We start from the raw sequence: 288,358 nt of genomic DNA on the forward strand, positions 1-288,358 counted from the left end.
TTGAGTCCAGATTACAGAAAATAATTGTTCCAATGTATTCCACCCTGGTTAGATCCCATTTGGAGTACAGTGTCCAATCCTGGTCACCATAGTTCAAAAGGATAGTGACAGGTGAAAGCAAGTTTAGAAGAGGTGAAATAGTGAAGGATCTGGAAACTAAGCCCTGTGGGAACAGTTAAAGGAATTAGGTATGTTTAGCTTACAGAAATGAGGAGATATGACTGTAGACTTCAAAGATGTGAAGGGTTATCACACAGAACAGGGAATGGACTTATGGGCCCAGAGGGCAAGACCAGAACCATTTCTTTAAGAATACAGACTAGACATTAGGAGAAACATCCTTATTGTATGAGCTATCAGCCAGTGGAACAAGTTGCCACATGACTTGGTGAATTCTCCTTTGCTACAAGTCTTCCAATAGAAACTGGGTGGAAAGCTGGATCAGCACTGAGCTGGACTATGATTCTGTTTTGCCTGTTGTTTCAGTTGGATTCCATGAAACATGAGGATGAAAAATTGTGTGACACACAGCAGCACCACATTTGTGATGGCTCTTTCCATGCAGAATGATATTATCTGTGATTTGATCATAGTTGCATGTGGCTCTCTTTTAAGTGACATGTTATTGCATGGTGAGATAAGTTGGGGGGCAGTGGAAACTACCATGCCACTAGCCCAAAGCAGGAGGCAGGGCCAAGGTATGAAAATACGGGGGCTTCTAGGAGAGGAGGAACCACCCTGACAATCTCAGCTGTCCTGCTACATAAGGATATAACCCTAACCCTAACCCTATTCTGCGTAGCAGGCTATTCAGCAGACTTGCTAAAAGTTGGCTTTAGTAGGATTTTTTGGGGGGTGGGATGGGGTGGAGAGGCACCTTAGGCCTCAAAACTGCATGCTTCAGAATGGAGTTTGGCTTACATTCAAGAATTTCCAAAGCTCCAAGCTGGTTAATGCTTATAATGTTACACTGTTTATTCAGTATAAATTGAGTGGAGACATTCAGTTAAACAATAATGGTTATTTATAGTAACATTTGCTTATAGTCCTTGGGCTCTTTTGCCTAGTAGAGGGCCTCATCTCTTTGCTAATTCCTGCTTCTGTTCTTTTTGGGCTCTTCCTTGCCATGTAAGGTGTTGGTTCTTTGTCTTTCTGCTTCTTGATTAGGATCACATTTCATGACACCTTGTTGCATAGGAAGGTGGAGAATTTTCTCCATTGCTTTCAATGAAGCAATCTCAGTCCAGTTATGCATGTATATAATATGTATCCTAGTTGCTCCACCTTCAATATTGTCTTCCTTTGGTTTTTAGATGGTGCCCTATATCTGCGTTGAGTTCACCCTCTGGGCTTGATTCTCTGTTGTCTTGATCTGTGCTTCTCCTGAAATGTGCCTAGCACAGTGCCAGCTGGCACAATTCTTTCCAAATGCAAGTCCTCACTCTGGCCCAGAGTTAAGTTTTTAAGTCAGACCACTCCCCTTTGGTTGTACTGCCTTGCTGTCATGTTTCCCAGAGAGATCTTCTCTTCTGGGAAGCAACCATTGTGGTTATTTAGACAATTTCCATTTCACAGGGTCTGTCCCACCCCTATTGGAAAACCAAGTCATCTGCCCATAGTATTTGAGATATTTGACAAATGCTGCTTCTTTAGCTGTATTCTTTGCAAAGATTTCTGGCTCGTTGTGTGTCCTCGGAGATCTAAGCCTTGCAGTGGGAGCACATGGAATGTCTATTCTGAGTTGTTGGCTTTAGGCTCTGGTTCAGCCTCAGGACAAAGTTAAAAATCAGGAACATTTACCAAGACTTTAGACTAAATGGTTTCCATCTAATTTACCTGGTCTTTTCTACCTCTTAAATTATTTTCTGTGGGTTATTTAGGATTTTAAAAGTGACATTGTTTTATAATTCCCTGCCTCCAATGCTCTTCTTATTGCTTATTTATTTATTTATTTATTTGCAGTGTTTGTGTACTACCCTATTCCATTTGCCTCGAAGCCCTTCACAATATTGTTGCAGGTATATCCTGCAATGTGTGAGGTTTGTGGCATTTTGATCCTACTCTCTGTTGTTTTTCAGATTATTATGAACAAATAGGAACTGAAGTCTTTTGCTTTCCCTCCCTGTTGAAAATTTGTATAGCCTGGTTCTGATTTTGCTATTGTTCTTTCCTGCTCTTACTCTGAATTTGTCTGTTCTACCTTTCTTATTTTCACTGAAACTTGAAGTTTCTTTGTTGTATCTTGGTTTCCAGATAACACTGTGTCTTTAGTACCTCCAAATTGTTGACAATATCTTCATATTTTATGAATATAAAAATATATTCAGGTTATCACATTTTTCTTCCTGTAAACATTTGTGGTAATATAAAATGGTAAATTTATTAAGTTTAAGACTGGTGAGCAACTATTTTCTTCACTATATTGAGACTCAAAGGGTCACCTATTGTCCATCTTTCATGCAAGATTATGCTGTTGGTGTATACTGAATTTTCTTTGGTCACAAGTAGTGAGTGTAGTTATGAGAAAGAAAGCAAGGTGGTGTATGAGCTATGTCTACCAGGTCTGGACTTGCAAAAATCTAGGTAACTACAAGATAACAGCAAAGAGATACAGAAATCCCTTTGCTACAATCTGGTGATCATGAGCAAACTGATTTCATCTAGAAGTAAATGGCTAATATGCAGCTCTCCAGATGTTGTTAGTGCAACCCTACCATTCCTCACCATTGACTATAGTTACTAAGTTACTGATCTGAATCTGGTTGCTCAGCAAACTCAGAGGATCACACTTTGCCCATCTTCCCCACCAGGAGGCAAGAGTTCATCAGGCCAGACACATTGATCAGACACGCCAAAGTTTCTCCTTTGGAATCTTTTATTAACGTATAGAAAATGCATTAAAAAAGGAACTATACAGAGCCTAAGAGCAATCAGGACTAAAAATACTAGTTAACAATGGTTAACAAGCACATATCCCATTCTGTAAGCTACGGTTCCATTATGGGATCATTGGGAGGGCAATTGCTTTTTCCCCCTCTCTCCTTGTTCTCTTTCACAGGTAAGATTTAGTCTTTGGAGTCTCTCTGAGGGAGCTTTCACCTCATTTGCTTCTTTTGTTAGAGAATAAGCTCAGTTCCAGAATTACACACATACAAAGGAGAGGGGCCATGTTTTAAAAATCTCTTCAAAACCCTTCCGGCAAAAGGTGCTAGCCCAAAGGTAAGAACTCTTAGACAAGTTAATATCTCAGCAGGATCTGATCCTGGTTCTCTCAGCTTCCTCCCATCCCACCCGTCTTTCCTTGCAGACACAGCAATATCTGAACCGATGTAGCATTCACCCTTGAATACTTTAGGCAGTATTACTGGAATGCCATTGGCACGTGGATCAAAGGGTTAAAGAAAATGATCAGCAGAGCACCTACTGGCATCCCTGAACAGGATGTAAAGGGGAAATGCCCAGGCAGGGTCATAATAAAGAGGAAAAGAGGGCACCGTTTTCAGCATTCCCAGAAAACTCCAGTGTCACAGTGGTTTATCACAGAGGGTTCCCTTTCAGCTAAAAAGGGCATTTCTTATTTTAATAATTTTGGCCCATTCCGCCTTTCAGGAAGTTGAGAGATAAAGAATAGGAAAAGATACCGTCCACCTGGAGCTTACTGCAAGGACTTTTATAAAAGTCACACTCCTTCATAGTATACATAAACATGCATTTAGAAGTTTCTTTTTTCTTTTTTAAATCCTCCTTATCCATGCCAGGGCTACCAAACTTCCACATACAAAGAAGGATCAATTGAGCAAAACTGCATATTTAGGGGAAAGTAATCCACGTGGGGTAATATGGATGTGCCTTAGGTTACTTCACAATATGCTGCAATGTATTGAATTGAACAAGAATTGAGTCTTTTCCAGGTGTTGCTGGATGTCAGTTTCATGTGCTATTGTGAGAAAAATTACAGAGTGGCCTATCGGTCTGCTTTAGTACAAGCAACCTACAGTGTTGTATCTCATCCCCTTCATGTCATGCATGTGTTCCTTTGTGTGGAATTTGGTGTTAACTCAGCATATACAGTATACCCACAATCTGCCTCATCTGAGATAACAGAAGTATGATCACTCCAAGAGACATCTGAAGTCGTGTGGTCAGGTGCAGGACATGACTGCTTCCCTGCACCTTAAAAACTCTGCTGAAGAGAGAAGTTTAGATAGGCTGAGTGGAGCTGAAATCCCCAGTTTTGCACAACTATTAAGGATACAGAGATTTGGTCCTCTTTTGTCTCTGGGTACCTTTATGGGAGGATGGATGGAATTATTGATCCATGTTGCTCTGGTGATTCCTCTCTTGGTACTCTGTGCATAGGAGAACAGTCTGTAAGTAGCAGTAGCAGTAGTAGTCATAAGCCCCCATGGAGCGCGGATGTTGTATGCTTTGATGATGCTGAGGGTTATGCTGTGCTGCCATAATCGTCAAAGCAAGCCAGAGAGGCCTCAACTAAGAAGCCAGACTAAGTATCTCCAAAACCCATTAATAATGGCAAAAATGAAAGAAACTGATTTCCATGCTGGGCTGGTCATCACCCAGATCAACAAGGATTGTGCTGGGTGCTATGGCTCTTGGGTATCCAGTGTCAAGTGAGCTAGAGGACTCTATCTACTCTTCTAGGCCACTAGGATATGGGACTGCAATGCAATTGGATGGCAAGAAAAAAAAATTTTTTAAAATGGAGAAAAATGGAAAGATCAGTTCATCATGGAATGTTATTACCAGTCTAAGTTAATTATTAAAGAATTCTAAAAGTGAATGTTTGAAATTTGGAAGCAGTGATTCCTGGATTCAAATATGACTGAACAAATATCATGGATTAACACTATTAGTTGATTGTTACTTGATCATTTCCTTAAAAACAAATTCATCTCAGAAATAGAACTGGAAGCAACTGAGCAGCTAACAAAAAAATGTTTTGTGGAATTTAATGAACACCAAACTGTGGCAAATTTATTCTCTGAAGGCATGGTAGAAAATGCAGTTGAAGAAAATTTAGCAGAATGTTTTAACCAAGAGGAACAATAAATAATTGAACAATTGGAAGGATTACATCTAACTGATTAGTAGAAGGAATTGGCAGGAATAATGAAAATTCAAATGAAAGAATTAGAAAGAGTATGACTGCCACACTTAAAGCAAATAAAAAGAAAGGATTTGCTTTTTATTTTGCAAGATAATAATATGGCAATCAAAATGATTCCAACATAAAATACCACAGAGAAAAATAAACATGTTTTTCCAGAATTCCAGAAGCCAAGATATTTAGAAAAGGAAAATTAAAAAGGAAATTCTGACCTGAACAAAAAGAAAAACAAAACAAAACCAAACCAAAAACTTCAGGCAGATTTAAGTCACTTGAAGAATTTGAAATAGGGCAACCTTAAAAATGAAAAATTCAACTATGGTCTTATAAAGCAGTATAATATTGGTCCTAAGACCATTACAGAGGTTTCAGAAGGGAAGCAACAAATTATGGCAATAGCCCAGAAAAGTAAGTATTATGAAATAGGATTAATCAGTTCAAGCAACATGTTTTATTTCAAACAAATCTGTGTTTATTTTACAAAAACCTTGATAGTGATTGGGAAAAAAGTTAAAACAACTACAAGACTGGATAAGGGGAAAACTATTTTGTTTAGGAAAGTTTTATGGGAAAATAAAGCAGAATATAATAACAAGAAAGAATAGATCAACAAAGTGAAGAAAGAAATTGAAGGAAAACAAATGAAAGATGTCATTATAACAACTGAATTGGTTAACTGCAAGCCAAAAAGATAAATATTTAGAGTGCTGCCAGGGACGGATAAATTACATGGCTTTGGGATTAAATATCTCAGAAACCTACATTCCAGATTAGCAACAGAGGCAAATGAGGTTCTGTAAACTGTAAAGAATGAAGAATGGATGACAGTGGGAAGAACTTTTCTAATGCAAAAAAAATTTTTTTTTTTAATTTAAAAGCACTAATCCTGACAACTACAGGCCTATTACTTGCTTTCCACAAGATTTAAGTTGTACTTTATTTGTTTAGCAAAATTGAACTTTCAAAAGTTCACAAGGCATGCAAGACCAGACATTAATTGACAAGATGATTAATTAAAAAATCAAAGAGAAGAAAACACTTTTTATGGCTTGGATAGACTATAAAAAGGCATTTGACTCACTTCCACATACCTGGATCAGAAAATGCCTAGAAATTTTTGGGAGTAGTAAAAGCATTTTAGGATACTTGAAAGTATTAATGAATGCATGAAAACAAATAACAAATAACAAATAACAACTGAATTGGTTAACTGCAAGCCAAAGGATAAAAATTTAGAGTGCCCCCAGGGAAGAATAAGTTACATGGCTTTGGGATCAAATATCTCACAAGCCTACATTCCAGATTAGCAACACAGCCAAATGAGCTTCTGTAAACTGTAAAGAATGAAGAATTATGGTAATTTGTGCCTCAAATGAGAGCATTGGATTGATTTGTTCTATGAGCCATTTGTTTGTTTTCTTGGCTATCCATGGTATTCTCAAGAGTCTACTCCAACATCAATGTTCAAAAGCATCAATACTCTTTCTAGCCTGCTTCTTCGAAGTCCAACTTTTGCTTTCAATTGAATGTGACAGGAAAAAAAAAAACATGGCTTGCATAATTCTAACCTTTGTTAGATATGTTGTGGCATCTGAATATCTTTTCCAAGGCCTTCATGGACTATTGATTCCTTTGCTGTTGATAGTAGATCCCAAAAGATCTACTATCCCATTCACCACTTCAGTGTCTTCATTGTCAGTTTTACGGCTGCTATACCTGTACCTTCATCTTTATTTTTAATTTTAATCCCATTTTTTTCCATTGCATTCCATGATTTTTGTTATTAGAGCTTGCAGATCATTACATCTGCAGCTATCAGACTAGTGTCATTTGCGTAGTTCAGATTCTTCTTCCAATTTTAAAACCACACTCATCTTCCAATCCAATCTTCCTCATTCAGCATAAAGATTGAATAAATAAGGAGAAAATGTACAGTCTTGTCTCACTCCTTTGCCAAATGGAACCAGTCTGTTTCACCATGTTGAATCCAGTCACAATTAGTCAAAATTAGGAGTATATTCCGATATTACTCATTGTCACCTTCACTATTTGTTTTAGCAATAATGCCATCTTCACATAATTTAAACAAAGCAATATGTGACTATCAACTTTTAAAACAAGGTCCAAAAATAATCCATGGATGGATGACCTAAAATTATTTGAAAATCAAAAGGAAAACTTGAATCTCTACTGGAGACATATATTTAATGAGGATACAGGAATGCAATTTGGTCTAGACAGATGTGCAACTTTGAAGATTAAAGGAGGCAAAATTGTTGAAGAAGATTGATTACAGCTAATGAATGCAAATGCCATAAGACAATTGGCTTCAGAAGAAGGTTTGAAATATTAGGATTAATGGAAGCTTCTGCCTTACTACATGAGCAAGTTAAAAAGAATACTAACTCTAATTATATCAAACAAATTAAAAAAATTGAAAACAAAATTAAATGTGGGGAATATAATTAAAGCTATAAACACTTGGGCTATTCCAGTTATTCAATATATTGTGGGTATAATTGATTGGACTCAAGCTGTATTAGACATACTTGATAGGAAAACAAGAAAATTAATGACCATGAATCATGCTTTCCACCCAAGAAGTGATGTTGGCAGGCTCTACTTTGCCAGACGTAAAGGTGGGAGGGGATTACTCCAAGTAAAGCAAACAGTGGAAGAAGAGAAATACAGTTTGAATGATTATACCAGGCACAAAAAGAAACCACTACTGGTAGAAGTTCGTAAAGCCAAATTAATGCCTGGAAATTAACATCTTCATGGACAATATGATATTGAAAGAAAATCAAATAAAAATTTGATTTGGCAGTGGTTGAAAACTGAAATCCTTAAAAAGAAACTGAAGAAATAATCATGGCAGCTCAAAAATCCAGTCTGCAAATACTGTAAACATCAATGCCAAAACTGAACATATTTCAAATGATAGCAAATACTAACTATGTAAGATTGAAGAGTACCTTATTAGTGGCTGTAGCAAAATTGCAAACTGAATATAATCAGTGCCATGATAGAGTAACAAAAACTATGGGATCATACACCTAAAAGAGCCTTAGAAAATGAGGAGGACAAGATCATGTGAGATTTTAAAATACAGACCAGCAGATTCTTGAAATGCAACACACCAAATTTTACTAGTATTAAGAAGAAGAAAAATGTGTTCTGTAGATGTGGCAGTTCCAGGAGATCATTGAACTGATGAGAAACAAATGGAAAAAAATAACCAAATATTGTGATTTGCAAGTTGCAGTGAATGACTATGGAAGAAAAACATAAACTCTAATACCAATGGTAATTGCATTGTTGGAACCATATCAAAGAATTCACCAAATATTTGGAAGTTTTAAATTTATGAGACTTGACATCATTGACTTTTCAAAAACAAAAAAAGAAAGCACCTTGGTGGGAACTTCCTACATAGAATGACAATACTTCCATGATTTCTAGGCTCTTGGTTAAAACCTAAATTACTGGAAAGTACCCAGTCTAATGGTTGTGATATTTGTTGGATTAATAGATGATGATGATGATGATGATGATGATGATGATGATGATGATGATGATGATGATGATGATGACGACGACTTGCTGGGCAGATTGGCTACTTAAAAACTGTCTGTAAGCTAGATTGTGTTTCTGCTTTGTATTTTACATACAGCATACTGGGCTTTAGAACAGCAGATCACATCAAATATTCCCTAAACCAATGAATAAGATAGATTCACTGTTCCTGCTTGCTTGTTGTCAGGTATGTAACCCTAATGAAACATTGTTTGGTTAGGATCCTCTAATATATAGAATAGTTTGGCTAATCAAAAGCAAAGGTGCCCTCCTTGATTCCATGCTGTATATCCTTGATTTCATCACTAGATGGTAGTTGTGTGCTGTTCTGCTCTTCTGAAAGGTTCTTTATCTCATGTATTTTGCTTGCCTGCCTGCCTGCCTGCCTGCCTGCCTGCCTGCCTGCCTCCCTCTTTCTTTCTTTCTTTCTTTCTTTCTTTCTTTCTTTCTTTCTTTCTTTCTTTCTTTCTTTCTTTCTTTCTTTCCTTCCTTCCTTCCTTCCTTCCTTCCTTCCTTCCTTCCTTCCTTCCTTCCTTCCTTCCTTCCTTCCTTCCTTCCTTCCTTCCTTCCTTCCTTCCTTCCTTCCTTCCTTCTTCTCCAGTAGTGGCCTTTTTTTAAGCTGTTATGCTGTTGTGCAACAGTAATAAATTCACAGCCAAATCAGGAACATATTCAGTCATTGACCTTCAGTATCTTCATTGTTAATTTAGGGGCTTCCCATGCCCCTGTTATTTACTTCAAATTCTGTTATTTGATTTCCAAAGGTCATCTATAGATGCATATTCTGTTGAAATGTTATCAGAAATTTCACTAACTGGTGATGGTTCACTCTGCAGTTGTGATCTTTAGGACAAACTTTAAGAGGGATCAGATACTTGTGTGTGGGTGTACAGTGATTTATACAATGCTTTCTGGGCATATGGAGTCTTTTTTGCAATTATGGAGGAGATATAATTAACTGTTATGTGTAGCAGGCAAGAACAAATTCAGGGAAATGATCGATACATGCAGATGGAAGAATTCCCAAGCGCTTGAAATGGACTAGGTTAATGTTTACTCATCTAATTAGATTTAAGTTTCACTGAAAGGGGCAAAGCCTTGTCTAACGTACAAATGGGGATTCATCTGAATGTGCCTCCTTGCCTAACCAACCCACAGATCCTGTACACACACAAGGCTACGGGGCAAGGTAAGCTCCAGTTTATTATGCTTGTTTTCTATATATAAGAGGTATGTGTGTGGATTTTTTCCCACTTGGTAGTTTAAAGGGGGACAGATCAGGTACCATGCTAGAAGAGATAGACATATATGTTAAGGTTTGTATTATATATAGTATGGGAGGCTTTCCCCAGCTTTTTTTAAAAACACAAAATAGAGCAACTGAGGCTTCAGCTTGAAAGGACAGACTGCCATGGGCTGAAAGAAGCTTGGAGAGACATGACTTGGAAAATAGCATGGGGAAGATCTGTTAAGACAAATGCATACCCCTGATGCTAGTTTAAAGAAACTGTTAGCTCCTATTTCCCATGGGCTGTCCTTTCTGAAATAAAATAAACAAACAGCTACACTTGGATTTCAGAGATTATTCTCAAGGATGAACAATATCCAACCAAGGATGAACAATATTCTCCAACAAAGGAGGATCATATTTGCCTCTGCTGGTCATGCTGTATCTATATGACTGGAGGTAACTATCTAAGGAACTTGCCTTCTCAGGGTTTGTCTTCATTTCCCCTTAATCACAGCATGAACATGCCTCTGTTACTGCTTTTTTTCTGCCATGTCCTCATGTTGCCTTTTTCTCAACCCCACCCCACACCTGAGGAATCTTAGTCATATTTTGCTGGTCTCCTTTTAAAAGTAGAGTTCTCTGTTCTCCTGACATAGTTTCTGTCAAAGATACTCTCTGGCATCTTTTACCAACCATTAGGTTGCTGAGATCAAGGGTTGGGATCACTCCAATACCTACTAACCGCTTTAGGCTGCTGTGAGTACAGCCCTTCTTCTATGGTTGCTTGGCACTGCCTCCATGGCCATTTTGGCTTGGGCTGCGGGCATCCTTCCACAGAATGCCTGATTGGCACTTTCTACGGTGCTTGTCAGATCTTTCATTGGCTCCTTATAAACATGGTTTAGTGTTTATTTGCAAGAATGCTGGACCTCTTTTTTAGCATGGGTTTAGTGGCCTCTTGGATGAGAGTTAGTCCTGTGCTGCATAGAAGATCAGTATAAACTGGGAAACAGAGTTGAGTTCTGCCAGCTATGGTCACCACTGGTGCATTGCAGATTCTTCCCTGCATCTGCCAACAAGGGATTTCGAGTGGCTGTGTGTTTTACAGTTTTTATTACTTTTATTATTTCTGAGGACTTGCACACAAGTGCTACAATTGTTGCCTTGTCCTTTGGGGACTAATATCCTGCAGCTGCAGTTCTTGTAGCTGTATGTGCAACACACCACAGTTATTTATGTAGCCGTTGGTGATGGTGTGGATGACTGTGTAATTTTGTGCACCCCATTCTACATTTGGCAGCATTGGGTTACATGTTGTTATTATATGTTGGTTAATTCCAGTTGTGTGTTCGCTATGCCCATCTACCAACTAGTTTTAAGTGCCTGCCATGATGTCAGAACTGCACTCCTTGGTCACTTGCTGCCAGCACTTCCACTCCCTTGCAGCATTAGATGAAGATGGAGTTCACTCATTAATGATCCTTTCTCCTCCACTCTGTGTACCCCTCTTTGCCTTTTTGGTGTCAGCTGGTCTATTTTTGAACATGGGTTAGTGGTCTTTCAGAAGAGTGCTAGACTTGAGTTCAGAAATACCCTGAGAGGTCACAGACACGGAGAAGGGAGCTGTGAGGAACACTGGGAAAACTCCTTTCTGCTTCACCCCATCCCCCACTCCTTAGCGCCAGCCACTTGCTAGGCAGAGAACTTGATTGATGGCTTAACCTACTGTTCTAGGCATCCATCTAAAATTGCCCCACCCCATTCCATCCTAGCTAGGAAGACTGATTGTTGGTGACACTGGGTGGGAAGGGAAACAAAGTCGGGGACATCCACCAATCCCTTTCCTTAACTTAGCCTCCAGTAAATAAGGCAAAACAATATGGAGAGAGAACAATATAGAAACGAGGATTTTGCTTCCAAAAAGAGTTCAAAGTGAGTATGCTTGTATTTGTATCTATCAACTGAGCTGTGAATGTGAAGATTACTATTTTAGGAACAATATATGCTTGTGTATGTTTATGTGTATATGTTTGTGTATGTGTATGTGCATGTGTTTGCATATGTGTGTGTACGTGTGGGTGGGTGGGTGTGTATATCCTTGTTTCCTGCTCAGGGAAAGATGGGGTTGACATGAGTGGAATAAATAGCTATATTTTGTTTCCTCCTTCCTGGCTGATGGCTGTATGCTGACTCAATAGGCATCATTGTGAAAACTCTGCTTAGTTCATGTAGCAGCATGAGCACCAGTAGCTCTAAAAATAGCTCTTTGAGCCCCCCTCAGTATCCTCTGGCAAAGCAGGTTGGCATGTGAAAGAAAGCATCTATAACAGAGCTGAGCAGAGGCAGCAGATCTAGGTTGCAAAAACCTGGATGGCAAAAAAGAGATAGAGAAAATGCTAACTCTTTCTGTCATCAAGAAGTCACCTGGATTTTTGCTGCTCAGATCTGGTGGCCATAACCAACAGCAGAAATTGGGTTAAGATAAAGACCTTAAATGAAGCCATTGACTAATAATTTAAAGAAGGAATGGAATGAAAACCCAAAGAAGCTGGGGCTGAGCAGGAGCCCAATAGGTTCCTAGGAATGATAGCAAGCATCATGGTTGTTCTCTTATCAAAGTTAGTCAGCCCTCTGGGGTATCATGGTGTTCCTCAGCCCTCAGCATGGAGCAGGCTGCTACCTCAGTTTTACTTTTGTTCTTTTCATATTATAAAATACAAATACATGACAGAAAAGGACTACATGTCCAGAAAGATTCCTGCCATTTCACAGTTGCACTGATCGGCGTTTCCTTCCCAAGGAGTTGCGATGGTTATATGGCCGCATTTTCATTTCCACAAAAGGTATGGAGAACTCATGTCCTTTCCAATGGTACCAGTTAATACCCTGGGGACCAAAGAGAGGAAAAGGGTTCAGTGTACTTGGAACCATTTGCACAGCACTTCTTTCCAGTTATTAGATGCAGACCTGCCACCCTGAACTCCCCCTGGTATAATTTTGCAAGGCCAAAATATCCCAATATTTTTTTGAGAGGGAGCTGTTTATAATAATGACGCAATTTTTATCAAAGTTGTGTAGCCTTCCCCACCCTGATGGAGAATTCTGAGGCCTGTGGTATCAACACATCTGTAGTACCAAAACATTTGGGTTTAGATATTCTGAAGAATGAGGTGTTAGAAATCTGAGGTGGTTAAAAAAAAAAAAGAGACTTCTTCAGGCTGCAGATAAGGGGATTATATTTTTACATATACAACCACTCTGTAAATAGAAAATAACGATAGCCATATGAGGTGTATATGAGATGATTTCTGCTTGATATTTTAGTTGTTGTTACCACTCCAGAATGCATATCATTTTATTATTTTGCAAGAACAGGAATTAGCTAAGCAAAACAAGATATAAACATTCTGCACTTAACCACATTCAATCTTAACAGACTAAAGTTTTAATTTTTTTCTCCATATAAACCTCCTCAACCTGCGGACTACTGGTGCATTTAAAACAATGAGGCTTGGTTTTCCATGCTGTGTTTAATTCACTACAAGTGGATATCTTTTTATGGCAGAAGGGAATTGAATATTCAAGCATATATTTTACCTGAAATCTGGTTTAATGCAGTGTAGAAGTCTAACTCTTCAAATCTGTTGCCTCATTCTGTTTTTTTTTTAATATAATCTCTGTTTTATTTTAAAAGTTTCGTAAAGCTCTAAATATAAAACCTTATATAATCTTTTAGGAAATAATAACAACAGCAACAACAGTAATAGTAATAATATCCAAGCATGGGAAAAGGGTAAACCCTGGCCATACTGACAGCATTTTCTCCATACTGGGGTTTGATTTTTATCCCATGTTGCTTTCAGATTGCAAGTAGCCCATGAAGGTACACTTTGCTGCAGTGGCGCCACCAATAGATATTTGGGCTGGAGGAAAGTGATGTGGATTGGGGTGAGATCCAGATGTGGCTTTCTTCCCCATAGCTACCATTTGTTGTTGTTATTTTAAAAAAAAGCTTTGGCGTTTGGTGAAACTGTAAACTGCCATTTGTTACTAGTTAATTTGATGCCTGAAACAAAAATCCAAATGGTACTTAATGGAAACAATGATACAATAATCTAGTATGTCAAGTAATTGGTGTTTAATGACACCCAACATCTGCTGACCAAGGCTAGACATATTACTAAATTGAGAGGTAAGGCCTCCATCTTGTACCCCATCTTGTACATTATTGTTGGAGTGGTCATTGGGATGGTGATGGTAGGGAGATTGTAGTGATGAAAATTGGCTAATCTAACGCCATCTAGTAAGTTCATAACTAATCATATTTGAATGAGGGACGGTTTGGCTCCTCACTAATTTTTATACCCCTTTCAGAAGCACTGGGTTGATCCTGCTCTTACCTGGCTGTGTCGGGATTCGCCATATTTACCATTGAGGTTAGTTCGATGGCAGTTTTTATACCACCAGGCCCCTTTGTATGACATAGCACAGTTTGTAACGGCAACATCATTGTCTCTGTCTTTGGTGGAAAATGGACGTCCCTGATGATAGCTGAGTGAATCCCCTGCAAAATAAGGCATCACCATAATCTTTTCCACCTTTCTTTCTTATGAGACAACAAAGGATTGCTATATCCTTGCTTGTCACCTGAGGACTACAAAAATATCCAACCATTATAAGAAAGTGAATTATCCCAGCTCTGATACCAGAGCCAAGAATTTTAAATTTCTTTATTGCACTTGTTTGGTTTCATGTGTTCAGGTGACCATCATCAAACAGTGTTTGCTAAGTGAAGGACCTACAGTATATGTGTGAATCACACTATAATAGTTACAGCTAATATTTTCTGTATCATTTTCTGTATGCCTATAATCTTGAGAAGACTAGAGATGAATCTAATTTTTGAAAGATGACATAATACAGTTAGAAATGACTGCTGAGTCTTACAAATTTTCCATCAATGACAAAATGGAGCTTCTGAGACCTCCTGGAATCACAGTCTAACTCCGTACCTTTCTTTTCTTTCTGCAACTGCAAATAGGTGTCACAATCATTTCTATACTAAATAGTTCTTCTGCCTCTTGGCAACTGAAATAAGAGAGTTATGTGGCTCAAGTGTTGTAGTGCTGATGGACAGTGGACCAGCCCATGTAAACAGAGCTGATCCTAGCACTCTGGAATTGTGCAAATTGGCCCAAATTAAGAAGCAGTGGCAGACTGAATTGTTGCATATAAATGGTTTGTAATGAGATACCATGGCTGTATTGTAAGCAGATAGCACTTTGCTATTTATTTATGTAGAAACAGATGACCGGTTGAACATTTTGGCATAAAACAGTAGCTTTCAGAGGAGTTGGCTACATCCTCTGACACGTACCTCCCTCCAATATGTATACATTTTTTATGTGGGTTTTGACTATTTTTAAAGGCTGACTGGCGCCATTGAGCAATGTCATTTTGTAGCCAGTCAGAGCTGGCTACATGACAATAGGCCTCTAAAGACAAAGTAATCCCTCTTATTGCCCTCATTCTGAGTGTGGGTAGAGAATGAGAACATAATTTCTTTCCCTTGTTTAAAAAACAGACATTTCCTTCTTCTCAACCATTCAGAATGAGGATTTTGCTCCCATCATATCTATCAATGTGCATCTGGTGAGGGGAAAAAACACAACAAAACAAAATCCCAAGGCAAATAGTTGGGGAAAAAAACACAATTATTTCCCATGCACATTTATTGCCATCAGTATGTGTTGTGAGGACAGGGAGTGGATGCCCACTGCCAGAGTAGAAGGATGCTTTTCAGCTTCCCTCAAAATCTGCCAGTAAGTGGAAGAATGCTTGCGTGGGTGCAAAAATGTTTGCAGTAAGGCTGAGCTCCCCTCTAAAAACTTCCTGTCTGACAAAAGCATAATGGGAAGACATTTATTTATAACCTCCAGCTATGAATTACCTGAGACATATAAAACGACTTCCTGCTGTTTCTGATTACTTAGATGAATAGTCCATCTCACCCAGCAGTGCCTATTTCTATGGGCAGCCCGGGTCCAAAGTCCCTGACAGAGTACCATGACCTGAGATTATTTCAGATGGAGATACCATGGACAGAACCTGGGAATGTTTGGGTAAAGAATATTCACTAAGCTATGCCTATTACCATTCCTTCAGAAGCTGAATATGATAAGAGGGCAGAGAGCAAAGGTTCTAGTGAAAAGGTCCCATTTTAATGGGAGATAATTGTTATTATTTAATTGCTGTATATTTTTGAAAGAATATAAGTAGTTGATACCAGTAGAAAAAAAAGTGAATGACAGGTAGTAAAATACAGGTGAATAAACACCTGTATTATGAGATATCATAAAACTAACTTGATATCTCATAAAACACCTGTTTTATGAGATATCATGAAACTAACCCATTCCAGTGTGTCACTAGGATCTTATGATATTATAAGATATTTCATATCTATTTTCTAATCAAAACCCACATGTCCCTGTTGAACTTTAAGCTAAAGGCGAGTGGTTAACACAGTTCAAGTGATTAAAAATAACTAGATAGTTTACATTAAATCAGTACTGTAAATTACACATCAGATTAAGATAGAAATTCTAGAGCCCAAATTGTGGATATGGCATGATTCCATCTATAAGATAGTAGTTGAAAAATAGTTTCCAATTAGAATTATTCACTGCCTGATTTTTGTTTTAAATGTGATGTTATTCTAGACATCAAGGCATACTCCCACAATTTAGTTAGCCATTCATCTGAAAATGGAATCAGAGATCTTTTCCAATAAAGAATTCTTGCAACTGTTAACAAATATAATGCTAATTATGTGTATTTTAAAGAGCTATATATTTTAATGAAATTACAATGGGATTACAATTCTCAAAATTTGTTCCATTCTACAATGAATCATTTTTCAGGATTGTTGGGCTTGACAATATTGTTGCCATATATATAAAAAAAGTCCAACCTGCTTGTTTCATTTCCAACATCTTTTTGGAAAGATAATTATTTATTTTAGCAATCAAGACTGGAGTGGTATACCAATGATAAAACATTTCATACCAATTCTCTCTGTATATGTTTGAAGTAAATTTGATATTCTTCTTCCATTAAAATTCACACCGCTGCATCTCTATCACTATATTCAAATTCTGCACCCATTTAATCATACAATTTTTGACTTATTGGGATTCTGAATCATACTTCACTAATAATTTATAAATTATACCTAAGAAATGTTTTGTGTTTTACAGAATTTTCAAATTCAGTGAAATCTGCCAGTGTTCCCTCTTGTTTCTGTAATTCTTTTATTGCTGTGCTGGTTATTTGAAGATACTGGAGCTAATTAAGTGTAGAGGAACACTATGTAATAAAAGACTCAACTGTCACTTTATTATGGGAAGAAAATCTATTTTAAAGATTGAGGGTGGACAAAGGGAGAATGAGCGGGAGTGATGTCAGGGAAGTGGTTCTAAGCATGCAAGACATAGATTAGTTCCTTCCCCTCACCCCCATCCTTCATCCCCCTGCTCCATGAGAAGAAGATCTGTTAAGATTGTCTGGGATAGAAGGAGTAAATCTTAAAGGCATACCAGCAGTGCCATTATATTCCCCTATCCGGAGCTTGTATAGACTCCTGGCATCTCCAATGGAAAACTTGTCATAATAGGCATAAGTTGTTTGCTGACCATCTCTCATATCTATCCGCAGTTCATAGCGCCCTTGTGATGTGATCTTGTGCATATTATCTAGCCCTAGAGAGAACATAAACAGAGATTTTATAAGACCATGTATCTAGAAATCTGTAAACAATGAGTGATGAAAACCATATTTCAGATGGCATGGAATCTGGAATAAAAGTAGAATGAAAATCTACCCTATTCCTACTTTTAAAAAGAAATCTCCACTGTCCAGGTTCACCTCCAGTTTGGATGGTTATGGCTATATGATGGAAGTCCAAGTATGTCTCTACTGTATTTTTATAGCAGGTTACTATTTTATTTATAATTTAATGGGCATGCTGGGTATTCTGATTTGGAAACTTTCTTGGGATTAATGATAAAGTCTTATGGTGAAATGTTTCAAAGTAATTATGGAGTGAATCAAGTAGCAAAAAGATAAATTCTCTTCCAAAGAATACATAGCCAACTTGATGAACTTGCTGTACAGGTATGAAGGCTCCTTTCCAGTAGAATGACCATTTTCAAAAGTGATCTATTGACCTAGCCTTATGAAGAAGAGATTGTGATTTCTTTATCACATCCAGAAATGTTTCATGATTGCTGCATTTTATGTAATGGCTACAGAAAACTCTTTATTCTGTATGTCAGGCTGTTTTTGCCCAGATAACCATCTGTATCCTCAATTTATATGGGGAACTGATCAGCAACATGGGGATGTACACATCCATGAATTTTCCAAGACCAAAAGAAATCCTATTTAATGACAGGGCCTATTTAATGAATATCACCACATTTATCTTGAATGTGGATGTGGAATGTGGGATAAGTATCTAGGAAACTTATTCCTAGAATCAGTTTTATATGTTTCCCCCACTGAAATTCATGACTATGCTGAAAAATTATCTAGTGATTCTCCCATCCTACCCCATTAAGCAACTTAAAGGAATAGACAGAGGCTATTAATCTCTCTCCTGATGTTTTCCCTCTCAGCTGGATTTCCAGATGTTTTCTCTGGGTATGGGTGAGATGTGGGGGGCAAGGAATCATCTTTTTTTACCCTCTAGGGAGAGACAAAGAAATGTGATAGCGAGTTAAAGAGCAAATTCCTGCTACCTCCCTGAAATGAAGAACTACGATCAGCAGAAGAGCTCTTTCCTGCTGTTCCAGGCACAGAAAATGAATAGTTCTGACTCCTTAATAATTTTCTCCTACAAATCTAATGGAGACAGTGAAGTGAAAAATGAAGTAAATAATTTTTTTTACCAAAATGCCCATCCAGAACTCAGTAGCCATAAATTATCTCTGAGCTAGAACTATCTTTCATGATTGACTAAGTTCACCAATTTGGTCCTGTGTTTTATGGAAGAGGAATAGTTAATACTTCAAGTCTTTTCTTCTCCTCCACAGTTCCAGATGTGGATACTGAATGTGGATGTGGATACTGAATGTGGATGTGGATACTGAATACAGTATGAATGTGGATACTGAATACAGTATGTGGATACTGAATGTGGATACTGAACAACTGTGTGTGGCAGATGGCAGCACCTAATTGATCTTGGTTGTTTCTGAGGCAGTGTTGGGCCTGATTAACACTTGGAAGGGAAATCACTAGGAAATCCAAGGGCTCTAGGGTAGACTGGAACATTGGGGGAAAAGAAAAATCCTTTCTGCATTCCTGCCCAGAAAATTATATAGGCATATCTGTGTAGCCACCATGAGTCAGACTCATCTTGAGGGAATCTTTATTTCTATAGTGTGCAGCTAGATTAGGGATTAGCATCTTCCCAACCCAGACTTTTTTGGAGGATACTGTGTTTAATTTAGTAAATAGTCTGTCATAGAAGAATAGTTCCCAGAGTTCTCTGAAGTAAGGGAATTAATTTAATTATGCCCTGTTGGTATTTCCTTATAATGCACTAAGGTAGAGCTAGGAAGTATACTGTGCCTCCTGTACAATTGCCTTTTGGAAGGAACATAAATTTGATGCACAATAACTCCTTGGCTTAAGCATAGGCTTTTCTTTCAGCAGATAATGCTATGTGGCTGCATGTGATACAATAAAATGTGTATGTATAGAACACAATGGTTCCATATAATCTGAACAAAGAGATGTTTGATGGTCACATTCTATGGAAGTAAAAATACAATTTGGCTTGCTATGTTACCCCCCAAATAAGGTAGAAGCTGAGAACCCATTATATACCTTTCATAGCACATGGTCTATCATTAATAAAAATCACTGGCAGAACAAAGAATGAATAAAGCTGACAAGCCAAATAAACTATTTGTTGAGGCAGAGAGAACAAAGATTAAAAAGGGCAGTTGGGTGGGGAGTGTGGAGAGCAGATGTGTGTGTGTTTTCAGAGGCTATGATGAGCAGGTATCTGATTTCTCCACAGACAAAGTTAGTGATTTGTTACCCAGCCAAAACTCATCCTCCAGGTTTCCAAAGCCAATGCGATAGTCTGCCCATTTCCGAAAGAAATCAGTCAATCCATTCTGTCTTCTCTGGAAGACCTGCAAAGAAAGATCAAGGTGAAAGATACTGTAAGAAATGAGAAGAGTTGCAATATGTCTTGCAGGAAGATGTGTGATTCTTCTAAGAGAAGACATCAAATGGAAAAAGTTGATGAGTTTAAAGTAGACATAACAAATTCCAGGGAGTTTCCAAACTGGTTGTGTTCTTTCCTTATTTTCAGTGCACAAATTTATTTATTAGATTTTTAAATCACTGCAGTCTTTTTTTTACTCTCGGCAATTTACATACATAAAGACATGCATAATACAACAATATAAATGAAAAAAGTAAAACTGTAAAAACCATTACCACTGATTTCAATAAAAACACTTCAGCGACACTATATTAATCAATCAATCAATTAAATAATTAAAAATCTTCTGGAACAGTTCAATTATAACCAACTTCTGGAAGACTAGCATGGTTGGGGCAAGCTATCTTCCTGTGGCTTGTCCCAAGAGAGAAGTATCTCTTCCTAGCCTCAGCCATTCTAAATTTATAGTGGTTGGGGGATTATCAGCAATTTTTCCCATGCAGTTTTTATTAAATGGATTAGTTCTGGTTGAAGGAGGTAGTCCTGAAGGTATGAATATTCAGTGCTGAATGCTGGTCATCATGCCTTTTTATCTTTATCACTGTGCCAGCAGTTTTATAAAACATCTGAAATATGATTTCTTCCTCAGTTCTTCTCAGAAAATCAAGGATGTTTCCTAGATGAGAGGATACTTTGCTGGATGATTTCTCAAGTGAGTCAGCATGATGCAATAGTATGTTGAATCTAGACTATTTCTGCTTAGCTGTGAGAGAGATTTTTCATTTCAAGCCAGTCTAGACATTCAGTCCAACCTGGAACATGGGCAGCTTTATCTGTGAAAGCTTGAATATGAAATTGAATAAGCAGGCTTTGAAGTGGATGAAGTAGGAATACATTTTCCTTCAAGAATTCATGCAGGCTATGAGAAATGTTTGAATTGTATGGCCTTACTTGGCTTTACAGTATGTGAGTGCTTTATTTTTCTTCTGCTACCTCTGACTTATATTTTGAGGATGGCTAATCCACAGTATTGGCTCCCTTACCCTCTGCAGGCCTATGAAGAGTATAGCAACTTTACCTTTTGGGAACCGTATTTTATTTATTTTGTGTGCTCCCTGATGAACTATTCTATCCTGAAATTAATCGTTATGTCAGAGACACACAAAACACACACACAAGGCCATTGCCCAGCAGAGACAAAGATAAAAAGTATGATCCAGGTGCCAGCCTTGTGTCTGAAAGGCCAGCTGAAGCAAATGTAACACAAGACAGGAGCCAGGTTTTAGAGCAGGTAGGCAATCAAGAGAGACAAGCAAGTAAAACAGATTGGGACAAGAATGCAGTAACAACAAGCCATAGGTGGTTAAGTCTGATGTTGTTTTATTAGGACAGTGGCATTCCTCTCTGCTCTTCTAGTGCAGCAGAGCTAACTAGCTGCACTATTTTTGCAAACCTTTGTTAGAAGTGTGCTATGGGGCAGCAAGACTCAGATCAAGATCCAGAAACTGCACTAGTGCTGCACAGAGAAGCTATTGCAGACAGTGCAGCCATATTACTCAGTTTGAACTTGAGGGCATCTTGCCTTCAAGTATGTAATTCCACAGTGAATGACATCTTACTGTAAAACTCAGAGTGAAGGGTATCCTCCTGTATTCTGAGAGGAAAATATGCTCTACCTCACTAGGCCAGAAACAGGAGCAATCTAATCCCATTTATGGGTGGTCAGGCTCTATAATCACTGTAGCACTTGCTCATAGAAAGATAATTCCAGATATAAAAGTCATCAATTAGGATCAATAGAAATAATATGGTCACTGAAAAATATCCTTTGAAGGAATATTTCCAGAAGGCAAAAAGTGAATCTATCTATCTATCTATCTATCTATCTATCTATCTATCTATCTATCTATCTATCTATCTATCTATCATCATCATCATCATCATCATCATCATCTCAGCAATGAGGCTTTTTACCCATACCTTGATTAAAAATGAAACACATTTCCTTCTGAGACTAAATCACCTTACAGGTCTTCTGTAGGCTATCCTAGGTTCACACATTCCCTCTAGCTGCAATATATTGAGCAGTGAACATGGACATTTCACTGTTGATTAATTTCCTTGATAGAACCATGAATCAGTTCCAGCTTCACTCCCAAAAGGAGTTTCAGTGTAAAATCAATCACAAGGAACCTGATTGTAACTATTACTAACTTAGTCCTCAGGGCATGGAAAATAGAATATCTCAGCAAGACATTCTGATGTTTGATTCATATTTTTCTTTCTGCCTTACATCTTTTATCTAAGGACCTATGTACATGTAAAATATAAGCACTTGCAAGATACCCCCCACCCCCCAGTATCTTTACTTTGAAATGCTTTCAGCCATTTAAAATGGGCCTTGGTATTAATTTTTCCATCTACTATTCTATACCAACATGTTTTCCCAAGCCTCCCCCTCAACCCTTAGAGTTTCATGCCAATAGCCTCACAAATATGCCTCTGATGGACTAAAATGTTTTTTCATGATTTAAGATTCTTTTAAGAAAGCTCTGCTTTGCTGTCTTTAATTTAAAAGTGAAGTGATGAAAGAATTTTGAAAAAAACGAGCAAAGTTATTTTACCAAATGTTCAAAACATAAATTGGTCTTTGTGAAGGGCAATGTAGTTGCACTACAAAGTGATATCATTTGTATGCTAGGCTAGATGCATTCATTTTCTCCTACCCTCTGATAACTGAACTGGATAACATGTGGCGTTGTTTATTCACTTACAATCCATCCACCACCATCTGTAGTCATATCACAGTATACTTGCACTCTCTGGCTGAGATCCCCATTAAGGGAAATGGTGTAAACGCCACTCAAATTGTCGCCATTGATCAAATGCTGGGCACAGTCCTGAGGATTCATAAACACACGGCCTCCTGCATATTAGGGCAATAAAACAGCAGAAGAGAGATTGCAGTATTGTTTACATATTGTATTACCAGGCATATCATTCACAGCTAGTCAAGATCAATGAGGAAAGTCACATCCTGTGAGTTTATTTCAAAGAGAAGAAAATACATCCCTTAATATGAATAGCACTATTTTGTTGCTGATAACTAGGGATGTGATCTAAATGGTCACTTCTAATTACATTACAAGAAATTATTCAAAACTATAGAGGAACTTGATTCATGTGAAGTTATTGCTTTGATAGTTTTGTACTCTAGCACCAGTTCTCAATGAGGAACATTTTCTGGGCCTTTTTGCCTGGGACTTTCTAAATTCAAAGCATGCCTCTGCCACCGTTTTTCCACATGTACTTTCTGTTATTCTGCATATATCAGTCCAAGACTTTTATCCTCCCATGCCAGGCCTAGCATTGATTGCCCTATTCACGTTAATGGCTGTAACCATTCAGTTCAAAGCCACTTAAATCCTAACATCTTCTGATGCTTAATCAAGACAGGGTGAAACCTGATCCAAAGAGATCCCAGAGTTCCTGCAGGGAATGTGGATTGCCAGAAATCTGCAGGTTGTTACAGCAGCTGAAAACTGCAAGACTTTTTATCCTACCATTCCTGACATTTCCTTGCACTCTACTTACCTTTTCATCATTCTTCATCATTCTCAGCAACCAGCAATAACTTCATTTCCATTTCTATTGTACATTAATCTACTACCCCTTAGCAAGCTTGTCCTAAAATCATGATGCTATTTTGGAGTGTAATACCCATCAACTTGACTTTTTGACCCTGTCTTCAGATGCCTGCTTTACTTCATTCATTTGGGTGAATAGCCATTAGTGAAGATCTGTGTGAACAGATTCAAAGATTATCTGCAAAAAGATGCTCAGAGTTCAAAAGAACAAATCATGTTCTATAGGGAAGTTACATGGGAAGTACTACAATTTTCCTGTAAAAAGCCAGCTGAAGGAGAGAGCCCAAGACTGTCAGTTTTCCAGTCAGGGTAAATCAGAACCAGACGTGTTATCTAGCCAGTTTGAGGCAGTTCATGCAGCGTCGTTGTCGTTGTTGTTGTTATCATCATCATCATCATCATCATCATCATCATCATCATCATCATCATCATCATTTGTAGCACTTGGCAGTGCCAGATCAGGGCAAGCAGCCAACCAGCAGTGATACTGAGGCTGCATGACTTGTCCGCCAGAGCTCACCTCCCTCAAGAGAAGCCCCACAGACCACTGCTGTGACTCCTTTTCTGCCAACCCTACTCCCAGGATTTTCTCCCTGGGTTTCAGCTGCTCACTGTACAGAAGCCCTACGCTCCGTCAGGGGAAGAAAACAGGGAAAAAGAGCTCACACTCAGAATCAGTTACTTGCTAGTTGGACATTATATCAAGCCGGGGGGGAAACCCTCTAGAGCTGTGTTTCTCAGCCTTGGCAGCTTGAAGATGTGTGGACTTCAACTCCCAAAATTCCCCAGCCAACAATCTAGAGCAGTGTTTCTCAATCTTTCTGGTTCAAAATATCAGATCAGTTGTTATGCTTCTACAGATGGCTAAGATTTTGTAAATGGGAAATAAATGATTGTGCTACTCTAAGGTACCAGAATACTATATACACTTATTCATGTATACTTTCTGCGCCAGTTAATGATTGAGCTATATCAAATAATTTTAGTTGTTTTGTACATATTTTGTTTGCCTCTGCTTCTCAAGAAAAGGAGCAAGAGTTTTGCAGGGCACTACAAACAGCTCTTTATTGCTTTGACGACATTAAAACACATGCAGTTTTTTCTCTGGAACTAATCTTGTTCATAGAATTTCCTTTTTCTTTCTTTGTTCATAGATATTTTCACTGTGCCAAGAGACATTTACATTTTATAACATTCAAGCCACTTGTACTCCTCACCCTGCTCCATGGGGATTACTTATTTTCCATTTATATTCCTACCTTTAAAACTCTAAACAGACCTTGGAAGAGATGGGTGACATTAAAAATAATGTTTCCTTTGTGCTACTTGTAATGCATTTCCCCTGAAGGTTTCTATACATATGAACAACAAAGGACAGATAGTTATTAACAAGATGGAAGGAATAAAAGGACGTTGTTATGGATCCAATAAACATGAGCAGGCACACTTTCAGTGTACAGCCAGGGAATTTCCTTTTTGTTAATCATACCTTATTGTTCTGGAAAGCATTACCGAATTGAGATGTGTTTTTTATGGTCAGACTACACATTATATTAAAGCTATATTTGACTCCTATATCTGGTATTTTAACACTGGCAGGAATGGAAGAGTGAGAGCAATCCAAGGTAGGGTTGCAGTGTAAAAGATTTTTTCTCCTTTACTCTTTCCTTCTATTGCATTCCTCCTGAAAAAGCTGTTAAATGCTGTGTTGCCAAATCTGTTATTTTTCTACAAATAGCAGTTTTCAGCCAGAAACTGCACAAAGATTAACTCCTCTGGGGTTGTCATTGTGTTTTATAAGGAAAAGGATGTGAGGATCCCAAGCAGGGGATTCAGGCATCCCTTTAACTAACATGTAGATTGACACATAGGGATCCAGAAATTGTTACTTTCAGTGTTAGGTGCTTATTTACAGCATAAGTGATTCAGCCATTTCCAAGAATGATTCTTTGATATCTATTAGATGAGGCTGAGGAGTAAGTAATGAATTGAGCAATCAACCCAGAGTTGCTGGGAGTTATGCAGCATATAAATTTAATTATAAATAAAATATAAATAAAACCCAATAAAAGATAAAGTTATAAAGCTTTCCCACTTTTTATATCAATTATGGAGAAACTTCTACATGCCTACTCAGGAATATCTGAGTTTAGTAAACGATTCTACAGTTCATTCAACATACTAATTAGGCTTCTTAGATTTCAGGGCCCCGCACAGCCCTGGCAATTTTTAATGTAATAGAAGGAGGAAAGTTCTGAATACAGGTAGTCCTCAATTCATTTAATGACCAAAGTTACAATGCTACTGAAAAAAGTGACTTATGACTGGTCCTTGCATCTACAACTGTCGCAGTGTCTCCACAGTCATGTGATCAAACTTTGGGCACTTGGCAACCAACATGTATTTATGATGGTTGCAGCATCCCAGGGTCATGTGATCACCATTTCTGACCTTCCCAGGGGGCTTCTGACAAGCAAAGTCAATGGAGTAAGCCTGATTCACTTAATGACCATGTGAGTCACTTAACAATAGGAAAAAAGGTCGTAAAATCAGGTGCGACTCACTCAACAACCACATCGCTTAGGATTGTAAGTTCTGGTCTCAACTGTGGTCGTAAGTCAAGGACTACCTATATATAAGGAGTGATCAATTGTTATATTAATTTTAAATTAAATAAGATTTCATTTACATGCTATTTCTTCCCATTTCTTTATCTTGGTATCATTTGCTTTTTGAAATGTGACCCATGGTGTGAAAATATTATATTACCTTCCCTGTGTGATGAAGAACCTGGGGAATAATATACCCAGCATTGTCCTGGATATGATTAATAATGCTGACAGCATTTAAGTCAGACTCTAAGAAACATATGAGAGCCCCATAATTCCCACAAAGAGACTGAAAAGTTAGAATTGCTAAGAATTCCTGTGAATTATTTTTTGTATCATCAAATACTTTTTGAGATAACTACTAAATGAACTTACTAAATAATCAAAGTTTCTTCTGATAGTTAATACTACTTTTTTGGTATATGTTATATGTAGTTCTGTACTGTGGAGGACTCTAAAGTAGTGTATATTGTACCTCATTTGTTGCTGGATTTGTTTTTATGTTTTTTGCTTCAACTTATTTTATTTTTAACTTTTAATCTTCATTGGCAAGTCTAAGACAACTTATGTTATTGGGTAGCATATAAATACTAGTAAGTTAGCAAATAAATAATAGATAAGTATTGTTTTCATATGTGGAGTCATCTAAAATGTGGTATCTAAAATGAAAGTTTGTCATATTTCAGTTCCATTAACACAAATGTGTCTCATTAATTAAAAATGATGCTTATCTACACATCATATAAAGCTTGCGTTCATTAATGAATCAATTAAAGTAAAGAGTTCATTAATTAACTAATTACTGTAAAGTGAAATTGTTTTATTGACAATTAAAGTGGGAGGGACAGGAGAACCAAATGGTAAAAAGTTGGATTAGCAAAAGCTTTATGAAAGGAGGAGCTTTTAATAGACTTGACTGATAACAGGATTTATAAAAGAGGCATAGTCTTCAAGACACAGGGAGCAGTTCAGCAGAAGGTACACACAAAACTGAAGTAAAAGAGAAATTGAGCTGCTAAGTGGAAAAAATGAAAAGCAACGGGGAAGGAGTATTTTCTGGGGCACTGAACCTTACAGCTAAAACAAAACACTAAGGAGGCCATACGTCTGCTGTGTTTTCTCAATGCAGTTTAGAGTTGAGGGACTAATGTTTGTGGATCAACAAATTTAGCTGAAAAGCTGTTTTATCTCCAGTATGTTTTACTTTACAAATGGAACATCAAGTAGAGGGGAAGATGAACAGATCCTGGTATGGTAGGAGAAGAAATAAATTGTGAAAGACTATAGAGAAATCTGGCTGCTTGTTGAAAGATCCACTTATGCTTGCCATTCATGGGGAAATTAGGAATGGATGGCTAGTAATCTGGGATCCAAACTAATCCCCAAACAGTTGTATCCCTTTGTATTTGCCATAGATCATCTTTTTAGGAATGGAGCATAAAGTACTTCATAGTTCATAAACTTTATTTTGTAATCTCTACAGTTTTCATTATAAAGCAATTCTTCCCAAGCTGTGTGCTCTCTAGGTGTGTGGATTTCAGCTGCAAGATTTCTCAACAATGGCTATACTGGCTAGTGAATTCTGGGGGTTGGTCCATACATCTGGAGGCCCAGATTGGAGAAGGAGTGTTAAGTTTATCATCTCTATATTGCTGCAAGGAGTGTTAAGTTTATCATCTCTATATTGCACTTGGAATGCTGACTGAGAGCATGTGGCTTGCCAAAATTGGACTGGATCGGTTCTTGGTCCTGGGTCCCTATAGTTAAAACCCATGCATCTAGGGATGGGGATTGTTCTTAATCTGTCTTCATCACAGCACTTCCTTAGTAGACAGAAAGACTCTTGAAAATATAGAACTTGGTTGTCCTGGTGTAAATCAAAGGACATTGAGAAGCTGGAAAGAATGCAGAGGAGAGCAACAAAGATGGTAATGAGCTTGGAGGTTAAATCCTACAAAGACCGGTTAAAGGAACTTGGTGTGTTTAGCTTAAAGAAGAGAAAGCTAAGGGGAGACATGATAGCAATCATCCAATATGTGAAGGGATGTCACAGGGAAGAAGGTGTGGATTTATCCTCTAGAGCACCCAAGGGTAAGACATAATGGGAGGAAGCTTTATGGTGACAAACTTGAAATAAGGAGGAATTTCCTGACTGTGAGAGCTATTAAGCAGTGGATCAGCCTGCTTCCTGAAATGTACTCCATCACTGGAAGTTTTTAAGAAAAGATTGGACAGCCATTGGTCCAGGGTGTTATGAGGATTCCTGCACTGGGCAGGGGGTTGGACTAGAAGACAAAGACCAATACCAGTCCCTTCCAACCTTAGGATTCTATGAAAAGAGATCAACCAAGTGAAAAGAAATATATAAACATGCTACATCTAATTACACCAAGTGATTTGATATGCTTTAAGTAAGCTGGAAGCATCATTCTGAAAACTCTGCTTTTATCCTTTGCAACAAACTTGTTCTAATCCTTTATACTAACTGAAATGGAAGGAAGAATCACGCAGCAGCCGCTGATCTGCAGCTATATGAAGCAAGTGGGGTTTGTGTCGGTTGATAGCTACTCTGGTTAACTGACACTTCAAAAGCCTTTTTATCTGTCTCAGTGAAGCAGAGGGTCCAAACTACTTTTAGGCTAGTAGATACAAACACACACACAGCGATCTCACTTCTAAATGGGTGGACAGCAATTTTCTTTTTGTCCTTTCTTCTGAACACTTTAATACAAATGGAATTGGATTTGACCATTTTTGAGCATTGCTTTCTAAAGAAGTAATTTCACACAGCTATCCTTCTGTTCTGCCCTTATTCACAACATGTTGACAGAATAGTGTCCTCCTAAGGGGAGATTCCTTACTAGCACCTGGATTATAAACATGTGCTGCGTAAGCTGACATTTCAACACAAAGGAAACATTCACATTGTGGAGTTGGATACTCTTTTTTTTTAAAAGATGTCTTGCTGTACTGGGAATAAATAGATGTTCGATATTAAAACATTTGGCTAAAACTGTTCATTTTCTCTACTCTGGGACATAAAGGTTCATAAGAGGGGTGCAGGAGGGGCAGGGCTTGGAGCAATAGCAAAAGAAATGTGAGTAGTTCTTATTGTATCCCACAGAGATGTCTGGTAGGATCAAGGGAAGGCAAGATGGAAAGGTGGCCACACCCGCCTCCTCCACGGTGAACTGTCACTTCAACTCCAGCAGAGCAGTCACAACGGTGTCTAATCTACAGGGTTGGGTGGGTGTATGTATGTATGTATATTTAGTGGACTTATATGGCCATCCATGTCACATATATGACTCTGGGTGGTTCAAAATATAGAAAATAATTAAAGCATATACAAAAATATAAAACTATAGCAGCCGGAATAAAAAAAGATTACAAGCCACACTCCAACATAGAGAAGCAATGGGCTCCTGGAAGACCAATGGACAGGTGTCAAAAAATGCACCCCACATTCAGATTAGGTGCTGCAGTATGTAATCTGCCGGGAGTGTGTGAACAGCTTTACTGTGGGAGTTGGCAACTGGAGACAAAGAGAACTGGCACCAAAAGATCTGCTTCCCTCCTTCTCTTGCCCTGGGTTGCAAGAGAAGTGGTGGAACTGGCTCCTGTTGCTATGGGTGGCAAAAAAGGGGTCTTTGTGTGTGCAGTGGAAGAAATGGGGAAGGGGTCCTCTGCTGCCAGCAATTGGACCAAAGGAGACATTTCCCACTCTACCTCTCTTGTCTCCCTTTCTTCTTTTGTGAGCAGAACCATTCTTCTGCCTTGAGACAAAATCGTGATTGGAACTATGAGCGGTACATTTTATACCAGCATACTTTTCTGCTAGCTCATGGCCTGAGAAAAATCACTAACACTATGGTCTAGAGGCACTTTTTGAAAGCCTTTTGGAAACTCCAGTTAGTAACTCTTTCTGTATATTTTGCAACAACTATAAAAATATATGTATCATATTATGTCATTTTGAAACACCTATGCTGGCTTGTCAGTCTTTGGGGAGCCATTGTAATGGTATGTGGGAATGACCTTGGGAGACAGGAGGAACAGCCACAGCCTCGACAACTGTCATGCAAGAGGTACCTCAGCCCACAGAAGGAAAAGGGTCATAGGGAGCATCTCAGAAGGGACACTCCCTAGTTTTCTGGAGAGTAAAAGAAAAGGAGGGGAGAAATGCTTTCAGACTTGCAAGATTCTGTTACTGTAATCTTACAATAAAGGTAGTGTTAGTACTCAGGATTTGTGCTTCTTGACTGGACTACTCTGAAGGGCTGACAACCATTCAAGATATTAGTTGTAGAATAAAATAATTTAAGACAGACTTTCCCCAACATGTCACCCTCCAGATATGTTGGGACTGCAACAAAATTACCTTGACTAAAAGTCTATCCACATAAGAATCTGCTAAGATTTACTCCATATCATCCGAAGTAAATCAGCTGGTGGCAGTGCCTTTTTAATGAGGCATCCTTTCTTTGGGACTCTTTCTTCAGAACAGATTTTCTGGATTATCTCTATTCTCTTCCTGGTTCCAGTCAATCTTTTTTCTTTAATTTGTCCTTGTCTGTGATTTTGTTCTGTTTCACTTAGCTGTTCCATAAAGAAGTCAAATAATAGAATAAACAGGATAGGAAGTTTGGTGTTGTTGAAAGAAATTAAAAAAAAGAATGTGTGATTTTCTGAAGAAGTATGTCTGTTTTTCCCTTGTGTCATCTATTCATGTCCCTATTTCATTGGTAATTTTGGAAACAGATCACTCTATTTGGAAAATCTCTATCTTGAACTCCTGTGGAAAGATTTGTATGATGGGGCTAATCATCTCACCCAACCAGTTCAATCACTCTGTAGAGCAGCAATCCATGAGTTGGGATGACTGGGTCAGTCATATATTCCAATTGTGTAGAACAGGCTGAGAAATGTACTTCTTTTCCCATATCCCATTTTTCCCTCTGTGCTAGATCAGAAGATGAAAAACTATGGTGGAGTTATTTGGGTTAGCACCTTGAGATAGGATGGGAGGCCATATCCCATCCCCACCTATTTCTGTCCCTTATTACTATCTCCATGTGGCTACATGGATGTATGTGTGAAAACTCAAACATCTAGAGACCAAGTGTTTGCTTTTGTGGGCCTGTCTACTATGTTGTCTTTGCTATGATTATGACAATGCTACTTCCAGCTTCCATGACCCAGTGAAACATATTGGCCAAGCAGGCTCCACAAGAACTTTTACTTTTGTTTTTTTTGTGTGGGAGGGGAAGGAAAATGATTTTTGGCTAGGAGATTTAAGTTTAGTAATAGCAACCTGACTGTGCATGGAGTAGGTTATGAAAATTACTCTGTGTTTGTGCTGTTTTGAACCTCAGCAGTTATAAGGAATCATGCAAATCAAACAGAGTTCATTTTAAGAACTACTCTCTTAATAAAACTTTAAGTATTGGTGGCTATGACAGACATGGGAAATAGGATAACAGATGAAGTAGCCCTCTCACCTGTAGTGAAGATAGTAGAGGTAAACCCACTCCTCACAGCATCCTGGGCTGCTTGCAGACGCACAGAGTACTCTGTATTTTCTGAAAGACCTTCTAGGCGGATCCAGGTATCTTCTGCATCCACAATCAGCTCCTGTATGTGGATCATCAACAAAATGGAAATACAGATATTAACAGAGATGAAATTTGTAGAGCTTGGGTAAGAAATGAGAATGGATAAGAAATGAGGAAAAGGTATCTGGAAGTTCTCCACATCAAGATGCTGATCTTGAACCTATGACTATTGGCAGTATGTATTTACCAAGACCTGATCAAAAGGATAGGACTACATGGAAGGATCAGTTATACCAACATGGAGTGGTCTCAAATATAATGGAACAGAAGAGGCCACTCAGTTGTTGTCAAAGTTGCAAGATCAGGCTTACTAACTCGTTTGAGCAATCAGAGAATATCTAGTTGCATGAGATTGACATGAAAAAGATGGATGACTGATTTGAGAAGGGACTCATGTTGGGGGGTGGGGGGAAGTAATATGTTGAGGAAATGAAAAATATCCCTATAATCCAGCTCAGTAGACTGGAAGCAAGTCAGTGATTCAGGATAATTCATTTCTGCTAGACTGAGACTTTCTCATGATGACAACCTCCATGACAAACTTCCAAGTTCCATTGTCAAATTTTATTTATTTATTTATTTATTTATTTATTTATTTATTTATTGAGACAATGTATATAGCAGTTACTCTCACCAGAGTAACTCTAGATGACGTACAGAGAGTTACAAACCAAAACAATACAATTTACAAAAATAAACATCCAGAAACACAATTTATAAAAATAAACATCCAAAAAAAAAAATAACAATGTTCTACCTCTTTTTTCTCAGATTCAGAAAAACCCTGCTATCTAGTCTAGTATCCAGTTTTCCACATTCCTATGAGAAGACCTCAAGTAGAACTAGAGTACAATATCCTTTTCCTACAGGTATTTTCCAGTAACTGATAGTTAAGACGCATCTTGCTCCCCAAATTGGAGACAGATATCTACATCACTTCTTGGTTACTGGACAGAGATAAAAGTCTGTATCTATTCTTATCAGCTTGGTATCGGACTCGAAGACTGTGTTCTTACATCTAAGAACACTGCAATGTGAGATAAGAATATTCTGCTTGTTTATTATGCAGATGTGGAGACTTCCTGGCTGATACTAGGATTTAGAGTTGTACAGACAGGGATTTTATATATTTATTTATTTGAATTTGTTAGCAGCCCAATTCCAATGGACTATGCACAGTGTATAAAACCAAAAAATCCATAAAAACAGATAAAACATCAATCCACACAGAAAGCCCAGACTAAAATGAACTTATAAGCAACACAAATCAAACAAAATTAAGGGTGCATAAATACAATAATACACTGATACATCAACCCCAGGCCTCGGACTAAAGCCAGGTTTTAAGAACTTTCCAGCACCCTAGGAGAGAGGGTGCCATCTTTATCTCCGGGAGGATGCTGTTCCAGGGTGGGTGGGGGCTGTGACAGAGAAGACATCCTTCCTTGGTCCCACAAGATGACACTTAATAGAGGGGACCTGGAGCATATCTACTCATCTGGAACATACCAGGCAGGTAGAAAGGATTGGAGACCAGCGTCCCTCAGATATCCAGGCCCTATACCACATAGGGCTTTATAAGTAATAACCAACACCTTGAACTGCACTGAGAAGCTAACTGGCAGCCAATGCAGCTCGTGTAGCAGTGGTGACACATGCACATGAAGGGGCTGTTACTGCTCATGCTGCAGCATTTTGAACCAGCTGTAGCTTCTGGGTGGTCTTCAAGGGCAGCCCCAAGTACAGCATATTGCAATAATTCAATTGTGAGGTGACCAGGACATGAGTAACTGTCTGAAGGACCTCCTGATTAAGGAAATGGTGCAACTGGCACACAAGATGAACCTGTGCAAAGGCCCTCCTGGCTACTGCTGCCACCTGCTCTTCGAACAGTAGCTAAAAGTCCAGCACCCCCAGGTTGCGCACCAGTCTTGAGTAGGGAAGTACAGCCCTATCCAAAGCCAATGATGGCAACATCACCAACCCCAGGGGGCCAAACAGCCACAGCCACTCAATCTTGTCAGGTTTGAGCCGAAGTCTGTCCCGCTCCATCCAGACCCAAACAGCCTCCAGACACTGAGGCAATACATCAATAGCTTTACCTATGCTGCTCAGGGTTGAGATGTAGAGCTGGGTATCATCAGCATACAGATGACACTTCCAGTGGGGGAGCAATGGTTGCTTAACCAATTTCTTTGTCTGGAAATCAATGCCACAGTTGGGGGGGCGGGGAGCTAGGGCAGGATCCCTGTAGCCTGAAGAATTCTCTGGATGTAAAGGAGAATCTGTGAAATCAACCCAGATGCTCTCCAGACAGCCGTTTCTTGTGTGGAGACCCCAAAGCAGGAGTCTTTGTGATTGACTTGTGGTGAGTGGCTGGGAGACGGGCTTTTCCATCGTGTTTGAGGCTGTGGCATAGCTGAAATCTAGGACACTGAAGCCAACCTTCCCATTTCTAAAACACATTTTAAATGGTCTATTGCTCTTTCAGATGAAGAGGCTTTTCTTGGTAACAGATAAGCGTATCTTCTTGGTGCTTTTCATGTTTTCAATGCTTACTTTAAAACAAACTGATTTGGACTTTGGGATTTATATATTGAGCAAAGATTTGAAGGGCTGAATTATTGGGTGTTTTTATGAAACAAGTTAATTTGTTTTTTGGATTTTAAAAAGTTAATTTTGTTGAATCTGGACTTGTGAGATTGAAGCTTGAGATTGCTGGTTAAAGATTTCTGTGGGAAAGCTGCTTTTTCTCACTTTGCTGCGATGCTGATTGGAGGAGCTTTGTAAACAAAAGTCCTCTGAGACCTTGCTTTTTACCCATTTTTTTTTTCTGCTGCAAGGCTTGTTATGGCTGCAGTTCAGCAAAGGGAATTTAAAGAGACACTTACACATTTATTGGAAGATCTCACTACTAGAATTTTACAAGTGATAGAAACTAAATTTGAAGCCTTTGAGAAAAAACTAGACAGATTTGGTAGTGATATTGACTTGCAAACAAAATTGGGTATTGAAAGTAAGAATATTGATGGTGTTTCATGGTGTGAAGTAAGACAATCTTCAGAAAAGGAAACTGGAATAAGAGATCTGGATTTGGACGGAGAGCTGGATGATTTAGTTTATTTTGAGCCTGGAGATAATGAGTTTTTTATAAAGCCCAAATCTACAATAGAAATATTTTTTTGACAATATCCAGACCATAAAGCAGAAGAGTATTTTGGAGATATTTCCCTTTTTGGATGTGCAGGAAGAATTTATTAAACCTTTGAAGACATCTTTGATGGTAAAAAAAAGGACAAAGTGACAAGAAACTACTATTTGAGATTTCACTTGAAGAAAAGATTAAATGTCAAGCTCCCTGAAAAGAAGAAAAAGGAATTTAAAGTGGACTTATGGGACCAAGGTTAAAACGTACAAGTTATGATTTTGGATTGGTAATACTGGAATTTATTCTTGGATTGGGATTGTATGATAATGTTTATAGATTTTATTGTTATAGAAAATAAATAGACTTAGGTGTTTAATAATGATAGATCAACTGGTACTTCAAATGTTGGTAAGGTCCTTGAGATAATATGTCTGCATAAATTTCTTTAACATTGTTTCTGTTTAGAAATTACTTTTGGGATTTTTGCTTGTAACTGAAAGAAATGAAATTTTGACTTTGAGATTTGATATTTAGAATTGTTTTTGTTATAGAAATATTGTGTTTTATTAATATTATTAGAGTAAGAAGTTAATGTATTATTTTACTTGTAACTGTACTGAAGAAAGTTGGAAGTTGTTCTTCTCTTCTTTTCTATTTTTCTTTCCTCCCTCCTTTTTTCCTCTTTCTCCACGTTTCTTTATCTCTTTCTTTTCTGCTTTTCTTTTGATATCTTTGTGTATTTTATTCTTAATCATTTTTTTATTTAAAAAAAGCATACTGATGATACTGAACCCTGAACTGGTCAATGACCTCACCTGATGGTTTCCTGTTAAACAGGAGAAGGGAGATTGTGAAGCCCTGAGGCACCCCACAGATGAGGGACCACAGACGTGATCTCTCTTCTCCATCAGCACCAACTGGAACCAACTGCTGAGGAAAGACATGAACTACTGGAACACAGTGCCTCCCACTCCTAACCCCTGCAGTGAGTCCAGAAGGATACTGTGGTCAACAGTATCAAAAGCCGCTAAGAGATCAGGGAGTACTAGGATGGAAGCACCACTGCCATCCTGGCTCCACCAAAGGTCATTAACAAGCACAACCAACACTATCTCTGTACTGTATCCTGGTCTGAAAGCAGACTGAAATGGGCCCAGATAATCCATTTCCTCCAAGATCCTTTGTAGCTGTCATCCAACCACTTTCTCCAAAAAGGGAAGATTGGAAGCTGGATGATAATTATCCAACAGGGAAGACCCAGCAATGACCTCTTGAGGAGGGGGCATACTGCTGCCTCCTTCAAGGCTGATGGGACCAGCCCCTCTCTCAAAGAGGCTGAAGCCACCAGATGGACCCACCTTGTGGTCACCTCCCAGGCTGCCTAAATAACCCAGGAGGGGCCAGGGTCTAACAAACGGCTGAACTAACAGAAGGACCTTGTCTACTTCCTCAGGCATAACAGAATCAAACTCAATCCAGATAACATCACAAGATTGTGCCCCAGGTAGCTCATTTGGACTTGCCCAATCAGAGTCTGACTCTGAGCGAATCCAGGTGACTTTGTCTGCCAGATAGCATGAATATTCCTCACCATGGCCCTGCAGATGAACATGTGGCCCAGCTTCTCCAATAGGGAGTGGGTCACCCTAAACAGGGCCACTGGGCAGCTATCAGCAGATGCAATAAGGGCAGAAAAATAACAGATTCAAGGATGCAGCCATTTAGAAAGAATTCCAGTGGTTGCCAAGTATAATATGAAAACCCTTTCTCCTGTCCACATTGAACAACAACCTGGAGGCCTTTTGCTTCTGGATAGGTGGGAGAGGTTCCACTTTTTGCTTTTTATGGTCATGGATTAGTCTGATTTCAGGCTGTTTCTTTCTGACCATGCCAAAACTAAATCTCACAAGGCTACAGAAACAGAACCCTATATCAAAGTTACGGTTTACCTTCGTGAAAAACCAAAAAATGCTCAAAATAACTCCTTCCTTATGCTGAGGGCTGGCTTAAGGGCCAGTTGATTCCCTGAGCACAGCCCAACAATTGTGCCTCTTGGTGGAAGCAAATCTCTCACACCATGAGACAGAAACAAATGTGATATCTGATGACACCTTCAAACCAAACTTTTAAACTTTAGTCGCTCAAAATACCAAAGGTATTTTTTAACAATGCAGATTAAAGTTGAACAGAGCAGATAAGGACAGTTACAAAAAAATGATTAAAGTCAAGTGTGGCAGTGAAAGAGTTAAGGGCATGATAGATAGGGAGAAAAAACTCTGTGGTGCCCCCCTTTCCTTGGTGCCCTAAGCACCTGTTTATTTTGCTTAATGGTTAACCCATATTTCCAGTATGCTCTACTCACTGGAAAAGTATATCTGTAACCTTTCTAAGATTTTGTTTTCTTTTTTGCCACTTATACTCAGTATCTAAAATGGCAAAGCCCCTACCATTATCACAAAGCTGTTCTTTCAGCTGGTATTGCTCCCCAAGGAAATTCAAGTAATGATGAATTCATTTTAAATTCCAAGTCTCTTGACAGCCCTAAATATACATTCCATGGCTGAGCTTCAGATTCCACCACTTATTCCATCAGGTAGACAAAAATTCAGGAGCCCTAATAAAGAGAACTGATCCATGAAGCAGCATCTTACCCAGCTGGCATTTTTGCTAAACTATATAATTCGGGCAGAGTATGGAAATGAAAGTTGTCGTAGAATCCTAGAGGAAGAAGATAAAAAATCACATATGCAACGTATGGCCCAACCACTGAAAGCATATTTTTTTAAGCCTAAAGAAGAATCCAGGAATAAGCTAGTGATAGCGCATAGTACTTTTTGCTGGACAGTGATCTTTACATATCTCTTTTAGATATTCTGTAAGGGAAACCCAGCAAGTATAAAATTCTGATTGTTAATTAAATCAGGGTATCAAACATGAAAGAAGCATCTTCCACATAATTTCTGTGCAGGAAAATGGTCTTTCAAATTAGTCTAGTGGCCTAACATTATATTAAAAATATAAGGACTGTGCAAATCCTCAGAAAGAGATGCTTTGCAATGTGTGGGAACACATATGAAGTATCTCTCTTCAAATTGTTAAAGCTGCTGTGACTTTTTCCAGTTTGCATAGCTGCCTTGAAAACTATTCCCGGCAAACAAGTAGACAGCTAGAATCAGTTTATGAATCAGTTGCACAACCCTGAAATAAGATGCGGCTGCTTTAATGATCTGAAGACAGATGAATCATACATGCTCCCACATGGGGTGAAGCACCTCTTTTAAAGATTTGCACGGCTTACTAAAATGTAAGACCTAGAAGCTAAGATTTAGGCAGCAACTTGCTATTCACCAATCACTCTTTAGTTAATAGAACTATGACTTCTGCCCAGATATGGATGAGTTCTTCTATCTTGCAGTGCAGTTGAACTTAATTCATATAATTGCAGTGATGAACAATGTAACACACATGTGACAGTTCTGGGCTGCTTATAGAAGTTTACTGGAGAGCAAAATGACAGCCAACTTAATTTGCACCCTCACTAGACCACTTTCCTCTGAACTGGGCTTTCTTCCAGTTTCACAGCTTGATTGGCCTGGTATTTAGGTGCCTCTGAATGGATTCTGTAACTTATATTTCCTGCAAGGTATTTTCAGATACAAAGTGAGATGGAACACAGCCCTAAAAGCTTTGCTGCTTGATCAGCTTTTTGTGCAATAAAAATGCACTTGTATGTTTTTCTGAAAAAAAGTCTGTTGTATTTGCTTTGTTTATAGAGCATATTTTTCAGACAGTAGAGTAAAAAGTATACAGTTAAATATATGTGGCCTCTCCCTGTGTGCTGATCCTGTGGCACACTTTGGTTTACTGAGATACTCTAGGGATGAAGTGCCAGAAGAGATGCCTGGAGCTCTGTTAGAGGAAGACTTGGAGTGAGTCTGACTTGAACATAGGTAAGAGAACATAGGTAATTTTACGGATTACCCTGTGCTGATAAGGCGACACAAGATCAATATTTTCCTGTCATTGCTACATGGGCCAATAGCTGCCCTGCTCCGTATTAGGTAGGGGTGGACCACAGGAACATCAGCAGGGCCGCTGTGATATACCTGCAGGAATATGCTGGTTATCTGGCAGATAAAGTCACTCAGATCCACTCCAACGTGGACTCCAACTGGGCAGGTCCAGCCAAGGTGCCTTGGTCTTGGTCTTGTGGTATGATCAGGGATGAGTTTTAACTGGTGACTCCTGAGGAAGTAAACAGGGCCCTCTGCACTGTTAATTTGGTCACCTTTTGCTGGATCCAGCCCCTTCCTGGATCATGAAAACAGACAGGGAGGTGACCTGTATTTGGGTCCATGCTGTGGTGTCTGTCTCTTTGAGGCAGGGATAATGCCTCCAGCCTTAAAAGGCAATGGTATGCCCCCTCCTCAAGAGGCCATCCTTGTATCCAATGGTTTTAGGTAACTACCACCAGTCTCCAACCTTCCTTTTTTTGGGGGGGGGGGGGGGAAGGTTATTGAGAAAGTGGTTAGAGAACCCTGGAGGAAGAGGATTTAGGCAAATTTCAGTTGGGTTTCAGGCTGGGATTTTGTATGAAGACAGCCTTGGTTGCACTTGTAGATGATCTGTGATAGAGGTCATCCACGAGTTTGGGGTTTGGTATCATCAGGCTAAGTGAAGCTGTCAAGGTCTGGTCCTAGTGGAGGCTTTGCAGGCCTGGATGGGGAGTAACGTCTCTGACTCAATCCTATGAAGACTGAGTGGCTGTGTGTTTGGAATTACCTGGTTTCATCTTTGACCTTGGAATGGGTTGCACTTCTCCATTCAAAAATAGTATGCAATCTGGGGGGGGGGGTCTTCATGGACTTATAGCTCCTGCTTGATGAGCTGGTGGCAGCTGGGGCCAGGAAAGTCCTTGCACCAGTTGCACCCTTTTCTGGATTAGGAGGCCTTCAGACAGTCACTCATGCACTAATCATCTCATGGCTCAACTATTGCAACACACTCTACATGGGGCTGCCCTTGAAGACCACTCAGAAGCTTCAACTGGTCCAGAATGTGGTGGTGAAGGCAATGTGGATATGCCTCAGTATGCCCATGTGATATCTCTGCTACACAAGCTGCACAGGTTGCCAGTTTGCTTCTGGATACAATTCAAGGTGCTGATTATGACCTATAAAACCCTACATAGCATAGGGCTCAGTTATTTGAGGACCACCTATGTCCCCTGGGATCTGCCCAGTTGATTCAAAGTGGCAGGATTGGTGCACTCCAGGTTCCTTTGATTAATAATGCCACCTATCAGGATCCAGGAAGTGTGCCTTCACTGTCACAGCACCTGACCTCTGGAATGAGGTTCCCCCTGAGATCCAGATGGCTCCCACCGTGTTGGCATTCTGAAGAGCCATAAAGACTTGGTTGTTCTTCCAGACCTTGGAGTAGGGTGGTTGGTGCCCCCTTTGTTGCATGTTAATTGATGGTGGGATGTTTTAGGGTTTGCTGTGTTCATCATCTTGCTCTTCTTTTTCTTTATCTGAGTCTGGTTCTGTTACTGGATAGTTTCTGTTATATTGTTTTTATATTGTTTTGGTGTACTATGAGCCACCCAAAGTCATTTGGTATTGGGCAGCATCAAATCAAATCAAATCATAAAATAAAATAAAATAAAGCTTTACAAAGATGTTGCTAAAAACCTTTAAGAAGTTGCATGCAAGTTTGGATAGATGTAATATTAGTCCCCTTCACTCTCTGCAGTAGTTGGCAGGACAACTGATGGAAATGGCTTCTGTGAAGGCTTAGGGTATTTTTAGCTATGGGAAATTTATGTTCTCTTTGGGTAAAAACAGCACATAAAATCTATTTAATAAATCATGTCTTTAAAAAGATGGAGGCTGAAATACCTTATCTCTTGTACATTCCCCTGCAGTTGGTCAAAATTTGATGTCATTTCTAATTCTACTTCTCTTCAGTGACTACAGAATGGCTCTAATAGAGGTGGGAAAATGCTCTGAGTAACTGTGTAAAAGGGTTCTGCATCATATAAGGGAAGATTCTAGCCAGCTTTGCTTGCTTGTTGCTTCCTTCCATTAGTTTTTCATACTATGCAGGCATGAGTGCTATCTTACTGCAATAATAATACTGTAAAACTACTATAATAGATCATAAATAAAATGGTAAATGTTCCCTCAATTTGAGATTTACTCTCAGTAACTACATAAAGATGCCAATTTAGTTTTCTTGGCAACAGTATAGAAATGGCTTGCTAGGGATATTATTTCAACTTTCCAGTCTAGTGTGCAGTCCTGGAATGTTCTGCTGGTTTCTCATCTGAGCATTCCTATGTGCCCCATCATTGGTTATACATGATTGGATGTTCAGAACAAGAGGTTGGTTGAAACTGATGTCTATACAGATAATCAGTGTTTTCAACTTTTTGCAACATAAACAAACATATTCTTCCATTTAAGAAACACCTTTTTCTTCTCTTGTTAGTCCCCCCTCCATGCCAAAGGGCTCCATACTTTACAATATTAAGTAACACACAGCCAAAAAGGAGGACTGGGTTATTTAGTGTGTCAGAATGGAAGGAAGACTTTCCTTTAAACTATTGTTTTTTTAAGGGCTGTTAGAGTTGGCTTGGTCATTCCTGATTGTTTAGATTTGCCCATGTGACCTCATAGCCTTCAGTCTTAACATACTTCACTTGTTTTTAATGCTTTCAGCAAATAGCCACATTTGTTGTTCTATAACAATATTAAATCATATATGTGATTCTTGATTTGTAGAAGTATTAGGAATAATGAAACAATGGAAGCCAAATCAAAACAAACTAGGGAGGAGAAATGACTGCAGACAATTGGATTACTATATAGATGAATCAGGACTCCCTAGGGTCATTACTTGCAAGCAAAAATAAATAAATAAAAATCTCAAACTAGCATTTTGTTTGATTCAGTGACTTATCATTATAGACCACAAGTGGGCAAACGTGGCCACTTTCCAAAAATCAGTGGTATCAATTCCTACCATTAATTGGTATGAAATTCATGAGAATTGTAGTGTAAGTGTACAGGAAACCTGAAAATAGGCTTAACATAGATGCTCACCTTATATGTTTACCTCGACTACTATGGCCCCTACCTCCTCCCAAAATCTTTGATACAGCCTCGGCCACAGAAGGTTGCTGGCCCCTGTTATAAAGCTCCAGATGAAGGACCCACCTTGCGGCTTCCATCCGGGGATCTGTATATCATGATGTAGTTCTCAATCTCAGCTATGGGAGGAAGCCATGAAAGAAGTGCACTTCGCCGAGTCACTTCACTTGCTGTCAGATTTGATGGTGGATCCAAAACTGTAAAGGAAGGAAAGGAATTGAAGAAGAGGCCTACATATCTATGTGAAGGGTGATGACGATTTTTAAAAACAACTCATGCAGAAATTTGTAATTTTCCAGGGGAAAAAATGCCTGCCACGTTCTTCGAACTCAGTGGGACCAATAGAAGTTCCATTCCGCTACTGAAAAACTGGCCATCTCTTCTCTACGCTATTCTTTATGTTTTTTAAACAATCTTGAGCAAGAGGAGCAGCAGAAAATGAAAGATATACAATATATCACTGAGCTTAACCCTGAAAACGTAGATGTAATTTTGGCTTACCTGTGTCAAGCAATACCTTCCTTTCATTTCTTCCCAGTATTTGAAATCAACTTGTAAATTCCTATCAGAGGGAAGAATGTGTTATACTTACGAGTGGTAAAGTTGGTGAAGATGGTTCTGCTGGTAACAGGCCCATTGAGAGCATACATGGTGACTTTATAGCTGGTACTGGGAAGCAAACTGATAAGCTGATATTCTTGGTTGGTCCCATCCACCAAAATAGTTTCTCCTGCAACTGAAATCAGAAGGCAAAAGGACCGAACAGAACATGAAGTTAGGGTGGGATTCAACTGGAAACAAGAATTAGAGTTAATTGCCAGATAGCTCATTCAATCTTACAAAGGAAAATAAGGGTAGAATCGCACAATCAGCTTTCAGATATCAATATTAATTTTGACAATTTTCTCTGTGTAATATTTCAGCTTTATTAATAACATAGACTTCAGCAAGATTATAATCAGATACAAATTCAGCAAGTCTCAAAAACTGGGTCTGCTGAATTCATATTAAGTCATGATTCAAACTTGTGGAAGATTCATTTTTAATACTAGGATAAACACGAAGATTCATTCCTATGTCACAGTTGGAAACTATTCTATGATTCATATACAACATCACTTCTTGGTAGGGAAAAATGGGTTGGTGTGAATTCATCCTATATTGCAGGAATCCTGCCAGAAGTAAATAGTGTTGAAGGACAACAAAACAGCTCTTACATTTTGTCCTTAATTAGTTGTTATTATTTCTGAAATGGAACAGTATTGAGTCAATGGCTCATTGTCTTATTAACCAACAGTAAATACTTCTAAAACTATGGTTATACTTGTATCTTTTCTCTACAAATTTCAGACAAAATTCTGCAGCCTTGAAATGTAGCAAAGTGTGGGGATGGACAAGGTCTGAAAGCTAAAAAAAATTAAGAACAGCTGACCTTCACCCATCTGGGACTGAGAAAGATGGAGGGCCTGGCCAAAATACATGAAGTGCCAGTTAGAACCCCATGGCCCCCTTTATTTTTTTTAAACTTTATTTTACTATAAGTTTTTTAAAAATGCAGAAAAATACAAAAGGAAGCCAACTATATTTTTAAAAATGACAAGAAAACAAACTATAAAAAAATATAAGAAATGATAATAACAAAACAGAAAAAAGGGAAAAGAAAATTATAAATAATCTAAACCTATAATATATATATCAAGTATGGAACAATATATAAAGATTTCAGATTAAAAGAAAATTTAAAAAATATTGTGTAAAATATAATGAAATTTGTGCCAAAGGGAAACATACTGCAGCATTTTATGATTTAATATCAACTTTCACCAACAACCCCAGTCACTAGTATTTATCTTGGCTGATCAAAGGCGGTTGCCTCAATTCCATGCTGAGTCCTGATCATTAAGTAAAGACATACCACTGTCATGGGTAAGCACAATGACATAATTTTCAACTTCTACCATAGGTGGGTCCCACTTTAGCAGGGTTTCTGTTGGAGTAATGTTTATGGCAATCAAATCCTTTGGATGATCCATGGCTGCAAAACAGGCAAAAAGCAAGGTGCGGGAGCCATCAGAATAATCATGTAGTCATTTCAACCATTAGTGCTGATGAAAAAATAAGACCCAAACAAAAGAAAGCATAGCAAAGGCAAAAAGTTATGCAGGAGAATAACATTATGACAGCAAAACCCTCATGAAACGTTTCTAAGCCACCCAGAGTCATTGACTGATGAATGGATAAATAACTATAAATGTTTTAGATTAATCACATCAACAAGTACCCACTTAAAATTCAATATCCATGAAGCATTTGATTGTTTCTTTGCAGAAGCCTTGTTTGAAGTTGCTGTGCTTCAAGCTTAGATCTTAATAGACTATGGAAGTAACTGGTCTAGAACATGTTTGGATTACCTCTTCAGCAATAACATAGCACTAACAGGGGTCAAGAGATATTTTGAGTTGTCATCTCCCTCCCCCCCCCAAAAAAAGGAAGAGAGAAAGAATGATATAAGCTGGAAAGCTGCCTATCTATCTGCAGCATATACCTATAAGTTTGGAAAAACACTGTTCAATATACTCAACTGTACTAGCCATATTATTTTTGCTTCATCAGGACAGATTCTGAGATAATATCAGAAGAGACAAATTATAGGAACTTTTGGAACAGGATAGGCAACTTGTGGACCACACTTTAGCCTCAGCACTCCTCTGCTACTCCTGAATTATTCCCAAGAATGCCCAAATGTTGATAGTATGATTTTCAGGTCACTAAAATAACAATGTAAACATAGTGAATGCTTCATGAACAGGCCAACATTTTTCTGACCTATGTACCTTAGGTAACTTAAAAGGGTTTGTTGCAGCCTCAAATCCAAAACAAGTTACCTCTGATTTAGAATAATACAAGCTGATTCTACAGGGTGGAATATTTTACGTATTGTTTACTATTAATGCTCCCTTTATAACTTTCTTGTCAGTGGGCAGTACTGGAGCTTTGTCCCAAAGGAAGAATTCAAAATTTATTTGCCAAATTAACAACATTTGTCTCTTTACTTTGCCAGGGCCAATGAATCCAACAACTGTTTAGTGAAGTATTTGAACTTGAATACTAATTCAGTATGGCCAATGCAGTTTAAGGCGGAGACTTCTAAACAGAGCCTGGCAGGAACGCATTAATGCAATTAGATCAGAACATTCTTTAGCTTCCCCAGATGTGCTTCCATTGAAAGGCCTAATTCCTGGTTCACAGTCAAACTCACATGGGATCAGTGGGATACCAGGTCATCCTATAATTAACCAATAATGCTCTTCCATCATGATGCCACCTTTTCCCCAAATAAACTTGTTACACTTCTATATTTTCAAAGAGGCATCTCATACCTGTATACATGGTGTGTAAAAGTGGCTCACTTTCCTCTCTGCCCCTTATACTCTTCAGGCTGATTTCATATTCAGTTGAAGGCTGCAGGTAGTTGAGAGTATATTCAGTGACACCTTTTGCAATAACTATACTGTCAACTCGCCCTGTATGGATTGAGAAAATAACCTTGTTATTCTCAGCAAAGGTAGGCATTCCAAAAACAGCCTGACAAATGTGAGGGGGTATCCAGGCAGAGATTCCAATCTTAGTTCCATGGCAAAACCTGAAAAACATTGCCTTATGATGCTTCCTTCTTTTCTAGAACCAAGTAAGCACCTAAAATCTGGGGAAGTGGCCATAAGAAGTCTTCTAACCCACTGGAAGTATACTAATTGGCAGTCATATGCAGAAAATCTCTGGTATTGTTTCGGTTCAGACTTGATGGACTTCATCATTGAAAGTGCAATCCAGAAATGTACACAATACTTTCTCGACGCTGTGCATTACAACCAAAGGTGGATTGTAGCAAGCAAATTGTCTGAGGGAGAGGCTTTCCCAACATAACTTATCTCATGAGAAAATTCAGAGCTCCTTGAAATACAGTCTGAAAACCAATCCAAGAATAGATTTACTATTCCTAATACTTCTGGAGAGATGTTTGTCTAAGTTTTGCTTTAAGATTTTCTAAACAGGATAATATTCCTGTCCTAACAGTCTAGACAACTCCACGTATTCACTGGGTTCATATATTGTGCAAAACAATATTGTGGTTTGTTCAGTTTTGGCTTAAAATATGTGAATTTAGCCATGGCTTATACCCTAGTGTATTGTGTGACCCAAGCTAATTGCAGCTTATTCAACAAGCCATGATTAAGCCAATGGTGGCTTATCACAATGTATGAATTCATGTTATACTTGCTTGGGGAAATACATGTTGTTTATTATTTATTTGGTAGATTTACATCTTGCCTTTTCTGTAGCTTAAGGGATCTTATATGTGATTTCATTTAATTTTATCCTTACCATAAAAAACTGTGAATTAGGTTGGGCTGAGAGATGATGACTGGCCCCAAACGACCTTGTAAGTTTCTGTGGCTGAAGATGGGTTGGAACCTGTGTCTCTCTTATCCTAGTTCAATACTTTAGCCACTACAATATATTCTATACAATAAATAGACAGATATGCAATTGCATTCTATGTAAACATGCTTCCATGTTTATAGTAGCATGTCAGATAGAAAGGCAGATGACAGAATTATATATACAGTGAATTATTTCTGGGGAATGTATATTTCAAGTAATTAACAAATGACTTTTTGTATAGAATTAGCTTATTCAAGGTGCTTGTCAAATGCAATGAAGTTCCCTTGCCAAAACATTTACCCCTGTTTTATTTTAATTGCTCATCTGTCTTTAAAAAAGTTGGAAGTCTGGCCTATCATTTTATGGAACTCCAGTAGAATAATCTTTTTAGCACATTAAGACTGCAGTTGTGGGCAAATGTAACTGGGAATAAGCCATATCCAATAATCTGGGTCTTAAGTCTGAATAAAGGTACATGAACGGGACTATGTTGATAGTCTATCTTCAAAGGAAAAACTGTTCATACATTCAGTAAGTACCTTGATAATTTTGGCTGAAACTAAACCAGCTGGTTAATTGGTTATCCTGTTGAAGCCTGGCATTAGTTTAAATCCATTTGTATATTATCTATCAGAGCCAAGAACTCCATTCACAAACTTTTGGGATGGAGGAGCATTACCTTGGGCAGATTTGCAGGAAATCTTATAGTGGTCAAAAGATGCAATTGGAGGTGCCCAATGGACAGTCATAGATTCTGTAGTCACATTGACAATTGTCAAGTTCTTCGGTGGATCAATCCCTGTATGAAACAAAGGGTAACAGGTAAAAATTCCAGAACTTCACATTGTAATGGGAATGTAGTGAATACCTTTGGGTAGCAATGATATATACCTAGTGGTCTGATAACAAAATAAGTGATTCCATACTCTATTTTTAAACTTTTCTGATGACCAGAATAAGGGAATTTTTCCAAATGGTGGAAAATAAGAAATTAGGATATACTTCATAGGGAATTGTGTTATACTGGAAGTCTAAGCAACATTTTTCTCTTATGCATTGCAATCAAAGGAGGTATTTGATCTTAGCAGTGATGGGGAAAAATCATGTTCATTTGATGAGCCTGATTAAACAGGGCTTCTGTATTCTATAGGATTGCTTCAAAGTGACATTCCTGATATGCTTTTTAAAAATGCTTACAATTAACCCCAGTTAGAGTGTACATTTTTTGGTGTGTAATTGCATTCATCATTGATCATAGTCTGTGAAAAGTTACATATGTTGTCTCCTTGATTATGCCATTTTAAAATTTTAAAATTTTTCTCCATGCTGGTAACTGTGGAATACTTTTTAAACAATACTTATCATTATGCATATTCATATATTTACATTAATTTATCCTAGTAATTTGCAACTTTTCATCTTTTCATCTCAGGGGTAATTTGTATACATGTGTACGAGGGCTACGTGATAGGTGGGTTAAAGCAAGGAGGAGATGGAACCAAAATCCCAAAATAGTGGGAATTAATCATTTTCTCTTACATACCCCAGGTTTTTCTCACTAGAAATCTGAACTAATCTGTTATACTGAATTTTGGAAGTAAACTGAACGTGACCTGTGCCAGATTCAGCCGGCATGGAACGGCAGGGCGAACGCGCTGCTCAGCTTCGCCTAGTGAATTTCACCGCCCAGGCGCTAGCAGAGAGAAAGGGGAAGTGAAACCGCGAGCTGATTACGGACAGGTGGTGGTGCTTAACTCAAAACCGCAAGCGGATACTTTGTATCAGCGCAGCTTCCATCGAGTGCTGCAAAGGAAAGCGCAGAGGCTCGGAAGCGAAGCAATCAACGAGCGATTGAGAACTCCCGGCTTTGCGTGCAAACAGGCAAACCCAACAAAAGCAACAACAGCACAACCCATAGACGGCAATCAGAAAGACAAAAGCACCGGACTGAATCTGCCATTTGGGCGAGGGGGGATTACTGTGGGTAATCTGTAACTAAGCAACGGGTAAAGCGTGGGAACGGGGAAGCTATAAAATACCATGTAAGCTATGCCAAGCCAACCCTGGCTTTGTCTGTATTTACTTACCTTACGCTTGAGTAAACTTCTTTGCTATACACACGTGTCATGAGAGTTTCTCTGAGAGGAACAGGGTAAACCTTACAACCTGTGACCCTAGGAAAACTGGTTTTCCACCCCTTTTCTATTAAAAAAAAATCATAATTTCCTACTAATCTTTAACATTAGCAACACTTTCAAATACTTTCAGATAAAGCAAGGAGTGACATGCGTATGTGCACATCTCACAATTAGAAGCAGAATAGGACTGCCTCTTTCCCATTACTTACTGCTGAAAACTATGCTTTGGGCATTGGCTATCCTGATTCACTTCTCTTGTGTGGGTTTCTAAAATTGCATATCTTAGTAAAAAGACCATAACAATTTGCATTATTGTTGGTAGTAACACCAGGACAAGAGGTGACTAGCTCTTTTGCATGGAAATATCAGGGTGACATCCTCCATGCTTCACCCCACCCCCCATGATTCAGTTTCTTTTTACAATGTATAGCTTGGCTCTGAGTGATGCGTGGGGTCTAGCGTTATACTGCCAAGAAAATGTGGCATTTTGATAGGAAGAAAATGGTGGTAGAGGAGATACTTCAATTTTGTTATATTGAAACAAAAATGTGTTTTTCTCCTTCTATTTTTATTGATTACTGAAATATATACTAACTATATGTTACATTAGAACTGCTTGGTATCATTCTTCAGCAGTGATAGGTTATTTTCCAAAATCTTATCATTATATAAAAAATAATCTCTTAGCTGTCATTATTGATGAGAAGACCATATCATGTGGACCAAAGCATAAGTGGGTGTGAATGAGTGAGTAAGGGAGTGAGTGAATGGGTTTTGCTCTTCACTCAGTTTGAAGTTAGAAATGGGTTCTCTTCTTAGAAATTCCATTGTTAAGAAGCCAAACCTAACGTTCAGTGAATGTACTTGTACTAAACAAGCTTCTGCATCTCTGCAATTTTTGCAACAAATAAGACAGTTATGTAATACCAATAGAGGCGAATATGTGTAGCCCAGGGTTGAACTGTGGAGTCCTTGGGGTTCTCTGAGCTCAGAGAGCCCCAAGGGCTCCACAGTTATGTAATAAGCAAAGGCATTGTCATGAGATGGGAATGACTGTGCCTATTCTTCCGTTGTCCTCAATGTTCTGAAAAGCAAAAAAATGGGTTTTCTACCCAAATGTTTACTTTTTCTGATGCTGTTAAAAAAAGTGCTTTCATTTGATAAAGAGGTATTACTTCTTTGTTATTTGGGTTTTACAGGCTGGGAATCCTTTCTCCATTTAGTTCAGACAGTTTCAGTTTAAAGACTCTTTTCTGTGCTCTGGCACACCAGTGAAAGTAGATTGTCAGGCCTATTCTTTGAAAGGATGAGGAAGAAAAGCATAGTTCTGGCTGAAAGACAACATGGGGGGCGGGGAGGCACAAATGAAAAAGTTACATGAGTCGCCAGAGGGAGAGAGTGGTCAAAATAATTAATTTAATTTAAATAATTAATTAATGCATTACGTCTCACAGTCTCTAAGGTATGTTTGCATTCAAAAATTCTTCAGTCTTGCGCAGTGGATGATCATATCCTATGTTTTCAATTTAAAATCTCCTCAGTGAGGAAACTTCTCAGGCAGAGATGTCAATTATGTGAATTTCCAATAGTTACTGAGCTTCAAAGCTGAGAAGTGCAAACGAAAACTCTGTAAACCATGGGAAGGATAGGAGAAAGAAACATCTTTATACATACAAAGAAGGAGTTTCACCTTCATGTTGACAAAAGGAAATCAAGTGTCTTAGTGGTATCTTCCTAGAATGCAATAAAGATTCTTATCTAGCCATGCTGTGTTGTTGTGACAGAGTTTTAGTCTGAGTACTGTAGAAGCCTATCGTCTAATCACCTGGTGTTGAAATTAGCGTCTGGGAAATTGTACTGAAGTTTTTCCAGTGAATCTGACATTCAGTCTGAAATCTATGTTCCATAAACTTGTTGAGCCATTCAGCACTTCAAAAGGTGGCATGCCACCTTGTATGCTGGGTGTGTCAAGGATACTGGCTAGATTTAACCACCAGTAGAAGCAATCAGTAGAATCAGTAGAAGTGGTGTGGTAGAACTACAAAATCACTCACTCAGCTAGTGCATCAATCTCTTTCTTCTCTTGTAAATATCATATAAGTGTTAACATATAAAAATGTAGACATCAGGAAGAAAGATCCTAGTTTAGCCTTCTTTCTGGAATGCTAGATTTCTTTTTATGTGTTGAGATTTATATATACTATATATATAGAGAGAGAGAGACAGAGACAGAGAGAGAGACAGAGACAGAGAGACAGAGAGACAGAGAGACAGAGAGAGACAGAGAGGGAGACAGAGAGAGACACAGAGAGAGAGTATTCATTTGTAGCCTAAAGTAGGACAGTCCCAAAACATATCTATTGCTTTAGCAAGGACTAGGCTTCTGTGTCCCATGCACATATCAGCTGGAAGAAGGCTTGTGGCACTCTGAAGGGCATTTTAGAATGAAGTGTACTGAACAAATTTGATTTCTTGGCTACAGTGTGGATTTGGAAGTTAACTGAGCATACATATATAATTCCTTTGTATTGCATTTGGAACTGATTGCATTCCCAAAGAAAAATTCAGCACAGAAAAAATAGGAGGAGGATATGAAGTTCACTGTAGCAACAGCCCAGGACAAATTAACTGTCTGCAATAAAGGAGCCTTGAGATATTATGCTGTGTAGAGCCTGACAGTCAGATAGCAGGCTTATGACAGCAAGAAGAGAAAAGAAACGAACAAGTTCTTTAATCCTGCATGGGGTGGGGGTGGGGGGAGATAACTTTCCAGGTCAGGAGTTACAACTTTCTTCCTTGAGCAGCTGGAGGACCACAAGCAGTATCACTGGAAGGGTGGTGATGTTGTCATAAGAGTGATGACTGAATTATTTGGGGGATGGGACAAGGTAAGGATTTATTTGTTTATACAAAAATGTGTATACAACCTATTTCACAGGAAAATACAGGTTTATACATTCCATAAAAGACAAATAATAATCAAAATGAAAAACCTATCTCTAAGGCAGTCCTGAACACCATTACCACCCAAACACCTGGGTCTGGAGGCAGGAGCTGTGAACCTGTGAGAACCCCCAGATCATGGACCTGCTTTTTGGGGGGAGTGTGAGTGGGAAGCAGGCCAATCCTATTTTCATTTTACAAGCTCTCTGCTTGTTCCAAAGTCAAAAAACCATTGAATTTCAGGCTGGGGTGTGGTGCGTGTGGGGGTAGTTAAGGAGAAATGGGTCAGTTTGCTTCCCAGAAGCCCCCTCTTCCATTTCTACTCTTATTTTTAAGGAAACAAACAAACAAAAATCAGCAATTTTATCAACCAAATTTTGGCTGTGTGATTCTGTATATTGAAAACGGTTTTCTGGAATATCAGCTATTTCTGTAGTCCAGACAAGTGAAGGCAAAGTGCTGTTAATGGCGCTAGCAATGGGAATTTGTGAGAAGACAAAAAAAATAGAGATTTTGTTGTTCTTGTCATTACACAAAGTCTGTGTTCTGCCTGCCTCAACTATGTTTTACTGCTGCTTATTCCAGTCTGAAGTGTATGATCACAGATTATGTTATGGCTACTTGTTTCCAGCTGGAAGCCATGCTGTAGCTGGTTGTGAGAATAAGTTTAAGTCACCCTAGCCATTCCAGCAAGGGTTCTCAAACATCAGATAGTTGCAGACACTGTTCTCTAAATTAAAATTTGGAAGCACTCTTCAATCTTACCCCCTAAAGAATAATTCTGGAATCTGCAGAATAATACTGACTCCCTCAGAGGAATCCCCAGTCTTGCATTCTGTATTAGTTTCTGTTCCAGCCATTGCCCCTCATCAGAAAACGATAAATCCAGACATATTTGTGATACGTATTTATGGCTTACTGGAATTGTTAATAATGTAAATGTATTACTTGGAACAGACTGCCAGCTCTCCAACAGCACAGTTTGGGAATTACAGCACTAAGATAAATAAATTGAGATGGAATATTGATTTCTGGTTAATCCATTCCCTACTTCACAGATCAAAAATGAGGTTTATGTCTTTTTATAATTCTCATAACAAATATTATGGTCTCACATGTCATTCTTAGATTATAAATAATCTGTATTATTCCTCTATTATATTGAAACATTCCATGTTTCAAACATGTTTTAAAGAGGTGTTTTGGAATATGATGAAATGCAAACACCTCTTTAAAGCAGTCCCATCTTTTTTTCAGATTTCTGTGCATCATTGAAAACAGATGGGAATTGCTTGGTTACTTTATTAGCTTACACCTGCTAGACAGAATCTTATGAGACTAACTCTAACTCCCAAAGTCTGCCACTAAACACTACAAATTCCTTAGGGTGGTGCCAGTCTCAACCACCTTGCTTTCACATGCTCAGGCTGTGGGCTGAGGAGATGCTTCTCCCCATGACCCTGAACCTCCTCATCCAAGTCCTCCATCACACGCCCAACTCAAACAATGTGACTCTGGGCAGCATATAACAGAAAAACAAACAATAAACCAGGAAAAAACCCCCCCTTAAATAACATAAAACAGATTATATAAATATAAAATACAAAATATGAAATGGCAACCTAGCACAATAATAAAAACATCCAAAAGGAGACTCTACTCAATTGGCCCCAAATGCCTGGTGGAAAAGTCAGGTCTTAACAGCTTTCCTGAAGGTGGCCATTATTTGGTGGGTGGGCGTGGGGAGATATATGCACAAGGGCAACCGCTGAAGAGCACTCCTCCTAGGTCCCATAAGGGACCTTGTAATCAACTCTCCTGCTGAAGTGATTAAAAAACAGGCATCATAGCACAGTAGAGAACACCCTGCTCTTTTACCTGTTGTGACTGAACCAATGATGGGCTCAGAGCTGACGAGGCCATGCACAGCCACCAGGGACATGATATATTCTGTGGATGGTTGTAGACCTGACAAAGCAGCATGTCTCTTTGTAGGGTCCAGCATCACTTCCTTGCTTTCCTCTTTATCTTTGGGGCTGTAGTTCAGTATCAGCCTATCTGCTGGAGGTGAGGGATCACTCCAAGTGATGTTCACGCTGGAGGAAGTTACATGAGAAAAGTGAAGTTGTGTGATTGGTCGGAATCCTAAAAATAAGAGCAGAGAACAGAGCTGTGAACATGAAAATGGCAGGCTGGGGTTTATTCAGCCCCAGGATGGGAAAGGTAATGATAATGTTAGGTGTGCTTCTCAAATAATCAGAGGCAGTTTTCATTAACATAGAAATAGGGCAGGGCTAAAACCTCAAGGCTATACAGACACCATAATTCCTTCAGTGTGAGTATGTGGAACCCTGCATAAATTATCATTATACATTAAGGATAATATTAACCTGGTTTAATTAATTAATTTAAAATAGGGTCAGATGTGCCTCTCAGATAAGAAAGGTTACAATTAAGATGAAGGGAATTTATCTTTGGGATGTATCTCGCAAGCACTCTTGAATTTTAGCTCTCTGTTTTGAGAAATTACTGTTCCGAAATTGATTATTCTGTACAAAAGGAGAGGTCAAGGTAGGCTGCAGCTCATGAGGGATAGGGATGTGGGGAAAATTAAGTGCGTGTATGTACGCGCACACGGACATTCTCATGCCCAGTGCATGAGAGAAATCTTTGAAATAGGAGAGGGCTTTGTCCAAGACAAACCATCTGCACCAATCAAATGTGACATGAGATGCTAAGATAGCCATAAAACTGCAATGGAAGACCTTTGAGATGACCCTCAGTACCTGATTAATGTAACCTGATAGTTCTTTAGTACCTGTGAAGGCATCCACTGTGCTTTCCAAGCTTTGCTGTCGGCCTCTTTCAGCAATGACTGAGATAGTATATTCAGTCCCCGGTTCTAAGTCTGAGAGTGTAAGCTCAGACTTATCTTTAGTGACAGTAACCTCAGATGCCATTCCTGAAGCTTGCATGAAGATGACCCGGTAATGATCAATGGGACCCTTGACTTTGGTCCAGGACACAGAAATGGATGTTTCTGTGGAAGCTGTCACAATCAGGTCATGAGGGCTGTCGAGCTCTAAGGCAGCAGAAGGATATGTAAAAAGACAGAAGGTAACAATGGCTTGGAATGGATTCACCTGCAGGATAAGAACTAAATTAATTTTTCAGTTTTATGCTGATCTTAGGTGATTTTGTTTTCATGTCTATACATTTATCTAAATGTTAATATAAAGCACTCCAAGCATTCAACAAACACAGCTACAATATGAAATGATAGATACTGTAACAGAATGTGAGAATGACCTTGGAAGATGGGGGGGGGGGAAATGCTGTCAAGGGAATGATCAGACAAAAGGGGGAGGAGCCCGTATCTGAGTAATGGGCAGAGAAAGAGACTTAGCAAGGATCCGCTCTAACTTTCAGGCAGTAAAAAGAGATGGCGGGAGATTTGTACTTTCAGACTTGCAAGATTCTGTTAACGTAGCCTTACAATAAAGTAGAATTAGTTCATCTTGTTGTGTTTCCTGTCTGGTCTACTTGGGAGGCCCACAGACTCCAGAACAACAGATTATAGTAGAAAGTCTGTGATTATGACCTTTCATAAGAATGGTCTCATTGAAAATGTATTTAAATGTGAATATGACTTGAGAAGTAGGATAGGAATGTCTCTCTTTATAGAGTTTCTATCTGTTTCTATATAGAGAACACAGGCAAACCCCTCCATAGCAGCCATTAGCTGTCATGCCAGTAGTTTCTAGCATAAAAAGATCAACAGCTACACCTCTTTCCTACCACCAAACATGGCCCTCAACAATTTGTGACCACAACTAGTGGCATTTTTCCCTCACAGCTATAAATAATAAAATATTAAATCGCTGCCAGCCAGCCGTTTTTTAATCATCTCTCAGATTTTCTGTATATGAGTAAGTTTACACAACATGGTAGAATAAAGGCTCATACACACAGCAATTGAAATGTGCTTTTCTCCCATCCTTGAGATGGAAGGAAGCACATCAATAAAAAAAACCCGTTGTTCCCACAACTGATGGTGGTTGTGTTGCTGTCCTCACAGAATATAATGTTGGATACTTTCAGGGCAGTGATTGGTGGGTTCCTGGTTGATCTTTCCCCTCCAACCTAGCATCACCTCCTGGTAGGTAAACAAATAACCAACTGCTGTCCTGAACATATGGTATGGTTGGGATGAATATACTCTTCTTCAACTTCTTTTGCAAATGAGGATGGATAATTACTAGTAATTCTTATAGTGCTCTGTAAAAATGCCAGTTTCCCCTTTGCTCTGTCTTGTCCCACAGCATTTCTTCCTCAAAATCACTTCCCTTCATGGGAAGGGGATAGTTTGTTTTTTTATTCAATGGGCTTGGAGGGGCCAGGGGGAAGGAGCCCCCTACCTCAAATGCTCAATACTGTACTGAAAGGGGAGATGAAAGATAGAAACATTCTGGAGGGAGCCCTGCCAGTCTGTGAGGAAGGGAAGGAGCTGGGGCACTTGGCTCTTGTGCCACAGTTCTACTTTCCTCCTATGTGCCTTCCTTGCTGAAAGCTTTCCATGGATGAAGAGACTGGCAGCTGCAGTTAGTGGGTGGTAGGCTCTGACTCTGGGACTCCAGCCCCCACTGCACTGTATAAGAGCCATCCAGACATGAAGCCCTTGAGCTAGATGGGAGGGAGCAGTCCTGCAAAGGGCTAGTTGAAGCCCAACAGATTGCCATCCTCTGAAGGCTGCTACTCAGTGAAGGTCCATATGGGAAGTCTTCTGCCAAAGTAACAGGGAAAACAAAACTCCTTGGAGCAGCTTCAGCCTGTCTCAGCAGCAGGCTGCCTGTGAGATGGTGGCTGTGGGCTGTGTTGTGAGCACATGTCCTCAGCAAACAATAAGTGAGGTGTCTTTGTGCTGCAGGAAGAAGACTTTATTATGCAGTGACCTGTGCAAATAAAAATTTCATTGGTCTTGCTTGATTTAAAAAAAAAAAAACATTTAGAGGATCTTGTAATGGGTTACAGCCATAAACAAAATAAGTCAATAAGACCAATGATAGATGATAGATGATAGAGAGAGAGAGAGAGAGAGAGAGACAGTCAGACATCCCTTCAAGTTAGTCTTGACTCTTGGACAAATCCGTGCAGTTTCCTTGGCAACATTTTTGGAAGTGGTTTGCCATTGCTTTCCTCCTAGGGCAGAGAGACACCCGAAGTCACCCAGCTGGCTTCATGCCAAAGGCAGGACTAGAATGCACAGTCTCACAGTTTCTAGCCCAGTGTCTTAATCATTGCACCAATCTGTCTCTTAGGAAAAATAATACGTTAACTGAAAACACAACAATTAAGCATGTGACACTGACAGAGAGGCACTCATGGGCCAAAAGACATGGACTGGCTGCAGATATTAAGTCCTGAATGGGAAAGGCCGAACCTAATGTTTCACCTGATGCCAAAAGGCAAGTAATGTCATTGCCAGCTCAGCCTCCAAGGGAGAAGCATTTGTAAAGTTAGGGTACCGAAAGCGAGAAAGTCTTCCCCTGCATTCCACCTGAAAATGATTTACATCAATCCAGGCTTGAGGTTCAGATGGTGTGACTTGAGTTTTTCTGCCTCGTTGGTCAATCAATTTCCCTTCTCCCTAATCTTAAAAGTGCAGGTCCCTAAAATGCAGATAGGCAACCCGAATGATACAAGCATGCAGAGCAATCAGCCAAGCCTAATATGGGAAAGAAGTAGAGTTGAGTAACATTGATAGAGCAGTGTGATCTAAAAATCAATATTTTGAGATTCTAAGGTGGGCTTTGATATTTGCCACTCTAATCACTATATAAATATCAAATAAAGGCAAAAGCTGTTTCATTGAATTACCAGCTGTAAATACTTCCCCATGTGTAAAATGTCAGCTTGCTTATGGGTCTATAAAAATAGAATATCTTTAACCCTATTCTCCCCAGTACACACAGAAATGGAGGCTATATCAGAGTTCTTCCCCAGATCTGTACTGTTTTATTATGTATATCTGCTGTTAATTCAAAGAGAAAGAGAAAGAATTCTTATCCTCATAAGTATGAATGACAGAAGCTTGGCAGTATTCCTTCTTAAACCCTTCAGCTTCTTGTTCCCATTTGTATTAATTCTCAGAAAGAAAAATAAGCAAGTCAGATGTATAAGAGGAGAATCTGAGAGAGCTCATGTTGCTATTTCCACTGAGAGAAAGAGAGAAGATTAAAAAAATGCAAGAGACTCAACATGGAAGATAAAGTTGCAGACATTTGGTTCTGTGTTAAAGATAATGTTTCTTTGGCTGAATCTACTACGCGGAATCAGCCATGCTGTTTTCTTGGCACTAAATGTATATGGTTTGCCACTGCCTTTTTTCTAGCATGTTTTCCCCCCAATTTTGTGGTCTGGTTTATGGTCCTGCTTAGGTTGACTGTGATCTGCTTCTTTTAAAAGGAAAAGACCATAAAATCTATAGAGTACAGACAGTAATCTGCAAAACAATTTTACCTGAAAGCTTCTGAGCTCTATCAAATTTCAGTGAAGATGCAACAAACTCTCAAGAACATGGTTTTCATTTTTTTTTCCAGAGAGAGAATAAAAAAGGGGTAGAGAGAGACTTTCCAAATTTTTCTTTGTTTTTTTCTTCATTTTGCACATTTTGGATCTGTACATATATGCTCTAGAAGGATCATAAATCAACAAATCTTCACTGTTATCTGCTAAACACAGGAGAGTTGATATAGGATTATTGTAAGCAAATGTGAAACAATCAGGTGGCGCCAGTTCTATTATAGAGACTGACCCTCTTTCAGGGGGGCTGGGTTGCATGGCTAAGTATGCTCCTGTCCCCTGAGATGCTGCCCCCCCCCCCAAATCACAGGAAGCACTGAGCCCTGCTTGCTATAAAGGACAGCAGAATGACCCGCCCCATCATACGAGATGTTATCTAGACTTTGATGACCAAACAGTAAAGCATTACAGAATGAGTTGACTTGAGGGTCATTAAATTTTGTATGTTGTCATTTTTAACTGCAGAAATTATTCTCATATGGAAGACCAGAATGTGGGACAGATGTACGTCTTTATCTGCTTGCAAGTCACACTCAGGGTTGCTTAACATACAGCAAATAGTCTCTAGTAGCAACTGAGGGACAGGAATCATCGACTCCTTGTCTGTGCTAAGCAAATCTATTGCAGCACTACAGCATTTTTGACAGGTAGCTACTCATCTGTGGCTAACAGATTTCTAACTAAGAAATTCACAAGAGAAGATGTAAGTTCACTGGCATGTATATTCTGTCTAAATATGGACTGATTTTACATCACCTATTTAGGCTATATTTCTCTTATCATTTTTAAAGTGAGCCAGAAATATGGGGAGAGAAAATCTAATCACTTAGGTAAGGTAGTGTTTTTGTACTGGCTCACCTTAATGTTTTACCATAGCTGGTCATGGAAGATAAATTTTATGATATCCCTATGGAATATTGGATCTGCCCTTGTGGCTCAGGGGAGGTTGAAACCCTGAGTCATGTTCAGTTGTATTGCTCATTTTATTGAGTTCCTTGTGCTACCACATCTCTCCATTTTTGACTAATAAACAATGTAAGTTTGGTATAGTTTATACTTCCTTTTTGTTGGCGGATGCAGATAGAGCTGTTCCTCTTCATATGGCCAAATTTTATGCTGCAGCATGTTGAATCTGCCAAATGACTCTTCAAGGATTGGGTTAGTAATGAGTAATTTAAACTCTGAGCTTTATCTAGATCTTGCCAGCATGCTTTTCATGCTAATGTTTTGCTTTGTTATGTTCTTACTTCGACTGCTCAATGAATGTAATAAAAATTTCCTTGCTTGCTTAGGGAAAGAAAGTTCCAACTTTCCTCTCTTAGAATTTCTGAAGAATGTTCAGAGCAGTCCTTAAATGTGGCTGAGAATCCTAGAGTTGGACAGAAAATATAGTTTTGCTCCATAGTTGTTTTTAAATTAAACATATTTGCAATTAAAAATTTATTCGGATTCCAATATGAAGCCAAAATGAATTATAAACAGCTCCTGGACCAGCAATTACACCATCACTGCACTGTAGGCTGAAGGCATCTAAACATGGCTGCTGTCTTGGTATCAAAGGTAATTCTCATAAAGCAAGAAGCATGCACAATCCTCCAAGCCTTGAACACGTTTTGAAGGGTTTTGACCTTCATCATTCCAGTTCCAATCTGCTAGGAAGGTGAAGTTATAGTGATGCCTGCCATTTGGAATTTAGCAGAGTCAAAATCCTGAATGCCTTTCAGCATACAGAAACTGCTATTCATCATTGCAATGGCCTCATTATCTTCGTCTATGGGTTAAAGGTCCATTAACCATTCTGCTGCAAGATAATTTCACCCCATGTGAGAGCAGGAGAGGGATGGCTGGACAGACATGTCAGGCTGTAGGTCTTCCCAGTTTTCTGGCATTAACTCCAAAGGTTCACTTTGTTGAGGACTGGCTTCTGTTTAGCAAGCAAAGGAACGAAGATATTATCTTGTGGATTGGTAAATCCATGTCACTGGCACTGGAGCTTGTAGTGTGGAAAAAAGTGGCTGTCAAAAAGGCAGGGAAAGGTCCTTAGTAATGAGGTCCAAAGGGCTCTTTTGGAGCAGCTTCAGGATGGCTGAAATAGCTGCAGGCATGTTCTGATCAGACTGTTTGCAGAGTTCCATCAAGAGCAACTGATTACCTCCCCTTCTAAATATCTCAGATAAAATCTGATTCGCATATCCTAAATGTGCTTAGTCTTTTCTTTGTGTTGTTTGTAAAGGAATTTTTTTCCCCCTCAAATGGCAACAGCAATTTGAACATTGTATTCAGAAGAAAACATTGCTGTTACTGTATAATGTTACTTTTTTTTTTTTTGGTCACCTATTGGGGAATCTTGATTTCCTGGCAGACCTTCATTTAGTCACTATTTCCATTTCTGATAACACCCCCCAGAAAAATGAAAATAGCAGGGCAACAGAAATATCTAGTCTCCCTGGGATCCACAACATAGCACAAATAGCCATGGAAGAACAGAGCCCAGCAGCCGGGCAGGAGAGGGTGGTCCCACAGCACTCCCACCCGGCCAAAGGTAGTCCAGCAGATCTCAAACCTCTAAGGCTCCTTCTCCATATCTTATGGATTGTCTGGATGGGAGGTCTTCTGCCACATGGCTGGGAAAATACTGCTTTCCTGCCAGAACACCGTGGACTGGGTTCAGCCTGTTTCAGCAGCGGATGGCAATAAAATAGAAGCGATACTGTCAGGATATGTAACTGAGAAACGGCAAAGGGAGAATCATTGCCCTACAGCAAACAGGCTGCCTGGCTGAGCACTGAAACCATTCCAAAATGGAACATGTCCAGATTTTGGCACCATCCTTACAGAATCCAACCTTAATTCTTGAGCTGTACCTCTGTGAAGGAAAACGATTACATGGGAAGAGAACTGCCTGTCTCTAGATGGTCTAGAATGAATAAATCTGTGAACTAGATCACTGCGGCAATATTTTATCTTTCTTTTAATCCATTACCTCAGCCTGTTGCATCGGCAAATTTCTTTCATTTGGGGGCATACATGAATAGAAAACTCAGCTAAGAATAGATCCTTATGTAGCTAAAACAACATCATCCTACAAGATGGAGACATTAGCGGCTTTTCAGAGATGTAAAAAATATTACAAAAGAAAAGAAAAATGAATTAAAGAAAATCAAAGAAAAAACTGAAGGGGAAGATTCAAATAGCTCAAGAAAGACAAAGGATGCTCAATAAACACAGAATGTGACTCTGTGTGCATGTTGTGGAGGGAAATGTACTACCCCAAAGAAGGCATTGTTAGCTGACTAGAACTCTAAATGCTGTAACATTTTGTCTCATTTTTAATATAGGAAGTAAATGGATTCATTATTGTAACCACAGATAATAACAATATGACAGAGCATAAAATACAATAAGCAAAATAACAGTAAAAGAAAGTAGAAGATGATTTTAAAAAGTGCTGGATTTAGGAAAATCGGATAAAGAACTTTAAGAACTTAAAATTTTCTAAGTTTAAATGACAATGGAGTAAAATAGCAATCTGACTATTAACAGTCGGAAACACATCTGCAAGAAGATAATTCAACCGTTCAAAGATCCAAGACCTTAAGTTCACTTAGCACCAGAAATTTGGCCCTGATCTTGTCATAAATGGGGCAGTGGAGGAGATTCTTTACTTGACCAGCACCAGAGTAACAGAGATGACGGTGCTTACAAAATCTCCCTTCAAGATATCCCAAAGGCATGGTCTGCAGGAGAAGGATTTAAAAGCCTCTCTTAGTGGGGTGCAGGAGAGAGACTTCTGTGTTTTTATAGTAATGGTACCAGGATGAAAATTTAGAGGATTGCTCTGCAATAGCATATTTACTGGCATCCCTTTCAAGAAGCCTAATCTTTTCTCTGTTCCAAGAATTAAGTTCCTCCAAGGGGGGGTTGGGGATACTATTGCAGGCTAGGCAACGAATGTTTACTGGTTCACTGATTCCCAACAACAAAACTTGGTAAGCTTTCCAGTTTCTATAACGTCCCAGTAGTGCAAGATGTACTCTAACGTCAATGGAAGGTAAGCCTACCCTCATCCTTAGATAAGAAGCTGGAGTGCCACTTTTAATATATACAGTATGTCACTCACCAGTCCTTGCATTCATGGTGGCCGGAACACTCTGCTTGCTATTCATTACAGCTGAAATCCCAATTCCATATTCTGTTCCTGGCACCAAGTCTGCACAAGGAAACATGCAACAAAGTATAGGTGAAGCAATAAGGTGTAATGATTTCCATATATGTAATGTTTCCTTTTTTTTTTTCATAGCCTGCTACTTTTTGACACAGGAACTGCAGTTGCCTGAATATTTTACAAAACCATGATTTTAATATTTTGCTAAGATTTGCAGCTGAGATACAAATAATGGAAGAATACAGGTAGTCCTCACTTAATGACCATTTGTTTAGTGACCGTTTGAAGTTACAATGGTGCTGAACAAAGGGACTTACAAATGGTCCTCACACTTACAACCATTGCAGCACCTCTGCAGTCATGTGATCGCAATCTGAGTGCTTGGCCACCAGCTCGCACTTACGATGGTTGCAGCATCCTGGGGTCACATGATCGCCATTTGTGACCTTTCCAGCTGGCTTCCGGCAAACAAAGTCAATGGGGAACCATGTGATTCGCTTAATGACTGCATGATTCATTTAATGGCTGTGGTGATTCGCTTAATGATCACTGCAAAAAAGGTTGTAAAATCAGGCACGACTCACTTCACCACCACCACACTTAACAACGAATTTTCCAGTCCCTATTGTGGTTGTTAAACAAAGACTACCTGTACAGCAAATAATTTGAGTTATAGTGCAACATCTATTTTCTTCCAAAGTAAAGCAATTCAGTTCAGATGTCTGAAAAATATCAGCGTTTTAGAAACTTATGTAACTTTAGAAGCCATTGCCACGTCACTCTTCTTTTCTTTCTTGTACAAAATTGGTTATCCAGGATCAGTGCTCAGAAGGATCTTGATGGTGTGGAGCATGTTCAGAGAGACTCTCTCTCTCTTGCCTTGTACAGAAAAGGTAAACAGCTCTTGGCAAGTCTATTGTAAAACAAAACTGGGTAGACTTTAGGCTTCTCAGGAATCTATTTTGAGTTTTTTGATAGGAACTTCAGATTTTTCAAGCCAGGCAAAATGAAAAACTGGCTCCAGGTGGAAACCAAACACTGAAAAAAAATGTAAAAGAGCATTTATGGACAATGCTCAGCCCAGGCATTTATTTTCAGTACCGTAAGTAAGCATGCACATCAAAACTAAGTTCTCTTTCTACCATCCACAAACCTGATGGATCAAGAGCAGGCTGAACACACACACACACACACTCCGGCAACAGACTTTAGGGTCTGTCTTATAAAAATATAATTCACAAATACAGCCTTTGATGCAGCTGTGACCAAACAATAAAGAGGCTATGCAAAGGAAAATGTAGGGACAAAGACAGGAGGAGAGCTTGTAGAAATTGGTATTTTTTTAAAGCTTTATTTTAAAAAATCTGCCAATTCATAATGTTTTCTTAAAAGCTCTGGCAATTCATGCCAAGTCCAACACTGTTATAGAAACAGTGCAAAAACAGGACAGTGCCTGTGGAACAGTGAGCTATGCCAGCTCTTCAAGGTAACACATGACTGTTATACACGTTGGGGGAAAGAGTTTTTAGCCTCTTTCCCCAATCTGGACTGTTGGTTGGTAATGTATTTATTTATTTGGAAAAATAAAGTTCATTGCAGTTGCCATGCAATTTATAAATGACTGGAGGAGTTTATGTTACATATTAAGGCAGTGCACACTTCAAAACAAATTTCAGAAGAGGTTCAAGCCCCTGCTGTTTATTAAACCAGCCCCTTTTGGGGTGGGCTTCTTGATAGGCCTGAAAAAAAAAGATGCTACTGCTTTAAGAAATCCACTCTGACAGCATTTTTTTTCCAGGCTAGACCAAGCGGTATTACATAGCTGAAGTAAGCTAAACATACTATTTGCTTGTTTAGAAGAAGTACATCCTTCTTTAGCGGCAAAATGCCATTCAACACAGCTAGTAATTCCTTGCCTTCATTTTGTCTGATTACAAGCATTTCTCTTATCTGGATTAAGCACTAATATATTTTCCTTCATCCACTCCAGAGACAATACTGGAACTGTTTCTGGATTTGAACAATGTATTGGATTTGAACCCTGGAGGATTTTATCCACGGGTGGAAAGATATTGCCTAGAGCCCCAATTAACCCATGAAAGAAGGATATATCTAATAAACCAGTTTCTCATGGGCAGATCTTGGAAGACCTGCTGCTGCTCTACTATCAAGCCTTTGTATTATTGTTATTATAATAGTTCTAGATGCCAGACATGTTATAGTTTTATTGCAATATAGTTAAAATTTAATGATAAAATTGATAGTTTTATTACAGGTGAAAGTTTTATTAGATGAACTAAAAAAAGGTGGCTGAATGACAATACGAACATAAAATGATCTCCTAATACATACATTTTATGTATATAGGCATAATACATATATACTTGTATTATATATATTATATACATATATACAAGTATTATATATATTATATACATGATGTATATAGGCATGTTTTGCCCCTGTTTTCCCAAGAAAAGGCTCTAGCTGCAGAATTATTGCTACTTCTGCAGAACATCCATCAGTGTATCCAAGGAGAAGGGAAGGCTTTAACTTTGTGGCAGAGCCTGTTTTCCATGCCAGTCTTCTCTGGCTCCTCTGAATGGGGCTAGGACTTACTCCAGTTAATAGCCTCCAGAGCTGCTGTCAGTCAGTCAGGGCAGTGGGCCTGTTCCTAAAACACCCTTAATTAAGTCAGTAGGAAAGAGTTGGGGGAATACCCACAAGGGGTCATTTTATCCAGTTCATTCCTACAGGGCTAAAGAGGCATAGGGTTAACCTAACTCCAACTAGGCAATCATGTAACAGGAACACTCAGTCCCAGCGAGTTTACAGTTTTGCCTATCAAGGAGAAGAGCTGGAGAGAAAGAGCAGCTGGAAAAGCAAAGCTTGCCATATCAGGAATCACTGCAAAGGCTTGTCGGAAGAAGACCCCTCCCATGTTCTGGGTGTCCACAGTGCCCAAGGCCCAACTACTACTGCCTAGGTGGGCAACAGGGAATGGCTGGTGATGTCCTGAGTCTTGCTGCTACTCTCTTGCTCAAGGCTCATGGGATGCTAGGCGCTTCCTGGAGAAAGATGATGCAGATTCTGTACAATGGTGACTTTTGACTCAGTTGGTGTGATTGTTTACTACCCAAACCATCAGTAAGCATATCTGCCTCAGTGGGTGGCTGACGAAGTATGAAGTGGTAAGAGGGCTTCTGTCAGAATCCTCACAATCAGTTTACTACTTTACTTGCCAGCTTGCTTGCTTGCTTCGGTTCTACCATTAGAAGATATGGGGGAGGGGGGGTTGTTTGCTGGAAGAGTCTGGAAGGGTGATGGAGAGAATTGACCATTAGACACAGATGGGTTGTTATCAGAGATGGAGGAATGCTCAAGGTCATACCAGCAAGAGAGTGTGAGAACTGTGGAAGTCAAGGGGGGGCACGGGGAAAAATGGGAAAGGGTAAAAACAACTTTTGGCGTGCGCAGGCTCAGTCTTAGCAATACTTTGGAACTATACACTTGTTCTCAATAAATGAACTTTCTTTTGAACCATTACTGATTGCAAGGAGAGTTACTGAAGTTGTGAGTTGTGAGTGGCAGATCGTTACAGCTTCTCTGTTTGCAGCACGGCTCCCCAAACTCTTCAGCCCAATGACCACTTCATGAAATTTCAGATGCCCAAACATTTATTCTATGAAAATAACTTAATGAATACTGCTTTAACAGTACTATGAATAACCGCAACAACAACAACCCCTTGGATAGTCCCATCGGCCCTTGGAGGGGCCCCTTTGGGGAACCCTGGTTTACAGGAACTTCCAGTCCAAAACAGAACACCTTTTTCTTGACAAATCCTGTGCAGTGGTCAAATTTATGAAATAGGTGTTGTCAAAAAATATGTAAAACATTCTTAAAAGAGCAGTACTTAACTATACAACAAATGCATGTGATTTATAATCCTATATTTTATTGCTGCTCTGCCTCACACTGGAGAAATTCCTGCAGATGAGCATAAAAGGCTAGGCTATGTGCCTGCTGAGTCTGCTGTTCAGGTGCTAACTCTTCCTAGGCCTCTTCAAGCTTCTGGTTTTATTTATGCATTTATTTGCTGCACACGTATCTTGCCTTTTTCTAGCATTCTCCTTCCCATTTTATTAGGGTTACCAACTATGGCTGCAAAATTTTGGAGGACCACTAGATGACAGCAAAGAGGGATAATTTTTCTGATTTTTGTAGCTGTTACTCTATGAACAACCAGATTTGCATAGACCAGATGTGGTTGTCCAGTCCTAATTTTGTCCTTTGAATAACCCTATGATTTAGATTAGCCTATGAAATTGGCCCGAAATTACCCAATGAGCTTTCATAACTAAAAGTACCTCTGTGAGTTTTGGTCCGGAACCTGTGTGATTGCAGAATGTTGACTGGTTTTGAAAGCTGAAGCTTTTTTTTTTCCTTCTGGCTTTGCTGCAGTTTATTTGAAAGTGGAGCAGAGTTGATGTTTTCTTCTTAATTCTTCAGGTCTGCAGAGCTTGCTGATGGTCCATTTTCTACTGGTAACTGATGAGTAACCCTACCTCCAGGCTCCTGGACTCTCACCTTCCTGCTAGTAACATGTCACTTTCAGAAGGTTTTAAATGCAGAGGAAGAACAGTAGCATGGCAGCCTGATTTGTCCTCACGTAGTTTCTCATTATAACATGGATGGCAGTTGTAGCTAGCAATTTATTTTGTTTATTTTTTGCATAGAACAGAACAGAAGGAATTTTTCTTTCTCTGAGACTTGCAGCAGCCCAGAGGGCAGAGCACCAATTGTATGAAGTTCTCTTCAGGCTCCCATTAGTCAGTTGGAGGGGATATTGATTGACTAGTGATGATCTCTGCATGCCCTCAGGGTCTAGGGGTTGGCATAAATGAAGATGTTTGCAGATCAGTTTCAAACAGCTTTGGAGGGGGAGAATAATTGCAGAGGTGTGCTTAGTGTGGATTTGAACCATTTCTGGTTTGGCACTCTAACTACTATGTAATTACATTTGTGCTTCTTGTCTTGTATTTTAACTTTTGTTTAAAGCTTTACATTGATCTTGGACTCATGCAGTTTTCAAAGAGGAAATTGTCCTCTGAAAAGTAGGGTCACATAGCAGAGTAACTGTACAGTATTACCACTTCACATGTTTTGTTCAGCGTGTCATGTGATTCTCTGTATCATCACCTACAGTAATATAGATACACAGGGTATAGTTAAAAAAAGTCAAGATTGTGGCTGTAATGGTGTGATTGAAGCTTCACCTGGTTTGTATATGCATCACAGCAACCATTTTGACTTTTTTGACCACATTCTGTGGACACTGCTGACCTGATAACAGCTAAGAGAAATGATTGTGAGCGATCATGAAGAACTCGTCATTTCTTACATTGGGAGTGAGGGTTTCTGAATAAATGGGTTTATGTCAAAGAGTTGGATCGAAAATCTTTTTCAATCTGGCATTTGGGGATAAAGAATAGAGAGCAATTAGTTGGAAGTTATTGGTGATATTGAATGTATCAGTAGAATCCAATATATATTTTCTGACTAACAATGCAAGAAAGTAGCTTCCTTTTCTCTTAATAATACATACATTAATTGAATCACTGAATACCATGTTTTCCTAAGGACAACTTAGTTTAAAATCAAGAAAAAAATTCAATAGTGATTTATATAACAAACATGATAGATGAGAGAAGCTGGTTCTCTTTTCCTGACCATGATGTGTGTATGTGTGTGTGTCTATTTTGATTATGTTTACTTATAGCAGAATTGCAGAATTCAGTAAGGTGCAATCACCAAATGGCATGGAAAGACAAGTTCACATTTGAGCTGTGAAACTCAATGAGTAACTTGTGCCAGTCGCTCTCTCAGTCAGCCTAATCTACCTTTCAGGGCTCTTGTGAGGATAAAATAGGAACAGACCCATATACACTGTCTTGAATACCTCAGAGGAAATCTTAAATGACTCTAACTAGCTAAAAGCTGTTATTGTTAATGGTGATTTATGTAACAGTGATCCAAACAGTAGACTATTAATCATTTTCTCCATGCTTCAGAAATAAAAATAAACTAGTATTCTTTGCTAATTTGCCTGCTCCCATGGAGCAAATCTGTCTACCAGTATGTTATCACTAAGAGCCAACGTCAACTTGATGGCACATAATCAATCAATCAATCAATCAATCAATCAGTCATCTGACAAACTAGGTAGACCTTGTGTCCTTCTTTTGAAAAGGCAGATTTGACAAGTGAGGTGGGTGAGAAATGGCTCCAAATATCTTCCTGTAATCATCCATAAGATGTTGGCGCAGTGAACGCTTTGACTATGCTACTGGCAAATTCTGGAAGTGGTAGTCCCAACTCCTCCAGAGGACACAAAACTGAAGAAGTCTGTTTTAGATATTCTTCTCAGTACAAGCCTACTATCAAAAATGATAGCCCTGTGTCAAAATGTACCTGCTCTCCTTTCAGTGTTGTATTGCAATATGGCTTGTTTTCCTGCCCCCGTTCCATGACATGTGATAGTCCCACAACTTTAGGCTACAGGGAGTATTCCCAGTAGGAGGAACACAACTTTTCAAGCAGTCCTTCTCAAACTTTTGACAGTCCTGGACCACCATGATAAATAAACAGTCAGAAAGGGTGGAGATCACAAAATAAAGCAAGCACCCCCTCTCATTTTTTCCCTTAATTGCATGAGAATTCACATCTGTTGGCAAAAAATGGTTGTAGCTGCCTTCTCATCCCTCCGTTTTAAAATTTAGACTTATAGTCAGTAACTGCATTTGAGACCTGTTCACTATTGTCAGCTTTCTGAAATTTTAGCATTCCTATTGTTACTTATGTTATCACTTACATGCTTCAGTGAACTAGTTTTCAACTGTATTGATCTATTTTCATGAATCAGCTGACTGGCACTGTCTGAAGGGAGGTGGGAGCTGAGGTAGCAAGCAGGCCCTGGGCTGGACAGCTGACTGGCAGAGAATGGGGTATTGTATTGAATGTACTGAGGGTAACATCTAATTTTGTTGTCAAAGACTTACTTCAGCAGAGACAAAGAGTATGCCTGCCACAAGCAACATTGGGCCCATCTTGCCAGCTTCCATTCATTTAGAAACTATTTTCATTTTCCAGCCATAATTGCCACATTCAGACAATCATTCAAGGCTTCCTAAAACAGACATGGATAAATGCTGTCACCACATGCTTCCATTCTTTTACTTGCTAGCTTTGGTAACAAAGATTCTGGCTTGCAATGAGCTAGTTTCCCATTAACTAATGTCAGTAAACACAATGGGGAAATAAGCCAGGATTGTGATTATTTTTCTTTCTTTTAACCAATATTAAACCAGGCTTTCAGGTCTGGATGTTAATAGGGTCAGATAATATGTGTGTGTCCACAACTTCACAAATCAGATGAAATGAAACCACTGCCTTGTTTTGAAAATTTGTCCTAATCTCTCATTTATAGTTTAAATTCACTGATAGGGAGAGTTGTTGATTCTGAATACCATTTGCCAAACCCAGGTTGTGCTGAAAATACCTCTGTGACTTTCAGACAAGAAGCATATTATAGTCGAGAAATAATAAGCAAACACAAATGGCTCACTTACCATGAGATACTAGGATTTTGTCAAGGGGAACGTGAAATAAAATCAAGAGAAAATCTGGTGGCAGAAGGATACACTTGTCAATGGTTCTCTTATGTATAATTATTAGAAAGATTTAAGCTAGACAAAATAATTTTTGGTTCTGAGCAATGTCAAGCTGAGTTTGAAATAGAATTGTGTACAAATGATGAACATGTTATCGCTCAAATGTATAAACTTTTACTGAAATTTGAAACAGAAGATCAAGTGAAAGAATGTATGATAAAGTGGACTAAAATTTTTGGTTACAATATACAGATGGAACAATGGGAGAATATATGGTTGAAAGGACTGAAATTTACATTATGCTACAATCTTAAAGAGAATTTCTATAAGGTGAAATACCGCCAGCATTTGTCACCAGAGAAATTGTCTAGAATGTATAAAGGCACTTCAAATTTATGCTGGAAATGTGAACAAGAAGGGACATTTTATCATGTTCGGTGGATGTATAAAAAAGCTAGAAGATTCTGGATTCAAGTACTGATTCAGAGGATCTTAAAGATGAATCTACAATTGAAACCAGAGGCTTTTCTTTTGGGACTGGTCAACAAATAGTTGGAAAAAAATCATGGAACTTTGTTTTGGTAACTGCAGTGAGATTATTGTATACACAAAGATGGAAAGATTCAGCACTAGCCACAATGGAGGAATGGTTGGTGAAAATGATGGAACTGGATGAAATGGCTGAATTGGCTTTTTTGATCAGAGAAAAACAATATCTACATTTATTGCTGATTGGAAACCCCTTAAGAGACTTCTTGCATGAAGCAGAAAAAAATGAACTTATGATTTGATGATTAAACAGAATAGATTACAGAAAGAAGAGAGGTATTTTATAACCAGAGAGTAAGAAGTAAACTTATAATTATACATGTAACTGCTGTAAAGAAAATCAGAAGCTACTTCTTTATATTTTTTTCTTACTTTTCTATTTTTTCTTTTCTTTTTTCTTTGCTTGCACTTCTCTTTTATCTCTTTTTCCTTCTTTTATTTTTCTTACTTTACATTAGTTTGTGTTAGTTTTTAATATTCTTTTAAAAATTCTTTAATAAAATTATATAAAAAATGCCATTTTGTCCATTTTAGGTTGACAAAATTGGACGTTTTGGAAAAGAATAACCAATTCTTGATTCTTATTCAAAACTGCTACAGTTGTCTCTTATAATGCTAAAATTTAGAGAGAGAGAGAACATCCAGGATGGCTTTATTTGTTACCAAACTGATTTGACATCTAACATTTTCATTTGAGTTTCTTATTTATGAGGCATAAATGAAACACTCAATAATTAATGATAGAAACCAGCTTCTCCCTGCGTGCTGTGGAGCTATAAGTATCCAGCAGCCTGCAGGAAGCTTGCCCTGTGGTTTCTGGCACATCAGGGGAGACAGCAATTTAGTTAATTTCCAGCCAATCCATCATCTATTATCATTATTGGATCAAAGCAGATCCCACTGGCTCTTTGTCTGCATTTTTTGAAAGCATTTCTTTCTTTATTGAATGGATACTGGCGATTTCTTACAAGTTCAGAAGATGTAAGAGGGTAGACAATTTTTTTCTCAGAAAGGAAATTTTCAGAAAGGAAAAGCAACATATTTGTATTTTAAAACAGAAGTGGTACATTAAATACAAGGTGAATAGGACAGATCAATACAGGTAAGGACAGAGTGGCATATGCTAGACTAGTGTGTCACTTTCCAAAAATTTCCTTCTTGAGAGGGGAGGGTTTTTGTTTTGTATTACCTGAATGTAAGTGGAAGGCTCTATGCGGTCAGGAATCTTGCTTTGTCAGGCTTCTGAATCTCACAAAGGCTTTTATGCACATTCAGATCATGCAAGTAGAAGCTTGCTGCAGTCACCCCTACTGAACACATGGGAATCAGGGAGAGCATGGGGCTGGTGTACGCTAAACCACAGGTGTCTGCAGAGAAATTGGCAAGTCACAAAATGTGCGATGCATTGTGGTTAGGAATGGATGCTTATATGAAAATGTGGCTTCTCAGATAGCTGAGGATCTGAATGGAGCCAGCTGATATTTCAGTCTTGTCTCTTTGAGTTCTACTTACCTGCCTTTGCTTGATTTCACTCACTGCCCAGTTTTTAAGATCACAGAAGAAGATTCAGTGGGTTTTTCTATGGAAGCATGAATGGATGAATTAATGCAATGCTGCTGATGCCTGTCTGGTGTTGTTTAGAGCATAGCAGTGATATATCAGTGTTTTAAATTACTTCATCAAGAAAGCACCTTGCCTCTTAAATAGTATGGCATTATTCTGATAGCTAAAAAGTACGGCATTATTCCGATAGCTATTCTGATTTTAAAAAGTAAAGGCCACATTAGATATGATACTAAATGAATAATGTATTATTATTATTTTAAAAACCCAGTAAGTGAAAGAAACTTTCTTAGTCTTTGAACAAGATCAGGAATTTAGCATATAGAAACAGCTAAGATGGGTGGGTGGGATTTTTGATATTTGCCTTCTATTGTATACGATATGGAATGGAAGCTGCCACTGGCATCAATGGGAGCTTTTCACTTGGGCTAAACAGCAGCTGGGAGTGGAAAAAAGGGACTTTCTTCAGGACAGTAGTCACAAAAGAAAGGATTAACCCCCCATCATGGCTCTCATCCCACTGCCATAGCTGCTATTATGGTTGCAAAGATATTCACACAGCTCCAAGTAGCATTTACTGTATAATCACGTGCATTTTGGCCCTGAGTTCAAATCAAGCTTCACCTAGTTCAGTACACTTTGTAGCAGGTAATAGTTAGTTTATTAGTGAGTTGTCAGTGTATTAATGCTTTACCAGTACATTACAGTGAACTTGCATCCTCGAAAAACATAGCCTAAGCCAGGGGTCCCCAAACTCTTCAGCTCATCAACCCCTTCATGAAGTGTCAGATTGTTCATCAATCCCCAAACATTTATTATATGAAAATAATTTAATAAATACTACTTTAATAGTTCTACAAATAATAACAACAATAATAACAGCGACCCTTTGGATAGTCCCATTGACACTTGGGGATCGATATTGACCACTTTAGGGAACCCTGGCCTAAGCCAGCTTGTTCTATCTCTGAAGGCTAAATGCATCCTTCTGTACTTAAACACAGTGTTCCTTTAACTCTATCCTCAGGTTCTTAGGGGAAGACTCCTAATGCTACAACATCATTGTTTTTCTGCTGAAAGCTACAGGTAAATCTGAAATTTACTTTCCATGCACACTGATGCATGGAAAGTTGGATGGACACTAAAATGCTTTGCCCTCTACTTTCTTCTCTTTTCCCTAGGATACTTGTGGGCTCCAGATCAGAATAAAAGGCTCCAGGTAATTTCATGAACACATCCATGGACAAGTCCCTGTAGTTTGTTTTGGCAACGATATATAAATGGTTTGCCATTGCCACCTTCTGGGATGCTTTTTCAACAACCCAGTAGTGCTGTTTTTTAAATAGACAATTAAAAAAAAAATACACAGCAAGATACTTAATCTCTATGCTGTCCCCTCCCTATCTTTTTTTCATCTTATTCTTGCTGCTTTGAACTTTCTTTGTTTCCTGCTTGCTCCAGTACTGAAAATAAACTGGGCAAGGAGAAAACTGCAGTTCAAAGCATGATTTCCTTTGTTGTTTCACAACAAGCAGCAGGGCTTCCTGCTGTACTTATTTGGAAAAGTTTTAGAAAAAAATACAATGAAGAAGCTTAGAATTGAGTGTTTTCCTCCCACCTCCATTCTAAAGAGAACCTTTGAAAATAATTAGGGACCAATCACATTAGTGGCAATGGAGAGAAGAGGTAATTAATCAGGCCAGAAGCAGCAGGAGGAGCCTTAGAAAAGAGAAAATAGTAAAAAAAAAAAAAAAAAAAAAAAAGATCATCTGCACCTGCAGACTTTCCACTTTTAAAAAATTGGGTTTTCTGCATGGGGAACATACGGGATAATTAGTGTTTTATGTCTAAAAACAAAAAGATAGCAATATTACCTGCACATTCTGTAAAATTTGGGTAAAGAGGGCATGGCCAATGCACATTAAACAAAGCATATGCAACACAATTTGAGTACAAATTGTTTTGAGCTCAAAAGAGCCATTTTGAACATTACATTCTGGAAACAAAAAAGTGTTCTGAGAGTTTGTTTTGCCCAGAAATCAGTCCAATCTGCAGTTGTTTCAAATGGTGGTGGTTGGGGCATTGTCTGAATCTTGCCATTTTTAAAAACATCTGCCTTGGCCAGTACCGCAGGCCTGGCAGTGGTTGCTGAACTCTGTGGTTTGCCTGCTAACCAGCATCCTTAGAGGGTGTTTGTCAGGGAGATGGTGGGTTGGTGGAGCAACTCACCTTCCATGGGACAAAACCTATTTGCTGGATGTTCCCCACCTGCTGCTGGACAGAGACTGAGGATTTGCCCTCTCACTTAGACCTCCAGACTGCTACCCCTTACCTGCCCACTACCACTGTCCAGGTGTGGCTGATGGTGAGGAATGAGTGTTGTCCCTCAAGCACAAACTCACCTGGGTAACACATAGCCAATCCACTGGAATGAATCATACCAGGATGAATCTCTAGTTCATGTCACCTAAGAGGTGGAAAAGGCTGGGTATGCAGGTCTGGGTGTCCCTGAGCAGCGCCTCTGTGATGCTCGCACTGTACAGAAACCCCTGCGGCTTGCTTACACATCTCTCTACTAAACTTTGTAACTGCTGTGAGAGTCAGCTACAGTCCTCATATGCTCCCCTCAACCTTCTCCCATGTTCTACTCATTTTCCCACACAGACAGTAATGATATTGGTGGGCCCCAATTATCAGTTTGGGTCAGACAGACTGAGGGCTGGCTCTGAAGCTGAACTCCATGGATGAGGTGGAGCAACAAGCAAACCACAGTGAAGATCTCAAAAGAGAGGATTGCTTGCTACTTCATGCTATTGCCTGATTTTCAAGAAGATAAGGTACTGCAGCTTTAAAAGATTCTTTGCTTTGGGGAAGTTGGACTTTAACACGGATGGTTTGGCATACACACACACACACACACACACACACACACACACATACACACACACATGCAAAACCATCCATGTATACACACACACACACATACACAAGAAAGCAGGTTTGTTAAATGTTAAGTGGGATTTTATGTATATGTAAAATGTATGTCTTAAAGAGATGGGGGTACCAGACCACCTTACCTGTCTCCTGAGAAATCTGTATGCGGGCCAAGGAGCAACAGTTAGAACTGGTCATGGAACAACCGATTGGTTCAAAATAGGGAAAGGAATACAACAAGGCTGTATACTGTCATCCTGCTTATTTAATTTATATGCAGAGTACATCATGAGAAATGCCAGGCTGGAAGAATCACAAGCTGGAATTAAAATTGCAGGGAGAAACATCAACAACCTCAGATATACAGACGATACCACCCTAATGGCAGAAAGTGAAGAAGAACTAAAGAGCCTCTTGATGAGGGTGAAAGAGGAGAGGGCAAAAGGTGGCTTGAAACTCAACATTAAAAAAAACTAAGTTCATGGCATCTGGACCCATTAATTCCTGGCAAATAGAAGGGGTAGAAATGGACGCAGTAACAGACTTCATTTATTTGGGCTCCAAGATCACCGCAGATGGAGACTGAAGCTGTGAAATTAAAAGATGCTTGCTCCTTGGAAGGAAAGCTATGGCAAACCTAGGCAGCATATTAAAAAGCAGAGACATCACCTTGCTGACAAAGATCCACATAATCAAAGCTATGGTTTTTCCAGTAGTGATGTATGGCTGTGAGAGCTGGACCATAAGGAAGGCTGAGTGCCGAAGAATTGATGCCTTTGAACTGTGGTGCTGGAGAAGACTCTTAAGAGTCCCCTGGACTGCTAGGAGGTCAAACCAGTCAATCTTAAAGGAAATCAACCCTGACTGCTCATTGGAAGGATTGATAATGAAGCTCAAGCTCAGATACTTTGGTCACCTAATGCAAAGAGAGATCTCTTTGGAGAAGACCCTGATGCTGGGAAAGATTGAAGGCAAAAGGAGAAGAGGACGGCAGAGGATGAGATGGTTAGATAGCATCACTGAAGCAATGAGCATGAAACTGAGCAAACTCAGGGAGGCAGTGAAGCACAGGAAGGCCTGGCATGATATGGTTCATGGGGTCATGAAGAGTCAGACATGACTTAACGACTGAACAACAACAAAAAAATGTATGTAAGGTACATGAGATGTATGCTATATTCATAAGATTATCTGAATGCATTTCAGGTTGGGACATAATATGGAGATGACATTACTCATGTCATGACCTGGGTAGAGGTGATGACCTTTGGCAGAGCTGGGATGGGGTGCTACCATCCTGGCCCTCCTTGATCTGTCAGCAGCTTTCAATACCACTGGCATCCTCCTGGCCGGTGGCAGAGAGTGGGAATGAGGGACGTGGTTTTATGGTGGCTCTCCTCCTTTCTCTGTAGCCAGTTCCAACTGGTATTGGTTGTGAGGAATTTGGGGGGGGGTTGCTTCCTGAATGGATGCTGTTTTGTTTTGTTTTTAATTGCTGGAACCATTTTGCATTTATTGGTGTTTTAATTTTGTAAAGTTGCCCAGAGTCGTCTAGAATGGGGTAGCCTACAAATTCAAATAACAAGAATGAACAATGTCTGGATTGATCTGCCAAACAATGGACTATGTTGGTTGCTTGGGGCAAGGTCTGTGATTGCTTGGAATTTAGATTTTTACTTGTTACATCTGAAATCTGATGCATGAAGCTCTGTAAGATTGTGTTGTAAAGAGTGTGTGTGTGCTTCACACATAAGCAATGGTAATGCTGTGAGGTTGTAAATGCAAAGACTGGCAGTTGGTTCGCCTGAATGTTCTGTGTATATCCTTGTGTCCTGCTGAAGACCTTCAGGATGGTTTTAAAAATGAGGTGAATCTTTGGGTTTAAAGCCAGTCTAAAAGCTCCAGATCAGCAAGAACAGAATGCCAAAGCTACACTCAAGAAATGAATGTAATTTTCCCCCCAAGAAGTCTCTAAGCTGATCTGGTTAGTTAAGCATAAAATGCAAAGAAGGCTGAGTTGGTTTGGTTGGTTCTGGTGCATATGTGTTTTGTGCATACTTTTGTGCTTTCATTAAGATGAGCTTAAGAAACTGAAAAGACTATTTATGTTGTTTAATTGCTAGTTGGAGATGAAATATTGGTTTTCATGTTTGCCGATAAGCTGTAAATGCTGGTATTTTTGCTAGCAAAGCCTGGAGAATCTAACAGAGGGAATGGGTAGTGATGGTTTCTTAATTCTTTTCATAGGATCATACAGTCAGAAGGGCCCATTTAGGCCCTCAAATCCAATCCTCTGCTTGGTGCCTTCTTTTGCTTGTTGGTGTAATTTTAATAAATGTTGCTTACACAGTTAAACAGCACCAACCCTTTTGTGTAGCCATCATATGCAGCGTTTGACAACATTTAAAGGTCCAGTGTAGTGCAGCTGTTAAAACGTTGGACAGGCACTGGGGTGAAACAGGTTTAAGTCCACCCAAAGCTCTCTGGATGGCTTCGGACCAGTCACCCTCTCTCAGCCCAGCCCACCTCACAGGTGGTCATGGGGGAAAATGGGAGGAAAGAGTGCTGTTATGTTACCTTGAGCACCTGAAGGAAATCTGTCAAATAAATCCCCTGCTATAACAAGGGCTGGAATGTTTGAACCAAGAGATGCTGACTAATTTTTAATTGGATCCAGTACCCCAGCATGAGATCAGAGAGTTTTCTGTTCTGTCAGATAAAGCTGCCTGAGACATTTTCTGTGTTTTCATTTTTTAAAAATTATGTCTTTTGCTAACATTTCTGCAAGTTGCAGCCAGTAACAGTCAGTATGGACAAGTCCCACCCCACCAACTGTTGTGAAAAATATTGGTATTGGTGCCATATTCCCACTATTCCCTATGTCCAGAATCTATGAAACATTTCAAGTCTTATTCTAAAAGAATAGGGAACATTTAGGATGCTTTGAGATCTGTTCTGTCCCAGTGCAGACAATTTGAGGTATTCTGCTTTGAACTCAAAATAAATGGAAACATATTTTTCATTTCATGAATGTATTAGACCTCATCTGGAAGAGCTCCTATTGCTATTCCTTTTTCAAATATACTCTAAATATCTGAAAAATTATCGATCCCTTCACTCTTCCAGCCCTGTTTTGAGTATACTTATTTGTACATCAGGTATAAATCCCATTCATGGGAATCTCTGTCATATAAATAAATAAATAAATAAATAAATAAATAAATAAATAAATAAAATCAGAATTTGGTTGTAAATGAAAAGAGTTGGTCACTAAGCTACATCTTGCTATACCCCCACAGCAATGCAGGTTGGGCCACTTGATCTGTTACAAGAGTTTTGCTTCTTTCAGGCAAGGATTGGCACAGAATAAAGGGTATTGCCTGCCCCTCCCTGTTTGGAGGCTATACATTTTTCAGTGTAGGAGGTAGAAGTTAAAAACATGGGAGGGCTGTTATCACCTTGCCTTGCTCGGGAGGCTGGTTTTCAAAAGCCTTTGGAGGGTGGTTGTTGGGGGAGTGATGGAATAGATGGCCATTAGTCTGGCCAAGCAGAACTGTGCTTACTGTAACTGAGGAGATGTCCAAGGGCATTTTGACAAGAACAAGAACAGCAACAAATCCCTTCTATTCCCTAGCTACAATTCAGACAAAGTCAAGTGTTAAGTCCTATTGATTTCAACTGAAGTGAATCAGGTATGTGGTAAGTTTCCCATTCCAGGTACTTCCAGACAAATAAGCTTCTTGTGTTATCAGTCAAAAGGTAAGAAAAGAAAAAGAATGGTGGAAAACATAAGAGGGCTTCAGAGGAAGAAAATACTACCTAGTTGCTTGGTGAAGGTCTGTGAATTAAACAGGGTAACTGCACAATAAAGACACAATCTGGAATCTTCCTTTAAAAATCCCCAGCCTTGTCTGAAGAGTGCCTATGTACCCTTCCCCTCACCTGCACCCTTTATTTCCCAGAGCATTTCTTAGGCAGCAAATGCTCTAACAAAAGCGAAGGATTGAGGGTTGGGGGCTCTTGACAGTGGGGGTCTGGCATCATGGGCAGGGCCCCAGATCATCTAGTTCATAAATATTTACACCACACTGTAATTGCATACAATAAGAGGATTCCACAGTCGTGAGAGATCTCTGCCACAAATGTTAATTTCAATACATGGATGATGGATGTCAGTTTTCACTAAAGAGATATTTAAGGCAGTAACACATAAAGACTATGTGGATATTAGTACAAGTGTGGAGACTGGGGCCTAGTGAAAAGACTGCACCTGCATATAAGAAGAGGCAGAGACAGACAAAATAAACTTTAACATCCTCCCAGTAGGGTGAATTCCCTCCTTGCTGTTGGAATTAAAGAAAAACTATTTCATGTTCTCAGTCTCATTTGTGCTATGTACAGAGTCAGCATTAGAAAACATATAAGCATACAGCATACAATAGTGGTGAACATGAAGATTAGCAGTGTTAGGAAAACTATATTTGGAGAAAAACTGGTTCCCAACTGTTGATCTGTTAATAATAGAATGCTGAATAAGTTTTCCTAGGAGAAAACCATTGTTCTGGTGATTTATTTCACTAACAGATGGAAAGAGGTGAGAAACTGGTACTTCCTGTGGGTACCACTTTCTGCTTAAGGGTAAAACAGATAAAAACCTGTTTACTAAAGAGACCAAGGGAAAGGAGAAAAACAGGAGCCTTTGGGAGATCCACTGAGCAAGGACTTGGAGTTTACCTAAGTACAAATAAAGTAACCAATTGAAGATGCTTCTTATAAGAAACTTCATTATACGGAGACAATTTTTCTGCTTTTGAATAACGGTGGTAACATCATGAAGATTTTGAGGCACAAAAGAGCAGCTATAGATTGAACACCGTACAGACAGAGCATCTTAACATAGCCATTCCCATCTGAAATACTATGCTACAGTATTTCTTGGTTTTGATTTTCTCCTGGAGCTCTTGTTGTGCTGCTTTGGGGGAGTTATGCAATAGTAGTTTATTTTAAAATAAGCGTAAAGAGTGTGGAGGTTGACTAGCATCCAAATGCTGTGCTAATCTTTAAAGTGGCATTATTTTGCAAAGGCAAAAAGAATACCGTTGGGCTTCGATCCCAAATTTTATCACTGAGCTTCACATTCTGAGGCCATTACAATAACAACAAAGTTCAGAGATAAATGGTTGATTTGTCAGATCAGACTTGAAAGGCCTGTCTGAAGTCCCAACCTCAGTCCACTGGGTGCTTTTGGCCCAGTCATTCTCTCTCACTTCACTGATTGTTACTCTGGGCATATAATTAGAGGAGGGAGTGCAATATATACTTCCTTGTGTTCCTAGAGGAAAAGTAGAATATAAGTCTAATGATGTAATCAAATGAAATACTAATCATCTAGAAAGAAGGATTTAAAATGCAACCGCACATGTATGTTTGTGCTTAAAAGCAATTATTAGGTTTTTCCACTGGAGTCCCTGGAAGAAAGAAAACGTCCTTGCGACTAGCCTAGAGACTTACCCGTGAGGGTGGCTTTGGATGTGGCACCTGTATTGCGTGGCACCAGAACTTCATGGTACTGCTCGCCAGCCAGGGTGCTGTATACCACTTTGAAGTTTTCCACTTCTGCTTCACTGTTGTCCCACTCAAGGTCTAGGCTGTCTGATGTCCGAGAGAGTACACGTAAATTCTTGGGAGCATCAATTTCTGTATTAGAAAAGGAAAGCAAGCAATGTAATTCCTTTAGACTATAATCATATCAATTACATTTCATATTAGTAAGATAGGTTTGGGAAAGCATTTCAGAAACAATACAGTTAGGTTTCTTGCTAAGGCAGGCAGAGAGAATTTGAACCAATAACTCTTCCATAAAGCCAAAGGAATTGCTAATTATTAACCATTAATAATGATAACAATAAGAACTATATAATTATGTAACATATTGAAGCATGCAAAGCATTTCATGGTCTTAGCTAATTAGAATTTGGAGAACATTGTTCAGCCAATCACCTAATTTATATGCAGATACAGACACATGTTTCAGTTGATGTCAAATCTACCACACTTGAAATGAAGCCAGATATGGAAAATCCAAGGAGTCAGAGTTAAAAATGAAACTCATTCATTTCAAATTAAAGCCTAGTGTAATTTGATGAGATCTAGGACCCTACTATTAGAATCGATTCCGTACAGTCTTAGGCAAAAAGGAATCTTTCTGAGCTTTTCTGTCTGTGATTCTTTTAAATCTAGGAATTGAATCTGAGCATGGCTATGTGAAAAGCATTCTTCTCCCACTAAGCTAGGTCCTTCCCTCTAAATTTAATAGGAATAAAAAGCTTCGTATGAAGCTGCACTAAGCTAAATCTTCCCTTTAGTTTCTCTGCTCCAGGACTATTTGCTGGGATAGCGAGTGGCCCCTCTTTTCCAGTTTGCCATTTTAAAAAGAGATACTATTGATTGGCCTCAGGGCTTTCCTAACACAGAGGTATGTCCTTCTATATCACATGCATACATGAGGGACCTGAAACAATGACATTTCACATTTAAATATGCACCTGGTTGAAAAGCTTCCGCCATGCATGCTTTGCCTATAGCAGTGGTTCTTAAACTGTTTGACCCAATTATCCTTTTCCTGGTCCCAAATAATGTCATTACCCCCCACTTACACACACACACACACACACACACTGTGGTTTTACACAAGCATCTTAGCAGTGGCAGTCCCAAATTGGATCCTTGACTCACAAACAAGCAATTACAAATTGCTGCATAGCCCCCAGGATATGCCCAAATTACCACTGGTTTGTAGGAAGAAAAGCAGAATATAAATTGCATAAATAAGTATTTGTGTTGGTTTGGGTTCTTTTTCATTTGTGTACATTTTCATTGTAGAACTGACAAATATCCCTGGAGCCTCAATAAATGATGTCCAGGGCCAGTAACAGAATTGTGTTATTCTGAGCCCAATCTGAATTGCCAATAAGGAGAAAGAAGAGAAACAGAAGCAGAAATAAAAGGGCAGGAGACGTTAAAGATACAGAGAAGACAGTGGTTGGATTCAAATAACAGGTGAAATTCTACATCTAGGATCCTGGGGGGGTGGGGGTGGGAGTGGGGAATCCAGTGTGACATTTATTCCTGAGATGATATGCACAGAAATGTGATATGGTAGTTGCATTTAGTTGTTAATGAAAGTAGTGGAACTTAAACCTTGACTTCAGTGTGGTTTTAATTTTGCTAAATTGTCTTAATCCATGCCAAAAGAAAGTTCTTCAATTATTTTAGGAAAAGCGAGTTAAGATGTGGAGATCTTTCAGATGAAGGGGGGTGGGGTGGGGTGCTATGAGTTTCCTGTTGATCAAATGACATTATAATCAGGGATTTGCAATTGTAAGCAATTTCAATACATCTCAGTGTTGTAACCTTCAATCTTTGGTCAGAAAAACACCCTTTCAAGGTATAAAATGTTTCAGAAACAGCAACTTTTTACAGCCTTGTACTTCCTGGCTTGTCCCACCTCCCAAATCCCAGGGTCCGGTCAAAGTAACATGCTGGCATAAACTGATAAAGAGCCCAAATGCTGAAATGCTGGAATGCCAGGTTAGGAAGGTGATAGAGTTTTGCTATTATGGTGAGCATAGAATCATGTGGAAATGCTAGCATTTTTTAAAAAAAATTGTGAAGAAGAGGAAGGGATTTGCATTTAGGCCTGCATCTGAGAGGGGCTGGACAAGATATTCAGTTGCAATCTAATAAACAAGCACTGATTATTTGACAGTTCTTTATGCACTGTTACTGACAGGAAGGGGAAGTGCTCGTTGATTGGCAGTTCTCTGTGAGCTTTGACTTGCAAACATATTTTACGCTTAAAACATCCTGATATCCAAATAAATCTAAAAAATAGCCATGGCTCCAAAAAGCTTGGATCAATCTCAGGTATATTTTAAATTGGATTCAGTGTGGTTTGGAGATGGAAAAGTTAGTTGTCTGGAAGAGTTCTAGCTATCTTTCTTTGAAAGAAACTAATCACAGCCATCTCTGTGGAAGAATAATTGACTTGGGTGTATCATTTTAAGGTATTCTTCCCTAACATTCTGAAGGCTGCAATGCCACATTCTTGGTACCGAAGACAAAATATGAACATCTTGCACTGTGTGAAATAAGAGTGGCAAATACATCATGCAATAGTTCTGCTGCTTTATTTATTGTTTTGATTATGACATCTCACCAAAGTAACTCAAGGAATGAAAGACTCAGCAAATCAATAAATGCACATCCCCCTTTCTCTTAAGTACAGTCAGCACAATATTATCATAGAGATGATACAAAACTCTAGTATCCATCTGAAATCTTTATGACAGGCAATATCTAAGCCATAAAATAGTTCCAAATTCTGCTTTCCCTTTTCTCCTTTATGGAACTGTAAATTAAAGCCGCTAGCTGACTACAGTGTTGACTTAAAAAAAAACTGTTCTAAGTTCTTGAATATGATACTGGAGTATAAAATACATTTATTACTAGATTGGACAGAGTTCCCAGTGTAATACTTCTTCTTCAACCCAATATTCTACCCTCTGTCTGTATGGTTGCTTTGTGAACTGGGTTCTTTTGGAATTAATGCTTTTTAATTTCACATTCTTTTTCTAACTGAAGGGTTGACAGGATGCTATTTCTGTGCTGCTTTGATGAAAGAGTGAGGACCAAAAGGAGGCTATTCAGTAAGTGCCAAAGTAGTTAGCATGCCTGTAGAATAATGATGCCACATGCCTGTGAGCTGAGCCTACTTTCACCCACAGCTTCTCATTGGCTCTTTATGGAGCCATGCATCGATGCAGACCCCAAACCGAACAGATTGTGCTCACTTTGCTGGTAAGGAGAGCAAGGGTTAGATTAGATTTCCATAGGGGAAAGGGAGGGCTGTGGATGGGTTGGCAAAGGAAGAAATCTTAAAATGTTCAATGAAGAGCTGTGGAAAAAAGAAAGTTGGAAATGGGGCTGACAGCTGGCAGATAAAACAGATCTAGACATCTGTAGTCTGTTAAGATGGACTGTTGGTTTCAGTCCAGAGAAGGCAGGCTAGTGATCCTTAAAATGGATTAGGCAATGTTTGCACTGATCAAAGCTCATTAGCTTCTTCTGTGTGAAGAAGAAAGAAGAAAGAAGAAAGAAGAAAGAAGAAAGAAGAAAGAAGAAAGAAGAAAGAAGAAAGAAGAAGAAGAAGAAAGAAAGAAAGAAAGAAAGAAAGAAAGAAAGAAAAAAAGAAAGAAAAAAGGAAGGAAGGAAGGAAGGAAGGAAGGAAGGAAGGAAGGAAGGAAGGAAGGAAGGAAGGAAGGAAGGAAGGAAGGAAGAGCAGCAACAGCGGCAGCAGCGGCAGCAGCAGAGGACCTATTGCAGAGGACCCTTACTGGGGTTGAATTATGAGAGAAAAAAAGGAGATTGAAAGTTTTACTGGTCAAATGATTATCAGCTAGACCCAAGACAGCTGCCAATTGCCAGTAATATTGTAAGCCCTTTCTGAACCTCGAATTAAGAAGGGTAGGTAGGGATAGAATTGAAATAGGGCACACAAATATTAAGCTTGTACCACTACCTGTGCATATATACAGGTTTAAAGTTGAGTAGAGGTGAAAGTTAGAGTTCAGAAAAAAATGCCCTTACTTGTACTTTTGAAACTTTGTTTTATCTAAAGGGGAGGGAGAAACTATTTGCACTGTTATCCAGAATAATTAAATGTACTTAAATGTACTTGCAAAGCTTAAGGCTAAAGAAATCAAAATACTTTTCCTTTGTTTTATCAGTAGTTGAAATAAAAAGAGGGAAAATCTGGAATGCTGTTTCACACTGCCTCTTTAAGACAAAACCTTTGGAGCCTTAGACCTATCCTGTGACAGCCTACCATCAAAAGGACATGTTTTATCCTTTTGATCTATTTATTCCAAGAGGTAGGAGTTTTCCAAGATCTCAAGCAGAGGTTGATCCCAAGTCTGATAGATTTTTAGGTAGAAATGCTAGCAATTTTTACCAAACTCTTCTAAATGCAAAGCTCTAGCACTAAGATATGACCCTTCCTCTACTGAGGAAGAAAGCATACAGTCAGTTTTGCAGCAATGAAATGCTCAACTAATGCTTGGTCTTACCTGTTACAAAGTGGGTGATTGCAGCATCACTCTCATTAGCACCATGGACAGCAGAGATAGAGACTTCATATCTTGAGCCAGGTCGTAAAGCTTGCATGGAGTACTGTCTCAGTGGGGGCTGTAGCCGGAAAGTTGTCTTCCCCCCTTCCCCATTCTCTAGGCCATACTTCAGTAGAATATAGTCCACTTTAGCCCGGGGTGGAGACCATTCAACAAAGGCCACAGTGTCAGAGACATCACGCACCAAAATCTGGGTTGGCCCATCAATTACTGGAAACAGTAAGTACATGAACAAATAGAAACGAAGAAACAAATTACAAGAGAGAAAAGGACTTTAGCTTTGAGCACGAGAAGAAGCAATCTATACTCACTGACAAGTTTCTTTTTATTTCCAGAGAATCCCACACAGGGTAAAAAGAAAGAAAAAAAAATCAAGAGCTGTGGCACCCTTGTACATTTTTTACTTCTGTCTCTGAACGTAACTTTAGGAGAACAGAAAACTGCCTTCAAAGCAGGCAGGCAAGTAGATTGGATTTATGCTGATTGGCATATCCTTACTCAAAGAAAGTCTGCATATATTCATTGTTGTGTTTCACAAAGTATAAATGCAGAAGTAATATATTGCTGAGAACTATGGCTTCTTATTAGCAAACGAACTTACTTGAAAAGTAAGGACTTTCAGGTGTGGTTGGTGCTCCTAAAATGTTTATATGAAACAGAAGGGGAAAAAAGTGGTCAGAGGTGCAGGGAAAGATTAAAAGCAGGACTAGGACATGGAAGGTAAGAAAGAAGAATTCTGTATGAAATTGATACAGACTTCTAATGGTTGTAAAGGGTTTTTTTACTCTTTGTAGAACTGAGGCAAGTGGCACCAACTATTTGTTAGAGGTATTCACTAGAATGATACTTAGTATTTCACATACAGATAAGGAGGCCAACTTAGACTTATTCCACTGTTTTTATTACCCTCTAATCTGAGGATACAGAGACATAGCAGAATTACTCGCATAAAAGGTCCTGTATCTCTTATGAACCACTGGTTACAGATTAGAATCTTTTCAAACTGGAGGTACAATTTGAAAAATGACTCATGTAGAAAAGGCATGAATTTCATTTAAGGTTGTAACCCTTACTAAATCTAACACTAAGGACACTGAGATGTCAGTATGAGATATTCCTTCAGAAAAAAGTAGTTTCTATGAGTCTTTTTTTCACCCAAGTTGTCCAGTATCCCAGGAAGGTCCTGGCAACTCCTGCTGACATATTGCTGATCCTGTTTTGACCCCAGGCATACCTTAAGCTCCCTTAGTCATATTTGTACTGCAAAACACGAGCCAGAAGCAAAACCCAGAGGAAAATCAAGAGAATCAGACCAGTGATTATTCTAGCAGCTCTTCTATCACCATAGCAAGGGATGGCTTTGCCTAGGGACCACTAGGCAGAAAAGTCTCTTAAAACAGTTGAAATGGATAATTGTTTCATGTGGCCTATAGATGTCATTGGTAAGCTACATCTGTAAGCAGTTCTCAAACAGTGATATATCTGTAAAGGGGGCGGGGGGAGTGTGTGTGTGTGAGAGAGAGATAAATGTCTGTATGTACTTGCTGACATGATGAAAGGATAACTAAGCTGTCTATCAGGATTGCAAATTAATGTTCAGCATGTCCTGATTTGTTTAAAGGAAAGACCTCCTTGTGCTATGTGATAGCTGGCATACATATTGTTGTTTCTTGGATCCAAGGTTCATTAATTCTTTATAATTAGCCTTGTTGATGTATCTTATTCTGGAGCTATTTGCATGTTTTTCTTCCCTGCTAAAGATGGATTTTTCTGAGCGGGGATATTTAATAAGATTACAAGGAACATTTCTAGATAAATGAAATCCTTGCTTCTTAGGTCAGGACTTGTTCAACCTCATTGTTGTGAATAAACATGAGTTAGAATGTTGGTTAAATATGACTGTTCTATCAAAGGTCTATCCATTCCAGCAAAGTGTTTCCAACAATGCTCAGACAGGTGTTTCTCAGATCTCACAAATAGAGCACGAAGGGGAAGGCAAAAGTCTCCTCTATTGCTGCGTTTAGTATTTAGAAGTATACTGCCTCTAAACATGATGGTTCTACTTGAAGCAAATCACTTTTTAAAAAGTCTAATGCTATCAGGAAAGGAGACTGCTATTAATTCACAAACTTACATAAAAGTGTAAGTTAGGGTTACTTACAGGTTGAAACGCTGGCTGAAGTGGGTGAACTTCGGGCTTGTTCTTTGAGAGCGACAACATTGACTGTGTACTCTTCCCCTGGTTTCAGGCCTGTCTGATTGAAGGTTGTCACACTGCTGGGGAGCTGAGCAATCACACCCCCTTCATTGTCCTACAGACAATAAAAAATCTGATTCAAAGTTTAGAAGTGGGGATATCAGTGAACAAACGTCTTATTGTCTCTGTGGGCATTGCTGAACTTCATGTTGTTGTACCCTAATCGTTTGCTTTCCTTCTCTGCAAAGAAAGAGAAACTTCTACTCGAGCAAATTGGGAGCTATAGTGGATTTCTTGTAGAGTGTAGTGAAAGATTTCTTGTAGCGTGAAATGGCAGTCTGTAGCAGCATAGACTCTAATAATGTTTGGCATCTACAACCTTCCAGGGTTTTCACCTCAATTTCTTAAACACAAAACAGCATATATGCCCCCAAATGAATAAATCTGAAAGCTGCACAAATACGTCTAGGAAATTGTATACTTTTGTTAATAAATAAAAATGTGATAAGGATGAATTTTCTTTCAGTTTTGAGGGGGGAGAAACCCAATTTGTCCCAATTTTAACAGAACAAAGGGTGAATATTTATTTAGATTTGGATCAAATTACAGATCTCTAGGATAAATGGAGGCAAGTTTATGCAGGGTGGAGGAATATACAGTAGATGAGTGAGACTGTGTATGTGTGAAAAAGAAAGAAGAAAGGGAAGGAGAAGGAGAAGACTGAGAAAGTGTAGTATCTCTTGCTGATATTTTGGCTGTGTTACTCTCCCTGAGATTGATGGATGAATTGGCATGCTTGTAGAGATGCTTCCGTTATTGTAAATGCGATATAGATATGTGTGAGTGAAAGAGAGAATGGAGGAGTAAATAAATGGATACATGAAGGGAAGAGAGAGAAAGGGGATCTCATATATTTGGGTTGTCCTAACCTTGAAATATTTGCACTTAGAATTATTTGTCTCTGGTATATTTCCCCAAACCACCTTCTTCTAGGGGTATTCCTTTGATAATTTTGTAGCTTTTGATACCAGAATGTTCCTCACCTCTGCCTTACAAACTGGAAATTAACCAGTGTTTCTTATAGTCAAAGTGACTATTATGTAATAAACATAGTTGTATAAACCAGCCGCAAGTGATTAACATGTTTTACCTTAGAGCTGGGCAGTCAAATGGAGAGGTGAGCAACAGTCTTTTACAAGATATGTACTGAATTTTCAGTATTTCCTGCAGCATGCATGTATGCTCAACATTTTCCTAACTTCACTTACATAAAAAAATATGTAATCCTTCTAAAACCTACAAAAATGATTGATGCTAGTGTATTCCAACTATCCCATAAGCTGATATTCATGTGAATGATTTTTATTATTTTTGTTGTCCAAACTTAATACTTAAATTGTGAATTCTCTGTTACAGAAGTAGATACTAAAACAATTTCTATAAACTACTTTCTATAAAATACTTTGAATCCATGAAACAGAGTGGAGTATAAATAAAACATAACTTTTATAGCCATTTTAAATATGGCTTCACTAAAATGATATTGCAAACGATTAAAGAAATAAAAGTAGCATCTGCTGTATAGGTTCTACCATGCTAGTGGCTGGTGGGCTGCAGGTCAGTCCTTTTATAACATATTTCTGAGAAAAATATACCATCATTCAGCTATCATGAGGGGCACATAGTGGTATAAAATTAATCCTACATGATGAAATCTGTAGTTCTTTCTTTGCAAATATATTATGAATTGGGAAGCGGAGTATTTTTGGCTTTCACTATACTGTACATGCAGTAATACAGTTATCAAAAGAGTTGCCTTTTTCATAGAGAAGGGGGTCCTTTAGTCTACCCTCAGCAGCAAACTAGCTATCCCGTGATCTTCACACCATAATGTGACATCAGCAAAAGGCAGCCTGCTTTGAACATACCAGCTTCTTCCATTACTTGCTGATCTTTATTTCTTCTGGCTGTGGTTGATTTGCAAGACACTGACTTTGACTCACTCTCTCATAACTTTGTCAGCCAACTATTTCAACTTAAACACTACTGCCTGTCTCCTTAAGGCTCTACCTGGCTGATGGGAAGATGTGTAATGAAGCGATGCCTCACAAGGTCATGTGAACAAGGGCAAAGGGAAAAACGAGAGTTGGACACAGGCTCCAAGCAGATGAAAAGTCACATAAGCCAGACAGAATCCATTCTAGGGAGTTGCTCTATTAATCCTATCCAAAGATAGAACCAAGGCTAGCTCTATCGAGGAGAATTCTATAAAGAAGGCTGTATTAAAAAAACAACCAAGACAACCTTTGGCTGTAATTCAGGAATGCATGAGTAAATGAATAATGAAGACATCACTGGAAAAAGGAATATATTTGGGTAAATGTACCAATAAAGGGAAATTCCAAGATCATAGTCAAGAAAATCCCAGTATCCCCTGAGAACTCCAGGACTGAACTGTGTTGCTTCTGATATACATTAATAAAACCCACTGCTGTTTGAAACTTTCTCTCTGTTGCAGCTCTGCTCCTTATCCTGCTCTTTACAAAGCATCGTTAACCTGGTGGTTTAGTGCCTCTCTCTCCTCTGTCTCTTTTCCCAAACAATCTGCCTGTGCTGGTCTATGAAGAGGCATGGTTGAGCCTTATAGTGTCACTCTTTTATGCAGTTCCAGCAGATTTCTCTTTTCCAATTTCTATCTCAAGTAGTTATTTTCTCCTAAACCAGAAACTTAGCTCTAAATTCTATTGTTGGAACCATTAAAGGTGGGACCCAGTTTCCCAGTTTGGATGTTATTTTGGCAAAAACATCCTTATGGTCTATCGGAGCAAGCTCCGCCCAGAGCCAGTACATTCATGAACAGATTGCAACTAGGCAAGACATAACCCTAGTGATTTTCAACATCACATTGTAATTGCTCTACTCTCCTTAATGATAGGCTGTTCCTGAGCAGCATTCCTATCATGCAGGCAGGCAGAGAAAAGCATTAAGGCATCAAAGCACCCATCCTGAAAGTCTGAGAAACCTCTCACTTCTACCAGTTCAGTAACATTTTCTCTGATAGGGATCATGGCTTTTCTATCGCTTTCTAATCTGTACTCTAAGCCTTCTAAATGCCCCCTTTGAACCGGTGTTCAAGCTTAAATGTTATTGCTGAACTTTGAAAGCTTTAACTATTTGAGTGCCAACTGAATATAAGTTGAATAAGGTTGCTCCTTTCCCGTCAATGTACTCCTATCCCTCAATAAATTGCATATTAACATTAAAGTTTCTCTTGGGTCTTTGTTCAGTGTTTTTTCCTTCTCTCTGTTGCTGCCCACGTAAACGTTTGCCCAGCCTATGTCGCAAAGATACCATAACATGTGTTTTCCCCACACATGGTAACAACTGCTTCTGATGAAAGGACAGATCTAAAGGCAAGACAATTACCTTGGGGATGAAGCTGATCTCCCAGCCATCAAATGGGAAGGCGAACTGTTCCCATTCCATTTCCACAGTGGTCTCTGTGATAGTTTTGAACTGCAGTCCTTGTGGAGTGGAGAGTTCTGGAACACAGATATGCAGATAGAGATGGGGAATACAATCTTTTTTTAGTTCAATAACTATAATTATCTTACACACTACGCAACTCATATTTCTATTTTCCATTGTCCAAAGTGCAGTGACTGGAAAACACGCTGCTTCAGTAAGGCTATTGGAACACTGTGTTTGGAATACTGGGTACTCCTAACTTCCATGTTGGTTTTCATTGGTTAGAGACATGAAACCTAAACGTCCAAAACTCCAGGAAGGGACTGGTGGAAATAAGGAAGAAGATGAAGAATAGTCTCTCTACTACTACTAGAATCTAGGTTATTGAAGATGGAACAGTTGCATGAACAGTAGGGAGTTTTTCCCCAGGGGTAACACTTTAGAACGAATCAAGGATACTTGTAGGGGGTTAATTAAGCTCACAATCTTATCCTGAACAAGCTCTATGGGTCAATAGTGCACTAATTCAAAGTTAGTTGCATAGTCAAGGTACTGAAGGTGAAAGACACTAAATCATCTCCACATGTTTCTTTCCAAGCAATGCTGAGTTCTTCAGTAGTAGCAGGTTTTCATGAATACACAAAGAGACTGGCTTTGCTAAGACAAATACATTTGGCAGAGTGCCACAGTGCTTCCTGAATGAAAGCTCAGAATATTCATTATTGTCAGCTCAAAATTGCATTGCCTTAATTCATACTTTCAAAATTCATACAAATTTTCAGTTGTATATTTATGATATCATAGCTGGAATATGCTAATCTATCTCTAGGAAGAGAACTGAAAAGAGTTGAGACTTTTTTCTCTTGCCTTGTGTGTCATTGTTTTAATAGAAGAAACTCAGGGAGAAAAACATATTGGAAAGGCTTTATGAATGCTGCAGGCAGCACAAATAAAGCCTCTTTTGTGCATGTGTGTATGTGTGTGTGTTACGTCCATTGTGGTTTACGCACTGAAAGATGAATTTCATCATGATGTTTAAAGTTGGTTGATTTGCAGTTATTATCTTAAAGCATCTCTCTTTCCTTGCAATGGTAAGTTTTTAAAACATGTGTTAGCTAAGAGTTGCCAACTTTTCAACACCCCCCCCCCCAAACCATGCCCTTAACAGTTATTTGATGTGTTGACAGCAGAGGTGACTGTGCTTATTTCCGTGACGTGAAAACTTCAATTCCTCTAATTCAAACTGCTGCCAAACTCACACGAGCAGGCCAGGCTATTTCCCCCAGCTTGATTGGCAATCGGATGCTAGCTGCATCCATGATCTCAGTGGATCCACTTACTCAGTGTGCTCGCATTAGACTTTAATTCCCAGGCCCTGCTGCAAACCGAAACTTGTGAGCAAACATGATCTGAGATGAAACAGACCTAATTATGCAAAGATGCTAATGTTGCTTCCAGCAGATTTCCAACATCTGATCGACTTTTTCAGTTGCTAACTCAGTATTCATGGGAGGATGAAAAGACTATAATGGGATTTGGATTTCAATGATTTTGAAAATTACATTAATATCAGTATCAGCTCTCAGAGTTGAAACTTTCAATTAATCCTGATAAACACCCAGAACCTTGAAAGAGCCCCATACCCTGATTACTACCTGTCCCACCCGATCTCACAGAGAGGGCATGCTTCGGATCCCCGCAGTAAAAGAACTTCGATTAGTGGGATCCAGAAGGCGGGCCTTCTCTGCTGTGGCCCTTGCCCTTTGGAACATCTTGCCCCCGGAGGTGAGACAGGCCCCCTCACTCCAGGCCTTTCGGAGGGACTTGAAGACATGGCTCTGCCATCTGGCCTGGGGCAGGGAGAGGATATCAGAAGTGGGGTTGGCTGGCCCCTTAGTAGTATGCTGTGCCCCCAGCGGCCTCTTGGATTTTTTAGTTTTTTATTTTTATTTAATGGTTGGTTTTATAACTTTTAATGGTATTTATGTTTTTTAGTGTGTTGTAAGCTGCCCAGAGTCCCCCATTGTGGGGAGATGGGCGGGGACAAATTAAATAAATAAAATAAAATAAAATAAATAAAAATTTGTGTTTTATAATGCGATGCCTCTCTGCTAAGATACAGACTGGTTTGACAATACCATTTGCATTTTTCAGCTCCCCTTTTTGGGTGTCAGCCCTCCATCAACCAATTTTTCTTCTGAACAGTGCAACTCATTGCCTACATGGAATTCTGCTGCTCTATCTCCATGAAGCTCAGACCTGATAAGGCTAGTCTCCTAAAGGAAGCCAATCACCTATTCATACACCTATAGCTTTGCTGCATGGCAAATTCCTGGAGATAGTACATTTATCTTTAACTCCCTGCCCAATGTAGCTAGCCGTCTAAGGGTTGAGGCTTATTCTGTTTTGTTCCCTTGATTCACTCTGCCTGTTGTGGAACACCCCTAAAGTCATACTTGTTGCTGCAGGTGGAAAAAACACAAGTTAATTATGAAATGGGGAAGGAACCAATGGCTGCCTTACATTCGTGGCATCACAGAATTTGCAGTTTCTCCAGATCGTGACCTGGCATTTTGAAGGTTATATAGAAAACAACACGTGTAGCAAAACATCCCATTCATGCTTTTTGTTGCAACATCAGAAGCTGTTTCTACACACAGGATTCCAAAAACATTCTTGTGGAAGTAAATCTGGTAATGGAATTCTGCAAGAAAAGCAGCTGGGAAGAAGGCAGTAGCAAACCAAGTTTATGGGAAGAGTTAAGCATCCCTCCTTCTGTTGCTTATTTGTTCCACATCACCCCTTCTCAAGTGGCTTTCTAATAGTCAAAGCAAGTATTGCAGTTCTGTGACATGAATTTATATTAGTTTGGCCTTAACCGGTTGATTGGAATCAGAGCGTAATCTGTCCAGCAAACACTACGCAGCAGAGTCAGCCTATAATTGGGGAGAGAGTGGTAGATGCATCAGGTAACAAATGCAAGGGTTAGGGAAGCAACATCAGCAGAAGAGCTGAAGGACAAAGCTATGTGCATCAAGCAGTCTGGCCATGCCATCCTGAACTAGCTTGCTGTCCTCAGCTGCAGAAGAGTGTGAAGCCTTGCTGCCGTTGCCAGCTTGGTTGGATTCTGTAAATGAACAAGCTATCGTTTTTTGCCACAGGCAGCAGAATGTCTCAGTCAGTCCACTTGGACAGGCATAGCATGATTGTTCCAAGTCTGTACTGTCCAGGTTCCACTTGGATTAAGTAAATCATTTTGTGAGGATACATACAAATATTCAACATGAGCAAGGATACACGGACAGTATGTTAAGTGGACTCGGTCCTCATTTTGTCCCATTATACAATGTATCGCTGAAGGATTTTATGGGAATAGCCCCCACAGGCTTTTTCAACATATCCACCAAGGGATGTAGAGTGAGGAACTGGGACAAACAGTTGTAATAAGGGAAGAAAAACAAAATTCTGAGGGTGTTTGAAAATGTGATCTAGAAATTTGGAAAGCCCAGTAGCCCAACAGTCACTGAGACTGCTGATTTTAATACTGATTTTACCAAGCTCTTTTAATTTCCTTGGTATTCCTGCAGATGTGTTTCCTGAATGGAATCTTTCTGGATTAAGATTTGTTGAAACTGACTTCAAATCCCTAAAGATTGTTATCAACTTCAGTTATAATTAATAAACGGAACTGCCTAGAATGTGTTCCATTCTCTCAAAGCAGAACAGAACAATTTCTCCTTCCTTGCAGAGGAAGACAGGCCTTCTCAATAATTATTCCATAGGAGCACATCATATCTACAATCAATCACCTTCAAACACAGAGCTTTTTTGTGTTTGAATCTTGAACCTTTTTAAATATATGAAAAGCGATGTCCCTAAAATCTCCTTTTAAAGCTTCTCTCAATTTTGAAACCTGAAATAGCAATTCTGGGTGCAGAATAAGTATAGAATACTTACGGGTGGCTACCTTGACACCAACAGGGGCACTGAGCACTTCACTGATAACAGCATAGATGCTGATGTTGTATGTCAGGCCTGGCTCCAACTCCTTCAGAGTGACAGTGCTCCAGTCCCCAGGCACCCGCTGCTGGAGTTGCAGGCCCCCTGGCACTGCTGGCTGGTAGGAAATCACATATTCAGTCACAGCCATTGGGCCATCCCATTCCAGGTCAATTGATCGGTCCCTGATTGCAGCCACTTGCAGACTCTCAGGTGGAGCAACTGGGGGAAGAGGCAATTTTCAAAGGATAAGGGAAGGTGATTCACCAATCTCCTCAAAGTGCAAGACCTCTTTGACATGTATTTCCCCTTTGACCAACTGACTGAGACTCTGAGACTGAGCACTCTTAACCTGGAAGTATATTCTAATGAATTCAATGGAAAATATTTCCAAGTCAAATTGCATAATGCCAACGTTATTCGTGCATGTTCCTACAATAGTTCTGGATTTGCCTTCAGGTATATATTTAAAGGAGCCACCATCATCCCTCCTCTCTGATGAAACCACTTGATGTTATGGTCTTTGCAAGGATATTTTATTTTGTCATATACTGTATTCACTTAGAAGTGGACTAAACAAGTGTATTGCACAAAGCAGTCTTAAGCCTTAGTTAAAATTATGTATAAGTGTTGTATTTGTATTTCCTTCTTATAGAGAGACCTTCCAGATGGATTGTGGGACTTATTATTTTTACTTCATAGCTTATGCTGTATCACACCATAGCCATTTGGTGCTTAACAGACATTCTGTTTAGGCCAAAAAAAAAAGTCCCAGAAGTTGTGCTTCTTTCATAGATCTTTGCATGGTTTTCTTTTGGGGTGGCTTTGACTTTAGCCACAAAGCACATGCCATTCTCCACAGCTCACTCTTTTCAGCATTCCACTTGTTACAAGCATATGTGCAGGATTCTTTTACACGCACACTTTCTTTTAAATAGTATATTATCTAAACATTCTAGGGTTTCAAAATACTACAGCTACATCCGTTTATGATTAGTTCCATACCTGCCTCTATCTTTCATTGCTTGTATCACTTTGGGAACTGAACTCTGCCTTTGTGGTCCCTGTTCACATCTCTTAACTTGTTAAGGGCACAAGGCAGTAAGATGTGCTTGCACAAACAATTCCCCATCCAGATTCAGGTACAAATACAATGATAATAAGTCATCTTTTAAAACTATATTTGGCAGCTATGAAGATTAAAAATGTGATTTTTTGAAGTGAAAGCTCAGAATTTTGGGAATCCAAATGCCCCATGAAACGATCCTGAGAATATTGTATAGAATCTACGTAATTGTCATGCAAGTTAGAGACACTGCTTTTAAACAAATTCAAACACATTCTCATGCAGGTTAGAGACGCTACACAGAAACAGAATGTAGCACCATCACCACAAGGAGGGAAAACTTTGAAATGAAAGAAGAAGTCTTCTTCTCATTGAGTAACCTTGTGTGCAAAATGCCAATGCTAAGAGAGATCAGGTAGCATATTGTGAAGGCTGTTTGCAAGGAAGTGGACTAAGAAGAATTGACATTTGCATGTCTTTGTGCTATTTAACTTGCTAGCTGGTACATGAATTGTGGTGCGGCTTTATTTTCATCTTAAACTGCACAGGTCAAATGAACAGCATGGCTGAGGCTGTGAAAGGGTGATACAGCAAAGAGAGCTTGCTTGGCAAAAAAGGCTCTGCCTCTACATTTAGGGGACATGCAAATATATGTAAGTTCTCTTTATTTTATTTTAGAAATCATCTGGTACAATGAGAATTAGCTTTAATAAGCAGAGAGCATTTGAGATTATTAAGTTCCTGTATGTGCAGTCAGCTGTAAACAATAAGACGGAGGAGGATGCCTTTCATGATTTTACCTCACTCATGTAGGAGAAGAAATATCAACATGTCAGAGTCAATATAGAAACACACCCAGGCTTTTTAATTAGCCAGAGGAAATTACTTCTATCACATTAACTGCAAAACACTTGACTGTGCCTCTTCGTTCACTGATGGCATTGCCTAATATATTCTTATTTCCCTTTGGGGTGGGATGTCATGGACAATGAGGCAAATATTGCTTCATAAAAAAAAAAAAATAGCCATCTGGGGAGGCTGACACCAATGTGGACAGGGACAGAGATCTTTTGGAAGCCTTTGGAGCTCTCAGTGACATCATCAGGCCTGTGATGTAGCATTGCGGCCTTGGCTTCTATTATTCCAGTTGAAGTGAATGAAATGAAAACATAGACTGAAGTGATATGAAGGACCTTTTCACTCTGATGCTTAGATGGCAGTCCTGTGCCCATTTACCTAGTAGTAAAGCCTAGTAGTAAATCCAGTGGAAATTACTTTAAACTAAGCATGCATACAACTGTACAGTTAGCCATGACCTGTGTTCCAACAATAACAATGGCTTTCTCAGTATTCTGTATATACAGGTAATAACTGACTAGGAAACCAAACCAGCTGCTGTGTTGTAGCAACCAGATTTGCAGAAATCAGCTGGTGGAGATTTTTGTTATAATTTGTAGCTGTCTGCAGTATTGCTGTTAAAAGGGGAGAAGTCAAGAATTCAGATGATTGAACTCCTGCGTCTTTGCTTTCATGATGCATCTGGCCTTGGGACTTCTGCTGCAAGTGAGGACTGAGATGAATGACTTAACAGTCCACTCCCCCCAGTTGGTCCAAACTCTCCAGAATATTGGATGGCAGAAAGGGGGACTTAGCTCATCTTGACATGCTAATCTTCTTTACATAAAAGGTGTATTTGTAAGACCAGCTTTCCATCACGTGAGTGCCACAAGCGTCAGTCTCATACTTATGTTGAACCATTCACTGAGAATACCAAGCCATTCTTTGGAGGAATTCCCTTTGGGAATGACATATAGCATAAAATAATATATTTGAGCAAATGGACCCACTGTTCCTGCTGCTGGCAATGAGGGGGTGGCAGTTCCCCAGCCAGCCAGCCAGCCAGCCAGCCAGCCAGCCAGCCAGCCAGCCAGCCAGCCAGCCAGCCAGCCAGCCAGCCAGCCAGCCAGCCAGCCAGCCAGCCTTTGTGAGTATAGAAGCTGCCTTGAATATGCCATCTCACAAATGTAGGAGGTTGTGTGATTAGTGGGAATGACTGGGGGGAAGATCTTCCTCTAAAAAAGGAAAAAGGGCAGACTGGGGGCATTTGAAAAGAGTTCTGCAAAAGGTGCTACTAGAAACAGAAAAGATGTTGTTTCTGGCCATTGCCTCTTTTGCCACATTCCCTTTGGATGATTCATTTAGCAAGATCATGAAATCGCCTTGAGTTAGGATGGAGCAGCCTCTCACAATACTACTTCTCACCCTTATCAGGCCTGCTATTTTAAGTGAGAAATGCCAAACAGCACTTTCCCCCTATTGTTTAAATAGCCTTCTCCTTGAAGCACTTTGGATAATAGCCCTCCTGCTCTTTGGGAAAAAAAAGAAAAGGCAAGGGCACTTTATTACTTGACTGATGGATGGCACAAATCACCAACCAAGCAAAGTGTTTAGTCCTGGACATAATGAGCTGCCTGAGCTTATCATAGCAAAAACCTTAAGGGTGGTCATGCAACAGCTAAGACTTTGCTGTTACTGCAAATTCTGAAACAGATAAAAATCCCTTAGGCAAAGTAGGAAAATTGCATCCCAGGTTTGAGAGGTCTTCTGAGACCAGACAGCTTGCTACTCCCTATGGCATCTCTACAGGGAGCTAGAACATTTAGGATTCTGCTAAAAATGCCACAAAGGACATGCCTCTTACGTAGGTCTTGTTCAGTGGGGCACCCCATTTTCAGTATTAGTGCCTCTGTACCACTGAGTAATCCTAGCTGGCTATCAGAAATATAGGGAGTGACAACAACATTTCCAGGTACTGGAAGTGAATTTAGTTACTCTTAAAGGTTGGAATAAAAATCCTTTGTTCTTTTGCGACTGTTCTATAATAAATATTTATGATTCATTTATTTATTACATGTCATACTACTGCAATCTATGGGGCCTCTTGGTAATTAACAGTTACAAGACAGATAATAATTATAATGTCCACAATAAACAAAACTAATTACGTTAAATAAAAATTAAAAATGAAGCAACAACGTTTAAAATAATGAACATCCTACTCTCCAGAAGGGCTCTGTTTTCAATAGTTCCTGGAAGACATTCAAAAAGACTGCTAATCTAATTTCTAAAGAGAGGTATTCCATGGGACTGAGGCAATAACTAAAAAAAAAAAATTGGTTTTAGACCCCCATTGCCTCATGAAAATGGGAAACACTAGCAGGTTTTCCTGGGAAGATTAATTTTGGGAAGAGAAGGTGGTTTTGCAAGTACTCATATGTCCAGCCATGCAGGACTTTATAGGTGAACGCCAACATTTTGGATTTCGCCCAGAAACCCACTGGAAATCAGTGCTGGGTCCACAGCTCATGGTAACAAGTGCCAGTTAACAAGAAGGTTAACAAGCATTTTGTACCAACTGCAGTATTCAAGTGGTCTTCAAAGGCAGCTACATTATCTTGAAGGTGAGAGCAAGTGACCTGCTGCAAATATGATTAGAGATTGCTCTGGAAGTCCTGGGAAGCATGGATCCCCTGCTCTTTCTTCTGGTCCCTTGCCAGCGTTTCTTGAAGTCATTTTTCTCTCATGGCTTGCCCTCTCTATTAGCATTTTGTTTCTGGGTTCCTTTCTTACCCATCATCTCTCCCCTCTGTATTTGCTAGCTACTTCTCTCCAGGCTTTCAACAAAGAAGAGCAGAGAAGAGCAAAGTTCTTAGCCCTTTGAGGCAGGCCAGGTCAAGAAATAGACACAACTCATAGTAAACAAATTCAAGATGGGGGTTTCTTTCTCATGCTTCCTTTTGTCTCTGGGCTATTAATCCCTTGTCCAAGTCTCTCCTTAATGGCTCATTTCTTCCTTCCCCTGCTTAATGGCTCTTTCATACCTTGTGCAAGGTCAGGTCTAATTTTTTTTTTTAAACAAGGGCAGAACGTCACTATTTTATTTAGAAAAGAAGGCATGTATTCATAGTATTCACAGTACTCTGTTTAAGCAGTCATTGAAATCAGCAGATCTCCACTATTTTATTGGGGGAAGAGTGGGCATATCTGCATAATTCCGCATTAGTATTCTCTGAAAGGGGTGGGTGAAGATCTTTGCCATTAGAAGTAGCAGCCCCATTTTAGCTCACTGTAACATCTAGAATAGAACACAGGTTGCTGAACTGTGTTTTTGTTGCTTATCTGTTGTTTTCTTAGTATTTGTCGGTTTCAATCATTTCTCCCATGAAATAAAAGGTTTACTCAGCAGCTAGCCTGTTTCAGTTAGCCCTCTTTGTAAAATCATAGAATGGAAGGGTTGGAAGAGATGTTGGTGATTATCTACTCCCACCCACTACCCAAATGCAGGAATCCATTACTACAGCATCCCTGACCCAGAGCCACCCAGCTTCAGTTTAAACATCTCCAGCAACGGAAAGTGCACCACTTCCCAAGGCAGTCTGTCCTGTTCCATTGTTGAAAGGGTCTTGTTTTTTTATTTTCCTGATAACTAACTGAAATCTACTCCCTTGAAATTTAAGCCCATCCTTTCTTGTCTTGTCTTCTGGAACAACTTTGAACAATTCTGCCCTGCCTTTAACCTGACAGCCCTTCAGATGTTTCAAGAAAGCTATCATGTCTCCTTTTCTAGATTAAAGATACCCAATGCCTCATATATATATTTTCTTTCCAGATGTCTTATCATCTTGGTTGCACTCTGGACATGTTTCAGCTTGTCAATGTCCTTCCTCAAAAGTGCTATCCAGAAATAAGTACAACACTCTCAGTGTGGTCTCTACACAGAATAAAGAGAATATATTGAGAAGACTATCTGAGAACATCTGATCTCCTGCTACCACTCCAGTCTCATTGGCTGGCAAGGCTCCTTACAAATAATGTCTATGAACAAATTCCTAATCTTTAGTTCATTTGGTGGATGGACTTTTTTTTTTGCTCTTCTGCTTCAGGAACCTCACAGAGCAGTGGCCTTTGGGTCTATTATTGCATCATTGGCCAAGAATCTTCAAAGTCCAGCCTTGTGGTTTTGGATAGTTATGTCTTCATCCCTTGAATGAAAAAGGGGTAAGATTCAGAGAAAGCAGCTAAAATCTCACAGAAAATGTGAGGTGCTCTTGGACAACCACAAATAGCAAGAAAATAAAATTCCAGAGTTTGTTAGGACTCAGTTCTGTTGCCAAATGCATACATATAGCTGCATTTGGTCACCAGGCATCTCCTTCCTTTCCACCAGGGGTGTCTGCAGAAATGCATAAAAATAGGTGGAGCTCAGATTGCACTGTCATGGCCACCTTCCTGATTCTTTTTAACCATACTTCATGGACGCCCCTGTCTTCTACTTACAAAATATAGGTCAGAAGCTCCTTGAAAAAGAGCCTCCTCTTCTCTGGTGACAAATACCAATGACATCTCATTTTATAAAAGTTCTCTTTAAGGTTAAAACTGTTTTAAAAGAAACTGCTGTTTCTTTTAAAGAGTTCCTTGTGCGACAAATCAAAAGATGAGCTTTTGCATCTGTTCCTCTTTAATAGATCTTCTCTGGAAAGAGCTAAAAAAAAAAAAAAAACAGATGTGGAAGAGAAAACATAGGATCTGTATGTGTAGGAGACAGTGTCATCTGAAACACCTGTACATTTGTGTGAATAATGTTGGGTTTGCACAATACAAGCACTACCTGGAAACACCCTGAATTCATCTGTCCATGGAAATAGCACTAGGTTAGTTCTGAGGTCGTTGCTGTGTATTAAACATTTATATTTAGGCCTACAAAGTTTTAATTGGTTTAATCAATAGACTGGCTGAAATGTTTTCAACAAACAGGTGTGGATTTAACTTGAACCCCCTTGACTGAATGTTTCTATCACTGATTCAGACTGAAACTCAGATTAACCCACTTTGATTCATCTGAGGGTTAATTTTAATTGGTAATGGCAACCTTCAGTCTCTGGAGCTGCAAGTTAAATTGACCCTTGTTTGCTGAGATTGTTTCAGTATGAGACTAAATGGCCTTTCTTCTACTAATGTGTCTCAACCTGTAATCTGGTGAACAAAAGATATATCTATTTTGGACCTCTCCAATATAATCAATTATAGCTCAGTATTTTTAATATCTTTAAATACATGTCAAGATATTGAAATGAATTAATTTTCTTATAAAACAGCAGATGCTGGATGAAATCAAAACCTTAAATTAGAAAATAGCCCTCTGGTCTTCAATATTTCACACTTCTAGACTTGTTTTAACAACTTCCTAAAGCTTGCTTCAATAGTAGAGTTCTTCCACTATTATGTTTTACTACTAGTGTGTGCCCTGCAGTGTGGGTGGACAGATATGGCTACTTCTGCATAAATCCTGTTTTGACATAACTTTGCATATTTAACGAAAAAATGCATTTCCCCATGACTTTCTATATTAAAACATTTTCTATGTTTTCTATGTTAACATGCAGCTTTTAACATGGATTGTCTTAACTATGCATTTTATATGCTTTTAAAGTTTATTTGTTGGAGAGAGATGAGAAAACCAGAGATTAATGATATTCACTCTCTGTATTGTGGGAAATGCAAATATCTGTTTGCTTAAAAATGTGGATTGAGCAAAGTCTTCAAGCATCTCATCTCCTCCACATTAATTTCTCAAGTCAGCAGTGTGTGTGCAAAATGGCCTTTTTACAGTCTTTTTTTTTTAAATAAGGAAATATAATACACTGTCTAAATTCTAGTGGATCTGGTTGCATGTATGTAGCTGATACAACATTTCCATAGCAAATGCTGTTTTTTAAAAAAATATACTTCAGATTTCTAAAAAAGACAAAGCAAGATCTGGAATTTCCAAGGGGCCCTTTGAGTGCCATTATCTTAATGGTTACATTCTGCCATACCTGCTGAACAATCCCGTCCCTGGTAACCTTCCTCACAAGTGCACAGGCCTTCTTGGCAGAATCCACGCCCACTGCAAGCGTTGAGGCACCTCAGCTGCCCACAGTCTTCCCCTACGTAGCCTTCTTGGCAGAGGCAAGTCCCATTGGCACAGATTCCCTTCCCCGAGCAGTCCTCTGGGCATCTCAGCTCATTACAGTCTTCTCCAGCAAAGCCCTCTTCACAGATACATTCTCCATCCACGCAGAGTCCTCGGGAACTGCAGTCAGTTGGGCAACGTGCCTCTGAGCAATCCTCCCCACTATAATCACTGTCGCAAACACACTGGCCATCAATACACACACCCCGGCTAGAGCAGCCAAGGGGACAGAGAGGCTCAGAACAATTCTTTCCAGCCCAGCCTTCATCGCAGATGCACCCACAGGTTTCCAGGCTAAAGTTACCATGACTGCTGCAGTGGGGGAGGTAATCCAGCTGCCCTGGAATTGTAAAAACAGTTATTAATTATATACCCTTGGTATATTTCATGTCCTTCTTAATAATGAGTAATGACCACATCAAATCAACTCTAGATGTGATCTATTTTCAGCAACTGCTGTTGATGCCTCTCTCAAATCCGTAGTCCCTCCTCCTCCCTGCCCCCTCCAAGTGTGATTGGCTGTCTCTCTCCATTTAGAATTCCCCACAGTGGCTCCAATGTAGCATTTCAGTAAGGAATGAACATGGTAAATAATTCTACTCAGTTTCCTGCCATTGATGGAGGAAGGAGTTTCCTTGCTACGGGTCCCCTCAAACTCTTGCTGGGTGGTCTTATGTCTGCATGCATGAGAAAGAAAAAGAGAGAGAATGAGGAATGCCTGCAATGGCGGTGACCCAGCCATCAGAGGGCTTGGACCTTAAGGTTCCTAAGGGCATCTGGGTTGCCCTTAGTTGGGTGGAGTTACATGTCCTGGAAACTACATAGTGCAAAGCTCCAAGTAAGTAGAACACTATTGTTGCTGAGTTCTAGGTGCTAGAGGTCCTGGGAAATAAAGTTATTCAGATGTCGTCATGTCATGCCTATGGACTGAGACACCTTTGAGAATATTTTCCAGTCTCTGTGGCACTAAGAACACTGCTGCTGCAAAGGCCCAAACACACAAGGGACTTCAAACTCTGCAAAATATCTTGCTGATGCTTTGCCATAAATATATAGCAGTTTTGATTTTTTTGAGGCTTCCTGTTACCTATTTCCTCTTTGTGATGCTCCAAGACTGTATTTACCTGGCTCAGAATATAAACCTCTCCATCTTATAATACTCTGCTGCATTAAAACTTTCAACTATTTATTGGAGGTATTTTTTTCTCCTACATTGATTTGCCAAGCACATCTCAGGTTTTCTGTTTGAGCAGCACCATCTCAGGTGCGTAGAAACCTGAGACATGTAATTCATCACAATGTCTGTGTCCTTAGAATGGATGCCAGGTGGCCTAGAAGCTTCATGTCCGAGGGCTCTTTCTGCCACCAGATGGTCAGTCATGGACATGCTGAATAGCATCCATCACAGAGAAGAGTGGCCCTAAGACATGCAATTTACAGGCCACTTAATGTCCTGATACCCGCAGAGCGGGAACATTTAAGATGTTGGGGTGGGGGAGCAATGTTCAAATGACTCTTATAGAAAAGATTCTTGCACTATCTGCCTGGATTACATGCTGCTGCATCAAATAAATGGGAATAGTTAAGGAATTGACTACAGTGGGGGTTCGGAAGATCCTGGCTGATGAAAAGTATTTATACTATATTAAAAGCCAGAGAGATTCCTTCCCAATCCCTGCAAATTGTGACTCTGTTAAATTCAACTCACAGTTGTGATCAAAGAGGTTGCTCTTCCTCCAAAGATACTTTAGTTGCATCAATATCAAGTTCATATGTGATACTTTTTGAGCAGGGTGGCAGCAGCAAAATTTATATTTTGAGATTTTATTATGAACACCACTTCCCTGAGCAAGGTGGGACATCTTTTGGTAAAAATTACAATTCTTTTAATTTTGGAAAGCTATAGATAAATTGCCATTATGGATGGATACACTGCATAAGTACCTCCACCAAAACAAATCTGTATATTTGGGGGAGGGGAGATCAAAGATTTCATTAAAATCCTCCAGCTTTTCCCCTGCCCCAATTTTGGCTCAATCCTAAATCCTCAGTCCCACACTTAATCAAAATTAAAAATATCCCCAAACACCTAGACTAAGTTACAAGTGGGTAAGTCTCTGGCCCTGTGGGGGCCATCACTACTCTCTTTGTAACATGTTGAGCCATAAGGAGCTCCTCCCACTTTTTACTGCCAGCAAGGAAAGAACATCTGAAAGAAATGTACACTGAGTAAGAAAAAAATAATCTTAGCAGACAACATTCAGTGATACCTCCCGAATATAATTTTGGATAGATTTTTAATATGAGTTTGCATACTCTCTAATATTTCATAGAACATCCCCATTCCAAGGATCACTGCTGGAGCCTTCCCTTCTTATGCACTGCTGAAGGCTTTTATCATAAGTTCTGGTACACAGCATATTCATTGTCATTGCAATAGCTGGCTCTACCCAAGTGCCTCAAAGTGTATGTCCTGGTGTGTGTGTACAATCCCATTTTAAACATTTAAAGAAGCAATGTTATATTTTACAATGGAATTACTGTCTGCTTTAATGAAACAGTTTGTAAGTTTATTTATTTATTTCAATTTCTATGGCTGCTCTTCTTACCAACCTGATTCTGGGCAGCTATTCAAGACTCAGAGCCTAAGGATTTTATTGCACCTTTGCTGCTGTACAGTCCTTGTGTATTACATAATGCCTATCCCATAGTGTCAATATTAAAGCAGCAATAACAGTCTGCAACATCATAAAAACTCTACTTCCTCCTCATCCCTTCGAAACTACTATTTACCAGTCGGTATATACCTATGAGTACACAAAAGTGAAATTACTGCAAAAGGAAACTTTTAACAACATGGGAAAAGTAATTTGCCAAGGATGGGTAGAAGAATTGTCCTTAAAAAGAGCTGGAACCTACTTCCAAACTCTGAACCCAGGTTGACTTATCAGTCTCACTGTGGTTTCTACTCTGAAGAATTTGCCCAACTGAAATGCTACTCATGGAGAATTGCTTCCTGCTGCTCAGTCAATTCGGACAAACAGCAAGAGTCTACCTGTAATAAAGAAAAGATGTTGCTGATGGACCCGACCTCTCAACTTTACATTACATGGTGAGATGAAAAAAAAAAAGAAGGAGGTTGACAGCAGGGGACTTAGGACAACATATTCCAGTATGACCTCATCTCTTAACAAATATTCGCCTCCCACATGGGAGGAAGGGGAAGATGATAGGGAACACATACGCTATTCTCCATTCTTCTGAAATGGTTCACAACTAGTTAGCAAAATATTGCCGACCCTTTTACTGTACTGCTATGTATTTTGCAGGTAGGGAGTGAGTGATTGAGAAGGAGGGAAGTTTTCTTTTTTATCTTCTTCCTCCTAATCCCACTCCATACTGAACAGAAGAGAAGAGTTTTAATAGCGTTACCATATCTGTGATGCAAAAATTCGAAACTCTGGATGACATTAGATGACAGGGAAAAGCTGCAGCAAATTATCTTTGCTGCTTTCTAGTTGTCATCCATGTTTTTGTAGCCCATATTTAGTAGGCCTAGCCCTAATCTCCTGGTGCACACTCTCTTTCTCAATATCCATCTGCAGGATAGGATTATATCTTGCATTTGTGGTACAATTTCCTCTCTCCATAATTTTCCTTCTTTCTTTCTGCTCTGAGCTCTTTTTTTTCACCTTTCATTTTCGTAGTTCAAGTACTCCAACATTCTTTAGGCTTCAAGGCTCATTGATCTTTGAGCGATTTGTTTTACAGATCTTACATATTTTCTTACAATTTGTTTGCTCACAAATACATTTCTGTGTATCAGGAATCCTCCAGAAATGCAAAACTGCTATCTTATTTTTCTTCCAAACTGCTAGGAAGTATATTCACTCTCCCTATAGAACTTTTTCCCTAGCTTGCTTTAATGCTGTACCATCAGTAGTACTAGAAGGAAAGTATAAAAACATCTCAATTTCAAAGCAAATACGTGTCGGGCAGAGTGATAATCACAAACTTTTACAACAGCAGCTGTCTTTGTTAACAGCAAGAGAAATGGAAGTAAACATGAATTATACAAAACAAAATAATTTTGAATTTTCAAAAAACCAGGGAAATGGTTGGCATATAAACTGAGGAAAGAAAAAGAGGGAAAAAATTATTAAAATTACAAGATGGAAATCTTATAATAACAGAAAATCTAAAGATGCAAAAATAAAAATCATAAATACTACTCTAAATTGCATAAAGGAAAAGAAATTCCTCTGGCAAAGGTTGATAAATGTTTAAAGAAACAAAATTTACCGAAGTTCTCAGAAAAACAGAAACAGTTAATGAATGGACCTATAACAACAAGGGAAGTTTGTGAAGCTATAAAAAAGGTCAAAATTGGGAAAGCACCTGGACCAGATAGTTACCAGCTTATTATAAACATTTTGAAGATGAATTATTACAACCATTGCAAAACACGATGAATTCTATTTTACAGAGTGGAAAGATAGCAGATAGTTGGATAGCGGCTAATATAGCATTAATACCTAAAGAAGATCAAGACTTGACCAAAAAATTATCACCCAATATCATTACTGAATAATGATTATATGTTATTTATGATAATTTAGCTGAGAGAATGAAGATGGTTTTACAGGACTTTATTCATGAAGATCAATGTGGGTTTTTACCTAAAAGACAGCTGGGGGACAATATTAGAAATATATTAGATATTTTTGAATACTTAGAACAATATAATGAAAAGCAAGCAGCACTGATTTTTCTTGATGCAAAAAAGGGCTTTGACAATTTGAACTGGACTTTTTTGTTTAAAATTTTGGAAGATATGGACTTTGGCAGGAATTATATCAAATGAGTAAAATCGATTTATACCTCACAAAAGGCACAGATAATTGTGAATGGAGAATTAACAAAACCCTGTGAGATGCAGAAAGGGACTAGACAAGGATGCCCTTGTCACCACTGCTATTTATTTTAGCTTTGGAAGTATTGAATAGAGATATAAAGTGAGATGAGAGAATTGCTGGAGTGAGGATTAAAAGAGAAATTTATAAATTAGGGGCATTTGCTGATGACCTTGTGATAATTTTGGAAGTTCCTCTGGAAGGAATAGAAATATTAATGGAAAAACTGAAGGATTGTGGGGGGTTAGCTGGTTTTAAAATTAATAAACAAAAATGGAAATGGAAAAACAAATGGAATTGATGAAAAAAGACAGGAGTTAAATATAAAATACTTCAAGATGAAAAGGAACAAGGAGGATTGGGACTGCTTGATTTGAAACTGTATTTTGCAGCCTGCTGCTTAGTCTGGATGAAAGAGTGGGTTTTGCTGAGAAATAAGAGAATTTTAGAATTAGAAGCGCGCAATCTGAAGTTTGGATGCCATGGTTTTCTATAGTATGATAAAGTTAAGGTTAACTTTAAGAAGATTTTAAGAATCATTATATTAGAAGTGCCATATTGAGAATATTGAACAGATATAAACCCAGACTGTGCCCAAAAATGCCTTTATGGGTCGCAGCACAAGAAGCATTTTACAGGAAAAAAACAGTAGGTAAAAAAAAACGGTTAACTTATCGAGAGTTGTTAGAACAGGAACATGGAGAATATAAGATGAAATCAAAAGAACAATTGGCTGCAGAGGGTTTTAGTTTTCAATGATTTTCGTGCACACAGTTAAGAGAAAGATTTAAGGTAGTTTATAGGACATTTGGAATTGAGCAGCAGAAGACCAAATTTGAACTTGAACTATATACAAATAATGAACATGTAATTGCTAAAATGTATAAACTTTTATTGAAAATTGAAACAGAAAGTGAAAGACTGTATGATAAAATGGGCTAAGAACTTTGGACTTTCCCACTGATGGAACAGTGGGAAAATATGTGGTTAAAAGGACTGAAATTTACATTATGTTATAACCTAAAAGAGAATTTTTATAAAATGATGTACCGTTGGAATATGATTCCAGAAACATTGTCTAGAATTTATAAAGATACTTCAAATTTATGTTGGAAATGCGGACAGCATGAAGGGTCATTTTATCATGCCTGGTGGACTTGTAAAAAAGCCAGAAATTTCTGGGTTCAAATATATATAATACAAAAAATTTTAAAGATCAACATTCAACTGAAACCAAAACTTTTCTTGCTGGGATTAATGGACAATCAATTAGAAAAGAGCCATGGAAGATTATTCTTATATATGATTACTGCTGGAAGACTATTATGTGTGCAAAAATGGAAAGACTCTGAAATATCCACAGTGGAGGAATGGATGGTGAAGATGACAGAATTAGCAGAGATGGCAAACTTGACTTGTTTGATTAGAGAAAGATCAACAACTACATTTATCAGTGATTGGAAACCTCTTATGGACTTTTTGCTAGAAAAAGAAAAATGAACTTGTGATTTATGGGTTTGAAGATTAGAAAGGCTAGCTTATGGAAAGAAGGAAATTATGATGTAACCTTAGAGACAGAGGCTAAAATATAAATGCATTTATAACTGCTGTCAAAAAGATTAGAAGCCGCTTCTTATATTTTTTTTCTTTTTTTCTTTCTTCTATTTCTGTTTTCTTTCTTACTTATTCACTATTATTTCTTATTTTATTTGCTTCTTTTCTAATATTTGTATTGTTTTTAATTTTGTTAAAAATGTCTTCAAAAATTATATTAAAAAAAAGAATACTTCTTCCTTTGATGACATTTCCCCAGGTCTAGGATATTTTCTAAGTACTACCTATCCCTTTTGGAACTGAGATTCATTATGCCAACAGCTCTCTTCAGAAACATCTTCGCACAATGGCCTGCTGTTTTTTTATAGTTCTGAAGAACAGATTTGTAGAGCTAACCAAGTGAACCATGTCTTTTGAATGACTAAACTGACAGAAGGTTTCCAGCGAACTCCACAAAGCTTTGCTGTTTGCTATTCAGAAAGAACCCATATGAACAGTTCTGCTTCCATTTTAAAAGTTCTTGTTGCTGTTGATTGCATTTTATTTTGCTAAAGATGTATTCATGGGCATTTTAAACATGTGCCCTTGTTACATGATCACAAGTGATTGAAGGTTATTCATAAGTAATCAGATACATGATTGAGTGTCTCAGTGATACAGATGTGAGAATTGCTGTATTCCTTGGCTCTGTTCATATGTTCATTTTCATCATATGAAAGGGGAGAATGAGGGTGTGTTTCCTGCCCATCACTCACCTTTATACATATAACATTTTTCCATTTACCCAGGATTTTAAATTGCATGGAGAACACATACCCACAGAACACTCTACTTTTGTGAAGAGCCCCCCCTCCATCTTCCCATTCCGATTTGAGGAAGGCAGAAAGAATGGGTGCTAGTTTCTGTCTATCCCACCAGATCTGGCAAGCTCTAAGTCCCTTCTGAGAAACAGTGTCATCATATGGGACCTAGAAAGCATGGCTTTCTGTCACGATGCCTGCCCTGTGGAACAGCCTTCCCCCAAGATTTGAATGGCCCTGACTTGGTTGGCCTTCTAGAAGCCTTTAAAAATCTGACTCTTCCTTCAGAGGCTCTAGAGTCAGGATGACAGTGGAGTCCAATGTGAGTTTTTGCCCTGTGCTGATTGAGAACCTGATTATTTTTAACTGGCATCTTTCACTGTCTTTCTATTGTTTTTCTATGTATGTTTCTGTTTTTATGCTTTGTTACCTGCCCCAACCGTATTGGCTGGCCACATAAATTAGCAGAATGAACGAATGAATGAATGAGAGCTACCATAGCTAGGCTGCAAAAAATCTAGAAGGCCACTAGATGGCAGCAAAGAGGTAGAGTTTCTGCATCTCTTTCCTGCCATCTACAATCGTGGTCATCTGGATCTTTTCAGCACAGGTATGGCAATCAGAGGGACAGGGTAACAGGGAGTGAATTCCCTTCCCTTGATGCTTCTTATAGTTTCATGAGGGAGAACAGGGCTCTTGTTAATACCACTTTCATTTCTTGGAAGCAATAAAATGGTCTTGTTCTTCCTTTATGATGCTACAGAGGTGGCAGTATATAGCTTTATTATTATTTCCCACTCTAACTTTGGTTGGCTTCCTTAAAATGTGGGAGCAAGCATCTCCCTGTTTCCAAATTGTTGGGTTGCTTCTGCGTAGAACCTTTAATGCAGTTTCTCAAACTTTGGTAATAATTCTCCTAAACTTTCTTTGTCTCTTTGCCATTTGGAAATTTAAGCTCACTCATAGAAATAGGAAAGTATTTAATATTTAATATTGTCACGGGACAGGCAGTTGCCGTACAGTTTTTCTTGCATTTGTAAACCTTTCCCTAGAATAAACAGAAAATAGCATTATTTGGGAGGGGGAGGCAAAGAATGGTAACCGCCAGATGCCTTCAAACAATACTTCTGGGGCATTCTCAGAGGAATGATGTCTGCTACTGCTTCTGTCCATCAACAGCAATTTTGGGCAGTGATGCTACCAGTGGCAAACCTCTTCCCACAAATCTTTTGAAGAGGTTCTGTCCCCTCTGAAAAAAAGGTCCACTAACCTGCATGTATATTAGTAAAAGGGGTGAGATGGGGACTAGTCATTATTCTTGTAGAAGGAAAAAAATGTAAGCGTAAGAAAAAAAAAAAACAGAGTGAAAGAAGGAGAAAACAGACAGACGTAGTAAAAATTAAACACGAATCTAATCCTACTGGTAAAGATTAAAACTAAAGTGGATCTGAAGTCTGAAAAATGGGAGACCCTGACATTTGGAAGCAGAGTGGAGTATTCAGTCTATTCAAGCATCAAGCAAAGGACTCCAAGTTCATTCTTTCACCTTTCACACTTCTTAGCTCCTAGGAGGACCTCATGGCATTGTTACTACCTGTGGCTGCATTTTCTTGGCAGCAATTGGAGTTGCACTGGTCTCGGAGCAGAGACACCTCCCTTTCCAGCATCTCAATCCTGCTCAGCAGCTCCTGTATGTCCCGGGAGGATGCGGCACACTTGCAAGTCTGTCTGGGGAGGTTTATCTTGTGGGTGAAGGTGACCTGGCTCTCACTGTCTGAGGTCTGCTCGGTGTACTCCATCATCCGGTCATCTTCCGAACTCACCTCTGGGTCAGATGAAGCCTCTAGGGAGGTGGAGCAGAGGCTGTCCAGAGGCACATTAATGTTGTATATATGGCTGAAGATCATGGGTTGCTCTTTGATAGGTGACGTGTAGTTGGCAAAGCTGCCTTCTTCATCGGTCACCTGTTTTTTAACTCTTTCGGTCATCACTTCCAGGCGGCATTCAAAGGGTCTGAAGATGGATGCCAGCAGCATTACGTTGAGACTAACCAGAACATTTCTTAGGACCCCATTTTCACCATCCGCCCTCATTTTCTTGAGAAGGACAAGGAACTTCTACACCAGCCTTGGGAAGCAATGTTTTAGGAAGACCTGCAATGAAGCACAGCGACATTTTGTTACAAGTAGCTCCTAAGCAAATCCGATGAAAAAGATCATGGCAGCATTTCTATGCATGGGAGTAACACTGCATTGCCATGCATAGGATAAGATATAAAGGTACAGGTTAGCCTGCAACAGGCATCCATTTGTAACCCACACCAGTGAAAAGACTTTTATAATCCATAGTAAAGGAAACTCTTGCTGCCAATACTATTTGTGATTTGGAAGCTTTTTCCCATTTGCAAAATGCTTTATAATCTTAAGACTGGGCAGAACCCTCTCCATCTGGTCAAACCAAAAACTCCTCTCCCTTTATACAGAGCTGCTGATGCTGAGTAGCTTTCTAATCCAGAGTTTTTCTAGTCAGGCAGGCAGCAATTGAACCTGAGACCATCTGAGTGAAATGCGCCTGAGCTATGCCTGATTTCCAGCCCCCTAAACCAGAGCTCTGGTGCAGTCTCTCAGCCCTTATTGGATACCCAAATACATATCTGCACCTTAATGCAGGTTCTCCCAGTTCACCCTTCCTGTTCCATTCCTTCCAGTTCACCCTTCCTGTTCCACTCCTTCGTGAACTTCCCTGTGCTCAGTTTTAGGCTATCAGCTCTCTGGCTCAGCAACCTGTTGTTTGATTCTTGGTCTTTAAAATTAAAAATTAATTGCTCAAAATAATTACTGCAATAATTATAATTGTTAAGTACCATGACAATCTGGAGAAGCATCTGGAGTGGCAATATAATTGGCTGAGGACTGTTTTCTACAGTGCCATGTAACGCCGTTGTTGGAAGGAACCCATTGATTTATGCCTATTGGATCTGAGCAGTGTCTTTAGATATCTTGGAAAGACCTTCATAGTTTTTAAGCTTAAGTGGTTGGTGCTAATGAGATGAGTACAGTCCACATCAAAAGAAGAAATGCTTCCTTCCCTCTCTAAAATATTTATTTTGCACATATTGATTGGCATTCGGAAAAAAAAGGATAAAGCATTAAAATACAGAAAGTGATTGTTTCAGGCAGCAGTATGCCTTCATTTTAGCCCATGTAACATTCTCCAGAAATGCAGAGCTAGTCTGACTGAAAGCCACTGCATTAAATATAATTAAATGACCCTGCACAATATTTGGTTTATTTACGTTTCTGCTTAGGACACACAAATGCAATTTGTTAAAAGTCATTTCACCTCCCACTTGCACACAGAATGATTTGGTAAAGCGTCTTTATCCGCAACAGGGCACCTTTCCATTCTGGTATTGATTTGCAGCCTCTGGGTGTTAAATCCAAACTCCAAGGGCCAAATTCATCCTGCAAGGAAAGCTATTTTCTTCAAAGTAGTTAGGCAAGATCTATACATAGTTCAGCAGGGTTTTTCTTTGTTGTTGTTGACTGAGGGTGGGTAGATGGGGGCTGGGAAAGCGATGCATTGATCAGCATTTTGCTCTAATGCCTTTGCTTTAAAGCAGTGTTGTCCAAACTTGGCTACTTTAAGATGAGTGGACTTCAACTCCCAGAATTCCCCAGCCAGCATGGCTGGCTGGGGAATTCTGGGAGTTGAAGTCCACTCATCTTAAGGTGGCCAAGTTTGGACAACACTGCTTTAAAGAATTGTGGCAGAGGCTCTGCAGCCACCAGGCAGGCAGAGTGGTGACTCGGTGCCAAAAGAGCCTCATTATTCCAAGCACAGCGCTGGGATCAGGGGACTGTCTATTGTTTACCTGCTGCCGGAAAATTTGTCTTATGTTTAGTTTTCATTGGACACCTGTACAATTTGAATGCAGATCTTTTAAAGAAAAGTAGCTCTGAAACGGATGTTGAATTTTCAAGTTTCGGTTTCCTGGCGTAATTTCATGTTCCAGTTATTCAATGGCAGTAGCTATTTGATTTCATTTGGGTCAATTGTCATAATTACTTTTGATGTAATTTGCTCTCCTTTTTTTGGATTTTCCCTCCTATGCTCCTCAGGCTAAAAACAGTTATCATTCAGGGTGCTTCTGCCATCCACCCACCCCCCAGAACTCCCGAAACCATCACAGCTATTGCTGCAACAGCCTGTGACTGTCTTGACCACAGGCATTGTGGAACAATCCAGAGCCAACCTGAGTTTTCTCCATCTAACCTTGTTTTTCTGGACCCTATATATTTTTAATGATAACATAACCCTTAACATAAAAGAAAGAGCTGGGATGACCTTGTCCACCAGCAGTAAACAACTGGACAATAGATTAAACAACTATTACAGTCTCCCCCGTTATGGTACATTGCATAATGTGTTTCTATTTAAATTACAGTAACTCTCTCTCTCTCTCTCTCTCTCTCTCTCTCTCTCTCTCTCTCACACACACACACACACACACACACACACTGAATGACATGTAAATTAAATTTCCCTTTTGCACTTATGTAGTTCCTTTTGGTACTACGTACGTGGCAGTGTCCTGTAAGATGCTTCCACAAAACTGGAGCGAACATAATTCTGTACAGTTTGTGTTTTAAGTCTTATATATAGCAACAAGTTTAACCAATACTTCTTAGAAATTCTTCCCTCCATGAATTCACTATTGGGATACTTAGACTCCTATTTTCATTATGTCTCTTTCCATTTTCCAATTGAAAATAGGAATACTTACTCCAGGCCCCATCTTAAAGCTCACAGCCTAGTTCCCATCCATTACTACATATATCAAGGGTCTGTTCTGCCTATTATCTGCTATATTCATTTACTTACTATTGACTGCCCTGTACTGATGTAAAAATAGGCATCATTTGGTCTTGTTTAAGACATACTGTAAAAGTTGTGGTGGGGAACATCATTACTTTAATATATGTTTTATCAGCAATGCAAAATATAACTCATCAGCTTGAAGAATGTGAAATAGCTGGCTGCATGTTATAAAGCAGTGTACATTGTAAATAAGTATTCATTTACATAAATTGACGTGGCTACCTGGAAACAAGAAACCAAATCTGGGCTACAAAAATCTGAACAACCATCAGATGGCAGCAGAGACGTAGCTTTTTCTATGTTATACAGCTTCCTCAGATTTGGACTAGATCTGGTACCTTCAGGATTTATCTTCATATTGTGCTACTTGCAACACAAAGGTGCCCTGCTTTTAAGACATATGTTCCTGATGTTGCCTTTGCCTCATTCCCAGCCCATTGCAGAGGGCAGCCTTAATTTATCTTCAGCTATTTCAGCTTAAAAGTAGTATTTCCCCCCTTCTCCCTCACAAGCTTTGCCATACAGGCCCATGACAGCTCATCAACAAGACTGTTGATGATGCAATCGGAGGCTGAGATCTCCTATTGGCTGTTTTAGGTTGCTGCAGGTGTGGCCCCTTCTCTCTGGTCCCTGAACACTATTTTCCAGGAGCATTCTGTCTGGTTCTTTCCAGCTGACCTCTCTCCTGTACCTGCCAGATCTCTGAAGGCATGGAGCATTATCTACGGAAGTCCATCCTCAAAGCCATGCCCCCCATGCCTTCTGCCAGCCCCCTGAGCCCAGGCAGCAGATCCCCAACCTCCCATTTCTCAAAAGGGTAGGGTAGCAATAGAAGTTGGGGAGGAAGTGATTCTTTTGCTCCCTGGTATCTGATAGGGTTGGTATGTCATCAATATTAGAAAATTATTATTGTTCTTTTTAAATAGAGACAGCTGAAACATAAACAAATTCAGAAATGCACTTTCAGAATCATCCATGAAAATGCCCCAAAATGATAAAAAAATGGTAGTGGGTTTGGTGAGGATGAATCTGCTGAACGAGAAATATCCAATGTCCTGAATGAGAATCATTTGTGCCTTCTAACTCACTGTTAAGAAGAAAAGGTATTCCCATTGCCTTCTGTTACAACCTGCGTGCTAGTAGCTCTACCGCATATGGAAATGGTAGGGATTTGTTTATGAGAATCACTCTCTTTTGTTAAAAGATGCTCTATTTTGGTGTGAAGCTCAAAGCTGACACATTATGGGTCAATTTTGTTATATCAATTGAATCAGGATGGGCATCTCTAGCTTACTCTGTTTCTGATGGGGAATCTTCCATGAATGTATACATGTATGGATATGTGTATGTAAGTATGTATGTTTATGTGTATGTATGCATGTGTGTGTGTGTGTGTGTGTGTGTGGAGAAAGAGAGAGCGAGCGAGAGAGAGAGAGTGAGTTAGAGAACATTCAGCATACTGGATGGAGAAAAATGTGGCATGTGCCCAAAAGGGTGATTTTTGTCTTTCTAAAAATCAATACCTTTCGCTTATATTACACTCTGGTGAGAGAGAAAAGATAGAGACACAGATTGGTGACTTTGGGACAGGTGGCAAGATCAGGAGGAGAGTTCATGAGGCTGAGTAGCAAAATGGATGATGGGTCATGGACTGTAAAATTGTTGGTGCAATCACATCTCATTCTGCTTTGACTTTCTTCTGAGGGGTTCTGTCAGTGATGGCTTTTTTCCCCGCAGTAGCCAAAGTCATAGCTCTTGCTTTATTTTGAATTCATTACTATCTTCTTTCCCATTTCTCAGCTGATCCAATTTTCTATTCCTCTTCCTTCCCCACTTTCTCTGCTCATTTCAACAATATATACTAAATTTTTATATTGTTCTTAAAGACCTTCATTCACTTATTATAGTAGCTCCTACTTTTTCATTGCATATTTCATGGATACTTTTAAAAAATCACTGTGTTTAAGTCTTATAAACACATGGTGTACTTCCATCCCATATGGCTATTCTGATAAGTGTCTTTCTCTATGTTAGACATATTGGGTAATTTCACACAACCTTACATCTGGTTTTATGCATCCCTCAAGGGGATTTTTAAAAAATGTTAACAGCAGAGCTCCAGTTTTTCTAGAGAATGCTTCAGATTTAAGAAAGAGTTGGGATGAGCTTCTCTGGAATTAACATAAGGCAGATTGAGTGGCTTTCTGATACAGCCTCAGAGATGTTCCTGAGATCCTTGCTCTACTTAATTTTGAAAGACAATACAGGTCAAAATTAATGAAGAGTACATGGCATGAATATAGGGGAAGGAACCAGCTTTCCTGCAACTGAAAAATTATTTTTATGATACTATGTTACAGTCAGGCATCAGTTTGCAGATACTACAGCCAGTCTAGTGCAAATTTGACATGGGAGTGAGTTGGTGTGGTTGCCAAAACTAACTCTGCCATGGCATGGACTGGCAGCAGTGAACCATGTCAATTAGTATCCTTCATTCTTGATTCAAGATTTTGCACAACCCAAAAAAGAGAGTAAAGATTAACAAATTAATCATTATCTTGGCAAATCGGTTATTAAAGATGCTTCCTTTTTTTTAAAGTGTGCATTAGGAGGAGAGAGAGAGGTTATGCATGATGCTCAGTATAATAGAAAAAGTTAGCTACAAAAGTAACAATTACTGTGGATTTCCCATGTCTTGTTTTTTCGTTTCTTCACAAAGCAAAAAACAATATGTAAAATTCTGTGAGACTGATGTGAATCAGATTTAGACCAGTCTTCAGATCCCAACTTCCTCATTTTTAGACTGCAAGAAATCTCAGTTGGGGGGAGAAGAGGGTCTGGGATGTAAGTCGGTTGAAGGCCAAGTGGTTATGAGAGAGGCAGCAGCTAAATTGGCTGAATCACAAGCCCTCCACACTCACCTACAAAGCAAGGTGAGAGAGATCCAAGCCTGACGTTAACTTCCAAAGGACTGTATGAGCAGGCTGTGTGGGCTGTGCTGTTTCTACACGGCCATGCCGATTTCACATTTCTCTGTTCTGCCCCATTTGCATGTCGTTCTCTGCTAAAGAACCCCATCCAACACTTGCCCAGAAAGATATACTATAAAAGTATTTTTTCCACAAATGACAAATGTATTTTAACTACCTCTAGGCATTACTCAACGTGTTTTAAACTGAGGAGTTTTAAACACCTTTTAATATAGCTTTGGAACTGAAAAGTGCATCATGAAATTCTAAGGATGGAAAAATCCAAAGGTTTCAGTTTGCTATTGGTGTGGGAAAGGAGGAAGATTCTTCAGCCATTCCTGGGCAGAAGTGAGAGATGAACTTTTCTATAACTTCCCTGCACATTTGTTGATAGAGTATCCCCTCTCCCCCCAGTTCAGCTCTGGTGCTGCAGCTGAACCAGTCAGAAAAATAACGCAACCAACACACCTTGAATACTAAAAGTAGTAAAAATACTAAAAATAGTATTTATTTATTTATTTTATTTATTTATGTTTACTAAAAATAGTAAAAAGAGCCAGTTTGGTCTAGTGGTTAAGGCCCCAGGCTAGAAAGCAGGAGACTGTGAGTTCTAATCCCGCCTTAGGCATGACAGCCGGCTGGGTGACTTTGGGCCAGTCCCTCTCTCTCAGCCCAGCCCACCTCGCAGGGTTGTTGTTATGAAGAAAACAGAAGGAGGAAGGAGTATTAGGTATCTTCGCCGCCTTAGTTATTTATAAAAATAATAAAGGTGGGATTAAAAAATCTAAAAAACCAAACCAAACCAAAACCAGATTCTGTTGTCTCATGCAACTTTTTGCAACGTAAAAATCAGATCCCTCCCCACTACTTTATACATGCTTTAGGACAGACATATGTCTAGGCTAACACAATCAGTGCTGCTGTCTCATTTAGATTCACCCCTAGCGATGAATCCATGTGATTCTGTGTATGTCTGGATGTTCAGCTAGTAACGTGGTCAAAGGCAGCCTGAGAACCACCCCATCTTCTATGAAACGGAGGGGCACAGCAGGCTGGGAGATACTGAAGACTGCATCCCCCATGCCCTTTGGGGAATGGAGAGAAAATCTTCCTTCCCATGAAGGAAGGATAAGGTAATAGATTTCCCAGGCCCCGCATATCTTGCCAGAATGAATGGGGACCAATATAAGAATATATAATACAGCAGTGGCAAATATAAAATTGCTTTGTATAATTCATGCCTGTCTTCTGTACTATGTTTTTAATTCCCCAGGGCAAATGAAGATCTTCCCCTACAACCAGTTGTTTACTAGCTTCTTCCTTTCTGCAAAATCATGGCATGCCTGAAAACATGCTCAGCACTTATAGCTTTAAATTTTCTTAAAATTACTGCTACTCTTTGCCTTCCTCCTTAATCAATGAATAATACCTGCTCCCTGAAATGAAATCAGTGGATGTCATCTCTACCTCTGCTTTGCTGGAGAAAGAAGAGCACAGATTTAAGTTCATTGGCAATCTTATAACATCCCCAGTTAAGGGAGCGGGTGAAGACCCAGCACTGCAATTCAGCTGAAATGAAAAATCCTAGTAGCTGTGAGCATGGAAGTGGTTCAGTGGATATTTATTTAGTTAATTGGTTACGATGATATGCATGGCCCTTACTCATAACAATTCTAGATTAGGCGACTTACATCTTAATAGCCATCTCCACAAAAACCATTATACTACCAGATTCTCAATCCTGCCCTCCCCTGTGACAATTATGTGGCAGCCCCTTTCCAAAGGCTCTTTGGAAAAGCATGGTCTTAATGGCTTTCAGAATGATATCAGGGAAGGGGCCACCCTAAAGTTGGGAGAAGATTGTTTCTTGGCTCCTGCCCTCTTAACATCTCATGATGAGTAATCTTTAGTATGCCTTCTTGGGCCTCTTATCACCAAATCATAAGTAGCTTGGTTTCTTCTGCTGCTGTAATCTCTATGTCAATAAGTGAGCATCTTAACAATGGGTAGGCATCTTGGTGCTCTCTCATTCTCTCCAAGCAATATGGTCAAGAGCAAGGCATTGTAGAAGATGTAGTCCAAAGCATCTGGAGAAAACTGGGTTGCCTAGCCCTGCTTTGAACAGTAATCAACTTTTTCATACTGGGATCCATCTTTCAGCGTACTCTACAATCCATTTTTTAAATGCAGTCAATTACATTGCATGCCATCCCAGAGCATCAAATTCCTGCACAGTTTACAGTAGTACTTGGTACAGAATTTCTCTTTCTCTTTCCTTTTCTTATCCATTACTCCCTATTTTTTGTTTCCTCCCCATCCTTCCCAAAGATTGACAAATATATGAAAGAAAACAGTGGAGCCACTGATGCTATTTAGCTTAGGTCAAAGCACAACCTGTTTGTGGGTTCATATCTACTGTTTGAAAACCAAGGCTACAGATTCAGTACCTAACTCAAACTATTTCAGGGATATGATATTGAATTATTTCCTTTCTTCTCTGCTATAAACTAATCCTTTATACCTAGAAAACATTGTAGAGTAGGCTAGGAAGCCTCCACATGGAGTCTCCTCAGACTCTCCAAACCAGCTATTCCCATGGTAACTAATAGTTTGAAACAAACCCCACTGATTTTAGGTTGCTTTCCGGCCTCAGGCAATATCTCAGGTGGTCATATAACAAAGACTCATTAGTAATCCCTATTTTTAAGGACTGCTATAGCTGTAAGGGCGGGCGCTATTTGAGCTTTCCATGGCTGCTTTTTTTATATCAATGAGTTAAGTGTAAGATGGCAACCCTGGTTCTGAGCAAGCTGAGTGGACAAAGAGCCAGCACTTCAAAGCCAACTTTATGCACTGTAGGGATGGTAGACTTAGATGTATAAATATGAAATTCCCCTTGTGCTTCTTTCTGTGGAACTGACTCAATAAAGAACACAAGAGTCACTTTTTCATGGAAAGCAAACAGAGGTCGAACAGCTGAGGAAATGAGTGAGCAAAAGTGCGTGCAGTGTGCAGGGAAAGATGGATGGATAAAAGACAGAGACAGGAGCGAGAGAGAGGAGAGACTAACAATACAAAGGTGCAAAGATAATTCAATAGGAAGGAAGGAAGGATGGATGTGCTCCTGCAGAAGTAAGAGAAGAAAAAAAAAATACTGACAATAACCACATTAGTTAACACATATAAATTAGAAGAGATAAAAGAACTTGATGAATAGATATTTGGGGAATCTACATCATAGATCCAACCCACCTTATCAATATAATTATCATGGCAACCTTCAGCAGCCAAGGTAATGATGCCCTGTGATAATTTATAAGCACCAGATAATGGACTTTTCCTACTGCTCCACTTTGATACAGTGCTAATGAGGTGGATTGGGGGCGTCCTCCAGGCAGAGGAATCATACAATCTGGCTATGTTCAGCACTTTTTTTCCTACTAAATCTTTTTGTCAAATGACAGTAGCTTGATGCTGGGTGCTCTGTAGTTTCGTAGCTTGCTCTCCATTTTCTTCCTCACAAGAACGAGTTGTCCGTGTTCATCATCTTCTCCACAAAGAATGCCAATGGAACTACTCTGCTTGAATCTTTCGCCAACCCTGCAAATGTCAATACATATTTGTATTCCTGCAGGAAACAGCAAATAGGAAAGTGGTTTGGGGGGCAGGCAGAGCAATATTACTCCACTCCAGCCATCAGTGGTTTGCTACGTGCATTTGTGTCTGTCATATAATTGAGCCTTCAACCAAGAATTAGCTTCACCTCAACCACATTCTGAAGATTAGCCTACTGGCCCACCTTCTAGGCAGAGTTACTAAGATAACATGTGAGAAAGGGACACCATTTCAGATCACAGTGTAGGACAGAAACACAAAGTTGAAAGAACTTTTTGGACATTCTGTGAGAAGAAAAGTAAGTTGTTTTAGAAAAATGTATTCTGATTACAGGTAAACTGTAGCAAGGCTAACCTATTTTTAGCAAATCATTTTTTGAAGCAAAATGGGATTATGACCTTGCAGTGCTACCCAGTTCAATTGATTGGGTACATCAGTGTTTCTGAACAGTGATGTCCATGAGGGGTGTGTGGAAGTGTCAGACTGGCAAAAGCAGCATCATGGTGTGGCTCCTTTTCTATGTATGTTATGACAACGCACATAAGCCCCAAAAGACCACAACACTTGTTTGGTCCATCTGTTGAAAGCAGCGAGATCTTGTGGACACCACAAAGAATAAGGAAGCATTTTTCTGCTATGTAATGGCTTTCCTTACTTTGCCTGCTGTATAAAAGGTATTATTAGGTTAGAGAATATAGTGGACAGTGCAAAAATCCCCCCAGGAATAATTGGGCAGTGAATTGGGTAGGCTATCATATTAATTACTGAGATGATGGAATAAGCCCAAATTATCTTCTCCTTTGTTATTTTATTTGTACTTTGTTTCCTTGATTTAATTAACTACTCTGAATGCTTTCCTCTTTCCCACATCCAGTAAACGTTACAATTCTCCAAAACATGCATTTGGGAGAGCTTTTGAGAAAATGAAAAGAAAATGATGAAAACATGCAAAACTGATGGAGTAAAGTAATCTGTGTCCATCATGAATATGAAAAGCAGTGTGGACCTTTGAATTACGACTTTAGCACAGCACTCTATTTTTTAATAGGGATGCCAAAAGGAAAACATTGTAACATAGTTAAAACATAGTTTTAGCAGCTCTATCAGCTTTTTTTTTTCTCATCACCATAACATATTCTAATTTTGAGTTGTAATGACCTAAGTGTCTCATATTCAGAAGACTAAAATCCTGCCCAGAAACTCTGCCAGAAATGTTCTGTTGGACTTGGGATTTGTTTGCTGAGTTCAGAAAGCACAGGCAGGTCAAAAAGTGTTCTTGGTAGCTATTTCACAACCATGAAATTCTTTCTTTCTTTCTTTCTCTCTCTCTCTCCCAAATTGAGGATTCCTGGAAAAAGCTGGCCCTACCATTAAGTAGAAGTGTCTGCGAGAGGGGAGGCACACTCCTTTCTACTTCTTCAGGGAGTAAAATGACTTGGGCCAATTCTGATATTGTAAAATGACTGGAATCCATTTATCACTGCAGATAGATATGACTGACCTTCCAAGAGTATAGAGTTGGCAACCTTTCTGTGGTTGTGATTGCCTACTTTTCCACTTAAAGAAAAATCTAGAGGTGCACTGCTTTATCACTTCTCCAATTCCTTGAGCTAAAAGCAGTAGAAAAGCATAATTCAAGCAAAACCTCATTCAATTCAAAGTTCTATTACATTTACTTTAAACATAACAATTTTCACTTCACCATCAGAAGCCCAGTTTGGAAGGTTGTAGGCATTGTCCTTAGCCAGGGATGACACCCTGCCGAGAAACTGCAGCACTTCTTATGCTCTTACTGGCATGCATGGATAGGAAGATGCATGGCCTTAGGATGTGTTAGTCATTATGGAATTAAAGCTTAGCAAGGGAATAGATTGGAGTCCCATTTGAAAAAGGTGAAATTGCAGAATGAACTGGCTGGCCCGGATAATCTGAACAGACAAGGAGCTTGAAGAATGTGGTTCAGGTTTTAGGGTTCAGAGAGATGTCTTATTACCTGCTGCAGGCACATGAAATTTGTCCTAATTTGACTTAACAATCAATTTTGCTTCCAAAACAAAAATGAACTTGGAAGGTCTTGCACAGCCTTTGTTGAAATATAAAGGAAAAATACCAGATCTTAAAAAAATTTCTTTTTAGGCTCTGTTGTTTTATTGTAATAAACAAAGACAGACAGGGATTTGGGACTTATATGTGTTCAAGGATGTAGTTAATTTACATGATTGTACTGATGACTGAAAAAAGGATTCCAGCAAAGTAAATAATTTGTTCTTGGTCTCTCTCTCTCTCTCCCTCTCTCCTTGTAGGAGATTTCGCATACAGGTTAGGATTACAGTATACAGGCTTCCCTTTCTTTCTGACCACCAATAAAAAGTACCAAACAGAGATTCATCAGTACGAGATACTGAGCAATTTTTCTGTCAGAAATCCACCTATTTTTCCTCTCCTAACCATATACCTGTTTATAATTTGTTCCTAAACAGTATTCAGTTTAATTTTAATAAATTTCAGATATCAACCTGGGGATCGATCCTATCTGTAGAACCAGGTGTTCAAATCAGATGGCATCTCTTCTGCAAAGATGTCAAGAAAACATTAAACTATTAAAAATGAGCACATTTGCAGGCAGTGAAACATTGGGAATTTATATGGCTTCTTGTTCAGTGTTTTTCTTCCCCATAAAAAAATGAATATAACATATTTAAACCGGTTCCATTTTGGGCTCAAGCCATATATTAAAACATCTCTTTTCTGTTCCAAAATAGATTAGTGAATGTGAGATAAGAACAAGAGGAAATGTCCTCTTTTGCTCTTCATTGAAGCCTTCAACTTATCAGCTGGATTTTGTGTGATTTGTAGCTGCCACTGATTTTCATATATTAGCAAAATTAGGATTATTTTTTAGATTTTTTTTTATCCTGCCTTTATTATTTTTACAAATAACTCAAGGCAGTGAACATACCTAATACTCCTTCCTCCTTCTATTTTCTCCATAACAACAACCCTGTGAGGTGAGCTGGGCTGAAAGAAAGTGACTGGCCCAAAGTCACCCAGTGACTTTCATGCCTATGGTGAGACTAGAAGTCAGAATCTCCTCATTTCTAGCCTGATGCCTTAACCACTAGACAAAACTGGCTTTCAGTTTGATATTTAGTTCAATAATTTAATTCAAATAAATAATTTGAAGTTATTGTGAAAATGTTTTGATGAAGTGAAACAACTTCAGGAATCACAAGACTTTTGCAACTTTAGAAGTTGCAAACATTGGATGACTGGATGTTTTCAGTAGTGTTTCCTAAATTTCTGTTTTTTTCTTAGATTTCTCTGTAGCTGGGAATTAATTTTAAGTTCTTCTCACCTATTCTCCAACATTGCCACAATTCTCTAAAGTTTAGTAGGCAAGAGAAAAACATTTAATCCATAATCCTTATGAGTCAGAGTTAACAAGAGGGAACATCAAAATGTTTAAAAGAACCCTTTTTTCCGAAAGTGGTAAGAGAAAGTTATGTTTTAAAATTAGGAAAACAAATGTATAGCAACTGATTAGAGAAAGGTACAGACAAATGGTCTGGTCTACAGTAGTTATGACTTGCATCTGGGAATTAGAAGCTTTCAGGTTGATATTGGAGCAGAAAGAGAAACTAGTGTGAAAGTTTCTGGTCAGTTGCAAGGCGCTCAACTGGAAAACTGTGTAAGAGGAGCTGCTGTTGTCCCATCTGAAAAAAAGAGTAGTCTGGAATGCTTTGATTAGTCTCTCTTCAGATTATGTCAGTTTTATGTTAATGAATTGATTCTACTATGTTTCTGCATTAATGTGGATTTTTAATGTTCCTTTTGGAAAATATGCTGATAAACTCCAAATGAGTTTTTCTGCATAAACTTTGTGTTGCAGAGATTTGAGAAACATGGGGAAAATATGTTAAAATGCATTTTAAAGTATGGAGTTGACAACAAAGAGTCTGTAAATGGAACTCGGTACAACTTGAAATTTATGCAGAGGAAGTTGCTGGGAGAGGTTCATTACATTTTGAAATAGGTATCCCAAAATTTGCGAAGGGTAAAGGGAGAGAAGGGAGAGAATGTTGAGACAGAGGCTCATTTAACTTTTCAATGGTTGTTGGCAAGTTCAAGCACTGAGAATGGTTTATCTAGCATAGATGCTCTTTTTTTCAGTGGCCTCTAGTTACCCTTCCCAGAAGACAGCTGAATCTTGATGGTGGTTGAAGAACTGGAGGGAGAAAGGTCAGGGAATGTTTCAAAAATCAAGGAAAGGAAATAGAACAAGGATCTTTCCCAAAATCCTAAATTATCATGTTGGCTATAGTGCTAGACAGGACAGTCCAAATTTTTTTTTTCTTTTTGCTTATCACCCTGATATTCAGCTAAAATCAGTAGGAAAGGTTAGTTAGGTCTAAGTATAGACCTATTGATTTAATGGGGAGATAGCCTTCAACAGACTAGATCAAGCCCTACATTTCTTCACCAATCTTAACTCCACCCCTATTTGATTCAGGTTGCCCTTCTGCTTCACAATCTTTCTTTCATGGAGTAGGCAGCATAAGATCTGCAGAGCACTCTAGGATGCTCCTGGTTTTCTTTTTCTTCCATCACTTCAGCCAGCACTGTGGCTTCTCTATTAATGATTGATGAGGTCAAATTGGCCAAGGCTGGGTTGGGTCAGTGCAATGCTGCAGTGTGTTCATGTGGTGTTCGGTTTCTGTTGCTATATTAAGCTGCCTATACTACTCGTAAAATCAAGAAAATCTCATTTTTGAAAAATCAACGGTGCACTAGGAAGGTCAACAGGCTTAGCCAAAAATAGCAGCAATTTGTTGACTACAAGCGCTATTGTGACAATATTCTAAGGAGGAAAACTTACAAACTGCAGCTTAGTAATTAGAGGAATATGAATGAGAGTGCATATGGATGTAGGTATATTTGGCTGAGAGCTGAATTATTTGTCTGCTATTTTCTGCAGTCACAGGATGACAGCAGCCTACAGTGGACAAATATCTTGAAAAGGCAAGTTAAAAATACAGTAGTGCTTAAAGGTTTGTGAACCATTTTGAATGTTCAATATTTCTGCATAAATATGACCTAAAATGTGATCTGTTCCCTGCACAAGTCCTAAAACTAGCTGAAGAGAACCCAATTAAACAAAAGAGTGAAAAACATTGTATTTGTTCATTTATTCACTGAGGAAAATGATCCAATCCTACATATAGGATTGACAACCCCAAAAGGTACCCAGTTATGAGGGTAGCAAACCTGTTGCCTTCTCAATCTGTGTGACTGGCAATGCTGGCCAACCTGCAATTCTGCATTTGAGCACCGATCCCAACTATGCTGGCATGTTGCTAAGATGAGAGCCCAGGAGCTGGGAGGCAGAAAAGGCAAGAATTTCCAACAAGGGAAAGCTCAGTGCAACCATACGTGACCATTTCTGACATGACATTAGCTTGGCCAGAATGGCATTTCCCTGTTCAAGGATAAAGCAGCACAGGCACAAGGATATCCTAATCACGATAGCAAACCCTGGGGACAATGTTGTGCAATTAGGGGAAGGGGGAATTCACCTCAGCACTGTGGTCTCCACTGTGGTCTGGAAGACTCAACTGAGGAACATGGACGAATGTGTCCATTTTGTGCTCTCTCACTGCACTTTTTTTAAAAAAAATCATATATATTGTCCATCCTATTTCTTTACAGAAAACAAACAAACGAACAAGTACCAGAAAACACTGCCAGTTTAATCCCTTTGGGGCGTAAGTTGTATAATACAAATTTGTTTGATGCATATTTTCAAAACTGAGACTGCACTGAAAAATTTTCCAAAGTGAAAAAATGCCTAATCTCTGCAATGCAGTTCATAGTTTGGTTCGGGAAGAGTGAATTTTATCAGTTCGGACTGATGTGAGCCAAACAAAATTCTTCCTCTACCCTAATCAGAGCACACGTGCCATTTCTAGGTGTAAAAAGAATATCTGTGAGAAGGGCTGGGGGATTTTAAAGGGCCACAGAGAAGCAAAGTAGATGAGCTTCTGTAAAATACCACATGCTTTATATGCATGTTTGTTCTTTGTTCAGCTCTCCCATGAACATTCAAATAATTGATCTGGAGAGTGCTAGGAAGATTTCTATTATAGCTTTGAAATGCCATGGGTAGTTAGTACTGTCTGTAGGCAGTACTGAGACAACCCAAACACCCATCTAACACGTTATTAAAAAGCTTCACAAAGTGATACTTAGCAAGTCCATCTAGTTACTTATGTGAATGGAATGCATTCCCTAAAAGTTATCCACAATTATTTGCAATTTAGAAAATTTTTGTAAAAGATGTTGGCATTGGGTGTGGAAAGAGTTCCATCAATGTCAAAAGTCTGAATCTATTTTATCTGGATAACTAGACTTTTATGTGGGAAACATGTTATTTAATTAAACTAACTGAAGTCAGCCATATCTATTTTAAACTGAACTACAATTCAGTTATAGCTTTATAATGTTATTCATGTGTGTGATATAATGCAGGAAGGTAGAAATAAGAGTGGGAATGAATGAACGGGTTTTGTTATATTCCAGTTTAGATGAATGACAGGTTTAGCTGGGGACAGAGAGTTTTGGCAAGAGAGAAATTGATTCATATTGATTCTGTGGTGGGTGGCCATGTGAATCAAATTGATGTGACAAGAACAAGTATTTCCTGTATTGTAAACTTAAGCTGAGCCAAAACAAGAACATATAAATATGCATCAGTATCAGAATAGGATTCCCCAGTTTTCTGGAATTGTTTTGTAAAAAGAATTGTAGAAGAATTGTAAAGATGTGTTGTTTTTGTGTTATCGAATAATTTATGATCTTGGATTGACTCAAGTCCACCTGATCACTGTAGAAAGCACTACCGATGCTTCTTAGAAGGCCAATTCCAGGAAATTATGCAGGGATATACTACGACTAGGCCTCATAACCCTTAATCCTGTTCCATTTGGTAGGGCTTTGTTTATTTTCTCTATGCTCTTTAGCAACAACAGGGTTTAGAGTGAGTAATTCTAATGAGTCGAATATACCCACATTTCTCCTTTTCATCAGATTTGATAATGGAAAAAGGGTATTGAATTAACGTTTGAAATCAGTAGTGGACCATATTTTGGCCAATAAACTAAAGCTCAGTGGTGGGGTGGGGGAGATGGAAATAAGTGTATGATTCATGTGACCATGGGCTACAGTTATTGTTTGGGTAGGGTTGCACATCACCAAAAGATTAATTTCATAGTTCTGTGGGTGCTGATAGGTTACGCATTGACATTAGAGACCCAAGTGCCTTCTGAGACATGCGACACTTTCCACTGGGTAAATCTGATGTCCCAGTGATGCCCTCTCAGTGGAGACAAGCTGTTCAATCATGGAAATCCTTATAACTTCTGTGCTGAACAAATGGGAATACTCGATAGACAGGTCTGCCTTTATAAGAGTGTTTAGGATTTTTTTTACTTATTTATTTAGAAAATGTACATGGCCACCCATCTTAAATACCTAACTCTGCACTGTGAACAATGCATACAAAACAGTATAAAACTCCTTAAAATAACACAGTGCAAAAACAAACCAAAGCAAGCAAAACAAACAAAAAAACCCCAAACAAACAAAAACAAAAGCAAATTATTTGTTTGGTCAGATGGTCAATAATCATCCACTTATTTCCATCTTCCACCAGCTGAGTTTTAGTTTATTGGCCAAAATTTGGTCCACTACTGGATTACTATTTAAAAACTCTTAGACTGCTCTTAGACTATTATACCCTTAAATATTGTGGTTATTGTTAATTTCTGATAATTGGAAAGGGGTTATTTTCAGCTGCCCTTTATAAGGAGTGTTTCCCTGCTGAGACTAGATTTAGTAGGGTAAATCTGAAATCTTTCTGGAATAGCTGAATCTTGTAAGTTGACCAGACCATCGAGCAAATGACTGAAATGGGCTTAACTGGATCTACTGGATTTTTTGAAATCGTATTTTACTTTACTTTGTAGTTTTTAATACTTTATTTTATTTGAACTTTTAAAAATCACCAGGCACCCTGGTAATCTTTAATTAAATGGTCAGAACAAATAATACTTACTTTAAAAATGGTACCCTTTACTTGGCTAAATCCAGCTAGTCATGGAATTTGTTTTAGCTTTTGACATACAGGAATTGATTATTGATTCTCAGGTGGTATGAAAGTTGATCTCTCTACTTGGTCTTTCACTGCAATACTATAACAGTGGATTGTCTTCAAGGTATTAGGGCATCCCTGTCTACTTTTCACTTCTTAGCTGGGAACTTTGAATCTCATTCTATTTATGCCACCTATGAAAATAATGATCACTAGATGTTGAACAAAATGCAAGACATTTGAAGCCCGATTTTCACTTGTCTTTGGTAAGATGTAAGCGCAAAGAAGTGGCATATATTTTTAATACTGCTCCCTGGGTATCCTCGGAGCTAAGCACAAATTGCTGTTTGCAAGATTCACATTCTTTGCATTAGTCAGAGAAATCTCTTGCGAGTTAAAAAACCATAGTTGTTTATTACATTTCTCTTGGAAACATTAGATCTATTTACAATGAAATTGGACTTGAATTGCATCCTGAGAATTTTGACTTCTGCAGTGTACTGGAATCCACTGAAAAATCAGGCCAAAAGTCATACGATGAGAGATTATTTTCCTCCTGTGAAGTTCTGAAAAGCTTCAAGGAGCACAGGGAATCCTCTACTTTACTTTTTACTTACCTATCTGTGTCTCATGGGTAGGGGGAGTGTATGATGGATCACAAAAGTGAGAAATAAATCTAATAAACATACCTGTTAAAAGAAGCTAGCAATCTCAGTTGAATTTTGGTTGAAGCATAACAGACACTTTAATTTTATGAGCATTTGACCTTAGAAAAATGGTACCAAAAAGGAGATGAAAGAGGTGAAACAATGCAGATCAATCTTATAATAAGGAAGAAACTGAGCATATGATAAGCTGCTTCACATATTATTATTTAAAATTTATGGATGATAGCCATTTATAGAATCAGGCTGTTATAAATATGTGAAGCTGTCATACAATGAATTATACAGTTGGTCTTTCTTATTTGAATAGCAATGGGGTGTAACTGTTAATTTTTCCATATAGTTTTAAATGTAATATACTGGGATCATTTACAATAGAGAACTACTGTAATTAGCAGTTCTGCTTCAATACTGCATAGCAGCCTGGTGGAGCTAAGGAAGCTTGCATTCAACTTCTTGAGTGCAAGAAAAGGTCTAGCACATTCTGTTCTTCAAGGATACAGTGTGTTGTGTATAGGATGTGTGAAGACAGCGTTGCTATCAAACCTGTTTTGCAAGTGCTTCATACTTTTGATTTAAGTTGCTTATTCAGAGTTTGTTAAACCTTCTAGCTTAGTCTGATTGAAAGCAGTTTTTTGAAGTCTTCTTTCCTAGCTATGTCCTTGAAAACCTTTTAAAAGTGGATATATTGCAGTCTGAATCTTGAACTTTGCACATGCACAATATGCATGTCCTGCCACTTTTGAGCAAAAATTGTTACTACTTAGAACCAATAAAATCACTGCTGGCTCCATTAACAAGTTTGTCGTCCCATGTAATTTTTCCTGAATCATTCATATTTCTAATTTATTGGTTCTGCTCAATAACATAGGCACCATATGGCTGCTACTACTAAAACCTGCAGCTTTGAATTCCTTATTCTTCTCACACTAGCTATGTCTAATGTTACAAATACATGATGTGGAAAGCAATAAGTCCATGAATTAAAATTTCACTCACTGTTTATCTGAGAATGAATTTTTGCCCTGTTCAATAAGGTACAAGTCTAGTATCCATTGTGGCAACAGTTGTATTCATGAAGTTCAGTCACTAGGTCTGAAGGAATATTCCACTATGTCCTCATGAAAGACAGAAGAAAAATCTTTGGCATTTTCTTGAATGTGAAGGGGTTTCACTAGATTATGTCTTGCAAGTGGTGGCCTGTGGCCTGTTCCTGCCTCTGAGCCTAATCTCTCTCACTGGTTGTTATGAAGATCCAGTAGAGAGCTCATTTCAAGGAATAGCAAGGGATACAATCAGTAAATGCTTATCAGATAATCAGGCTGTGGATAGTTAAATAACTGGAGTAGAAGGTGGTCAATGGACTGAAAGTCTGATGGCTCAAAATGAAGACTGGGGCACCCAGGTGTGTATAAAAAGATGGTTCTGGTAGGGCTGTAATTCAGTGGCTGTAGATGCCATGTTGACTTTTTAAACTTCCCCCTGCAGGCATCCCTGAGAAAGACCTGGGTCTTTGACAGCAAACTAATACTGACAGAAGGTAGGCAGCAGATCTTCATCAATTTTAGTCAAGATTCCCTGTCTATTGTCCCTTGGCTTCTAAACTAGGAGGACTGTGGGCTATGGAATGAACCTATGAGCTAACACAGCCATTAGTTTCTTTCTTTGACCAATACTTTTGGCAAGACAGTGAGTTGCTGGACTGATTTGGAGAGCTGCTGGTTTGAGTGGTGTCTGCCATAACAAAAGCCTTCCTTTATTTTACATTCAAATTTAACATAGCTACACACAAGTAAATAAGGAACCATCAGTGCATGAGAAAGAGGAAGAAAAGCAGATGCTGGGCGTTTGATTTTACAACTGAACCTTGTTATAAATAACAATATTTGATGGGCCTGGCTTATTAAGTAATTCCCCACATCACTGCAAAACTGTGGTAAATGAAATGGAACTGTGTTACATAACTTCAGCAGTGTCAGTGGTCATCAAATTTGAGTAATATTCTCTCTTCTGAGGTCGTGGTCAAAGAACCCCTGGACATCGGTGTGGGCTGATCTGATTGTGCACTGGGATGACTAAACATGAATATGTCTTTGTTTCATATATTTGTTTTCAGCACCTTTTCCAAATGAAGATGTTCAGTATTTGGTCCTTTTAGTTGCTGCTGACCAAATAAATAAATAAAAATGAGAAAGGCTTGTTAAATAAATAGTTTACATTTTCAGATGCTGCTAATTTCTATCCTGTAATTAGCCCCTCAATTCTCTGAGTTCTTGTTCACCACAGTGGCCACCAAAAGCTTTCCCTTGCTTGATAGAGTAAGCAGACTGGAAGACTTAGAGAAAAGCATACAGTAGGTCACTGTATGGATGGAGGGGAACTTTACCAGGATGTACTTTTTTGCAAGACTGAGAAGCAAAACTGAAATTTAGGCAGGTTGCAGAATCACATAGAAATTAAATTAGCTAATGCAACAAAATAACTGTTAGAATTAAATTTTGCATGCAGTGGCTTTCTGCACCTCCAAAGCTACTGACCTCTACAATAGTGTTTCTCAAACTTGGCAACTTTGAGATGTGTGAACTTCAACTTCCAGAATTCCCCATGCTGACTGGGGAATTCTGGGAGTTGAAGTCCATACACCTTACAGTTGCAGAGTTTGAGAAACTCTGCTCTAGGGCAACAGATGTAGTGATAGTCAGCAGAGGGGCTTTGAACTTGTTGCCTTGTCCAAAACATTCACTTTGCATGTATCTATGTTATATTTCTCCTATTAGTTAAACTGATATTCTCAGAGCTTTATCCCCCAACCCCACTCTCAGTTCAGTCTTTTTTCTCTTCTGATGCATGCAGTTCAGGTATTCTTTCCATAAGGCTCTTAGCTGTAAATAGATTTAAGTAACCCATGCTACCACCATGTTATTTCCTAACTTCCTTTATTTTTCATTCACATAAGCAACAGCATAAAAAAATCTGATAAAAAGTTATATTCCTAACTTTAATGTTTCTCTCTCCATGCATTCTTTCTGCTGTATAAAGCTATCTGCTGACAAAGGGTTATGGGCCCAGAGCAGAGAGAGATGTAAAGATTTGAAGAAGGAGAAAGTTTTTTGTTTTTATTCTAAAAGAGTGCTTGCCAGTCTGCAGAGCAGGCAGATTTATCAGGCATGATGATCATCTGTGATCTAGCAAAGAAAGCAGACAATTCAGATATTGAATGGCAGTATCTAGATCATCCCTTCCAGTGAAAATGTTGCTGATACTCTTGGGGTAGCACATATTCAAGAAGAACAAAGGCCAATAGAACTTGGGAAGAAGGAAGAAGAATGGGATTCTGCAAACAGAAAAGCCATAAGATGTTTTAAGTCTGAATGGAAGCAAGTCACTACATATTCACACTGAGGACATGAATTCAGTAAAAGATATTTGGAATAAATTACAGGGCTTATTTCAGCACAGCAGTATGATTTCTCAGATATGTTTAATATTGCAAGTATGTAACAAAAACGTAAAGCTGCAAATGAATTGTCAGCTCATAGGGGTTCCTTTCCGGAAATTTTAAAGCAGTTGGAAAGCCAAAATGTAAAGTTACCAGAAGTAGCTAAAATAATTGCATTCTTAACAAAATATGGGGTGATTATTAATATTCTTCAAATGAAACAAAACCTAAATCTGTTCAAAAACATTTAGAGTACTAGGATATCATCTCAGAAAGCAAGCAGAAAATGAAATACACTCAGAAGGAATAGGTTTAGAAAGTTGACAAATAAATAAATTTCAAATTAGCAGGCAGGAAATGCTTTTCTTCCAGGGCTAATTTACATCTGAAAGAAAACTGCCTAGACTTGTCAAAGCTGGGGCACCATCCAAGGGATTAAATGCAAGAGGCAAATGAGAATCAATCACTTTTTCCCAGTCACAAGGCAGGTAACTGGAAAAAGGAAAAACTAAAAAGAATGGGGTTGGGGAGCAAAGCCCAAATCATCTATTGATAGAAAGAGAATGAATCTAATAAAAGTCAACAGAGTCAAATTCATCTGCACAGGGAGACAACCTCCTACTATTTCAATAATTCTTCTACTGAATTAGATAGGAGTTGTAAAGTACCTGTACACCTTGCAGATGGAGAAACTGTAGAAACAGGGGGAATAGAAGCAGGACATTTCATTTGTAAAATTAATGAGAAACAAATGCAAGAAATATTAATTCGTGATGTCTATTCTATACCATGCTTGGAAACCAGTTTTCTGGGTGTAACATTACACTCAGACTTGTATGTAAAGTTGCTTGATTTTTCATGACAACCAATTCCTCATGAAAGGGATACAGGGATAGGATTTTCTATATCAAGTACAACATACAACTGAAAAATCACACACTATAAAAGAGTGTTTGTACAATGAGTACATGAAACTCTGGCACAGGAGATTAGGACACAGAAATATAGACTGTATTTCATAATTAAAGAAAGGCATGACCAAAGAATGGAAAACAAAACCTTGCAGATCTGCAGGAAAATGTATTTAGGCAAATGTGTTAAGGCAAATGTGACTGGGGCCACTTACTGGCTAACTCATGGTAAACAGTAAAAAATACAAATGATTCAGATTTATGTTGACTTTTAACCTAAATTCCTGGAAATATTTATTTTCTGAAATGTGTTGATCATTTTTTCAAAATATATTGTCACTTACCTACTTAAAGAAAAAGGTGAAGTTTCAGAAAAGCTATAATAATATGTTGTAAGAATACATTTGGAAGAAAGCTGAAAACTTTGTGCACTGATAATGGAGGTGAATATATAGGAATTTGAGCAATATCTGAAAGGACAGAGAATAAAACACATTAAAAAAAACCCTTAAACCCCAAGCAAAATAGTCTGTCAGAAAGAAAAAATAGAACTTTATTGCAAATTATCAGAAGCATACTTCTTGATGGTGGACTGGGGAGAAGCAGAAATGGCTGCAACCTATACAAGACATGGATGCAAGGGCACTTGAACTGTGGAACTGGACCAAACCAAATGTAAAACACATTTACATGAAAAGCAAAATGTTGTGAAACTGAAGGCATCTTTTTTGCATGTGAATTAGGATGCAAGGGATACAGAATTCTTGATCCTATCACAATGACTGTAAAAATACAGAGGGTAGACTATTTTGATGAATGGCATTAACCAAATACTAATGAAATATCAAAGCTTCTTTTGGAGATCCCAACTAGGGAACAATGGAGCAGCATCCAAAAACAGGAAGGAATTGTGATCTGTGCTGCTCAGGAAGAAGACCCAGAAATAACTGCACAGCAACTAGAACTAGACAGTTTCAACCAGAGGTAAGATGCTCGAGATGCTAAAAGACTTATATTATTAATCAAAGAGGATGAAAAAACAAGTCCTTCTACAAAGCAACAAATAGAAGGGATGCAACACACTGATAAAGACAAGTGAGTACAACTAGCTAGAGAAGAGACCCAATCTCTTCACAAGAATAAAACACAAATTCTCAAATGTATAAAGGAATATCAAACCAGTAATGGAAATGTAAAAAGGAAGAGGGGACCTTCTACCATCCATGGTGGACCTGTGAAAAAGCAAAGAAATTTTGGGTGCAAATCCATACAATGATGCAAAATGACTGCAGATTAACATTATGATGAAACAAGAATTGTTTCTATTGGGCCTCATGGACACTAAATTAGAAAAGAAACATGGGAAATTAATACTATATATAGTAACTGTGGCAAAATTACTGTATACACAAAGATGAAAGAATAATGAAATACCCACAGTGGAAGATTGGATTATAAAATTGATGGAGTTTGCAGAAATGGCAAAACTGACCATTTTGGTCAGGGGAAAAAATGACAAAGACCTTTTTGAAAGACTGGAAACCTTATATGGACTTTTTGTTGAAAGAAGAAAAGACTGAATTGATGATTTATGGATTTGGGGATTAAAAAGGGTTAAAAGGGAAGGGGAAGGGTATTATAAAGTAAAAGAAGAAAAAGAGGGAGGGGAAAGAATGAGATAACTACTCGATGGAAAGAAGGGTGGAAGTCATAATTCTATATTTTCTTTCTTTTCTTTTTCTTATTTTTCCTTTGATTTTTCATATAGGTCATCCTTGACTTATGACCACAATTGGGACCAGAATTTCCATCGCTGAGTGATACAGTTGTAAAGTGAAATATCACATGACCACATTGCTTAGTGATGGCAATCCTGGCACTCCCCGTTGCTGTTGTTAAGCGAATTCCACCAATTGTTAGCTAAGGAGCCACCCCAATTCAAGCCATTCCAGGCTTGGTTCCTCCCAGCTCCAAGCCTCAGTCAGTAAGGGACTGCCTCCAATTCCCCCACCTACCTGTCTTCCCCCCATCTCTGCCCTTCTGGTTGCCCTGCACCCTTGGAGAATGGCACGTGTGATTTGAAGAAGGGCACGAGCGGCCTTGGGAAGAAGGGCTGGCATAGCCAGCAGTTGCTTCTCATAAAGCAGGCCGGGCGTGCCTTGTCAGCAGCGGGAGGAAAATGATGAAAAATCACCTGTGTGCGGCAGGGCCTGCGGAGCGCAGGGCAGTGGGGCGGCTAGGGCTTTGCGCTCTGGTGCTGTGGTGGCTGGCCATAGTGTGGGGCTTGAGGTGGCACTCCTCAGCAGTGGTCCTGGCTGTGATGGGACTGAAGTAGAAGTCTTGGGGCAGTGGCAGCCAGCTGAGACTGCTGAAGGCCCCGGTCCTCTAATTCAGCACCAATGCTGCTGCTGCTGCTGCTGAGGAATGGCACTGTGCAGGGCACTCAAAAGGGCAGAGATGGAGGGAAGATAGGCGGTTGGGGGGAGTTGAAGCAAAAGTGAGTGTGGCAAGGCAGGAGAAACATGAGGTACTTGCCTAACAACAGTTCTGTCCTGGCCTAATGACTGCAATTGGGACTACTGGAACTGCTGCCGCTAAGCAGTGTGGTCATGTGATGTTTCACCCAATGACTTCATTGCTTGGTGATGGAAGTTCTGGTTGAGGACTACCTATATCTAAAGAGAATGGCAGATCTAAAATTAATGCTACCTGCAGACAATAATCCCCAACTACTGGGTTACTTGGATGCAAACTGGGCTGAAGACAGAGAGGACATAAAATTGACCAGTGGGAACCTACTTTACTGGGGGGAAGGAATTATTATTTGGACTAGAAAAAAACCAGTCAGTAGCTGCCCTCTCATTCACAGAAGTAGAATGTGCCAAAAAGGAAATGTGCCAAGAATCAACCTATATTGAGAAGCGTCATTTCTGGTGGGTCTCAGTGTGCCCTTGCCAGCCCACGAACTGACACTGGGCCTGTGTGTTGCAATCCAACTCTTTGGGTGGTAATTTGTCCCCCACCCAGATTGTGGAGCCTGTTTTTTTTCATTCTGAAGCTCAGCATTACCTGTTCCTCTACCCAACCTCTGCTATCAGACATCACAAGATAGCATTAGATCCCACGCAACAGCTTTTAGTTTTCAGGTTTGTTCTTTGCGTTTCCAAGCCTCCTCAGGAGACCTAACAAGTGATCCCATGTTAGTAATTCCTCTGAATGGATTTGTAAGCACCACATGGTCAATTACTGTTTTTTGCTTATTTTATTAGGCAAAGTAAAATATAGGTAGAAAACAAACAAAAAAGAAGCATTAAAAAAAAAACAAGAAATAACCACCAAGAGTCTATGGAGATTGAATCTAATTAATAAATAACAAGTAACAAATAATTGATGCATTTATTGTGTATTTGTGTGCTTCATTTTGGGGCTGCATTCATACATTATCTATAATTCTCATTTGATTTGCATTTCAGCACATCCCAGCCAAGTGAAGAACCAAAACCTTATAGTTCATATTAGTATAAATAATGTTGCAGGTGCGTTGTTCATTTTATTTATACAGAGAGGAGGAAGGGGAAAAAAAGGAAGGAATAAAGAGAAAATGATCAGAATTATTAAGGATAAAGCAACACAATCCCATAATCCTAGATAGATTCACCAGGAATTAAAGAGAGACCCAGAATCTGGGAATTTTAATCTCCTTTTCAGGTCTCCTAACAAAAGAGTAAAAATTCAGAGCAAGGGTCTAGAATCAATGCAAAGGATTGTGGGGTGGTGTTTTTGTTGTTGCTGAATGCTGCTCTAAACTGTAATCAGTTGCTTCATCTACATGTACCTCATGGGATGCTCCATTCTATCTGCCTTTCCAGCTGAATATCTTTGTCTCATCCTATCCGATTCAGACTCTTAGGTTCTGGTTCTTACACATCAGGCTGTGAATATCAGGGAATTGGACAGTACAACACGGTCAGGATGACTCATGCAACGTGTTACCCTCATGTTTGTCCTAAAAATGAGAAATTATGCTTAACAGAAATTTTCTAAGAGATCAATGGGGCAAAATGAATGGTGGAACCAGAATTCAAAATGACAGATTTTTAATCAAGCCCAGAATAAATAAGACAGTAGGTGTGGTATGTACTTAGGAATGAAAATAGAAGTAGGTATATATCAGCCATCACTTTTCTTGGACACTGAGTGTAAAATAGGCTCATATTTCTGTGGCTTGAAAAATGACCTTTCTTTTAGAGAGCCCATAATAGGTGTGCAATGGCTTGTAAAGACAGCAGCAATATTCCCCTGTATAGATTTACATGACATTTCAGCCTGACAGCCCTTTGCTTTGCTGAGCACTTATTTCTCAAGAGGGGCATATTCTTTAAAGGATTAAATGGCATGCATTAATAACACTAATTTAATGGCCTAAGGTTTAGACTGGGAGGTGGCTGTACATTACCCAAATAGCAACACTCTGTTATTTGCCAGAAACTTTTCTGTTTCAGTCAGGAAAGACCCAAGGGCGGTCATAGATACAGATACAATTATGGCCAGCCTAGTTGGTGAAGCACACAGAAGGATGAGGTCTTTCCCTCAAAGTCTGTGTGTGTGTGTGTCTGTATTTATATCACTGATTAAAAATGAGAAGCAGTGCAGACTCCTGTGGCTGATTTGCACATTATTTTCTGACATCTCAGTGTCATCACAAAGTAATTCTTGCTTAGTTGATTTCACACTATTAGAGCTTCTTCGGGCTAGGCCCTAACAGAATGATCGTGTTTATAGATTTGCCATATCAAGAAGGGGCAAAGCTTAAGAACTAAAATGTGAATTTGTTCTTAGTGGTTTAGGAACAGATTTTTAACAGACCAGGAAAATGAAAATGTTCTTTGTAACTTTTTTAAAGTTAGGGTTTAAAGTTAGGGAATTGCCAAGTGTTCAGTAGATGGCTAAGTCATGAATCCAGGCTTTCCAGGCTGTTGTGACTGGCCAGGGGAGTGAGTCTATTTCGAAGCAGAATTCTGCTCCTGCCTGTCTACTATCTGACAACAAAGTTGTGCCTTGACCACATAGAAACACTTTCTGTCCTGAAAATGTTCACGTCAGGATTTAGGAATTTGGGCTCTGCAGAGCAGTCTCCGAGATCTGCTCTTGCTGATTTTGAGCTAGACAGACTGGCTACAAACTCAAAGGTCAAAGCATCTGAATGCCTTACTCCCCTTGACTGAGAGCATATCCCATCAGCTTAATAATTAAGCTTACCGCTATGATGGTAGCTGTGTATTATGTCACTTTTATAATATATTCTTCTTGGTATTATTGAATTTTGCACCACACTTCAATAAAACTCTGTATATTCCCATATGACAGAAGTCAGTGGCTTAATAACAAAGGTTCTGGATGATTTAATTTCATTTGTGCTATAGCAGGTAAGAGAACTCAGCTCTTGATACCCAATATTCAAAATAGTTTGTTGGCTTGCTCTTCTATGAATTATTTCTACATTTCCAAAGATAAATAAACCTGCAGTGAGGTTATTAATTTTTGAGTGGCATTATCCAAATTTATGTCAGCATTTGTTCAGCCCCTAATAAATGACTTCACTGCTTTCATGGATGCATATCTGCAGATAGTGAAATATAAATTTAATTAACAAACAGCTCATCTGCACAGCCTCCTTGCCAAGGACATGTTCTCAGCGTAGCCCCACTGCCGCACCAGCCCTCCACAGATGCAGCCCAAAGGTTGGTTTTAGGTGTACTGGCATTAAGTAAGCACCAGACGTCTCTCCCCAGCATATGGAGGAGAAGCTTTCAGAAATCAGCAATCAGCCAGGCTCCAATAGGCTTGCTGCAGGACTGTCCTTCCCTGTCCCCTGCAATGTCATCCGTGTTGGTGCTTTTGCTGCTGGAGAGACTGGAGATCTCCTTCTCTCTTGCAGCTATGGTTTTCCTTTTCTGTGGTTTGGTCAGCCCTGGTCAGCAGGAAGCAGAACTTCACCCAGTAACTGTCATTTACCTATGAAACTGTAGCCAAAAATTGTGCCTGAAGAGGTTGATTCTGTTGGCTAAGGCGAATAGTTTGGCAGCAATCCATTGGCTTCTTTCTTCAATGTGTGACTGTTCTTTTGGGTAGCAGCAGCCAAGGAAAGGAGGACTGCCAGGGAGGGAATGGGAAGAAAAAGAGAGGCGGGGAAAGTCATGCATGAGGGATGGGTATTTGAATAATGGAATGTCATTGCCATCACATGTGTGTATCTTTAAGGGGAAATTAATAATTCACTTAAGCAATTTAGATGGGATTGTTTGCCCATATCTATTTCTCATTTCCAATCTTCCAAGGAGAGAGACAAGGAAGGAGATGGAAGGACAAGAGAAAGAAACTCCAAACCTATCCATATCGTGGGGTCCCAAGCCAAGGCAGCTCAGGTTGGTTTGGATTGCCACAGCCCAGGTGACATCCATACACTACTGGGCTTCATATTACTGGGGCAGGTTCATCCTTTCCTCCACTTGCCACATACTTTCTGAAAAGGAGGAAAGTGTAGGCGGGAGAGCATGAGAGATTGAAATTGGTTGGAACATGGAGGAAATTGCTGTCTCCTGAGTGAAAGGAAGATCCGCCTTTCTCATTGGGCAATGGACTAGCAGGGAGGGCTTGAAATCATGGGAAGTTCTTAACAGAAGTTCTAGCTCCAAAAGTTGGTACTCCTGTGGGTAGAACTTTGATTGTTTCTACATGCCCCATGAGGTCAGACAGGAGAGGCATGCTCTGGGTTCCATCATCTGGCAACATTCAGGAAGCAGACCTTTTCTGTCACAGCACTGCTGTCATACCTCCTTCCGCCCAAAATTCAGTTAGCCCTGACCCTGCTGGCATTTCAGAAAGCTTTAAAAACATGAATGATTAGTCACAGGAGTCAGGGGGTTAATTGAGCCTGTGAGACTTATGGTAATGTATTGATGACTTCTGTTGTCCTGGGTTGCCATTATGTGTTTCAATATTATTGTTCATTTGTATCAAGTGTTTAACCCTAGATGAGCCACCCAGAGTTGCTACTGCAAGATAGCGGTCATTTAAATCACCAAATAAATATTTTAAAAATGCATTTAAAAATCCACCCATTATCAGCTCCAACTTGTCTGGCAGGATTTGCCTGCACAGCTATCTCTCTCTCTCATCCTGGGAAGCAATAGGTGGTGATGTGGGAGAGAGGACATCAGGAAACCCACTAGTCACTGCTGAAACTACCCGACAGTCAACCATGTGGGGCAACAGGACTGATTGGCTTCATTGGCAAGGCATGGCAACAGTGGACTAGCACTTCCTATATCAACATACTTTCCTGCCTCAGGGATAGAAGAAAAGCCCATTGTGCTGCTGAGTGGATGAGCCCAGAGGCCCTTAAGTCAAATGAAAACAAGTTACTGTACTTATTGTATGTGTGTGGGTACATATTGTATGTAAGTTCCAAGGCTTTGGTCACTTGATCATGCTGTGGACATTCTGAAAGCACAATCAGGCCAAGATATAAGACAGGTAATGGTATGGCAGTGGAGACTCATCTTTTGTGTGTGTGTGTGTGTGTGTGTGTGTAGGATTTTGATTACGATAGTAAAAAATTAGTGCAAACTAAACTTAAAGGAAGAAAAAAGAATAGTAAGAAACAATAAAAAGTGCAAGAAAAAAGAGAAGAAAGAAAAAAGAAAGAACACGATAAGGAAAGGAAATATATAAAGAAGTGATTTTTAACCTTCATTACAAGTATAGACAAATTTAGTAACTCTTCACCCCCATAAGGTTACAAACAGATATCTCTTCATCCCATATCCCATCCCTTATCTATAAGGACATCTATAACACATCAACTTTTCAATCCTGGTGTCAGCAAAAAGTTCATAAAGGGTTGCAAGAACTTTGCAAATAAATACCTTATTTTAACCTTAATCAGATAAACCAACTTTATATTCCTTCCTTTTACTTCTAACGGTCTCAATCTTTAGTTCATTCAAATATTGTTGTAGAATTTGATTTCTCTTCAATTCTTCTTTATCCCATCACACAGACTTCTTCAGGTAGATCCAATAAGAAAACATTTTCCAGGTCATTATCTTGGTTTGTCATTTGTATCCCTTTTAATTTTTAAAACTTCAGCCAGTTACTTTTTCTTTTGTATATCCAATAAAGCATCCTGTTCCAAATCATTCTCTTGGCTTGTTATATGTAGTCCCACTTTCAGTACTTTCTCTGTCTTGTCAGACAAAATTTGCTTCACATCTGTCATTCCCTCATTGACTTCTTTTGGACATAGTCTATCCATAGAATCAGACATCATTACTGACACTGTTGATATTATAGCTACTAATTTCTGGCTCCATTCTTCAAAGATCTCCTTTAATATTTCCAACATTTTGTGTCATTTTGTAAGTCCCAGTTAACCGACACCAAAAGCTGGCTTGTATTTTTCCCCCCCTTCTACTTAGAATCTTTAGTCCCCTCTAGTGTCCAGTTTCTAAAATCATAAAATTGCTTATCTTTGTTATGAGCCAAGAGAGCTAAAATAACTCTGGTTCCCATGAGAAGCTATTTTTTTTATAGTTAATTCTAAAATCTTATAGTAAAAGTCAATATTCCAAATTTAACTGGATCTTTAATCCATTGGTAACTTCCTTAGATCAAAATATTATTTAGCTTTTTGTTGTTTATTTCAAATTCTTCAAGTTCTTAAGCTTGTAATTAATTTTTCTCTTGTTCAGAGTTGAAGCTAAACTCACCTGGCAACTTTTCAAATTTGTCATTCTGAAGGTCTCTAATAGCTTTGAGATGGTTAATATGTGATTAGAAAGTGAGGCTTGCGAACTTAGTGTCCTTTAAAATGCTCTGCTGTGGTTGCAAGCAAGATGGCTAATCCCTTCATCTCCCAGCACTCAAACCCATGGAAGTGCTATCCTGCAGTCTTCTCATGAGGAGCAGCCATCTGGAGCACATGTGGGTGATCTCCGATCCTCTCCTTATCCATAGAGGTTCCGAAGTTTCTCCCATCCTCTTCTTATCAGAGAGGTTACTCGCTGGTTCTTTAGTCTTTGCTGTGTTAATCAGCTCTGTTTTGCGCAGATGTCTTCAGTTCACCATGTCTCCTCTGGAAGTCCTAAGTTCATTGTTCTGAGTGCATGGCTCAGTTTATTCTTTTCCAGTGTTATTCTCAGAGGGAAAAGCCTGTGCCAAGGTAAAAGGAAGCCTTCTCTCCCATGGTATATTTAGGGTTGGAGTACAACATGACATTGTATCTGTCTTTATATGCTGATTTTTAAGCATGCAGATTTCATCAGCTGAGAGAATGTGTGAGAAGGATAAGACCAGGCACAGGGGAGAAATTTATCCCTTTCCCCCATTGCTGAAAGATTCCTTCACAGTACCTCCAAGTTATTTAACTATTGTGGCACTGAAAAAATATGTGACAGTATGAGTTCTGCAAATTGGAAAAGGAAAATATTCATCTGTTTATTAATATATTTAAATAAATGCTAACTTACTTTTCTCTACAGCAGCCTTTCCCAACTTGGTATTCTCCAGATGTGTTAGGAGAGAAAGTCCTCAACCATCTTTTGGCCATGCTACCAGAAATTCTGAGATCAGGAGTCCCAACTTATTTGGAGGATGCTGGATTGGGAAAATCTAATCTACTAACTAGCAATTATTATAAGATTACAACTCTACTGGGACACACACATACACACACATGTACATACATTTACACACACACTTTGGGTGACTCATGCACTTATCGCCACCTGGCTGGATTATTGCAATGTGCTCTCTACATTGGGCTCCCTTTGAAGACCGCTTGAAATTGGTACAACATGTAGTAGCTCACATACTGGCAAATCATCTGTTCTGTGGTCACTAAATTGGGTAGCCAATAGGTAGCCAAGTACAATTCCAAGGGGTAGTTTTAACCTAGAGGACCATCAGTTGTTTAATTCCAACCACAGCTCACTTACAGCTCAAACACAGAATTAATAAGCTATAGCACATACTAGACAATGACATAGCACTTTCTCAGGTATTGGCTGGCAGACCCATACTTGCATACAAACAACCACCCAACCTGAAGCAGATTCTCACAAGCAACAAGAAACAACAGGACAATGATACCAGTTGGGAACCAGACCCTGCAATAACCCAGATGTCTGCTTTGCTCCTCCATCTACACCAACAGCACCTACACAGACCATAATAGGTACACACACAAAATTAGAGGATGTGATTCCAGATGTGTTATGGGCCAGCAATACCCCTCTGGATTTTACATAGAATAAATGGGACAAACTTTGTGCAAAAGAATTAATGGACACAAGTTTGACATCAGAACTCAAAACAAGGATAAAGTAATATCAAAGATTTCAACCTCCCAGGACAATCCATAGAAGATCTCAAAGTGACTCTTTTAGGAAAGTGGACTTTAACAGCACCATTGAGCAAGCAATGGTTGAACTCACATGTACATCAAAATGTTTCAGGCAATCTCGGGAGGTCCCAACAAACACAATGAGTTTTTAACACATTACACGGATTAACTGATAAGGTACTTGTAATCCGTCTCACATGTAACCTGCATCTGCATAACCAACTTATCTTCGCTTCCCTTTCCCCCCAACTTCTGCCTTCCCACCTCATCCCAATTTATATCTCACATCACTTTAGCTGCTCTGTGCATCTGATGAAGCGAGCTGCAGCTAATGAAAGCTTATGAATACATTTTGTTAGTTGGAAAGGTTGCTAACAGACTCCTGATTTTTTGCTACTATGGCTCTCCTCCTGCAATTTGCATCTAATGTATCTTTTCACATTTAAAAAAATCTTTTCTATCTTGTAATTGGTATTCAGTTTATGTTTTTATGCATGTCAGCTAGTGAGAATTGCCACCGATTGCAGCATATAGGAATACAAAAGAGAGAGAGAGAGAGGGAGGGAGGGAGGGGGCAGATTGCTCTATTAAAAGCAAAACCATCTAAGAGGCAATAAGGCTGGGTTGAAATAATGAAATACACATAATCTTCTATGGACAAGACTTATTTCAAAGATTAGTATCTTGAAGAAAAAAACTTCCTGCAATATCATCAGGAACTTTCTGTCCAGCTCCAAGACTATTCCTAAAGGGTTGGTCCAGCTTCAAAGTTCAAGTTAAGCTAAAGCGATAGTGCTTGTTTTAAATGGTGTGGTGTCTGGAAACTTGAGGCATCACATTCTTCAGTGGGATCCTTTTATGACTGAAGGGAAAGCTCTAAAATGTGATCCACTTCAGATTCACTCCTCTGAATCCCAACTTTAAGAAGTGGACAGTGATTTGTGGGAAACATCCACTAATGCATAAAAGCCCAGAACATCTAGCAATGCCTATATTTTGTCTGTGTACTTGATAAAATAAAGTCATAAATGAGCAATTAATGTTTATTGCATAAACAGTTATAGAGCTGAAATAGCTTGCAAATCCTCTTTAACTGAGTGACTGCATTTGATTCCTTAATTATATAGCAAGATAAAATATAAATACAGAATTAAATAGCATTATACTTCTAATTTTCATTGGGACATTATGTTCTTGACAATTAATGGCTGATCCTAATGTATGGCCTAATAAGATTCAAAAACATGCAGTTTTCTGGTAGCTACTGTACAAATGATAATGGATTCTGACAGTTTCCCAGATAGTTAAACCAAAAAAATATGACACAGAGATATGTCTCAAAGCAAAAATGAAAGCAAAAGGAGAGCATCCATTTATCCTTAATAAGAAGGGCTTTTGAATATTTGAGTTATAAATTCTAAATAGCATCATGCGATGAAATGTAGTTTTTGAATTTTTTTCCTCTTTTTTTAATGGCAATTTCATATGTTCATCTCTATTTCTTTTGAAACAAACACATTTCAGCTCTGGCATCAATCGTTCTGACAGCTTCCAGGGACAGACTTCTGGACATTAGACTTCTGGTTAATGCATAGAGGTGAACTTGTAGACTAATTCTCTGGAAATTTCCCACACCTTTATTTGTTATGCATTTCTGCAATTTTTAGAACAGAGAGTTGAAGGAATTCATGATAACTCTGTAATTTTTCATAAAGCAAAGTAAGGGAAGTCTTAGGAAAAGGGAATCTACTACACGTCTGGCACCCATTAGAGTCCTAGGAAGGCTTATCCAACTCAGTCTATGGCAATTATGGTTCATAAGACAAATATCTCAAGTGACAGCTTAATCACCAAACTAATCTTAGCTACCCAATGGACAGTTAGAATAAGAAACCAAAGCATTCAATTTCCAATAAAAGCCAGTCAGTTGTCCCTGGATGCCTGAATGATGACATGAAGGTGTGGAGTGTTTTTTTAATTCTTGACATGAGACAACTGAAGGTACTATCAAAGCTAATGAAGGTTCCCCTATTAAGCAATTCTACCTTAAAGCCATGTCTAGCTCCATGATTTTCTCCCTAAACATGTTTTAACCCAGAGAAAAAAGTGTCTCTTGTGCAAGAAACCACTGGCAATATATTGCCCTTTGATATGTGTGTGTGGGAAGATGGGAGATAGAGATCTATGGTAAAAATTTAGTTTTTATCTTGACCCCATCTTTGGATTATGGTTCCTGGTCTGCAATTTGGAGGTAAAGTCCCCAAAATGATGTCTATTCTGCTACAGAAAAGAATGAGTTAGAATGGTCAATGACCAGACTAGGCATATGGAAGTTCCCTAGATCTTTGTTTCTATCAAGACTGCCAACCAGAGAAGAGAAACATTGTCCTTTTTTGGTCTCTGTCACCAATTAGGACTGTATTTGAGAGAAAATATTTCTTTTCTCTCTCTCTTGGTTTCTTATTATTCCACACAGGTAAAAGTAACATGGCCTCATGCCCACATATCTAATACATAGTTGTCATGTTTCATTAGGCATTTTGAGGCATTGTGGACCTCTGCAGGGCCTTTCCACTTAACCCAGATCGCGCGCTTCCTGTCAGAAGGAAATTACCCTGCTCATGCTGCCTCCTTCTAGGTTCCATCAAAACACCATCATCTATTATCCATATGCAAAACACATGCTGTGTCAGCTCAAATCTAATAGCATGTCTCAACTTTTGTTTTTTTAATTTACGGTAATGTACAAAATGTACTGGAAGTAACAAAAACACCATCTGTTACTGCTATCACTGTAACACAGGAACAGGGGAAACTCCAAATGGGCTAAAGACAAGTCCTAAATGATATGTCACCATCTCCATAAATGGAGAAGGGCCAAATTACAAAACACCTTGGTAGTAGGTGACTGTACCTCACTTCCCACAGAGGTTTGAAGCATAAAGAAAAGGTAGTGAAAAGAGTGATTTACCAAATAAGGAGTTTTGTTGTCTTAGATGCATGTTCTGTTTTGGAGGTAGGCAGGCTTGTGATCCCAACTTGGGCTCCTTGAGCCTGTCCAACTAATAGACCCTCTATTCCACATAAATGTAGGGCATTCAGAATTGCAGAACTGGGCAATATCATTTCATAATTCAGCAAAGTAACCTGGGACATTTTAGTGGGAGGCAACATTTGGCAAAGAATTAGTGGGATGAGGTGGGGACTGGAACTCAGTGATGGCCTGGTCTGTGCATGGAGGTTCAGTCTCCATACTCTCTAATCAAGTGACATCTTAGATGGGAATAAAATCCATTCCTGGAACAGCTGCCTCTCAAACCACAAACTTTTGGGCTAGAACAGGAGGGCAGAATTTAAGTCTCCAAGATACCATGTGCCCCCCCCCAATCCTTGCATTTGACCCCTAAAGTTCCTTAATAAATATAATTTCTTTATTTGACAGAAGGAGGGATGTATGTCCTTCCACCTACAGTTCCCAAATCACTCTCCTCCAGTTCCCTTCTCAGGCTGTCCTGTCCCAGGCCTGACAGACAAGCATGCACCCAAACGAGTACAGTTCAAAGTCTTTACTCTGGTTGAGCAATTACAGCAGTGGCAGGCATGGCTTGTATGCAGATGTGTGCACAGTCTCAAATAGTCCCAAATCCCTTGGAAAATTTACAGGCGAGCTCCCAGTATGCAAAGGTCCAAGCAGCGAGCAGAAGTGTCATCAGGGCACAGTCCAGAGATCACACAGTTGTCAGCAGGTCCTCAGCTGGTCTGGGTCCAAAAGAACAGAGTTTCTACAAGCAGGACTCCAGGGCACAACAGAGAGAGTTTCTGGTAAATGGAGCAGTTGTTCCCAATGAAGAATTGCTCACTAGTGGGGGGTCTAAAATAGAGCCCCCCCCAGATGCAAGCAATCACTGGTGAGAATGCCCTTGCCTCACAAGCAGCTGTGCAGACCTCCTCTGTTCTGCCCTAGGCTCATCCCTATGTGGCTTAGGACTGGGAGGAGGTCCTGGATTAGACCCCTCATTGTCTGCTGCTTCCAGGTGCTTTACAGGCTCTGCAGCCAAATCAGCCCCAGGGGTCTCCCTGCTGCTCTCTGAGGAAGGCTGCGATTCCAAAAAGTCCTCTGAAGTGACCTCATCTTCCTCAGATTCCTCAGAGTCAGAGCTGGCCCTGACACATGCTAGAATAAGCCTTGCATTGTCATCTTCTGACTGGCAGTTCTACTCCTTTCAATTTTCCTACCAGGATCATCCCAAATTATATATTTGTCATGCAAATAAGGGTCAGAACCTATACTTCTGTCCTAACCTTTTCCAAATAATGCCTTACAATCATCCATGGTGGAAATGCAGTAGACGTTTGACAAAAATGGGACCAAGCCCCTGCCATGATGACAAAGGGCTCACTTAATTACTTTCTAATTCTGCCCGTAATGGTTTTTGGACTTCATTACTTCACTTCTTTGAGAAACAGATGTCAAAATGTAAAGCTGAAAGTTAAAATAACCATTTATTATATAGTCATATCCTCTCAGAAATCTGGATGGCTCCCACCCTGATGACATTCAGGAAGCTACTAAAGACCTGGCTATTATCCCAGGCTTTCAGTCAGGGTGGTGGCTGAGTCCCTGTCGGGGGAACCTTTGGGCTGGGTGGAATCTGTTTGTTTCGTTTGTATTTTTTATCTTATCTTTAATTGTAAGCAGAGTTACAGAGTTGTTGGGAGTTGGACAGCCCATAAATGGTATAAATAAATAATTTAGGAGTCTGTCCTTCTCATAGAAACTCGGCTTGAAATACCTTACTGGGATTGAGATGAGAACACATCTACTGTAAATACATATATTAAACTTGAAGTTATATTCATATTTGTTTTTCTCCATAAACTCACTCCATAAACTCCATAAACTTTAACCTGTTGCTTTATGCCACTATTAATCCAAGACAAATAGCTTAACATTTTTATATCTAGAAACAAACAAACAAAAGTTCTTGGAATAATTATTCTGAGATATTTAAAATACTTCAATCTTAAAGTAAAACTCCATTTTATTATCAATTTCCATAGATAGGTTTTGAGACTTAATCCAAATGAGGAGTGCTGTAGTTTATAAAACTGTATCAGTACATTTTGATACAGAACATTCATAAAGATATAATACATCATCAGCATATAATAACAGGTTGTGCTCAACTCCAGCTGCTTTTACACCCAAAATGGTCTTGGATTGCCTAATAAATCAAGCTAATGATTCCAATATAAAATTAAATACAATATAAAATTAAACATAAGAGAAGATAAAGAGCATCCTTGGCAAGTTTCACAAGACATTGTGATAGGTGAAGAGACAATTCCATTAGCAATAAGGCCAATGAAGGATTAAAGTACCATATTTGAGTCCAGTTAATTGGACTAAATAATGAAATTCCTGTTTGGTCAAAGTTTACCGCAAATGTTTCAACTGTACCATACCAAAGGCCTTTTCGGTGTCCAGCAAAACCACTACTGTTAACTCCAGTTTTTTTGACTACATCTAAAACATCAACTAGCAATCTCAAATCTAATATTACAATACTGTCATATTTTTATGAAACCAGATTGAGCAGGAAGTAATTTTGACTGTGGTTTATTTCCTAAGGTTGCATTCAGTAAATGTTATGGCATCAACATTTAACAAGGAAATTGAGCAATAGCTTGCACAATCAGAATATTTATCAATTTCAAAATTATACTTATATTAGCCTCATTAAAGGAAGTTGGAAAAACTTTATTCAAAAAAGCATCATTATAAATTTCCAACAATATAGGAGAAAGAGAGAAAAAAATCAATACACGCCTTATGCCACTCAGTAGAATAACCATCAGGACCAGAAGCCTTTCTTGTTTCATAGATTTCTTGAAGAGCTAAAGATACATCTAGATACACAGCTTGGACATGTATATACTTTTGAAGAGCTCTATTAGTTTAAAAATTAACTTCTTCTGCACTAACCTTTGACTCTTACAAAGTTGAACAAAAAAGAAAGGAGGATTTTTTAGAGTTATTATATGCCTTTCCCTAAGCATTTTTAATAGAAGAAATTAAATATTAAATATTACTTTGATGTTGCTGTTTCAGTCAAGAGGCCAATAATTTACCAGATCTTTCCCCTTAGTCCCAATATCTTTGTTTTATGCGATTCACTTAATATTCTGTATCAAGTGCATAGAAGGTATTAAGCTCCAAATTAGCAGACGTCAAGATTTTATACAGTTTCAGGGTAGATTGTCTTGCATATATGTTCAAAAGTGTCTCAACTTATATTTTCCAAATTTTCTTGAAAATTAGTTTTGGAAATCTAGATTTTAGATTATTCTTTTTCCATGAAACAAATGCAGTAAAATGACCACAAATATATTCCTTAAAAGCATCCCAAACAATTAAGTTCACAGAATGTCTGTTGTTAAAAAAAATCTTCAAAATCTTGTTTCATCTGTTTTATAAAAATGTGAATCCTTTAGTAATGATGTATTTAAATACCATCTTGAAAAAAATACAGTAACTTTTTCTTATAATAATTGATAGTGTTGCAAGAGCATGAACAGGATCAATATTTTATTTATTTATCTGATCAATTAGGGTTTGAGATAGAAAATATAACCAAGTCAGGAACAAGTCTGATGTGGAGTTGAAAAAAAGTATATTCTTACAGAGAAGAATTTAGAAGTATATCCACCAAATTAAAATCTAATGTTTAAGCTTGCAGCACTTTCCATGTATGAGAATTAAACTGAACTGGAACACTATTGTGATCTTACAAAGGATCAAAAACTTGATTTAATTATTTATCATAATTAATCATAATGGATCAATCATAATTATTTGATCCAGACTAAATTATTTGAACAAAACTAAAAAGACATCCAAAACATCTACAGTATGTAAAAATGTGGAAGGACCTTAATAGAGCCATAGTAATTAATAAATGAAATAAATATTTTTTCATGGGGAAGAATATTTAAATTGCCCAGTTTAGTAAGTGTCTGTTTCCTCTTGGGCCTTTTATATTCCACAAAACAACTAAGATGACATAAATTTTTTAAAAAATTGCACATGAATCCTTTTCCCAGTATGCTCAGAGATTAAAGAAAATAGCAAAGGAACTCTAATTATGATGAACTTAAAAAAAACCCTCTAAATCATGAAAAATCTCAAATAAAAGAAAAGAAAAAAGCACTGGAATCATTGTATAAATGTTTATTACTTTGTTAAAAGACTTCTGAAAAAAATAAAGGACTCTGAAAACAAAAGAAAAATACAAAGCCAAAACTAAAGAGAAGCTAAAACAAACAAGCAAACTAATGCTAGAGGAACTTACAGAAAAAACATATTAAAAATATAGCACAGGAAATGGCTTCAAGCTAAGGTGACCCATCTTCTGAAAAATATGAAATGAAAACTATTAAAAAGACTGCTACTTCTTTGCTTCAAACAGTCTCAGGCTAATACACTTTTCTGGAGGCTTTGGATCAAATAAGTCTTCATACTAAAATCCAGTAATAAACAAAAATGATCCAAAAAGAAGAAGAAGAAGAAAAAAGGTTTAACCTCCTTCTGTTTTGCTTCCAGATAGGTTTTATTGAAACCTTTTTTTTATTTTATTTTATTTTATTTTTTATTGATTTTTATCCTTCTGAACCTTTTTATAGACAGATCTAGAAAAATCCTTATCTTCTTTGCATTTCATTCTAAAGATGCCACTTGCCAAGCTAAATGCAGGATATAATTCTGTACAATTAAGCTTAAAAATCTCACATCAAAGGACTGGGTTTTGTACTGAAACAGGAACAGAAAGCCACATGGTAAGAAATTTCAATTTCCAGTTTGCTTTTTGGCTGCAGTGAAAAAAACGCTCATTTATAAAGTTCTCCATAAAATCTGCTATTAATTCAATCATTCTGAAAGATTATATATCATGAAAAAGAGTTTTTAAAGTGGTAAGCAACTACACATAATTTTCTTTCTGTATAATTCGGTTCTATTTTCTTTTGTGGGTCAGAAATAAATTCAGCTCTCAGCTGTTCTCCAGTGCCAAGAAACTATTTCTCCTCAGAGGAGGAAGAGGTGATCCTTGTTTTCCTTGTCTTCTTCAATTAATCCTCACAGAGCAGAGTTTAAATTAAAAAAAAAAAAGACTAAAGGAGATTTCCACTTACCAGTCAACAGATGAGACAATAACTTCCTTACACTGATAGAGGACTAAGATGGTAATTTCAGCATACAGACATGCCAGCTGGAAGTTTGTCCTGTTGAACTCCCACTTTTTGGACTTTGGTCCTCTGGCTGCTCACTCAAGGATCAAATGCAGCCCTAACTTCCCAAATATCAAATAATTTTGGCTAGATGAGTCACTGCTCACATTTATTCTGTCTTTGGTACAATTAGATTTCTGGTAGCATGGCTTGAAAACATGGGTTGAGACAGCTCCCTAAGACTGGAAAATCAAAATGACCAAAATTCAATAATATAATTTTTCATTTTGTCTTCAAAATTAAGGTGGGAATAAGAATAGGAGGCCTCCTATTCCCATTTTTAAATTCCCAACTCCATAAAAATCAGACTGAAATTGGCAATTGTCCCCCTTCCCCCCTGAGTTTTAAAGGTGGAAATGAGAGTGGGAAACCTCTGAAAAAGATTCTGAAAAGAATGCAACTTAGAATTAAAATTAGAATTAAACCAAGAAAATGCTTTAGGGGAAAGTTCTTAGCAGTGAGACCTAATCAGCGAGGAGAGGGTTTGCCTTAGGAAATTACAGTTTCATCTTCACCAGAAATATTTAATTCAGGCCACCAGATTTGATCTGGAAAAGCCCAAATGACACTAAATGAAAGCAAAGAGATAGAAAATGATGATTTTTTTTTTTTTTTTACTATCTACTGGTTGTCCATATTTTTGTAGTCTAAACCTGGCAGCCCTAATTTAAGCAAAGATTGGCTTCCTATCTACTAGGGATCCTAACAGCATCCTGTAGTTAATGATCTGTGATGTCCCTTTCAATTCCATTGTACATGCAAGGGGTTCCCACAGGACTATATTCAACTGTTTCAACATTTCAACTATATCAAAATGTTAATAATTTCCCTCATTTCTCCATCAATCACACTGTATTTTATTTGGAAACAACCTACATTTATATTCTATATTTTTTCATCATTTATTATAGCTGGAAAATTATTGAAATAAGTCATTTGAATCAACTCTGACACAGAGACTGGAAAGCTTGATACTACTGGAGGAAGTTTAGTTAAAAAAAAAAAAGAGGGGAAAAAATACCCATTCACATCAATCAGATATGAAAAAAACTTTCTAATTCTCTCTCCCCATGAGAGCTTTTCTTCTCTCGGAGTAGCCAATGAGAAGATATTCATTGTGTCAGTCTATTAGCAATAAGCAGCTGGATTGTCTATGCCTTGTAGCGAGGCTATAGGCAGAACAAAATTCTCCATTAATCCAAAGTGCACCAATTTGTTTTCTGAATTCTTCATTTACAGGTTTATGCATGGAATCTGATACTGATACAGACTCAGATATCTAATTTGAAAGGTGTTGGGATCTTAGTGTTCATTAACTACTTCTCTCTTTTCCTCATTTTTAGCTCTCAATTCTGAAGACTTGCAGTAAACATTAGCTTTTTGCTGTACCTTTAATAGAAGTCTGATTAACAGAAAATTAGCAGGTGAAGATTCATCTTATAGAATTTTTATACTTTCATACTTCACTCTAGAAAAAACAAAACATTTTCTCTGCTTAATTTCTACATGTCGGCCAGCTATTGAAAAGTTTTTTCCCCCCAGTATGTTGCTAAATTCAGTTTGTACTATGACTGACATCCAGGACTTGGCCAAAGATAATTAATATATAATCCTAAATAAGGAAAATGGCTGAGATCCCATTAAGCACATATTAGGTTGGCTGAATCTGTGCTTAACTAAAATCCCACATGATCCAGAAAAAGGATGAGATTGGAGCTCTCTTTGGATTAACATAATGTGTTTGAAACTCTAAACTTTAGTCTGGTCTAACTTTATGCTGATATTGTAGGCTTCTCCATAACCTGACTGTAATTCAGCTATGATGTGATACAACTCCTCCTTTTCCTTGCCTTTTCTTCATCCCACTCTTGGCTCTGCTAGCATATAATCCTTTCCCCCCATATTTTTAAGTAACTTGAAGACTGACACAGATTCATCCTAATATCTCCAAGCTAGCATGTATTTGTACGGACTGCATCCTTAAACTAAAAGCTACTTCTGCACATGTCTCTCTTCTCAGGGAAATAATGTTCAGTTTGTAAGATTTAGATTTATTTAGATTCTCCCTTATCTTATTCCCTTAAGTAATCTAATAACACACATACAGATTTTGTGTTGTTGCTTAAATTAAATTTCAGTCGCCAATTATTTTATAACTTTTCTACTTAGAAAGCTTCTAGAAATCTTTGTAAGTAATACTTAATGTAAACATTTGCTTGATCTCAATATTATCCAATTGGGTTAACTAGTGTGGCATCAAGGTCAGGTTTAAATCAATAGCATCAGCCATCTTGGCTGCCTGATACCACTGGTTTTATAGTTTTATATAATATATTCAGAATAATATATAATCAGAATATATTTATTTTTAAAAAGTTTAAAATTCAAGGGAATTCATGGAATTCCTCTCAATCTCAAAACATGGAAACACGCAATTAGGATCTTTGCAAGCATTCAGAACTGCTCTAAAGCCTTCCTCCTCCTCCAAGTCTTCATGGAATTACAGAATTAAAGAAAAGCATCCAAAGAAGAGATCGCGCATTCCATTAAATGATGAGGTTTTGCTGCCTCTTAGCACAGAGGTAATGAACTGAAGTCCTGTGAGAACTCTGCTGTTTCTACTTCTCCCTGCAAGGATACAACCATCTCCCTCCATTCTGTTTTCCCAGCATTTAATCATCTTTTCTTTTTGGGTAAGCTACATAGAGAGAGATCACTTCAAGGGGAATATTTGAAAGACAACTGAAGATGTGTCTGACTGGCATTTAGTACTGTGGAAAATTTGAATTCCCATTTGACTGTGAAAACCTTCTGGCTTCAAATGGAGGAAGGTAGTGCAAAAGTACCTGCGCAATCAGTTTTTGCACTCAAGCCACTCCTGATTTGATCCCTGGCTGTGGACTCCCTAGAGCAGAGGGTGTGAGACAGGATAGTACTAGGACCAGGACATATTTGGAGACCATTTTTTTCTTTTAACATAGCTATCAGCAATCTAGATGTTTGGTCTATCATGTGAAGATGTTCCGTGGAGGTCAAAGTCATGTTGCAGGTTGAAGTTAGAGGTCAGTACCTCCAAGTAGAAAGAAAAGAAGGAAGGGATAAAGCACATGTTTGTAGATGCAAAGTCCTAAATTCAATCCCCCCCAACAATCTCATCTATAATATAATATATTATATTATCATCCATAATATAATAGCAGAGTTAGATGGACCAAGGATCTGATTCTTAATAGCAGTGTCTTATGTTTAAATTGTCAGTATAAATTGCTTTCAGCAGTCCCTCTGCTGGGAACATATGCCTTTTTTGTTTGCTTGGATGCTAGATACTGGGCTGCACTGCATATTTCCCAGTTTAGATTAAAAAATGCATAATCTTGTTGGAGCCGTTGTTTCTCCTGTCTCCTGCTTTGATCATTTTTTTCCCTTGGCTGCTACCATTTCTTCTTCCTAAATTAGATATTTATGTGAACTGTCTCCAGTCAAGGATTATCTGATCATGAGGCTATATCAGCACTATAGTAGAAGAGCCTGCTATGTGATATTATTGCCGAGAGCAAGGGAAACAAACGAGTAATCATTTTCCAAAGAAATGCTAAGAAATTACAAAACAGTTAAGGTACTTTCTGGGCTGGCAAAAATGGACCTCAAATGATGATAAGTAGATGATGAGATTAAAAGTTCTACAAATGACAATCTTCAAACAAGAAAGATGGACATTTCCTGGCAATGCCACCTATGATGGAAGGCGCCTGTTTATGCAGTTTGCCTTCTAGCCCATGAAGATTGAAGTATAATCATTTGATAGATATCAGCAGGATGTGTTATTAAAAAAATCAAGATGTTGGCCATGATGGTGCAGTTGAAGCCCTTCCTGCTTTTTTCTTTTTTTTAATAATTTATTTATTTTATTCAATTTGTACATCGTCCAACTCTCAATGACTCTGGATGGTTCACAAAAAAACATGAAAAACTATACAGCCATAAAAACAATACAGCCATAAAAGAAGAAGAAAAGATGGCGAAACTGGGGAGCAACGAACACACACTTCGCTCCTCGCCGATCCCATCTCAGCCAAAGCCCTGGGCAAAGAACCAGATCTTTAATGTGTGTCACAAAAATGGACAAAGCTTTAATCGCACAGTTGCGGCTACTGTGTTGATTCTTTTTACTACACCCTGCAGACATCCCTGATGTACATTGAAATACATTGAAAGGCTACGGTTGGTATGTTTTAAAACAGGTGCCAAGTATTGTGTCCTTTCCCTTTGCTTATTTTACACGGGCAGGTTTGGCTGTTGCTTCCACAGCTTACCAGGGCAGGGGCAATATTAGGCCTTCTGGGATTTGGAGTTTTTACAACAGGCACCCACTTGTGTCTGTTTCCCTCCCACCCCACATGCTCCTTTTGGACACGTGGGTCACCTTGCTCCAAGGATCAATAAATGCTGCAGGAGTAACGTCCCTTCCCCAAAGTATAGTAAATTGTTTCTTTCATCTTCTGTTGAAGCAGCAGCATAAAGGGGAGGAAGGCTGAAATTGTGGTGGATTGTAGAGAGAAAATAAATCGCATTCCTACTGCAGAGGCTTCATTTGATAAATAATGCATATAGAGTTTGCAGTAATAACTACTCTTTTCCGATTCAGCTGGTTATGGTATATTTTGACACAAACTGTATGTATTTCTTACAGGCAGTGAATGATTGCAGCTTATTTCAAGTTATGAAAGGGAAAAAAAGGCTGTTAACATTCTGGATCAGGTCAGCCAGGTTAATCTGGCATTTTACCTGGGCCTGTAATGTATATAGAGAAAGCAAAGACAAACTGTTTTTTCCCCTCTTTTATAATATTGGAACTTAGTTGGGATGTCATTCAGAGAAATGAACTAACAGTTCATTTAGGGAGTTTACTGTCTCTCCCCACCCACCCAGTGAAGAATTAAAGGAAGAGAAAGTAGCTACAAAGTATTTATGTTCAGAAGCAGTGCATTTTTAATAAGAAGAGACGGGGAACAACAATGGAAAGCCATCCCTTTTCTTGTATTGCTAATAAACTTCCCAAGGGTATAAGGCCAGCTGCTTTTAGAGAGAGGGCCACACCGGAAGAATTTTCATTCATGGCTGTTTTAGAAGCAGCATAATTCACAAGGAAGGTGAGGAATGTACTTATGCTAATGGGAAGGAAAGATGAGATTGACTGGTGTCACAGAAAGGACAATTGCAAAGAAAACTGTGTAGTAGTGTTTCCTGGGAATGAATTGGTCACACAGCAGATGTTAATATGCAGGGTTGTGTCTGGAAAGGATTCCTTTTCTAAAGTTCCCCATCACCACTCCAAATTCTTTATTTTACATTGACGTTTCAACCTACCTACCTATCCAGTCGTGAAAGCAATGTACAAAGTTCAGAAAAGAGTAAGCCAAAGAAATTAAAGACATGAGATCATATCCTCTTTGTCATGAAACATACCTAAGATTATTTACATCAAAATCATTTATAATATTACTCCATGGCTTTCTGTCCTTGAAACATTCACACTTTACTTCATATATTGCTTTTGTTTCTTGATCTTCTCTTTTTTGATAAAAAAACAAACTCCATCCAGCCATGACTTTGTTTTCCCCCTTCTTTCAACCATTTGTTTGTCCTTTATATATTTGTTTTCAAGCTGACCCACCCTTTCAAGAGCATTGTTTCTCCTGACATACCCAACTCCATATTACCAAGTGAGCAGAAGCACCATCTTGGACAGCCATTTTTGCTTCTTTTGATAAACATCTCATAACAGACCATATATTACCCACCACTGGCATTTGCACAACTTACAAAATTTCCATCCATTTCCCCATCTTTGGAGAACATTCTCCTGAAGTACACAAATGTATCTACTGCTGTTAGCTTTTCACCATTTATGTGTAACTTTCAATCATTCACACCATTTACTCCGTCAAACACAGTCTTTAAAACATTAAATTTCATATCCATATTTGCTGCACCATACAATCTGTTTAACATTAAATGCAAAGCATATTGGATTTTCAATAAACAGCATCATCAGCATATAAAATTACATGTCATTCGTGTCCCCAATCAACCTCACCTCAAATGTACCCATAACCATTATTCTCATGCATACTTCGCCTCCATCATATACTGTTTTTATTGCATTTGACAACCAACCTTCAACTCTATATTCACCCCAAATATTCCATAATTTAAATTTATTCACTTTCTCATATGCTTTCTTTAAACCACTAAACACATAATAGATTTCCTTTCTTGCATTCATACATGTTTCAGTGTCTTGCTGAACAGTACAAATTTGGTCTACATGTTGCCTGCTTAACATAAAACTTTATTGCTTTAATTCCAAAATTTTATTCTCTGTCACTCTTGGTGTCCTTTCACTCTTAATTCTGCCAAATATCTTTTTAGGCACACTTAGTAAGTGAATCCATGCTAATTTTTATATTTACTTTTGCTACCTTTCCCTTTTGTATAGAAGAACAATTATTTTTTGAAGCATCAGACATTGATGCAGTCTTCACATACTCATTAAATGAGACACATGGACAGTCCATAAGCAAATCACATACTTATTTTAACATTTTTCCAGTTTCACCATCTACAACTGCAGCCTTACCATTTTTTCAGTGTTCTGATAGCATTCATGGCTTCCTTTTCATCATTTTTTTCTCAGACATTTACAGCATTTGTTTCAATTCCCATACAGATCTCTAAAATACTTCATACAACATTCCACTTCAGTTTCATATCAGAACATCACTTTTATTATTTACATTATTAGAGGTTTCATCACTCTGCTAGAACCCCGTATTATCAGCCTTGCAAGGTAGTTCAGACTAGAAGCACACTCTATCTTTATTTTAAGGTTACATTAACAGAATCTTGCAAGTCTGAAACTACATCTCTGCCCCCTCGCCTTTACAGTCCAAGAAACTACAGAGGGTCCCTTCTGAGATGTTTGCCATGTCCCCATTCCTTCTGCAGACTTAGCTGCCTCTTATCTGACCATTGTCTAGTCTGTGGCTCTTCCTTCTGTCTCCCAAGGTCATTCCCACATATCATTACACTTGTTTAGCCCTTTTCAACCACTTCCAAAACACTTCCATAGCCTATTTTATCTCATCATTCTTTTTTTTTCCCCATACTTCTCATTATGAGCCACTCTAAGTATGTGTCAGTATGCTGTGCCTTCATATTTTTCTCTCTCTGCTCCATTTTTTTTCTAATTTCCCAATCTTGTCATGGTAAGCTGTTAGACAACTTTCTTCGGTAATCTACAATGAAACTATGTATACAAAACCTCATTCATTTTCAGTGGGCTTTAGCCTATCAGTGTTTGTGCTGCACTGTGGCCCAATCATTACGGTTCAGTTCCCCCATTTCAAAATCCAGAGTAACAGCTCGCAGAGGATGTTCTAAGCCTAACTAGCAGCACATGAATGATACCTAATTCTGCAACTCTGGCAAAATAAAGATCTATTTTTTTCACTCTATTTTTCTATATACTGTAATCAGGATACTTGGGATATCCAATATTTGAAAATATGGATATGAACTGATCTCATTTGCCCTTCCAGGACTAAAGTATGGCTCAGAACTTAGTTGTTCATTATTTTTCTCACTTCACAATATTTAATTGCAACTTTCAGATGAAAATACCTCAAAATATGATGAAAATAATATTTGTTTAAAAAACAAAATTTGAAATTGCAGATTAATAAGAAAACAAGGCAGAACAAGCTTTGGGATATATCTACCTGAAAGTGACATGTCTTGAAAATAAGACTGATTTGCATGTCTTGATAACAGACTTTAGAATCCAAGTCCATACTTCAGGGATGCAATGACATAATTTCAGTTAGAAAATTGGTTGTTTGATATTTTAATCAACATTGATGCTATCGTATTCTGAGCATATGAGTAGTTTCTCCTTGCTTCCTTACCAGCATTATAATTTTATCAATCAAAGGGATTTACATTACTTTCTTTCCTTCATCCACAATCTACCTGACATACCAATCACATTTAAGTAGTAGCCATTGCAATGTTAAACTCAGCTTCTTTCTTTTGTTTTAATATGACTAGACCAAATGTGCATTAAAGCTGATTATAAAGCAGGTATGGCACTTCAATAGCCTCGTCAGCATAAGTCATTATAAATAATGAGATGCAGATGGAATGATACTTTAAGAATGTAGCAGAAACTAAAAAGACCATTGTGAAAATTAAAATAGGCCATGTTCTCATAAAGCTGAAGTTTTAGAAGAAGAAAAAGATAAGCCTGAACAAACCAATCTGTTCTGCTTCTCTTCAGAACCAGCAACCAAGACCAGTGGTTTGTGTCTGTTGTTTATAGAGTGGAAGACTCCATGGCAGAGTTCAAGCTTGTATCTAGAAAACCTCTTTTGCTGAGGGCTAAGAAATTATCTTGGGACAGAATGTTTTTGGAACAAAATGTGCACTTAAGTGGGCAAATGAATTGTTTTATATTTTGGGGGAACACCAAAAAAAGAGATAATGGTCCAAGTCAGTTAACTGCAGGGAGTTTAGTAGTGGAGTGTGTAGCTTTTGGGAGGGGGAATTCCATCTTGAGAGGTGAGATGATGGATAGGCAAGTGGTGCTGGGTAAGGATCCCAGAAACAAATGAGATGGAGTGGAAATGTATCTCCTTGAAGGGAGGATATCTGAGGGGAAAGGGAATTAATAGCAGTGATAAGACCTTGGAGGGCTACTGCTTCTTTCATTTTTTGTTTGTTTATTTGTTTCCTTTTCCTTTCCCTTTCATGACTACTCTCTCTGCCAAGTCAGTGAGGAAGGGCTGGTTATATCATGAAACCTTGGCAGTACTGTGCCACATCAACAGGACTTCAAAAACCTAGAGGATCTCTAGGTGGCAGCAGGGAGATGCATAGAAAAATCTAATTCTTTGCTGCCATCTATTGGTCATTTGAAGTTATAAAGTCTTAAGATACCAGGGAATTTTCTGTCACCAGTCAGCAGGGCTCCAAATAACAACAAAAGGTGGGAGGAATTTTTTGAACCAGTAAGAATATTCAGGGGCTGCCAGAATCACCAGTAAGAAAAATTCACTATGTCAGTAGCTAAATGGGCCACCTATGTGGTGATAACAAGACCAAAATAGTAATTAAGAGCATACGTGTAGAAAAGAGTGAAGCTTCAACCAAACATATCACTCACAAACAGCTATTTGGTGCCATGCTGTCTGGGTATTGCAGAAGGTGTAAGTCTAACTCATCTGGGGGACATCATCTTGGGGGAAAACTAGACTAATGTTTCTGATCTTCCAAACTGTTCACACATATTTCTACTCTTTGTCCAGTGCTAACTTCTCTAAGCTTTTAGCAATGTAAATAAGGCAGGACAAAGAAAAGCTCTTTTGTTACTGCTATTAAACAAATGGGTATAAGAATGATTTGCCATTGGGCTGTAGATTAATCACAGGTTTATTAGAAGATGACTGTAGTCTGTCTTCTGACTGCCATCAGATTAACCTTAGTATGTATACTAAAGCAACGTAAGATGTAATCAAATAGACCCGGATCTATGGGCTCATTCTCCAGGGGTTATCTGGGGTAGCAAACTTTACCTTAATTGTAACTCTTCAAAATATAAGCTGGAGGGTCACTTTATCAAATGTTTCTATAATATAAAATCCATATTAAAATACGCACATGTGGGAAAAAGTAATATTTTGGGGAAACAGTTTTGACCTAATCTTCTCCATGACAGTCTACTTTGTTATGCATAGGAATTTATGTGCAAAAGCATTCAGCATAGCCATGTTAGTCCTCACCTGCATTGTGACTGACATAGCTCAGCTCAGACAGAGAAGCAAATGTCTCAGGGGCCTCTACATTAAACAAAAAAGAAAACAGTGAAATTGTATTAGGAAAGAAATGCATACCCTTTCCGTGGCCATTATTCTGTCTCATTTTCAAATTACCTCAAGCCATTTTGTCACGGGTAGGGTGCCAAGCGCATAGATTTTGTTTAACCTTGCAAAAGGTTTTTATTTATTTTATTTTATTTAGGTTTCTATATTTTAGAACAACAAGAAGGAAACATTCAAAGGGAATAGAAACTGGTGGATAGGGAAAAATGTGCACCCCTCCCTCCCCACTTCTCCTTGTCCCCTCTGAAAGACCTTTCTCTAAATCAGGAGTCTCCACTCGTTTGGGAATTATACAAACATTCGCACAAATCTGCCAATCCAAAATACCATTTCACCAAAAAACAAGCTGGGGAGGATGGTCCCCATCTCAGCTTTGATCTTCCAAGATGCTCTGCACCTTCCTTCCTCTCTCTTTTTCTCCATTTTTTTCCTGGGAAGAGGAACACACTTTTAAACAAAGCACTGGATGGCAGCAATTTATTTGATTTGCTAAGAAGTCTATTTGGGAGCCATTGGCATTGCTAGAAAAATACCTGCCTATCTCTGAGCAGTAAATAGTAAAAGTAAAAAGCTGCTGTTTTTGTACTGATCCAGGATTTTCCTCTCCTTGCTTCCCACCCCCCATAGGTAGACAGCAACTAGCAAAATTGCAAATCCAGGAACAAGCTTCTTTCTGAATTTGAACTAAAATGACCTTAATCAAGCAGTGCTTCAGGGAATGGCCTTAATATATTTTTTTTATCACAACTTCAGAACGCTAAGCATTGAAGCAATTGAGGAGAAAATATCTTTGTTGGAGAAAGCTTTGAGGAAAAACTTTGGTCAACCTGTCTCCCAGAGCAATGGGTAAACCACACTCATCGATCAACCTTTCATAGTGCTTTGTAACAATTAGGACTACACACAACCTTTTACATTTTGCCTCCAGATCATCAGCTGGTAAACTCAGCAGCACTTTCTTGACTTGCACAATCTGAGAATATGAGTCACGATTCATAACTTTGTATAGACATGGCTCGAGGCTGAGAGCAAAAGCGTGTACTTAGTAGCATCACAGTCTCTCTCAAGGGCCAGATCACCAACTGTTTCTAAAGCAAAAGGCCATGTTTGCTGGCAATTCTGGGAGTTGCCATTCCAACTCATCTGAAGGGCATCAGTTTGCGGAAGGCTACAGAAGTTGCCTCTTGCTCTTAAGTCTGGGATGGAATAATGGGATAGATCAACACTGAGGGTATAATCCATGGGTAAGTTCTCCATGTGCTAGTCTTATTAAATGACATGGAGCTATTCAACAGCTTTAGTTATAGTTACACTAGTTTCATTACTATAAAGTATGTATGTAAAAGAGAGAGTGAGAACATGAAGGAGAGAGTATTTTTAGCAAATAAGACAAGGAACAAGCTTACCCCAGAAATCAAGACCAAACTTTGATTAAGGATACAAGATTACATTGGAGCTCCAGAAACCATGTTGGATGGTAAGGTTCATCTAGAACAAGAATGCTTCTATTCTCTTTCCTGCCCAGAAGAAACTAATGGCCAGGCTGGCCAGTCAGAGTCTGCCTAGGGCTGGCCAGGGTTTCAATAAGAAGGCTGTCAGCTGCAATATAATGGATTCACCACTTGGGCCAGTTGCCCACAATCCATGTTGCTCCCAACAAGGACTAGAAGGCCAAAACAAAGGCTACAGAGAAGAGGTGGGTTTTGAAGGACTCCAGAAAGAAAGAGAAGCTGCCTTAAACCCATGTTTTATAAGGCATCGGGCAAATGAAAGAGAATGGACAGAAGCATTTAATATTACAATATACATGCAGGCAGAAAAGGGTTGGAGAGTTGGAGAAACAAAAAGTCACAGGCAATTATATAAAGGGAAATAAGCACAAGAAGTCTAAGTGGGACATCAATGTCGCTTATCCAGTTCCTGTTTTTTTTGGTAAACTTTCACAAGAGAATTCCCTGTGATTTCTATCTTTCTTAAATTTATGCATTCTTATCTTAATTTAAGTGTTTACCTCATTGAGGCTCAGCGTGAGGTTATGTGACCCCTTGCCTCCATACATTTGTGAGCAAGACCACGAGCACAACTATGCTTCTCTTCATATCCATGGATGCATTATGTGCAGAGGGTTTTTGTTTCTCTACATTCCAACTAGGGATGTAAATGGGACAGTGGACTATGACTTTAAATCAATCCCAATATGCCAAGTTTTCAAAGAGGATTTACTTTTTTAGAACCCATTAAGATAAAATCCTCATCTACTTCTGAATGGATTTTGAGGAAGCCCCAAATTCCTCAGCTTGGTGCCATCCAGAAACCTTCTGGGATATCAGAAGGTCAGCTGGTTATGAAAGCTTCTGAAAACTTTTGAAAAGCATGCTTGCTGTTTCCAGGCAACAGCAAGAGGTTTCATTTGGTTCTTTCTGCAGAATCAGTAACTTCATGGGTGTGAGGGTATATTGTCCATAGGGTACCTCAGCACGTTTGTATTTAGATTGTCCAATAGAGTTACCTTCGGTAGAATTAAGGGAAGGAGTGCTGGATATAAATATATTTAGGTGATTTGTTTCAAATTACTATGTGAATGTCTTCTTATCCCCTACCATTTGAAAATCTTTTTGTGTATTCTGTATGATGGTCTGGCTTCTCATTTCAAGTTCTTCTTTCTGCCCTTCCCTTCTTGAGGTTGAACTGTTTGGACTGTTCCCAACCCAAATTTTCTACCTTCCTTTGTTTCTCTGGCTTTTCTATTTCTCAAATCCCCAACTGTTTGTTTCTGTCTTTCAATCTCCTTTCCTTGGGCATCAAAAGATTCACTACAGTCCCTACTACACTACACCTTTAAGGGCTTCTTGGATAGACTTAGACCCCAAGTCCCAAATTCTCCCAGGAAAGGGCTAAAATCTCAGGAGGAAGGAACAAAACCAGGATTATTTCTTCTAGGAATATTTTTGGGGAAAACCAGTAAACTTTATCCCTGCATAATCTGTTGTAGGCTTCAATCTAAGTTCTCTCAGATTCTGTTACTCCATCATGTAGCATTGCAATCCATGTAGGTTTCTGCCCTACAGTATCTTCTGGTCTTGAAATGCTGATATGAAAAATTTAATGACTCATATTGGAAAACTGAGCAAAAAAAAAAAATCTTTGGAGTCCTTCTCTTCTATTGGTAAAAAAAAAAAATAATAATCCTAAATTCAACAATTTGAAAGCTTTAAGGATTAATAACTCTGTCCTGCTCCTCAGAAATCAATAAGAAAAGCTCCTACTGATTTCAGTGGGAACATTACAGCAAAGAAAATAAAGAAAAATTGAAAAGCTGTAATTCCTGGTTGACAGCATTTGCAAAGAATAAAAATCTTCGCAATAGGGCTACAAAGCTTTCCCTTCCAAAAATTGTGATAATGACCAATAATTCCGTCTCACTGAGTAATGAGATTGCTGGCTTTTGTTGAAAGCTAATAGAAGCAAAGAGTTGAGCTGTCATACAGCGCCTTTTACAACCTATTTCCCCAGAATGCTTAACATGGAGTGGATTCTACCTCCCCATTACTTGAAGTGATGGATAAAAATATAGGAATGCTTATTTTGCTGGCTTCAAGCAACAGGGCAGTTATAAAGAATGAACAAGCCAGGTTTACAGGCAGCTTGGAGGATGGAGTCAGATAAAAACAATAAGAATGTGAGGTGCTTAATTTACCATGTATTTGGGGAAATAATTGATTTGAGCAACACCCTGAATAAGGGCCTTAAAGGTCTCCACAAACCTCTTTTTCAGACTTGCCATTTTTAAATTGAAGATGCTATGGGCTCTGAACCCAGATTTCTGACGTGTAGCATTTCAGCTTGTTCTCCATTACTCATGTAGCTTTGCTATTGAAAGGAGACCAGTCTACATCTGACTGATTCTCAGATTTCCTTGTTGTTGCATGGAAAGAATGGAGTGAAGAATTATTTAATAAAAGCAAGGCACATTTCTAGTTTGACTCAACTGAAACACAATAAATAGGTTTTGTATTTTTTTTTCTCTTATCACCTGGATTTGGAAGAGGGGGTGAAAATATGGAGGCAAAACCATACAAAAACCAAAACAACACAGAAGCTGTAGATCAAAGAATATAAAACTAACTTGCCAAGTATATTTTATCCAAGATACTTGCTTTTCAGTATTATATCTCTGTTTTTCAGGCAGCAAAATGGGGATGCAATTTTAAAATGGGGTAATGAAAATAAGTTAAGAAGCTTCTGTACTGTTTGAATTGTTGCCAGTGGCATGAAGAGCACTCTTTTAAAAAGGAAGATCATAGAATGAAACAGAGAGAGGGGGAGGCAGGCAAACAGTGAAGGCACCCAGTATATATATTGCTATGCTACTTAGGTACATTACTAGAATGACTTTCAGAGAGCCCTGAACACATCTTTATCATCATCATCATCACCACCACCACCACCACCATCAACATCATCATCTGTCTTTATTTTGTACAACTCAAGGTGGCTTCCATAATACTCTCACCTCCTCTTTTCTCCAACCCTGTGAGGTGGGTTGGGCTGAGAGAGAGGGACTTGTCCAAAGTCTTTCATTCAAAGTTCTCGTTTTTAATTTGGAATAAACCACAAAACTGCAAACAGTTGTTTTCATCCCATTCCACTTAGGTTTATATTAATGAAGGAATGAGCATTGTCAAATTGGTTGAAGTACCCAGAATTCTTGCCACTCCCTGTCCAATTGAAAGCTATTTCCTGATTTTTTTTTTATGTCATTACGGTGCATTCTGTCAAAAAAAAAAAAAAAAAGACAACCTTTGTCTCTCTAAAGAGCAATTACTTCTGTTCAGAAGAACGTTAGATCTTTACCCCCAAGACAGGGCCTAGAATAATCTCTCTCTCTCTCTCCCCCCCCCCCACCTCTACCTCTACCCAACATAGAAGTACTGCTAAATCAGTTTATGGCTGGGGTATAATCTGAACTGAGGATTTCCTGAATTAACTTTAATTTCAATGTAATTATTGTATTTTTTTTAAAAAAAACCCTGGACCCTGATTCCAGGTGAAATTGTAAAAGGGTGGCATCATATTGAGAGAGGCAGTTAAACTGTTGCAATTAATATCCTATTCTTTACATGGGCATCTCATTCTGGAGAAATCTGAGTATCTGTGAAATTTCAATTCCTCTTTCTGTGATGTTTCTAATCACCAGAAAAAAAAAAAAAGATTTGAAATATCAACCAAATCCTGATTTTTGCATATCATACTTTGTATTATTCATGCACATCTAACCATATCACAAACTACCTCTGTAAGTAAAAACAGGGACAAATTCTTCATCTGTTTGCATCAAAAAACTGAATAAGTTAAGAAGCAACTTAGAAGGTTCTCTGAGGTAGATTTCATTTGCAGAGGCTACTTTGTTTCGAAATGAGAAAATATATACATATTTCTAGTATTCTGTATTTTAACTCATTATTTCTTTTCAGATACTGAAAGCCATTTGGTTTTATTTTCATTCTTCCCAACTAGCTGGCCCAGCCTATGCAGTCTGTGGGCTGCATTCTCTATGCCAAATGCTCATGGCCTACAGTATTGTGAGTAGGCCAGGAGGAGCCAAAACATTCAGAAATGAAGTCTGGGGAAATCTGCCTACTACACTATAAAATAAGCTTCTGTCTATAGGGGAGCAATGAAACCCTAATAACTACATCTGTCCTAGGCCTTGTAAGCACCCAAGAGGACTGTCAGGCTCCCCATACAAGTATGAACTAACCAGAAATTTCCCTGAAACTTAGATAACATGGCTAGGAATTATATCTTTCTCATTATTTTGGAGCAGCCACCATTGCAAATTGTGAGTGGGGACTCTCTTCCTATACTTTCTCTCACATAATGAACCTTTTGTCTTTCTTTTCTTACACTTGTCCATAAATGCCCACTGCATATTTACGTTCTCTGGATTCTTGCTCTGAGGATCTCTTGCTACTAAAAAAAAACCCTGACAGTGGATCTAGTAGGTCTGGAAACAAAAGTGGGTTCAATAACATTTTGTATGTATGCCTGAGGACATATACATACTCACAAATGCACATGTACATATATACCATTATGTTGAACTGTCTATACTTTGAGGGCCAAGGGTTTCAGGAAGCTGCCTATGGAATCAGACTGGCTGATATTTATAATTTCAGGGAAGTGCTACTGAACCAATTGCCAGAAAAAAGAAAGAGAAAGAAAGAAAGAAAGAAAGAAAGAAAGAAAGAAAGAAAGAAAGAAAGAAAGAAAGAAAGAAAGACAGACAGACAGACAGACAGCTGAGGACTGAAGAAAAGAAAATTTGGGACTAGTAGCTTTTGGCCCCTGGCCAGCTGAGGAGGCCAGAACACACTGGTTCTATTTGGCAGCGCAGAAAAAGCCAGGGGTCTGTACATTAGCTGACAGGGGCCACAATAACACTCTGACAGGGGCCACAATAACATTCAAACTTTGCAGTGGAAGCACATATCATCTCAATCTGTACGAGCCAGTTCCGTGCTTTAGTCACACAGTAGCATGATGGACTAATGGCCCAGTCCCAGAGATTTTCCATATTTAACTCTGAATGGGGGTACACTTCCCCAGTCAGAGTTGGTGTGCAATTTGGGGGTACTCCTGTACTCTTGGCTCCTGCTCGAAGAGAAGGTAGCAGCCATGACCAGGGGTCTTTTGCACAGGTTTGAGTTGTGCCCATTCCTAGACTGGAAGGCCTCACTCATGGTGACTCATGCCATAGTCACCCCCTGTTTGGATTACTGCAACACACTCAACATGGGGCTGCCCTTGAAGAGCACTCAGAAGCTGCAGCCGAACCAGAATGCAGTGGTGCAGGCAGTTTTTGGCATTTCAACACTGCTCTGTGATGTGTACTGGCACCCAGCAGGCTTCTGGATGCACTTCAAAGTGCTGATCATCACCTATAAAGTCCTCCATGACATAGGGCAAGGTTATTTGCAGACTGCCTTTTTCCTACTATTTCTGCCTGCTCCACCAGATCTAGTAGAGACAGCATGTTCCGGATCCCTTCTATCAAAGAATGTCATCTTGTTGGACCCTGGAGTCATGCCTTCTCAGCAGCAGCACCTCCCTGTGAAACAGCATCCCACCAGAGATTTGGATGGCCCCAACCCTGTTAGTAAGGCATTGAAGACCTGGGTCTGACTGGTAGATGAGTTCTGTTACTATTGATGGGAGTGGAGTTATTATTTAACCTTGGGTACCAGGGTTTATGTTTGGTGGGCTTGTGTGTTTTAATCCTTTATGCTGCCCAGAGTGACTTGTGTGAGATGGGTGACTATATAAAACATATAAATAAATAAACAAATAAATAGCTGGATATAGGGAAGGTGACTCAGTTCTTGGTGAGTCCCACTGAATCGCAAACTAAGAAGCCAGTACTAGCATGCAGTTGACCTGCTGTTTTTTTGTTTACAGTAGAGTTAGTATGTAAGGATTTGAAGTCCACCAGGCACCAGTGGAGAAAATTTAGACTTCCAACCCTAGACAATGGAGCTTGTTGTTTTTCTTTAGAGCTTTGAGAGGGAACATTTTGTGAGTTGAAGCGGAAAGGTATATGCTTCCCATGGGCTCAGTCTGGATTGCCTTCTGCTTTTACATTTCTGTAAATAAAGGTGAGAAAAGCAGTTGGTTTGGTTAACTTTGCATGACATTTAGCTTAGAAACAACACAGCTGAGAGTGAGAAAATTATATTTTAAACAAAAAATTCTTACTTCTCCTTCAGATATAAATGTGAATATATGTCTACCATAGTGGGAGCTGGGATAAAAAAATTGGTCAAGTTCCAAACCATCTAGTCCTGTCCCCTCTGATTTCAATCACTGGATTGGTGAAGTCAGTGTTTCTCAAACACTGGGGAATTCTGGGGGTTGAAGTCCACATGTCTTAAAGTTGCCAAGTTTGAGAAATACTGGGTTAAGTGATAGTTCCCTCATTTTCACTGACAGCATGCATTAAAGAAGGGCTGAAGAGAGCCTGCCAACATAATTAGATCATCTTAGCCAGAAAACCTGTGTGTGGAAGAGAGAGACAGGATGAATTTATCATTAACTAAAAATAATTCCTCAAGGTGCTTTTCAGACCAGTAAGTCATGAGAGGTTCATTTTGTACATCACTTAGATGTCTTCTCCTCCTCTTCCCTACAGTGAACTTGCCCATCATGACGATCTATCAAGAATATACTGTACACATCCTTCACAAAACCACCCAAGGGAAGAGAGTCCCCAACAAGCTGCTGGGGTTAGAAAAAGGCAGCTGTGGTTGTCCCAATCTTCTGCTCTAAGAAGACTGCAAAGTGCCTGGGCATAAGACCCTTCCTGGTTGTTCCATACTTTATTCTGCCTTGCAATGGGAGCAAAGAAGCAGACCTGTACTCTGCATATAGGAAGAAGAAATGATCAAACCTCCCTCTGCTCCCATCGCATCTGCCAGATGTTTTGCAGCATGATATCAGAAACTACATGAAGTCATTGAAAGGCATTTATTATTTTCAGCTACTTGTTAAAAAAAATAAATAAATGGTGGTGCCAATGACTTTGTCTACATTGTTGTTAAAGTCATATTTAAAGACTAAACAAAAGCATTTTAACAGATTTGAATCAGAACTCTCCTGATATCTGAATGTCATACATGTGACAGTAAGTTCTCCTATCAAGAGATTCTGTGACTCACATTGTCTTGACTGTGGTGCAGGTTTCCCTGAATCCCTTTCAAATCTTGAACCCAGAATTTCCCCTTTTCTAGACCATCCAACAACTTCATTTCTAGGGAGGTGTACAAATCTGTTTGAGAAGAACTGCACTCAGGTTAGGGCTGTCAGGTTCAGACACTCTAAAACACACATAACTCATACCCTATACTTTCTAAAGTATGCATGATTGTGTGAGAAATGAATGGGTTGACAACCTGTTCAAAGTAAAGCTTAGTTCTTTCTTGGACCATTAACTCCTCTGCAGGGCTTGTGAACATTGGGGATGGGGTGAAAATAGTAGCTACTTCGTAAGGGGGGAATAAATTCTCTAAACTGTGAATGGGTACAGACTGATCTTTAAAGAGGCAGTGGATTTATTTTTTCTAACAAATGAATTACATAAAATTGTGGGGCAGAATTCTGTATAGAAATGCTTCAGCCACTTGTTGCAGCAGTGAAGATTTTTTTTTAATTCTGAGAAGAAGAAAAAAAAAAAGACAAGAAAGAAAGAAATGAACTTTGGGTACCCCATCCAACCCAAGAGTTTTGAGATGAAGTTAGTCTTCATGGAAAGATATTAACATTCATTTGCTACCTGACAACTTTTTTGTATTATGTAAAGTTTATTTTATTGGAATGTGACATTCTGTGGTTTGGCACTGACAGTTAATTATGTCTTCATTTTTTGTACAAATCTTGTTTAGCATCCCTGAAATCTGTTTGTATGCTTTGCCAAGCAGTTACCTCCAAATTTACTTCATTTCTTTTTCTTTAGGCACAGTTCAGAGACAACGCTGCTTGTCACTCAGGATAATTCATTTTAAAAGGTCATTCATTTTCATTTCCAACCACAAGTTGGTGGTTAATCTGTTAGGGAAATAATTTTATTATGCAGTCATGAAAGAATGCTGTTGTTTCACATACTGTCACTTGGAAGGCATGAAAATCTAGAGGAATTACCAAAGAAATTTAAGTGCTTAATCCCCTTAGTACAGAGATGTTACTAATTCTGAGACAAAGACCTGAATGGTCTACCTGGCTTCCTTCTGCCAACACACACTCCTCAATTTGACAGGTCCACCTGCACCATTTCAAGCCAAAATGCAGATGGAAGAAGGACACTATGCCAGAATCCACAGAGCTGCTTAAGACATTTTGTACATGCGCTAACATTTGGGGAATCCCCTTTCCTGGGCAGCCTCTTCAATCCTTCCAAGCCTCTTCCTGAAATTCAAACTCAAACTTTTGAGCTGCTCTAAATATTGGGGGGGGAAATTAAAGCTGGAACAGAAAAGGAAGAACAACAATGAATCAATGATATATCATTTTACATAATATTATGTAGATGTATTATTCGATCATGATTATAGTAATTCATTAATGGGAAGAAACAAGCTCTACAAAGCAGTTTTCTTGGATCTCTTTTATTGATCTACCACTTTAGAATTGGGAAGTGGTCCTGCTGTATTTGGATGATGGGAATTATATTCTGACATACTGTACTGTATATGAAAACCTGGGAAAAGTTGTTTTCTGCAAATGTGTAGGCTCCCCAGCCCACGTAGTCAATATGGGAAACTTAAAAACTGTTATATTAATAAAACTTAAAAAACACTGCTCTGAAGTATCTTCCTGTTTTATTAAAATAAATCTCAGAGTCTGCAGTTAAAATGAATTGAATAATGAGCTACTTATAGGTTTCTTTTTGCAGAGAGTTTCAGCTATTTTCAAAATGCTTACAATGATCTATTAGAATCAAGACATTAGCATTCAGAAAAACTATCCTGGCCCAAATTAATTGGCATTTAATGTCTGCATTAAGTTTTTTTAGTCTACAAATTTTTATTTTTGTTGTCAACTTCAGGAGAAAAAATTAAAAGGATTCTATATTTCTGTACATGGATTACCAGAAGATGGGAGATGCTGCAAAGGTGCAAGTTCAGAAGTATTGCTTTTGGTAGAAAGTATTATCACCCTAATGCATTATTATATTTCCCAGCAAGAGTCTTCATCTTCCAGAAACTCTCATGCTGCTACCACAGAGATAGTGAAATAGCTAAGAGCATATCAAATCATCAACAGGGAAATTTGCTTTCCAAACAGTTGTTTTGAAGCAGTGGGCTTTAGGATAACAGGCCATTTCTGTCCTCTACTTGAAGCCTAATGAGTGTAAATAGCAGAGACAGATCTGTAGGGGACTGCAGTATGGTTTTTCATTATTGTATGAGAAAGGACAGGTTGGCCTTTTGATCTGACATAACCCTATGATTCCATGAACAGATCTCACCGCTGTTCTCTAGGCAATCAAACTGACCTTAAGTTAAATATGGTTAGTGACTGAAATAATTGGCTTATGATCTTCTCAGGCCTAAACGATTGTAACAGAAGCACCACTTTTTAATCTATCTTATATAATATGTTCATATTGACCAAATTCCCCTTCCTCCCGCTTCCTTATTCTTTTTCCCAGAGGAGGAGATCGTGCCAGTGATGCAATTCATTTCAGAACAAATTACAACACAAATGAGGGGGGGTGGATTAGGATTGGAAGACTATAGCAAGAATGTCAATGAGCCTTAAACTACGATTTATACAACAGAAATAATATTTAGAATTTATGGGACTCATTACGTCTTCATAGAAAAGGATTGTCTAAGACAGCATCTAGTTGGAGATGTAATAAGGACAATGCTTCTTCAAAACACATGTTTTTACAGAGTCCTATACTTACTAAGTTTTGGGAGGAAGTAGTGGACTGTATAAATATGATCATGCAACAAAAGTTAAAATTTTCAGAGGATAGTATTCTTTTGAATTATATATCTAGTACATGGAATTTACAACTGGACAATGTAAGTGGATTTTCCATGCCCTTACTATGGCTTATATTGCTGCATTGGAAAGATAAATGTATGGCCCCATTTACTCAGTGGTTTGAAGACCTGATTGTACTTGCCACTTATGAGCAGATTGCCTATAGACCTAGACTTTGTATGGAGAAGTATAATGAAATATGGGACTCATTTATGCAAAATACAGTAGGTTAAAAAAAAGCATGATAGTTATATAAATGTATTAGAAATATATATATATACACACACAGTATATATATATATATATATATATATATATATATATATATACTTGCATAATGTATTGGAAAATTATATATAGAATTGTAACTGTTTATTGTTATAGCAACATATTATATTTGATATATTTTTCCTGTTGTATTCTTTTCATTTATTTCTTTTTTAAGCACTTCTTATGTATTTTTATTTCATAATGTATGTATTTTTCTGTTTTGTTCCCTTTTTTTCTTTTTCTGTTATTTTAAAAGCAACCAATCAATAAATAAAAAAAGATTGGAAGAAAGCTTGGTCAGAATAAAAAAAATAGCTACTTTTTAAACCATTTTCAAAGATCACTGCTACAATGCTGAGGAATCTTACCACAATCCTTGATTGTTTAGAAGCAGTTATTGGACTGGTGCAGGAGACATTTCCTTCACTCCAGTGATCTTTAATTGTTCTTACTGACACTAGCATACAGTATAGCAAATGCACAGAAAATCATGCCATCATGATTTAATGGGATCTCTTCATGAAAAAGGAAAGGTTGAGGGTTGGTTATTTGTTTTGGAGAGAGAAATCCCCTTCCCAAAATCATTACTGATAAAACTGAACCCAAGAATATTTGGTCACAGCCCATTATCCAGAGGTCAGTTATCTCAGTGCTAAGTGTCACATCTTCACATGTAGTTTAGTGTGATAATACAATCAATGAGAAATGAATACATGTGTACCAATTGGTTTTCAACCATCTTGTGCTCCAGATAAGTGAACTTATACCCTTGACTTCAACTTAGTCCGTAGCCCCTATAATATTTTTGCCTTTTTGATATATGTTTTGTAGACCTGCCATAAATAAAATATGTAATACAGATGAAAGAAAATCTTGAAATGAGAAGTTTTCAGGATTTTATGCTCTCTTCAATGAAACACTTGAGGGGAAAAAAGTACCTATTAACAATTAAACAGAATTTGCATTATTTTAATGGGAGGATGAACTGCTCTTCATCGCTGCTTTTTTGGTTTTCTGCGCAGGGTAAAATTTGAGATAATGACAGAACTCACAGGCACTTTATAAAAGGTGAATTTTTATTGGAGAGAAATGTGAAGATTAAAAAATGACTCTAATTAATTATCCATCTCTTAAACAAAGGTCTTGTAAAGTTTGGGAGGGGGAGAATAAGTTGGGATTTGTGTCAGAAAAACAAACTAGAGACTAATGAGAGTACAAAACCAAAATTTCCACACAGTTCATGCTGACCTTGAGAAGTCTTATAATGGTATTTGGAAAAGAAAAACCAACACAGACAGATGGCATGCAAGTTTTCCATTCAGAATAAGGAAAAAGTATTCTTAAAATTAGAGCTGCAATAATAAGTATTCTTCTTTTCATGAAATAAATCCCACTGAACTCAGTGGTACTCTCCTCTATTAAAAATACTTAGAATTGTTCTGTAAATGTGAATATAGTGATAACCATGTGTACCAAAGAGAAATAGAAGAAAAATTTGGTGGTCCTGTCTAGTGGTCAGTTTTCCTTTGTTAAAAGAAATGTTTTTGAGATGTACTGTCTTTATCTTTTTTTAGCAACTGTTGGGAAAATATGCCTTTGCTTTGTTTTGGGATTGACATCCTCAAATTCTGAACACAGCAACACTATTTCCTTTGGTTGGGAAATATCTAGATGAGCTCCAATGCTGTGGCTTCTGAGGAAGTGGGATCATATAGGATGTGTGCAGAGGCAATTTTTTCCCCAAAGTCCCATGACTTCCTAGGTCATGCCATTATATTATCCCCTAAACACAAACATATAAATCTGATTGACTAGCACTAGTGCATAGGACATACTTTGAGCTGTAGAAAAGGGCACCAATCTTTCCTTTTTGGGCCTTAGCATTTCCATATAGATTCCATACATTGAATCTGAAGTCTAAAGTATAATGTTACTAAAAGAATCTCATATACTTCACAAACGCCAAAGTGAAAAGTACATTTTTAGAAACAGCTCAATGACTTTTATGGGGCACATGAGGCTTTGAACATTATAAATGTTAACATGTATGAAACGTAAAATGTTAATATTATATAAATCATGGGTGAGGAAAAACCTTGGAATTGATTTATTGGATGGCTCGAATATGTGTGCAGGCTTTTGAGGTACAAAACCAAGGCAAGTCATTAATGGCTGCTGTTTCAATATTGCTTGATAAGCAGGAAACAAACAGGACATTGCATATGATTTTTCTATGACAAATGCCTGTCTATTATTGTTCCTGACACACAAGAAGAGTGGGCATAAGAAGGAGGGAGTTGTTTGGAAATACTGAAGAGCAAAAGGAAGCATCTGTAAGCTTTCTGAAGTCTGATCTAGGCATACAGATTCACTGCAGGAAACCGAGACCTACAGTATCCCTCCCCAGATGGCTGCCCATCTCTGCTGGAAGACTTCAGTTAGGAGACCTTACTAGCCTTCTAGATAATTGGCTCTGTTTTTCAACTACTGTTACCAAGGTGTTTCTTCTAATATCAATTCTTTTGTAACATAAGCACATAGCTTCTAGTTCTGTCCTTTGGGACAGCAGAAAATTTCCTCTTCTGTATGGCAGACATTTAAGTATTTGAAGAGTAGTCACATATCCAGCCCTCAGTCTTCAGGCCCAAAGTGCCTTCAACCTTTCCTCATAAAACTTGTTTTCCAGATGTCTTGCTTTCCATACTGCTATACTTCTACCGACCCATCCCAGTTTTCCTAAATCCTTAAAGTACGAAGCTCAGAACTGACAGTGTTTTTGAGATGATGTCAGACTTGCACAGAACAAAGGGACTATTTCTTCCTTTCTTTTGGGGGCCATTATACTATTAATGCACCCTAAATGCACATTCACATTTTCTGTAACCATATCATATTACTGATTTATAAAAGATCCTTTTCACATGTATCATTACTAGCATAAGTATTCCCATTCTATATTTGTCCTTTTTATTTCCCCCCCCCCTTTATGAAAAATATTCTGTTGAAATAATGTAGTATTTTTTTCCAGAGATGACAAAATTAACTTGTTTAATTAAAGACAAGATAGTAACTACATTTATTAGCGACTGGAAACCCTTTATAGATGTTTTGCTGAAAACAGAAAAAAATGTACTTGTGATTTATGAGTTTGATGATTAGAAAGGGTAGATTATGGAAAGAAGGGAGCTATGATGTTAACTTAGAGAGAGGGGTAAAATATAAATGTATTTATAACTGCTGTAAAGAAGATTGGAGTTTCTTCTTTTCTTCTTTTCTTCTTTTCTTTTTATATTTTATATTTTTATTTTCCTTTCCTTTCTTCGTATTTTGTGTTTCTTATCTTCTTCTCTTTTCCCTATTTCTAATAAAAATCTTCCAATGATTTCCAATGCCTATTTGGGCTGAATCAATGCATTGTATTGCCTCCCCCCCTTTTTAAAGTACATTCCAACTTACTGAACGTTCCTCCAAACGCTCATCAGATAAGCCTCCTTTTAAATGTGTGATTAAAAAATAAATTCATCAGTCGCCTGGCTGCTTTCTTTTCCCTCCCTTTTTCTCCCATCCTCCATGGAGGAATGGAAACAATTTTGCCTTGTTGTTGCTGTTGATTTGCTTTTCTGTTTTTCTACAGCATCTCTTTTACAGTGACTGCCATTTTAATTTTACAGAATATACCAAGCACAGAATTCTTCTGAGGCACTCCGTGGGGAAAGGGTGACAGCATGCAAAAATGGCACTATTCACACATTACCATTTTCCCCTGATGGTACATTTTGCTTGGGAAAGCATATGGTCCTTCAGCATGCCTTTTCTTTTGTCCCATTCCGTGCCCATTCTGGGACCATTCTGCTTGATTTTTCTTCTGACTTAAGTTGGAGAAAATGTAAAAGTCATTCCAGGATTGGTGGAGTCTGCCAAGTTTTTTGTTTGAAGGTTTTCCTACTCTTTCATTTATTTATCATGCCTGTAAGCTCTCAAATTGCACAACTCACAGCAGTTTACAATGAGCCATTGAAACATTAAAATACAGATAAAATTAAACAGTAGTAACCATATGGCAATAAAATAATAAATAAAACAAGAAAGCAAAATAACAAACAACCTTAAATACCTTGGCACCAACTCATCAGTCTAGTGACAATAGCTTTCAGTTGCCCTAGAGAATAGACTCTGACTTTGCAGCTATACAAAAAATACCAGGGTTGGGCCGATGGGGAAGATATTTTACAAAATGCAAAGTGGGGAGAAACATTTCTGAGCTCCCACAGTTCTCACCCTTGACATCTGGAGAATCTTCAGCTTCACCAACTGGGATGAGTGTACTGAGTAGTTGGTTCTTGTTAGGGAAGGCAGTTCTGCAAGTACCTGTGGGCCAAGTTATTTATAGTTTTAAAGCTGAACACCAACACTTTGAATTGTATTGGAAGCTGATGCAATGCCTGCTGTATAGGTGCCACTTGGCTCTAGCAACTCTCACCTGCCAGCACGTAGTTAGGTGCATTCTGCACCAAATGAAATTTCTGAGCAGTCTTCAAAGGTAGAACTATTCAGAATAGTCAATGCAGTAGACTATTCTGGTGCACAAGTGACTGTCACTAGGGTCTCCCACTCCAAGTAGGGCCACAAACGTCATACCAGCTGAAACTGTGTGAAAGTTCTCTGGCCACTGCCTCAATTTATCTTATGTTCTCTCCAAATTCTGATTGGAGAGAGTCCAAATAATCCACTTCATCTAGGATACTTTGTAGCTGAAATTACAGCACCTTCTCAACAACTTTCTCTTAAAAGGGAAGGTTGGAGGCAGGACAATGGTTTCTCATGTCCAAGAAAGGCCTCTTCAGAAGGGGCTCCTGGAAGTCATCAGGCACAAATCCTCCCCTAAAGAGGCACTTCCTGGATCCAGCTACTCACACCAACCTCAAGCCACCTGAAGGAACTTGAAGGGCATGGATCTAGGCCACAGGTATCAGAGCTCATGCCTAAGGCCATCCTACTCACCACCAGTATCCACAAATCAAAATGAATTCCTGATAACATCTTAAGATACTGCTATTGTCACCTCATTAGGAGTCAAGACTGATGAATTTGAAGATCAGTAAAATGCATCACAGTTGCCAAGTTTTAGATCTTGCTTATCTTCCCCCATTAAGTATAAGGTGACCTTAAACAAAGCCATTAAATGCCAGCCCTCTGGTATAATAAGGGCAGAGAAATGCACATGCTTCACTGCCCTTTCACCACGTGAGCTCTTACCCATGCTTGGTTAACTTTACTTGTCTTCCTCCACTGGTACTTCAGATATCACTTCTGATGCATCATGTGCTGAAGCTCTTCAGTAAATCAAGATGCACCCTAACTCAACTCAATCAAACTTCCTAACATGGGGACAAACATGAATGTTTTCATATTAATTACATTAGCACAGAATTGGATGTTGATACAATTGTGCAAATACATGTACCATTCCTTTTTCTGATACAATTTTAATCAATGGATCAATATCACAGTCTCCCTCCCTGAAGAAAAGGCCTATAGAGGAACTTAATCAAACTTGAGTGAAGGTTTCTTCTGTTTTGTTTTTAAAGCAAAATAACTTTGGCTGAGAACCAGTCACTGCCTACCAACTGAACACTATAGCAGGAGAATAAATTACCCACATACAATGTTCCACAAAACTTGAGGTGAGGAATGCATTAAATCACACAAAAAATCTGAAAATCAGTTTAACCTTTCCATGCATCTGATAAAGTGAGCAACAGCTTCTGCCTCTTAATAAAATGTGTTTGTTAGAAAAGGTGCTACCAGAATCCTTCTAATTTTTGGCTGCTAACATGACTCTCCACCTACAATATCTACAAAATCTGAGTAAATGTATCGCCCAGGAGAGAAGCTACACTGATGAGTGCATCATGTTACCCTACAGCTTCAATGTTCAGCCTTCTTATTTTAATGCTAAATATGTGAAGCATAGGAATTGGCCCCAGGCAGCTTGACCTTCTCTTTAAGAGCCAGAAGCATACACAGAATGTAGTTTTCTTTGACTGTAGACAAATGCTTTAGACCTAGATTTTGAAGTTCCAAGGTGAAGTTTTGACTATTTAAGAGTTACTAATTAATTAGTTAATCAGTCAGTCAGTCAATCAATTTATATAGCTGCTCACTCAGCAAATGACTGAGGGCAGTGTGCATCATGAAAGAATATTAATAAATGCAATAAAACCATATAAAAGAACATAAAAAATGAAAACCAAAACAAAGACATATAAACTTATAAAGTGCTGAGTTTTGCTGGTGGGATGGCCTCCAAGAGCTGTTTCATATTATGGGAAAGATACTCCCATTCATTCATCCTGTTTGTCAGCTGCACCAGTAAGTTCTGGCAGCCACTAATTCACATATTTCATGAATATATACATGCCAGCTCTTTTAAGCATGCATGTAAGAAAAGGTTTTGTGACAAGTTCTCCACCTCTTAAATGTTCATCCTACATACGCTTCCTCACCTGAAAAAGGATACCCTACCCATATCCTGGAAGCCATTCCATTCACACACACATTTTTGTCCAAGGCTAAATAATGGAAATATTGCTAGATTTGTGACTGAATACCTTCCTCCAAGAACACTTCTTTACGTAGATGGAAACTTCAGGGGTTCTTTAAAATGAAGACAGTGAATTTGAAATAAACTTGGCTAAAATATCTGGAATTTGGTTAGGGTTATAAAATAAATCAGAACAAATATCTGTGTGCTCAGATTTCGGAAATAGATTTGAGAAATCTGCCAAAACAGATTCTATTCTAGCATAATGATAATATTGAACAGAGTCTGCCAGCAGTTTTTAAAAACCTACCAAAAAAAAAAAAAGTGTGAAAGCTGTACCTGAAAAGAATGTGTTTCTGAAAGTTGCATATAATTATGTAAAACAGGAAGAAGTTACATCAGGGAAATACATTTTTTAAAAAATCATGTACTAGGAAAATATTATATAAAAAAGAATGGAAGGGAAATCTGTATTTAAAAAAAATAACTGGAAGTTTATGTTAAAATACTTTGGAGAATTTGCATACAAAAACTCTGCATTTTAGAAGAAAACTATGAATGAAAGTAGATTGATGAACCCTAGTAACATAGATAATAAAATAAGTTGAATTTATATTGAATTGATTCTTGATCTTCACCATATAACAGATGATAAGGTCATAAGCACTCACACCTTCAAATTTTAAGTGTATTGTATTTAGCGCCATATAGGATTATTTTATCTTTATCTATTATCTTTGCAAGTTATTTGCAAGGGTATTTGTTACAGAGTGAGGAATGCAATTTTAAAAAATTAGAAGGATTAATTTTAATTTAATTTAATTTAAGCTGAGAAAAAAAGACTAATAGTTGAATAGTTTAAAAGATAAAAATAATTCTCATGAGCATCTAACCTGCCAAGCATTTTCCTTGTGCAAGAATGTAAGTAATGAAAGGGTCACAGGCATGTTACTGATGCTTCAGTTATGCAGTGCGACAAATGATTGTTATGGGAAACATCTTTGTAATCCACGTTCAGTTCCTTGATTCTGGAAGACAGTATACCTCACAACAATGGGATTTTCCTTACCCATTGCATACCCTATCTCCCAAGGGGGACTAATGGGTGGTTTTTGGAGTTGTATCCCCTCAAATCTTTTCATTCTCCCGTTTTAATCAACCCCAATCCTAAATCCCCTCCTATAATGTGCTTCTGCTTCATCAATATTCATTTGAGTCGTAGATATGTATCTGATAGATAGCTGTGTTGGCTTGATCAAAAAGATATGGAGCAGATTAAGGAAGGGCAGTGTCAATAGATGGAAGTAAAGCAGAGAAGAGACAAATAGTGTAATGTATGAGCTTATTTCTGTTCTCTCGATTCTTGTGGCACTGGAAGCAAATTCACTTCTTTTTGTAATATTTTCTCATTTGGTGAAGGTTTAACAGTGTTTTGATTTTGTTTCCCAACCCTCTTTTGAGGATTCAGGATTTTATTTCAGCACTTCTAAAGATAGTGAATTGATCTTTTGAAGGCTTTCTGAATGGGATGTGTGTGTATAATCACTCTGAAATGAAATTGCACATTGTAACAACAATATTCTGGTCACAGGTAGTCCCTGGGTTAAGAACCCCCGGTTTACAGATGACCCATAGTTAAGAACAGAGCCTATTGTAGCAACATTTGAGTTAAATACACAATGATTCAAGTTAAATACACAATGGTTTGAGTTAATTACACAATACTACTTATACAGTATTATATAGTAATACTGTTCCGGCTTACATACAAATTCGACTTAAGGACAGACCCTGGGAATGGAACTTGTTCTTAAATTGGGGACTACCTGACCTGAAGGCTGATTTCATAACCATTTAGGCATTCAAGGGTCATCCAATAGGAACCCCATTACGAGAATAATTGACTAGGTTTGCTGTCCTACTGCAATATCCTCACCATTCTTGTCATACACAACTGAGATGGGGGGCGGGGGGGGGGAGTAGTTGGAGGTTTTTGAAGCTGGGACCTTGTGTCATGTACTTCATGTTCTTAATCACACAGAGAGTCTAGAAGCACAGCACAAGCCTTAATTTTAGATCTGCATGAAAAGTGAGTGGCAGCTTTGATCGTGCAGCACCCTGAATGTAGCTCTGCTTTTCCTCTCCATCATCTGAGGACTGAATGTCTGAAGAGAGACATTCTCAAGACAAGATACACTCCTAGCTTACATGGAGCTAGGTTGCAGGGATTCAAAGGGTTTATAAATTTTGCTCATGAGCTTCTCTGAGCTACTTCTACAGAGATGAATGAAAAGAAACTTGTGTTTGTTTATTTATTTGCTCACTCGATACTGAAGTAATTCTTCCTGTCTAACACAGTATGGTTCAGACAGTCATAAAAGACATAGAAATAACAAAACAGATAAGACCACATAACCATACATCAGGGAGAATGGTTGAAATACAATCCCCCCCACTCCTGGCCTTTGAAGATAGACTTGAAGTGACTGATGGTTTTGAATGCTACTGAGAGATCAAGCAAGGTCAGGTCATCCCATCCCATCCCATCCCATCCCAGTCCTGCCAGAGTGCATCCACAAGCACAATGACACCCCAGTGCTGTACCTAGACCTAAATCCCTTCTTTAAAACAATCCCTTTTTAAAAATAATATTTTTATTATAATTTTTGTTAAAGTTTTACACAGATAAAAGCTAATACAGAACTAAAAAAGATGTACAACAAAAGAAAGAAAGAAAGAAAGAAAGAAAGAAAGAAAGAAAGAAAGAAAGAAAGAAAGGAAGGAGAAAGTCATGGAAAAGTGATTCCCCCTCCCTCCAAACAAGTATAAACATTTGCAATAGCTTAATACCTTCTCTAGTATTATAAATACAGAAAAAAACCTCTTTTCCCATTTCTCATCCCTTAATAATAATAGCCAAATTATTAAAAAATCATCAATTTTACTTAGCAAAAGCATTACCAGTAATAATAACCTATATGTTTTAACCTTAAAGAAATCAGTCCATTTTACATTTTAACATATAATATTCTCTAATAAGAAAAATATAAAAAAATGATCCCCATAGGCATAAAGAATTAGATTCCTTTTACATTCTAACGTATAATTTTCTGTAAGAGATAAGACATAGAAAGTTTATCCCCATGTGAAGAAATCTTTAAATCCTCATCTTACAATCCTGTTTTTTTTTTAGAGATTCCAATAGCTCAAAATCACAACTTATGAAATTTGAGTCTGATCAGATAAGTCTCCTTTGAACTCCTTTTTTCTTCTTTTTAAAAGGCTTAATATTAAATCCCTTCTTCAAATAAAGTCCTGCATTATGATTTCTTATCATTTTCTCACTGTTTTCAGGAACAACTTCCAAGATTTAGTACTTCCCTTCTGTGGATCCAAAATAAGATAACTCTCAAAGACACTCTTTTGATTTATAATTTGAATGTCCCCTTTAATTGTTAAAACATCAACCGGTATACTTTGTAGGTCCAATTTAGCTTCTTTCTCCATATCACTCTTGTAGTCAAACACTTTTAAATCCATTTTCAAATCCACAACATCTTTTTCCATATCTTCCATATCACTTTTATAGTCTGGCAATTTTTAAAATCCATTTTAAGATCCCCATCCAAATTATTCTCAGCCTCTGTTTTATCCAGTAGAATCTTTTCTTCTGTAACTTCTGTTAGATCCACTTTGAAAGTTTCAGAAAATTTTAAAAGTAAGTCCTGAGTGCATTGTTCCCAAACAGATTTTATTTCTTCTATAGTAAAATAATATTCCTCCATTATGTTACCAGGTATCTTCTCCTTTAATTGCTCTCTGGTTCCCACTAGTTAATCTTCAAAGCCCAGTCTTAGCTTTTGTTTATTTTCAAAGTCAAAACTTTCCCACAGCAAGGTTTCTTACAGTTAATTCCAAAATCATCAGCTGTATTTTTATAAAATTGGAAACAGTTCATAAGAACTAATCTTTCAAGTCTAGCTGGCCACTTAACTGTCCACAATCAACTTTCTAAACTCCCTTTTGCTGTTTTCCCAGTTATTTTTTTTTCCTTTTTAATCTTTAAACTTACTTAAATCTTTCTTCAAGGACAGAAGGAAATATTCCTGGTGTACAGCAACTTGCCCTTCAGAAGGTGTTTAATTTCCTAGTAAAGTAATAATAGGTAATTACCATTGTCAATTAAAAGAGGAAGTGAATGCGAATCTAGTGTTCTTTGAAGGCTCTGAACCACTTGCTTGGGCTTGATGCTTCCCGTGACTCCCAAAGTTGTGGGTGATCCAGTAATCTCCTTTATCTGGAGATGGTTCTGAAGAGCTGGATCCTGCAGCAGCTTCTCTTATCCACTGCGGCAGTCAGCTCCACAAAAATGGAGCCATCACCCACCATCACTCCCCTGGAAGCCCACCTAGACCTAAATCCTGACTTCTACATAATCCATTTCCTCCAGGGTCTTTTCAATTTGCTGCACAAAGCCCCTTTGTTTTCAAAGGTTTTCAGGCTGTATTCTTCTTAGTTTGGGGAATGCCCTGAGGTTGTTATCTAAATTAGACAAAATTTAGTTCCCCAGCTCTTTCCCCTGCTTCTTAAAAATGGGAGGGGGGGGGCAAAGGGTGGGTTTTGAAGGTCTAGGGGTGGATTCTGCATTTGAAGGATCTTTATTTTCCAGCTAAGTTGCTACACAATTCCCCCTGGGCTCTGTGTGTGTGCGTGCGCAAGCGCAGTGGCCAGGAGATGGAAGGGAGAAGCTAATCCCATGACTGCAAAATTGGAAGGAAGGTAGAATCTCCCTGTGATGAAGCCCTGGCAACTGGAAGTGGAGAGAAGTTGGTGGAGAATTTACCTTTTCATCTTTAGCCACTGCGAGAAGTTCTTCTGGAGAAAGGGACAGGGGAGTCAGTCCTAGAAATTCTTTCCACTTCAATTCTTTGGGCGGAAGGGACTTCAGTACACAAAGATTCTTTCTTACATCCCTCCCCACAATTTCCTTAGCAAGTTCTGCATATCTACCCCCCAGTCCTCATCCTCTCCCACCTCTTTGTCTCTTAATCTGATTCTAAATGTCCATTTCAGCCTCCTCTTTCTCCTCCAGCCTGCACAGCCCAGTGGACTCTCATCCTGGATCTTTCCTAGAGGAGAACTAGACTAGTCTCATTCCTGAGCCACAGCAGTGCATGTGCTCTCCCAGGAACTGTGGCTGTAGAGGAGGTGGCCAGCAGGGGCACAGGCAATGAGAATGCAGACACAAGCAGATCAGGTCTGCTGCTGGAGATAATGAATTCTCTGCTTAGCCTCCACCTGGTGGGCCTCTGAAGAATTTAACAATGAGCTTGCCCTAACTGGACTGAGCCACCCAGATAACACATCTGGGACCCCAGATTCTGGAGACCTGCAAAGCAGCCTTTTCACACTTCCTTTAATGTCCAGGATTTTGATGAAAATTAAATAAGACCATTCAATTTTCATACAACTTGAAATACAAAGATCAAGAGTCATGAAAATTCAGGCCAGTTCTATCAACTTCACCACAGCATCTCTCAAAATAGCATTCATTCATTGCTCTGCAACAGTTCATGATCCAAATTCCAGGTCATTCCTTACAATTTTACTAAAAATGAGATAAAGATTGAAATCTACTACAGTCTCCATCACTTCTGTTATACCGATGGCATTTAGTTATATTTTTGAAATTCCCACTTCTTCATAATGGTGATTTCCCTTCTTTGCATAAGTCTATCCTACTATGTTAAGTTTTTTTAAATGTTGGATTTGTCATTCATCATGAAACAGCCTGGCTTCACTTAAAATACTTTGGAGCTACACTAAAGAAAGCTCATTGTCGGACTCAAAATAGACAGAACATTTATTTAAGGAATCGGGCATATTTTGAAAGAAATTGCTTTTGCTGAACAGGTTTGTCAGGTTTTTGTATTGTGACTGCAGCTGATGGTGGGGGAACATATATTTAGCGACAAGGCAAGACAAACTGAAAACATCCAACCTGAAGTCTGAATCTCAGGTCCTGGAATGTGCTGTGATATAGTGCCATTTGTTTCCGTAGGATTTTCATGGCAGAATTTTCCATTAAATCACTGGAATGAAAACTGCAACCCCCTAAATATCAGTGAATTACCACTTCCAGTATTTTTCACCATTGGTCATGCTGGCTAGAGCTGCTGGGAATTGTAATTTTGCAACATTTTAGAGCACAGGTTTCCTGCCTCTTCCTTTACAGCATGTAAATCTGAATACAAGAAATTTATAACCATGGGGAGGAAGCCAGACTGCCAGAACAGCCATTCAAAGCAAGCATATTACCTTCTAAAAACAGATGCATCATGATTTTTCTCTCCTTCCCAGCATCTGCCTTTGTGGTCACCTTTCAGTTTGACGATTCCTTCATTGCTGGCTGGCTTGCTCTAAGGTGGAGTTAAATTCCTGGGACCTCTCTGTAGAACAGTTGGCATTCTTCCCCTTCACTGTTACGAGGAAGTGCACTAAATCAGGGTCTCTTGGGAGAGCGTGGTGGCAGCACAGAAAGCAGAAGAATCGATTCAGTCCCGTCCAGCTTCTCCACACTCTTCCGTTTGGCGGATTAAACAGATTGTGCCCAATTCAAGCACCGGACGAATGCTAAACACAACATTCTGGCACAGCATTCCTCTTCATAATAAAGTAATTCTTGGGATCTTTTGTGCTCCATGAACCAATCGCTGCTCATTTGTCTTATCAAGGACAGGCTGAGTTTATTCTTCAGGCATCTGCAAGAGTTCTAAAATTTCCTGTCTCCACCCCTCCCCGTCTTTTCGTTTGTATTTTCTGGTTGTATGTTTATGTATTCATGTAGCCTTCCTCACTGAGTGAGCCAAGCGCCTCATTTTACAAGACACGGAGGCCACCGGCCTTGGTAGCTGCTCTTGAAATATTTATCAAGTGTCTGCAGGTGCAGGGAATGAATGAATGACTTTATGAATGAGTTAGTGAGCAAGCAAATGAATGAATTTGAGGCTCAGCACTCCATGCCCTTAATCTTGCTAAGCAGTTCCAAACGAGTTGTCATACTAGATGGCAGAACACCTTTCGCAAACTGTCCGTGCGTTGGTGGACTGAACGGATCTCACAGCAGCAAATGCAAAGTTCCGATGCTGCTGCTGGAAATTGGCCTTCGCTGACTTGGTTTTCTTCAAGCCCTAGACCTGGCAGGAATCTTTTTTTTTTTTTAATGCACAGTTGTTTGCTAGAAAATGCACTTGGATTAAGAAATTTGGGACTCCTTATATCAATTTCACCTGGGTGGGAAGTTTCCCCTAAACCTAGATGTTTATGTATAGAAACATAATGTATAACTCATAATGTATATGGACAATATATGCATATACATATCTTATGCATATAAACATAACATATATGTATGCATGTTTCAATCCTGTTTAATTAATTAAATTCATGCCCACCTTTTCATTAAAAAGTACTCAAGGTAATAAACAACGAAGTATAAAAAAATAGTAATAAAATACAAAATAAAAAAGTATTACATAAGGGCCAAATTGTATCCAGATGAAACCAATTACTCATTCACAAGTTAGTTTATTATGTATTCAAATGCCTAAAATGTTTTTTTTTAATGTGTTTTCCTGCAAATCACTAGACCACAATCCACTCTAGACATCAAGAAACAGTTCCAAAGCCAGCACTAGCCATAGATACGGCTTTTCTTAACTCCTCAAGAAATGGCCCAATCTACAAAGAGCAGAAGAACATTTCACAAGATCTTAAAATCTTTGTGGCCTAAAATAGAAGAACGAGCCTTAAGTTAAATGGGTCCTGTCAAATACAGCTTCAAAATCTGTACTTTGCACTTTGCTTGGAAACAGACCAGAAAAACTTGTGATATGGGGAGAAAGGGCTGAAGTGTTCCCTATAATGGACCCTACTCAAAAATCTAGGTGTAACATTCTGAACTAGCTGAAATGTCTGAACAGCATCAAAGGCAACTCTGTTGAGGAAGTTACGGTAGTCCAAAGGAACTGTAGCTAAGGCATGTGTCACTGTGATGGAATGGGTTGGTGAAGGCCGCGCTCGGGGAGATAAGCATTTGCTTAGCCCCCAGAAAGAGCATGGGAAGGTAAAGAGGAGGAGACTGGCACCACCCTAAGGAATTTGCAGTGTTTGCTTGCTGGCTTGGGAATTTTGGATTCAGTCTGGCAAGATTCTGTCTTGAAGGTGAAAGCTAATAAAGGCTATAGAACTAAATCTGTACTGTTTCGTGGAGTTCCTTGGGCTGAACCTGACAGTCACCATCTTGGATGTTTCAAGTTGGGATGCTTGCCTTGGCTGGGCTGAAGTGCTCCTTGCCATGACGCAAGTCCAATTCAGAGTAGACTCCAGGAGAGGAATCCTGAGTCTTCTGGGGGAAAGTCAAACTGCTCCAAGAAAGGTTGAGTTCCTAATTCCTTGTTCTGCCTTCTGACTGATCAGGAACTCTGATGAAGATTTTGTTTATTTGCCTTCATACGCCACCAATGGCCCTAGCTATTGTGCCTGACACCCAGATGGTCATGCATCATTTTGGGAATGAGATGATATTATATTATGGGCTGTACACAACAGAAAAGGGAGGCATATTTTCTGCACTGTTGGAAATGTTCACAATACAGGGCATGTGATTTTGTCTTGGCTGCAGTTTTCCACTGGGGAGCTCTTTGCAAAATGATACTTCTGGAGGAAACTGCTCTGTCTGAAGAGACCTTTGTCTTCAGTAATTGTGTTTTCCTTTTTTTTATGGTGTTGACTTACCAGAGAAGTTAAAAAAAGAAAAGAAAAATGTCATCTTGGCCTCCTGTCTTTAATTAGATGGTTCATATCCTTGTCATAGGGAGGAGAGCATGGCTGGGGAGTGAACAGCTTCATTTGACTTATTGTTTGCAGTTCTGCTCATTTCTTGGGGTGGTGGTGGTGATGGCCTTTTTGATGTGCTTTGCACCAAACAGAAACCCATGCTTCTCCTGCTGCAAACTGAATATGATATATTTGGCAATTACTACATTCTGATGAAACAAAGAAGATATGCTTCAGCGCCTTGCAGGGGTGTGTGATTTGGATGACTTAGCTGCTGTGGTAAGGCTTGCTTTCAGTGCATTTTTTAATTACTTGTGTGTGTGTTTGCATGCATACATAATATGTGTGATTCCTTCCTTTTCTGGGCCAGCAAAGACATGTTTCAACCCTGAGGGAATGTTTCCTGCTAGTCAGGTCCGAAACACTAAAAATCAAGATTAACTAGCTTTCTTCCTCTTTGGCTGTGCGGCTAGACCAATCTAGACTTTTCCATTAGTTGGCAGATACAAGGAAAACAATCCCCAAAGAATGGAATACTCTACTCTTGCCAAAACTGCACACTTAAGATGGTGGCTTCCCACTCCAAGCAGGTACCACTTTTTTTTTTGGTATTGCTTTCATGCTGGAAAATCATTGTCGTTTCAGATGGAATGGAGAAGCACGGTCACGCTCCATATTCATGTTGATGGAATGCCCTGATGGGAAGAACAGGTCCTAATGAGGAAGTGAAACCAAGGGGCAGGTTCCCAAGGAGAATGGTGGTTGCTTTGCAGGAATTGTAATGTTTTTCTCGAAAAGTAAAGTATAGGATTTCTATCAGGGGATAGGCCTGGAGATGGTAGCTACTAAACCAGTAGATATGCGCAGCAATAATATAACAAGTCAAACACAGCTGTAGTCCAATAGACTTGTATTTCAAGGAGCAAAGATATATACAATAGGCAATGGTCAATTAAACAGTCCAAGGTCATACACTTACAATTCAGTCCAATGTAGCACTTCAACAACAGTACTTCCTCTCCAAACATCCCCCAACAACTTTGCTTGGGGAACAGCCTACTGTTATACGTAGGCTATCCAATCATAGAGTGCCGGCTCCACCTTTTCTCACCGAGATGTGTTTTACTGTGATACTACACTCCTTAAAGGAAACACTTATGGTGAATACCTTAACAATTTCAGCAAGCCCTGAGTATCACAAAATTATCTGAGAATCAATCCACCCCCTTATCTGGGGACAAATCATCTTGCATAGTTGAAGGCAATATTCCTTCCCACCGCTTTTATTTTTAACCTTTTGACCTCTTTCAGATGTAAGCAGCTGCTTGCTGGTTCAGTTTCGAGAGTGATTTGTTCTGACACGTAAAGTTATGTAGATTGTTTGTTATTTCTTAATTGCGCCGTAATCTTTATGATTATGAAATTATGAATCCCTAATTCCTGACATTGGAAATGATCGGTCCAATCTTTCTTCTCAGGTTTGGAGCCTGAGAGGGATTGGTGTGTCCTTGTACCCATACCGGGCCTTTGAGCAATGCAGTGTGCCTTAGGACACAATCCTCCCCTCCCTGATTTCCCTGCCATGGTTTGCTTCTAAGATGCTCAATAGATGATCTCCTATTCTCTCTCTCAGGTCCAAGCTCAAGAGAACGACTGAGACTTCTTCATACCCCTATGTATTTTGGAGAGGCTGTCACTTTTCAGAGAGACATGAGACCAAATGATGAACAAAATGCCATCATCTGAGGAAAGGTAGCTGCTGATGTCTGTAAGTTGAGCTAGCTGCAAAACATTGGGAGATAGCATGATTAAACAGAAAAAAGCTCTGAAGCAGCCCAGATACCAGGCCTAGGTTTGGGGACAAATGGCAATGGATGGTATCAATACTGAAGTGTCCATTGTCTTCTAGCATAACTGGGAAGTAAAATCACAGAAAACTTTAGAGATGAAGGGTGGGTTGGTGTAGATAGAATCTATCTTCTTGTGGGCTTTGATGGGACTTTGGATGCCACTGAAGAGGAAAAAGCCTGCCCTCTTCTCAACCCTGTCCTAGGAGGTATACTGTTATTCCAACCATGTACACAACTGCCTTTCATTGTTAATTCTTATGAGGAAAAATGAATTTCTTTTCAATAAATAATATTTCTCTCCTACCCCTTTGTCTGTAAGAATGGCTGATGCTTTATAAATCAAAAATCAATGCATAAACTGAAAGATTAAAGAACTTCAATGTATAATTTATTTATCACAGTTAAATTTTATTCCTCCTTCCAGAAGCTCAGAATGGCATTTAGGTACCTATTCCTGTTTATCCTCTTAACAGTTGTGTGACCTAGGTGACATAAAGAAGCTTCTGTATAGAAAATAATGTTTTCCCCTTGATACAATTTTTTAGGTGTGTATGTGCCTGACCTGGGTGAGGACAATGTTTAAAAAGCATTTTCTGTTTGCAATGCTGATTTGTTCAAATCCTGTTTCAAGATGAAAATTAAAGAATTAAAGAAAAGTAGAAGCCTTGAAATGGCTCATGAGCAGTTGGTACCTGGATAACAGTTTGAGCATGTACATAGATCACTGATGTGTTCTACTGCTAATTTTCCATATCAATGCCATGTTATATCCTCTCTCTCCCCCTCTCCCTCTCTCTCTCCCCCCCCCCTCTTTTTGGTTGATACACTACCTTGCTTTTCATGGAATATGACATTTCCAGCTCTTTCCCCCTTTTCGACTTTGCATTCTGGCACACACGAATCTGTTTTCTAGAAGTTGGCTACGTATCCTCTGAATTTGGTGATTGGAATGCACTGCTAATTCACTGTTGTGTCTAGATTCATATGACACAGTGAGCCATAAACTAGCCTCCTATTTGTAGGTGTCCCTTTCTCATTCTTTTCATACTTTAAAATCCCATTAACTCTGGGAGCTCTCTGGAGGATCTTTTTGTCTGGCTGCCCCCACTAAACCCTTTTCTGGTTTAGAATTTTGCTTCTTCTTTATTTCTTTATGTCTCCAAAGTAACATGATTAGCTGGAATGTACAGGACATATGGGATGGCACTTGAATAACATCTAAACAGAGATATGAATGAAATTGTATTAAATAACTTAAAATTGTTTATAAACATGGTCTCATATTCTACTATGTATATATTCCAGTTAATACTTTATCTATCCTGGCATTAAATGTTTTCCTAAATACCCCTCTGACAGATGGAGTTTTTATTAGGCTAGGACTCTAAGATCAGTCCTTTCCCCTCCACCTACAGTACCTCCCAAATCCCTCTTCTTCCAGTTCCCTCTTCTTTCTATGGTATAAACTAGGAGGGGATACCTTGTGTTGCCATGCTTTGACTGGAAGTTCCACTACTCAATCACTGTATAACCAATCACATTTTGTCCTAGTATATTGAGGGACCATTGACCCTAAAGTCTCTCCGTTTGAACCTCCAAGGCAGTGAAGTTTCTGATAGGCAAAGGGAATTTGAGAAGTATCTCTAGGACTGCTGTACATACAGAATTAGACCCAAACTGTGTGTAATAGTCAAACATACATCTCTTTTTAAATGATCTTTTCTTCTCTCTTCCAAAAAAGCTGTATTTTGGCACAATTATGGAGGAGGGATTTCTTAAACTTTTTCCCTTCAAGAGCTTTTTGTGCTCAAAAGCTGACAAGTATTGCTGATTGATATCCAGGTGGTCAGGAGATCAAAGATGGCTTAATTTAATTAATTTGATTTCTTTGCCTATTGTAGATCCTTTGCTCCAGTGTAGGATATAGGTGCCCTTATTTAATATTATCTCAAGCATCTGTCTAGAAGTAACATAGGAGTGTTTTGTAAGTCCTATGCTTTCCTCTGATAGAAACCAATAGTTTGAAGCATTCTGATCTGAAACCATGCCACTGTCTTTGCCAGGAACATTGAGGGAGATGCTAAAACAGGAGCTTTTAGGATCCCCCCAATTAATATAACCCTCTAATTATTATCTGTCCCATAACTGTGATTTAGGGAGATTCTAATTTTAGTGCTGCCAGCCACTCAAAATACTAAAAGCATCCAACAATCATAAGCATCAGCAGAGGGATTATCTCTGAGCAAAGTGTCCATGACATCCTTGCTCAGTACCATGCCATACTAGAATTTTATTTAGGAGTCAGTCCTCCAAGGAGAGATCTTTGCAGAGTAATTGTTGATGTAATAACTAGTCTCCATCAGTTGACTCAGAATCCTGCTGTTTTAGCATGTGATCTCTTCAGTGAATGAGGGAAATGTGAATTAAAGAGATTAGAGCTACATTTTTCAACCTAGCATCCTCCACATCTGGAGGCCTAGGGCACCCCATATTCACAGCCCGTTGACAATGCCTAGAGGGCACCATCTTGGGGAAAGCTGCTATTCTGGGGTTACAAAGTAAAGCAGAAGGACAGTTGCTCTCCAAAGGACCAGGATCTCTTTGATATTAGCAATTTCAAAGCTGTGAACAGGCCTGGTGCATTTGGGAATATATTTCTTTCTGTACTATGAATGGGATTGTGTGGGGAGAGGGAGGAAAATAAGGTAAATGGAATTTATCATTTGCTCCAGTCTATGAAACCTTCATTATTGCAGATGGGAATTTTTGAGGGAAAAATATCCAGGCGCTTTGCTTTTTGAATGTGTGGCAGGTTATTTTGAGTTCTTATTTTTATTGCAAATTTGATTCTGTTCATTTTTTTAAAATTAACCTATGGCCAAAATGCTCCCACTCCCAATAATGTTGGTTATAAAACAATATTTTTTTTATATTAGAAGGAGCAATAATCTACAACAGTCTTCTTTTTCCTGTTTTTCTTCAATTACATGGTATTGTTTGCACCTTCTCTTCCCATCTTTATTTCACAGTTGTCTGAGCATTTAAAAGGATGCTCCCCACCTTCTCAGCCATGTGTATCAAACACCATAACCCTTGCCTGTTAATATATCAACTCTGAGATGACTCAAAGAGTATCAGAAATGCTCAGTAAGATGTAATATTCAACTAAATGATAGATGTCATGAAATGCTATGAAGGAACAGGCAGCCTGTGCAAGAGATTTCTCCTACTGTTACACATAGTAGGATTGATAACTCAGGACTTTATACACCTAGAAAACCCTTCTCATATCATCACAATTTACTTTTATTCAACTATTGAACATTTGGCAGGAAAGATGGGATATAAATCAAGCAAACAACTGGAGGTCTAACATTCTGAGTAAGTGCACCACGAGTCAAGTCCAATTCGTGACACAATATTGCATTATGATATACAGTTTGATATACCCACTCTTACTCGCTCTAAGCGGCATATTTTTATTTCTAGTCTACTGAGCAAGGCAGTAAGCTGCAGCCTGGTCATAATCTGGATGGCAGAATAGGCTGTGCCTGTTCAAATTGTTAGTGGAAGAATCACCTTTTTCACTCAGATTCACTCAGTTGCCCATCTACTGAAGGAACTCTGGGTGCCAAACAAAAACAAAAACTCACTGTTAAAAGGAAACTACGTTGAGGCAACGGATAAAATTGCAATATCAACCTGTTGGGCACACCCACACAAAGCTCCATTAACATCCCAGTCCAAATGCCTTGCCATACCCTGCTAAATATTTTGGAGCTGACTCCTAGTTTTCTAGATGCAAGGAATTATTCACATGGGGGAACACTGAAAAATGTCATTGCAACAGTTCCAAGTAGTAGAATCCATTCTCCCAACTCTTGTTGCTGTAAATATACACTCTGAGTCTATGATGAAGGGAAGGCAAGTGTGCCTGATGATTCTATGCATCAGTGGGGCCCACAGGTCTGATCTTCTGCTAGCAAAGCCTGTCACAGCTCCTATGTGCCTCTTTGGGTTGGGTTTGTGGTTTGTTGTATTGGGGTTTTATGTAGTTCAATTGTTTTCAGATAAGTTCCCCATAGATCTAATTCTATATTTTGTCCTTTTTCCAAAATAGGCTAAATGTGTTGAAATTACATAGAATGTCAAATGTACATTACATTACATTACATTACAAATTACAAACTTGTCATATGAAACGTCACCCATCAATCAGTTTGTCAGATCAGAACTCAATTCAGCGAAATTGGGAAGGTAATCCCAGCAGTTTAGTTTACTGAGATCCAGCAAAACATAGGGATCTCCTTTGCTGAAGACCCAAGTGACTAAAGCTGGATTGATGCATCAGACTGGCTTTTTGGGGATGGGACTGCTTAGTGTGTTATATGTAAACTGAGTCATTGTATTTTAGCATGATGTATGAACCATGCCACCGTGGCTTGTTCATTGTCTTAAAAGTACATTGTGCCAGTGTAAGAGGGTTTTCACTTTCAGTTCAGAAAAAGACAAACCTTGTTCAGCTTACAGAAAACGTAGTCTGTACTTGTGCACACTCCCGCTGGCATTTAAACCAATCAACCGTGTTTCCATGGTGCATAGACACAGTGCTGCCCTTGTGCTTGCCTCCACTACCAGATGTCACGGCAAGTATTACAATTCTGATACTTTTATTAGGAGCCCCTCAACCCTTTTATTAGAATAACTTTTTTTTCTATTATGGTCATCTTCACCTCATTATAATTCCATTACCTTGTTCTATGCCAACTCCATTACTTTTAACAACAACTGCCTTACAATCCATTATCTTTCTTACCATCTCCTCTGCAGTTGTTATTTTCACCTCCTCTTTTTCTGTCATCACCTTGCCACAATTACTGTCCCATTATCGTTATCACTGTACTTTGTTACAGCCTTAATTATGTCCATTACCATTTTGTTATCTCTTTCTTTCTGGCAAATCTGTATCTTCTTCACATTAAAAAAAAAATAAGAAGCACTTTTATGACCATCCATTAGAACTCAAGTTTCTTCTTTTCTTCATTTGGCTCCTTACCTACAGGACGGTTTTAAGACCAGCATTTGCATCTGTCATCATTTTGCTGTTGCAAATTGTTTGCCATTCATTGTCAGAGCTGTGTTCATCCACTACAGTTCTGCAAGTTACTTCCTCGGTGCATGGGAAGTGGAAGGGAAAATGACAGCTTATTCTCCATTTTATACCAGTTTCTTTTGGCCTACTTTTCATATTAACCATCCCTTCCTCTTCATTGTTATTATCTTCACCTTATTCTACCATTATCATTATGACCATCATTTTTCCCATTATATTTCCCTTATTCTTGCTTATTTCCATTGCAGATTTTACAACCTCTGAGATCAGTTCTTTCATAATATTTGTGTTCCTTTACTACTAATGATCTTTCCAGTATAACAAGAAGCACCACCACCTCTCTATTGCAGTGCCATTCATTTAATCACCAACGCCTCTTGACTATACTGCCATGCCATCCCCTCATTAGCCCTGCGATGCCAGCTGTTCCTGCATGGTATTACTCTTCTTTTAATTAATAGCAATTTCCCAATTTTCTGCAGTGGCAATGCTAAACATTTTCCACATTCAACTTTATAAACTCAGCAAAACCTCAATGTAACAGAATTGCATTTAGCAGAATTTAGCAGAGAGAGAAAGTCTGTGTCGTCCCTAAGTGCCAACACTGACCTGATGGCAGATCATCATCATCATCATCATCATCATCATCATCATCATCATCATCATCATCTAGCAGGCTTTGTATGCCATGAACCAAATTTCCATCTGGACATCCCCCAGAAATAATCAACAAAGCAGTTGCACCTGAAGTAGTCTGGACAAGGACTTGGATATATGTTCATTTCATGTCACTTGCAGTGGTTTATGTCATTTACACAATGATGTCATTACACAGAGGAGGGAAATTATGTCATCAGCATACAAATGACATAATTTGCCTCATTTGCATATTTATATCATTACACCAATGACATAATTTGCACTTTAGCAGACATTCCGGAATAACAGTCCTCCTATTTCCCCCTTGGTCTGTAACAACCCAGTTACACTGTACTTAACTATTTTAATTGCACCTGCCTGACAGATACCAAGCAGTAAATAACGATATTTGTTTCAGCCCTAATGCAGAGCAGGCCTAAGGGGACTTGCTTTTTCACTTGATTGTTATCGCTAACAGTTACCTTATCGCCCTTCATGTTTCTTATTACCTTAAGTTCATGGACTAAAACTCTGCCGATCAGGGACCACTAAGTGAGTTGAGGCAGTAAGGCAAAATTACTTCTGCTCTTAATCAGTGCCATTCACCCCACTGGCATCACCCTCTTAACTGCTGGTTTGCATCTCCTGGCTTTGTCACCAATATACCTTTCAGAACTTGTGGAGGAAACCCTTCCTTCCTTCGGTTGATTAAATATGTCTTTACAGGGAAAGGCATCAGTCCAAGACACCAGAGTGGCAGTCTATGCATTTAACTTATTTTGAGAAAAAGAAGAGAAATGCTTGCATGCAATAACTGGGGCTCCTTGAAAGGAAGAGCAATAGGAAAATAAAATTAATAAATGAAAATATTGTACCAAGTTGTATCAACATTTTCCATGAATGTCTTAAAACATCCTGCTAAAGAAATAATCACTGTCTCTCATCTTTTGGTCTTTTAAAATTCAGGAATGGATTAATCTGTCAGTGTTGGTTTCTTATTTTTCCAGTCTTAAGTTCACTTTGACTCATTTGCACATCATTTGAGGGATTTTTTGAATCTCTCCGATGAAAATCCATATACATTTTCTTAACGTACAACTTAATTGTACGTTAATCGTTAATTCAGCTTTACTTAATATGCATTTTTGGAAGCAGTGTTCTCTATATAATATGCATTGTTCTGCATGCTATCAGTCTTTCTTACCTTTCAGGCTTCCTATGTATTGGGCCATGAGTCCTGTAATTCTAAGCTAGCTGTCCTTCAGCCTTGTCAGCTGGGAATTCTAGTAGGGTAGTCAAACACTGCCTTGGGAGCTTGGGAAAGGCTGATTTAACTGCAGTTTGTATTTGTAATAGAAAATTTGTACAGAAGTGCAAATTCTGAAGGATAAGCACTTTTCAGTTAGTCTATTGTTTGGAGGTGGTGGGGGGGTGCTTTGAGTCAGTTTTCATTCCTGGTAACAGCCTGGACAAGTCTGCAATTTTCTTGGCAAGATTTTCATAAGTACCTCCTTCCTGGGGCCGAGAGAGAATGACTGGTCCAAGGCCACCCAGCTGGCTTTCATGCCTAAAATAGGACTAGAACTCACTTCTGGTTTCTAGCCCAGTGCCTTTAACCACTACACCAAACTGGCTCTTGTTCTATTGTTTGAGATGTGGTAAATTAAGTAGATTCTGAACTGGACACATTCCCCCCATTCCTGCTTAAACCTACCATGTGTGATGGAGAAAAGAGATTGACTGCCTCCTACCTGGAGCATTGATAACTCTGCTTCCCATTGCTAGTTCTCAGTTTGACTCTTACATCTTAAAAGAGAATGGTTACTGCCCACTGCATTAATGCTAGGTGACCCTGTAAAGCTGTATTGATTTTGTAAACATATATTTTTTTCCTTTCCTTTCCACATGTTTCAATTGTTATGACAGCAAATGTTGAGCTCTACTTGGTAAGAAAAGCAAGAGCTGCCATGAGCCTTGTGTACTGACGATTTTAATAAAAGTAAATATAGACTAGGAAAGAATAAAAGAAGGGGTCCATTTTTCCACCAGTTCCACTTCATACCCACTTTATTTATTTATTTATTTATTTATTTATTTATTTATTTATCTTGCAATGTATCTACACGTAGCCTTGCTTAACGTACACCCATTCAGTGACAGTCTGAAATTACAATGGTACCGAGTGAGGGGTTCTTACAATGGGTCCTCAAAGTTGTGGCTGTTGCAATGGTCACATGATTGTGATTTAAGTGCTTGGTGACTGGCTCACAATTATGATGTTGCAGCATCCCTTATCACCATTTCAACTTTCACTGCCAACTTCTGACATGTAAAGTCAATGGGGAAGTCGGCAGGAGGTCGCAAATAGCGATTACGTGATCATGGGACACTGCGACCACAAGGGATTCGCCTAACAGCAGCAGCTAGAACTGCTGGAACTGCTGTTGTAAGTCAGTGCAGTCATGTGACATCACGCCTTATGACTGCATCGCTTAGCAATGGAGTTCCTGGTTCCAATTATTGTCAGTAAGTGAGGATGACCTGTACTGCCTTAGTCCAAATGGAATCTAAGTAAATTGTAAATACCAGTGGTAAAATAAAATAAGAATAATGAATACAAACCTACATCAATTCATTAAAGGTAATATTGGTGCCAGTGACTCCACAGTAATTTTTTCAAAAAATTACAGGTAGTGCTCAATTAGCAACTGCCTCTGACAGTGACTGTTTGCAGTTACAACAGTGGTGAAAAAGTAACTTTGTGACCAATCTTTTGGTGTTTTCTGTATCACAGTTATGACCTTCACAGCGATTCTCTCTCAAAGTCACCTGTGCACCATTCCAGTCAATTCGTATGCTTTGTCCTGTGCCTGACCCATTTTTTTTCTTTCTCTTCCCCTCCTCACACAGCAGAGAGATTGCCTAAACAAGCCACCTCTTCCCAGCTGCTTTTTTTTGCAGCTCTGATGTCCCTAAAAGTGCTCACCGCAAGTCAACAAGCTTAGCTCTGTGACCTTAATTAGTTGATTAGAATGTTCTAGGGCAGGGGCTGTCTGACAAGAGCCTAATCAGTTTCACACTAAAGGCTTTTGTTTGCCTCCTAAATAGCTTGTGTGCCAGGCAAACAGGTAGTGCTAAGGCATTCCTTTCTATGCTTATTCCCCATTATGTGCCTGCTTATTCTCTTGTAATCCCTTCCTCTCCAATAATGCAAATACAAACATCAATTTTCTTCTTGCTAATTATCCCAGTGCTGGGGTGAGCGTTCCAAAGGGAGGGGGAGTGCTGAAAAAGGGCTATGTGATTCTCCTTTTACCACCCTTCTTTACCAGGTTCCAGAAACTTTCCCTCCCCTTTGGGCTCACCTGGCTGTTTGGGGTCATATCCTTCTGAAAGTTGAAGTAAAATCTGCACAGTTGCAGTCACATGTTTTTTTTTTAATATAATTTTTTTTGAAAAAATGTTTGACAAGATAAAAACAATGCAAATATGAGGAAAGCAACAAAGAAAATAAGGAAGAATAGTGAATAAGTAAGAAAGAAAATAGAAAAAGAAAGGAAAAAGAAAAAGAAAAAGAAAAGATTATAAAGAAACGGCTTCTGATCTTTTTGACAGCGGTTATAAATGCATTTATATTTTACCCTCTCTCTCTAAGGTTACAGCATAATTTCCTTCTTTCCATAAGCTACCCTTTCTAATCTTCAAACCCATAAATCACAAGTTCATTTTTCTCTTTTTTCAGCAAAAAGTTCATAAGGGGTTTCCAATCACTGATAAATGTAGTTGTTGATCTTTCTCTAATCAAACAAGTTAATTTTGCTATCTCTGCTAGTTCTGTCATCTTCACCAATCATTCTTCCACTGTGAGTATTTCAGAATCTTTCCATTTTTGTGCATATTTATTTTATTTATTTATTTATCAAATTTGTATGCCACCCATCTCCCCCAATGGGTGACTCTGGGCGGCTCACAATAATAATAAAAAACAAAGGACTCTCCAGACACAGACATAATCTATAAATAGTTAAAAACATATGTAAAAATGGCGTAAAAACCTCCTATAATTTGGCCCTAAACAACCTGTAAGATGCTGGGGGGGGGGGGACAACCCCACACCCCACCAGCCATCTCCATAGGTGCGGTCCCCCCTCTGGCCCCCAAGCCTTCTGGCAGAGCCAGGATTTGATCTCTTTCCTGAAGGCCACGAGGGAGGAGGCACACTGCACCTCAGGCGGCAAGATGTTCCATAGGGCGGGCGTTACAGCAGAAAAGGCTCTCTGCCTAGACCCCACCAATCGAAATTCCTTGACGGGTGGGGTCTGCAATCTGCCCCTTCTGCTGGCATATAATTGTCTCACAAAAGTAATCATATTTAAAAAGAATCTTCCATGGCTCTTTTCTAATTGACTGTCATGGTCACATGATTTCTCAGTTAGTGATCACTTCTCTTAAAGACTGAGTTGCCAGTCCCAACTGCAGTTGCTAAACAAGGACTACCTGTATTTGTGTTGTTCTTTTCACTTCTAACACTTAGTTTCTATTATACCATGGTATTGATTAATCATGATATTGATTAACTCTGCTATAGCATTAAGTGCTTTGTCATGACTCAAGCAATTTGCCAGCTACAACTGGGACTGTAGTTCTATAGGATTAGTAATGCAAAAGGATTTGGGGTAAAAGACTGCTGGTTTCTGAATAAAGTTTAGAAAACATAGAATGGTCACTGACTGGGAACTCTGTCACAAAGCAATGTGATCGTAGGGCACAACATCACGTGACTGCGCCAACTTATCATAGCAGTTCCAGCAGTCCTAGTTGCTGTTAGTTGAATTCTGTGCAGTCATAGCATCCCGTGGTCACATGATCACTATTTGCTACCTCCGACTGACTTCCCCACTGATTTTGCTTGCCAGAAGCCAGCAGTGAAGGACGCAAATGGCGATCACATCACTGCGGGACACAGTTGCCAATCATCCGAATTGAGATCATGTGACTGTGGGGATGCTGTAATGGCTGCAACTATGAGGACACATCGTAAGTCCCCTTGTTCAGCGCCATTGTAACTTCAAATAGTTGCTGAACAAGTGGACATTAAGCATTACTACCTTTAGTACCTGAGGCTACTAAGGCCTCAATTAAAGTCTTACTTTTCAAATCATAAGGCTGTCAAATCTGCCTTGTTTGGAACATGAAATGGGCATGCTTAGTATAGACCTGGGAGACCAGGGTTAAAACACAGTAACTATGAAGCTCCCAATGGCCTTCGGCTAGTTACTAATCATCTTACAGATGCTACTGGAATTACCTGCTGCATCTTTTGAAGAATTGTCCTAGACTAGAGCTTGGGTCTAGTATTGGTTATGCAGTGAACTGGGATCAATGGATTTAACTCATGGAGTTTTGAGAGACTGGATGGATTCTTGCAGATCATTTCCCCCACCAAAGAGTTGGGAGTTTTTAATGAACTCTGCTTTTCTGAAAACAGTCCTGGGCTCAGAAGTTGCTAGGGTGGTTAACGGGGAAGATCTTAAATTTAGCAAGAGCTAAAAACAAAACACACACACAAACGAGAATCTCTCCTTACCTTGCCTGAAGATGGTAAAGATGCAAAGAGGGGAGAGTATCTAAAGCAGGCAGGAGGGCATTTCTATTAAATGTGCATCTCAAATGACCCAATGTTAACATTACATGGGGTATTTTAATGCCAGTAATGGGTATGTCCATAGCCTATCTGAAGTTCCAAAATTGTTTTTCTCTCAGTGGATCTTACAAATAGCCATGCAAGGTAGACCAGCATTACGTATATATCACAATAAAGACAAAGCAGACAAGAGCAGCTATCTCTAAGATGTGAACTGGACAGCCCTATAGCTCTTGTGCCATATTGTGAAAGCAACTCAGCAGCATTAACTCTGCTCCCAGAGAACTCAGAGGCAACTTCCCCCCTTCAAGACTGGTATGCAATGTGGAGGTCTTCCTGGACTCCCAGCTTCTGCTTGAAAGCAGGTGTCAGCTGTGGCCAGGAAGGCCTTTGCACAAGTCCATCTGGTGTGCTAGTTGTGCCCTTTCATAGACCGGTGGGGTGGTGGGGTGGGGCTTCATACAGTCATTCATGCCCTACTCGCCTTGTGGCTTGACCACTGCAATACATTCTATGTGAGGCTGCCCCTGAAGACCACTGGAAGCTTCAACTGCTCCAGAAAGCAGAGGTGCAAACAGTAGTGGACATGTCTTGGTATGCCCATGTAACACCTCTCTTTCGCAAGCTGCACTGGTTGCCAGTTTGCTTCTAGGTGAGATTCAAGGTACTGGTTGTTACCTATAAGCCCTATATGGCATAGGGCATGGTTATTTCAGGGACCACCTGTCTCCCATAACATTTGCCCAGCCAATTCAATCCTGCAGGGTTGGTGTACTCTGGGTTCCTCCAGTTAAACTATCTCATCTTTCAGGACCCCAGAAGTAAACCTTCTCTGGAGCAGTGCCTGCCATCTGGAATGAGGCTCCCCCCAAGATCCAGATAGCCCCCACTCTGCTGTTGTTTAAAAGAGCCATGAAGACCTAACTCTTCACCTAGGCCTTTGGTGAAGGAGAGTGGGACCCCTCACTTCACTGCACTTGACATCTTTGTCTTTTTAAAAAAATGGCATAATTGATACTTATTGTTGTAATTTCTTTGTCTGATTGTTGTGAGCCTCCTAGAGCCATTGAGAGTTGCGCAACATACACATTTAATTAATTGTTATTAATTATTATTATTATCCCTTAGCACTCTGATATTTCCCTTCCTTAGTCTCTTGCAATTGTGTCCTACAGGTTATTTTCAGGATGTAATGAACAATGCCAGCCAGGCCTAGTGTACTACATGTAGCCTTTCACCTTCTTCATGACATGCTTCTCCCTAAAACAAATGTTCCCTTTATTTGATGAATAGGGTCAGCTCTGTGCTGTATTAAAGTTCAGCTCTATATTGAATCGTAACACACACAATTGTGCAGATGGTTCTGGTTCCCTATGGGTTCTCTCACAACAGCTCTTTATGTGGGAAACCAAAGTTTCTCCAGAGTGCAGTGGGCTGGGAGGGTTTAAAAAGACTGCAGCATGCTGCCAAAATAGCTAGTTCCTAAAAGGGTTTTGTGCAGTCACTGCTGTTGATCATATCCACAGGGGTACTTCATAAGGGAGAAAGAAATATATAGAGAGCATATGGAAACCTCTGACATTAAAGGAGAACTCCAGTTGGTTTCTCTTTCCACCACACTGAGAGTTATGGCAAGAACTGGAGGGATAAGGTTATGTTTTATGATAGGCATTTGAAGCTGTGCAAACACTGAGTTAGGTTAGTCGATAATTTTAAAAAAATGATTTGCACAAGCCCATCAGTGATCAGGTAAAGGAGGAATAAAGCAGCGCCCTCAGCGTGAGCAAGCATAGCAATAAGCTGCTATTTCCAATCATGAAATAACCAGCATCCTTAGGTGCCTCGCTGAAAACAGCAAGATTAACTTGATTGCTTCCTCACATTAAAGGGGTTGTGAGGCCTTCCATTCAGTCCAGCAAAATCCAGCATGCAACAATTAGCTGCTGTATGCTTGATAGTGTATTTGGGCTTGCTATTTAAGCAGCCTCCCCCCCACCCCCCACCTGATCTGCCATCTTAAAACAATTCATCAGAAGTGGAAGGGCCTGAAGCTGGGATGTAAAGCATAATCTAATCTGGTCGGCTGCACTGCGTGGGTCCCAAGCGGCTAAATGCAAAGGTGGCAGATCCGTGGGCTTCCCAATACCTCAGAATGAAAGAAAAGCGAAGCACACGCGGACGCCTTGCTTTTAAAAAGCAGAGTCGGAATAGTTGTGCAGAGCAGAGTTCTCTTCTTAGCTTGCCACAACTTCTTATCCAGCTGAAACAGCAAGGCACTACGTGCTGAAGGGCAATGAAAACAAAATAAAGGTAATCCAGTACCTGCTTCCGCAGGCTGCTGGAGGTTCCCCCACACGACACACTTCTTGATTCAGTTCCCCAAAGCAAGTGGCCTCGATCGAGTCAACACTTCTGAGCCACCTAGAGAGAGCAAAAGAGACACGTAACAGATTACCTCTTCTCATTCAACGGGAACAAACAGTATTTTTGGAGAAAAGAGCTGCTTTTTTCTTAATTCACTAGAACAACTTGAAGAGTTTTCAAGACTGGAAGGATTCCCCCCCCCCTTTTCCTTTCACTTAAGTCTTACAACAAAAGCAGAAGTGGCACACTTTGGTTTCTGCATTACTTCATCTGACATTTGTCCCCAATGAGAATATTCAATCAGGTGGTTCGGGGGAAGGAAATATACTTCTAATATAGCACTTTCAAACTGGAAATCATTAGCTATTGAGCCAAGAAATCCATAACCAATATGGGGCAGATCTTGCATTTCCTTCTGAAATCAGTTTGGTAGATTATCACTTTAGAAGCACACCTTCACTCAGTCCAAAGCCATGACAGAATACCTAAGACTGAACCTGAGCACCAAAACAATAGAGATTCAGTTTAAACATTACCGATCCAATAATGATAGGCCTGAGCAAACCATGACAGTATAAATCTCCCACTTTGGGCATATTTACAGACTTTCAGCTTAGGTAACACAAGAGAGGCTGTGGATGCTCCTTCTCCCAGTAGAAGAATGACTTTTCTTCTGCCCTATTGCCAAGAAGTGGGCCTATGACTGATCAACTAGGATTTTCAGGGTTTCATAGGAATCTTGAGAGGTGGGGCAAATGCAGAGTACCCATGGTAGATTTCTGGCAATGTAGAAGATGGACTTGAAGTGGCTGGTAGAAATTTAGGAGGAAGATTTGGGAGGAAGAGGAAGTACTGTAGCACAGAATAAATTGTCTAATAGTTTGTGGTAGACAAAGACCAAAATTTGAATCAATAGTATGCTTACTATTTATTTATTTATTTATCAATGTATCTACATATAGCCTTGCTTAACACACACACGTTTTTACAATACTTTCATGATCCAATGCGCTATTTGACCGGGTTCACACATTATGGTAACTGTGAATAAGCCACAGTTCACACATTTTAGATAGGTTGCATTATTTCTCTTTATTCTATTTAGAGAGAAAGTTTCAAACAAAACAATTTACCCCAGCTGTGAATGCTCTGTGATTCTTAATCCCATCAGGTTTTTTGGTTGGAGTAGCTTCTGTTTTAGAACTGATTGCACTTTTCCTTTCTGATTCAGTTGCATATATACAGCTTTCACAACTAAATTCCAGAATTCGATAACTTTAGCTTTGATTAAAGTTGTGGTAAAAGTCCTGTCTTAGAGGCTCTCAGGGTCAAATTCAACCTGAGCATCTGGCTGTTATTTCAAAAGCCTACTGAATCCAGGACTATGCCAAATTTAACTCTAAGTGGGGTTGTACTCCCCCCAAAAAAGTGGGCTTACAATCTGGGAGTCCTCCTGGACTCACTCCTCCTAGAGGAATAGGTGGAGGCTTTATCTGGTGTGCCAGTTGAAGTATTACCTGGAACAGGATATGTTGAGATCATTCACTCATGCCCTTGTCATTTCTCACTTAGATAACTGTAATTTCCTTTACATGGGGTTGCCCTTCGAGACAACCCAAAAACCTTAGCTGGTCCAAAATGCAGTGCCTTATGCATCCTTACTAGACAGTAATATTAACCAGTAATACTGACCAGTTAGACAACTGCAATGGGAGCTGCATTGGTTACCAGTGTGATTCTGAGTGCAATTCAAGTTCGGGGCACTACTTTAAAGCCCTATGTGGCTTGAAGCTTGGGGATCAAAGACACTGGCTTTTCCTGAACAAATGTGAGCCCCCAACCAGTTGGCCAGAGAGCACTGCTAAAGGTTCTCATCTTCCACGAAATATTACAGGAAGGGGCCTCTCAGCAGATGCCTGTAGGAGCTACAAGAAATCCTATGGAATGATCTCCCTTCAGAGGTGAAGAGGATTCCCACCCTCACGATCTTCCAGAAAGTGGTAAAGATCTGGGTGTTCTGGAAGGCCTTTGTGGACTGATTGCAGAGCTATTGAGGCTGGATTAGTTTTACTGTATTGTTATATTGTATCATATTTTCTACTGTAATTATTTATGTATTTAGATTTATTACAGCTGCCCCACTCCAAAAGACTATTATTATTGTTGTGTTTTTATCATATACTTGTGAGCTGCCTGAGTGTGGCTGGACTGAGGGAGTGCCTAATTTCATTGACAAATACATGAACAAAAATTTAAAAGAGCATGTCTGCACAGACTGGCTAATCTGTTCATAGCTCACAAGTAGGTGCTGCATCAGCGGAGCCTCTTTCTTGGTCTGTGGTGGATTTCTGTGCACGCTTGTGCAGAAGACACTTCTGATGAAGCAAAGTTTTGGGGCGCCAGTTTGCTTCTGGGTCCAATTCAAGGTGTTGGATCACCTTTAAAGCCCTACGTGGCATGGGTCCAGGTTACCTGAGGGACCGTCTCACCCCCATCACATCAACCCATCCCACCCAATCAGGCAGAGAAGGCATGTGGCAGGTCCCGTTAGCGAGAGAATGCCAGCTGGCGGGGCCCAGGAGGAGAACCTTCTCCGCCACTGCCCCGCCCTTTGGCATATTCTCTTCCCAGAGGTGTGGCATGCCCCTACCCTCCCGGTTTTCTGGAAAGGACTTAAGACCTGGCTCTGCCAGCTTGCACAGGGCTATAAGAGTTGCAATCAATCCTCGGGGTGGCAGACACCCTGATGACACCCCCTGAGTTATTTGCCAATTCCATCATTTCTTGGAATTTATTTATTATTTATTTGTTTTTACATTGTATTTTAATTGATTTTATCTCCTCTGTAAACCACCCAGAGTCACTTTTTAACAAGATGGGAGGCAACAAATTTGATATATAAATAAATAATAAATAAAAATGGACCTTGATACTTTAAAGTACTACAGTTTTCTTCATTCTAGGGACCACATAGGCCTAATCAGGACAGAGCCAGAAGGGAGATGACAATGTATAGCTTGATGAACTAGAAGCTCCTTGAGCCAAGCAGAACATAACTTGCCTCTCCTTGTGAATGTTTCGCTTCCCTGGAAGGCTTTTGGAAGGAAGAAGCTAAAAATGCTGAAAGTTATAGTCAATCCCCAAGCTTTGGTAATTCTAGGATCATTCTGTATTTTTCAGACAGTGGACCACCAGGCCTTTCCTATGTTGTCAGATGTATATTTATACATACCCCTCTGCAATAAATGGATCTTTTTTTGATTACAGTCTTCTTGTCATAAGGAAGGCGGAGGATTGAACTAGATGCTTTTGTTCCTGACAACAGCATCCTAGTTCTTGTAAAAGCCAACCTATTTGATATCACATTTCTGTTGAAGCCCAAAATAGAAAGGGACCTGTTACACCTCTAATAAGATAATTGCTTCACACTCAGCTCCCAGCGGGATTGGTGAACACTGAAGGATGAAACCATACAATGATCTTGCAAAGGAAGCAAATGTTATTAGCAGCCTTTTTACCCATGGGAACTTGAAAGCCCTGAGAAAGGAAAATAGGCTGGTTTAACTGAGGAAAGGAGCCCAATCCACCTCGGCAATATCAAAGATGTGAACCTTTTTTTCTGAGCTGGCTAATGGAGTGCCATAGATCTCAGTTACTCCTCTTGTCTAGAGTCATTCTTTAGACTCTGCTATCTGTATCTGATACCCTAAATTGAATCTTCAAATTGTGGAGGGAGGGGAATGGAGGATTACTGCAGTACAAGCTCAATCTCAGCTGAGTGAACGTCAGGGTTTTTCCAAGTCCACTGTAAGCCTGAACTAAAGCTTACCCTTTGTTTGGGTTAGATAGGCAGAGGAGAAAAAGGGAGATTCTGGCTGTAAAATAGCAGCTGTGCTAATGGTCACGGCTGTTAAGGACTCCAGATTGGGGAAGATAACAGCTGCTACTGAAATATGTTGCACAGGAAGTTATTGAATGACAAGTGAAACATTGATGCAATGTGCAGAAGGGTGTCTGAAAGCAAACACCCACCCAGCCTCCAGATTGAAAAACAAACAAAAATCCAAGTGTAGATTCAGGATATTGAAGAAAAATACTGTCCTTCATAAGTTGATACTATTAATGGCAGGAGATCAAAGATGCCTGCTTGTCTGAGCAGTCTCATTAAGCCAAGAACAGAGCATGTGTGGAATGACTGACCTAATCAGAATCATAACTGGGAAGGTGGGAAACTGGAATTCCCTCCCAAAATCTAGGAAGCCCAGGTATTTGTCTAAATACCTTATGTTATGTTGCTGTCTAAATTTACCTCATGGCATCTGCCCATCTCCAGGCAGGAACAAATGAAAATAGAAATGCAGTGATTAGAAGTCTGGTAAGAGCACTGAAACTTCTGTGTCAAAGATAGCTTTCCTACAGATCCCAAAGTTTCTTAAGAGAGAACATTTATGTTAAATCAGTTATATCTGTCTTGAGTATGAATACCCAATTCTGTACTCATGAATTAGGGCAATGTGGTGGTTATAGGCACCACTGTGCTCACAGAAATCTCCTGCTGTACCTATAAAGTTCCTTACTGATGTCTTTGTCTTTGCTTTTGTTTCTGTCTTTATTTAATTAGGATTTTGAGTGACAGAGAATGTTTGTTCTCTGTATTACCTGGATTGGATCTGGGCTGATGAGAATGTGTGGGAGAGGGTAGGGCTACGAGCTCTGGTCTGCAAAATCCAGATGACCACTAGATGGCAGCACATTTGTTTCTATATGTCTTGGCCGCCATCTAGTGATCACCTGGATGTTTTGCAGACCAGAGCTGATAGTCCTATGAGAAAGCTAATGGAGAGAGGATTCTTTCAAGATAGAGAGTAATGAGTACCTGGCACGATCATATTTTCTGAGGCAAGGAAAGGAACTGGAATGTGATTCTGAAGAAGAGATTAAAAATGCAGTTTAGACTGGTATTTTGAGGCTTAGATTTTTCATCCAGGTATTATGTTTTAACTTCCACATTGTTTGCTTTCTCAAGACATGAGACTGGCCAAATCCATTGTGGCAGCCATGTTGTGGAGGTGGACTGCCATGCCAGTAGCTCTTTTATATTAGAGATAATGTTTTCTCAAATGCTAAATATATCTATTGGTTAACGGGTGGGGAACCTGCTGTCATATTTATCCAATAATAATCCCTGCAGTGTGAGGCTTACCCTTAAGGATTACTCCCAAGGGCCTTTCTCTATTTGATCAAACTACAGCACAAACATGCTGGGGCAATATCCTTTTTCTGGCTGGGCCCCATGATGTTGCCTTTACCTCATTCCCTGTCCATGAGCAAAACATACTTAGTTGTACTGAAAGCAGTATTTTGCCGTAGGTATATACAACCTATTAAGTTTTATCATCCATTTCCTTGGAAAGAAGTCAGGTGACTGCAGTGCCTTCAAACAGGTAATTGAGGTAGGATAGGGCTCCTCAAAGAGGATGTAATGGGCATGGGAATAACCTTGAGGAGGAAGAGCAGCCTGGACAATGATTTGATAAGAGAAATCTGAGTCTAGGGAAGGGATGGAGAAAGCGTCTCAGAAGGGTCCCTTTCTAGTTCTCTGGAAAGTAAAGGCAGGGGAGGCGGGAAGGGCTTTCAGACTTGCGAGACTGATGTCATCCCTTTGAGGCAGTCCAGGCAGGAAACCAAAACCATGAATACTAGTACTACCTTTATCGTAAGGCTGCAGTAACAGAATCTTGCAGTATTTAAAACCTGCCCTACTTCTAAGGGACTCTGGGTGGGGTCTACAACAAAGGGGGGGGGAGCATCAAAAGCATGTATAAATGATAGAAATCCACAATAAAAAGCTAGCATATTAAAGACACAGTTCACTTAACCAAACTACCAAATGCCCAGTATTGCTTTGGCCTGTTTTTGAAATACCTGTAGAGTAGGGGTCATATGTACCCAGGAGGGAGAGTTCCATAAATGCCACCCACCTGAAATGTCCTGTCCCTTATCTGGCCCATGTCCCATGAAACACATGAGGGAAAGGCCCTAAGTATAGGATTCTGTCCTAAATGTGGCACATTTGAAGTATGTTGAGGGTATTGCAGTGTCTCCATAAATAACTTTCCTCGAGTTTCTTCGGTGGGGAGACTGATTAAAGTCTCCATTCAAGCATCTTTTGAAAGCAGAGATAGTTGGAATGTGACAGGATAAAGTATTTGCTGTCAACAGCAATGTATAACATTGTACAATTGTTCTCTGATTATTTTTATTTCTGGCTTCTGGTGTCCAGCCTCTATTTAGTTGCTGTGTACTGTTCATAGATTTTATTAAATGATTAATTCAACCCCATGAACTCCCACAACATTTGATAATTTTGCAGCAGACTTATCTGGAAACTTTTGATACATGTTTTGATGCATTTTGAGGTTATTGATGTTTGTTTGCTTTTACAGAGAATAGATACAATAAAATAATCAAGACTCTTGATACTTCAGCATTTGGTGCTTAGAGCATGAACTGAAGCATTCTTTTCTTACAAGCATTGTTTGCTTAAGTGATCTTTTTCTACTGAATTAATGTCTTTGGAATGTTAATATTTGTTAAAGATAATTTTATGTTCAAATATTTTCTTTGCACCTTTGACCATTTCTGAGGTAATAATGGGTAAACTTCCCCACTAATCATGCTGTCAGATAAAGTCAGATAAGCTACCCATAACCAGGAAGCAAGTCAATTCATTTGTAAAGTGAGTCAACTCATATGTTAACCAAGCTATTTTTTTTTTTCTATTGTGACAGTAAGGTGACCACATCTGGGCTATAAAAATCTGGAGAGTCACTAGATGATGGCAAAAAGTGAGCTTTCTTGGTTACTTTCTAGATTTTTTGCAGCCCAAATCTAGTAGCCCTACACTCAAGACAGAAAAACAGTGAGGCTTGAGTGAATGTTCTCAGCACATCCTGTTCTAGGTAAGACCCCAACTTTTGAGCATCCAATTATTTTCCCAAACAAGCATCCTGTCCATCATCAATCCCCCTTACTGGACGGCAGTGATGATCAGGTTCTGGTGACAAGACCAAGCCGTAGAGTGAGGGAAGGCATGGGAGGTTTCTTAGTTTGCCTCTCTCTAGCAGCAAGTACAATACACCTGGTCCTATCAGTGATTGAGAAAGGTAGTTTTCCCAAGGGCTGGTATAAATTCCCATAGGAAAAATATATGTTCCAAGTAATGTATGGCCTGCTGCATTGCTAATAAGTTGGATTTAGGAAAAGGGGGATGTAGATAGAAATAAACAGTAAATGAGGAGATTTGGTTCATAAATGGAGGAAGCAGGAGGTTGGTATGAAAGTTTACTTAGCTTGAATCAAAATCTAAGCTCCTATGACTTGTGCTTCCATGCCCCAGAGTATATTTTAGTGATATATTAAGGTTGTTAGGTTTTCAAGCTTGATCTGAACTTCTCCAGTTATCTAGGAAAAAGTAATTAAATCTACAAATAAGGGGGCACAACCAAGTCAGGCAGACTACTTTCTTCTGTTCTACTTAAGATGTACTTTTTCCAGACTTCATCCCTTTAGTATCAACTCACCTGAGGTCCTCTTCTTAACAGTCTGATGTCATACTCTGTCCCATTTAATTCATTAAATATGGCTCTGGCCTGCCACTTAAAGGCCATGTATGCCTTGATCTCCGGAATGAGCACATTGTTCCTATTATGGGGCTAATCTTACCTATTTAGGAGTAAAGTCCATGGAACTGAGAGTTGTACTTCTAACTAAATATTAAAAGGTTATTACACTACAAAAAGTGCTGAGTGGTAGAGAGGCATATATTTTGACTGAAAGTCAAAAATCCACAAAGTCCACAAAGAAAGCAGAGTTATAATTTCAAAATGCAGAAAACACTACACAGTGTTGCTAGAAAATCATTGTGAAAGTTGGCCCTCCAAAACTTATTGAGGAAAATGAAACGTTTGCTGCAACACCTAGTGAATTTTTGGAGGAGAAATTTTAAAATATGGGTAACTATTAGAAATTCTACTCAAGAGGTTTTGAAGTTGCTTGATGACACTTGAACTTTAAAAATTCTGATAGAGGGATTTGGATCAAATGAGAGGATGAGAGAGAGGAGGGAGGGAAGGAAGGAAGGAAGGAAGGAAGGAAGGAAGGAAGGAAGGAAGGAAGGAAGGAAGGAAGGAAGGAAGGAAGGAAGGAAGGAAGGAAAAATGAGTTTTGATATAAATATAATAGACTACAACATTACTCAGGTATAAAAATGGAGAAAAAGTGACCCTCATAAAACCTCTACAAGTTAACAAAAGGCTGCTAGGGTTTGCCACAATAATAATCTAGAGCGTTATCAATCTGGTAAGTGCCATACAATTGAATGTGAGAGGTGCACATTTGATTGTTTCTTTTAACAATGCAGGACAGACAAGTCTCTGTTGACCTGGGAAAAACTCAGCTGAACTTTAATGTCCTCCTCCATAAATGGTTTTGTTCTTTACAAGTATCAACAAATTAGAAATTAATATTTCTAATTTTCTGGTGAGCAGTTTAAATGGGCTTCATGAAATCAGCAGAATGACTGCCATTAGTCGTGTCTGCAAACCTGTGGGGTTACTGGATATAATCCGCCTGCAGTCCAGTTTGAGCTTTGAGGATATTTCTAATTCTAGTCCTTGTCCATTTTTTTGTCTCACAGCTCCCCAGAGATGTCAACCCTCTGGCAAAAATCCTACCATACAGCTGCTCAAGCTGCTGGCTGTGGCATGGTTCAAAAATCAGTTTTAGGAGCTCTGGGTTGTTCTTTTTTTTCCCTTGCATTAAAAAGCCTCTGGTGTAAAGTGGTTACAAGACTGCAAAATGCAAAATGCAACACTGAAAAAGGGAAGACCTCAGAGAGTACTTAAATGCAATTTAATTACATTCATTCTACACTAGTCAAGGGGACACTTTACCATCCAGAGTCATATGCTTTGCTCTGAAAAACAAAACCGAATAAAATAGACAACACTGGTTTCCAGAACTACTGACATTCTCCTGATCATTGCATCCAAGCTAGTCAGGACAGTGTTCATGGACTTATTCTTTTTTATTCCATAACCACCTTGTTATAGTTTGCCCAACATAATCCACTGAGTTGCATGGATGAGGATTGTTCAGAGTCTTTGTCTCCTTGGCTTGGTTTGGTACTTTAACTCACTATACTGACTATTAGGCTGGGCTCATTTTCAGAGACTATTGCATTCAGTTCTGTTTTCCACAAAATCCAAACACCCACCTTGGAAATAAATTATACTAATTAATACAGATGCAAATCAGTGTTTGCCTATTTTCAGGGGAACAAGTGTTCCACATTGCAAACAAGGCTAGGGGCGTGGATTACAGAGGAAGAGAAGAGTTGTGATTTAGACCAAGGGTGGCAGTTCTCTAAAGCAAGTGATTGGGAACATGGCTCAGTGCTGCATTCTCTGTCCTGAAACTGCTCGGCTGACCTACTGTATGTTTTGGGTTTCTTTTTAATACCTGCTGGCACTCAGAAAGTTCATAGTCAAATCAAATTCTAACTATTGTTCTAAAAATCAAGGTGCAGCAACTAAGAAACCCTGGGGCAATTTGTGGTCACCTATTTCCCTAAATATGTATGTATTTACAGTGTTTCTATCTGTCCTTCAGGCATACTGATAATAACATTTTTTTCAAAAGCCCAATAAAAAGGGCCATAAAGAAGCACAGCATGCAATAGATACAGATACAGATAGCCCTTAACAGGCCTGGGATTCCTGCCTGCTGCAATAACCTAAGATGAAACTTCAAGTCAAGATGGAATTCCATATTTCTTTTTACTTGGCAAATCTGGGTTTAGTTTTTAAAGCCAGATCAGCCTGAGCAGATAGTCAGCCGGGACAGTTGAAAGAATGCAGCTTCAGTTTTCTCCCTCTTATTGATCTTCAGCTTACCCCTTTCTAAATGGCTTTTCTTACTGGGGGCTGGGAAGAGGAGATGTGGGGTTAAGCAGGCTCTTTCTGCTTCCTTTCTTCCTCGCTGACTGATGCACACTGATTTTGAGTTTTAGGACTCTAAATGAAGAGAGAGGGCAGATATCAGAGGGACATCCATGTCAGTGGTTTTCATAAGTACAACTTGTAGAAGGATTTAAAGTTGATAAAAAGATATATAGTTTTGAATGAAACAAAACTGTTTTTGAAATTGAATTGTGTGCTAATGATGAACATCTTTTTGCTAAAACGTATAAGCTTTTGTTGAGATTTGAAACAGAAGATGAACAAGTTAAAGAATGTATGATAAAATGGGCTAAAAATTTTGGATATAATATACAAATGGAACAATGGGAAAATATGTGGAGAAAAGGGTTAACATTTACACTGTGTTATAATTTGAAGGAGAATTTCTATAAAATGATGTATAGTTGGTATTTGTCACTGGAAAGATTATCAAAAATGTATAAAGGGGTTTAAAATATATGTTGGAAATGTGAACAAGAAGGGACTTTTAAAAACATTGATTAACTTTAATGCCAATTGAAAGCCCCTTTTGGACTTTTTGCAAGAAACAGAAAAAATGAAACTATGATATATGGATTTGTTGATTAGTTGAATTAATAGATTATACAAAATATGTGCATTAAGATGTAGTTTTAGAGTAAGAGCTTATTATATGATTCATTTATATCTGCTGTATAAGAAGTCAGAAGTCATTTTTTTTGTATTTCTTTTTCCCTCTTTTTCTTCTCTATTTTCTACTACTTTTGTTTTCTTTATTTCTAGCTTTCCTGCTTTTTACTCTTCTTCTTGATTATTAGTCCTTGTTAGTTTATATTCTTTTGTATTTTTAAAACTTAATAAAGTTCATAAAAAAAAAGAGAGAAAGGGCAGATGAAAATATACCAGGAAGAACCAAATAGAGGAAGACAGTTTTGTTCATTAATCAATGACAGAATCTGCCCAGCTACATCTAATTAAATTCAGGGCAATGGACAATCAAAGTAGACAGGAGGGGGCAGTAATTTTTCCCATTACTCCATTGTTGTAGTCTCTTATAAAGCATATATGGGTATGAAGAATGATTTTTTTTCTTTTTTAAGAAATTAAAAGACACAGTACGGTTGGTGGGAGCTGATCCCTTTCCTGCTTTACTTCTGTACCTTTTATTGCTGCAAATAATCTCTGCTTGGCCTTGATGGAGAGAAAAAATGGCTGAGGTGATGCTGAGCCACAGTGAAATCAGGCAGGTGCTGGGGTCAGTGTCTTTTCTCTTGAACCATAGGCACCTTTTGTAGCAAAAGGGAGACCCCTCCCCTTGATATTAACAAGGCACACACATACACACAAAGATGCAAAAGTCACATCTGGCTCTTAGTCATGAGTGCTGAAATCTAGGAATTTCTACTAGTCACAGTGAGATGGTAGGAGATAATATCTCATATACTTTTAATATAGTCCCTGGAGGTGATTCTCAGGGACTTCCTGTTCATTTCCCATTGAGGCCTAGATGTGTGCTGAGTGAGTAAATACTTCCACATATTTTCCTATCCACTTCCACATATTTGGGTTTACAAATGATTAAGAATTATGTGTTTAGGTTTTGCATTCTAAGATATCCCCCCCCCCCCCTTCATGTTAGATTTATGAGGAGAGGCAGTGGTTGGAAAAGCTTTTCTGTAGGAATTAATTCATTTTTAATCAACTGAGCATAATGATTTGATATAAATGATCTTCCTGAACTGAGGTTAATCAGCTCCAAATGGGCCTTTTCCATAATGTTATTTAGAGGGGTGTTTTATAGAAATACTGTTATAGGCCATATTTAATCATCTGTTTGTTTCCCTGTGTACACAGTTTTTAATGGGCTGCTCAGGATTTAATGCAAGGCAGGTTTATTTTTTATTATTTGCAGTGGATTTAGTGCTGACAAAATGCACAGGATTGATAGTACTGAAGGCAGAAACAATCTGTCTCCTTTCCACCCTTCCCTTAACATTCCAAGTCAATGCAACCAGGCATTCTTAAGCCAGCAGCCTCCTGTTTCTGTGCTTCTGCATTTTTGTAGTATTTTTTTCATACCAATTAAGAAGAAACTATAGCACATGTGTGCCGCTAGGTCAGGGCTGGGTAATCCACAACTCCAGGATGGGATGTGGCTACCACAACTCCCTTTTATGCACCTCCTTGTGAGTGTAGTTACTGAACATTGGCAGCGTCATTTTGAAGGAGGAAATATAAAAACCTGTCTTCACCATGCATGAAGGTCCTAATCCAGACCACCTCATTTGTACTTACACTAGAATAAAGTAAATTCAGAAAGGATTTACTTTATTCCAATGTAATTTATATTGCATTTAATTTAATGAGTGTGAGAAATTAAATATGCATGTAATTTCTCACACTCATTCAAATGTATATCTGCACCCACAAGTAGACTACGTACATGCACAGAACCTCCTATATAAAACAAGTGAAAATACATAATCTGTTTTCAGAGGATGAAATGGGCAGACATAAGACAGGGCATTTGAAGCATTTCATAAATGCTTTTCTTGGAATTCTGAAAACAGAGTTTTTGATTCTAACTTTATATATTGATAAGGCTCAATAGCATCCCCCAAACATTTGCTAAGTTGGCCATATGCTGAGAAGCCAAAATAGACCTGAACTCATTCTTTTTCCCAATAAGCATCTCACATGTAATCTCTTTTCACACAGTACTTTAACCATCTAGAACTATCCATCCACTTTTTTACATTCAAATTTCGGGAAGGCTAGTTGAGCCACTAGGCCATTTCCTGATTTGTTGGCTAGCCCTCTAGCGATTGCTCAGTAGTGATAAGAAGAAAAAGATAAGAACAGCCTATCTAGCAATGTTTAAGCAGCCGTGCTGTTCTCTAAACACCATCCTCTCTGCAGTGATTCTGCATATATTCTGAAACCCAACATCCTTTTCATTTAGTGTAGTAGAGAAAATAAATCTAACAAAATGGAGGCTGCACCCTCTTTTCCTCCCTGTCTTTTAGTCATGACCAGGGTCAAACCCAGTTCATCTCTTTGCCTAGTCCTATGAGACCCAAATTGATCCTCCCTGTCCCCAAACAAAGCCCCCCCGAAATCCCATCTAGACCAAAGAACAGAAGCCTCCTCACCTGCTCACAGTACAGCCCAAGGGCAGCCCTAACAAGGAAATTGCAAGATAGAGAAACCCCAAGGTGCCATCCTCAGGCAGCCTGATGACCTCAACTTCCATCTCCTGTAACCATGGGCTTCCTCAACTCTGTTGCCCCCCTGAAAGTTCCATTTTGCCTAACAATAGAAATAACCCCAGATATACTGACAAGGACCTGTCCAGCTTTCTCAAAGTAGCCTGCAAATCAGATCCCTAGAATTTCCCACCTTGTAGCCCTCAACGTCTATAAAAATCTGTGCTTTTCCATTGTTCAGGGTCCCTCTTTCTTATAAAGCAGGCACTCAACGATTCTTGCAACAAACATGGTTCTCCTCCTCGGTGTTGTGCTCCTTCTTCAGACTGAATCTGTGATACATTAGATTGATCTGCACTGATTCTATCTGGGCTTCTAAAAGTGTGATTGCTGCCTTCCCTTTTCCCAATTTACCATAAAAACTCCTTTTTATACCTAGATCTTTCACTACAATATATTAAATTAATTTCTTATTAAAACCTTTCTCATGTGCAAGATTGTATGTTTGCCCATTTACCTTTTTTGTTCTCAGAACTTTCCCAACGTGGGCAATGTTGAACTTTTCAGGTTTACTTCAGAGGGTTGGGGGAGAAGCAAACTGGAGGCCTTAAACCTTTGTAAAAGTTTAAGACATTCATAAAAATAAAGTAACTAAAGTTTCCCTTAAGTTCTCCTTCTAATGACTTCATGATAAGAAAGAAAGAGAGAGAGAGAGAGAGAGAGAGAGAGAGAAAGAAATAAAGACAGACTATAAACAGCATTTATAGAATTTCATTTTCCATTTCAAGTTAGAGCTGAAAGTGTACAGGAGGGTAAGAGAACACTGTTAAATATGTATGTTGTACACATTTATATTCCCTCACCTAGATAATTATGAACACCTTTTCTTGCCTCACCTGAGACTCAATTCTCTACTTTTGGAGAATAAACTTCAAAGGGCAACCAACTGTCTTGTGCTTATTTTGTTCTGCAAAAGATCAGTTGCAGTAGCAACTGGCAGCTCCTGGCTGAATATTTACTTATTTCAGCCATCAACATTTTGCTAGAGGCAATAGGGATACATTGAAAGGCATGGAACTTATCAACAATTCCAGTCTAAGTGTAGCCTGTCACTTGGAAATTGCTTGTTAACTGCTTTTCAGCTATTAGGAATCTTTGGAACAACAGGTTTTATAGCACCAAGTGAATTTCCTTCAATCCTTAGCAAAAGAAGTTTTAAATGCAAGTTTAAGGACTGAAAAAAAATCTTTTTGGGGAGTAAGCAGGAAAAGGGTGATTAGAACATTCATTTTGGAAAGTTATAAATGGACTAAGGGTCCAGATGGATCTGAAATAAGATTTTGAAATTAATTATAAGAATTCTTCCCATGGGAAAATGCTGTTGTTCTGAATCTTTTAAAAAATATGATAGGATGGGATTGTGAAGGTTGGGCATTAGAGGGAACCAGAAGGAACTAAAGATTACAATTAAAGGAGAAGAACACTTAAAGTTGACTTATTAATACAGAATGGAGCAAAATACTTTAACATTGGATGTATTGAAGGATATTTGTGAACAATGGTCCCAGAAATTAATTTTAGAGCATTTGCCATTATAGATAAACTGTGTTTAAAAGATATTATGGAAGAGGAACAAGCTCTACTGGACAAGACTGAGACTGAACTAAAAGTGGATTTAAAAATGACAGGCTACAAGAATGATATGGAAAAAGATGCTACACTGATACAGAAATGAAACCAGCTGATGTCTTAATAATTAAAAGGGATATACAAATAACAAACCAAAAGAGTGATCTGAATAACTTTCCTGTATTGGATTTACAAAAAAGACTTTTTAAAGTTTTGAAGAATTTTGTGAAAAGGGGCAAAGAAGAAAATGAAAAGAAATCAAGTTCTAGGACATTATTTGAAGGGATTAAATGTCAAAATTGTTAAAAGGAAGGAATATAAAGTTGGTTTATTTGATCAAGGTTAAAATAGATATGTTATCTCTGGTAACCCTCAATGGACTTTTGCTAATCAGGACTGAACAATGAGGTTTTAAGGATTTGTTTGTAGATAAGAGAGGAGATATGGGAAGAAGAGGTCATTTGTTGTATTTTAAGAGAAGATGATAAGTTACTGAAATTGTTTATACTTGTTGTGATGAAGGGGGAAGTCATTTCTTTATACATTTCTTTTCTTTTTCTTTACTATATTCTTCTTTTTTCTTTCTATTTCTTTTTTTCTGCATTATTTTTTCTTTTCTTTTTTTAGTTTGCATTAGTTTTTATCTTTTTAATTGTAATGTTTAATAAAATTACTATATATGCATAATAAAATTACTATATATAATTACTATAACAGATCTCAGGAACAACATCAGAGCTCTCTGTCCAGAAGAGTGCAGTGCTAGGAACAACTATGATACTGTGCAGAACCCTCAAACTCCCAGGCCTGTGGTAGAGGACCCGAGATTGAGGAAGACACAGACCACCCATAGGGGTGAGAGGGGTTCCCCCCCCCCCCAGTCTAAGTGTAGCCTGTTACCTTCCATCCTGTGCTCAAAATGGCCCTCCAGTAAGATTAGGTGAACAGTTGTAAACATATACTGCAAAATGCAAATGGCGATGGTGGAGGATGGAGAGAAATCTTCCCAGATGGTCCATCTAGCCTAATATCTAGTTTCCAAGAGTGGGTGACTAGGTACTTCTAAAAGATCCACAGGCGATGCAATGAAGACATGATTTCATTCTATTACTTGCTCTTCTGCAGGTCAGATTTTAAAGATATAATGTAGACTCCACGGACAGAGATTTCACTTAACTATCAAAACCTGTCCTCCGTGCATTTATCTTATCCCTTTTAAAGTCATTTAAGCCAGGAGTCATCACCACATCTATAAGAACATAATCATTTACAGAAGGAACAGAAAGGCTATTAGAGTAAAGGAGAGAAATTTGCTGAGGCTGAAAGAAAATGGAACAAACTTCCAAGAATTTTTCCTGGGTAAAAGCTCACTTAGAATGACAAGGAACTGGATTTTTTTTGTACAAGTCATAATCATAATAAAAAGTACAGTGCTGAAGCATTTCCCAATAGGTTATATCCAATATCTGGGAATAGGGGTCCCCATAAATAACCTCACAATCTGAAAATCTTCAATAGGACTTGCAAAAACAGACTTTCCTGCGCTGGATCCCAGTTAGCATGACTTGGATATCTGGTGAATTTTAAAATATCAGCACTGTTTCACTTTATTCAGAAGCCTTCTTAAATAAAGCTTCTGAGTGAAGCCTACAAGCACTTCCACATGTAGCTTCAGCTGTAACACAAAAGCAGCGCAGAAGCCTGTCCTAAGTTGGAGAACTTACTTTTCCCCCACTGCCCCACCCCCATGTCCCAATGGTTTCTTTTCCACCTCTAAACAGAGTTTATTCTCATTCCTACTACCAAACTTTTCCACCAGTAGTAGACTTCCTTCCCTCCTGGGGCATCCTATAAGAAAAAGAATATCCTTTTTTTACAGTTTTTACCTATATCATTAGGAAACAACATGCAGTATGTGAACAGTAATACGTATTTAAACACAATAGTGCTTTAAATGATGCAGTATATTTCCAAAGTTCCACTTCTCCCTCTCTCAGCTTGCAAAATGCATTCACTATAAGGTAGTCCTCGACTTACAACCACAATAGGAACTGAACCCTAAGTGGTGCAGTTGTTAAGCGAAGCATCACATGATCATACCTGATTTTACAACATTTTTTGTGGTGGTTGTTAAGCGAATCACTGTGGTTGTTAAGTGAATTACATGGTCGTTAAGTGAATTGTGCAGCTCCCCAATGATTTTGCTTGTCGGAAGCTGGCTGGGAAGGTTGCAAATTGTGATCACATGACCCTGGCATGCTGCAACCATCATGAATATGTGCTGGTTGCCAAGTGCCCAAATCACGATCACATGACCACAGGGAACCTGCGATGGTCATAAGTGCAAGGACTGGTCGTAAGTCCTTTTTTCAGCACTGTTGTAACTTCGAACAGTTGCTAAACGAATGGTTGCAAGTCGAGGATCACCTGTAATTGTCTGCCAACATTTCACATTGTTGGCTTACTTCTGCCTTCATGGATCAGGTCTTCAATCTGTTTTCCCTCTCTCATTCTAGCATCTTTACTCTCTTAAGCCAGATCTCCAGCCTGCTTCTCAGCTTCTCTTCACTCCCATCTTTTCATATACCATATTAACCCAGCTACCAATTGTTACTCTGGTATTCTTTACACAAAACCTTATACCTTCTCTCTTTCACCTCTTGCTCACAAGTAATCTTTTGGCCATAGAGGGTGTCCCCACCTGCTAGCTTCAAACACTTTTCCTTTCTTCTTTTCCTCTTTCTCATCTCCCTCATCACACTTAAACTAAGGATCTTATATAGATTTCTGCGCTAACTCTCTCTTTCCTGCTCCCAAACTAGCTTTCTTTCCTGCAATCTATTCCCTTCTCTCATTGCCTGACCTTTAGGGCTGGGTTAGTGACATTATATCCCAGAGCCTGCAGGTCTGGTATGAGTTTGCTATCTCTTCTCAAAATTTGTATCTTCATTTACCTGACGTTCTTAGAGAATTTGGTTTTCTGCATCTTGCAATTTAGCTATATAGCTTCATATTAACATGCTCTGTACCCAACTTCATTGCAAACCTTTGGGTCTTGCACTAATTTTGGTTGCAAGGAATAATTGAACAGGAATTTTGCACTAATTCAAAAACATCTCTGCAACCCACAACTAAAGCTGGGTTTGGAAGCTGAACCACCTTATTTCTGGATCAGCTGCAAGGTGAGCCACATGCATTGGAGCTCTGCAGAACTAGTGGACTGTTTTTCTTTTCCTTTAAGAAAAATGCTGGTTTGATTGAGCAGGGGTAACATTGACAATAGGTACACAAAAACCAGGCTGCTGCTTAGGTTTTTAAAACTTCTCTCCCCCACCCCCTTTTGCATAGAAAGAAAGTATTTCAATTATGCAGAGGAAATAGTGGCAGTGTGGAAATGTGCTAAAGTGAATTCCAGTTCCAGTTCCTTCAGTCTAAAATAATATTAATTTTATTTAGAATTTATCACCCCATTCAGCTGGGACTGCCCACTGCAGTCTACAACCTTACATAGAAATGATGGAAAAGGTGCCCAGTTGCAGACTTGGTGGTATATCATGCTACCTTCACAGCTTTCAATTGGATTTTTAATATAGCAAGAATGACAGCTTTGTAGCCAGCCAGCTTCATTTCATTCTAATGAAGATATTTTTGCTAATGTCTAGAAACATGCATACAGGGAAAAAAATGGATGGAAGGGTACATAGAGCAAAGGGGATTTTTTAAAAAAATATTATTATTACTGCAGGACTGGCAGTGGCAGTCCTAAGTATTTGCAGTGGGCTGAGGTAACTGAGGGTGCACTTCTCTGGATCAGATGTGGCAGGTGATCCAGTAAAGCAGGAGGGGAGATTCTCTCCTGCTCTCTAGAGACCCTAAGCCTCCTCTCTAGCTATCTGGCAGAACTTATGACCTCCCAGGGTCATGCTAGTAAGGGCAGTTGGTGGAACTGATTCACACTGGAGAGTAATCCACCTATCCCTGCACCTTCTCCTCCCCCTGCGGTAAATACAGTACTGGGACAGTACCCCTCATGATACATATTTCTGATAAGGATTAGAGCCTGGCTATTTAGACAGAGCCAATTTGACTTGGCACAGACTCACATGCTGGAGGATGGCAAGTTAAACCAGCTATCTAGACAGGTCCTTAGCTCTGTATACTCTTGCTGAATTCAAATGGAATTATGTTGCTGGAGAGAAGGCAAAATCTTTCCTTTCTTTCCTTGCTGAACTGCAAAATTATCACTGTTTGTTCTCACAGCACAGTAACAGACGTTGGGGGAGAATCATCTGTTTGCTGTGGCAACCTGGGGATCCCTGACTTAGCCTTCATCCAGTGGGCAAACCTTTTGCTCCTGTCTGCACCCACTGCCTCCCATCCCATCTCTTTCTGAAAGAAGCTCACCATAGCCTGCCAGTTCAGGTTCAGTGAATTTGGGAATATTTTGACATTTCACCTAACAGAATCTGTTTTGAACAAAAGTATTTGTACATAAAAGCTGAGATCCGATAGAAAAACATCCTGTTGGATTTTCTTGAGAGAGCAAACATTCAGTAATTCAGGCTGGGTGAATGTCTGAACTGTGCATAGAAGAAGCCACATCCTTAGGCCACGTCTATGGGAAAATAATGTAATGGTTAAGAGGATAAAGTTTTTCTGGGCAACTTTTTGCTCAGTGTTGAGAGTATCTTTGCTCATATCTGAAGTGAAGAAAGACTTCATTTCATGGTATGTAACCCAAACAAAGACTGTCTCTTAAGCAAACGAAATGGTCCCCCCCCCCCCCGTTATTATGTCTCCCTATACACTGAGGCATTAGGAGGTATGATTGTTTCTGGCTTAGCAAGTTGTATAAACCTTGGCAATTGTGGTTTATTCAATATACTATGTTTAAGCAAACTATGTCTTAGTGTGTTGTGTGAACACATATGTCACCCTTCTCTAGTCCCAAATCCTTGAAATGTATTGGACTACAGCTCCCATAATCTCCAACCATCATGCTCCTACAGTAAATGCCTTCTCTATAGAAATACTAAAGCTTGTTTCTGCTGCATTTTGTGAATGATATGATACCTTGCCACCCCAGTCCTGCAATAAGTGAACAGTTTTTAAATTACGAAACTTGCTGGAAGGGTGCAGGATATAGGAAACTCTGACAATGGGATCAAAACAACAAAATGTATCTTAGGGAAGATGAAAACAGATGTGACGTAAACATGGTAAATGTGGCTTGAACAGGCATTTGTTGTGTTACAAGGCACTTGTTTTCAAGACAGTTAATGTGTCATCCAGCCACTTCCATCTCACTACGTGTCACACTTAATATGTAGCCTGCAGCTATGTCTCAGCCTGCAAAAAAAGCCAGCCTAATTAGAGCTATGGGGGGGAAGAAATGCTTTTCTATAGCACAGCAATTTGGGGAAGTAAGGTATTATCTCCCCAGGAATATCGCTCCAATCTGCTCTCCATGGAGCTAAGATGTTTAGGAAAACAACTCTCCTCCATGCCAATGGAGATTCCTCCAACCTCAGATCCTTAATCCTAAGTGGGATTTTAAAGGGAGGGGTTGTGGCTAGGGATACCAAGGTTAAAATTCACTATAATATTGATAAAAAATGAACTACCCAGTTGTGCTTCCCATAATTAATAAAAGAAAAAAAAAGTAGCAATTCACAGTAAATTTGTTCCCTAGATTGGTATGCTTGTATATTTGTCCTTCATCCAAATGTTGTCTTCTTAGCAGTTTATCTGTGCAAGGCAGCATATAAACTTAGATTTGCCTTTTCATTAGCCTGCAGGTTTCCAGAAAAGTCTAGGGCAGTGTTTTTCAACCTTGACAACTTTAAGATGTGTAGACTTCAACTCCCAGAATTCTAGCTGTCTGGGGAAGTCTGGGAGTTGAAGTCCACACGTCTTAAAGTTGCTAAGGTTGAGAAACACTGGTCTAGGGCAGTGTTTCTGGTCTAGGGAGTCTTTGGAGTCCAGCAGTCATGGAGGAGGAGCTTCACTGCTCTTTGCATCAGGAAGATAGTTCTTCCCACTAGCCTTTGCAAAGGAGGTTCCCTTGGTAGGTAGTGGAGGATACAGTTAATGCTTTGTTTACGCTTGTTGCAACCCATTAATTACTGTCTCCCCAGCTGATGCTATTTCCATTTTTAAAACCAGCTTATTAAATGCATAGGCACATTTAACACTGTCTGCAGTTTGGCCCCCAAAGTCCTATGCCCTGGGTGTGATTATTGAAAGCAGAATGTACATGAATTTAAACTACAAAGCTTCTTTCTTTATTGATTATGGAGACCAAAAGGATTAAGGCCACACAGTATTTATTTATTGTTTATTAAATTTATAGGCTACCCATCTCCATCATGACTGTAGGCAGCATAGAACATGAAACATTTTAAAACAATATAATACAAAAAATACAAAAACAAATGTCGGGAAAAATTGCACCAACTGTACTAGACCAAAGGTTCTAGTAGGTTCACCACTCACAAGAGGTTCACCACTTACTCTTACCCAAGGCCTGTGGAAAGAACTAGGTTTTCAGGGCTCATTTGAATCAAGTCATGGGTGGGGTGGTGGGTGGGGCTGTAGAAATTTCTGAAGGGACATCATTCCAGAGAACAGGCACTGTAACCAAGAAGGCCCAGTTCTTGGGTCCCATCGGGTGACAGTGTTTAATTGATGTGTCCAGAGCATGCTTGTCTCTGCCCCAAATAACCAGGACCTGTGCCATGAAGGGCTTTATAGGTATAACCAGCACTTCAAATTGTACCCAGAAGCCTACTGGTAAGCAGTGCAGCTCATGAAGCAGAGATGTTACATGGTCATATTGTGGCATGCCCCTAACTATCAAAGCTGCTGTGTCCTGGACTAGCTTCAGCTTCTAAGCTGTCTTCAGGGGCAGCCCCATGTGGAATGCATTACAATAGTCCAAACAGTGGGTGACCAAAGCATGAATGAGTGTCCTAAGGGCCTCCTGGAACATTAGATGAATTTGTGAGAAGGTCTTCTTGGCCACAGCTGCCATCTGCTCCTTGAGCAAGAACTATGAGTCCAGGAAGTCCCCCAAATTGTACACCAGTCTCAAAATGGCACAGGGGTTGGTTATTTGAGGGACCGCCTCTTCCAATCACAACTAACCCATCCCATCCAGTCTGGCAGGAAGGGCATGTTGCAGGTCCCATCCAGAAAGAAATGTCATCTGATGGAACTCAGGAGGAGAGCCTTTTATGCTGTGGTACCCACCCTTTAGAACATTGTTCCCTCTGAGGACAGATTGCTGGCCATTTTCAGGGTCTGAAAATATGGCTTTGCCATGTGGCCTGGGGATCCAGTAATGTGGGTATAGAGCCTGCTATATTGCTAGGGAAATTGAGTGTGTTCTCCTACAGATTTTTTTTAAAATAGCTTTTATTGTTTTTAATGTTTTTTAATGTTTTTTTAATGTTTTTTTATTTTTTTGTTTATTTTGTTGTATTGTTTTGTGTTTTTTAACTTTATATGCCACTCAGAGTCATGTATGGCTCTGAAGTAGCCATGTACTGTATAAATTTATCAAATTTATATAGCCGCCCATTTACAAACAATATGGGATGTGTGACTTCATTCAGGACTAAAGGTAAACCTCTCCAGGCCTGGGTGGTTCAAATACTCACAGCCACTCGGTTGTGTCAGGAATAAGCCTGAGTCTATTCTTCTTCATCCAGACTTGTGTACCCTCCAGACACTGGGACAAGACCTTGACACCATCACCTAGTTGGCCTGGGGTTCAGATGTACAACTGGGTAACCAACTATTGACAATGCCCCCAACCAATGGATGACCTGACCAGCCTCATGCGGATGTTAAACAGGAGGGCAAAATCATTAAGCCCTGAAACACCCTGCACATCAGGGAACTCTGACTCGGTCTGTTTCCCCACAATTCTGACTGGATCTGACCACAGAGAAAGGAGGAGAACCCCCACAATGCCATGCCTCCCACTCCTAATCCCTGCAGGTGATCCAGAAAGATACTGTGGTAGATGGTATTGAAAGCTGTTGCAAGATCAAGGAGACCACTGATAGTTGCACTAGCCCTGTCCCAGGTCTGCCAAAGGCAATCAGCAAGCATGACCAGTGCTGTCTCAGTACTATGACCTGGTCTAAAATCTGACCGGAAGGAGTCCCTCAGATCCTTCTGAAGCTAACCACCTTTTCAACATCCTTCCCTAAAAATGGAAGGTTGGGGACTAGATGAAAAGCAAAGGCTTTTTAAAGAGGGGATATATCACCTCCTCCTTCAAGGAAGGGGTATCATCTCCTCTCTCAATAAAGCAGATACTATCACATGGACCCAACCACATGTTACCCCCTAGGATGACCTTCACCACCCAGGAGGGACGTGATTCTTGTAAACAGATGGCTAGGTTAACAGTCCCAAGGACTCTATCTACTTCCTCAGTTGTTACAGGTTCAAACTCACCCCAGGTAACCACATAACATCTTGCTTCCATTATTTTAACAGGACATACCCATTTGGAGTCCAATTCCAAGTGATTCTGAGCAACTTTATCCACCACATGCTAAAATAATCCTCATAATGGCCATACAGATGTTCCTTTGGCACATCCCTCCCCAGCAAGGAATGAGTCACTTTAAAAATGGCTGCTGGATGGCTATCTATAGGAGTGATAAGAGTGAAAAAATAGCTATGTTTTGACACTCTTATCACCATTTTGTAATCCCTAATATGGGCACTTACTCATGCTTGGTCAGATTCACTCTTCCTTCTTCCTCTAGGCATCTCTTCTGGCATCTCATCACATACAACATGAGCTTTCCAGAAAAATGGAAAGCTTGATTCCATTAAGATCTTATGCTCTTATATTTTATGGCACCCATGAGAAGTTGCATTGGAAGTTAGAATGAAAAGCCAGTTCAGCTGCACACCAACAGCGTTGCATTGGGACCATTCCCTCTCGATGCTATTATGAAGCATTTTGCAATAACAAGTGGGAAAAAGCAACAAAACACAACTGTTTGCATTTTAGGAAGCTCTCTAATGATTTAAAGATATACTAAAAAGCAAAACATCATTAAAGTATATGGGGAAGGAATAATATGGCTCTCCAGATAAACACTGTTCATAGTGCATCATTCTGTTTTTTTATTTAGCTTAGTGGTTGAAGGGACAGTATCCATAAAAAGCAGCCTTTTTAACTGGGTAGAATAATCAATAGCTTTATTATGCGGTTTAGCAGAATAGTTTTCTCTCCTAGCTCTTTTCATGATTTTTCTTATCACTGATGATTCCCATGTAAATAATTCAGAATACAGCTTTTAAGAATCCTTTGTCGTTTCCTTTAAAGGAGTAAATGAATAATAAGAGGGTAAGAATGCACACTTAGGGTTGGAGATATAAGGATTAATTATAAGATTGTGGACTCCCAATCAGTTTTCAGGTTGTATGCAGACTACATACTAAATACAGCAAAGTATACACCCATAAGAGTCCGGTGACTGATTAGATAGGACATCTTGTAAACATAGTTAAGAGCTGAATGATTATTTTTAAGGCAGAGAAAAGATTGGAAATAATAACTGTAATTTAAATTTTACAAAAGGCAAACCAACACATTCCTATGTCAATTGCCCCAAATTCTTCAGTTAAATTGCACTTCACTCCAGATTACCACAAATCAATAGTTGTTCTTCAATTAAGTTTATTCTCAATTCATTGTCTATGTACAGTGGTGCTTAAAAGTTTGTGAACCCTTTTGAATTTTCAATATTCCTGCATAAATGTGAACTAAAACATGATCCGTTCCCCACAAAAGTCCTAAAACTAGATAAAGAGAACCCAATTAAACAAATGAGTCAAAAACATTATACTTGTTCATTTATTCATTGAGGAAAATGATCCAAAGCTACATATTTGTGTGTGGCAAAAGTAGGTGAACCTTTGCTTTCCGGCACTGGTATGCCCTTCTCGGGCAGCAATAATTGCAACTAAACATTTCCAATAACTGTTGATCAGCCCTGCACATCATCTTGGAGGAATTTTAGCCCATTCCTCCTTACAGAACAGCTTCAACTCAGGGATGTTGGTGGGCTTACTCACACGAACTGCCTGCTTCAGGTTCTTCCACAACATTTCTATAGGATTTAGGTCAGGACTTGGACTTGGCCATTCCAAAACATTAACCTTCTTCTGATTTATGGTCATATGGCATTCTTTGGTCATATGGCTTGTGTGTTTTGTATTGTTGTCATGCTGCATGACCCACTTTCTCTTGAGCTTCAGTTCATGGACAGATATCCTGACCTTTTCCTGTAGAATTTTCTGTAGAACTCCCAGAATATTACATGCCCTGTTGACCACTCCTAGGGAGGGTTACAATGGTACTGAATTGCCTCCATTTGTACATGATCTGCCTGACAATGGACTGATGGAGTCCAAACTCTTTGGAAATAGTTATGTAAACTTTTCCAGCCTGGTGAGCATAAACAACTGTTTGTTCGAGCCATGGCACACTTCCACATACCTGTGTTGTGAAGATCAGACTTTGATAGTGAATACAGGTGGTCCTCATTTAACTACCACTTGTTCAGTGACTGTTCAAAGTTATGATGGTGCTGGATGAGTGTTACTTACAACTGGTCATCAAAGTTGTGGCCACTGCAGTGCCCCAAAGTTACATGATCATATTTCGGGGGCTCGGCAACCGGCCCACACTTCCAACTGTCACAGCATCCTGCAGTCACGTGATCATGATTTGCAACCTTCCCTGCCGGCTTCCAACAAGTAAAGCCAATGGGGAAGCTGGTAGGAATTTGCAAGTTGCAGTCATGTGAGGTCCTTGCTTAACAACCCCCGTGCTTCTCACTTAACAACAGCAACTGGGATGGCTGGAATTGCTGTTGCTAAGCAGCATAGTCACATGGTTTTTTGACTTATGACCGCATTGCTTAATGACAGAGTTTCTGGTCCCAATTAGCATTGTTAAGTGAGGACTGCCTGTATCCAGAATTCTAAAGGTTCATGAACTTTTGCCATATACAAATATGTAGCTTTGGATCATTGTCCTCAATGAATGGATGAACAAGTGTCATTTTTTACTCATTTGTTTAATTAGGTTCTTTTTATCTAGTATTAGGACTTGTGTGAAGAACAGATCATGTGTTAGATCATATTAATACAGAAATATTGAAAATTCAGTACTAATAATTTTTATAATGCGGCCAGTTTAAAGTTTTCCAGATATCTAGTTGCTGATATTACCATGCAGGAAAATAAGTAGAAGTATGTAGTATTGTTTGTGTACTCAGGATGCCCCCCCCCAAAAGAAGTAATGGTGTAGTTTTCATAGGATATATGAAATATCTATTATCTATCTATCTATCTATCTATCTATCTATCTATCTATCTATCTATCTATCTAAGATAATACTTGGATACAATGCAGTCAGTAACTGAGTAATATCAATTAGATTTTGTGGACAACCCTTTAATACAATAGCTATTCAAGTTTATACCTCAACCACTGATGCAGAAGAAGAGGAAGTTGACCAGTTTAATGGTCAGGTTCAATCTGAAATAGTAAGGCAGAAAACGTAGTTGAATTATTTACCCTAAAAAACAGAAATAAAACAGGAAAACAACAGTTTAAACCATATCCTATAATTTCTTCACTGCTAATACATTCTTCAAATAACTAAACAAACAACTGAAACACAGATGAAGCCCAGAGAAATCAAATTGGCTATATTATTGGTACAAGAACATGGAAGAACTCAGTTATAGCAGCAAGATGTGGCCAGGGGCTGATTGTAGAACAGATAATGAACTGCTCCTAAATAAAACAATAAACAGATTATGGAAATTACCAAGAAGAGAAGAGAAGCCAAAGCCTAGAAATACAAAAATCTCAGAAAGGAATTTACCAAAAACTTCAGAGGAATAAGGAACAGTATTACAATGACATCTGTAAAGTAATTGAGGATGGAAACAGACATGGAAAAACAAGGAAAGTTTTCCAAAAGATCTCTGAATTCAGGAGATTCCAACCTCAGATTGGTTTGCTAAAGTTTGCCAATGGACAGAAAGCAACTTATTAAAAACAAAATCTAACAGAGATGGAAGGAGTATACTGAATTTCTGTACAGCAGGGATGTTAGCATCCAAATGCCTTAGATCTTCTCTATGTACAAGAATCTCTAGTACGTACTAGAACATGATGTCACATCAGCACTCCAGTCATTACCAAGTTGGAAGATTACAGTAATTGATGGAATACCTACAGAAACATGGCAAGTAACAAAAGAAGAATCAGTAAATGTTCTAATCAAACTATGCCAGCAAATTTGGAGAACAACACAATGGCCAACAGATTGAAAGAGGTCAGTCTACATACCAATATCAAAGAAAAGAGATTTAACAGCTTGTGTAAACTATCATGTAATATCCTTAGTTTCACATGTTAGTAAAATAATGCTTAGGATCATCCAATGAGGATTAGAGCCCTACGTGGAAAGGGAGATGCCAGATGTTGAAGCTGCTTTTAGTAAAGGCCAGAGAACAAGAGTCATAATTGCTGATGCACTCTAGATAATTGAGAAAACTAAAGAAGATAAAAAAGGCACTATATATTTCATCGTCTAAGCTTTTCATTGAGACAACTATGTCAAGTAATGGGATGTCCTTAGGAAAATGGGAATCCCAGAACATCTTGTTCTCTTCATGCAAAATCTATATACCGGACAGGAAGCCATAATCTGGACAGAACACGGAGAAACAGATTAGTTTTGGCAAAACTAATGAGACAAGCCTGTATAGTCTCTCCTTATTTGTGCAGCCTATATGCTGAATATATACCGAGGGCTATTTGGGTCTTTTGGCAATAAATAAATGCTGGATTGGAAGAAGATGAGCATGATTTTAAAACTGGAGGAAGAAACATCAATAACTTGTGCTATGCTAATGACACTACTCTTAGCTGAAGATTCAAATGATCTGAAAGCTCTAGTAATGAAAGTCAAGAAGCACAGTGAAAAAAATGGGACTAAGATTAAATCTGAAGAAGGCCAAACTAATGACAACAGGTACAGCAACCAGAATTGACAATGAAGATATTGAAGTAGCGGATAGCTTCTGCCTTTTAGGATCAACTGTCAACAGTAAAGGAACTAGCAGTCAGGAAATACGCTGCAGACTAGCACTTGATAGATTGCCTATGAAGGTTTCAGAAAGGTTATTCAGATTCTGGGGTGACCTACAAAGAGTAGAATCATGCAGGCAATGGTTTTTCCTGTGACACTTTATGAAAATGAAAGTTGGATTTTGAAAAAGCAGGATAGAAAGAGTATTGATGGTTTTGAACTTTGGTGTTGGAGAAAACTCTTGAGAATATCATAGATAGCTTGTAAAAACAAACAAATGTAACATAGAACAAATTGGTCTAAAGTTCTCACTGGAAGCATAATTTTGGACACATTATGAGAAGACCAAGCTCTCTTGAGAAGTTGTGGTCTTTCCCCTTAAAAATAGTAGAAAGAGTGATGGAAATACAACCATATGAATTTAAAACTTTACATGGAGATCCACTGCTCTACTTCTTATTTACTGCATTGGAAAAGAATGGTCTGACATCTGTTCAAAATTCTCAGTGCAAAATATAAATACATAGTGCCACAAACTGACTTGGGCTTGACTCAGAATGTAAGACAGTCTAGAATTCTGAACTGCAAAACGTTTGCATTCTAAACTCTCCAGTTCTAAATTCTTCCCTATCAAAAGTTCAAGCCACTCTTCCATTTTTGTAATGGAAAAGCTGCTTGCCTTTTAGAAAAACTTTCCCACCCTTGTGGAAACATGCCTTATGAACACTTATCTTTTACTGAAGTGTCCGTGATAAGCTTTCAAGGAAGTCCAGAATTACCTTGTGAAAAGAATAACACTAGCATCTAATCTGGCTTGCATAGATTAAACAGTGGTGCATCAATAGCTTTCTGCAGGCACACTGTGCTGTTCCCAACCCATCTGTGCAAAAAGCAAACAGGGCACCTGAAATTTATGTGGATGCAGTATATGCCTGCTGAGACATTTCATTGTAGCTACATTAAAGGAATGCTGCAAAGTAATTTAAGACAGACTGATTACTGCATTACAGCTAAATACAAAGTGGAGTTGAGAGCATTCAACAACAACAATAACAGCAATAGGAAGATTAATTAATAGGCATAGGGAAGACAACTCTCTTGTTCTTGACATAGCACTGGCAGGCTCTGTTTTGAGGTGCCCAGAATGCAAGTCAGCATTTTAATTCCAAGGAGACACAGGAGGCATTTAGAGTTGTTTGAAATGGCTGTTTCTTCAAAAAGTTGCTGCTTTACAACCTGATCAATAGAGCTGTACCAATTATCATTCTTCTACCAGTTGTTTTTCTAGAACTGCATTGGCTTTCTAAGCAAACCTGCTTAGTGGCAGATGAATTCACTGGGCACTAAAAGGACCAGCTGTGGCAGAATCTAAACCCCAGATAGCTTTCCTTGCAGGGTCCCCAGGATTTCTTAGCCTTGGTGTTCCTTCTGTGCAAGATTCAGTATCGAATCTGGTGGGAAGTATCTTGCAGGACACTGCTGCTATCTCTTTTTGTATATGATTATGAAATGCATAGGGACCTTGTTCTTTTTTTTTTTCCCCCTTTTGGCCTCCCACTTTTCAGAAAATAATGCTTTCATATTGGATTATGCTTTCATATTTGCTCAATCTAAGAAAGACAACATAAAATTCATATATGAAAATATTGTTTATGTTCTCTGCACACTATGATCTATAGACTATACAGCATTGGTTAGGAGATTAAATTATCGGACTTGTTCATTGCGTATATAAACATGTACATGCCTAATTTAGCCACTACTCTTATGTCTTTGTGAGAGTAATGATCTTGGTTTCAAGCTTATAAAAATTGTATAGGTGAGAATGATGCATATACATGAACTGCATATGTATTAAGCCTTATATTTTACTCCCTTGAAAAACATTTAACAACCTTTAAGGCTGTTAATACAGAGATACACACTCTGCTTGAGGAATAAGAGATCTCCACCATGATACTTAGAAAGCGAGATTAGTAGCTTTGTAGAAGAGAGGAATTTCACTGAGGTGGGGTCTTTCCCAACCCAATAATATGACAAGAATCACTTCCAAATTATGGTCTCTTATGAAGCCATTAAAAACAGGACTCAGAACATTCTACGGTTTCTGACAACTCCAGGGATTTTCTGAATAGCATTTTCTCTACCTGTACTTATTATTCCGTTACATACACTATTACTAGCATACCAGAAGTAAGAAATAAAGACACCATCCCCACAGGAAGCAGGAAGGTTACTGAGAAACACTAATTAAAAAATATTAAAAGAATAATAACAAATTCCAGGGTGGTGTGATGTGATAGTCAAAGGTGTTGGATTAGGAGCAGGGAGACCCATGTTCAAATTCACCCTTAGCCATGGAAACCCACTGGCCAACCCTTAGCTCTCTTAGCCTACTGTACCCAAGAAGACTCCTGTTGTGGGGATAAAAATGAAAGGAAATCTCCATGTAAGCCATCTTGGTCTCCTGGAGGAAAGTTGGAATATAGAGGAAATGGAATATGAGTGTGTGTTATGTGTTTGAGTGTGTGTGTGTAGATAGATAAATAGTCCAGGTTTCTATGCATCTACACATCTGTCATTGAAATCTCCAGCTCTTCCCAGTCCGGAATCCTTTCTTTTTCTAACAATATTCCCAACACTTCCTAACTGCTCACTTGCAGTTTTCTGATTAAACATTCATTTTGCTCTACAGGACTCATCTGAGAGAAAATTCAGTATCTCAGTACTCCAGGATTACTCCCTGCGGAATGCAGCCCTATCAGAGAAAAAGATTCCTTGTCTTACTACAGTATAGTTATGTATATCAATACAAAGTATGCAAACTTCTGTTAGTGAAAAAGCTTTCATCAAATCAAAGTTACCAAACAGCAGGGAAAGATAGAACATTTAGGTTAGGATAGATGTTGGTAAATAATAGGATGTTTGTATTTTGCAGAAAATCACAAAATCACAATATATGACAAATGAATGCAAAGCAGTTCACTTATATTAGTATCAGAGAAGTAAATTAGTTATGTGTGATAATTGAAATGAGGGGAAAGGATGGCGAAAAAGAGGTTTTTTAAAAAAAATATTCAGTAATATTTAGGTAAATAAGATCAGTTTTTGTTTTAGGTGTTATAATCATAGACAGATTTGTTCACATGAGATCTTTAGATGTGCATTTGTGTAAAGAAAATAAATAAAAATTAAGTTCCACAAATGCAGCCCTGAAAGTATGCAGCAGAAGCAGGCTTTGGACAAGGCTGATTGGCACCTGTGGTGTCAACTCCCTTAATTATCACCATTCTCTGGGATCATATATGCATCTGGATTTTACATCAGTCTGGCAAAGGTTATAATAATAAAAAAGGTTAAGAAATTCTCAAATTGGCATGAATTGCAGCCAACTTCAAATCAGTGCAAAATATGTGCTTGACAGGATTCCAAAATCCAGGAATAGATTGATGTCACTCAGGGCTCATCCCCACATCCTGACTGCCTCCATGTGAAGACTTGCCCTCAGCCCACAACAAAGGCAGCTTCATCTTTTATTTCCTTGCTCCACATCAAAAGTGGTGCTTTCTGACTTCTGCCAGCTACACAGTCTGTCTGTGGTGCTTCACTTAGTTGTAGGTAATGCCTCTATTCCTATTGGTCAATGTCCCCCCTCCCTTCTGGTTAATGGCAGTGGCTCTCCATGGCCATTTATCTTGGGCTATGAGATTGCCGGAAGGAAGGTTCACCTTCGGAAGGATCCTTTCCACATAAAGCCTACCAACGCTCTGCTTCACAGGGCAGGTCTCAGGACTTACATGGGCTCTTTATGTACCTCAAATGCTGGTGCTTTGGAACACTGGGACCCTGGTTTCTGTATGGGTAAGGCACCAAGGTACGTTTGAATAATTAAAGACATGAGCAGGCCATAGGGTAGCTGCCTTGACCTGCCTGTTGTCCCACAGAGGAGCATCCCACAGAAATGCAGGGAGGTGGTATCATTTTGCTCATTTCGCACACCCCATGGGATACTTCTGGGTGCTGTGACCACTTGCTGCTAGGCTTCCCTAGACTGGTACATTCTTCCTGTTTGTTTATTTATTTATTTATCGTATTTATATGGCCACACATCTCAGCTCTTACTGATTTGGGATATTTGGGAGCTGGGATGGAATTGCTAAGCATCCTGCCAGTTTCCCCTTCTAACCCAAGTGACAAGGGAATAAAACTGTTTACCCGTATTCTGTAAGAAATAGATCACCGGACATATTGGGAGGCTGGGGGATGACTGGAAGCTTTGCCCCACACCACTCCTCCATTCCACTGACCTGTCAGCTGGGCTATGCTGGGACAGAGATTTACCAGTCTTAGAGAATACTTGTAGACTGGTACATTCTTCCTGTTTATTTGTTTATTTATTTATTTATCAAATTTATACGGCCACACATCTCACAAAATGTGACTCTGGGCAGCATACAATCAAACCATAAAACAGAATTTTAAAAAGCATTCAACAAGTACAAAAATTAATATTATTACAAGGCTAGGAGAAAGCATTAGACATTACGAACGTCATCAGATCGCCATTCCTTTGCAATCCCCAGGCCTGTTGACACTACCAGGTTTTGAGGGACTTCCAGAAGGTTGGCAGAGGTGGGGCCAATCTCACCTCGGAGGGGGATGATGTTCCACAGGGTGGGTGCCAGGACAGAAAAGGCCCACCTCCTGGGCCCCACCAGATGTAACTCCTTAGCAGACAGGACTTGTAACATACCTCTTCTGTCAGACCTGATAGGACAGGCAGATGTAATCGGGAAGAGGTGGTCCCTCAAATAACCTTACTGTTAACAACTGTTACTTGGGCTTTCAGAAGATCAGGAGATTTGTGTTCTCCTCTCAATTAGCCCAAGTGGAGCACCTGCACACCTGTGACCCATCACTCAAGCAAACTGAATGTGCTCCATCCCAATGACCTACCAAATTCTACCCCTCCACACTCAGCCAAGTCCACCTCAATAATTAGGGCTTCACTTGCACTTTGTACAAAAGGAGGCATTCCCCACCCTGCCTTTCTCTTCTCCCACATCTGGAGCAGACAGAACCCCCATTTGGCTTTGTGGCTATGATAGAAGAGAGGTTGCGAGCATAGACAGCACTTCCTTTCAGATGCCTTACTTTAAGCTGGCTTCCACACTGGATAACAGCATTTTAATGTTGCCATGTGGAAGAGCCATGAGTCTGCATAAATTCTGCAAAGATACTGGACATAAATACATGTTGTACTAAATTTTATAAACTATAAAGCACATAATTGTGTAATCTGGAAAGATAACTGAATTTGATATTCTTTTATCTGTGTCTACATATCAGTCTATAAGAAATGACAAACCTTTACTTCATTTTTGTTTTTCAAGACAAAGTTCTTACTTCTTTGAATAAATTAATCAGGTTTATTTACAACATCTCCTTGTATTTAGAGTGAACACTCTCCTTGTTCTTCAATAATGAGGAAGGCCTATACTAGGTCGATAACATAGACATGCATACAACCTTCATAACCCCTGTGGTCCTCCCCAAATCCTAAAAGCAAAAGGTGTTCAAGGTGTTTCCTTCATAAAAAAACATAAGGGAAAAAATGAATGGCTAACACGTTTAATTAAATGGCCTGCAGTTGAGACAAAATCAGTGGCTAAATCATCATTGCATTTGTCTGGTCAACACTGTAGCTATAGAACTTCTCTGTTTGTATTACTTCTTATCTTCATGCTGATCTGTAATGCCACTACCTAAATAATCAGGTGTTTATTTAGCCATTGTATCAAACTACCTGTTTATTAAACTTAGCTCTTTTCATTTTAGAGAAACAGCAAGAGTTGGGCTCTACCTGGAATCTATTTCTGCTCCACATTATAGCCTCACACCAATTCATAGGAAAATCATTCTCATTTTTAGGGGCAAACAGCGACTATGAGACAATTATTTTCAACAGAAAACTGATGTCCCCATTCTGTATCAGGCATATATTCTGGAGATCTGCTGTTTCTCCAATATAAATCTGGCCAGGTGAATTGTTCCTATTTAAATATGAGACTAATATCATGTAATTGGCCTCTTACCAGAGCGACTATAATTCTGATATGCTAAAGCTTTGATCATGCATGTATAAAATGATATATTTCAGATTCATAAACGATCCAAAATCTTCACCAGATTTTAGATTGCTGTGTGCAAAATTTCTCTTAGAAAGGATAACAGACAACAAATTATCCATCTTACAGGATATTAGAGTCTGAAGTCTTGTTCATTTAAATTATACTTCAGGCAGAACTAGGTGACTCTGAAAATAATGATGTAATGCCCATTCTTAGCATTTGTCCCTTTCAGAACTAATTTAAGTTCTTTATGCTTCTGGAGAGTTTCAGTAGTTCATCCATTAAAAATGACCTGTTAGAACAAAGGCAGATCAGAGACCTGCTTTCCCGTTTCACAGGAAAGCTTCCAAAAGGCTTTGCAAAAACTTTTATTCCAGCATACTGTGACTTTTTTTTCTTCCTAGCATTTTCCCACAAGTGCAGGATACAGTTTTTGGATCAGCCAAATGTTGATCCATTGGTTACAATAGGAATTGACCAACTGGCTTGTCGCCCAAGTCTGACGTCGGGGGCTGAGAGAAAGTGACTGGCCCAAAGTCCCCCATCTGGCTTTCATGCCTATGGCGGGACTAGAACTCAAAGTCTCCTTGTTTCTAGCCTGATGCCTTAACCACTTGACCAAATTGGTTCTCAAACAAATTAATTCTTTTGTGTGGCCAAAATGGCTATGTGCATGCACTTCCATTAAACATGGGGGAAAACCCAACTTTTACAGGAAAAAAAGGAAAAAAAGATATATGAGATAACATCTCTAAGCAACCTAGGAGAATTGAGGAGGACAGAGTCACAGTATACTTTGGAAATATAAAAAAAAAAACCAGGAGAGAAAAGACATGGAATAAAATGAAATGGAATTAATTATCCTTGAAAGGAGCAAGTCTGCCTGGCTGGAGGCTTGAACAGGATCACTTCCAGCATTTGTTTCAGGTCTTATGTCTTGAATTGTCTTTCTACCTTTCCATGTTGACACTTCTGACAAAGAACCAATGTGCATTTTAATAGATTTGAGGACATAACCCTAACCCTGTGAGATTTGACAATGTGCCTTGAAATAGAACCAATGCTCCCCTAGAGTTGTGCATTGCAGCAAATGATAGTGTGAACAAGTTATTGAAATGACTCATAGCCACAGGTAAGTCCTGATTTTTGAAGCCATGGTAATTGAGAGAAGCAGGGAATTGGAATTACCTGGTGTTATCAACAATCCCAATAGAGATCAGGATTACATAAAAAAGCAATTCAGCTAGTGATGACAGAACCATTGGCCAGCTGGGTGAGTGTCTGAATGAGGAAGGGAAAGAATAGAACTGAAAATGGGCCACAGGTATCTCTTAAAATGGGGCACATGCTCTCATTAACAGGGCTAGTTCACTTTTGCTTACCTATGCATAGAGGTACATACATATGCTCATAGCATAATACCTGAGCATAACCGAATGGTCAGATAGGACCTTGATCCAACAGGTTCCAGATGGGATGAATCCTACAAATCTGTCTCATTTAGACACTGTTCTCCATCTGGTACATACTGTAGATGGGCAACCTGTGGTGTTGCTTCTCTTAGAAAGTGTCAGCAGCACCACCATTTTCTAACTGATTTCCTGCACCCATTGCTCTTTCCTCTTGGCTTTTATATATTCTAGCTGCCTTCCTGAAATGTCAATAAAATATGATACTGAAATGTTGGAATGAAGGAGACATTTAAAACTTTAATAGAGGCGGAGACAAAAGAGAGAGGGAGAGCTGTGCACAGTCCTTAAGGAAAGTAAACAGCTTGCACTGACTTCTGGTTGTCCCAAGAAGAAGGCTGAAACTCTGACATCCAAATTCAAGGGAAAGTGTTTGGACACCTTTTCCTACCTAGGGTTACCCTAAAGGTGGCTATATATCAAGGAAAGTACATGTGTCTTCTGGAGAGGTTTTAGAGATAACTTTCATTGGTATGTGCTGTTAACTGGTCATTCTTCAGATTTTTGCACAGTCTTCCTTAGAGTTTATAATATTAGATGCATCTTGTCTTTAATGTCCTTGCATGTAAATTCTTGGGCATAAATATCAAGACACTGTGTGGTGCAAGCCTATCATTCACATGCTATTTCTCTGTGTGCGTGTGGGTGAAATCTAGTCTGTATTTTTGCAGAACAATGACTTTTTTCCTAGTATAGTTTAACCAAATTATTAAAGAAAATATCCTGCTTTTAAATCAATATTGGAGCAGAAATAACTTCTTGGGAAATAAATGGATACAACTGTAGCTTTCTAAGGTCTGAAAGTTCTTTTTTGCATTTTGGTAAAAGAGCAATTATTGTGACGTCTTTGGCACAACTCCAAGGCCTGTATACTTAAACTTAGCATAAGCACATATAGCTGAACTAAGGGCATTTTCCTCCCTTCCTTCTTTCAAGACACCTATAATGATTTTTGGATTGGAAACTCTTTGAGGCAGGGATCTTTTCTTTTCTAATTTATTTTGTAAAACACCATTTACATTAATAGCCTGTCCTGGCACAAATTTCCCTAATGCAGGGATAGGCCTCATTTGTAAGCAATCAGTTCAGATCTCAAGCAAGGACAATCGTTGCCTTTCCCCAGCAGCTTGCTGGTGAAGAGAAAAGAAAGGGAGGGTAATGGGAGAGAAAAATCCAACCCGTCTCTTACTCTGGCTGTGCCCCGTTTGCTTTAGCCTCACCCACTGCATATGATGCAGGAGTCCAGATCAAATTGCTCCTGCAAGAATGCAGCCCTCAACAACAACAAGAAAAGGTCTCTCATTCCTGGCCCAATGGATGGACTAGCAGTCTTCTTGTCTAGCACGTTCTGTTGCAGGGGAAGCAAATTTATCAGTGAGCCTGGGCTGGTTAACTGTCAGAGTACAAAGACCTTGTCTGGAACCAAGAGAAGCTCAGTAAGTCTTGTCCTTTGAAAGGGCAAGCCATTAATATGGGGACCTTTGTGTGAATGGCACATCTGAAGCAGTGAGCGGTCAGGTGCATGAATCTGTGGAAAACGGAAGTATTTGTTTATGTTTAGCATCTTCTGCTATGGGGAATTAGCATGATGTGAATCTTGCTTTTAGAAGGACTATCTTTGAATCCAGACTATAAAATAAATGTCAGGGTAGATGGCTCTGAAAAATAAAAAAATACAATAAAATGCAGATGCCTGCAGAATATATTTCTACACGGCTGAGGAATATAGATGAAGCCTTTTCCTTGAGCAAATCTCAGAAGTGGAAAATGACAGGGAAAACATTAAATGAGTGCCAGAGAAGGGAACTGAAAAAAGAGAGAAAGTGAATCTAGATTCACTTAGTCTCTCCATGTAAGCAGGGGAATGGCCTATGTCTGAGACATAGGTTAAGGGAAGCCAGAGAGAAGTAACAAAACTTATTTGGCAACTTTGGGATGGCCACTTTCCACAAAATGCTTAACTCAATATGCGCAGTGAGATGAAAGCAAGGGAGGGTCATATACTTCTTAAGCTTATCCTGGAAGAAGACTAGGCAAACCGGACCTGTATCCCTGCTGGTGGAAGTTGTGTTGGAACTTTGAGTTTCCCATGGCAGGGATAATGAACATGGAATCCCCTAAAGCCACCTCACACTGGATGGGAGAAATGCCAAGCAAGGGGTCAGTTGTGAAAAAGCAGGAGAAAGAAGTACTGGATTGAAACTGCAGAGGGTATAAGAAGGGACCGAACCTTTGTAAGGGAAACCAACTGGCTCTGTGGCTTCAGTTCAGGCTGCAGTGAAGAGTCCTAACTAGCCATGCTGTGTGAACTGGCTGGGAGATTTCAGCCGTGTTCAAGCCAGCAAAAAGGAGTTTTTCGGGGGCACTCAGGGCTGCATGGGATGGGGTAATGATAACCTGATGTCATGGAAGTAGCCTGGACTGGGATTTGGGGGTGGAGTGGGGGGGGGGGGGAGTTCAATGGGATTTTTTTTAAAGAAAAATCTTAACTCTTTCAGGCGGCTTAAATACCTCTTCTGCTTTCTTTCTCAAAAGCAACAGAGAAGCGTGCCGTGTACTGCAGATTGCCCATCCCTGTCCTATGTAAAAGGAAAGAAAGGACTCTCTACCAGCTGAGTTTGCTCCACATTGGTCTGAGCTGTTAACTGCTAGGCTTGCTCCCATCTAAAGCCACACTCTCCTCTTGGGTTCTGTTTCTTGGTCATGCTGCTAAAGCGTAGCAGAATGATGGGAGTCAGCGTTTAGAGCAACAATTGGACAGACGCTTCCTTCGATTCCTTTCATACATATGGAGGTAGAGGCAGCGTGGAATAATCTTTTTGACTTCATCCCAGTCAAGCAAATTCATCCATTCCTCACATCTGGTAGGGCCACAGAGGGCATAGCATTTTTCTACCACTGACAGATGATATTTCCTGAGTATTAACTGCCAGAGATGGACATACAGCTCTACTGCCAAATATCTTATGCATTCCTTCGAAACACTCGTTTCTTATCTGCTGGATGGAGTCTCTGAGTCAAGACACAGACAGCTTTGATGGCACCATCTGAGGATAAACTTGTCCCAGCATCATCAGCAGGTAGGTTCTTCCATAAATCTGTTTGTTCTTTATTTGTTCCCAACTTCTTAAAACAATCCTGTTAGAGAATGGGTAATAGCAATAGCATTTCTGACTTAACCAACAGATGATCATATACTAGAGGTAAGGAACATCTAGAATATAAAACCAAAAATCACCCCATCTGTTGTTGTATTCTAAAGAAAAGTTCCTGAAGTCTTCTTGTCACAACAGCAAAGTCACATCAGTAAAGAGCAAAACCCCCACCCTACCAAGACTGATCCAAGTATTACACACATACAGAGAGAGAGAGAGAGAATGAGAGAGGAACATGTGCAATCAGAAATTAGAGTTACAAACATGGATGAAGGGGTCTCTGTCTTTTCACTAAGCCCAGTTCAAATTTGGTTGGTGGAGGAACCATAAATGTGTTCTTGGATATGTACAATAATAAGCACAATTTTAGTTTAATGGCATTTGTGGTGGTTTCCTTTTTGTATATCTCACATTCTCACATTCACTAAAAATGCTGCCAAAGAATAGCGAAACGTGGTCTGGAACAGAAAGGAAGGATAAATGTCTCTCAAGACAGCAGAATGATCATGTCGGACAATCAGCTTGTTGATAGAGATCCTTTACTAGAAATGTCAGAAAATTAGATTTCTTTCTACAAAGCGCATGTTATTCTTCCACTGAGGCACCATAGGATCTGTTTTCCTGGACTCCACCATGTGCATGTAGCAGAGATCAGGGAATATGTCAATCTCATTTTCCCTAAGTTCTGATATTTGCAAATCTGTCAAATTTGGTTCATCAACTTGATTTTCTAAAAAAAACAAACAAACCCTCCCAGTTATTCATTTTGGTGCATATCTCTCCAAACATATGCAATTTTTTTGGTTTGTAATTGTGTATAACAATTTTTGCAGAGACTTTCCACTAATATAATATTTTTCTTACATTGTCTTCATAAATATGTGTTTTGAATACATTTTTAAGAGCAAACTGAATTGCAAAGTTCAGGAAAAAAAACACATGAATTTGAAGGATTTGCGTGGGTGCTTACTGGTTTGAAAATGTGAAATTCAATAAGTCCACATTACAATCTACTGTAGATACATCCTGAATGAATTGCTCCCCCACATCTAATATGCAGTGGAGTCAGGCTGGCTGGATCAGATTCATGGCGGGAGTTCACTAAATCCCCACATTAAAGCCATTCTGGGAATGCAAGAGGTCCTTGGGACTTGCTTACCCACGAGTGGGCAGGAAGTCAATCTCTCTTCCTTTGCTGCAGCCATCCCAGTAATTCAGCTGCTTTAGTTGCAATCCTTTGTATCCACAAACTCTGGAAGTGGCATTTTTGGAAGACTGAGGACTTAGCCGTTCAGCTCCTTCCCCTTGCCACAGTTCCTTGGGTGAATGGAGGAAGCCGTGCTCTACAACCAGGGCATAATACCCATCCAATTATGCTCTAAATGTTGCAGTTTGGTGCACATGGGCAAAAGTCCTATTGTAATCTGTGGAAATGACTTCTCAGAAACCTTCTGCATTTTCTTGATGTTTTTTTTTTTTTTTGCAGTGTGAAAGGGACGGACATTTATTTGAGTTCTACCCTACGAAGCTCATGAACAATTCAGCCTCCTGCCAGTCCAATTAAGAACTCTATACCTCTCTATCTGGATATTGTTTGTTGAAGGGTTTACATTTGCTGGCTCCACCACTCCCCTCTATACTCATACAGGTTACTCATCTCCCTATGCCTCTTGGCAGCCATGTCTCCCTTGTTCATGTTTTCTGCCTGTTTTGATGCTTATTTAGTTGTTTTGTTTTTCTGTCACTTTCCCATATTGTGGTTGCCTTCTCTTATATTCACCCTTTTATGGCATATATCCCACCTTCCCCAGCCTTTAGGTTATCTTATTTATATTCTTATCTCTTCCCCTGCCCCACCTATAGACTCTCCAATCCATGTATCAGTCTCGTTTATTCTCCCTGCCACTCTTTTAGCTTTCTCATGAGTGGAAAAATTCATCCTTCCCTGGTCTCCCTTCCGGGCTGTTCAAGGATCAGCTGTTTCAGCACCTTCCTGGGTGACTCTCCAATGCCCAGGAATGTCAGGGCAGAAAAGCCAGGGAGAGCCACCCCTTTGAATCCCTATTAGTCTGTGATAAAAGGAGGAGAATGGAAGGCCAAAAAGCTGGGCAAGAATCTGAGGGCATTTGCTGGGGTTGGCATTCACTATAACATTATAGGTTTTCAGTTCTGGTTTTTCAGGCTACTGGTGTGAAAACTCAAGTGAGCCGAAGGAAGAGTTTAGGGTCAATGAAAACACAATGGAGTAAAAATCTTGGGTTTGACACTGAAATAATCTTGACAGAGAATCACATCCAAACCAGACTTGTCAAATATGGATGTTTGTTCACATGGATTTTACAGCTGATAATGAAATCATTGAAAACCTAAAAGTGGCATGTGTAAAGTATTCCTGAACGAAGTGGCGTTAGCTTCAGATGCCTATTTCCATAGCCTCATCATATACTACCTGGTGAGTGGGACCATACCCTCCTTATCCCCCTTTACACAGTGCTTCAGCATTATTCCTGGTCCTGGACTGACTGCTAAGGCAGAGCTCTAACTACTCTCATTATACTTTTTTTCACAAACATTTTCAGCAGTGCTTAGAATGCCTTTCTTTTTCAGAAATATTCCAGTGCTTGTTCCAAAAATGTCTGTTTTTTCATGTTGTTGTTTCTCTCCTCCTCAGAAATCATGACATGTCAGTATAACTAGTTGTGGAATATCTTCTTCTTCTTTTTTTTGTTTTGCAGTAGAAAAGGGGAAGGAGTTCCAGTGGTAAAGGATCCAGGAAAAAGGAGAAAGTAACTGGGAAGAAAGAAATAGTGCTGAAACCACCAGGGAGTACAACATTAAAAGTTATCCCATCTCACTGTTTTCAGGCATCATTTCTACCCTATAGAGATGGTAAATCTCTACCATCTGGGAATATTTGGTATGGTGCTAATAGCTACCTGAATGCCATTACTGTATCCTTTTACCTATCCTGCCAAATTGCTATCTATGTTTTATGGCCTGAGCAATTCCTATTGTGATATCAAGTGGGTTTCACACCACCTGGCAACCTGCCAGCTGTACCATCTGCACATGACAACCAGCAAACAGTTTCTTGCCAGCTTCAGCATCAACATTTGCACTGCCCAGACTTGGAGCCGCGCCAGCCTCACAGACGGCAGCCTGTAATCTGTCCATGGCTCTGCCAGGTTTAAGGTTGGAAATTTATGGATTTCTTTATTAACATTTATCAAGTTTACAGTGGTTAATCTTGGAGTTTTTGCCCACTTAGCAGAAAATAGCCCATTTCTTAGTTATGGCCTGTGCTTTACTTTCCCCCATGAAGTCCTATCAGAATGGACCTGCCTCTCTGCTCCACTAGTTGGTATCCAGGCCCCGATGCTGGAATTCCATCCCTTGTATACCCATGGAAGAGTGAGCTAAACATTTAATGATTGCCCACTGTGTGCATTACTAATACCACCTGTCAAAGAGTGATAGATGGACATATGGGGAGCAGGGTCAATAGAGCCATTTCTGCCAGATACAGCAGCTGGGCGTGCACTGCTGTGGCTCAGTGACTTTCTCATTTGCAGTCCTTTGAGTATTTGCAATGACTGGGGAGGTTTTAAAAAATGCAGATAACAAAGAAGCTGTGATGGTTTGTGTGTGAAAGAAAAGTTCTTAGGAACAGAACTTGGCACAAATGTCCTTTCCAAACTTGCCACAATGTAGGTAAGTGGAGAAATTGGGGAGATGAGTTCTCCAGGGGAAGGGAAATGCTTCAGTTCTTTACCCAAGGACAGATTCTCCCTTAGCACATCCTCTGAGAAGTCTAGCAGGAGATTATGCCCTTCCTTGGAATTTAATGGAAGGATGGAGACAGGAGATTCAGGCTCATACCCACTTGGCCATTCTGACACTAAAGTGCAAGAAGACCACACTACACCTATGAGCATTTCTCTGACATTCTTTAAAAGCATTTCTGAAGTGAATTCTTTTTCAGCAAACTGAATGGAAACTAGTACAAAAAAGGCGTGATAATTCCTCTGCCCAATAATTGGTAGAAACCTGCAGTAGCTCAGCAGAGTTGATAAAAGCCCAAATTCCTGAGACAGAGGGGACAGTCTTGCTTCAGTCCTTGTGCACTGTTCGCTCTGATCCTACGTACTTTGGGAAAGCAGGGGTGTTATTTAAATTAAGCAATAAACATTTTGACAATGCCATGCTAGCCCTTCTAAAGGAGAAATGCCAAAGCAGTTAATACCTAATACAACTTTTAAAGATCTGGATAATTTCAACAAAGATAAAAAAACAAGGTGAGCCCCCCAAATGTTAATAATACAGGAGGCTCTTGAATTTTGTGCTGTCATGAACCACTACAATTTCAAATAGGACTGACCCTTCTCATCACCTTGATATCACAAATTCAGAAATCTGCTCTAAATAATACATTGAGAGATGCAATGAACCCACTGAGAAATGTGTAAGTTTGGAAATTTCAAATAGGACACCACTCCACTCCCAGGAAAACCTTCCAAATTCCCATTGGACTGGGTGACATATCTTAGTAATAAAAATTTAGAAAATTTGGTCCTAATTGCTTTGCTCAGAGAACTGAAATAGAAACAGCTTGATACCTCTCTTGACTGTGAATAATGGTGAAAGTATGAGTGCTCAGAGATTTTTATCATTCAGATTTAATTCTCCCACCATATTGTTGACATGGTATACATATTTAAACAATTTAAGCAATTTTAAAAGCTTTAGTAATGATGAGGCATTAGCTGCAGGCCTATATTCACTGGCCAATTTCTGCTTAGAACTGGGTTGGTGTAACTGAGTTTTATGTCCAGAATCCTAATGAACTAAATAGGTATATGTACATATAAAAACTGGGAGAAATTTACATCCATAAACCACAATTATGCCCATCAGGTTCTGTTAAAAAGGTTTCAATAGAAGTTAAGTCCTTCATTAGGTGCTTAAGTCCCAGTATTTTCAATATATACTCATATTCCCCCCTCCCCTCAGCCTTGCTTTGGCATGTTAGCTGTTCAGACAGCCAGGAGCAGAATCCTGTCACAGCAATGGCTTTCCCTACACGTGCAAAACCCACTTTCCTATAAGATGTACTCCAGACTTTCCTTCTCAATGTGCCTGGGCAAGTGAGAAAATGTGAGCTTTTGACTCAGCTACAAGGTGTATGAGAAGTTAACAGACAGTTCTGATGAAATGAACTGAGCCAGCTAAATAATATCTGGGTGAAAAGGGAATGAGAACTTTTCTCTTGATTTAGGAACAACCAGGCAAAGGAACAGTTGTGCTGGAATAAGGTGAATACATGGGAAATAAAGCATTTAGGGAATTTTAGCAAGGCAGATATATTGTTCGCTGATGAAGCAATGTCCCAGATCTTTGTCCTTTTAGGAGACATTGGGCTTATCCACACATCCTACTTATGGTGGCATGAAGATGTCCTGGTCACCATTTTTAGAAAACATGTCCTTATGATGCAGCCTTTTTCTCATTCCAGCCCACTCAGCCCAAATTCCTCCTTAGCTGTTTAAGTCTTGGTGTACAAGCAATCTATAAGGTCTCATTCGTGATCTTGGTGATGACACAATTTGGAGCTGTTAAGTTCCTATTGGCCAATCAAGGACACACACCCCTTCAGTCATTGGGCACTGCCTTCCATTGCCATTTTGGCTTGGGCTGCAGGAAAAATCAGATACTTGGTTTTCACAGAGGCATCTGGGTATGTAATGCCTGACCCATGCTTCCCAAAGCACTGTTCAGACATGATGTGGGCTACTTATCTATGGGGTACCAGTCCTCTGGCAGACCACTAGTCCTGTTGTACATGTTCAGTCAATTTGAAAAGATTGGTATACCAGCCTATATATATTTTATTTATTTATATAAATAAAAATATAAAAATAAAGGGCTGGGATTTGGCACGGCCATGTTTTCTACTGTTTTATTACTTTAGCATGCATGCCATTTGCCTACTCTTATGCCATTTTAGGTACTTTGTAGGATACTACCAGGTTCTGCCTTGCATCTCTTACCAATTTGGGATATTAGGGAGTTGAGATAAAATGACAAGTATTTAACCAGTTTTCCCTTCTAGCCCAAGTGATAGGAAAACTGGTAAATTCTGCCAAAAAGAGCCCATCAGTCAGATTGGTAGGATACAGACTGGGCAGGATGAAGTGGGTCAAGGGTCTCTCAATATGCCATGCGGGCTTCTTTCTGCTTTAGCCTGCATCCCTCCTCAACTGTTAGATACTAGTACTAGTATTCCAGGAGAATGGTAGACCTATGTTCAGCAATAGCCTAAGTGACAGGTTTCCACAAGCAGGTGACTGTATCTCCATGCTGGGGACCTGTCACTTGGGCAATCTGAAAGACGCCCATACCAAACACCCACTTACCCTTGTCCAAGCCGGCTCCACCACAATTTGAGTGCAATTTGTGATACTTTTTTCCCTCAGTAGCTGCTGACGCTCAGTGCGAAGGGAAATAAAGCCTGGGGATCTACTAATCACTGCCCTTATGTTGCTCAACAGCAAAATTGTAAGGATAGGCCCAATTACAACCTTGGTTAATGAAGCAGATTAGAGCCTGGCTGATGGGGCAGCACAAATGATGCTGGCATATTTTTCCGCCCATCCATAGACTGGAGGAATGCGCACTAATGTGGCTGTGAGAAAAAGTCCACTGCCAGAGTTGGTGTTCTGCTCTTTCCTTTTAACAATATTTTTTCTTCCCCTAAATTTAAATAATTTTACAGGAAACTTGTTTGAGGACAACAACGCCCAGCAACTCTCTACCATAGGAAATTCTCTAAGGGCATTTGCTCGCTCGTAATTACACAGGTTCACAGCATCATCCAGACACTGTGGATGTGAAGTAAAGCCTGTTCTCATTACTGTTATTTTGACACCACAATTGGTGGATTACTCTAAAAGTTGCTATATGTTGTTAGTGGGGAAATGACCATACGGCTTAGCTATTCTGGTGAATAATGTGCAGCCAGAAATGAGAGGTCATGAAAGCAGTTTTTGACTTGAACCAAAGAAGCCCCCCAAAAGGCCCTTTTTGTGCCAACAGGCTTCTATCTATGGGGGAGAGTTGCTGCAATCACTATGAATCTGGGATCCTACCCAAATTTAATCTGGCCTCTAGGCACCACTATCCAAGTGGAACAAATAAAAAGTCATTCTGCTTTTGAGAATACATTTTATAGCTTCTGATTATTAACCTGTACAAGAGATGAAAACTATGAAATGGATCGCATGATCATCTTGCAATACCCATGGAGTGGCTTGATATAGACTGTTGCCCTTTAAACAATTCTAAAATTACAGGGGTATGTGTCTTATTAAGAGCAATGGGGACAACTGAAGGGCAATGCTAGTTCCCTGCGTGACTCCCAGTATGGTATTTCACGTGTCCAATCCAATAGACCAGCGAACAGCAGCTTAAAGAAAATGATTCTACCCCCTATGATTACAACAATATATTTCACATGATGGTACTGATAAGCTTGCAGTGATGGCAAGCAGCACATGGGGGCTGCCTTAGAATACAGCTTCTGTTCTCTCAGTCTCACTTCAAGAGCTCAAGAGGCAGGACGGATCTGATCAGCCCAGTTTTTCCTTATGTTGGTGAATTGTGAACATGGAAGATGGAGAGCACTGCTGCAGCCTGGTATATCTGCTGGTAGTCTGAATGCATACTGTCTCAGTAGACGGTTTTCCACTGTGCTGATCTGTCCCAACACCCAAATGCCTTGCAGTCGTCCTTTGGCATTAGCACCACTTCCCATACCTATACTATACTTGAACCTGCCTAAGTGAGGTGGAAAATCAAAGTTTACCAGGAACTAAGTGTCTAAGAATATAACTCCCAGAAACTGAACTCAGGTAACATGTTGAAAGGACTCTGAGCATATTTATCTGTCCTTTGTCCCTCATCTACCTTTCAATCTATCTTTCTCCTTCTCCTGCTCCGATATCTATTCCTAATAGATTCCTTGTTGCAGGTGTCTGGGACATGTAGCCTACATCATTTTGCTACACTTGGCAGCTGCTCTTCTCAGAAAACTGAAGGTGGGGCAGATCAGCATAGTTTTAAAAGTCTGAAACTGAAGGACAGTCTGGGCTCCCAGGATTTGGGAAAAAAGGAATTCTTATCTTTCAGCCAAATTGCAGTCCTGACTAGAGGTTCTCTGGAACTCCCACTGGAATCTGCAGAGCTGGCTTTCAAGTAAATATGTTTGTAATCCCTCCTCACCCCTTTTTAAAGTCTTAATATTTCTTCCTTTCTTCTATATGCTGTGTATCCTCCCTCTGTCTCCTTTTGCTAGTCCATTATTTTTGTACTGAGGACCTAACCCATCATGACTGGCAAGCTGAACAAATATTTCCACTGATCCTGGTTGGCATTTATATCCACAATCAAATAATATTAGCATAATGTGTGCAATTTACATAATTCCTTCAATTCATAGTCAGGTCTCAGAGTTGTGCATTCCTGGTTACTTAATTTTGATTTGTTGACTTTCAGTAACTCCCCTTGACTTCTAAATGTAATTCACATTAATAGACATTTAGGCTAAACTTATTTTGTGTTCAAAACATCTAAAAACTTAAGAGCAGAACGAGGGGAGGTTGGCATAGGAATTGCCGTCGCTGTGAGGTAATTGTCTCCAAGCAGCAATTCCAGCGGTGTGAACTTTCAGGTATAATTGGCTCTGGAGATGTTGTGATCTGAAGAACATCTTGTTGGAGGACAGCCAGGTGTTATCTATGTCTGAAACTGGAGGGTTGTTTGTTTGTTTGTTTTTGGTCACAGGTTCATTTTGGACAACAAGGGGGAATAGGTTTCACCCTTGAAGAGTTTTGTTTATCTCATAGCAGGCAGAGAAGTACAGAGATTCTTATTGCTTCTAAAAGAGTGGTGAATCGATTGTACAGGCACAAACTTACATCTTGCGGAAGTTCTGCCTTGCTATCTCACCAAAAATACTGTGTGGGAGCAGGGGGAAGAGTTGCTTGTTTCCAGCCTATTACGGCTTTCCTTTTCTATAGACATAAGGAAGAGTTTGCATTTTCCAGACTCTTTGTGAACTTCCCTCCATAGAACTTCCCAGTAACTGCCCAGTAACTACCCAACCACACAGTGAGAATCAATGCTTTTATGGTGGGGAAGTGCACTGGAACACAGGCTTTTCCCAATAAAAAGAATTCAGGGCCAAGATCAACATTTATCAGCATAAAATAGACCATGAATCTTTCTCAGGGCCTGCAGAGAAAGAGGACATGATATCACAGCCAGCCTAAACAGTCTTGAAACAGGTGGGAACTAAGAGCTCATCTCATCCTCCCACTTTTCAAGTCCCCCATTAGCATCTTTGCCAGTCCTCACCTCACTCTTCAAGGACCCCAACACAAATTGCATTTTAAACTATGGGACATTCATTACAACAATTTGATTTAATTTAATTACTGATTAGTCAATTTCCAGACACCACTGATAGATTCTATTCCCCCATCTATCTTCTCTTCCCAAACTATCTTCTCCTCCTTGGGTTACTTGACACAAAGCTGAACTATGTTAGGGTTTTGTGTTTTTTTAAATTTTAATATTTAATTCGCCATTGTTTTCAATGTTCTTCAGTTATCAAAAACTGCAGGACCTGAAAGGAATGTTACCATTATTGTTTATTTCATAAGCAATGAGGTCAGTGCTGCTCCTTCCCCTTCCCCTTCCCCCTGGCGCAGGAAGGACAATGGTCCGCCACCGGTGCTGTAAACCGGCGATGAGGGACTGTTGGAGTGTCCCCAGGACATTGGCAGGATGATTGTCTTTGGACCTGGGAGGGGTGTGTGATTTCGTTTATGTTTTAACAGGTCTGGCCCCCGGTCGCTGAGCTTAGAGCACCGGAGGTTGGTGTAGAAGGGTTTTTACACAAATAAAAAAATTTCTGATTTCCTAAAAAAAAAAAAAAAAATCTGATTTCCTTCCCCTTCCCCTTCCCCTTCCCCTTCCCCTTCCCCTTCCCCTTCCCCTTCCCCTTCCCCTTCCCCTTTCCTTCTTCCTTACAACCTGTTCTGACCACATCATTACATTTCAGTGTCTCCATTTCCAAACATGGTGATTCAGTTTCCTATCATATTGAGCTGGAAAATGTGAAAACTACAGTGTGACTTCAAAAGTACTCTTAACAAATATTTAAAAGGGGGGGGGACCAACTTACCCGCTCCCCCCAATCTAGAAAATTTCAGTCCCTCCCATCATGTGTAGGACTCAGTCACATTCACTTTGCTTTATCACACCATCCACTATGGCAGTCAGTCCCCCCTCCCCAATGATAAATGCATCTCCTGGACCTCAAAAGATTGCTTATTCTCAGATAACTCAATTAGTGCCTAAAGTTTTATTCTCACAAGGAGAGTAGGATATAGATTATCCTTCATGGGTATTCTGAATTGGTACAATCCCAATAGTTCTTACCTGGATGTAAAAACCTCATGCCATGAGCTGACTTGATGGCTTTATAAAGGACAATATAGACATCTTCCAAATGGATGAGTCTGACATTAATTAGATATCCCAAATGGGGCAGGGGGTTGCGGAGAGCAAATTTCCTCCCAATTCTGGGATTCTCTGGTCATACAGTTTGTGGAGCTAAGCCTACATATATACAATCTTGTTTTAGTTCCATGACTTTGAAGGACTTTTCCATGACAGATTGTCAAAATCCTGGGTTATAATGTCAAAAATAGCTGTCTTCAAACCACTGGCTATCAGCAATAACCCTCCCTGCTTTGTACTTTTTCTAGTCAAAGAGGAGAATTGCAGCCATTGATCCACAAAGACTCTCCCCACAAACCTGCTCTGGGTGAGATCCAGAGACAGGCACAGAGCTTGGGAGTGGCATCTGACAATGGAGTTTAGCAGGGAAGAGGGTGAGGTTACCCATGGGAAGCTGATGAACAAAGCAGGACAGATATGGCCAAACATCTCATTCTGAAACTCACTCTAGGGTTCATTCTTATTTTCCCCTGAGGACCCCAAGAAGATGGCAAGGGTACTGAATCTTCAGGCAAACCCATGCCAGCCAACAAGCCAAGTTCTTGGGAAACCAGATGTTTTCATCTGGGGAATCCCCCTTGGAGAGGGACTCAATAAGGGAACAATAAGTGTAGCACCTTCTCCACAGAAAGATTTCTACCTCCATGAAGTACTAATCTTTCCATAGATTTGCTTGCAGTGCTTGAATAAACAGTGTAGACTGCGTTCCTACCTAGCATTCTTCTTCTAATCCTCAGAGATGCCCTTGAAGCAGCATGCATGATGGGTGCACTGTTCTCCCTGGCTTGGATTGAAGCCACCAGGCTCTAATGTAATGGGAGAGGAAGGAGAGAGGGCAGTCAGCCAAGGAATTCCTGGAAGCAACATAAGCATTTGGGGGGGGGGGGGGTAAAGAGTCAAGAAAAAAAGAGAGAGAGGATCTGGCTCACTGTGCTTTAGAACAGGCACAAAGATTTCTTAGCACTTCATCACCCATACAAAATAGTAACTTAAAATCCAAGCATTTTTTCCCATTCAGCAGAGATTGAAGTTTTAAGGGGTTCCCCCCCGCCCCCGTTTATTTAAACAATTTATATTTTCAGAGTTGGGGTGAATACAGCTCCTTGGGCTCCAGAAAAGTGGGAGCCACTAAGTAAGGAGCCTCTCCACCCATCCCTCCTCCTTGTCTCTGCTACTGTGATGGTCCCCTGCCTGCTGCCACTGCCAGTCTCTTGCATCTGCTCTGGTTCCTGGCTAAGCCAGCATGTGTTCCTGCCTGCTTGTCTGTATCGCCAAGTGCACAAGGCCAGGTAGGGCATGGAGGAGGACAGGGCAAGGCAGGGCAGCATATGTGACAGCGGCAGCTTCTGCAGAGACTAAGGAGAATGAGAGAAACATATTTTCCTCTGGCAGCCATTGGTGAGAGAGGAGGAATCTGTCCCGCTTGCTTACCAGACTGTGTGTCTGCACTGGGCCCACTGCTGCCCACAGCTCTGTGGCTGCCCCTAGTTCACTCCCTCCCCAGCTATCCTGCTACCCCACCAGCCAGGTCACATCCCTCCCTACTGCCTGTTAGGACTGAGCAGGGACAGAGAAGTGTGATGTTCTGGGCTCAACGGGTGAGGTGGCTGTGAGTCCAGCAACACCATGTTAAATTATCCCCTCCTCTCATCCCATTTGCTGCTTGCTGAGCCCAGAGAAGAGATAAGGGAGAGTAGGCTTTAATTGAGAGTTAGGTACAGGCAGGTAGGCAGAGGTGATCCAGTTGACTCTGCATGTTTGGACCCTCAGACTGTCTTAGGCTTTAGGAAGCTTAGTAGCTGTGGGTTAAGAAGACAGGATTTCTTCTGGATAGTCGACTTGCTAAAGTACAGGAAATGGGGCAGAAATAAATGGACACTAAAAGGCTCTCACCGTATGGGTTTTTTGTGGCTCTGTTTCTTTGTGGAACTGAAATGGAGGCAATTGCTAGAGCAATTTTGTAAACATGAAGAGGACAGAAAGCAAGGAAAATAGCATTTCAAAAATAAAAGCAGCTTCCTTCTCTCTCACTGTCTCCCCCTCTGCCAAGAGAAGTGTGTCTTTCTCTAAAAAAGAATTTGATTTTTTTTAAAAAAGAGTGTGTCTTTACATTTTGTATCGAATATGTTTCTTCTAGATACATCTTTCCTATTTAGTTCAGATTGTACAGGTATTCCCTTTTGTAAATATAGTTTTTGACATCTCATTTTACAGGAATCCATCTGCAGTATTAACTTGGGGCTGTGTGTTCAGGGTAGGCTCCAAACCCGGTGTGCCACTGGCCCTCCAAATTCCTAGGACTGACCCTATGCTTTCAGTGGACGGGCTGATGAAGGTTATACTTCTTGTGGCCTGGTGGGAGAAATAGGTAGTCTCCTTAAAAACTATTCAGATTATGGAAAATCAGAAGGTTTCAGAGCTTCACATCATTGGCTATTCTAATGACATTTCATTTCTCTCCTCAGAAGGATTCTGGGCAAGGACCCTCCAAAAGTCTCTGTAGTTTCTTTCTGAAATCCACAGCTCTCATGGTCCATTAGTACATATGTGCAGTGATAAAGCTCATATGTGTCATGTAGAATACCCTAGCTGCAGCCCTTGTCATCTTTGGTAAATGATCTCAAGAAATGACAAGACATGGATGCTTGACTGTCAGGGTCATTTCCTCTAAATCCTCATCTTTTCTAGCACAAGTTCTCTTTGGTTTCCCCGCCAAACACAAATTTCCCAGAAGAAGTTGGAATACATTTTCATATGCATTTTCGTATGACCTTTTTGTAGTGTTTTCACAAGCAGTTCCTGCACAGGAAAATATAAGATTGTCCAAAATGCAATAAATACATTGACATGCAAATTTCTCCCTTTGTAGTATGTATTTCTCCCTGTGGGGAATATTTTCCCAGTTGTGAAAAGAGCAACTTCAAGGAGGACTAGAAAGGTATTTTGCCTAAGAGCTTAGAAAGCTGCTGCCAGCTGCAAACATCAGTGCAGAGACAGATGTCACCTACATGTACAGCCCTATATGGCCCAGGTCCTGGATATTTTAGAGATTACTTTTCCCCAACAGTGTCTGGACAACTGGGGAATGCACACCGACAGGGGTTGTGGTGTGAGGGGTCTAATGGCAAGCATTTTCTGTAGCAGCCTCTCCTTTGGAACATCTTGTCCCCTGAAGCATGTATGGTCTCTACCTTCATTGCCTTCTGGAAGCTGGTGAAAACATGGCTGTTCCAGAGAGCCTTTGGAGATGGACATATTGTGACACCATGTCTTAATTTTATAATTTTTAGTTTTATATTTTAATTGTATTCAGTGTTTGATTTATATCTTCTTTTTAACATTTAATTTTTGTGAGCTGCCAACTGGTTTCAGGCAGTGAGATACATTTTACAAAGAAAGAAAGAAACAAGCAAATTAATAACATGGACTAATAGTCTAACATAAGACAGGAAACATTTGACCTGCTTTAAAGCTCTAGTTAAGGGCTTGATGTTCCTGGAAAGGCAGAAGCTGGAGGCGTGGAAATCGTTCCACAGGGTTGAAGCATACAGAATAATGCCAGAAGAAGTCCACCCCAGACAACTGATAAAGAATAATCAGAAAGACCCAAACTGAACTTATGAGGTAGGCAAAGCCTAAGAGCAAAGCTATGAACATCATAATTTTGTTATCTCAACTCTATCATCTATTTACTTAAAAAAATAAGGACAACTGCATGATATGTTTTATTTCTGCAAGTTGCTAGGAAGGAACAAGACACACTACAGGAATTAATCTTTCACTGAAAATCCTCCTTTGCTTTCCAATATCCATCTGGTAACTCCCACAGGACCCCAAGGATCTTTTTACTAAAAAGTTGGTATTTCAAAAGAGTGCAACCTGAGATCTTCCAGAGTTGAAGGCTGCCCAGCTTATCCTTAAAGTAAAATATCACTGCCGAACAATCTTCTCTCTCTCTTCTCCAGTGTTACTGGCTCAATTTGAATCCTGATTGCCTATTATCTATTTCCTCTCTGTTTATCTGTTCACCTGCTGCATCATCAAATGTGATGCTGTTTGATGTCTGTGCATATTCCATCGTCATGTGATTCACAGAATTGTGGAGTTGGAAGGGACCTTAGTCCAACTCCCTGCTCCATGCATCTCTGGCAGAAGACTGTCTAGCCTCTGTTTGAAGACCTACAGTGAAAGAGAATTTACTACTACTTTTGGCTGCTAGTTCCTCCAGCTGTCAGGAAGTCCCTCCTAATATCTAGCCTAAGCCTACTTCCTTGTATTTTTAACCCATTGGTTCTGGTCTTGCTCTTTGGGGCAACAAAGAATAACCTCACTCCCTCTTCTGTGCGACTTTTCAGATATTTGACAATTGCTATCATATCTCCCTTCAGTTGTCTCTTCTGTAAGTTAAATGTATCCTGCTCTTTTAAAGTTCCTCGTGTGGTTTGCTTTTCAGACCCTTCATCATCTGAGTGGCTTTCCTCTGAATTTGCTCCAATTTGTCATTGGCCTTTTAGAACTGTGCAGTCCAGAACTTGACGTAGTACCTGAACCTGACCAGGCAGACTGCAGTGAAACTGTAAATGTTTCACTGTGACTACAGTAAAAATGACTTCCTCTGATCTGGATTCTATACTTCCCACAGATTCTATTCTACATATCCCAAGATAGTGTATGTCTTGCATCATTCCGTTAGCTTATGTTTAACTTGTGGTCAACAAGGAAACCAGATCATTTCCACGTGTACTACTGCTAATCTTCCTGATTCTGTACTTTGCCGCTTTACATCTTTTCTACCCAGATGCAGAACTTTGTATTTCCCTGTTAAATTCCATCCTATTAATTTCTGCCCACTGATCAATCCTGTCTACATCTTTTTGAAGCTTCTCTTTTTCATTTGTAGTATTAGCTATCCCTTCCAGCTTTGTGTCATCTATAGATTTTATAAGTGTCCCCTTAGCTTTCTCGCTCAAGTAATTGATAAAAATGTTGAACATCACAGGGCCTGGGACACAGCCATATCACACTCCACTTGATACTTCCCTCCAATGAGAACTGAAGCCATTAATGAGCACTTTTTGAGTTTAATCATTCAGCCAACTATGACCATCTAACAGTAGTACCATATATCTCATATTATACCATTCTGTGAAGGAGAATATGATGAGACATTCTGTCAAAGGCTTTGCTGAGGTCCTTCCATATCCCCTTTTCTCTTCAGCACTTTAGAGTGCTGTGTGTATACCTATGCTGGCCTGTTTGGATTTTTCCCATTTTTTCTCCTTGTTGGAATTGTTTGTGATTTTGCTTTCAGTATTTTGTTTCATAGGATTTCCCATCCTTCCTGGATCCATTCTTTGATCCAGACTGATTTACTAAGTTGGATTACCTCTGTTAACTGTCTTCTGCTTCTTTGAATGCCCACCTGGAACCCCCATCTTTAATATGTTTTATTATGCTTCCAGTACTTAATAGAAATGAATACTTTTAAAATTCCCATACCTTTTCTATATTCCTTGAAATATAACTGTTAACACTGAGCTGAGAGCAGAAGGAGATAAATTATGAATCAGGCACTGTGGGTCCAGGTTGTAAACAGGACCAAAGAGTGGGTTAGTTAAATGTGCATGCTATCTCAATATTGATAACTTTTTGAGATCAGTGGAATTATAAGACAGCTCATAAGCTTAGCAGAAAAAAACATCATTTCCTTTTTAGACAAAAAAGCCCTCTTCCATACTGCTGTGTTTTCCTGATTAAGATTTAGTTTCTTCTGAATGCAAATGTCTGTCAGGCCATTGCATTTCCGATCCCATTCATGGATTGTGCATAACCTGTAAATATGACTGTGCCAAACACTTGAAAAAAATCTAACACTGTTTCCACAGTGGAAGAAAAACACAGGAGAGGCCATGAATGGCCAAATTGTTTAGAAAAACCACCAGATATTTAGATGAGAGCCATTTGAAATGGCATGAGACAAGAAGCATTTATGGCTTTTGAGTTGCACAATGGATGGATGAATATTTCCTCTTGCATGTCTTCCTACTATGCATTTATTTTCAAAATTGGTTCTTGGATATTATGCTTGCACATTTTAACAATCTTTTATGGTGAGAGAATGATAATGATCACATCTACATACTTTTAAATAAGAAAAAAACTCATTCTGTTTAAATAATGAATCCCTACATATCAGGGAGCTGGATCTCCCCTATTGGCGGTAACCCTCAGCTATTATTGTCCATATCATAACTGTGGACTTACTGAGAACTGACCTTTTGATCTCTATTTATTTTGCTTCGCATCTTAACCAAAGTAGGGAATACGACTCAGAATGCCAAGGTGTGGAGCACATTTTGGAAGACTTGAACCTTCTCTTTCCCAAAAGCAAATGCAGAGGACAAAGAATGAGTGCCAGATATTCCCTGTGGCCTTTTTTCATCATATGTCAAATGTGTTATACTTATAACTTCAAAGAGCAATTCTGTATGAAGTCCAGAGCTGAGTTTTACTGCACTCAAGTAATAAACATATATCTTTTTTCCTCTGGTGTAACTTTTATTTCCTGCAACTAAAATGACAACAGCTGTATTAAGTTGGCATGGAAAATGAAATGGCTCCCTTGCCTAAGACATACGCATTTTCATCACAGATCTCTGACATTATGATTACTGCTATGGCATGACTTACAGTAGTCAGTGCAAGGATTACAGTACTTTTCAATCACAGGTCTTTCCCCCTGCACTGGGCTTATTTTAATGCCATTCCTTAAGCTTAATGTATATAATGGCTTGCTTCCACTTCCAGCTTGAGGCAATTAACAAACAAAACAGTCTGTTGTACAGCTGCCGGAAGTCTTTGATGTGGAGTTAGCTGCACATCAAGTAGTAGTGTTGCCACAATTCATTTCTGCAACAGTCACTTACTCTACTGCTAGCAGGGAAATATATCAAGGAGCGCAAAAGCCACTGGCAAACACTTTAGAACTGAGGCCAAAAGCTGCCAGATCTAGCTAAGTGTGTTGAGAAGCTGTGTGATAGGACTGTATATGGAATAGGGTTGAGACCTTACGATAAGACCATAAATCAGTGGTTTCCCAAAGATTCCTGAGCATTTGAGGAAATTGAGCTGGGGTAGTGAGTCTGAGTGAGAAAGCATTTGCTTATCAATATGCCTCTTCATTTTGCCAAGCTCAACTGGAAGAGCCACAGAACACTTCCTGTGGTCTGCTCTGAGATCACTTGCCTCAGCAAATGAGATGCAGAAGCTTTGTCTTGGTCTGATCACTTCAGCCTGCAGCTGTGAGTTCTGATTTGTGGGCATTCTTCCATACAAAGAAACCCAATTCCTTTTATAGTACATAAGCAACTAGATGTTACTGGAAACAGCGCAAAGGGATTCTGTTTGTGTCATGTTGCTTTGACTATGTTTCCAATGACATATGACTGTAAATGGGAGACCTTTGCCTTAGTTTGCACTGGGCAAGGGAACGGGGTTTTTGATCCTCTATCTAGATTTATCACATGGTTTACACATTGCCAAAAAAAAAAAAAAAAAGCTTGAAGATGTGGGTTTGTGTAAAATGTGATGTTCTAATTTATTTAAAGAGGTGTAAGCTTTGAAATAATTATTGTAATCTGTCTGTCTGTCTGTCTGTCTGTCTGTCTGTCTATCTAAGATAACTTAGAAGAGTGTAACTGGATAGCAAAGCTTCTCCTATGAGATTTTTTTTTTTTTTTTGGAAAACCCTTTAACTGGTCTTAGAATAGTCATATCTTCACTTTCTTGAATCCTCTGTTTACTTTTTTAAAAATTTGAATTTTGACAAGTTCTTATACAGTAATACTTCGGTCCAGGAACGCTTCTGTTCACATCACAAACAATTCAGTTCGTGAACAGCAGTGTTCGCAAAATTTTGCTTCCGTTTGCGAACTCCGCATCGGGTGATGAATACGACCCGCAGCCATCTTCCCTACTCTGACACGTGGTCGTGGCTTCCTCTAGGCGAGATCGCGGTCGCAGATAGACACTTGCTGTGAAGCTTTTTGGTGTTGCCTCAAGCAAGGTTAGTGTTCTCTCTCTTCATACTGTACCGTACTGTACTTTGTTTCACATTTTTGTGATTAAAAAAAATACATATGGTTCAGAACGGATTAACCTTATTTACATTGAACCTTATGGGAAACTTTGATTCGGTTGGCGACCAATTCGGTTGGTGACCAGAACCGTGGAATGAATTAAGTTCGTGAACTGAGGTACCACTGTAATTAAATGAGAGAAATCCCCATCACACTCTACTGGTCCAGTTCAATCTGTACAGCTATTCCCAGTGAAGCATGTTGTACCTGTCTGCCCTCTTCCTATTAGATATAAGAAGCCCGTCAGGGGAAGAGAGAGAGAGAGAGAGAACAATTCTAATTCAGCACTTTTAAGTGTAAGCACTCAAAACCTTTTGCCTAAGGAGGAATTGGTTGGCTTTGCTTTTTCTCACATGTTGGTCCTTGGCAGTTGGAAAATTATATTGCTATATTCTTGTGTTTAGCTTTTAAACTTATTAGTGTTTTGGAGGCTTCTAAGCTTCTCAGACATGACTAGAATACTATACAAGCCTAATAAAACAAAAATAAAACAGTAGAATTGTCTGTCTATCTATCTGTCATATATGACTTACGAAATAACTACTTGAAAAGAATATAATTTCAGGTAATTTCTGGTTTGTTCCAGATACATTTCTAACTTTTTAATAATAAAAAAGGAGGTCAAACCAATGCCCTACTCATCCCCATGCAGAGCCCAGGAAATGTCCTCTGTGCATATGGCCATTCTTCCTAAAATGTATCTCACAATCGCTTGCAATTGCCATGCTTGCATGTGAACTGAAGAGATTTCTCAGATGGAAGTGTTCTATCAGCAAGTGGCAAGGTTAGGGTCAACACCAAGCAATCAAGCAGCCCTGGCTCTCTGCAAAGCAGAGGTGAAGCCTCCTAAGGAAAAGGGTAATAGGAACATTGCTGGCAAAAAGTGGAATGGATGCCAAGTGTGCTATGCACTTGGTGGGTGCTTCCACTGCCCAGACATCATGTAGCAGTAGTACTTACATGCTGGTTGCAGCACAATTTTTTTTTTTTTTTTATCTGCGCTCAGTCGTTACTGACTCTGCAGTGACTGCTTGGACGAGTCCTTGCAGTTTTCAAGGCAAGGTGTTTCAGAAGTGGTTTGCCAGAGCCTCCTTCCTAGATCAGAGCCCAGCACAAATTAGCCAGAAACTAAACTAGACTATTTACAGTCTACATTTCTAGTGGAAAAGTCAGAATCTAGCAATAGCTGTTAGAATTAAGTGGAAGTGTTTTTTTTTTTTTTTTAATTTTAGAATTAAGTGGAGTTGAGAAATGTCATAACTTTCAGTGTTGCATATGTACTAGATACATTGGTTTGTACTGGAGACATGTGGAGAAAAAGAGTTTCTAAAATTAGATTGCTCATTTTTCACATTCCCAGAAATACCAAGTGATTTCTTCTGCTCCTGGCTCAAGAAAAGCTTTTCAAGATGTCTATGTTTCATCATGGTCTAAGATTCCTCTTATCATGTATACAATGTGTATGTGTTCCTTAAGGTGCAAAAGAACACACAGCACTTGGTTCCTGATTGTATCACAGCTGGAAAATGAATTTTGCTAAGAGATAATGGAACAGTGCTGAAGATACACAGACTGTACTGAAATGTGACAGAGCAATTTAACCTGAGGGCTAGCAGTGTGTAAAACTCTAAAGTAGACATGGCAGCGGAAAAGGATGCAGAGTTAATAAAAGCAATCAGTATGCTTGGCTGAGACTAGATCAATCAGACCAAGATAATCAGGTTTTCAGCTTTACAAATGGAAGGCAAAACTTCACTTTACATAGGCCACTAGGCTGCCACCAAAACCAGTAGTCCTGAGTTAAGTTCTCCCACTTTTTATGACTTCATTAAATTGTAGGTCTTCCACTATATAATTGACTGTCACTGATGGGCAGGCAGAAGCATAAAGCAATGATGTCATGACACATGGAAGAGATTTAAAGGGGATTAGGAGAAACTGATGCAGGAAGGCCATTTCCAACACCAGCTTTCAGTTTTCCAAGTTCTAGCTTTAAGAGATGCTTCACAAATGACAGTTTTTAGTCTACAGACTATACTGCTTTAGACTGAAGGCAGGTCAGAGCTTACACGTTGAACTGTTTCCACATTTGGAAAAGGTAGGATGATAAGAAAAAGATATTTCTCTTAACTTTATTCTGCTCTGCTCATTTTAATCACATGAATCCCCAGCTGTCAGCTGAAGTGATATAACCAGGATGCAGATTTAATTAGAAGAGGTGCATAGCCAGGGCCCTTGGACTCCAAACACCTTTGCTGCAGCTTCCAAAGACCTTTAGAAGTTGTTATCAGATGGTAATTTTTAATGTTACTGTAGGGAAAATGCTTAAATAAACAATTGGAGAACAAGATTATCAATATTTAATTTATTAAAGACAAATATCAGTGTAAATGAAGCAAAATAAAAAAAGTTCACCTCTTCAAGGGGCAAACTAACTTCAAAGTTGTGAATTACCAATGTTAAGACAGCCTCACATCCATGTAGATTAAGACGAATCTCTGCCACTTAAATATATCTGTGCCACTCAGTTTATGGTAATTGTGTCTATATTTTGCTATGTGCATTGGGCGGAGCATTTGTTTTTCCTATTCAGCTTCACAAAGTAAAATATGAATCAGTCTACATAGGGCAGGATGTTCTAGTATGCATAGCTCCCTATTTCCTTGTTGAACTGTAGTTGTAACACTAAGTAAGTGTGCTTCAACCACAAAACCTTTCCTTGTCACAATTTCTCAGACTTTCTGTATAGTTTGTAAGGTTCCTGGATACAGGGAACCTGTCCTCTTTCAGCCATCATGCATTACAAAAAAATGAATGCATGAATGAATGAATGAATGAATGAATGAATGAATGAATGAATGAATGAATGAATGAAATTCCTGCTGAAGAAAAACATGCCTGAGGAAACAGATGCTAATGTTGGTATGAGATGATGTTGCTTTCTTGGTACAAAACAGCACTATAATAACATCCATCTTATAAGAATAACAGAAAAAATGAGTACTAAATATTATAACTTTCTAGAACATGTAAGGCTGCATATTCACATGTAGCTTTCAACATATTAGACGGGTTAAATATAAGTTATGGAAAGGAATGCAAACACAAGAAATAAGTTTCAACTCTTCCAGTTAAAATGTGTCTTGTTGGCTTGAATGATCTGGTTCACTCAGCCACTAAAAAGATACCTCGAATGAAGAAATTGCCGCCTGCCCACATCTTATTTGTGCATTTCCTTCACAAATAGTGGTGTCACAGTGTAATGGTAATGACAGTATCCTAGAGAATATCTCAGTGATAGAGAGCACTGGTTCTCAATCTTTCATATCAAGTTCATATCATTCTATCAAAGAATCTCAGTCTGGCCATGTTGAAAACATACATACATACATACATACATACATACATACATATATATATATATATATATATATATATATATATATGCTTTAAGGAATTTTCATCATCTTCTGACTGCTAGTTGGTGCTCATGGATGCGCTCTGCTAGTCTTCTGCCTGCCTACGTCGTGTTTGTTACAGTCCTTACACTGGATGTTGTAGATGACTCCTGCTTTTTCTTCTTGGGCTACTGGGTCTTGGTGTGGGTTGTCTTCCGATGAACTTGGGTTTCTAATTTCCTGTTCTTTCCTCTGCTAATGAGGATATCCAGGATCATGATGAAAATTCCTTAATCTCACAGCACATGGACAGACTCAACCATAGTTTTAACTGGGAAACTGTCAGCATTTTAGACCATGCTAAATCCAAATATGCAAGAGAATTCTTGGAAGCCTGGTATTCAGACAAGGCAGCAATTAACAGACACATAGAGATAAACAGCATCTACATACTATTCAAAAGAGACAAAAGACCAGAAGATCGCTTCACCAGCAATCAATCACCAGCAAGCATCACCGGCAATCATCACTCAGATAAGCAAAGGTTACCACCGGGCACACAATCAAGCAGCAAACATATGCTAATCAAAGAACTACCAGAGGAGCAAAACAAACCCCACACCCTTACCAGCACTGGCAAGGCAGGCCACAGCACATAAATAGAGAGCAAACCCCATCCTATTTTAGCACTGAAGAGGTTACCTAGCTGGGTAATGAAACGTTTGCAAGAAAAGAACCAAGCTCAGAGAACCCCAAGGACTCCACAGAGGAGGAGAATAAATTCTGTCTTCTGGTCTGCTGGCATGATGTTAAACTTCTCCACAGAGAACAGTAATATGACAGTATTGCATGAAAAACAATTTTTGAGAATGGCTGGTATGGAAGAAACCCAGAATGACATTTAGATTCGGTTTATGGTTTGTACTACAACATGTTCAACTTATCTAGTGTCCAATATTTTCACATTTGGAGTCCACCTTCAGTGTCACCTTGCAATATGGGACCATGTTATATTATTTAGTATAGCTGTCTATTTTTCTCCCCTCTGCATCTAATTATCCACCTTTATGTTCATTGCCTCCCTCCCTCCTTCACTTTCCTGTCTCTTGTCTCTTCCTCCTCCTCCTCCTTCCCACCCATTAAAAAAGAACTCTGCAGCAAAGAAAATGGAAGTTATAGAACTGATATGACCTATCCTAGATTAGGTAGGCTAGGTAGCCCAGTGCCCTCTAACTCCCTTCAGCCCTAGCTAACATGACCAATTACATATAGCCAACCCTTCTGCATTGTCATTTTGCTCACATTCAAGCAGAGGTGTGCAACTGGCCTTCATAAATCCTTGTTCAATATAAGACAATCAGAGCTATTGAGTGTATGGCAAAACAACTGGTAATACAAATAGCAAAGCAACTTCATCACACAGATACTTTGGATACATCTCTGCTCCTGCACCCCTGCCAATCCTTCTGCATGTCATAGCCTTTGACTCCAACTTTTATTTTTCTTAACTCTTTTTTCTGTTTATCTATTTATCTATTAATATCAACCATTTGAGGATAACCAGCATCTGATGATACAGTCTCTAGGATTGTGAGACTTATGAAAGTCTACGGCGCAATAAATGGAAACCACAAGACTTTACATGCCTTTACACATTTGTTGTATCTAGGAAAATGAAGCTTTGATTTCCAGGATATATAGTCTTTCTCATGGAGGTAACTTTTTTAGGCACTAGGTAACCTTTTTTCCCCCCAAAGAAGACTGCCCCTTGCTGCTACAATGGGAGGGCTACTACCATAAATGCCTAAATTGGTCAAGAATAGTCATTCTTCCTTGGTTATTCAGTAGAAATGGTCACCTTAGTTCAAGGAAAGCTATCTATATATCTATATAATTATCAGCATATCTTAAGGGAATTCCACAGAACCCTAACCTACTTTAAAATAATCATTATTGAAATATTCTGTGCCAGAAAAAAAAAAAGTTCTACAACTTGCAGAAATTTTGCAAGGTACCCTCTGTAGACATTTGCTTTGTCTTAGTCAAGGATGGAAAAAAGAGGTACGACATGAAGTAAAACCCTCCTTCCACAACCAGTGGAAATGTTTATCTTAACATCTGAGTGTTCTTTGATCTGAGACTTTACTGGCCAGTAATTATCCCCTAGTGATTGCTGGAGAAAAGTTTCTATCACCCCTAACCATTAGAGATAATGAGAGTTTTAATCCAACAGCAGTGGAAGGCAGAAGCTTTAGAACTAGAACAAGACATTTCCCATACAGTTATGTAGAAATATGTGAAACTGAGCTGACTTGGGATCCCAAGGGACAGCTTGTCAGCCTACCCAGTCCCTGATTCTAGCCTTACAGCATTTATGTGTAGAACTGTTTCATGCACAGAGGATTTGTAATATGTGGAAGTCTCTATGAGACAGCAGCATAGATAGAGGAGCTAAGCAGTCAGGCAGGTTAACAGCTGATTAGCCTTTGAAAACTTTGTCACAAGAAACATTTATGCCAGTCTGCGCCAAGGAAGAGGTCTGTGACCTCTGGAATAAAAGAAGGGAGCGAAATGGCACAACAGTTGCTACGTACTATACAGTAAAGGCTGATTATAATGCCTGCTGTTCTTGCTTGCCATAAACCATGGGGAGAGCAAGAGAGAGGCGCTTTGAGCTTGAAACCTGCAATATGATTATAGGGGTATTAGTTCATCTTCTCCTCTTTGTGGCATGAGAGCTAGTATCTCCTGCACCCAGGGAGAGCAGGTATTGGCCTCCCAGCTCCATCTTTCTTGGCATCAGCTGTGGCAGCAGCCTCCCCATCTTGTTATCTGGTGGAAGGGAAGCAGGTGATGGCAGCAGAGGCAGAACAGCTCAGAGCTGCTAAGTAGCTGCATTGGGAAGCCCCTTTTCTCCCCTCAGAGGTACAGATGATTGACGAGCAGCTTAGCTCTGGGGAGCTAAGCCAGAGGGCCAGGGAACACTTCCCCAGGGCTCCCTCGCTGTCACACAGAGTTTTGTTTTTGTTTCTGTGTCGCTCAAGCCTGGAGTGGCATCTGGATTTAGCCTGCCTGCAAACTCGCCTGCAGCTGCTGAAGGAAAATAAATTAATAGAACTATAAAAGAGGACAAGACGTGCATTAGATCTGGAGCCTCACGTCTTCTTGAGGGTGTGACAAGTTGCCCCAAACTGCACCAAATGTTAAGTGTTAGTGTTCTGTTTTTTAACAAGGGGAGAGGCTGAATTGGTTTTCAAGCCTAGCAAATATCCGGACCATTGTATAGTATAATATGTGCAGTTGCTTAGGTCATGTAGGATCCAGATTACAAATGCTCAGCACCATATTCCTTCCTTATTGGCCATTCTGCAGGATTCTTATAATGTCCTAGCAATAGGAGGAGTATGGATCAAATAGCACCTACTTTTGCTTCTATCTAGACAGGGTGCAGAGCGGGAATTAAAAATAAATAAATCAGATACTGTATATCTTCCCAAGAATATGTGCAGCAAGTTTACTCAAAGGTAAATCCAATGAGGAAGTTAAAATGAGGCTAGGAAGTCAGCCAATGTGGGGTAGTGTTTAAGGTATTGGACTGCCCCTGGGGACACGCAGGTTCAAGTCTTCTCTCAGGCATAGAAGCTCACTGGGTGATCCGGGCCAGTCACTCTCTCTCAGCCCAACCTACATTACAGCATTGCTGTAGAGAGAACTAAGAGAAGAATGTCACCTGCTCCTGAACGAAAAGTAGGGCAATAAATAAATAAATAGCAGCTTCAATTATTTAATGTCTTTTCATTAGATCATAAGGAAGTATTGCATTCAAATTGTAGACAAGAAGCCAGATATTAGCTTAACTAGATGTAAGGCTAAAAATGGACTGTACTTGAAAAACAGTGGCTAACTCTGCCATGCCTACTTAAATGAAAAGCTGGTTTTCGTACAGTAAATGACAATCCTGTTTCTTTCCATCTGCCTTGCGCAGAAAGTGGAAAAAAGCAGAGGTACTTTTTGAGTTAGCCAGGAAGTTCTTGGAAATCCTATTCCTCTGAATTCTGCCACTTTCAGGAGTAAGCAAAAAAGCATGAAAGGAGGTGAAGGTAGCAATAAGACCTTCCTGTCCTCTTGGTGCACTGCAACCCAGAGGAATGGGGCCATATTACTTCCTAGAGGCAAAGCATAGGCTTCCTCTAAGCCAGACATTGCATCATAAGGATTCATCTCAGAAGAGAGGTTGGCATCATTATGGGCTAGGATATCATGGCTATACAATAGCATTGGCCCTAATGATTGCATTTCACGTGGTTGTAGCTGGTCTAAGATTCAGAGAGCCTCTAGACTTGTGGCTCCTGCTAATAGAGCAGGTGGAAGTTGTGACTTGGCAGCTAGTTGCCCAGCAATGGCTGGTATGCCAACTACACCCTGATCTGGATGAGGAAGCCTTGTCAACAGTGACTCCTACTTTGATTTCACCTCATTGTTGAACTGCAACATGTTCTGCAAGAGGCTTCTTTTCATGACAATTCAGAAGCTACAGCCAATGAAAAATGCAGCAGCCAGATTATTAGTTGGGGCAACCCATTTCTGTAGAATAACAGCTGTTTTGACCTCACTCCACTGGCAAACAACGGGCTTCCAGGTCCAATTCAGAGTGCTTATTATCACTGATAAAGCTCTATATGGTGTGGAACCAGAGTATCAGAGATTGCCCTACCAAAAATGATTTTGCCTGTGCAGTCTAATCAAAAAGTGAGAGTGTGCTAGAAGTCCTGCTTCAATGGGAGGTAAGAGGAGTGTGGGTCACAAAGCAGGTTTTTCTCAGTAATGGTCCCTACCCTGTGGAAGAACACTGCTCTCAGAGGTGCATCTGGCCCTGAGCTTCCTAGTATGCCAGAGGAACCTTAAAACCATTTTATTTCAGTGGTTTGGTTTGCAGCATGTCAGTTTTGTATCCACCTTTTAAAAAAAAAGACTTGAAAAGATAAGATGAAGCAGGGAGCCTGGCAGGACCTAAGAGAGATTTCTTGGAGCCCCCTGGGATCCATAGACACCACAGTTTAATTTGGTGCCCATCAACCTATGATGGTGACAAATTCCATAATAAGAGCTGGGTGGGAGTCACTCCTGCCTGTCATTTTTCAGCTTCTGCCTTAGAAGGAAAGAGGAGAAAATACTGGTATTTGTTGTTTGCCTTGCCTCACCCAACTGGCTTCTTTTCCTTCAAAATAAAACTTGCAGATGTTTTTGCACACCTAGTTAACTTTACATCTAGTTAAGGCAGCTGGTCAGATAAAGCGTCTTTACAGCTGCTTGCTACTGTGGTGTGTCCACAGCCTCACCCAATCATATTTCTGGAGGGAAAGGGAAGAGCTAACTGCAGACTGTAACTTTGTTATTGATCCAACAGCTTCTGGATAATCAGAATTTGGAAAGACAGGAACGTCTTTTAGAATTTTTTGCAAATTTCAAAATGGAAGTTTTCTGCTTAAAGAAATAGGTCTGACTTAGCAATATGCTGTCACCAGAAGAGGAAAAGAAAATTAAAAAGTTGTGCTTATTCCTGTGTCTGTTACTCCCAAGTCCCCATCCTCTCCATATTTAAATCAGAAAAAAAATAATATTGTACTTAGGATAAAATTGAGGAGTCCTTGAGAAATCTTTTTTCCTCAACATATTCAAATATTAATATGGTCTGATCTGTACTTCCAAACTTTGGACTAATACACAAATGGAACTTAATTATTTATCTGATTTTGCTCTAACAAAATTCTCAGGTCAAAAAACATGAAATATCCTAATTAGCCTTAGATCTTAAATCTAGATATATTAGTTTTGGAAAGGTGCAACTGGAATAAGATTATCAATTTGCATTTACATATCTCCACCTACAAACTTGCAGGAAGAGGATCTCTCTCTGTGTCTCAGTCTCTAATAGGATCAATATAAAAATACAATTGATAGATCTCTGGGTAAGCACATGTAAAAATTGACAGAAGAGAACAAGACTGATTAATTTATCCTTCTATCTTATCTCCTTAATTCCAGAATTAGCTCACTTTTTCTGATATCTGCAGTATGTTGAGACTAAAGGAGCTGTTCTATGTTTCATGGAAAGCAAGCTGCATCTATTTCTAAAGATCATCTTTATTTATTAGAATTAATGCCTGTTCTGGGAGTAAAACCTGACACTGCAAACATATACTCCAAGGATAATCTTGCATAGATTTTGCTTTAAAAATATTGGGAAAACATGATTTTAACAATTAGAAACCTTTAGAATAAGAAACAATTAGAAATTGCAGAAACGATCCCTCGTGGGATACGGGCAAATGATGCTTTGCCATATTATGTCCTTATGTGCTGGTCTGTTCCGCTCATGCTTCTGCATTTCTACCTGCATTGCCTGCCCCATCCACACACCAGCAGAGAAAACGGCCCATGTCCATCTCATCTAACATCTTCAGTCTTTGGTGGCCAACTAAACATATCCCCGACTTTTTTAGCAAACAATTTCTTCCATGCTTTCTGGGAAGCCACCAGTTTTGATGCTCCCAAAGGTGGCAGTTGAAAAGCTCCTTTGCAGTACACATTTCCTAAGGAGGTTCTTGATGGACTTTGGGATTGATTTTGGGTTGTTTATCTATGTGCCAATAACTTTCTGCTGCAATAGTAACCTCTGTCAATCTTCTTCCAGTAAACAGCCCCATCTTCCAGTGTTCCTGCATGAGCTGAATGAACAGCAACAATACGAGCATCTTGGTAAATGCTACTTCCCTGCGTTCCTAGTGTGGGCAGCAGCAATTTTCCTGGAATTAGCAGCTAAGCAGCACAGCAGATAGTGTGGGTGCTATCATACCCACAGCCTTACCCAATCAGGAGCTTGATTTTATTTGGCAGTGAATGTGTGATGTAATTAAAAAAAGTGCTGCTCTGCATGCAAGCCCCATGTGTTCTCCATCAAGCGCTAGAACTAATTCTCATAAGCAGCCTGGGATTTTTGACAGAGGGCTTCCGCAGTTAAAGGTGCATCCGGACATAAATTGGATTGTGAGCCATTCGGTCGGTTCAGAAACAGTGGCAACTGCTGCTTTGGGAAGGTGCGGTAGGAATCTTTGAGAATGATAAGTACTTTTACCCAATTGCCATTTCCAATATACTTTTGTAGAAGAGATGATAAGTTAAACTGGTAACAAAACAGAAGGAAGTCTGCAGTGTAACACCTTCCCAAGATTACAACTTCAGGGGAGTTCCCAACCCCTTTTATAAGTAAATCCCAGAACTTTCTTTTCTAGGCTGTACCTTCAGCAAACTATTCATTCCATTATATATAGCATTATATATCATTCTGTATCACTAGCGTGATTATACAGGGCTATCAGTGTACATGGGATTAGATCTAAATTTATTTAGCATACAATGGGATGGAAGTGAACTGTGGCTAGTTTGCCCCGCTGATTCCAATGTGCTGATTCCAGAGTAGATTAGGTCTGAATCCAACCATGTTGTTTTGCAGAGTACAATGAGGAAAAAAAAACAGGTTTTTGTCCCAAGGAGTTTGCAATCTAAATGTCAGCAGAAGAGATGGCAGGCTAGTGTGACATCTTAATATACTCTGGCTCAATGTTTGCAGAAATGCTTGTATTGAGGCAGTACAGCAGATATATATTATATGAACCCTATGGAGCTACCTTCTCCTGTCAGGACATAACAAATCTACCTCAGTACTTTCAACTGAGACTAGCAATTGCAAAAGAGGATTTCAGGCCAGGGGCCTTGCCATCAAGATTCACTGTTCTACAACGTGAGGAAAATGCTGCAAGGGGTGTGCAGTGCTAAATAAAGCTCCTGAATTTTAGCCTACTGTTAGAATCTTGACTTGCTCCTTGCAGCGATTAATTGGGAAGTGTGTTAATAGAAAATGAGGAGGAAAAGGGTTCACTGTTTTTCAGCTCCTCAGTCTCCTAGGCAATTATAAATCAAGAGTAGAGTTAAATGTTCCATGTTTATGGGGAGTCTAGAACCCTAAAGAAGTGGATTATGCAATTAGGTTGTGGTGACATTTATGTTCAAGAAAATAGGCTGCAGACCCAGGTTCTGGATACATTGCACAATCCTGCAAAGTCTGTTGGGAGTAAGTCCTATTGAGCTTAGTGAGATTTACATCTGGAAAATGTGTATAGGAACTGCACAGAGAGGAAGGAAGGAAGGAAGGAAGGAAGGAAGGAAGGAAGGAAGGAAGGAAGGAAGGAAGGAAGGAAGGAAGGAAGGAAGGAAGGAAGGAGAGAGAGACAGAGAGAGAGAGAGAGACTCCCCAGAGAAAGACTAGGGATATGAAAGTCTACATCCATTTCTTGATTCTACATTACCACTGGGAAACCTTCAGATGTGCAAAATATAAATAGAAAAATGTTGGCATTTTCCCCTAAGGGGAGGACATGTTTTTCTGTCTGTATGACAGCGCAATGCCCTATCATCAAATATCTGAGCTGCAATTTATTGTGCGAATACTTAAATGCAAAGTAATTTTATGGAGGGTGTGGTGTGGTAGGGAGAACCACAGATTGAAGCCATTTTGGGACGTTCGAAGTGGACAGATGATAGTGTTGGACATCTTCCTCTACTAGCATCTATCTAATGTGATTAACTGTTGGGAAGATTTCCATCCTGGCTAAAGAACTACATTGATTTTGCAAACAGATTCCATGGATCGCTGCCCTTACAGTCCTCCCAGGCTGCTTTTTATCTGCAATTGGGTGTCTCCAAAATTCCCATCTTACTAATAAGTTTTGAGAAATTTTGCAAATGGTGCCTGAATCTACAGCCACAATTTTATCTCTAAAAAAGATGTTGAGGCAGTGCTGGGTCCACTTAAGCAGGTCTCTGCTAGGAGCCAGAAAAGTCTCCTACTCAGAATTTAAAATAGTAAATATCAACCAACTGCAAAGAAACTGTTGCTACAGGATACTGCTGCTGATGTAAATATTTACAGCAGAGCAGGGAAACCAATTTGCGGCCAGAGGCCATTGTTGTTGTTGTTGTTATGGTTGGTTGCACAGTCAGCCAGATGTTTAGACTGGATTTGGCATTTTTATCCACCTATCTGGTCCTTCCCAAGGACCTGGGATAGGCAGATGTTGTTGTTTGATGGTGTTAAAGGTATCGTCTCAGGATGTAAGCTGTTCCAAGTAAAGCTGCCTTTTGCAATTGACTGGTGGTGATTTTGTCAATGCCGGTGGGGTTCAAGTGGTGCTCCAGATGTTTTGGGATTGCACCCAAGGCACCTATTACTATTGGTTCTATCTTTGCTTTGTTTTGCCACAGTCATTCTATTTCTATTTGCAGGTCTTTGTGTTTGGTGATTTTCTCCAGTTCTTTCTCTTCTATTCTGCTGTCTCCAGGTATTGCAATGTCCACTATCTAGACTTTTTGGTCTTTCTTATCAATAATTGTTAAGGCTGCGGTGTTATGTGGCAGGTGCTTGTCTGTCTGAATTCTGAAGTCCCAGAGACTTCACCTTCTTCATTATCTATTACTTTGTTTTGTGGTCCCATCAGTTCTTGCCTGCAGGCAAATAATATTCCTTGCAGATATTCCAAAGCACCATTGTTGCTATTTTGTCATGCCATTGTTGTAGTCAGTCTGTGCGATCTTGCAGCAGCTAACTAGGTGGTCCACTGTTTCTTCAGCTTCTTTGCAGAGGCAGCATTTGCTGTCTGTTGCTGTCTTCTCAGTTCTGGCTTTGTATGCATTTGTTCTTAAGGCTTGGTCTCGTGCAGCCAGAATTAGCCCCTCTGTCTCTTTCAGCTTTCCTGCTCTTAGCCATTGCCAGGTCTTGTTGTTATCTGCTTTGCCTGCTAGTTTTGTGTGTGTGTGTGTGTGTGTGTGTGTGTGTGTACTGGCCATGTAATACTTTGCCTTGCCATGTCTGTTTTCTATTCTTCATCTGGTCTTTCATGTAGGCCAGTTTGGTCTCTTCAGTATTCAATAAGCCTTCATGGTGTATTAGCTTCAGTGCATCTTCTTCAATGTCCTTTAGATGATCTTCCTCCCCCCTCCCCCTCCCCTCCCCCTCCCCTCCCCTCCCCTCCCCTCCCCTTCTTCTTCTTCTTCTTCTTCTTCTTCTTCTTCTTCTTCTTCTTCTTCTTCTTCTTCTTCTTCTTCTTCTTCTTCTTCTTCTTGCCACAAGGATGTAATGATAACCCTGTAATATTATTGGGTGGTCAAGCTGAAATTTTCCAGTTTGATATTTCTGTGGGAGAGGGATTGAGGATTTTTAAAAATGCAATATGATTAATTGCATTATGCTAGCCAGGGCTATGTGATTTCTTTAGGTTGACTTGAGCAGAAGGGTCAGATATAAATTAAATAAATTAATGAATTATTAATTATCATTTATTAAAGAACACCAACAAATATGTCATTACTGAATTTTGACATTTTGCTCCTGGATATTTGGGGGGTGGGGAGAAAATAAAAAGGTCTGGAGCAGGTATCTCATGGCTGCAAAGTAAGCGTTATCTACGTCCTGACTTTTAGGGCAAATTTAATGCTTAATTTATTTCTAAAAGATTCATAGGAGTTTATGTTAGTGTGTACTCATGCTTTATAACTATGCCACAAGAACTTTGTTTTTAGATATATTAAGAGAATATTTGAAGCTGGCATCTAATCTCCTAAGATTTTTCACATCCTCTAATGTTTATTCATATCACTTACAGACGTAACCATCATGTTATTTCCTTCCAGAATGCTCAGAAAAGGGGGCAGGAGACAAGAGATAAGAGATTAAAAAAAAAGAAAAGCTAACTAAATCTAGTACACCAACACTGTTTACCAAACTTGTCTATGTTCCCTCTAAGGTGTGTGCATCTGCACACAAACAATACTCATGAAACCGGCACACACAGTCAGAAGTAGAGTGCACACAACATTAATTTTAAATAATAATAAAATTGTAAAATATAAAGACCTGGAAATAGAAGAATAACTATGGCCAAAGAAAGCAAAGATAATACCAGTAGTTATAGGCGACTTGGGTAAAAAAATATTTTACAGATGGTACATAACTCCATCGATAATTACAAAAATAAATAAATCATAGAACAAAAAATGTTGGAAATGTCACAACAAAGAAGGAATATTTGATCACATGTGGTGGTTATGTAAAAAAACCTCAGAAATATTGGAAAGAAATATACAGCTTTATACAAAAGCTTCTTAAAATAAAATTTGAATTGAAACCTCAAATATTCTCACTAGGAACTGTTCCAGAATATATAAACAAGAAATACCACAATTTATTAAGATAGATGTTGGCAGCCATAAGGGCAAATCTGGAAAAGCCATAAGGGACAACATTGGAAAAGAGATGTGTTGCTGATGATATTAGATTGGAAAACCAAACTTGGAGAATATACACCAATGGTAAAACTAGTGGCATATATATTCACAACAGAAGCTTAACTAAATTCAAGCAAGAATGGCTCCTTTATATATAATATATTATACAACAAGGCAAACTCAGAAAATAAGAGTATGGTAAAGGAAAAAAACTAGCAAACAAATAGATGAAGGGAGTTAAATAGAAATCAAAAACAATGTCTTTATTGATTTTTTTTTCTTCTTTTTCTTTTGGATATCAGCAGCCACTTTTTACTTCTCTCTTTTCTACATGATTATATTTACTTTCTGAATAATAATAAAAATAGAATTGGAGAAAACAAGGGAAAAAAGAACATCTTATCCAATCTGAATTAACTGTTCGCCTTCAGGAAATATGCCTTGCACAACTATCACATAATTAATTGGCAGGCTAGGAAAATATACTTGCGATTCCTTCTTCTCAGTTCTTTGCATGTGCTATATCTGTTGGTGAAGGAAAACACTATTTCCATGAGTTCAGTGCTAAGACTCTGAAACACTGCCTGATTGCTGCTATTAATGAACCCTACTGCAAGTTGTTGCCCAGCTATGCTATTGAACAAGCCCAATTATTGTGTAGCAGTCTCCTTGTGTCATATACAGGAAGGTCTGTGGAAGGAAAGCTTATATTTGAGTGTAATTGGTTGTATGAGTCAGTCCTTGGGTAGAGCTGGAGCACAGATATGCTTCCTACAACATTTAATGTTGTGTAAAAGTTATTGAAGACTGGGAAGTAGAGAAGAATCTATAAAACTTCCATCAAGCTACCATAAAGTCTCAGTGCTACAATGTTGGCTCAAGCTAAGAGATGGTAGGCTAGCTAAAATGCACATATGGATGCCAATTTGATTCAAGAGTAGAGTCTGGATTTCTGCTCATCTCAATTATCCAAAGCGTTTATTAGCTTTGATTCCATCCAGTTGTCATTGTTGTGATTCTAGCCAATTTGCATCTGAAAAAAAATGGTGTGCAAGCTGGTTCAGAGAGAGAGATTCGTGATTCCCTATAGAAATTCTTTCACAAGCCATGATGGTTCTTCATTATTATATCATCATTCCCTATATCATTAGGAAAGTATATTTCAATCTACAGCTAAATGTACATCTTGTGAACAATAAAGTAGACATTTCAAGATAACCTGAAATTTAATCCAGACAAGATGGAGATGGTTCTGCTCAGAAAAAGGGAAACCAGCATATAGTAAGTCAAACTGTGTTGGGAAGGAAGGAAGGAAAGCAGGAAGGAAGGCTCTGAATTCAGTTGTGTGTCCTGATGCACACTCCAGGGTTCATAATACTGGCACCATTTTCAACAGCAGGAATATATGAGATACTATAAACCTTTTTTTTGTTTAGGTATCTGATGCCGGGGCTGTAAAAATAAAAACCTTCACTGCCATAAAGAAAATGTAATAAATAGGCATTTTTAATTATATGGGTCAGCAGTATGTAAGCTGCCTGCTCCTGGTTAAAATCCAGGTCCAGTTCACCATGGCAGTGTTCTGCAGGGATGTGGACCCCAGATGTACCCACTGCAATCGTGGAAAGGAAAGCTGACTTACTCTAGATGCTGCCCTGTAACTGCCATCAGTAGGGTCAGCTAAAATGTCCTCTTGGCATAGGTTGGAAGTCTTGACCGAAGCCTGCCTTCCCTCTGCCTGTTTCTCCAAAGTATCATTCATCCTTCCTTACTTTAATCTGCAGTACATAAGCAACTGAAAAAGATAACATCTCAACAAATTGCATTTACTCTCCAGACTTAATTTCCATGTTGCATTTGCATATGTTCAGTCTTCTCTCTGCAGCATATATATCCTGAAGCCTCAGCCCTGGCATCTATAAAATCAGGCTGTTCTCTGTCTGTTTCTGCAGATCAGTTCTCACATCATCCTGAAATCATAGCATCGGACTCAGCACTCTTGTTCCTCAAGGTCTTACAGGTTTGGCAGAGCTGACAGCAGTAACCAACTTCTCAAGCTGGGCAGAACGGATTGTTTCTCTCCAAAAGCAAAAGAAAGCATTCCAGAACGAAGCTGACTCTGCAGTCTGCATCTTCTTAAGAGGGTGAAAATTATTGCCATGCCTTCCAGCTAATGACCTTTTTTTAAAAAAAAAAAAATCTTTACCAGATTAAACAAAAGGCAAACAGATATTTGACAGGAGCCCCGGTCTTCACATAATGACATGTCAAATCTCTCACACTAGAGAGACCCAGAGATAATGATAGGGTAACTAGCAAAGCAATAAGGAAGTCAGCATGGTGTTTGCTCCTTCTCCAGCACTACAGTACCCAATTACAGGAAGCAATGCTGGTGGACTCTCATTTATTCCCAGAGATGGTGAAGAGTCTGTAATTAGAGTGGCATTAAGTGGTGGTCTGCAGAGCAACAGATTGGTAGTTACAGTGTAATTAAACAACAATGACATACAAGGAGAACTTTTGCCTCCTAGTTTAAATCAATAGTCATCCAAGCTGTGTCTAATTATGCAGAGCAGGCTTTTGCACTCTGGTGGAAAGAGAAGAACATTTGCTTTGGTTCACGGTGGAATTGTATCCCTGGTTAAAAAGGTGACCCTACTATTAAACAATCCATAGCTAACCATTCAGTGTCAAGCTACTGCTTATTCTCTTTGTGTGTAGGAGGGAATCTGCCAATGGGTTACTTACTTTTTGTTTCTTGAGCTTCTCTTTGGTAAATAATGGTAAAGCACATCTTCCAAATAGTTGTAATGGGCAGGAAGAATAATCTTGAGGGACAGTAGGAAGTGCTACAACCAAGGCATCAGTCAGATAAAAGAAATCTGAGTCTGGGCCAGAACTGTAACCTGAGTAAGCATCTCAGACAGGATCCTCCCTAGTTCTCATGTAGATAAAGGGAGGGAGTGGGAAAGTGCATTCAGACTTGCAAGATTCTTTTACTAAATTTATAATAAAAGTAGTATTAGCTTGTGTGACTATAATTTCCTAGTCTGGTCTACCTTGGAGGCCTGGCAATAATATCATTCATATTCTCTTCATTACTCTGTGAACAATACTGCCAAGAAACTCATCAAGCTGGATGTGACCAAAAATCTATTAAGGCCAGAGTCCTTTTTTCCACAGTGACCAGCTGGACATCTTGGGATGCCCATAAATAGGATATGGGAGTGCCTTTCTATTGCAGATCTCCATGGATATGCTGCAAGTACTTAAAAGGAAGCAAGGGAATTTCCAAAATAATTTACCTTTATAATGGGAGAGTCACCTTAAGATTGGCTGAGAATCTAGTAATGGAGGAAATAACAGTGGGTTTTTTTGCCTATTCTCCTTGAGTAGGGTGATGGTCTTCCTTTTGGTATATTCTGCCACTAATCCTGAAGGCGGTATGTAGTAATCATGACTAATGACCAATAATCCTCCTTGTTAATAATTCCACTGAAAGTATGTAAAGGCCCACTTCTGAAAATCACAGAAAACACCATTTATAATCATAAAAAGGAACTTGAAGAGGAAATTAATATTTTCCTAAAGGGTATTCAAATTGTGGAGAGAAACTTATATCAAAGGCAAGAAGATTTAGAAATGAAAAGTACCACAATTCTGACCTGGCTGTTCATGTTTTTACTATTGTATTGTTTTAATTTTTTTCTATGTTTTTTACTTGTTAACCACCCAGAGTTGGGCGGTATACAAATAATAATAATAACAATAACACCATCAAACAACAACATCTGCCTTTCCCAGGTCCTTAGGAAGGACTTGATAGGTGGATAAAAATGCCAAATCCAGTCTAAACATCTGGCTGACTGTGCGACCAACCATGATGATGATGATGATGATGATGATGATGATAGGAGAAAAAATATAGCTAAAAAAGAGCACTAAGTAAAGCAGTATAAAAACAAAAAAACTTCAAAACCATACAGTATGACAGTCACAGGCAAATATTGGAGCAGGGAAATTTTGAAAATTGTTAGAAGAGAAACATGTTGGAAATAAAGTTGTCAATGCTAACCTTCCCAACCTGGTGCCTGGCACATGTACTACTCCTACAAGTCCCAGAATTTACAGCCAGAGCAGTTTTGGAGAGTTTAGGCTTCAGGTTGGGATTGGGTGGTATTAAGGCTGTGTGAAGGTCCTAGTTTAAATGTAAAAGGGTTACAAGAATCCAAAAAACAAAATGTAATCTTAGCATATTTAAAATTGTTAAGGGCAGTTATTACTTATTTACAAGAGACTCATCTAATAAAACAGGATAAATCTCTATTAATGATTGGGTGGGGCAGGTTCACCTCACACATACTTCAATGAAAGCTAAAGGTATGGCTGTTCTGGTTCAAAAAGGATTCCCAATTGATGTACAAGTTATCACTGATGTAAATGGGCGTTATTTAATTTTGTGTGCCAAAATAGCAGAGCCTGCAATAGCTACGGTTAATGTTTGTGGACCAAATTTAGATTCTCCTACTATGTTTTATGAATGTTTTCAACACTTGAATGGGTATATTTATGATAAATTGATAATAGGAGAAGATTTTAATGAAATATTGGATCTTGAGCCTGATAGAAATACATCAGCATGGAAAAAACAATCATTAGCGGGGGAAACAATTAAGACTTACAGTATATGGAAGAAGTGAATTTAGTAGACCCTTGGTGTTTGATGAATCCAACTAAAAGAGAATATACATTTTATTCAAATGTGCATCAGAAATTTGTTAGGCTTGATTATTTCTTAAAATCATTGAGTTTATATCATCAAATTCAAGAATGTCACATTGATGCTTGTTATGTATCTGATCATAGTGCAACCACCTTGAAATGTGTGTTTCAGAAACCAGTTAAGGTATCAAGAAATTGGTATCTTAATGTTTCCCTGATGAACGATAAAGAATATGTACGACAAATGTGGGTAGACCTTACGATATTTTGCTTTGAATTCAGAAACATCAAGTGCCTGAATTTTTGAATGGGAAGCATATAAAGTATACATTTGAGGCACAATTACTGCTTATGGCTCATACAAAAATAAGATTAAAAATAAAAGGGAAAGTTATTTGAAAGATGAATTGAAACATTTATGGGCACAGATGGTTAGATGCCCATCTACAGTTTTATACAGAGAAATACAGAAAAAGAAATATGAATTAACTACTATAGTATCACAGCAGACAGAATTTATGCTAACATGTTTATGACAGAGATACTGGGAGAACAGTGAAAGATCCGGTAAGATCTTGGCTAATCATTTAAAGAAAAAAAAAAAAGATAGGGCAATGATTCCCATTATTAGAGGTGAAAGAGATGAAATATATAAAACTTCAATGGACATTGTCAATTTTTAAAATTTTATTCAGAATTATATAAGTAAACCAGAGGATGTATCAAATGAAGATACAGAGGCTTTTTAAAAATAAAATTAACCTACCACATTTAGATAATACACAAAAACAATTCTTATTTGCTCCTCTATCTGAGCTAGAGATTAAACAAATAATTTTAAAAATGGGAAGTGGTAAAACACCAGGATTAGATGGATTCCCTACTGAGTGGTACAAAACAGTTATAGATTTTTTTTTGTGCCAAAACTTTGTCATGTATATGAAGAGATATTTGATAAGGGAATTTTATCATGGGCATTTAATCAGGCTTATATTAAGTTATACCAAAAGCAGGTAAAGATCATACTCAGTGTGCTAATTATCGTCCAATCTCATTAATTAATGTCAGTACAAAAATTTTAAAAGTGGTGTTAGCAAACAGATTACAGCAAGTGATATTGTTCGTTATTAAGAATGATCAAGCAGGGTTTATAAAAACTAGGCAAGCAGCTGACAACATTGGGTTAGTTGTAGATTTAATAGACTTAAATAAAAACAAAGATTAATTTGTAATTTTATTATTAGATGCTGAAAAAGCCTTTGACGAAATACATAAACAGTATATGTTTGCTGTACTAAATAGATTTAGATTTCCTTTGGAATTTATAAAATGGATTAAGATATTATAAGAGTTGCCCATGTCTAAAGTAAAGGTTAATGGTATTCTTTCTGCTACTTTTCCACTATTTAGAGGAACTAGACAAGGATGTCCACTTTCACCCTTGCTTTTTAACATTTGCATGGAACCCTTGGCTTGTGCTATTAGACAACATTGGGAGATCTACAGAGTAGTACCCAACTCAGTTGAACACAAATTGGTTTTATTTGCAGACAACATTCTTTTGTTTATTTCTAAACCTCACACTACTATGCAAAGGATAGATGCCTTTAGTAAAATAGCAGGATATTCTATTAACTGGTCCAAACTGGAACTGATAGCAATAGATGAAAATTTGGTTACCCATTCATTTAAGGAATATCAATTCCGTATTTGTACGGAATCTATTAAATATTTAGGTACAGGTATGTGTATACCAAAGGATATAACTCAGTTAGCAACATGTAATATAAATAAAATATATAGAGAGGTTTCTTCAGATATTGATAGAAGGGAGTCATTAAACCTCATCCTTTGGGGAAAGGTGAACACCCTCAAAATGAACATTATTCCCAGATTAATTTATACGCGAGAGGAATTGCAGTTTTTATATCTGGAAAATATTTTCAGAAAATAAATTCTTTGTTTAGAAAATTTCTATGGGGTTCTTCAATTCTGAGAATATCTTTACAGAAAATGCAATTACTAATTAATGAGGGAGGATTCAGCCTTCTGAATCTGGAGCTATATCATCAAGCTTACCTATTGTCAAGTATTAAATACTGGAAGCCAACAAGTGGTGGTTTCCAATTTGGGCAACTTTGGAATATACATATATAACACCTTTGGTCAGATGGACAGTATTAGGATCTAAATATATTAAAACTCTAATATATCTGGAAACAATTTTGTTAGAAAGCTATGGAACATAATGTCTAATAAAAAAAAAATTGACCCTTTTTCCCATGCCAAATTGACTTTTTAGGGAAACTCCAACTTTAAAAATTGGGAAAAAGATGGTGATATGGAAAAATTGGATGGAAGTGGGGATACTGACTTTGGACCAAGTGGTAGATGATGAAGATGATTTTTAGCATACTCTGTCTTAAGAGATAAATATCATCTATCAGATGTAACCCAATGGTAATATTTACAGTTACAACATTTGTTAACAACATTGTTTGGACCAGCAACATTTCCAGCTTCTGAGACACCTGAGATATTAGGACAACTTGTTAAATCCTTTAAAACTAAAAAACTATTATTAGTTTGCATAGATATTTGTTATCAAAAAATCAAGTTGATATGCCGATGTTAAGGAATGAATGGAATAAAGAATTAGAAGTTTCTATAATGTCTAGACAATGGGAGAGTGTCTTAACTTCTATAGCAAGAGTGTCACTGGACTTTAAACTACGACTTATACAACAAAAAATAATATTTAGAATTGATTGGACTCCACTACATCTGTATAGAAAAAGATTGTCAAAAACAGCATTTTGTTGGAGATGTACATGGAATTTGACATCTGGACAATATGAATGGATTCTCCGTGCCCTTACAATGGCTGAAAGACTGATATTGCCTCATTGGAAAGATAAATATACGGCCCCATTTATTCAAATGGATTGAAGACCTGACTGTGCTTGCCACTTAGGAGCGGATTGCCTATAGACTAGACTTTGTATGAACAAGTATAATGAAACATGGAACTCATTTATACAAAATACAGTTGGTTAAAAAAAATTATAGTCATATCAATCTATTAGAAATATATATGTACTTGAATAATATTTTTATTAGATAAGCATATATAGAATTGAAATTGTTTATTGTTATAATGATATATTAACACTTTTTTCTCTTTGTTGTATTTTTTCACTTTTTTGTTAAACCACTTTTATGTATTTTTTCTTCTTTTTGTAGTAAAATAAATAAGTAGATAAATAAATAAATAAATAAATAAGGTTGTGTGAAGGTCTTTGTACATGAGATGCCTTTGGACACACATGGTGTGATTTCTAATCCGAAGTCAAGTAGCACTACTTCAGCAATGTCGTCTTCTCAAAATTGAAGATTTGTTGGAAGATAACTATCCCCAAATTTAGATTGGAGTCATAGCTCACAACAGCTCAATAGATGAGGCTTCTAAATAATATGTTAACATCCACATACAGTGGTTACCTTTTGAAGTCTCTTCCATATCTGTGGTCTTTTAAAGGATCATGAAGGGACTAGTACAAACAGTTGCATGCATGATAATATATCTTGATGTCACTGGACCCTCCCAAAACATGAACATTTGCAACATCTGGTAGAGATGTGAAGCAGACTGAAAGAGGCAAGAGTGTCATAAAAGTAAAACAAGCACTTGGCGGTTTTTATTTTTGTTTTTCTGTAAACCAGATGTGATTTATTTCATACATGAAGTACAGTAGCTATTCAAGCTTGGTACCTTCCCATTAATTAGATAAAAGAAACTTGGGAAACTGATAGGTCTGAAAGGACTTCTGGACTGAAAATCTTCCTAGTTTTATTAAATTACTAATTTGTTTTCATTATTAACTCTCGTTGAGCTCCTTTACATGTTTTGTAAGAAAATATCAAGTGGAGCAGGGAAACTATGAAAGAATGACCAAAAGATGCTTGAGATTCTTGGCAATTGTTGCAGATCTCAGATTATCTTATGGTGCATTGTCTATCTGATGAGCATTTGGCTTGGATATACAATATCTCTTCTAGACCAGAAACAATTCTGACATATCAAACCATTGGAGAAGCCAATAGAATCTATATTATAAGCCTCACTATCTGCTGAATATAATTATCCACAACTGCATCAGGAAAAATTAGCTGCTGGCCTACAAAATGTACATAAATGCATATATGGATGGAAATGTGTGACCTGCACTAACCTTAACCTCTAGTTTTGTTAATTAATGAAATAAAAATACCACCACAGACAATATTTTCAAGAATCAGAAATGGACAGTAATACTTTCAGTTGACTACCATTGCCTGAAATACAACAGACCAAAATGAGGACCATGTATTGCTCCTCCGCTGAAAGCCATATTGCTTAATTCCCTCAATCAGTGTAACGTTATGCAGAAGAAAGTAATTCTTCGGCTTGTTCTATTGTTGTACCATTTTAGTTGAGGATACATCACATTGTTAAGTATGTGTTGGGAAGAGAAATAAGGTTTAACATCTAAACATGGTTATTGAATTATATATACCCAAAAATTGGAATCTGTTGAAGTATGAAGAACTTTGGATTTATCATATATTGGGTGTAACTACAAAGGTTGTTTTAGTGTGATAGAAAGACTCTGCTACACTGGATTTAAGACATTTACTCTCTTTACACTACTGATGTAGTGGAAAATTCAGACAACATTTCTGTGTGGTTGAGGTTTAATTTGCTATTTAAGGACTGAGTTTTTTCCACACATATGTATCTTTGTGCTTTTTATTTTTCTTTCTTTTCTGCTTATTTTTCTTTGTACAACTGTTTTTTCTTTC

At 39.0% G+C, this 288,358-nt stretch overlaps 1 protein-coding gene and 1 long non-coding RNA gene across 4 annotated transcripts; one reads left to right on the forward strand and one right to left on the reverse strand.

Annotated features, from left to right (window-relative positions):
- The first annotated feature begins 9,793 nt into the window (after positions 1-9,793).
- On the forward strand, positions 9,794-174,094 carry LOC148214123 (uncharacterized). Of its 2 annotated transcripts, XR_015798415.1 has the most exons (3): positions 9,794-9,893; positions 170,811-170,947; positions 171,981-174,094. It is a non-coding gene; the product is annotated as an uncharacterized LOC148214123 (long non-coding RNA). The 2 variants fall into 2 exon arrangements; XR_015798414.1 differs by lacking the exons at positions 170,811-170,947; positions 171,981-174,094 and adding an exon at positions 48,343-48,910.
- On the reverse strand, positions 12,559-112,630 carry TNR (tenascin R). 2 transcript variants are annotated; one of them, XM_025162921.1, is made up of 22 exons: positions 112,132-112,630; positions 103,134-103,610; positions 95,151-95,414; positions 91,152-91,267; positions 87,690-87,840; positions 85,469-85,738; positions 80,853-81,038; positions 62,578-62,667; positions 54,694-54,957; positions 53,754-54,020; positions 47,474-47,593; positions 46,086-46,088; positions 45,732-45,875; positions 44,267-44,386; positions 42,944-43,087; positions 42,418-42,548; positions 31,936-32,068; positions 22,953-23,104; positions 20,047-20,143; positions 17,534-17,695; positions 14,336-14,499; positions 12,559-12,821 (listed from the first exon to the last, which is right to left on the reverse strand). In XM_025162921.1, exons 1-22 carry the CDS (start codon positions 112,628-112,630, stop codon positions 12,702-12,704), a joined length of 4,074 nt encoding a protein of 1,357 aa, XP_025018689.1. In that variant the 3' UTR covers positions 12,559-12,701. The 2 variants fall into 2 exon arrangements, with proteins under 2 accessions (XP_025018689.1, XP_088009856.1); XM_088153730.1 differs by lacking the exon at positions 46,086-46,088.
- Positions 174,095-288,358: the final 114,264 nt, after the last annotated feature.

This window comes from Python bivittatus, unplaced genomic scaffold (genome assembly GCF_059951505.1).
Source record: "Python bivittatus isolate LINGU-HERP-01145 unplaced genomic scaffold, Pbiv_v1 ctg000700_np1212, whole genome shotgun sequence".
NCBI lineage: Eukaryota > Metazoa > Chordata > Lepidosauria > Squamata > Pythonidae > Python > Python bivittatus.

What these genes read in the sequence shown, in the direction of transcription:
- TNR (XM_025162921.1), bottom strand. Translation starts at nt 112,630, where the DNA reads ATGAGGGCGGATGGTGAAAATGGGGTCCTAAGAAATGTTCTGGTTAGT. An exon ending in AATCACCCACTTTGTAACAG is followed by an intron (nt 81,039 to 85,468) that starts GTAAGACCAAGC and finishes TTTCTAATACAG; the next exon opens with AAATTGATGCTCCCAAGAAT. An exon ending in ATCCAAAGCCACCCTCACGG is followed by an intron (nt 62,668 to 80,852) that starts GTAAGTCTCTAG and finishes TTCCTTGTGCAG; the next exon opens with ACTTGGTGCCAGGAACAGAA.